The sequence below is a fragment of the Amblyraja radiata genome, chromosome 22 (assembly GCF_010909765.2).
Source record: "Amblyraja radiata isolate CabotCenter1 chromosome 22, sAmbRad1.1.pri, whole genome shotgun sequence".
NCBI classification, from domain to species: Eukaryota; Metazoa; Chordata; class Chondrichthyes; order Rajiformes; family Rajidae; genus Amblyraja; species Amblyraja radiata.
In genome coordinates, this window is record NC_045977.1 from 34,461,580 (window position 1) to 34,731,583 (window position 270,004).

At 45.1% G+C, this 270,004-nt stretch overlaps 2 protein-coding genes across 2 annotated transcripts; both read left to right on the forward strand.

The window, feature by feature from the left end:
* The first annotated feature begins 7,847 nt into the window (after window positions 1–7,847).
* LOC116985893 lies at window positions 7,848–242,950 on the forward strand. The gene is made up of 77 exons (XM_033041007.1): window positions 7,848–8,002; window positions 9,860–9,907; window positions 15,368–15,528; window positions 22,249–22,319; window positions 40,636–40,801; window positions 41,759–41,896; window positions 44,852–45,041; window positions 47,779–47,921; window positions 62,378–62,481; window positions 73,302–73,467; window positions 75,132–75,314; window positions 80,441–80,593; window positions 81,106–81,250; window positions 88,312–88,470; window positions 94,455–94,579; window positions 98,953–99,243; window positions 100,594–100,752; window positions 102,025–102,209; window positions 103,993–104,175; window positions 104,749–104,840; window positions 111,641–111,810; window positions 116,108–116,267; window positions 117,510–117,589; window positions 119,779–119,959; window positions 122,925–123,080; window positions 127,956–128,089; window positions 130,532–130,690; window positions 132,118–132,298; window positions 136,225–136,436; window positions 138,775–138,963; window positions 142,895–143,037; window positions 144,051–144,213; window positions 144,992–145,078; window positions 151,685–151,819; window positions 152,584–152,700; window positions 154,678–154,770; window positions 156,219–156,436; window positions 157,521–157,714; window positions 159,064–159,366; window positions 164,916–165,145; window positions 165,774–165,935; window positions 167,767–167,844; window positions 171,163–171,534; window positions 173,161–173,517; window positions 174,367–174,717; window positions 175,462–175,593; window positions 177,088–177,237; window positions 179,239–179,355; window positions 181,141–181,351; window positions 183,261–183,427; window positions 184,286–184,398; window positions 186,664–186,742; window positions 188,322–188,459; window positions 191,249–191,411; window positions 192,277–192,398; window positions 193,886–194,026; window positions 195,067–195,180; window positions 196,197–196,325; window positions 198,060–198,221; window positions 200,079–200,243; window positions 201,526–201,691; window positions 203,254–203,453; window positions 204,145–204,237; window positions 206,002–206,206; window positions 207,208–207,395; window positions 209,020–209,117; window positions 209,838–210,022; window positions 214,624–214,826; window positions 216,022–216,184; window positions 220,593–220,702; window positions 225,360–225,482; window positions 227,067–227,208; window positions 229,823–229,999; window positions 232,919–233,042; window positions 236,018–236,153; window positions 237,681–237,878; window positions 240,224–242,950. The coding sequence occupies exons 1-77, from the start codon at window positions 7,933–7,935 to the stop codon at window positions 240,392–240,394; spliced, it is 12,342 nt and encodes a 4,113-aa protein (XP_032896898.1). The 5' UTR covers window positions 7,848–7,932; the 3' UTR covers window positions 240,395–242,950.
* A 9,361-nt stretch (window positions 242,951–252,311) lies between these two features.
* mettl26 (methyltransferase like 26) lies at window positions 252,312–265,861 on the forward strand. The gene is made up of 6 exons (XM_033041014.1): window positions 252,312–252,627; window positions 256,597–256,759; window positions 258,983–259,042; window positions 262,285–262,352; window positions 262,451–262,529; window positions 263,769–265,861. Exons 1-6 carry the CDS (start codon window positions 252,434–252,436, stop codon window positions 263,823–263,825), a joined length of 621 nt encoding a protein of 206 aa, XP_032896905.1. The 5' UTR covers window positions 252,312–252,433; the 3' UTR covers window positions 263,826–265,861.
* Window positions 265,862–270,004: the final 4,143 nt, after the last annotated feature.

Below are 270,004 nucleotides of genomic sequence, written 5' to 3' on the forward strand. Positions count from 1 at the left end.
CGTGAGGGCGGCCAGCCCGAGGGTGGAACGAGGCTCCCGTCGGAGCGGCCGAGCTCGGGGAGGTGCGGCGCTCGCAGCCCGAGGGAGGTTCGGCGCCCATGTCGGGGCGGCCCGGCCCGGGGAAGAAGCGACGCCCATGTCGGGGCGGCCCGGCCCGGGGGAGGTTCGGCGCCCATGTCGGGGGCGGCCCAGCCCGAGGCTGAAGATGGTACGGTACTCACGTGAGGGTGGCTGGGACGGTGTTCTGGCGGTGGTGGCCTGAGTCCGGGGTTCGGCCGCGGGCCAGCGGCTGCGTCTGCAGGACTGGTGGGCGGCAGCTTCGACCACCCCGGGCCGCGGTGTTTGAGCCGCGGGACTGATTTATAACATCGCCCGGGGGGTATCGCCTCAGCGCAGAGGGAGAAGAGGAGGGAAGAGACTGCAGACCTAAGACTTTTGCCTCCATCACAGTGAGGAGATGCTGGGTGGACTCACTGTGGTGGATGTTAATATGTGTTTATTGTTGTTTTTATTGTATTATATGTATGACTGCTGCAATTTCGTTCAGACTTCGGTCTGAATGACAATAAAGGCATATCTATCTATCTATCTATCTATCTATCTATCTATCTATCTATCTATCTATCTATCTATCTATCTATCTATCTATCTATCTATCTATCTATCTATCTATCTATCTATCTATCTATCTATCTATCTATCTATCTATCTATCTATCTATCTATCTATCTATCTATCTATCTATCTATCTATTACTATGTTCTAACAATTAGACAAATGAGTGTCCTTGTATAGGAAGGAACTGCAGATGCTGGTTTAAACCGAAGCTAGACACAAAAATGCTGCCGATACACAACACACAACATTTAGGCTGAAGAAGGGTCTCGACCCTAAACATCACCCATTCTTTCTATCCAGAGATGCTGTCTGTCCACTCCAGCATTACATGAGTGTCCTTAATGCTACAACAATTTTCATCTTAAAAGATTGAAAGGCAGGGCTGATGATAGATTGTTAAAAGCAAGTTGCTGGAACTACTGGGTGGGTCAGGCAGCATCTGTGGGGGGAAATAGACTGATGACATTTTGGATTGAGACTATTCATCTGGACACGAGATGCTGTCTGTCCATTTCCCTCCACTGATGCTGCCTAACCTGCTGAGTTCCTCCAGCACTTTGTTTTTTGCTCAAGATTCCAGCATCTGCAGTCTCGTCTGTCAGCAATGGTGTGTTGTTGGGTTTTTTTCAAACTGGAAGATGGTGGACAAAATAGTTTATAAGGTACAGGGAACGTGAGAATTCACAAGTTGAGGCAGAATAGTACAGCAAGGATTCGTAAACTAGTGAAGGATAAAAAGTGCTGGAGTAACTCAGTGGGTCAGGCAGCATCTCTGGAGAACATGGATTGGGAACTTTTGGGTCGGAACCCTTGCGTTTGTGTACGCCGCAAGTTACTCCAGCACTTTGTGTCCTTTTGTAAACCATTGATTCTGCCACTGCAGAGCATCACATTCAATTCTGACCAATAGATTCTATAGTCTTTCCGCTGACTGGTTAGCACGCAACAAAAAACTTTTCACTGTACCTCAGTACACGTAACAATAAACAAAACTAATCTAAACTAAACTAAACTAAATATTTGTGTAGGAAGGAACTGCAGATGCTGGTTTAAACCGTAAATAGACACAAAAAGCTGGAGTAACTCAACGGGTCAGACAGCACCTCTGGAGAAAAGGAATAGGTGACGTTTAGGGTCGAGGCTTATTATTTGTCTGAAAACAGAAAGAGTACCCTGTATATACATAATGAACAAACCCTAACAAACACTAAAGACCCTGTCCCACTTTCCCGAGTTACTCACAAACTCTCCCGAGTTTTCCCCTTGATTCGAACTCAGAGAATTACGGTAATAGCTGTTCGTAGGTACTCGGGGCTATTTTTTTTAAACTTGTGGACATTTTTCAACGTTGAAAAAACGTCCCGACTTACCTGATGCCCCGAGTTGCTACGCCTGGCATTACAAGCCGCTACGAAACATCTACGGACTCCTACGGGCTCCTATGAGCTCGATATCTACATTACCCGACATTCCCCGAGTTCAAATCAAGGGGAAAACTCGGAGGAGTTTGTGAGTAACTTGGGCCTTAACTCATTATTGTTATTAGTGGTTTAAATATTTCTTGAGCATAAATTTCAGAATGAAGTGTGTTTCCTTTCACAATCTCTGATGAGCAGCAAATACAAACATAAAATAGGTAGCTTGACATTTAGCTCATTTTTCACGTTGCAATGCTTAGTGTTTCAGTGAAACACTATATGCCTGTGACAGACGGAACTCAAATCAATCCATCATTAACAAAAAGCGACAAATTGAATTTTTATACAATTAGGTCCCACGGTTTAAACAGGTTTGGTTGCTACTGATTGCATTTGTACAATTCTTGTTTCCTAACGTGTGTGGAATATTGATTGGCCACAATAATAACACAATACTATGTTTGCAAAAATAACACAATACTATTTACGTTCTGCAAACACTCACTAATAATATTTAATAATACAAAACATTAAAAAATATAATAAACATATTTTGCAATATTTAATAAGTACTTCCTCCCAGCTGTTTAAACATGACCAGAGGAAGTAAGTGTTAAAGAAGGAAAGAATGGCAGCAAAATGTAACGAGGGTCCCAAGATGAGAAAGCAAATCACCAAGGTAGACGCAAGAGAAGAGTGGATGTAAAGAGGCCTTGCTGAGGGAACACAGTTCTTGGAGATGTGGAGGCAGAAATACCAAGGTGTCAATCTTTAGACCTCAGGGATACAGCGCGGAAACAGGCCCTATGTGCCGACCAACGATCACCCCGCCCACTAGCACTATTCTACACACACTAGGGATAATTTACAATTTAACTAAAGCCAATTAACCTACAGACCTGTACGTCTTTGGAGTGTGGGAGGAAACCGGATCACCCGGGGAAAACCAATGCAGTCACAGTGAGAATGTACAAACTCCATACTGACGAGCACCCATAGTCATGATCGAACCCTGGTCTCTGGCGATGTAAGGCAGTAGCTCCACTGTTGTGCCAGCATACTGCCCTCAATTGGATAAAGTAACTGGATAAATATGAACTTGGGAATGAGTGTTTTGATATCAAGGTATTTATGGGGGAACAATTGCTAGAGGCCATTGAGCCAAGTACATAACTCATGGGGTACTGGGCACCAGTAATCCCTGTCCTTCTCTATGCTTCTGGCATTTGGGGTGCCCAGTGCAGGAGGTTGAGGCACCAGAAATATACAGGCCCTTCACCCCACCGTGTCCGCACAGACTAGTGATCCCCGCACACTGACGCTATCCTACACACACTAGGGACAACTTACATTTACATTTATACCAAGCCAATTAACCTACAAACATGTACATCTTTGGAGTGTGGGAGGAAACCGGAGCACCCTGGAAAAACCTACGCAGGGTCACGGGGAGAACAAACAAACTCCGTACAGACACACGTGTAGTCAGGATCGAACCAGGGTCTCTGGCGCTGGAAGGCAGCAACTCTACCGCTGAGCCACCGTGACACCCTAGATGTTTCAGGCCTGCTTAATTCTTCCTGGGTTTTCTCTTTTTTTTCAGATTGACAACATCTGCAGTATTTTGGATCTATATTGAACGTGGTGTTACTATTATTTCCTGACCTCAAGCATTTACCACAAAGGAAGTGCTTATGCACTACATTGATCTACAAAGACCAGCAAGAAGGTCAAGGTTACCTTTTTTAGCTCGAGGGGATTCCGTCTTTCGTTGAACGTCAAGGATATATTTTTGAGGGAGTTTCTCTATTTTCCATCCTGTGACAAAGAGATTGAATGATCAGAGGGGTTCGGCAGGAACGAGAGGTTGGGAGAGTTGGAAATGCAAGATCCACAGGCCCCATTGAATTCTATTAAGCTATTCAATGAACTCATAGCTGGTACAGTAATGTACAAATGTACATTACATTTGGAAATTGTCCCTAGTGTGTGGAGGATAGGGTTAGTGTGTGGGGATCACTGGTCGACACGGAATCAGTGGGCTGAAGGGCCTGTTTTCACTGCTTCAAACGGCACAGAAAGAGGCCTTTCAGCCCACTGCATCCATGCTAACCACCAAGTACCTATCTATACTAATCCCATTGACCAGCACCTGGTCCTTAACCTGCAATGCCTTAGTGATTCAATTACTAGCCCAGATAGAAAGATAGAGATACAACAACGGAAACAAGCCCTTCAGCCCATCGAGTCCATGCTGACCATCACCTACACTAATCCTAGACTAATCCAGTCCAGATAAAGGAACTGTGGATGATGGTTTACCAAGGAAATACTTAAAATACTGGAGTAACTCAGTGGGTCAGGCAGCGTCCCTAGAGAATGTGGATAGGTGATGTTTTGGATCGGGTCCCTTCATCAGGCAACTCTGACTGCGTCTGAAGAAGGGTCTCGATCCGAAACGTCACCCATTTCTTCTCTCCAGAGATACTGCCTGTCCCGCTGAAATACTCCAGTATTCTGTGTATAATATCAATTGCATGGGTCCATTCACACACTACATTGTCCAATAGGCATGTACAACAACTAATTGATTCAGTTTAGTTTAGAGATACAGCACGGAAACAGGCCCTTTATCCCACCGGGTCCGTGCAGACTAGCGATCCCCGCACATTAACAATATCCTACACCCACTAGGGACAAATTTTACATTTGCCAATCCAATTATGAACCTATAAACCTGTACGTCTTTGGAATGTGGGAGGAAAGCGAAGATCTCAGAAAAAACCCACGCAGGTCACGGGGAGAACGTACAAACTCCGTACAGACAGCACCCGTAGTCGGGATCGAACCTTTGTCTCCGGCGCTGCATTCGCAGTAAGGCAGCAACTCTCCCGCTGCGCCACCGTGACGGCCCTGGAAACTGAGGGGGGATCTTTTTCAACATGGGCAAATGGGACTTGCATTGAAGGGGCATTTTGGTCAGTATGGGCAAGTTGGGCTGAAGGACCTGTTTCCGTGCTGTACGACACCATGACTTTAAAAGAAATAATGTTCCAGGCCAAGTCTGATGAAGGGTCTTTGACCTGACCTATAGAGTCTGTTTTTCTAAAGACACTCCCTGACATTCTCAGTGATTCCAGCCTTTTCAGTTTTTATTGTAGATTTTTTTTGTTTGACTCATAAAGTAACCACGCGTCATAGAGTGATACAGTGTGTAAACAAGCCCTTCAACTTGCCCACACTGGCCAACATGTCCCAGCTACACTAGTCCCACCTGCATGCATTTGGTCCATATCCCTTCAAACCTGTCCTATCCATGTACCTGTCTAACTGCTTCTTAAACGTTGAGATCGTCCCTGCCTCAACTACCTCCTCTGGCAGCTTGTTCCATACACCCACCACCCTTTGTGTGAATTGGCCCAGTAACTGCCACAAAGTCAATGTATTCTTTAAACATTTGTGAAAACAATTAAGTGATTAAACCACAGGATTCAAGATTCAAGATTCAAGAGAGTTTATTGTCATGTGTCCCAGATAGGACAATGAAATTCTTGCTTTGCTTCAGCACAACAGAATATAGAAGGCATGAATGCAGAACAGATCAGTGTGTCCATATACCATTATATAAATATATACACACATGAATAAATAAAACCGATAAAATGCAAATAAACAGATAATGGGGAGTTCAATAGCCTGATGGCTGTGGGGAAACAGCTATTCCTGAACCTGGACGTTGCAGTCTTCAGGCTCCTGTACCTTCTACCTGAAGGTAGCAGGGAGATGAGTGTGTGGCCAGGATGGTGTGGGTCCTTGATGATGCTGCCAGCCTTTTTGAGGCAGCGACTGCGATAGATCCCCTCGATGGAAGAAAGGTCAGAGCCGATGATGGACTCGGCAGTGTTTACTACTTTTTGTAATCTTTTCCGCTCCTGGGCGCTGTGGAGGCCAAGTCAGTGGATATTTTTAAGGCAGAGATAGATAGATGTTTGATTAGTACAGGTGTCAGAGGTTGTGGGGAGAAGGCAGGAGAATGGGATTAGGGGGGAGAGATAGATCAGCCATGAGTGATTGCCGGAGTAGACTTGATGGGCCGAATGGCCTAATTCTGCTTGAAATGTATTTAAATTACATTTGAATTTGGTCGCCTGCACTCTGCTTGAAATGGAATGTCAAGGAATAGCTGTGAGTGAGCTGTCAGCCCACCAGCCGTGAGTGAGGGAGAGAACTGCCAGCCCACCTTTGGCCTACCTGAAACCACTCATTTCGGCCCACAAGGCCCCTATTAGCCCAGAAACCAGTCCCTTGCGCCTAAAATGCCGGCATTAGCCCTGGAGGAGCTGTTTGGCCCAAAAGGCCCGTGCCAGGCCAGAAACATTCCACAAAAAGTGCCTTTCACTGAGATTTTGCATTTTTTGTCCCTTTGGCCCATCGGGCACGTACTAGCCCAGGAGTCCTTTCGGCTCATCAGTAAATATTCCCCCTGTAAGTATTAAACCTAACCCCAGTATTTTTCTCCCTCCCATCATTGGCTCCCTGTGAGATTCAGGCCAGGATAGACTTTCCTCCTTGCTGTGATCTGTAGAAAAAGATGAAACATGTCTAAAATTGATTCTCCACCCTCTCCCTCTTCTCTCTCACAGAGTATATCACCTGTTTTGGGCAGAATTTCTGGCAGTTCCTGAGCTGCCAGCCCACCAGCCCTGAGTGAATGATCTGCCAGCCCACCGGCCCTGAGTGACTGAGCTGCCAGCCCACCAGGCCTGAGTGATGAGCTGCCAGCCCACCAGGCCTGAGTTACTGAGCTGCCAGCCCAATAATCCATACGGTCCACAATGTCCATACTAGCCCTCTGTAAACCAGTCCCTTCGGCTCACAACACCCATACCAGCGCTCCAGAAAGCCCCCACCGGCCCCGCTAGCCATCAATATTGGAATTGGTGGAGAGGTGGAATATTGCATTGGGGGACCAGCCCTCCCATGTGAACATGGGATCCAACGGGTCCCACTTAGTCTAATATATATATATATATATATATATATATATATATATATATATATATATATATATATATATATATATATAGAGTACTACTGCACAACTGCAATCGGATATGAAATATATTTTCCCATTGAGAGTAGGGAAGTTTCAAACAAGAGGACATGACTTGAGAATTAAGGGACAGAAGTTTAGGGGTAACATGAGGGGGAACTTCTTTACTCAGAGAGTGGTAGCTGTGTGGAATGAGCTTCCAGTGGAAGTGGTGGAAGCAGGTTCGATTTTATCATTTAAAAATAAATTGGATAGGTATATGGACGGGAAAGGAATGTAGGGTTATGGTCTGAGTGCAGGTAGATGGGACTAGGTGAGAATAAGTGTTCGGCACGGACTAGAAGGGCCGAGTTGGCCTGTTTCCGTGCTGTAATTGTTATATGGTTATATGGTTTATCTAGTGGTTTAATCACTTAATTCGTATCACTGATGTTTAAGGAAATACATCGACATTGCGGCAGTTACTGGGCCAATATAAAACATTTTGAAACTACCATAACCAGATATGAAGAATCCTGTGGTTTGATCAATTAATTTGTATCACCGATGTTGAAGGAATGCTAGTTTGTTGTTTCATTGACATCCCTGTCTTGATTTCTGGCTGTGATAACTTATCCTGTTATATTGTCCCAGCCCTTTTTTTTCGCCAGTATTAATTTTTGTTTTAAACCAATCAAACCATTAGGCAGCCTGCAGTGGGCCGGGTTTGGGGGGAAAGTTTTCAGCTCTCCTCACTGCTCTCACGCGTGGTGGAGAGAGAGAGTGTGTATCCAATACCTCGGGGCGGCCGGCTGTTCTGAAGCCACTGTTCACGGTGCCCGGCTACCGACAGTGCTCCGTTCAATGCTGGCCGAGGCAACGATGAAACTGCAGCCGGTTCTGATTCTCTGTGCGGTTCTCAGCACCATTGCAAGTAAGTGTCTGCCCTGTTTTTCTCTCTCTGTGCTTTTATGCAGAGTTAGAGAGGGAAAAGGACGTCTTCAGCCTGAACTTGCCCCTTCTGTTAGGAGTTCTGCTCAATACCAATCCAAACTGCCTTTAATTGTTGGACAGAATGCATCTTAAAATTAGACGGGAAGGTGAAGGGAAAAGATTTAAAAGGCACATCTAATTTAGCCCCTGAATATCTAAACTTAAATCCCAATGCGTTTGTCTCTGTGACTTGGGACAAGGATTTGTAAATTACAGCGTGTGCGTGCAGTGATTAGTTACATAGCAATTGACACAACATGCTGGAGTAACTCAGCGGGACAGGCAGCATCTCTGGAGCTAGAGAGAACTAGATAGGGCTCTTAAAAATAGCGGAGTCAGGGGATACGGGGAGAAGGCAGGAACGGGGTACTGATTGGGGTAATCAGCCATGATCACATTGAATGACGGTGCTGGCTCGAAGGGCCAAATGGCCTACTCCTGCACCTATTGTCTATTGGAGAGAAGGAACGGGAGACGTTTCGGGTCGAGACCCTTCTTCAGTTCTGGGAAAGGCAGCTTTTTTTTTTTAGTGCGTTTGACGATTAGCAATAAATATCGGCCTTAATCCGATATTGTTTATAAAAAAAATAAACTGTTTGGGGAAATAGATATTTGGAAAGTTGCAGAGTTAGTTCTGGCAACGCAAATAAATGTGAATAAACATGGAGGCGTGGGGATAGAAACATAGAAAATAGGTGCAGGAGTAGGCCATTCGGCCCTTCGAGCCAGCACCGCCATTCAATGTGATCATGGCTGATCATCCAACTCAGTGTCCTGTATATATTGGACACTCTCTCACACAAGTGTTACGACCAGCGAACATGCTCTAATGCGATGCAGATAAACTGATTTGCAAGTGAGTATTCAATCTGGAATGATTTATTGGGGTGATGTGTCCCATTATGCCTCCGTTACCCCCCCAAAACATTTGATACAAGGAACTGCAGATGCTGATTTACAAACTAAAAAAGGCACAACATGCTGGAGTAACTCGTTTAAGAAGGAACTGCAGATGCTGGAAAATCGAAGGTAGACAAAAAATGCTGGAGAAACTCAGCGGGCGAGGCAGCATCTATGGAGCGAAGGAAATAGGCAACGTTTCGTCCCGAAACGTTGCCTATTTCCTTCGCTCCATAGATGCTGCCTCACCCGCTGAGTTTCTCCAGCATTTTTTGTCTACCACGCTGGAGTAACTCAGCAGGTCTGGCAACATTTCTGGGGAACATGGACATGAATACTCTTTTTCCAGAGATGCTGCCTGAGCCGCTGAGTTACTCCAGCACTTTGTGGCAATCTATTCATTTACCAGAAAGGGCTACATTCGCCTTCCATTCGGCTGGTTCTCTGGGTGGGCTCTTTGGATAGTGAAACGCTGACCCCCCCCCCACTGAACATTGTAATCAAAAGATACAAACCTTTCTTCCCGCCCCTCTGTGGTCGCTCTAACTAATCTGTGGCGAGATTAGAGGCGCTGAGTCTCAATGGTGAAGTTACTTCGCAGCACCGCGGTGAACTGTATATGTGTGGGGTGGGAAGGGAACTGCAGATGCTGGTTTAAACCGAAGATAGACACAAAATGCTGGAGCAACTCAGCGGGACAGGGCAACATCTCCGGAGAGAAGGAATGAATAGGTGACTAGTCTGAAGAAGGGTCTCGACCCGAAACGTCTCCCATTCATTCCTTCTCTCCGGAGATGCTGCCTGTCGCGCTGAGTTGCTCCAGCATTGTGTGCGTCTATCCGCGGTGAGCAGGAGTCTGGTTAGATGGGGCTAATTGTCTCTCATTTATCTTTTACAGGTAGTGCAGCCAAGCCCGGGCCGAGTAACTGTGTGGCCGCCTGCACCGGTAGGTATCACGCCCGTCTGCCCACATTAGCACAGTCATCGCGTTAATTTGTGCACAAATTGGGCATTACTGCAAACACACACGGGAGCACTTCATTGATAATTGCTCGGTGCTTTCGGCAGAGTAAGATTTTAAACCGAATTTCCTACAACTCCTGGTCTTTCCGGATTAGTCATATATGATCAGTGATACAGTGTGGAAACAGGCCCTTCGGCCCAACTTGCACACACCGGCCAACATGTCCCAGCTGCACTAGTCCCACCTGCCTGCCCTTGGTCCATATCCCTCCAAACCTGTCCTATCCGCAACCTGCTTCTTAAACGTAGGGATAGTCCCAGCCTCAACTACCTCACCTGGTTGCTTGTTCCATATCTTTTGTGTGGAAAAAGTTACCCCTCAGATTCCTAGCAAATCTTCTCCCCTTCACCTTGAACCTCTGGTCCTCGATTCCCCTACTCTGGGCAAGAGATTCTGTGCATCAATGATGAACATTGATGATGTTCATGAGTTCTAGGAGCAGAATTAGACCATTCGGCCCATCAAGTCTACTCCGCCATTCAATCATGGCTGATCTATCTTTCCCTCTCAACCCCATTCTCCTGCCTTCTCCCCATTAACCCCTGACACTCATACTAATCAGGAGCCTGTCAATCTCCGCCTTAAAAACACACATTGACTTGGCCTCCACAGCCGGTCGTCTCATGATAATTGGGGTAGGGAGCGGCCACTGCTCTATGTTTGGCTAAGTTTAGAGATGGCAGAAACTGGCAAACATGCCGAACATTGATCACACTAGTTATGTTATCCCACTTTCGTATCCACTACATACACTGCACACCGGGGGAAATTTATACAGGCAAATTAGCCTACAAACCCGCACGTCTTTGGAATGTGGGAGGAAACCCACGCAGCCACGGGGAAAACAAGGTGTTATGGGGAGACGGTGGGAAAATGGAGTTGAGAGGGAATGATAGATCAGCCATGATTGAATGGCAGAGAACACTTGATGGGCTGAATGGCCTAATTCTCTTCCTAGAACTGTTGAATTTATGAAAACATGCAAACTCCACAAACACAGACACTGACAGAGAGAGAGAGAGAGTGAGAGAGAGAGTGAGAGTGACACACACACACAAACACAGAGGCAGGATTGAATCCGGGTCTCTGGCACTGTGAAGCAGCAACTCTACCAGCCAATAAAAGCCGGAGTAACTCAGCGGGACAGGCAGCATCTCTGGAGAGAAGGAATGGGTGACGTTTCAGCCCGAGGCCCTTCTTCAGACTGAAGAAGGGTCTCGATGTGAAATGCCAGTCTGAAGAAGGGTCTTGATCCGAAACGTCACCCATTCCTTATGAATAAGGAGTAAGCCATTTAGAACTGAGACAAGGAAACACTTTTTCTCACAGTGGTGAGTCTGCGGAATTCTCTGCCTCAGAGGGCGGTGGAGGCAGGTGCATTACCATTGCATGGCGGTGCTGGCTCGAAGGTGGAGGCAGGTTCTCTGGATGCTTTCAAGAGAGAGCTAGATTAGGGCTCTTAAAAATAGCGGAGTCAGGGGATATGGGGAGAAGGCAGGAATGATTGGGGATGATCTGCCATGATCACATTGAATGGCGGTGCTGGCTCGAAGGGCCGACTGGCCTACTCCTGCACCTATTGTCTATTGTCCTTCTCTCCAGAGATGCCGCATGTCCCGCTGATTTACTTCGGTATTGTCTGATGTGTTTGGATTGAATGTTAAACAAAGCTTTCCACTGTACCTCAGTACAGGGGTCAATAATAGAATGGAACCTGGAGCCAGGGCACCTTTTGGGCGGTGGGCATCACGGGGGTTCTCTGCCTCTGCACCGCCCCACATTAGTCGGCTTACTCTCCCCACACAGACGGGCCAGCGCTGTGTTCTCTGCCTCACTGAATGAAGAGACTACAGACATCCATTAGTCGCTCTGTAACCACTTGTGTACAATTAAGTCCATGCTGGAGTAGTCTGGCCTTGCAACAGTCCCTCCAGTCACTGCGGCAAGCTGCGTGGCACTTCAAAGTGAAAGGAATTGATTAATGTAGACTCACGTTCTTGTTCTGAATTACCATTCATCATTATTAGTGTGTCCACTCTAGCTTGGTATAGTTTTATACACTCTGATTCTTACTGGCATTTCTCTGGCTCCTTTGAAATAAATCCCCTTTATTATACTGTCATATGCTCTGATTCCTGTCATGACTATCTGGCTCCGTTGCAACAAATTCATGTTATTATAGTGTTATATACTCCAATTCTTACCGTGACTACCCCAGCTCCTTTGAAATAGATTCCCTTTTTATTATAGAGAAGCCAGGAACTGGAGATGATGGAATCTTGAGCAAAACACAAACTGCTGGAGTAACTCAGCGGGTCGGGCAGCAGAATCCCTCGCCCCTGACTCTCAGTCTGAAGAAGGGTCTCGACCCGAAACGTCACCCATTCCTTCTCCCCGGAGATGCTGCCTGCCCCGCTGACTTACTCCTGCTTTTTGTGTCGATCCTTGGAGGGATGTTTCGGGTCGGGACCCTTCTCTGCTTCTTCTTCTTCTTGCGTATGGCGTGCACAGCCTAAAGTTGTAAGGCAACTTGTTCTATTTGATCTTATTTGATGGTGCACACCAGGTTGATTGCATTCATTGAAACAGGGCGGACCACGTGAAGGTTGCAATCTCCCACCCCAGGACCCTTCTCCAGGCTCAATGTGACCACCCTGAAATGTTACCTGGCCATTTTCTTCCACAGATGCTGCCTGACCTACTGAGTAACTCCAGCACTTGGTCTTTCACCTGCTTATATCACACTTGTATGGCTGCATTTTTTAAATGCCTCATTTTATGTGTTCCTGCCAAGCTATTTAGTATTCTGTCGGCTCTCCTAAAATCCTCATTCAAACCCATGGCACAGCCATGTGTGTGAGTGATTGGTGGTGGTCGGAGGGGCCGTAGGCGCAGATTGGCAGCCACGCTTCCGTCAGTCTGCCCCAGGGCAGCTGTGGCTACAGAAGTAGCTTACCACCACCGAGTGTGACTGAGGAGTGAATGAATAATGCGATGTAAAGCGCCTTGAGTGTTAGAAAGGCGCTATATAAATCCCATCCATTATTATTATTATTATTATTATTATTATTATATATCATGGTAGCATGACTAAATCTTGTACTGAAAACGAATTCAGGTTGAATTGAGGTTAAATTCAGGTTAAAACACTCAGCGGGTCAGGCAGCGTCTGTGGAGAGAGAAACGGTCTAGCAGGGAATGGTGACCTTTGAACAGAAATCCAAAATCTTCATGTGACTGGGCAGTACAGTGGTGCAGCTGATAGAGCTCCTGTCTCTCCATGCCAGCGACCAGGGCTCGATCCTGACCTCAGGTGCTGTCTATGTGGAGTTTGCACATTCTCCCTGTGACTGCGTTGGTTTCCTCTGGGTGTCCGGTTTCCTCCCACATCCCAAAGAGGTGCGGGTTTTGTAGGTTAATTGGCCTCTGTAAAATTGCCCTCTAGTGCGCAGATAGTGGATGAGAAAATGGAATAATATTGAACTAGTGTGAATGGATAATTGGTGGACTCAGCGGGCCGAAAGGCTCGTTTCCATGCAGTAACTCTAAACTAAACTGATTTCACAGTCTGGTGCAACTTCTTAATGTGTGTCCTCTGTGAGCTTGATTTTTTTGAGGGTGGGAGTTGGGGGGGGGGGGAAGGAGTAGACTTCCCTTTACTAGAGTTAAACCTGTTCTTCTCCAGAATTCTCGGCATTAGTAAGCCTTTACAGTTGACCAGTCAAGGAAAATTGATGTAAGAGCAACAGCCATTCCCAGCAGTATTGGTAGACATGCATTTAATGCAGGTACATCCTGCAACCTAATGGTGTGACATTTTCATTGAAATACTCGCACGCCAACAGCTCCTATTGGAGTGGTGCATTCCCTTAATATCCCTTTTTCAAAGCGCAAAAAGATGTCAGTCCTTGGCAAGTCAAGAATGTTTAAATGTCTATACGTCCTGAAACAACATTGAAATTCTTACTTGCAGCAGCACAATATATGTAAACATAATATGTGCAGGAAGGAACTGCAGATGCTGGTTTACACTGAAGATAGACACAAAAAGCTGAGGGTCAAAAAGAAAAGGCATGGGTGATGTTTTGTGTCGAGACCAAAATAATACTCTGTAAATGCCATAAGAAACAACAACAAAAGTTCTACATTTAGACAATAGATGTAGGAGTAGGACATTCGGCGCTTCAATTTGATCATGGTTGATGATCAACAATCAGTACCCCGCTCCTGCCTTCTCCCCATATGCCCTGACTCCGCTGTCTTTCAAGAGTAAGAGCTCTCTCTTGAAAGCATCCAGAGAACCGGCCTCCACCGCCTTCTGAGGCAGAGAATTCCATAGACTCACAACTCTCTGTGTGAAAAAGTTTATCCTCATCTCCTTTCTAAATGGTTTACCCCTTATTCTTAAACTGTTTTCCCTGGTTCTGGACTCCCCCAACATCGGGAACATGTTTTCTGCCTCTGGCGTGTCCAAACCGTTAATAATCTCATATGTTTCAAGAAGATCTTTCCGTCTAATCGCACTGAAGGTCCCAACCTGAATCATCGTCTGTTCCTTCCCCCCCACAGATGCCGCCTGACCCGCTGAGTTAACACCAGCATTTCATATTTTTGCACAACATTCCAGCATCTACAGTTTCTCGTGTCTCGATCACTCATTATCCTTTTCAAAATCTAAAATGAAAGAATCATAAATTCATTATGTACCAGTTATTATTGCACAGTTTTAGAAGTACCATTAAAAAAATTGAGAGGTGCAGAGAGAGTCGTACTGCATGGAACCCAACCAATTTGCTCAACTCACCCATGGTCAATCTTGTGATTGAAGCCCATCCTTGTGATTGAGGCAGTGCAGCGTCGGTTCAAGAGATTGATCCCTGGGATGGCGGGACTGTCGTATGAGGAAAGATTGAAACGACTAGGCTTGTATTCACTGGAGTTTAGAAGGATGAGGGTGGATCCTATAGAAACATATAAAATTATAAAAGGGCTGGACAAGCTAGATGCAGGAAATTTTTTCCCAATGTGGGGCGTGTCCAGAACCAGGGGCCACAGTCTTAGAATAAAGGGGAAGCCATTTAAGACTGAGGTGAGAAAAAACGTTTTCACCCAGAGAGTTGTGAATTTGTGGAATTCCCTGCCACAGAGGGCAGTGGAGGCCAAGTCACTGGATGGATTTAAGAGAGAGTTAGATAGAGCTCTAGGGGCCAGTGGAATCAAGGGATACAGGGAGAAGGCAGGCGCGGGTTATTGATTGGGGACGATCAGCCATGATCACAATGAATGGCGGTGCTGGCTCGAAGAGCCAAATGGCCTCCTCCTGCACCTATTCTTTATGTTTCTATGGTGTTCAGATTACTGAAATGTTGTTATTTCTTGTAGGTACCAATTATCTGAAATACCAGAAAGGGTTCCGGTATACCTACGAGTACACGACAGTTGCAAATACCTTCTTGCAAGGAAATTCTCATGAGAGTGGTGGGCTTACGGTTGAATGTTTGGTGAATATCGATATTCTTGACAAGTGTCACCTCATCTTAACGGTGGGTATTATGGTTTGACCATTGTATTTATTACCTTCAGCGCATTGCTTTAATTAGTTTTAGAGTTTTAGTTTAGCATGGAAATGGGGACCACTGAGTCCACGCCAACCATCGATCACCTATATACCGTTGCTATGTTATCCTACTTCTAAACCCTACACACTAGGGGCAATTTACAGAAGCCATTTTACCTACAAACCTGCACCTCTTTGGAATGTGGGAGGAAACCAGAGCACCCGCAGAAAACCCACGCAGTTATCATTATCATCCTTTAATTGTCATCATGCATAGCACCAATTGCACAGTGCAAAATGAGAAGACGTTTCTCAGGGAATACCGGAGCATCGCACATAAAAAGTCAAACATTTCACGCATAAATAAAAACAATCCAGTTCCTGATAAAAAACAGTACGAATAGTTTATTTAAAAAAAAAAAAAAAAAAAAAAAAAAAAAGTTACAGGGAGAACGTACAAACTCTGCACAGGTAGTCAAGATCGAACCCGGGTCTCTGGCGCTGTGAGGCAGCAGCTTTTGCTATCGGATGGTTGAGCGAGAGGGATATTGGATGGAATAACTATTTTTATCAAATGCATTTAGATTATGTATGTGACCACTTATCAGTGCTTCAGCTCTTTTCTGTCTCTCTTAGCGTCATGATGTATTGCACGTTTAGAGTTTAGAGGTACAATGCGGAAACAGGCCCTTCGGCCCACCGAGTTCGTGCCGTCCAGCCATCCCCGCGCACTATCTCTATCCTACCCACACTAATGACAATTTACGATTTTACCGAAGCCAATTAACCTCCAAACCTGTACGCCTTTTGAGCGTTTATATTTTCAGCAGTTTCAATTTGCTGATGAGCAATTAGATTGAATTGAACAAGAATTGTAGAAGAGAGAAGCTAACATGCAAACCAGTTGAAAGCAAGATTAGGATATTAATGTTTAATTTAACATTGAATATGAATGTTTAATGTTTCCTGTCTCTGCTCTTGCTAATGCTTGCCTTGGCAACGATCCGATGAAAGTTTTGTTTACTGGTTGAGTATAGTACAGGACCTAACTTTTGTTTTTTTTTAAATTATGTTGATTTGTATATTCAATCACTTGTCCATGTGTTGTACTTGGTGTAACAGATGGCCGGTGTGGTTTGCAAACCATAATTTAATCAGACTTGCCTAACAAGGTCAAAAATGAATCAGTAAGTGTTGGAAAGCACTCAAAGTGCTGGAGTAACCTGGCGGGTCAGGCAGCATCTCTGGAGAACATGGAGAGGTGACCATTCGGGTCGGAACCACTCTTGGAAACGGAGAAAATAGGTGCAGGAGTAGGACATTCGGCCCTTCGAGCCTGCACCGCCATTCAATATGATCATGGCTGATCATTCACGATCAGTACCCCGTTCCTGCTTTCTCCCCATATCTCTTGAGACACAAAGAATTTACTCCGGCACAAAGATTTTGGAGCAATGCACTGGAGTAGCACAGTGCGTCAGGCAGCTTCTGTGGAGGGAATGAATGGCTGAAGAAGAGTCTCGACCCGAAATGTTGCCTATCCATTCCCTGCACAGCTGCTGCCTGACCTGTTGAGCTACTCTAGCATTTTGTCTCGTGTAACAATACATTATTAAACCATGCGATATTAATATATCATCTTGCAGCAACAGATATAAGCACAGCTATTATAAACAGTTTTTTACAGCGGAAAAATAACATCATGAGTCTGAAACTCTCCTGGCCCTGACCCTGGCCCCAGTTTTTAGTATCGCCACTGTGCTAAGTGATGTGTTCGTGCCACATATTGGGCGCCAAACATATTATATCCGTCACATGTATAGGTGACGTTTTGGGTTGGGACACGTCCGCAGACTAACTTTAATTTTTTTGACTTGAGCGTACTGAGCAAAGAACTGTGTAGGAAGGTCATGACCCAAAACGTCGCCCATTCCTTTTCTCCAGAGACGCTGCCTGTCCCGCTGAGTTACTCCAGAACTTTGTGTCCACCTACTGAGCAAACAATCGACCGCCAAACATCTACCGACAAGTTTTATTAGCTAATGTTATTCTTTTATGAACGTTTGGCTCAAGAGCCCCCCCCCCCCCCCAAATAAGGGGTCTCTAGAGTGATGCATGGGAGCCCTCCTTTACCGCAAAGCCAACCTCATGCCAAAACATTTCAGACTTGACCACCTGCCGGTCTCCCCAGCAGCGATGAATAATGCAGTTTGGAAAAGTGGTTTGGGTAGAATTTCAGCAAAAGATGCAACTTGGACATTGTTGGGACTTTCTGATTCATTTTTAACCTTGTCAGGCAGGTCTGATTAAATTACAAAGTGCGCCGACCATCTGTTGCCCCAAGTACAACACACGATGAAGAGATTGATTATACAAATCAACATTGAGTTTTTTTTCCCCCTGTAGATAATGATGATCGATTGCGTTCAGCTCAATCCGGTTGCTCATCAGTGACCAGATTATGACCTGTTAATAAAACATTAATTTCCTGTTCTTTCATTCAACTGGTTTGTGTGTAAAGGGGCTGTCCCACTGTACGAGGTAATTCAACAGCTCTCCCGAGTTAAAAAAAAAATCAAACTCGTGCTAAGCATGTAGAATGTACGTAGCGGGTACATCGGAGCTCGGGACATCTCTTAGGGGCTCGTAACGTCAACGGCAGGTACTCGGGGAAACGCGGTAAACTCGTGAAGACTTTTCAACATGTTGAAAAATGTCCACGAGAGCCCCGCGTACCTACGAGCGGCTATTACCGTAATTCTCCGAGTTCGAATCAGGGGAAACTCGGGATAACTCTTGAATTAGCTGGTACAGTAGGACAGGCCCTTTAGTTTGATCACTTGTGCAGCACATGGATGTGGTGGAGTTTCATTTACTGCCCTTCCATTTATTGGTGTATTCTCCCCTTCATTCAATTATTTTTAACTGGATCCCAGCTCGCGTTTAGCCCCAGGGTCACCTTTTATTGTCCATTTCCAGCTGCTGGTTGTTTGCACAATATGTTTGGCTTGTCGATAAAAAGAGATTTAAGGCCACTACAAAAATGTATAATTCCATTGGACTTCTTCAAGTGCCATTAATTGTCAGACTGAATTAATATCCTTTTTTTGCACTACAAAGTCCCACATAAAACACAAAAGAAGATTTAACGTTTTGATTATCAATTTAAAAAAAAAATAATTATCTGAAGAAAATTACAAGCACTAATCTTTAATGCTCAGAGATTCATATACATTGTATATTTCTGGTTTCTCATAAGTGGGTAGCTCTTAGTAGTGATGGTGTGATAGAAGCTACTCTTTATCAAGATGGTGAATGTGGTGATGATAACAATTATTTTTTCTGATTACAGTGAATAAATCAGCTGTCAGTCATACTGAATGTGTGCAGCGGTGCTGGCTCGAAGGGCCGAATGGCCTACTCCTACACCTATTGTCTATTGTTTATTGAAACAGGCCTTATAGAATAGAATAGAATATGTTTATTGTCATTGCACAAAACTGAGCAACGAAATTCCATTTGCTTCTCCTCCGTTAAAAGAAATACAACACGACAACCAATACACATATGTACAGTTAATAGTAAAATAATAGATACATTTTTAAAAGAGTTTAAAAGAATTGAGCGGTATTCCTCAAAGTTACTTCTTGCTTCCCAGTGTTCACTGTTGGAGTTAAGCTCTTTTACCGCACATGGGTAGAAACTATTTTTTAGTCTACCGGTGCGAGCCTGCAGAGGCCTGAGTCGCCTCCCCGAGGGTAGCAGAGTAAAAAGGTGGTTGGCAGGGTGGGAAGTGTCCTTCTTGATATTTATGGCCCTGCGCAAGCATCGGGCCTTGTATATGTCATCCAAGGAGGGCAGGTTAGCGTTTGTAATGCGCTGCGCAGTTTTTATAATTCCCTGCAGCGCCCTCCTCTCAGCCACAGTTAGGGCCCAACTTACTCACACCAACCAAGATGCCCAGTGTATGCTAGTCCCACCTGACTGTGTTTGAACCATATAATAATAATAATAATAATACATTTTATTTATGGGCGCCTTTCAAGAGTCTCAAGGACACCTTACAAAAATTTAGCAGGTAGAGGAAAAACATGTAAGGGGAATGAAATAAATAGTAGAGACGTGACTAGTACACAAAGTAAAGACAGAATTCAATACAAAACACAATATGAGGCAATTAATGCACAGATGAAAAGGGAGGGGGACGTGGGGCTAAGGATAGGCAGAGGTGAAGAGATGGGTCTTGAGGCGGGACTGGAAGATGGTGAGGGACACGGAATTGCGGATCAGTTGGGGGAGGGAGTTCCAGAGCCTGGGAGCTGCCCTGGAGAAGGCTCTGTCCCCAAAACTGCGGAGGTTGGACTTGTGGATGGAGAGGAGACCGGCTGATGTGGATCTGAGGGACCGTGAGGGTTGGTAGGGGGAGAGGAGGTCAGTGAGATATGGGGGGGGCCAGATGGTGGAGGGCTTTGTAGGTGAGGATCAGGATTTTGTAGTTGATCCGGTGGGAGATGGGAAGCCAGTGAAGTTGTTTGAGGACTGGAGTGATGTGATGCCAGGATTTGGTGTGGGTGATGAGTCGGGCGGCTGCGTTCTGGACCAGTTGGAGTCGGTTGATGTAGGTGGAGCTGATGCCAAGGAGAAGTGAGTTGCAGTAGTCCAGTCGGGAGGAGATGAAGGCATGGATGAGTCTTTCAGCAGCGGGAGGTGTGAGAGAGGGTCTGAGTTTGGCGATGTTGCGGAGATGAAAGAAGGAGGTTTTAATGACATGGCGGATGTGAGGCTCAAGGGAGAGGGTGGAATCAAAGATCACGCCAAGGTTGCGGGCCTGGGGAGATGGGGAGACAGTGGTGCCGTCGATGGTGAGAGTGGGGTTATTGATTTTGCTGAGTGTGGCTTTGGAGCCTATGAGGAGGAATTCTGTCTTATCGCTGTTGAGTTTGAGGAAATTATGTTGCATCCAGGTTTTTATAGCTGACAAACAGGAGTTGATATGGGAGAGGGGGGGGGTTGTGGGGGGATTTGGTGCCGAGGTAGATCTGGGTGTCGTCAGCGTAACAGTGGAAGTCCAGGTTGAAGTGGCGGAGTATCTGACCAAGGGGGAGGATGTAGATGATGAAGAGGAGGGGGCCGAGTACGGAGCCTTGGGGAACGCCTTGAGTGACTGTGGCTGTAGCAGAGGTGTGGTTGTGGAGAGAGATGAAGTGGGATCTGTTGGAAAGGTAGGAACGGAGCCAGCTGAGTGCAGAGCCTTCAATGCCGAGGTCTTTGAGTCTGGTGAGCAGGATGTTATGGTTCACTGTATCGAAGGCTGCGCTCAGGTCGAGGAGGATGAGGATGTTGAGGGAACCGGTGTCAGCAGAGGTGAGGAGGTCGTTGAGGACTTTGAGGAGAGCAGTTTCTGTGCTATGGAGGGGGCGAAAGCCAGATTGGAGGGGTTCAAGTAGGTTATACGCAAGGAGGTGGGAATGAAGTTGCGACGCAACGATACGCTCCAGGGTTTTTGAAAGAAAGGGGAGGTTTGAGATTGGGCGGTAGTTAATGAGAGAGGAGGGATCAAGACCAGGTTTCTTTAAGATTGGTGTAACAGCAGCATATCCCTTTCCTATCCACGTATACCTGTCATAAGTGATAGGAGTAGAATTAGGCCATTTGGCCCATCAAGTCGACTCCGCCATTCAATCATGGCTGATCAACCTCTCCTTCCTAGCCCCATTCTCCTGCCTTCTCCCCATAACCGACACCTGTACTAGTCAAGAATCTATCTACCTTTGCCTTAAAAATATCTACTGACTTGGGCTCCACAGCCTTCGGTGGCACAGAATTCCACAGATGAACACAGATTGTTCTAGTACCTGTCTGGCACCCACCATCACCTTGTGTGAAAAAATTGCCCCTCAGTTTCCTATTCAATCTTTCAAGAACCAGAGGACGTAGGTTTAAGGTTGAGGGGCTCACCATAAACCTATGTGTTCTGATTGTAAATTCCCCTGGGTAAAATGCTTTCTGATTTTGTTTTCTCCAGGATGCTCGGTTCATAGTTACTTCTGCGTGAATTAATGATACATGGTGTCACCTTTTGATACGTACGACTTCAATAACCCATTCCTAGGCTAACATATGGCTCTTCCCACTTAAATGAATAACCATTCTATGCTGGATTGCAGCAGATGCTCATGATGTAGCCATTAGCCTGGGCCTTCCTGGACTACTGAGGGAGAGACTGGCATCACATCTTCAATTGCTACAGTATACATTATCGATTTAAAACAAATTTTACTTCCCTTTGCTGGAATATACTAACAATTCTCCTTGGGAGAGTTTACACCAAGTTAGTTTTACACTTGGCTGAGCTCCCAAACACCCATAGAAGTAGACCATTCAGCCCATCGAACCTGCACCACCATTCAGTATGATCCTGACTGATCATCCAAAACCAGTACCCTGCTTCCTCCCCATAATCCCTTGATTCCGTTAGCCCTAAGAGCTATATCTAACTCTTGAATGCATCCAGTGATTTGGCCTCCACTGCCTTCGGTGGCAGAGAATTCCACAGATTCACAACACTCTGGGTGAAAAAGGTTTTCCTCATTGCAGTCCTAAATGGCCTACCCCTTATTCTCAAGGGTTTTCAGAAATGAGGGAGGAAACATTGACAGTGGGTTAGCAGAACCTTCATTTCTGAATGATCGTTTTGTGTTTTCAGCTCGGGCAAACCAGGCTTAAAGGATCGATGTCAAACAAGGAAGAGCTTGTTCCAGGTCACGAGAAACTAAGGTATGATCCTCTTACTTTAAAAAAAAAAAAAAAAATAGAAATCCGTTTTTCTTTTTAAACATTCCCATTGCATTTTTGACTTCTTCTAGCTTGTTGCAGGTATGGGTTTCAGCAACTAAGTTACAGAGAAAGGTTGAACAAGTTAGAGCTTTATTCTTTGGAGCGCAGAAGGTTAAGGGGGGACTTGATAGAGGTCTTTAAAATGATGAGAGGGATAGACAGAGTTGACGTGGATAAGCTTTTCCCACTGAGAGTAGGGAAGATTCAAACAAGGGGACATGACTTGAGAATTAAGGGACAGAAGTTTAGGGGTAACATGAGGGGGAACTTCTTTACTCAGAGAGTGGTAGCTGTGTGGAATGAGCTTCCAGTGAAGGTGGTGGAGGCTGGTTCGTTTTTATCATTTAAAAATAAATTGGATAGTTATATGGACGGGAAAGGAATGGAGGGTTATGGTCTGAGCGCAGGTATATGGGACTAGGGGAGAATACGTGTTCGGCATGGACTAGAAGGGTCGAGATAGCCTGTTTCCGTGCTGTAATTGTTATATGGTTATATGGTTTATCTAGTGGTTTAATCACTTAATTCGTATCATTGATGTTTATATGGTATGTGGTGCTAAGAGATGGCCATCCATTTTGTTCCCAATACGATTAAATCTTGAGGGGAACTGGATTTAGGGTATCATAATAAATAAATAACTCTGGTCCTCATGCCATTAAAGTGTAGCCACTCTCAGAAAGTACAGGAGTGTTGAATTCTGTCGAACGTCAGATTGACTAAACTAAATCGTGGAGCCTTGCACTTTGAAATAGCAATAAATCATGTACAGGACACGGTAGCTTTGGCATATCTGGAAGTCCCCGGGATTTGATATCTGGCTCACAATGTATGTGCGCCTGCATTCCTTGCAACTCTCCGAGGCACACTGGAATATTTTATAATGCTGCTGTCTAACCTATTTTGAAAGTGAATTAGATTGTTTATATTTTATTGTACTAGGAATAAAATGTAACCATTTAGAAAATCGCCCAGTCCAGCAATAATAGAGTCACGGGTAATTGTGGTTGGTCTGTAATATGTTGAATACCATGGTTATGGCTAGAAAGATCAATAGCTAACTGATACACCAGGAACTGCAGTTTGAAGAAGCGTCTCGACCCGAAACATCAACGACCAAATTCCGTTATATACCGACTGTTCAACAATGTCTTGAGGCGAAGAAAACAAATTAATTCTTGTTGATAGACACAAAATGCTGGAGTAACTCAGCGGGTCAAGCAGCATCTCTGGAGAGAAGGAATAAATGACGTTTCGGGTCGAGACCCTTCCTTCAGACCCAAAACGTCACCTATTCCTTTTCTCCAGAGATGCTGCCTGACCCGCTGAGTGACTCCAGTATTTTATGTATCCCGTGTAAACCAGCATCTGTAGTTCCTTCCTACAAATTGATTCTTGTTACTTGGGTGAGGGAAGATGGAAACTATGATCTGTCCTTTCTGTACTGGAGAGTCAAGGACTAGAGGTCCAAGCCTCTTAAAGGACATTCTTTTAGGAAGGAGAGGAGAAATTTCTCTAGTCCGAGGGTTGTGAATCTGTGGAATTCTTTACCACAGAAGGCTGTGGAGGCCAAGAAACTTTAAGGCAGAGGTATATATTATTGATTAGTATGGGTGCCAGAGGTTATGGGGAGAAGGCAGGAGAATGGGGTTCGGAGGGAGAGATAGATCAGCCATGATTGAATGGCAGAGTAGACTTGATGAGCTGAATGGCCCAATTCTGCTCCTATCCATTATGACCTTATGACTAATGAACATGCAAAAGTTACTTGCTCTGAGGTGTACTAAAGTCACGTTATTCAAAGAAGCTGGCCACACGTGCCTTTCAGCCCGTTCTATTGTTCAATATTATCCTGTGCGCTATGTCTATTCCTGTGTCATCACCACAACCTGGGCACTGGGAGCAATTCCGTCAGTAATTAAAGCAATTTGTTCATTCTCTCACCTCCGTTCGGGATTTTTCAAGATCACTTTTGGACCTCTGCAACAGTGACGCAGCGGGTAGAGCTGCTGCCGCCTCACAGCGGCGGAGACCCAGGTTCGATCCTGACTACCGGTGCTGTCTGTTCGGAGTTTGTACGTTCTCCCCGTGGCCGCGTGTGTTTTCTCTGGATGCTCCGGTTTCCGCCCACATTACGAAGACCTACAGGTTTGCAGGTTAATTGGCTTCAGAATATTTTCCCTGGTGTGCAGGATAGTGCTAGTGTTCGGGGTGATCATTGGACGGCATAGTCTCGGTGGGCTGAAGGGCCTGTTTCCATGCTGTATCTCTAAACTAAACTAAACACCATTACAGGAATTTGGGGAATCCGACTCCTAGATTGCAAAGTGTAAACGTGAACTTTTCTTTGCCTCCACTAACTTTATGTAAGTGGGTTTTGCAGCTGTGACTCCAGAGAGTCCAGAGTTGAAGGTGAGTAAATGGGAGGATTCTGAATGGAAGTGGTAGCAAATGATGAGTCTGATGTGACAGTAATGGACAGACAGTGAGAGTCTAAAGAAGGGTCTCGACCTGAAACGTCACCCGTTCCTTCTCTCCAGAGATGCTGCCCGTCCCGCTGAGTTACTCCGGCCTTGTGTGATAGTAATGGATGTGTGCGGCTGTTAGTGTGGGGTGGGGCTGGTGGGGAGGGGATCCTGTGGCCAGTCGCTACTCTGGAGGGGAAGTTGTGGTCTGGCAGCTCTGTGGAATTTCTTGTGGTATTTGGCCCTCTGCCCCCCCTCTGTGGGCCTGTCGGCAGTCAGGGAATGAATGAAGGTCTGTGATAGTGTTAAGATGCACCACCGTGTCGGGCAGTACTGACTTGCATTACTTTATAACCAATACGTTTAGTCATTCAGCGGGACGGGCAGCATCTCTAGAGAGAAGGAATGGGTGACAATAGACAATAGGTGCAGGAGTAGGCCATTCGGCCCTTCGAGCCAGCACCGCCATTCAATGTGATCATGGCTGATCATCCCCAATCAGTACCCCGTTCCTGCCTTCTCCAGAACAAGGGATCACAGTTTAAGGATAAGAGGGAAATCTTTCAGGACCGAGATGAGGAAAACATTTTTCACACAGAGAGTGGTGAATCTCTGGAATTCTCTGCCACAGAAGGTAGTTGAGGCCAGTTCATTGGCTATATTTAAGAGGGAGTTAGATGTGGCCCTTGTGGCTAAAGTGATCAGGGGGTATGGAGGGAAGGCAGGTACAGGATACTGAGTTGGATGATCAGCCATGATCATATTGAATGGTGGTGCAGGCTCGAAGGGCCGAATGGCCTACTCCTGCACCTATTTTCTATGTATAAATGTGATCATGGCTGATCATCCCCAATCAGTACCCCCAATCCTCAATCAGACCCAAACCACGTTTCGGGTCGAGACCCTTCTTCAGTCTGAAGAAGGGTCTCGACCCGAAACGTCACCCATTCCTTCTCACAAGGGATGCTGCCTGACCCGCTGAGTTACTCCAGCGTTTAAATCTTCGGTTTAAACCAGCACCTGCAGTTCCTTCTTGCACGTTTTGTCATTAGTTTGCCTGCCTTTCTCCTTGGAATATTTCACAGTCTGTAGTACTGACAGCAGTGTTGCTAAATAAACAGGAGCAGTGAGAGATGTCAAGCTGTTTGATGCTGTCCAAAAATGTCACATCAAGCTTGTTTTGTTTTAAATCCGTTTCTTTTTGTCTCAAAATTAATTCTGCTATTGCTTGAAAGCAATATTGAATTGTTATTCATTGAAACTTACAGAATAATAAAGGGCATAGATAAGTGTGGATGTGGAAAGGATGTTTCCACTGGTGAGAGAGCCCAGAATCAGCCTCCGAATTAAAGGGCGCTCTTTTAGAAAGGAGGCAAGGAGGAAGTTCATTAGTCAGAGGGTAGTTAATCTGTGGAACTCATTGCCACCGAGGGCTGTGGAGGCCAAGTCAGTGGATATTTTTAAGGCAGACATAGACAAATTCTTGATCAGACAAAAGTGCTGGAGAAACGCAGCGGGTGCAGCAGCATCTATGGAGCGAAGGAAATAGGCAACGTTTCGTGCCGAAACGTTGCCTATTTCCTTCGCTCCATAGATGCTGCTGCACCCGCTGAGTTTCTCCAGCACTTTTGTCTACCTTTCGATTTTCTAACATCTGCAGTTCCTTCTTAAACAAATTCTTGATCAGAATGGGTGTCAAGGGTTTTGGGGAGAAGGCAGGAAAATGGGATTAGGAGGCAGAGATCAGCTATGATTGAATGGTGGAGTAGACTCGATTGGCCGAATTCTGCTCCTCTATCTTGTGAACTTGTGGAAGTTGCAGTACTTATTCTGCTTGTCAATTTTCAGAGTAGCTTTTGAAGTGATTCTCCAGAGTTCCTGAACAAAATTGCCTTGTAACCAATTGTAACCTCCCCACCCCCACACTCCGTAATGCAAATTGTATCCCCTAATTCATCCATTGCGTTGTGGAAATGGGTATTATAGCAGAGCTACCAATACATACTTACAGCAGTGTGAAGAAGGGTTTCGGCCCGAAACGTCACCTATTCCCTTCGCTCCATAGATGCTGCTGCACCCGCTGAGTTTCTCCAGCATTTTGTGTACCTTCGATTTTCCAGCATCTGCAGTTCCTTCTTGAACAATACATACTTATTGCTGTCTTGTTTTTGCACCTCCAACATTCTTGGAGGAATATGGGCCAAGCGTATCTAGCTGAGATGGGGGCATCTTGGTTGGCATTCATGAGTTGGGCCGAGAGGTCAGTTTCCATGCAATATGATTGTGACTCTCATTCACACTCTTGTTGTTGCTCTTACTCTCTGCTCTCCTCCCCCCCCCCCCCCCCCATCTTGTTCTTACCGTCACCCTGTTTGTGCCTTCGTTGTTGGTTCCATTTTTCCAGCACAGCCTAAGCTCTCTCACGCTACAACCATCACATAAATATTAATAGACAATGGTGCAGGAGTAGGCCATTCGGCCCCTCGACCCAGCACCGCCATTCAATGTGATCATGGCTGATCATTCACAATCAGTACCCCGTTCTTGCCTTCTCCCCATATCCCTTGACCGGGTCTGCACCGACCAGTGAGCTTCGCACATTAACACTATCCTACACCCACCAGGGACAATTTTTTCATTTATACCAAGCCAATTAACCTACAAACCTGTACGTCTTTAGAATGTGAGAGGAAACCAAAGATCTCGGTGAAAACCCACGCAGGTCATGGGGAGAACGTACAAACTCCTTAAAGACAGTACCCATAGTTGTAATCGAATCCGGGTCTCCGGTGCTGCATTCGTTGTAAGGCCCCTGTCCCACTTAGGAAACCTGAACGGAAACCTCTGGAGACTTTGCGCCCCACCCAAGGTTTCCGTGCGGTTCCCGGAGGTTCCAGGAGTTTTTTTGTCAGTCTCCCTACCTGTTTCCACTACCTGCAACCTCCGGCAACCACCTGCAACCTCCGGGAACCGCACGGAAACCTTGGGTGGGCCGCAAAGTCTCCAGAGGTTTCCGTTCAGGTTTCCTAAGTGGGACAGGGGCATAAGGCAGCAACTCTATTGCTGCGCCACTGTGACTGCCCTAAACCTAACCTGGAGATACTCCAGCACTTTATGCCTATCTGCAATATAATACCAGTATGTTTAAAGTTTATTTTTGCATAAGGTTATACGTAATAGGAGTAGAATTAGGCCATTCGGCCCATCAAGTCTATTCCGCCATTCAACCATAACCGCCATTCAACCAAAACCCTCCTAACCCTGTTCTCCTGCCTTCTCCCCATAACCTCTGACACCTGCACTAATCGAAAATCTATCTGCCTCTGCCTTAAAAATATCCACTGACGGCCTCACCAGCCTTCTGTGGAACAGAATTCCACAGATTCACCATCCTCTGACTAAAGACATTTCCCCTTATCTCCTTCCTAAAAGAACGTCCTTTAATTCTGAGGCTATGTCCTCTTGTCTTAGACTCTCCCACCAGTGGAAACATCCTCTCCACATCCACTCTATCTAAGCCTCTTGCTATTCTGTATGTTTCAATAAGGTTCCCCCTCATTCTTCTAAACTCCAGCGAGTACAGGCCTAGCGCCGACAAACATTCGCTTAGGTTAACCTACAAATTCCTGGATTCAAGCTCTGCACAGCGAATGTGGGATTTGGTTTCTGCCGTGACTTGGGGATGCTGCTGTCAGGAACAGGAAATTACCGTACAAATGCTGGCCTTTACAGGGATATATCGTGTGCAAGAAGCAGAGCTAATGTTATTTCTTCTGACTTGCATTTATTGTTATGCAGATTTATGCGGTGGACAGTTTCCGCTCTAGTTCATGAGTTCAGATATTGCAGATGTTTTGGCTTAGTGCCTTTGTGACCACACGACCATATTGGAAGGAATAGACCATGTATTCACCCTCCCCAACTTAACTCAACTCGCCATCCTTTTGGGTCGACTGGTCAAGCACTGAGTCACATTGTTTGTAAGTGGAACCTATGGAAGTCCCTTCAAATTGAACAAACGTACATACTACACCACTGTTCAATAAAAGAGGGAATGGATCAGACACTTGGCTTAACATCAGTCCATGGAGGCAAAGATACAAGGAAATTTAGACTTTGGAGATACAGCGTGGAAACTGGTCCTTCGGACCATCGAGTCCGCGCCGACCAGCGATTGCCCCGTACGCTAACACAATCCTACGCACGGTACACAAAAATGCTGGAGAAACTCAGCGGGTGCAGCAGCATCTATGGAGCGAAGGAAATAGGCAACGAAACGTTGCCTATTTCCTTCGCTCCATAGATGCTGCTGCGCCTGCTGAGTTTCTCCAGCATTTTTGTGTACCTTCGATTTTCCAGCATCTGCAGTTCCTTCTTAAACACAATCCTACGCACTATGGACAATTTACAATTTTACTAAACTCAATTAACCTACAAACCTTCACGTCTTTGGAGTGTGGTATGTAATTGGGGAAAACCCACGCGGTCACAGGGAGAATGTACAAACTCAGCACCCACTGTCAGGATCGAACCCGGGTCTCTGGCGCTGTAAGACAGCAACTCTGCCACCGTATCACATTAAGAAATATATTGTTGTTCCCACCAGTGAAGTTGAATGCCATTCCTGGCACTGTACTAGGGGACAGCTGGAGCAGTTTCGCACCATTTAAGAAAAGAAATGCTGGCGTAGAATGAATATCAGAAATATCATGTCCTAATGGGTGTTAAGATGCCCAGAAATGGGCATAATTGAGATGCATAAAGTTCGGCCAACATTTTTGGAAAAAGTGTCAAAACAATTTATAGGCCAGCAGCTTTATTTCTCCTTTGGATGCTCCTTCTTCTTCTTCTTTCGTGTGGCATGCACAGCCTAAAGTTGTAGGACAACTTGTTCTATTTGATCTTCTGTTTCTGCACGTCGAGTTGATTGCATTAGTCGAAGCAGGGCGGACCACGTGAAGGTTGCAATCTTCCACCCCGGATGCTCCCTGAAGCTGCTTGGTATTTTTGCTTCAGCTTTTGTTTCATTGCATAGAGTTTGGTTTAGTTTGGAGGTACAGCATAGAAAGAGCCCTTCGGCCCACCAAGTCCACACTGACCTTCGATCACCAGTTCTCACTAGTTGTATGTTATCCCACTTTCCCCATCTACTCCCTACAGACCAGGTTCAATCCGCAGCGGCCAATTAACCTGCACGGGTTGTTGGTGATATTCACAGTACATTCATGCCACACAAATGCCAATCTTCTAAATAGCATCGGCCTCAGCAAATATCCCCGCAATCAATGTTCTTAGTTTGTTGTGCGATGGTTTTTGTGTTGTCACAATGAAATTCTTTTGCACAACTAAAAATGCACAGTCCCCATAATTTTGGTGCCTTTATATATTTTTTAAAAAAAGAAAACAAAAAGAAAACCCCCCCCCAGAAAACACGAACAGTCCATAGTGCAAAGTTCAGTCCACCTGTTGGAGGTCCTGCAACAACCCCGGCCTAGGTAAGCCTAACCCCACATCCCACTCCTCTGTTCGACTGCCGCTGTGTCTCGGGGGCGCTTCCTGCAGTCGACCTTGAAGGCGCTGGAGGTCCATCACGTACCGGCCCACTCCTCGCATCCACCGCTGCCAGCGCCTCCCATCCTCGACTCTCCGGCCTTCAGGACTCCGAGCTTCTCTCGCACATTCGAACCCGGGTCGCTGGCACTTTGAGGCAGTAGCTCCACCCGCTGCGCCACTGTGCCGCCCATTTATTGTAATCATACCTATCTAGTTGCTGAGATATTTAGTGGTGCACTCGTTCAAAGGTGCACGCCAGAGTTTAACAGCCTTGTTACTGTTCAGAGTTTCCAAGTTAAACCACTCCACTCTTGACACAGCGGTTCTTGGTGTGTTTGTGGATTAAGAAGAGCTGTGATCACCCCAGCTTCTGGCACAAGCCAGGAATTCCACTCTCCTCTCTGACCACTGTCTCAAACTGAGCCAGACACTCGCAACCCAGGTAAATTATCCCGCACTGACATAGAAGTTTGAAGAAAGAAATTAAATTTGTTCAAGAACACGCAGCGAACAGGACACAGGGTGGCACAGTGGCAGCGCAGTTGGCAGAGCTGCTACCATCTGGGTTTGGTCCTGACCTCGGATGCTGTCTGTGTGGAGTTTGCGTGATCTCCTTGGGACTGTGTGGGTCTCCTTCAGATGCTCCTGTTCTCTCCGGTTCCCTCCGGGAAGGCAGCAATTCTACCACTGTGCCACCATGCTGGCTTCAATCGTATTCTCAAATTGGGACCTTTTACCATGATAACCAAAACATACTGTCCATAGATGTGATGAGACTATAACAGTTTATGTACCTGTGGAAGTGTGCTTTCTTTAACATATAGTATATTTGATATATAAATCTTTCGTATATCACCAGAATCTGAAGTGCACCACAAAACCTTCAGTAAATCGAGACTGGTGGGGAAAAAAAAAAATGAAATGAATTAAATGCACAGTGGCGGAGTGGTAGAGCTGTTGCCAGAGACCGGGTTCGATCCTGACTACGGGTTCTGTCTGTATGGAGTTTGTATGTTTTCTCTGTGACCACGTGGGTTTTCTCCAGGTGCTCCGGTTTCCTCCCTCATCACAAAGATGTGTAGTTTGTAGGTTAATTGGCTCCTGTAAATTGCCCCTGGTGTGTAGGATGTGAAGTGGGATAACATAGGTCCAGTGTACGGGTGATTGATGGTCGGCATGGGCCATCAGGCCACTTTCCATACTGTTCCTCTCAAAGCTAAATTAATGGCTGCTTGCCCTCTGCTTACAAGGTCGTGGGGGAGTCTAAAAAACCCACTCATTTGAAGTTAATGAACACCAGCTGAATGGAGGATTAAAAAAAAAAAAAAAAACCCTTTAGTTTGTTGCAATCATGAGATGCATTGGGCCTAAAGGGATAAGTTGGAGCCGTTGTCATGGCAATGGGGACAGAGGCAGGATGGCCTGAAGCAAGGAGGGTAAAGATTGAGGGTGAGGTAGCCAAGGTCAGAGGTCATCTCCTCAGCAAAATTTACATTTTCATGTCGGACATAACAAAATTCTTGCAGACAATTGTAATTCTGAGGTGGGTCAGATAGAGAGAGTGTACAGGTAGATGGTAAGTGGTGCACCATGTTTATAAAACAAGCACTTTGTCCATTGAGAGTTTAAAGTTGTGCAGTGAGTTGATGGCCCGCTCAAAGATTGTTAAATATTTTGAAAATACTTTTTATTGAATATTTTTCATTTTTTAATTATAAATTTTCGCTTCTGCTGCTTGATGTCAATGGTAAGTGCAGCACAGTGGCGCAGCAGTAGAGTTGCTGCCTTACAGTGCCAGAGACCTGGGTTTGATCCTGACTACGGGTGCTGCCTGTACAGAGTTTGTATGTTCAAGTTGTGTTCTCCCCGTGACCTGCCTGGCTTTTCTCCGAGATCTGTGGTTTCCTCCCACATTCTAAAGACAGACAGGTTTGTAGGTTATTTAGCTTCGGTAAAATTGTAAGTTGTCCCTAGTGTGTAGGATAATGCTAGTGGTGATCGCTGGTCGATGTAGACCCAGTGGGCCGAAGGGCCTGTTTCTGCAGTGTACCTCCAGAGTCTAAAGGAAGATTTTGAAGTGTTTGAAAATAGCTAACAGAGATAAGTGGGGTCCTGACCCGAAACACCACCTATCCATGTTCTCCAGAGATGTGTCCTGACCGGCTGAGTTACTCAAGCATTTTGTGTCTATCTTCAGTGTAAACCAGCATCCGCAGTTCCTTCCTAGAGATAGGAGATTCAATTTGGGAGGATTGTTGCTATCCGGATTTCTTTTGTAAGTCTCTGACTGCTGAGAAGAACACCTACAAATATCTAATGTTTTAGTTGCTGTGGACTTGCCTTGTACAACATCTGCTGCTGGACATTAATTCATCGCCTGGAGTCTAGCATTTACGACATCTGACTAATTGAGCTGCCAAAAACATTTAGTAATTTTTCAATGCCACAAAGTCAGGAATGAGGAAAGGAAAATAGCTCATTTCACAGAGCACCCAATAAAGATCGCAACATTGCACATCCGATGCAGATAACAGCTGAAAATGTAATAAATCTAAAATGTTTAATTTCATTTTGAAATGTCAACTGGGGGAAATTGCAATCAACATGCATGTACCTAATTCCTCTAACACGAACATTTTCTCAGCAGTTTTTTATGCCTCAGTAGGTCATTTGAAAACTTATTTGTACCTGAAGTAGTTATGCATCTCATCCTGAGATTGTATCAGTTTGGTTTAGTTTTCAGCGCGGAAACAGGCCCTTCTGCCCACCGAGCCCACGCCGACCAGTGATCCCTGCACATTAACACTATCCTTTACACACTGGGGACAATTTAATTTTCTACCAAGGCAATTAACCTGCAAACCTGTGCGTCTTTGGAGTGTGGGAGGAAACCGGAGATCCTGGAGAAAACTCACGGGATCGCGGGGAGAACGTGCAAACTTCGTACAGGCTGCACCCGTAGTCGGGATTGTACCCAGGTCTCTGGCGCTGTAAGGCAGCAATTCTACTGCTGCACCATTGTGCCGCCCGGTGACTTGGGTGACTGGATTATTTTTCTTATTTCTGCAAATGTGCTGATTCAAAATGGTCTTATGTTCCCAGATTGCCAACTTTTTTCAAAAGTCTCTAAACCTCTGTGTGTGTGCCACCGTGTAGTGTGAGACTTTCATTAAAAAAAATCACAAATGTATTATATTAGATTAAAGGCTGCAAAACAATCCAAGCTGTGGAGGACTGCAGGATTTGTGATGCCAACTTTAAGTTCCCCTGCATTAAATCAAACAAACAAACAAGGAAATCCCTACGTTACTCTAATGAGGCAACTACAATATCATTGAGTGTTGTGGTATCATTACACTCAATGTGAATTCAATACCAATATTACCCAATGCAGAATAAAAGCCATCAGTTAGCATTAGTACACCCAAATATATCTTGACCAATTTGCACGTGTGTGCATTTGATAATTTACAGACAAAAATGGAAGGAATCTCAATTCTGGACCAGCAAAAGCGTTTTTCCTGAAAAATAGACACAAAATGCTGGAGTAACTCAGCGGGACAGGCAACATCTCTGGAGAGGAGGAATGGGTGACGTTTAGTTCAGTTTAGTTTATTTTCATCTGTGCCGTGATACGGTGAAAAGCTTTCTCGTTTTCATGCTAAACTTTTTTTGCTAAGCAATTTCCAGCTTTCCATCATTGGAACTCTTCTTCATACTCAGACCGTTCTCGGTCTCCGAACTTCTTCAGACCCTTAAATAGACACAACATGCTGGAGTAACTCAGCGGGACAGGCAGTATCTCTGGAGAGAAGTGATGGGTGACGTTTCGGGACGAGACCCTTCTTGAGACCCTTGGTGTTTTTACCCTGAAAATAATGTTCAATCTTGAACATTTCTGTTGCTTATTTTAGTCCTTTGGGGAAGAAAAGTCCACTACCTTATATGGTGAAAAAAAGCCTTGTGACTTGAAATGGCCTGCTTCTAATTTGAAAATTGTTCAAGATTTTCTCTCCAGATTAAGTAATTTTTCTGTACATTCTTCATCCTGCATGCTTTCTCCACGCCCAGCGCTGGTGTTGATTTGCGAACCGATTGAAAGTTATAGACACAGAGGGAGGCCATTCAACCCATTCTCTCCCTGACAGCCCAGAAAGAATGACCCAGTCTTGGAAGGTAGAACAGTGCAGCACAATAACAGCACCAATGGCCCACGATGACTGGGCCCAACAACTCTTATCAGCCTGCACATAATCCACATAGTGAAAGGCTTGGATAGAGTGGATGTGGAGAGGATGTTTCCACTAGTGAGAGAGTCTAGGACTAGAGGACATAGCCTCAGAATTAAAGGACGTTCTTTTAGATAGGAGGTGAGGAGGTATCTCTTTAGTCAGAGGGTGATGAATCAGTGGAATTCTTTGCCACAGACGGCTGTGGATGCCAAATCGGTGGATATTTTTGAGACAGAGATAGATAGACTCTTGATTAGTACAGGTGCCAGGGGTTATGGGGAGAAGGCAGGAGAATGGGGTTAGTAGGGAGAGATAGAGCAACCATGATTGAATGGCGGAGTAGACTTGATGAGCCGAATGGCCTAATTCTACACTTATCACATGTGACCTTATAATCCCTCCATTCCCTGCATATCCGTGTAGCTCTCCGAAAGTCTCTTTAAGTGCCACTATCGTATCTGCCTCTAGCACCACCCCCAATAGTGTGTTCCAGGCACTCATCACCCTCTGTGGAAAAAAACACTTGCCCTACACATCTCCTTTAATCGTTGTCCCCCCCACCCCCCACCCCCTTACCTTAAAATCTCCACCTTCTAGGGCCATGAGTGCATCCAAGTACAGTTTAAGGGTGATGAGGCTTCCGACCTCTACCACCCTTTCAGGCTGAAGAAAGGTCCCCGCCCGAAACATCACCTATCCATGTTCTCCAGTGCTGCTGCCTGACCCGCTGAGTTACTCCAGCACTTTGTGACCTTTCTGGCCATGAGTTCCAGAGCAATTTCAGTTTCTCTGGGAGAAAGATTTTTGACTTTCCCACTTCAAATATATCTCCGCTGGAATATTACCCCTTTAAGATAAACGGGCCTTTCCTATTTGCATTACCTTTACCCCTTATTAATTTACATCCCATGATTAGATCCACTCTTGGCCACCTCAGTTCTAAAGTTAACGATCCGCTGTTATCCTTTCCTCATAGCTATTGTTTTCGAGTCCTGGAAGTGTCTGAAAAATCACATGTTTGTGCCGTCACATATTTCCTCTCGCACGTGACCAGAATTGTCTTCATTATTCAAGCTGTGGTCTAACGAGTATTGTGTACGGTCTTTTAGTTTTAGAGATACAGCGTGGAAACAGGCCCTTCGGCCCACCGAGTCCACGGAGACCAGCGATTCCCTCACAGGGTAACACTACCCTACACACACTAGGGACAATTTACACAAACACCAAGTCAATTAACCTACAAACCTGTACGTCTTTAGAGTGTGGGAGGAAACCGAAGATCTCGTAGAAAAGTCACGTGATCACGGGGAGAACGTACAAACTCCGTACAGACAGCACCCGTAGTCGGAATCGAACCCGGGTCTCCGGCGCTGAAAGCGCTGGAAGGCAGAAACTCTACTGCTGCACCACCGTGCCACCCCTATTTAATTATAACATAACCTCCCTGCTTTTATATTCTGTAGCAGGGCTACTAAAGGAAATCGTCTTGTATGTCTTTTGACCAAATTATTGATCAGTGCCACATTGTTATAAGGATCGGTTGATATGGAACCTGATGTTCTCCACACTACACTTGGGCAGCACAGTGGCACAACGGTAGAGTTACTGCCTTACAGCACCAGAGTTACAGCATCCGGGTTCCTGACCATGGGTGCTGTCAGTACGGAGTTTGCACGTTTTCTCTGTGACCGCGTGGGCTTTCTCCGGGCGCTCCGGTCTCCTCCCACACTCCAAAGCCAAACGGGTTTATAGGTCAATTAGCATCTGTAAATTGCCCCTAGTGTGTAGGATAAAACTAGTGTGTGGGGTGATCGCTGGTGGGCGTGGACTCGTTGGGCTGATGGTCCCGTTTCCACGCTGTATCTCCAAACTAAACACTACTCAATATTCAGCTATTTATTATAAATTTTATATTTTATAAATCATCTATTTCCTAGTCTATTGCGCATTGCTCTCTAATAATGCATCATCTCGCACTGCTGCCGAAAGTTGCCATTTTCTGTCCAACCAGACCACCTGTATGCTAAAGGTGTCCTCTTCACTCTCAACCATACAGCCGTGATCTTTGTATCCTCTCTAAACTTATTCTCCGCACCCTTTAATATGCATTACTGGGCGAGCCTCAACCTCTGTAAAATCCTTGCTGTAGCTTTGTCCCAGTGCATCGCAGCCGGACAGATCCATGTGTGGAACTGATCTCATTTTCAGAGCTGTGCTGGATTTAAATGCAAGCAGCCCACACAGCCTCAAAAATTAAATAAACCTTGTAAGCCATCTGTTGGTGGGTGGAAACGGATTACAAAAATGTTTCGTTGTGAAAGTCTGAAAGATTTAAGTTTGTAAGGCAGATAGAAATCTATTCGCACCAAATACTTTTAATTTAAAATAATTTTTAAAAAATTCGCTTTGAGATGGCTCCTTCAGATGAAGTTACAACTGGAATTTTTTTTTTTAGCGTGCTTAGAGAGTTTGATGAATTTAAGGGGGGGGGGAGGAGGGGGGAGGGGGGAGAAGACACGTCCAGTTATAATTCTTTCCCTAACTTCCCATCACTCATTTAAAGAAAGCATCTTGTCTTCTGGCTTCCTCTGCTTTGAGTTCCCACTCACGGTCGTGCTTGAAGAGCGTCTGAAGACTTGCCTCTATGAAGGAGATAAATGAAAACGCGCGGTTATAATGACAAGGGGGACTGAGAGACCCTCTGCAAATTATGCAAATTCTCCGAGATCTTAGCCCGGTTCCCACACGCTGTCAGCCATGTAAACTCCTCCCAGGCTGGTTTCCCAGATGATGTCATGGAGCAGTCACTAATCACTATTGAAATGACGATGACAAAATCAAATCAATGAAAACGGGTGTCCGACACCTCAAAACACTTAACAATGAGGACAATCCTTTGACTTATAAAAGGCCAGTGTTGAAGTCATGGACATAGACAGTATTGAAAATAGGTGCAGGACTACGCCATTCGGCCCTTTGAGCCAGCACCGCCATTCAATATGATGATGGCTGATCATCCAGAATCGGTACCCCGTTCCTGCTTTCTCCCCATATCCCTTGATTCCGTTTGCCCTAAGTCGCTGCCATAATGATTGTGGCATTTTATGTCGGACATTAGAATGAGATGCCAGTCTACATCCAATATGTCCGTGTATTAGTGCTAACACTGATAGGAATGGCAGTGCAATTCTCTGCCGTTGCTCTCTGATATGCTATCAGTATGCTATTGCTATTGCAAACTGAAGCAACTTCATTGGAGTAACAGCAAGGCTGTCTGAGCGGAGTTTGTACATTCTCCCCGTGACCGCGTGGGTTTTCTCCGAGATCTTCGGTTTCCTCCCACACAGGTTTGCAGGTTAATTGACTCGGTGTTTGTGTAAATTGTCTCTGTGTGTGCAGGATAGTGTTAGTGTGCGGGGATCGCTGGTCGGCGTGAACTCGGTGGGCCAAAGGGCTTGTTTCCGCGCTGTATCTCTAAATCTAAAACTAAACAACTAAATAGCAAAGATATTCCCATTGCCTAATGAATTTTTCAATTAAATGTTGGTGGCTGTTCCCTGGGATGGCCAGTTGTTCATCTTGGTCTGCATTCCATACTATAGCACATTGAACGGTTGTGGCTGGGAAAATCAGTACCACAGTGTGTGTCCAGAGGTCCCATTCTTTACACCAAGCTAGTGCGCCTGTCATTCACGTTTGGTGTGAATGTGTTTGTTTCTCCCGGTCCCAACGTCTGCTGTGTCCAACTCGCATCCTCATTGATGCCACATCAATGGAGCCCCTCAGCTATTGTCTGATGAGTGAACAAAGTGTGTGTTACACAGCATTACCTCAGTAACCAGCTTCATGGCCATTAACCGAATCCTCACCACGGCTGTGATATCGAAGCTCGTTACTACTGCTGCTTCACCCAAAGATTTTTAGATTAGTTTATTTTAGCTTAGTTTAGAGATACAGCGCGGATACAGGCCCTTTGACCCACCGAGTCCGCGCCGACCAGCGATCCCCGCACACTAACACAAGCCTACACACACTAGGGACAATTTACACTTATACCAAGTATACAAACCCAAGCCAATTAACCTACAAACCTGAAGGTAGACAAAAGTGCTGGAGAAACTCAGCGAGTGCAGCAGCATCTATGGAGCGAAGGAAATTTCCTTCGCTCCATAGATGCTGCTGCATCCGCTGAGTTTCTCCAGCACTTTTGTCTACCTTCGATTTTCCAGCACCTGCAGTTACTCCTTAAACAACCTACAAACCTGTCCGTCCTTGGAGTGTGGGAGGAAACCGTAGATCTCGGAGAAATCCCACGCGGTCACGGGAAGAACGTGCAACCTCTGTACAGACAGCACCCGTAGTCCGGATCGAACCCGGGTCTCCGGCGCTGCAAGCGCTGTAAGGAAGCAACTCTACCGCTGCGCCACCGTGCCGATATTTGAAATAGAAACAAAGCTTCGCTCTTTAAACCTTTTTAATTTGCTTCCATGCTTTACACTCTTGCTTGAGTGGACACAAAGAGAAGTGGTGGACTGCCGACAATGTTCTGGTTATTTTACACTCTAAAGAGTCTCCAGTGAATATTATTGCCCATACATGTTTGACTATATTTAAGAGCCGGTTGCCAGCAATGCTAAATTACTTGCAAAGCACAAACTGCTGGAAGAACTCGGCGGGTCAGGCAGCATCTGTGGAGGCAAAGGGATATTTGATATTTCAATTTGAAACCCTGCACCAGGACTGAATGCGGAGGGAGGAGAGCTAATACAAAGAGGTGAAAGAGAGGGGTGAGGCAGGGGCTGGTAGGTGATAAGATGAGGAGAGAAATTATTACAGATGGTGTCAGGTGTGAAGGGAGACACACAAGTAACTGCAGATGCTAGTTAATACCCAAAAGGGCACAAGGTGCTGGAGTAACTCAGCGGGTCAGGCAGCATCTCTGGTGAACATAGATAGGCGACGTATATCGGGTCGAGACCCTTTTTAGGGCAGAACGGAAATCTAGGAAATGGAGAAAATGAGAGTAAAGGCTCCATTGACCACCACACAGGTAAGCTGTGTTACCTGCTAAGGTGGTATAAACCAACCATCCTACAAACTCTCAAATGTCTTGTGTGGTTCACAATTTTTCACGGTCACGGGGAAAATGTGCAAACTCCACACAGACAGCACCCGTGGTCAGGTTCGAACCCGGGTCTCTGGTGCTGTCGGGCTAACAAAATGAAGGGATTATGGGGGGAGAAAGCAAGAATGGGGTACTGGTTTTGGACGATCAGCCCAAATCCAGCCAGCCATGATCACATTGAATAGCGGTGCTGGCTCGAAGGGCCGAATGGCCTAATCCTGCACCGATTTTCTATGTCTCTGTGTTTTTACCACCGCGCCACTGTGCAGCCAAGGTGCAGGTGAGTTGATGGAGTCCTGGCCACTTGGATGCTGCTGTTGCTCCTTCGGTTGTAGCTTCAGCTCAGTCCGACGCTGTCTAAGGTGCTGATGTTTACCAGCAGCCTGGCGTGTTCACAGTGCTGGCCATTGGGTCCATGTGCCCTGCTTGCTGGTGACGGGGATGGGACTGAACCTTTGGTAGGACGAGTCATCGCAGTTATCATCTAGACAACAGACTCTCATTTGTGTGTAAGAAGGAACTGCAGATGCCGGTTTACATGCTACAACCGCGGTTCACACTACGTCCTTAAATGCCCATTTACACTCTAAAGTGGCGCCCTTTATGCGGTGACTCTTGGCATACCTTGGGTATGCAAAACAAAGAATATCACTGTGACTTGTCACATGTGACAATAAAGAATCATTCATTATCATCATTCCTTCATTCATTCATTCATTCATTCATTCATTCATTCATTCATTCATTTAAGATAGACACAAAATGCTGGAATAACTCAGCAGGACAGGCAGATATCTCTGGAGAGCAGGAATGGGTGACGTTTTGGGTCAAGACCTATAATTGTTGTAGTTTTTTTCACATAATTTTCCCATTATTTGCAGATCTGCCCTCGAGAAACATCCACTTCATTTTTCTTTTCAAGATGGGATCATTCCTGAGATCTGTCCTGCAGAAGATGAGGAGACCTGGTCCCTGAACATCAAACGAGGAATCCTCAGTGTTTTCCAAGATTCGTACACAGTGAACAAAAAGGCAACAGTTGAAGAGGTAAGAGTCTTCGTATTAACAGGTTGTCGTTCGAGGACCTGAAACTGAAACCCACCTTAAATTTCACTATAATGACAGGAAAGTTACATCTGATTTGCAGCACAGTCACATTCTGGTCATAGACTCTCCCACTGCTGGGAACATCCACATCCACTCTATCTCGGCCTTTTGGTTGAGGGATGGGTGTCAATGAAGCTTTTGAGCAGTGAAGGGATTCAATGAGTGAGTTCCAGAGAACAACCAGAAAATGCTGTATGTTTTGGGGAGGTACATAATGAATAAAATAATGGCTCTTTAATTCTTTTCATCATCATCATGCTCGAATGTGGGCTTGTACGCTGGAGTTTAGAAGATTGAGGCGGGACCTCATTGAAACCTGACCGAATAGTGAAAGGCCTGGGTAGAGTGGATGAGGAGAGGATATGAGGAGTGGATGGGGGAGAAGGCAGGAACGGGCTACTGATTGGGGATGATCAGGCATGATCACATTGAATGGCGGTGCTGGCTCGAAGGGCCGAATGGCCTACTCCTGCACCTATTGTCTATTGATATTTCCACTCATGGGGCGTCCAGGACCAGAGGCCACATCCTCAAAATAAAAGGACGAACCTTTATAAAGGAGATGAGGAGGAATTTCTTTAGTCAGAGGGTGGTGAATCTGTGGAATACAGTTCTATAGACAGCTGTGGAGGCCAAGTCAATGGGTATTTTTAAAGCGGAATTAGACAGATTCTTGATTAGTAAGGGTGTCAAAGCTTAAGGAGAGAAGGCAGGAGAATCGGGTTGAGAGGGAAAGATAGATCAGCCATGATTGAATGGCGGAGTAGACCCATGGCCCAAATGGCCTAATTCTGAACCTATGAATTATGAACTTATGACTTAAGAAAATATAAAGTTCATTCCAGATAATATAACATTCTGCTTATGTTTATGGTATTTTATTTATGTCTTACACAGATTGATGTTTCGGGCAAGTGTCCATCTACATATACGGTGCAAGGTTCTCTCCTTGTGAAGTCTAAAGACCTGAACCGTTGTTCCCTGCGTGCGACGGCCATCACTTCACTGCAGTCAGTTGTTCTACCAGATTCCACAGTAAGCAGGAGATTTAATATCATCCACTGTATGTGGACAAAGATCATTTAACTGTTGTCCACCAGAGAGATACAGTGTGGAAACAGGCCCTTCGGCCCAACTTTCCCACACCGGCCAACCTGCCTGCGCTTGGTCCATATCCCTCCAAACCTGTCCTATCCATGTAACTGCTTAACTGTCTTTCTTAAACGTTGGGTTAGTCCCAGCCTCGACTACCTCCTCTGGCAACTTTGAACATTAATAGCCCATTATCTGTTTATTTGCACTTTATCTGTTTATTTATTCATGTGTGTATATATTTATATAATGGTACTAGACTAAGTGGGACCCGTTGGGTCCCATGTTCACAGGGGAGGGCTGGTCCCCCTACGCAATATTCCACCTCTCCACCAATTCCACCTCTCCACCAATTACTTCAACCCAAACAACCATTTGCAGTGCATTTTTACTTCAACCCAAACAACCATTTGCAGTGCATTTTTACTTCAAACCAACCATATTTTCATTTTCAAACCACATTAAGGGCACTCACAGTTGAGTAGACATGTGTTCAGTGTTATTCAGAGCTCAGAGAGACGTGACCCTCTGGCTTCCTCCATCTTGCAGAGACTGAGTGAGGCACACCCTGGTTTTATAGTCCCTCCCCCTTCCACCAGCAGGGGCAGCAGAGAGAATGGCAAATTATTTAAAAACATTAATATCTCTCTGATTTTTCATCGATGGGAAAAATTCTCTGGTCCCGGAAGGCGGAGGGGGGCTCTGAGCGAGGTGGCCAAAAATGACGGCCGTAGGTGGCGACGTTCTCTCGGAAATCGCAGCACAGCGAGCCAAAAGCGGTCAAGATCAGACTTTTAGTAATATAGATATGGACACACTGATCTGTTCTGTATTCATGCCTACCTTATTCTGTTGTGCTGAAGCAAAGCAAGAATTTCATTGTCCCATCTGGGCCACATGACAATAAACTCTCTTGAATCTTGTTCCATACACCCACCACCCTTTGTGTGAAAATTTCATTTTAAAATGAAATCCTATGTGTGGGAATTGATGCTTGTGATAGACACAAAATGCTGGTGTAACTCTGCAGGCCAGGCAGCATCTCTGGAGAAAAGGAATAGGTGACGTTTTGGGCCTGACCATTTCATCAGAGATGCTGGCCCCCCAGCAGGACCAAAATCAAGACCTGTCAAAGGGCGGATGAGCTTCTAGCGAGCTAATGGCCATGCACACTTCAGTAGAAGTTGCGATCACTGTTGTATATAGCATTGTAAGGAATGATGATAAAGCACACACACAAATCCTATACTTCCAGCGGCGGAAGTCCGCAGGAACTGGAGGGCAGAGATGTGTGGTGCGTCCGTCACCATTCCCATTGGAAACCAGCCAATGTTTTCAACGGTGATGAATTCAGTGTAAACTGGTATCTGCAGTTCCTTCCTACACATTAATGCTTGGGGCTGTGTTTATGTGCATTGCACCATTTGATTTCTGTGGAAATTGGGGACCTGCGAAGTCCAAGATTTCTGTCCAAAGTTGCTCCTCGTGCTTAATGTGAATGCACAGAAGATTCCCTGGATCTCATGGTACCATCCAGCACTGTATCAGTAACTTGTGCCGTAGCAAACTTTCAGCATGCCTGTGTCACTTGCTTCGACAGGACTTGAAAGTGGGCCTCTTTGAATTGGCTACATGCCAGAGGTAGACGTAAAATGCTGGAGTAATGCAGTGCGACAGGCAGCATCTCTGGAGAGAAGGAATGGGTGACATTTTGGGTCAAGACCCTTTGTCTGAAACGTCACCCATTCCTTCTCTCCAGCGATGCTGCCTGTCCCGCTAAGTTACTCCAGCATTGAGTGTCTATTTTAGATAGATATACAGAGATAGATAGATAGCTAGATAGATAGATAGATAGATAGATAGATAGATAGATAGATAGATAGATAGATAGATAGATAGATAGATAGATAGATAGATAGATAGATAGATTGATAGATATGTTAGATACGATAGATAGATAGATAGATAGATAGATAGATAGATAGATAGATAGATAGATAGATAGATAGATAGATAGATAGATAGATAGATTGTTAGATATGATAGATTAGATAGATAGATAGATAGATAGATAGATAGATAGATAGATAGATAGATAGATAGATAGATAGATAGATAGATAGATAGATAGATAGATAGATAGATAGATAGATAGATAGATAGATATTTTTAAGAAATAACTGCAGATGCTGGAAAAATCGAAGCACCCTCTATAGCAAGAATGTCCTTTCTTCAATTAGGAGACCAAAACTGCACACTGTTTTGCCAATTGTGCAGCATTAAATTAAATAGATTAAAAATGATGAGTAAATATACGTCAGTTTACTTACTTATAGTTTTCAAGAGAATGCAGAGAGAAACTAACTGAAATAAGATAGTACAATTAATATATTAAATCAACTTTCTATTTATCAAGCTATAATTAAGACATTTGGCAAAATATTTTTTCTGGCACCATAAATCACCTTGGAACCACACTGTTCTAAAAAGAGAAATGGCTATACTGCAAGACATGGTGGTGCAGTGTTAGAGTTGCTACCCTACATGCCAGAGACCTAGATTCAATCCTGACTGGGGGGGGGGGGGGGGGGGGGGGGGGGGGGGGGGGGGGGGGGGGGGGAGGGGGGGGGGGTGCTGTTCTCCTGTTTGCCCGTTCTCCCTGTGACCGTGTGGGTTTTCTCCAGGTGCTCCGGTTTCTTCTCAAGTTCTAAAGAAGTGCAGGTTTGTTGGTTAATTGGCTTCTGTAATTTGTCCCTGGTGTGTAGGGATTGGAACTAGGTCGGCACGGACACGGTGGGGACAAAGGGCCTGTTTCCACTCTGTATCTCCAAATAAAAATAGAATCGGATGAATGAAATTGTAGGGATGAATGCATCCATTTCATTGTTGTCCTCTTAGTCCCACCAGCAGATCCTGGATTCCCAGCTGGAGTGTGTCCAGAGCTACAAAGGTGGAGTGATTGATGTAACTACTTGCAGTGAATCAAACGTCTTTCGACCTTTCTCCAAAGAAGGTAAAGGTGCCAAGACAGAGATCTTCACCACAATGAAACTTTTGAAGAAGGAAGCAATGACATCCGTGCCCAGAGGTGAGCCCTAAAATATAAACACAGTGCATTTTCATCTGAGATGAACTGTATGCAAGTCTGACCCCAAGTGATTTACACTTGGACGGTGGGTGTTTGGAGCATGCTGCCAGAGGCGGTAGTTGAGCCTGGGACTATCGCAGCATTTAAGAAACAGTTAGACAGGTACATGGATAGGGCAAGTTTGGAGGGATGTGGACCATGCACTGGCAGGTGGGACTAGTGTAGCTGGGACATGTTGGCCGGTGTGGGCAAGTTGGGCCGAAGGGCCCGTTTCCACACTGTATGACTCTATGGCTTGTGCTAACCCAAATCAAGTCTTACTGTTTACATTGACAGATTATGTTGAACCACGAACCTTTGTTTGAACAAGCTGGCTTTGAAATAGGTTTTTGTGGCAGGAATAACTGAATGTGTTGTTTTTAGTTTAGAAATAATTTAGAAAGATTGCACAACTTGAAAGCAAATTGATCAATGAATTCCTACATGCAATGTGCTACTTTTGAATTTAAAACGATTATGCTCCATGGTTCACTTGCAAAATATTCCCACTGGGAATTTTCTCAGAAAAACACATTAATTCTCAAGCATAGATCATGCAGAAATATTTTTAAACATCACTCACTATCTACTAGCCTGTATAACCTGGAACGCGACTACGCTTTAGCTGTCCTCTGGCCACAGATACTGAGATAGAAACATAGACAATAGGTGCAGGAGGAGGCCATTTAGCCCTTTGAGCCAGCACCGCCATTCAATATGATCATGGATGATCATCCAAAATCAGCACCCCGTTCCTGCTTTCTCCCCATTTCCCTTGATTCTGTTAGCCCTAAGAGCTAAATCTAACTCTCTCTTGAAAACATCCAGTGAATTGGCCTCCACTGCTTTCCGTGGCAGAGAATTCCACAGATTCACAACTCTCTTGGTGAGATAGCACAGCAGTTAATGTTGACGCTACATAGACTCAGCAACCTGGGTTTCATTGTGTACTGTCCTTGTGGAGTTTGCATGTTCTGCCTGTAAATGTGTGTGCCTCTCCTAACGTTTTGGTTTTCCTCAATTTTGCAAAGATGGGCTTGTAATTGATGACTTAACTCACCTCGAGTGCAGTTGAGCAGTACATGGAGAGTGATGGGCATGTGCAAGAGGACACAGAGTGGCGCAGTGGTAGAGTTGCTGCCTTACAGCGTGTGGTTTGATCCTGACTACTGGTGCTGTCTGTGTGGAATTTGCACATTCTTTCCGTGACTGTGCGAGTTTTCTCTGGATGCTCTGGTTCCCTCACGCATTCCAACATCATACGGGTTTGTAGGTTAATTGGCTTCTGTAAATTGCGCCTAATGGTTGGATATGAAACTGGGATAACATTGACCTAGTGTACGGGTGATATTTGTGTTGGCTCGGACTCAGTGGACTTGTTTCCACGCTGAATCTCTAAAAAAAGTAGGGTAATAGAACTGATTGGATTGGTTGGAGAATTGTCATAGACTGAATGGACCAAATATTCTGCATTCCATTTTAAATTAACTTGTTCAGTTTTTTTTAGTTTATTTATTTATTTTTTTATTATTTATTTCGAACAGAATAAAAGAATAAAAAGCAAGTGTGAAACAGCATACAAAAAAAAAATATATATATTTATAAAGTGTCATAAACAATATCTATAAATAAATGAAATCATAAGTGTCCGAAAAGGAGCAGGAAGAAGCCAAAGCTTATTAATTCCCACCCCTTATTCAACTGCTTGTAATTATCTTATACAAATTTAGCAGCTATATGTACACCATATGTACACCAGCCACTATATGTACACCAAAATATTTACATTTAAACACTAATCAAATATTTACAAAGCCATACAAAAAAGAAAAAAAGAAAAAGAAAAGAAAAAACCCTCATATACTATACAGTATCTTAGTCATATATACAACCCATCACCCTATAATCACCCTTCCCAATACAATCAGTATAACAAATATCCCACTCACAATCACCTATCCTCATCCCAATATCCTTTTAAACAAGTGTTTTTGTACTTTTTAAACTGAATTATGCTTGTGCTAAGTTTTATCTCCTGTTCCAGACCATTCCATAAATTCACACCACAGATTGCTATGCACATACTTTTAAGAGTTGTTCTGACATTGAGTTTTTTTAAATTATGTTCCCCTCTCAAATTATACCCACCCTGTCTTTCCATAAACAGTTTTTGTATATTTCTTGGAAGTAAAGGAAACAATCCCTTCGGCCCACCGAGTCCGCGCCGACCAGCGATCCCCGCACAATAACGCCATCCTACACACTAGGGAAAATGTACAATTTTTACCAAAGCCAAATTAAACTACAAACCCGCATGTCTTTGGAGTGTGGGCGGAAACTGCAGCACCCGGAGAAAGCCCACGCGGTCACGGGGAGGACAAACAAAACTCCGCACAGACAGCACCCATAGTCACGACCGAACCTGGGCCTCGGGCGCTGTGAGGAGGCAGCAACTCTACCGCTGCCCCAACGAGTTGCCCCAATTGTTATTGCCTGAAGTCCGATTAAAGATAGTCTGGAGGTCTACAGTGCCAGGAAGTCAGAGAATTGACTGAGAATTGGATGTTCTACGATGGTGAAAGTTGCTGGTCGAATTGAGAGGATTAGAGAGTGCAGTGTAAATGCAGGGCCCCGCCACTGATTTGTGAGCTGTATTTTAATGCGGGGCATTCTGTAAACAGGCATGTTTGTTTCTTAGCAGTGGACCTGAAGCCATTGCGACACAGTACTTTGCTGTTTGAGAGGGAACGTGAACAAGGGAAGAAAGCACAGTTTGCAAGCACAGAAAGAGGAGCAGAGGCAGTGAGACAACTCTGCTCAGCCAAAGGCATGACCTTGGAGGTAAGCCATCTATTAACTCCCTTGTAAATGGACTGAGGGATGGGATTATTTTACTAATAGATTGCTTTAAATTCTTTATTCACGAAAAAAACGAGATCTCACAATTATAGATTCTTTTAAGGCGCTGCGGCACTTCCTTGAAAGCACTTAAAGCTCTGGCAATCGCAAAACTTTGTTCGTTTTTTTAAAAAACAATTGCCAAACGCTGGGTTAAGAAAAGAAAAACAGGATTGACATTGTAGGGTGGCATTGTACGACTGAAGTGGATAAGACGGAGCTGGAGATGAATAAATAAAATATAGTACTGACTAGTTTAGTTTAGTTTATTATCGTCATGTGTACCGAGGTACAGTGAAAAGCTTTTTGTTGCGTGCTATCCAGTCAGCTAAAAGGCCGTACATTATTACAATCGAGCCGTCCACAGTGTACAGACACAGTATAAAGGGAATAATGTTTAGTGCACGATAAAGTCTGATTTGATGTGCAGAAAGGAACTGCAGATGCTGGTTTATATTGAAGATAGATACAAAGTGCTGGAGTAACTCAGCTCTGGTCAGGCTGCATCTCTGGAGAAAAAGGTAAGAGACGTTGTGGATCTGGACCCTTCTTCACTATAATTCTGAAGAAGGGTCGCGACCCGAAACGCCACCCATTCCTTCTCTCCATAGATGCTGCCTCACCCGCTGAGTTACTCCAGCATTTTATATCTACCTTTAATTCTGAAGGACGTTCTTTTAAGGAGATGCGGTGAAATTTATTTAGTCAGAGGGTGGTGAATCTGTGGAATTCTTTGCCACAGAAGGCTGTGGCAGTCAAGTCAGTGGATATTTTTAATAGATAGATTTTTGACTAGTACGGGTGTCAAAGGTTATGGGGAGAAGGCAGGAGAATGGGGTTAGTAGGGAGGTATAGATCATGCATGATTGAATGTAGGAGTAGACTTGATGGGCCGAATGGCCTAATTCTACTGTTATCACTTCTGACCTCATAATTCTAGTGGGGAGAGAGAGAAAGCTGGAAGAGAGGTGGGGGCGGACAAAGCCTGACATCCTGAAGCAGAGCCTCGACCTGAAACCTTAACCATCTCTTATCCTCTGTAGATGCTGCTTGACCCGTTGAGTTAATTTTTTGCTCCAAATTCCACCATCAGCTGTCTCTTGCATCCTCTAGAATTTCTTATAAATGTTTCCAAAAAAGTCAATTTACTGCAATTAAAATGCCTATTTGCAAGGGATGACGGATCAAATTAAGAAAACATCCAGTGGCTAAAGCCTAAAAGTAGCATAATTCTGTGCATCCATAACCTACCGTTGCTTCTGAGGGTCATTTATAAATAGGTGAATATGCACTTCAGTGTGGCATTATTACTGAGAGCTTGAGAGAGCAGCTTTCACATCTTGCAAACAGTCGATGTTTTATCCAGGTCTCTGAGCGAAGGGGGAAGCAACTGCTTTAAAAAACGCTCAGGTTTACTTATGATTAAAAGTGTGATCTCTGCATGTGACACTTAAGGAAATGTGTTTAAGAAAGAACTGCAGATGCGGGAAATATCGAAGGTAAACAAAAATGCTGGAGAAACTCAGCGGATGAGGCAGCATCTGTGGAGCGAAGGAATAGGTGACGTTTTGGGTCGAGACCCTTCTTCAGACTGATGTGGAGTGGGGGGGGGGGGACTAATTGTATTAGTCACTCTAAAATATGGGCGAACCAAAATCAGCCAAAATAAAAATTGCATGCCAAATTCACAAATGTTCCTAAATATTGATGTTCAATTTTCATGATTTTTTTTCTTCTCTTCTGCAATGTCGACTGAAATGCAAAAAAAAAAGTTATTTTATTTTTTAAAGTTAAGCACAGCGTGGAAACAGCCCCTTCGGCCCAACGAGGGCACTGCAACCATCAATCACCCCATTCACACTCGTTCTGTGTTATCCCACTTTCACATCCGCTTCCTACACACTAGGAGCAATGTACAGCCCCAGTCTTTGAAAAATAACCTCAGCGCCTTAACTGGCCTCTCCATTCCCAAAGGAGGACTCTCGCATAACTGGGCATCTTGTTTGCTTTATTGCAATGGTTTAATTACAGAAAGGGTGCCTGTTTCCCCCCCCCCCCCCCTTTGCTTTTTCAATCTGGGAGGCGTAAGGTTGCAACAGTCAGAACCTATGTGATATTTATACTACTGCCGGTGACATTCATGAGAATGCATCTCTGTTCTCTTTTGAAGCATTATCTCACTAAACCTAACGCAAGGCTAGGTTAGAAATCTGTGCCTGAACACAGTTCTTTGATTTATCAGAAATTTGAATAGATAAAAAAAGTACCTGCAGAAGGGGACCCTGAAGATGTTTTTTTTAATGTGCTGCCAAAGCATAGTGGAACGATTTACAGTATGTTCACTATTAGGGCAGACTCCGTACAAGGCAGGCGGTCTTGCACTCAGCCTGTGAGTTTATTAATGGTCTTGAGGGAAAGATATCAACCATCCTTACTCCACATGAAGCCAAACAGTAGAATGAACCTTCCAAATTGGTTTGCAAATGCTGGATTTCACAGTACATGTGGGCAAGTCCACCAGTTACGTTCATTTTACCGACTGAATTATCAACGGTTCCAGTCTTAACCACCAGAAAAACTCAGCACCATCTCGCCCGATATATTCTTTCCTTTTTTTCTTTCATGCGCTTTTTGTTACAACTAAGTTAATCAATCTTTTAACTTGAAACAAGAGTCAAATTCTAATCCTGTTGCCTTTTATCTGCTCTGATCAATGTTCTAGTTGTGAAGCTTCAGTTTCCTTTTAAAGTATATTCAAAGCCTTACCCACCAACGCTGTCGCAGTGGGAGTTCCGAGCATCACTTATTTTTTACCCATTGATATTCTGAAAGCCAGCCTGGTGCCCACAAAAGAGAGTGCGGCCTTTCAAGCTTTTTTCCGCTATTGTGTGGAGACATTCTACCGCTGCTCCTCTGGGGAGTGGCTATCCTGTTTGTTTTGCCTACTAACAACGGCGCTCTGTTTTTTCCCTGCGTCCATGGAATTGCACCAAGTCTGTCACGTAGACTGCCACTGTCAGACCGAAATGACCACCAAGGCACAGGGCCGTAACTTCCAATATTGGCCTTACTCACTCAAGCGGGTGGAAAAAATCCCGTTTATGCTTCAACTGAAGTCAACATTCCTCTACTTGTTCGTGCGTTAAATGCCACATCGCAAAAATGTAACTCAAACTGCGGAGCATCCTGGAGAAATACAGATCACCCCTTCCATGTCTCACTGATCAACCTGAGGAGCATCTTGGGGTGGAAGATTGCAACCTTCACGTGGTCCGCCCTGTTTCGACTAATGCAATCAACTCGACGTGCACAAACAGAAGATCAAATAGAACAAGTTGCCCAACAACTTTAGGCTGTGCACGCCACACGAAAGAAGAAGAAGAAGGAGCACCTTCAGCAACAGACTGGTTTCACCAAGATGCAGCACAGAACGCCTGATCCTTCTTCCCTGTGGCTATCAAACTTTACATCTCCTCCCCCTTCTGTTGTGGGGTTGACTGAGACTGACTCCCCTACACACCGCCCCCTCCTCCCCCCACCCCCCCGCGCCCCCACCTCCTGAATCTTTGCACATCCCAAAGCTCGTCACTTTAATTTCATGTTTCATGTATTTTGTGGTTTTATGACTGTTGGCAGATTAATTTCCCTCCTGCGATAAATAAAGTTCTATCGTATCGTAATATGTTAGAAACTTCACTTTGGCAGGAGCTTGCACAACTCCAGAGTTGATTAACAAAGTCCATCACAATGCACCACCGGCAAGTGCTTACTTTATTATAAGTACAATACAAGACTAATTAAGGTTTGAGTTAGATATAGCTCTTGGGGCTAACGGAATCAAGGGATATGGGGAGAAATCAGGAACAGGGTACTGACTCTGGAAGGTCAGCCATGATCATATTGAATGGCGGTGCTGGTTCGAAGGACCGAATGGCCTATTCCTGCAACTTTTTTCTATGTTTCTAAGGCGCATGTTCAAACTTTCATATAATGTCGTGGATAAAGGCCTGGATATTGGATTTCACCCTTTATTGCAATGTTAAACAGGAACTGCATTTACACTAGAGCAATTGAGTCCTAGAAACAGGCCCTTCAGCCCACCAAGCCTGCTATGACCAGCAAGCAACCATCCACACTACTGACAATCTACAGGTTACGATACGATACAATAAAACTTTATTTATCCCAGGAGGGAAATTGGTCTGCCAACAAGTCATAAAACACGACAAGATGCATGATACATGAAATTAAAGTGACGAGTGGAAAGGATTGGGGGTGTGCAAAGATTGGAGGGGGGGAGGGGGAGGGAGGGGAGGGAGAGGGGGGAAGGGAGGGGAGGGGAGGGAGAGGGGGGAAGGGAGGGGAGTGGAGGGAAGTCTAGTCTCCCATAGGAATAAACTCCTAGCATGCCCAAACGTTCCCTATAGTTATAGTTCAGGCAATATAAGGCTATAGTTCTGGCAATAGTTCAGGCTAGAGTTCTGGTAACATCCTCATAAATCTTCCCTGCACTCTTTCCAGCCAAATGGCATCCTTCCCAGATCAAGGCGACAAAAACTGAACACAATACTCCAAAGACGGCCTCACCAATGTCTTGCAAAAACTGGAACACAACGTCTCAACGTCTCTAAACACAAAAGGGTGGAATAGCTCAGTGGAACAGGCAGCATCTCTGGAGAGAAGGAATAGGTAACGTTTCGGGTCGAGATCCTTCTTGGGTTTCGACCCGAAATGTCACCCATTCCTTCTCTTCAGAGATGCTGCCTGTCCCGCTGAGTTACTCCAGCTTTTTGTGTCTATCTTCGGTTTAGACCAGCATCTGCAGTTCCTTCCTACACATCTCAACTTCTAGACTCAATACTCTGATTGCTCTTCCACACTCCCCTTACTCCTACCATTCACTGTGAAGGTCCAGCCCTAGTTTGACTTTCAAAAATACAACAGCTCACACTTATCTGCATTAATTCCATTAGCAATCCCCCAGCCCGCTTGCCCAGTTGATCAAGATCCTGCTGTAACTTTTAATAACCATCTTCACTATCTGCAATACCACCCACTTTAGTGTAGTCTGCAAACCTGCTAATCGTGCCGTACGTTCTCATCCAAGTCATTGATATACACCACAAATATCAATGGGCACAGCACCGATCCTTGAGGCCCACCAGTCACCATCGGCCTCCAGTCCGATAAACAACCTTCCCCCACAACCCTCTGCTTCCTTCTATGAAGGCTATGCTGCCTCCAGTCTCTCTGGGGCCCTTCGCAGTGCCGCTTCCAAATGCTTCCTTAATTATTATCCCACTTCTGACAACATGTAAATAAGTAATCTACACAATCTGTATTTCAAGATCATCTTTAATCAGTACCCATATTATAACGGTACAGCAGGTCGTTAGTTGTTAGTTCATCGTGACCGCTTCCAAGACTGACTAGTGTAGGAAGTGGGTGTTAGTATAAAACATACAGTAAGGTGGGGTTAGTGATGCTATTCTACTATGATTGCTTCACATGCATTAACCAATCTACAGATATCATAAATGCAAACAGTACAGGCATAATCATATCAGCACTCTGTAAAGTTGCCTCAAACCTCACTGCTTTTGTAGACTATATATATACCTTGCAGTGTAGGTCAATGTTCCACTTGCCTTCCTAATTTCTTGCTGTATCTCCAATGCCCGTCTTTGATGTTAAATTGACCAGATCCCACAGATCACCTTGTACCACAACATTATACAGTCTCACCATGTAAGTAACCATTTGTTTTTTAATTCTTCCTCCCAAAAGAGATATCCTCACATTTTGCCACCTTAAACTCACTCACCCATTCATCTAACGTATCCTTATCCCTTTGCCAGGCTCTTCATAACCTCCAAACAACCATTAGCAGTTCGGCCACAAGTCAAGTCAAGTTTATTTGTCACATACACATACAAGATGTACAGTGAAATGAAAGTGGCAATGCCTGCGGGATTTTGCAAAACAACAGAACAGAACAGAACCAGTATTTACATTAAAAAATGAAGTCACAACAGTATTTACTTCCCGGTGAGATCAGAGTTTACAATCCCGATGGCCTGTGGGAAGAAACTCCGTCTCATCCTCTCTGTTTTGGCAGCGTGACAGCGGAGGCGTTTGGCTGACCGTAGCAACTGGAATAGTCCGTTGCTGGGGTGGTAGGGGTCCTTCATGATCTTGCTGGCTCTGGATCTGCACCTCCTGGTGTATAGGTAGGTGCTGCAGGGGGTGGGGGTGGGGGGGAGAGTGTAGGTCCCGTAGTGCGTTCGGCCGAACGCACTACTCTCTGCAGAGCCTTCCTGTCCTGGGCTGAGCTGTTGCCAAACCAGATAGAGATGTTTCTGGACAGGATACTTTCTACAGCTCCAGTCGAAGTATTGAAGGATCCTCAGTGAGACTCTAAATTTCCCTAGTAGCCCCTTCTTCCGGGCCATTAATATGGAATATCAATGGTTGTCAAAGCACTGATTCGTGGCCACTCGCGTTATTAACTGGCAATAAAAGAACTAGAGTCTTGCGGTGTGGAAATAGGTCCTTCGGCCCAACTTGCCCACACCGGCCAACATGTCCCATGTGGAGGCCATGTCATTGGTAATTTTTTAACCGGAGATTGATAGGTTCTTGATTAGGCAGGGTATCACAGGTTACAGGGAGAAGGCAGGAAAATGAGCTTGAGAGGGAAAGATAGATCAACCTGTGTTTGGCCCATCGCCCTCTAAACCTGTCCTATCCATGTACCTGTCTCAATGTTTCTTAAACGTTGTGATAGTACTTGCCTCAATTATCTCCTCCAGCAGCTCATTCCATACACCCACCACCTGTTGTGTAAAAAATAAGTTGTCCCTCAGGTTTATAATAAATCTTTCCCCCCCTCATCTTAAACCTATGTCCGCTGGTTTTTGATTCCCCTGCTCTTGGTAAAAGTCGACATGGTTTTATCCTATCTATTCCTCTCATGATCGTATACACCTCCGATAAGATCATCCCTCATCACTCCTGCTAACTGAAGGTAAACCAGCCAAAATAGGAGAATAGGTATTATGTATTTTAGCACAAGATCAAAGTAATTCAAATGCGTTCTTGGAAGGTATCTGCTTCTAACCTCAAATTGCCAAGCTACTCGAGGTGAAAGGCGTCTGAGAGACAGTAATTCCACCTGAAGTATTCCAGCAGCTTCCTCTGGCCTGGAGCATAGAGTATTGGACCAGTCTGGATTAACTTGCTGAAGATAGACACAATAAGCTGGAGTAACTCAATTGGCAGGCAGCATCACTGGAGAAAAGGAATAGGTGACGTTTCGGGTCGAGACTAGGGTTGCCAACTTTCTCACTCCCAAATAAGGAACAAAAGGTCAAATTAAGGGACAAAATAAGGGACAAATTCCCAACGGCAATTCGTTGACCGACTCGGCCGTGGCTGGGTGAATGATGAGTTGGCCCGGGTGCTGGACTGCACACAAAGCCCAGCCAGCGGGCCAGCTGAGGAGTTTTGGTACCCAGCACCCCATCCAACTCATGAACCGATGATCGGTCATGAGAAGGAGGGTTGGTGGTGGTGTCGGCGGTAAGCGAACATCCGAAGGTCGGACAGACGGCAGACCGATGGGGCCACGGGCGAGGCGCTGCTGCACTACGTCGGGACGGGTGAGGCGGGGCCGGACACGGTACTCCGACCTGACAGTCCCCTCGACCTGAGCAGCAGCTGTCAAATACGGGACAAGGTCCTTCCCCCCGTATGGGACAAACCAATATACGGGATGTCCCGGCTAATACGGGACAGTTGGCAACCTTAGTCTAGACCCTCCTTCAGACTGATTGTGGTGGTATGGGGGGAGGGGGCATGACAAAGCCTGACCATTGCTGATTTATTCCAAGTTCTGTGGCATGGAGGTTTGTCCAAGGACCAGGGGTGGAGAAATAAAGAAAATAAGTGAGCCCACCACGACTAACAAAAGCATGAAATCAAACCCAACGTACATACTGGATTCTGGCACAGGATGAAATGCTAAAACAGCGTGGGTCCATTCAAATTAAAATGCATGCATGCTGCTAGTTGAAATTGGCTGATGCTGGGCAGCATCTGAAGCAGCCAAATGTGGTCGCTTGCAGTCCTTTGGAGAACTGGGAAGAACGCTATTTCCACCGAAGTCAATAATGTATGTACCTTTACTATCATTAGAACGATCATCGTTAATTTAAAGACGATCTCTATATTTTAAAATGACGAACAATAACAGGAGCAAGAAAATTTCAATGAAAGCTGCGGAAATTCTCAGAGCCAAAACTGGTATTCGACATCTTGGCCTCTTAGTTATTTGGACTCATTTCACGTTCTTTAGTTTAGTTTAGTTTGGAGATACAGCGCGGAATCAGGCCCTTCAGCCCACCGAGCCCGCACCTACCAGCGATCCCCGCACAATAACACTATTGTACACGCTCTAGGGATAATTTACATTTGTGCCAAGGCAATTAACTGACAAACCTGTATGTCTTTGGAGTGTGGGAGGCAACCAAAGATCTTGGAGAAAACCCACACAGGTCACGGGGAGAACGTGCAAACTCCGTACAGATAAGCACCCATAGTTAAGATTGAACCCGGGTCTCTGGCGCTGTAAGGCAGTAGCTCTACCGTGCCACCCTTATTAAATAGCAAAAGTAGTATTAATAATTAGATTAGATTAGATTAGATTATACCTTTAATAATCCTTTTCAGGAAATTACAGTGCCACGACAGCTTCAAGACAAACATAACACCACACATTTCCTTAAATTGCTTCCATACTTAACAAGTTAAAATACGTTAAAATACAAGTTAAAATACAATTAATTAAAAAAAAAGTGCAATTATTTATGCGCATTATAAAGTCTTATAGCAGCTGGTAAACAGGACTTCCTGTATCTCTCCGTTTTGCACATTGGTGCAATCAGCCTCTGACTGAAGATGCTGCTCTTGATCACCTTCAGGGCATGGAGTGGGTGAGTGGGGTTTGTCATTATAGAACCTAATTACTTAATGCTACAAGTCATAACCACTCGCAATTTATTTAAAATGCAATTTGAATACTTTCATTGAAAGTTGTATCAATAATATTTGTACAAAAGAACAATTTTCTTAGTCGTATTCGAGGCAGTTGTTGGTTATTGACAATTGAAATGCCGGACCAAAAGCGAAATGGATAGTTGGAACAGTCTTTTGAGGACAGTGAATATGTAGCATTTTTAAAATGCTTTGTAATGTAAAGAGTTCTGTAGTCCCAATTAGTTTGGGAGGTAGAAATCGTGACTAAATATGCGATTGTTACATTAGGAGGATTTTTAGTTTAGCCAGAGTGCTGAATCTGTGGAATTCATTGCTTCAGATGACTGTGAAGGCCAGGTCATTAGATATTTTTGAGGTAGAGATGGTAGGTTCTTGATTAACAAGGGATTCAAAGGGAAGGGGAGGAGGCAGGAGGATGGGGTTGAGAGGGAAAAATAGAACCACCAAGATCAAATGACGGAGCAGCCTCGATGGGCCGAATGGCCTGATTCTGCTCCTATATCTTATAAGATGAGTTATGAATAAGTTTATTATCAAAACCGGCCACAACTAAAAATAGGTTGCCGGAGGTTGAAGATGGTTGCCGGAGGTTGCAGAAGATCTTCCACTACCTGCAAACCTCCGGCAACCACCTTCAACTAGCATCGCAACCGGCTTCGACTAAAAAATTACCGATTTTTTAAACGGCAACCTATTTTTAGTTGTGGCCGGTTTTGAATTTTTTGAAATAATCGCCGGAACATAGAAGAAGCGGAAACCACTTTCGACCATTAGGGAGACTGACAAAAACCTCCGGGAACTGCACGGAAACCTTGGGTGGGGCGCAAAGTCTCCAGAGGTTTCCGTTCAGGTTTCCTAAGTGGGACAGGGGCATTACAGTGCTTACAGTGTCAGAGACTCAGGTTCGATCCCGACTACTGGTGCTGTCTGTACGGAGTTTGTACGTTCGCCCCGTGACCGCGTGGGTTTTCTCCGGGATCTCCGGTTTCCTCCCACGCTCCAAAGACGTACAGGTTTGTAGGTAAAATTGGCTTGGTATAATTGTAAATTGTCCCTAGTGTGTGTAGGATAGTGTTAGTGTGTGGTGATCACTGGTTGGCGCCGACTCGGTGGGTTGAAAGGCCTGTTTCCGCACTGTATCTCTAAACTAAACACAGACACCATGGGCCAAAGGGCCTGTTCCTGTGCTGACACTGTTCCACGTCTTACGGATTTCTGCATTTAACTGCGCAAGTGTAAACTCCTGGTATTCCCATCTGTTTCTAGAGTGAACAAGGGCCATTGCAATTGGAAAATCCACCCAGAGTTTCTGTGTTGTGCTGCATGTATCAACCATGACTGATTGATTCAGATGCCCAAAATGCAGACTGTATTTAAAACAATCGGCAAACAGTTCAGTCAACGTCTATCATCTATTTCATTAAAACGTCCATGATTTTTGTCTGAATATTTTTCCCAGGGATAGTTTGACGATTACTCTACCTTTATTGTGCTTTTTCAATATTTCTAAATGTGCAATAAGTTGATGATTGAGAATTTCTTCTCCCTCAAACCGAGTTCTCTGCGTGGGCTGAGAATGAATTGAAGAAAGATGAAAGTTAGCTTAGTTTAGAGATACGGGTGCTGGCTACGGAGTTTGTACGTTCTCCCTGTGGGTGCTTCAGATTCCTCACACACTCCAAAGACGTACAGGTGTGTAGGTTAATTGGCTTCTGTTAATTGTAAATTGTCCCTAGTGCGTGTAGGATAGTGCTAGTGTACAGGGTGATCGCTGGTCGGTGCGGACTCGGTGGGCCGAAGGGTCTGTTTCCCCACCGTATCTCTAAAGTCGAAAGTCCGAAAGTCTAAAACTATCCTAGTCTATCCAACCTCGACCTGTGCTGATCCCTCTAATCATGGCAGCATTCTGGTAAACCTCTGCATCTGATGACAGCCCTTGCTGTCTGGCTGGGCTGTGGTTTATCAGAGCTTGTGAATTGCCCATACACTTGATCATTGTGTTTTGACAGCTTGATACAGCTGCCGAATTAGCCACACACTGCCCCGAAAGGAGATTGCTCAGAATATCATTCAAATGCAATGAGGATCATCCAGTTTTTAAATGTTTTGGCTGGTCAACAGGTTAAAATCCATTGAGAATAAGTATTCCTACAAAGGATGACTTTGTTAAACAGCCTGATGAATGATACATTGTGCCAAGTGCCTTGAAATTTCGGATTGTTTGTGTCAGATGCAAATATTAGTTGGCAAAATCATACCTAGAGACTGAATGCATCTGCTAGATCGCAGGAAACAAGCTGCTGGAGGAACTAGCTCCAGGCAGTATCTGTGGAGAGAAATATGTAAGAAGGAACTGCAGATGCTGGTTTACACCGAAGATAGATTCCAAAAGCTGGAGTAACTCAGTGGGTCAGGCAGCACCTCTGGAGAGAAGGAACGGGTGACGTTTAGGGTCGAGACCCTTCTTCAGACCCCCCCCCCCCCCCAATCTTTGGGGAGGTTATGGAGAGGGCAGGAGAATGGGGTTAGGAGGGAAAGATAGATCGGCGATGATTGAAAGGCAGACTTGATGGGCCGAATGGCCTAATTCTACTCCTATTCCTTATGACCTTTGCACATCCCCAATCTTTTCCACTCGTCACTTTGTCAATTTTATTTCTCTAGCACATTTAAAAACAATCTCGTTGACCAAAGTGCTGTACATTGGCGCAGGTACACATGTGTTACATACAGTGGTACATAGATCAATCATATATACAATGGTACAAACATACAGCGCTCCCTCAGAAGACCTCAACAACTTCATGTTCCATGTGTCTTGTGCTTTATGACAGTTGGCAGACCAATTTCCCTCCTGGGATAAATAAGTTCTATTGTATCGCATCGTATAAAACGATTAATGTGCATCAAGACCCAACTGTAAAAGAAAACAAGTGTTGCAGGAACTCAAAACGTCAGACAGCATCTGCGGAGGGAAATACACAGACACTGTTTCGGGTTGAGTCCCTTCAGTCTGAAGAAGGGTCTCGACCCGAACTACTTTCTGCCCGTTCCCGTCACAGATGCCGCCTGACTCGTTGAGTTCCTCCAGCACTTTGCGTTTTGCTCAAGGTTTACTCTTCCATCTCTGATAACGAACTACAGATAACCGCTGTTATAACGGACCATAAGGTGGAGTGGGGGGGGGTGGTGTCCGTTATTGCCGATTGTCCACTATAAGAGAGTAAGGGATTCGCCCCAACCACTCCGTGAAACAACGGTCGCGTTTGAAGTTCTCATTTAGGGACGGGTAAAAATTCTTCACCAGCCCAACCAGCAGGTGGCGACGTGATGAGCCTTCGGGAGACTTGTTTTGAGGGGTCTGGAGGAGAAAGTAACCTCCTCCTAGATCAAGGGAAACTACATCCAAACTATGGTCAGACATTCTAGATGTCCCCACTTCCATATGCTTGCCTACCAGTTTGGGCGGCACGGTGGCGCAGCGGTAGAGTTGCTGCCTTACAGCGCCAGAGCTATGGGATTTGATCCTGACTACGGGTGTTGTCTTTACGGAGTTTGTACGTTCACCCCGATACCGTGTGGGTTTTCTCCGAGATCTTCGGTTTCCTCCCACACTCCAAAGACGTACAGGTTTGTAGGTTAATTGGCTTGGTGTAAATGCAAATTGTCCCTAGTGTGTGTAGGAGAGCGTTGAGGTTGTGAGGAATAGGAGTAGAATTAGGCCATTCAATAGACAATAGGTGCAGGAGTAGGCCATTCGGCCCTTCGAGCCAGCACCGCCATTCAATGTGAACATGGCTGATCATCCACAATCAGTACCCCATCAAGTCTCCTCCACCATTCAATCATAGGCTGATCTATCTCTCCCTCCTGATCACATTCTCCTGTCTTCTCCCCATAACCTCTGACACCTGTACTAATCAAGAATCTATCTATCTCTGCCTTAAAAATATCCACTTGGCCTCCACAGCCTAAGAATTCCACAGACTCTCCACCCTCTGACTAAAGATTAGTTAAAGTGCAGGGATCGCTGGTCGGTGCTGACTCAGTGGGCCGAAGGGCCTGTTTCCGCGCTGTATCTCTAAACTAAACTGATCTGAACCAAAGCCCCTGACACCCACTATCCTCTGCGTAAGTAAACAAAACTAAACTAAACTTTCCCTACTCAGTTCCTTTGAACATTGCTTCTTTCACCTTGAAGTTATCTCCTTATCTTTGACATTCCCACCCTGGGGAAAAAAGGTTCAGACTGTCTACCCTGTCTCATAACTTTATACACTTCTATCTCTCTTCTACCTCTGACACTCCAGAGAAAACAATCCAAGTCTGCCCACCCTCTGGTGCTGTGAGGCAGCCACTTTACCACAGCGCCACCCTGCCGCCCAGTGCAGAGTTCAAAGGTTCCCAACGAGGTCGATAGACAAGAGAAGGAACGGGTGAAGTTTTGGGTCGCGAGGCCCTTCTTCAGACTGAGAGTCAAGGGCGAGGGATATAGAACAAATAAATGAAGTATATGCAAAAAAGTAACGATGATTAAGGAAACTGTCCATTGTTGTGGGCAAGGTGTCAACGAGTGAAGGGCCTGTCCCACTTGGCGATTTTATCGGCGACTGTCGGCATCATTGTGACGTATCAGGTCACCGAAAATGTGACGTGTTTCCTCAAGTGGCTCGAAGGGCCGTATAGCCTACTCCTGCACCTATTGTTTATTGTCTATTGTATTGTCTAAGTGTCGCAACATTTTTTTTGTCGCCGCTGGATTTTGAAATGTTCAAAATCTTTCGGTGACCGGTACGTCAGTCAATGACACCGGCAGTCGCTGAAAACATCGCCAAGTGAGGACAGGCCCTTTATACAGACAATGAAACTCATCAGGACGACAGTGAAACTAATACTGCGACTTGGGTGGGGGAGGGACGGAGAGAGAGAGGATGTAAGTGTTACTTGAAGTTAGAGAAATCAATGCTCGCGCCCCTGGGTTGTAAGAAGTCCAAATGAAATATGAGGTGTTGTGCTTCCAATTTGCGTTTGGCCTCACTGTGACAATGGAGGAGGCCCAGGACAGAAAGGTCAGTGTGAGAATGGGAGGGGGAGTTAGTGTTTAGCAACCGGGAGATCACGTCGGCCCAGGCGGACCTCAGTAGAGTCCCTATTTGCCTATTCCATTATTGTATTATATTATAGCAAATTGGACTTTGCAAGGAAATTATTCCAGGATCTATTGATTTCTGTTTTGTACTCTGTCTACTTAAAGGTGGGTCATAGGTTACAGGTATTCGTAGAAATATTGACCATTTAATGAATTCAGATTTTAAAGACCTTGGTTTCTTTCATCTGTTCAGTCTGCAGATCTTTTCATGTCCCTGCTGTTTGATCTCCGGAGATTTTCCATCGGTGATCTTCGAGACTTGTGGCAGCGAACATCATTCAAGTGCCGAGACAATTGGTAAGTACACCTGAAATATTATCTGATGTGGGTTTTTATGCATGAAAGGTCATAGATACATATTCAATTGTCGGCTTGTACTCGCTAGAATTTAGAAGATTGAGGGGGGATCTTATAGAAACTTACAAAATTCTTAAGGGGTTGGACAGGCTAGATGTTCCCGATATTGGGGAAGTCCAGAACAAAGGGTCACAGTTTAAGGATAAGGGGGAAATCTTTTAGGACCGAGATGAGAAAAACATTTTTCACACAGAGAGTGGTGAATCTCTGGAATTCACTGCCACAGAAGGTAGTTGAGGCCAGTTCATTGGCTATATTTAAGAGGGAGTTAGATGTGGCCCTTGTGGCTAAAGGGATCAGGGGCTATGGAGAGAAGGCAGGTACAGGATACTGAGTTGGATGATCAGCCATGATCATATTGAATGGCGGTGCAGGCTCGAAGGGCCGAATGGCCTACTCCTGCACCTATTTTCTATGTTTCTATGTAATTAAAGTTTAAATGATGGAAACAGCAGCGCAGCAGTAGAATTGATGTCTTGCAGCGTCGGAGACCCGGGTTCGTTCCAGACTACGGGTGCTGTCTGTTTGGAGTTTGTACGTTCTCTTTGTGACCACGTGATTTTTTCCCGGGTGCTCTGGTTTCCTCCCACACTCCAAAGACGTGCAGGTTTGTAAGTTAATTGGCTTCTGCAAATCGTTCCTTGTGTGTAGGATAGAACTATCGTGTATGGGGGATCGCTGGGTCGGCGCTGACCCGGTGGGCCAAAGGCCTCTTTCTACGCTATATCTCTAAACTAAACTGAGCTAAATTAAAATAAACTCCAACATTAAGCAGTTTAACAGCTAAACTTCGAGTATAGAGCTAAGGCATGGAAATAGGCCTTTCGGCCCACTGAGTTCACGTTGATAATGAATCACCTATTCACATTAGGTAGACACAAAAGGCTAGAGTAACTCAATAGACAATAGGTGCAGTAGTAGGCCATTTGGCCCTTCGAGCCAGCACCGCCATTCAATGTGATCATGGCTGATCATCCCCAATCAGTACCCCGTTCCTGCCTTCTCCCCATATCCCCTGACTCTGCTATTTTTAAGAGCCCTATCTAGCTCTCTCTTGAAAGCATCCAGAGACCTGTCTCCACTGCCCTCTGAGGCAGAGAATTCCACAAACTCAGCGGGACAGGCAGCATCACTGGAGAGAAGTAATGGATGACATTTTGGGTCAAGACCCTTCTTCAGACAGACTGTTCAGGAAAGGGAGACACAGAGATAAGGATGGGTAAGGTGTGAAAACGAGACATCAAAGGAGATGTAGTCAAGGTAAATGTTGAATATATCATTGTTAGCTGGAAGTAGGTGACAACAAAACAAACAGAGATGAAATGTAATTGGGGACAGTCAGACTGGTCGGAAAACTGGGAAGGGGGAGGGATGGAGAATGAGGGAAAGAAAGGATTACTTGAAGTTAGAGAAGACTGATGTATGAATGTTGCTCGTTGTTTGTTAAAATTGGAGTTAATAAATCCCAGTGTGTTCTGACTCAGGGGCTGGGGAAATTAAATGTCAAATCTTATTATAAACTAATTTGATATATTACCACAATTAATTGGACATATTCATCAAGTTTCACAAGGTGGCATGGTTGGCAAAGGCAGTGGGGAATCCTGTCGGTTTAAAGGGCTTTAATGAATGTAGAATCATGGATGAAGATCAGTAGTTTGTCAGTGTGATCACCAAACCAGATCAGCTGAGACGAACAATCTTACCGATTGTTCATGGCAACAGTTCTTGCTCTTTTTACTGACTTGGCAAAAATTGCAACTTAAATTTCTTGTCACTATTTATTACAATGCAATCAAGTTTAATCAGCAGTGTACTGGTGAAAAATTACAGCATAAAATTTCTTTGGCACAAAGATAACTTTCTTCAAATGACAAAATATCTTCCTTAAAAGCATTTGCCTTCAATTTTTTACCATGGATTTTCCTCAATCAAATTTTCAGACGTGATTCGTGGCACAGCAGTAGAGTTGCTGCCTTACAGCGTCGGAGACCCGGGTTCGATCCTGATTATGAGTACTGTTCCTACGGAGTTTGTATGTTCTCCCCGTGACCTGCATAGTTTGTCTCCGGGCGCTCTGGTTTCCTCCCACACTCCAAAGACATACAGTTAATTTGCAGGTCAACTGACTTCGGTAGCATTGTAAATTGTCCCCAATGTGTGTAGGAGAGTGTAATGCCCCTGTCCCACTTAGGAAACTTGAACAGAAACCTCTGGAGACTTTGCGCCCCACCCAAGGTTTCCGTGCAGCTCCCGGAGGTTCCCGGAGGTTTTTATCAGTCTCCCTACACCTACCTGCTTCCACTACCTGCAACCTCCGGCAACCACCTGCAACCTCCAGGAACCGCACGGAAACCTTGGGTGGGGCGCAAAGTCTCCAGAGATTTCCGTTCAGGTTTCCTAAGTGGGACAGGGGCATTAAGTGTGCGGGGATCGCTGGTCAGTGTGGACTTGGTGGGCCGAAGGGCCTGTTTCCGAGCTGTTTCTAAACTAAACCGATTTAAATCACTTTGTTCAACTCAGCTTCTCTTGGATCTAACCTCTGGCAGTCGTATGCTGTCATAGTTGTTCCTCTACCACGAAGAAATTCTTCCAGGAACAGTCTATACACCTTGGAACGAGGAGTTTTGGTTTGGCATGGGGAGAAACAAAAATGATTATGCAGCTTCATTGGCTTTGAGCCTTGGCAGTTGGCTGCAAGCTTTTGAGATGGTATTGCTCTTTTGGGAGTTTGCAGTGGTGTACATCTGCCGATCAGTATTCTGCTCATGTTTACATTGAGGCAACGCAGCCATGTTTAAACCTTAATCTGGAAAGAGTCGCAGCGAAGAGTGATCAAACCCGGAGCTGAGGAAACCCAAAAGGTAAAATGAGACTGTTGTTGTCTAGACATTCAGTTGCATAATGCTGCAGTTGTTTCCGACATTAATTGGGTGAAAATCCTTACCCTGGAACGAATCGCAGAAACAACAATTTCATGGAAGATAGACCCAAAACGCTGGAGTAACTCAGCGGGGCCAGGCGGCATCTCTGGAGAGAAGGAACGGGTGAAGATTGGGGTCTCGACCCTTCTTCAGGCCGAAGTCTCGACCCAAAACATCACCCATTCCTTCGCTCCAGAGAAGCTGCCTGGCCCGCTGAGAAACTCCAGCATCTTGTGTCTATCTTCGGTGTAAGGCAGCATCTGCAGTTCTTTGCTACATATAACTGCCACATCAGGTCAGTTTGCAACTTGGTGGAAATTTGACCCAGGATCTTCTGCCTATAAAAGTCACCATTGCACCTGTGATGTGATCTCCTTTTCAATTGGTTATAGGATGACATCATTCCCAATGCAGTGTTTCTTGTAACTATGCCCGACATGTGGCAACACTCTGCATACTTTGAGTATGGTATGTAAAACAAAGAATTTCACTGTGGCATGTCACATTTCTTATAGTTTAGTTTAGAGATACAGCGCGGAAACAGGCCCTTCGACCCACCGAGTCCACGCTGACCACCGATCCCCGCACACTAAAGGGCCTGTCCCACTTGCCGATTTTTTTGGTGACTGCCGGCATCATTGACTGACGTATCAGGTCACCGAACAAATATGCGGCGTGACAGGGCGTGATGACATTTGAGGCGCGGTGTTTTTTCAAGTGTCGCAACATGTTTTTTGTCGCCGCTGGATTTTGAAATGTTCAAAATCTTTTGACGACCCCGATAGGACGCAAGGAGTCGCCGAAAAAAATTGGCAAGTGGGACAGGCCCTTAACACTATTCCACACACACCAGGGACAATTTACACCAAGCCAAGCCAATTAGCCTCCAAACCTCTTTGGTGTGAGGGGGGGGGGGGGGGGTGGACCGAAGATCTCGGAGAAAATCCACGCAGGTCACGGGGAGAACGCACAAACTCCGTACAGACAACACCCGTAGTCAGGATTGAACCTGGGGCTCTGGCGCTGTAAGGCAGCAACTCTACCGCTGCGCCACCATGCCCTACATGTGATAATAAAGTAGCAATCAATCAATTTCTGAGCTTTAGAGGCAACCCTGGACCGTCCTGTCTTGCGTACGTACATTGTGAGCATTCCCGGGAATAAAGCGAGAGTCAAGAGTGTTTTATTGCCATGGGTCCCGAAACGGAACAATGACATTCTTACTTGCGGCAGCACAAATGTATATGTAAACATAGTACACATAAACCGCATAATACACAATATGTGTGTGTGCACGCACCTGTGTGTATGTGTACGTGTGTATACATGTATGTGTGTGTGTACGTGAATGTGTGTGGGCGAGTGTATATATGTATGTGTATATGTGCTTGTGTGTGTGCACACAAAATGCTGGAGTAACTCAGCGGGACAGGCAGTATCTCTGGAGAAAAGGAATGGGTGACGTTTCGGGTCGGGACCCTTCTTCATACTGACCCTCTCCAGAGATGCTGCCTGTCCCACCGAGTTACTCCAGCATTTCGTGTCTATCCTCGATTTAAACTAGCATCTGCAGTTCTTTCCTACACATTGTGTGTATGTATATATATATGTTTGGAGCTAATGATCTTCAGAAGATATTCGGACGATTCAGTGGGCAGCATAGATCCAATTGTGTTGACTGACAGGGAACTCATTTGTAAACTCACCCGTATTTCTGCCTTTACCCATAACATCGAGAGCAAGTGGGATAAAACCAGAGCATCAGGAGGCAGCACAAAGGCACAGCTGGTAGAGCCGCTTACCTCACAGCACCAGAGACCCGGGTTCAATCCTAAACTCGGGTGCTGTCTGGGTGGAGTTTGCACGTACTCCCAGTGACCGCGTGGTTTTCCACCAGATGCTACTGTTTCTTCCCACATCACAAAGACATGCGGGTTTATAGGTTAATGGGTCTCTGTAAATTGCCTCTAGTGTGTAGGGAGTGGATGAGATAGTGGGATAACATGGAACATGTGAACGGGTGATGGATGGTCGGCATGGACATGGTGGGCCAAAGGGCCTGTTTCCAGACTATGTCTCTAAATATAAGGTCAAAAGGTCTGATGGCCATATGAATTTCTTTAGCCCGAGGGCGGTGAATCTGTGGAATTCTTTGCCACAGAAGACTGTGGAGGCAAAGTCAGTGGATATATTTAAGGCAGAGATAGATACAGTGTACAACTTCACCAAATCTCTAGATTTAAATACAAATGAACTGCAGATGCTGGTTAATGATTAGTACGTGTGTCAGAGGTTATGGGGAGAAGGCAGGAGAATGGGGTTAGGAGGGAGAGATAGATCAGCCACGGTTGAATGGCGGAGTAGACTCGATGGGCCGAATGGCCTAATTCTACTCCTATCACATATGATCTAAACTCATCTAAACTAAACCAGACTCAACATTATACCATCATACGAGACCAAGAACCTGACGTGAGGCTCAAATTATAAATTATAAAGAGATCTTTATATAATTTCCTGGCAAGTGTGGCACTGAATGCAGCAAGAAATTAAAGACTCATAAAGTAGGGATAGGTAATGCTAACCGTCAGTCTGTACTTTTAAATATATTAATCCTTTCAACCCATCAAGTTGAAAATTAGTTCTATGGTTGGTGGACATTTTTTGATATTTTTTGATATAAACATTAGATATTATTTAACAATTTTTTTCTCTATTTTTGGCTGAGAAAACAGCGACTATTCCATTGTTCCAACTAAGGATGTTCCCTAGGGAATTGAAACCAGTCGGCTGACCAGAGGGTGATGGGCTAATATTCCAAGCAATGTTAAATAATCCATGCTGCTTATATTCAATGGGTAGTTCTGACAGAGGTGATGAAACTGGATCGAAGCCCTGTGTAGATTTAAGCTTGACTGCTTAACATTCATTTAGAAACTGTGACAGAATGAAAGACTTGCATTTATAAATTGGTTTAAGAGCAGTGCACCTTCTAATTCTTGGCAGCAGATGGGCCCAAGTGTACATGGATAAAATAAACAAACGTTGTGCAGGAACAGTATTGTGCTGGCACGTACTGCAGCTGTGTGCGTGTTTGTGGCGCACGGAATGGGATGCTCCGCAGTCTTTAGGTTGGTTTTCAGTTTCGAGATACAGCGCGGAAACAGGCCCTCCGGCCCACCGAGTCCGCGCCGACCAGCGATCCCCGCACACCAAGCCTACCCTACACACACTAAGGACAATTTTACATTTACGCCAAGCCCAATTGACCCGACAAACCTACACAACGTCTTTGGAGTGTGTGAGGCCACCGAAGGTCTCAGAGAAATCCCACGTAGGTCACGGGGAGAACGTACAAACTCCGTACAGTAGACAAGCAACCGTAGTTGGGATCGAACCCGGGTCTCTGGCGCTGTAAGGCAGAAACTTTACCGCTGCGCCACAGTGCCGCAAGTTGGCAAGGTTTACTGTGTCCCCTCCCTTGATTAGACTATGGAAAAAAAAGGTTGCCCTCTGCATTTATCTAGGGTGTGTGTATTCTGCCTGGGACTTGCAATGGAGGGTTTGGGTGAGAATGAATGAACGATAAAACTGTTAAGGGGAGCTTGTCACGACATAGATAGCCCAATTAGTACAGGTGTCAGAGGTGTCAGGGGAGAAGGCTGGAGAATGTGGTTAAGAGGGAGAGATTGATCAGCCATGATTGAATTGCAGAGTAGACTCGATAGGTCGAATGGCCTAATACTACTCCTATCACTTTATGAATTGCCATCTTGGCTCGTGTTCCCCAGTGTAGCTGCTGGGAGATTGCAGCAGGATTGAGTTCCACAATGTGCTGCTGTTAAAAGAGCCGCAGGCCTCACATCGCCAGAGACCCCGGTTCAACTTTGATCTCGGGCATAGTCTGTGTGTCGTTTGTGCATTCTCCTTCTCTCGGTGATTGGTTTTGGTTTTAGAGACACAGCCTGGAAACAGTCCCTTTGCCCACCGAGTCTATGCTGACCATCAAGCACTCGTTCACACTAGTTCTGTGTTATCCCACTTGCTCATCCACTCCCGACGCTCTAGGGGCAATTTCCAGAGGACAATTATTCTACAAATCTGCACGTCTTTGGGATGTGGAGTATATGGTGCGCTGTCTAAAACACGTTAAACATTGTACTGATCGCAGTCTTTTTGTTGCCCGTGACAGTTCTTCTTCGTAACCAACCGCCCCCCTATATACGGTAACGTTACTGTGTCTGGGTGATTGAGATCCCATGTAGTTCACAGGCAGTGGCATTGGGAAAGGGAACCTACACACCGACTTCTGCAGGCCTTTATTGGCACCTTCCTTCATGGTTAACAGTCAACAGATTGCTAACCACAGCATCCAGCTCAGAGTTATCCAAATATTTTTAAGTTTGTGGCCTTTCGTAGAAAACGATTTCTTCCCGTTGGTTTGGAGTGAACGTTCGTGCGTTTGCCAGGTTGTCTCAAGCCGTGTGTGAGAGATATATGTGCATGTAATGTGAAGACAGAAGTGAGAACGCTATCTGTGGAATTCTCTGCCACAGAAGGCAAGGGAGGCCAATTCACTGGATGATTTCAAGAGAGAGTAAGATTTATGCTTGCATCTTGGAAGCCATTGTGGGACTTGAGACACTAAAAGAACCTTAAGGATTGAACAGGACACATCCTGCATATTTTAGTTTTAGTTTAGTTTAGAGAAATAGGTCTAGAAAAATAGGCAAATAAAGAACCATAATCCAATGAGAGTGAAAACAAGTCCCTCAATTCTTAAGGGATTGGACAGGCTAGATGCAGGAAAAAATTTCCCGATGTTGGGGGAGTCCAGAATCAGGGGCCACAGTTTAAGCATATGGGGTTGGCCATTTTAGACTGAGATGAGGAAAAACATTTTCGCCCAGAGAGATGCGAATCTGTGGAATTCTCTGCCACAGAAGGCAGTGGAGGCCAATTCACTGGATGTATTCAAGAGAGAGTTAGATTTAGCTCTTAGGGGGGGTGGGAGATTGCAACCTTCATGTGCTCCACCCTGTTTTTCCGAATGCAATCAACCTGGCGAGCACAAACAGAAGATCAAACAGAACAAGTTGTCTGACAACTTTAGACTGTGCATACATAGGCAAGAAGAAGAAGCTCTGAGGGCTAACGGAATCAAGGGATATGGGGAGAAAGCAGGAATGGGGTACTGATTTTGGATGATCAGCCGTGATCATATTGAATGGCGGTGCTGGCTCGAAGGGCAGAATGGCCTACTCCTGCACCTATTTTCTATGTTTCTGTCGTGGTAATTTCTCAGCGACCATCTTCTTTACAGTACCTGCTTAATGATTCCGTAACCACAACCATCCAACCGTTATATTTCAACCAACTGGAAAAATGGATTAACTCGTAGAACATAGGAACAGGCCCTTTGGCTTCCAATGTCCATGCCGAACGGCATGCCAAGTTAAACCAATGTGTGTGATTCTTATCCCTCCATCCACTGCATATCCAGGTGCCTCTGTTTTGATGAAGCATCCTGGACTGCAACATTAACTGCTTCTCTCTCCACATAAGCTGCCCGACCCGCTGAGTGTTTCCAGTGTGCAACTTCACCAAAAATCTCTAGATTTAAATACAAAGAACTACACATACTGGTTAATGATTAGTACAGGAGTCAGAGGTTATGGAGAGAAGGCAGGGGAATTGGGTTAGGATGGAGAGATAGATCAGCCAGGATTGAATGGCGGAGTAGACTTGATGGGCCGAATGGCCTCATTCTACTCCTATCCCTTATCACCATATGACCTAATGCACGTTTCGGGTCGAGACCCTCCTTCCAATTACTCTGTGTTCTCCGGAGATGCTGCCTAACCCGCTGAGTTACTCCAGCATTTTGTGTCCTTTCACCAAATCTCTTATTTGTGTATAATTGTCACGTGTACCGAGGTACAGTGAAAAGCATTTGTTTGCATGCTATCCAGTCGAAAAATGTCTGTGCATGAATACAATCAGGCCTCCCATGATAAAGGTGCAATGATAAAGGATAAACAGTATAACATTTAGCGCAAAGGTATACTATTGCTGCCTGTCCCGCTGAGTTACTCCAGCTTTTTGGGTCTATCTTCAGTTTAAACCAGCATCTGCAGTTCCTTCATACACCTCCATTTAGTTGTGGGGAATAGACTTCAAAGTTAGTGATATCAAATGAAGAAAAGTAGGATTCCTGTCACAGCATTGGGTGGATGCACAGAGTCTCTTGCCCAGAGGAGAGGAATCAAGAACCAGAGGGGGGAGAGATTAAATAGGAACCTGAGGGGCAACCTTTTCACTCAAAGGGTGGTGGGTATCTGGAATGAGCTGCTGGTTCTGGTGGTTGAGACGGGGACTATCACAACGTTTAAGAAACATTTAGACAGGTGCATGGATAGGACAGGTTCAGAGGGATATGAACCGAACGCAGGCAGGTGGAACTAATGTGGATGGGACATGTTGGTTGGTGAGGGCAAGTTGGGCTGAAGGGCCTGCTTCCACGCTGTATGACTCTTCCTTGATTTCTTTTGTGACGGTTTGCATCGGTATGGAGTACCGACACCGCTAAAAAGTTGAACAGCATTGTTTCATTTTCTCACCCAATGAGACTTTATATTTGTTAATGGTGTGTTCTGGCACCATTTTGTCTACAAAAAAACCCCCCTGGCAAAACGTATTGGAAAGTCAAGCATGAAGATTAGCGTGCGCTCACACATGAATTCACTGTGGTTAGCACATCTAAGCTCTCGATATACGGTCACACTACATAAAGATGTGTGCCAGGAGAGCTAATTCAAAAAAATCCACCTTGGCCAGTAGACGTTACTCAACAAATATAATTAAACATTCCCTTGTGTTTTAGAAGTTCTGCATTTTGTCAGTATTGTTCATTGATAACACTGACTCGTTGGAACTTGTGCACTGATGTTGGCAGAGTGCATTGTTGCAGGCCAGAGACGAACCAGTTACACAGTCATCAAAGACTCCAAGTTGACCTGAACTGCAACAATATTCCTAGCTCCCCTTCAAAAAATTTAGAAAACAACTTCCAAAGTTTACCGGTTTTAAACTTTGTGTCGATTAAACTCCCCTTCTGCTGCTACAAAAGAAAACACTATCTCTGGGTTCTACGCTTGCCTCCCACATAGGGCGGCACTGTGGCGCAGAGGTAGAGTTGCTGCCTTACCCAGGTTCGATCCTGACCACGGGTGTTGTCTGTGCGGAGTTTGTACATTCTCCTCGGTGACTGCGTGGGTTTTCTCCGGGTGCTCCGGTTTTCTCCCACACTTCAAAGGCGTACAGGTTTGTGGGTTAATTTGCTTTGGTACCGATTGTAAATTGTCCCTAGTGTGTAGGATGGTGTTAGAGTAGGGGGGGGATCGCTGGTCGGCGTGGACTCGGTGGGCCGAAGGATCTGTTTCCATGCTGTATCTCTAAACTAAACTAAACTAAATATGATTCTGCCCAGAGAAGTCGGACAGGGAAGTTACCTCCAACAAGCAATCAAGTCGTTGTCAAATTCAGCAGAAAAAAAGCAGCAATTGGCTTTGAATTAAAAGGAAGGACAGGAGGGTATGGAGCTGAGGTGGGTTTACCTGGGACGCCAGGTATCACCGTTGAGCCCGGCTGGAGACGTCGTGGGCTTATCAATGAAACATTAAAGAAGGAGGGTGCCCACCTGATGACCCCGATGACCCGACCTTTCACCACTACAATCCCACTGCCAAAGAGGGCCGACTTACTACAGGGATTGAAACATCATCCTATTAGTTCTACTGTTCTATTTAACTCACACTGTGCTCTGTGCATTTCCAGGCAGCCTTTGATGGACACTTTACCAGCCTGTGGAACCGAAGCGTGCATCAGTTTCCTGACGGAACTCATTCTGTCCGAAGAGCTGGATAAAGATAGGACGGACACCTTTCTGTGGTCCTTGGCTTTCATCCCAGAGCCAACAGCGTCGATGGTCACCACAATCACTGTGAGAAGTTGCTTTCAATTGTGACATTATTTATACTTTTGATATGCTGTAAAATTGTTGTGTGAGAAAGGTCACACAAAGGGTGGTGGGTGTATGGAACGAGCTGCCAGAGGAGGTAGTTGAGGCAGGGACTGTCCCAAAATTTAAGAAACAGTTAGACAGGTACATGGGTAGGACAGATTTGGAGGGATATGGGCCAAACGCAGGCAGGTGGGACTAGTGTAGCTGGGAACATGTTGGGCGGTGTGGACAAGTTGGGTCAAATGGTCTGTTTCAACACTGTATCACTCTATGACTATGAGAAGAGTGTTTGACTTGACTTAATGCATAGGGGGGCCATATTAAAACAATCGACTGCAGAAGACAACATTGATGGACAACATTTTTAAAAGCTGCTTTTTAGATGGGAACGCAGCTATCCAGGCAAATTCAAGTTACCCACTCTTAATTATAATTTATAAAGTGGTGTCACTTGCTAGACCAACACTGAGGCAGGAAGAGACGGCCATACAGCTTTAAAGTGAGTTGGGGAAAGTTTAAAGGAATTGTGCGGGACATGTTTTGTACACAAATAATGGTGGAGAATGCCTGGAATGTGTTGCCAGGAGGGTGATGGTTGAAGTAGATATGATAGTGGCATTTTAAAGATGTGGAGAGGCATACGGACATGCAGGGAATGGACTGATATAGGTTATGTTCAGGTAGATAAGTGATGGTCTTGGCATCGTGTTCGGCACAGACATTGTGGGCCGAAGGGCCTGTTCTATGTTCTATATAATGGGCTCAAGAACTATGTACAGATCGGACCAGGCAACAAACCATCTTGAATTAAGGGAGGGGGAGTTTGAATTTCACTGCAAGACACTGTTATTGTACGGTTATTTTTCTTGGAGCAAACTTTTAAACCTTCTTCTTTAATTAGTATTAATAGCATCATGCATTTAACAAATTGAACTAAAGATAAAACTAAGCTCCAACTAGAACAATTAGTTGTGGTTTAGGACAGTCACGGTGGCGCAGCGGTAGAGTTGCTGCCTTACAGCGAATGCAGCGCCGGAGACTCGGGTTCGATCCCGACTACGGATGCTGTCTGTGCGGAGTTTGTACGTTCTCCCCGTGAGCTGCTTGGGTTTTCTCAGAGACCTTCGGTTTCCTCCCACACTCCAAAGACATACAGGTTTGCAGGTTAATTGGCTTGGTAAATGTAAAAATTGTCCCTAGTGGGTGTTGGATAGTGTTAATGTGCGGGGATTGTTGGATCGGAGGGGACCCGGTCGGCTGAAGGGCCTGTTTCCGCGCTGTATCTCTAAACTAAATGAATTAGCTTGCATATTCTGACAGGGTAAGCTGCTCTCTTGTGTACTGTATTGGATTGAGTTGAAATTAGTAGGGCAGCATTATTGAACAGTAACACAGAATTCTTGAAAGGAATGTTTAAAGAAGGAATTGCAGATGCTGGAAAATCGAAGGTAGAATCTATGGAAATAGGCAAAAGTTGCCTATTTCCTTCGCTCCATAGATGCTGCCACACCCGCTGAGTTTCTCCAGCACTTTTGTCTACATTCTTGGAAGGAGAGTAGGAATGGGTGAAATGTGTGTGACTATTAATCTTCATTTACAGTGGAATACCTTGGTTTGTGAATCTTACGGGCTTTTATTTGCAGGCTTTGATGGAATCACCAGATGCAAGCAGACAGACGTTTCTCGGAGCTTCTTCACTGCTTCATAACTTTTGCTCGAAGCACAGAAGATGCCAAGCAGTAGTCGAGGTGCAGAGGTTCATGCGGATTCTGGAAACCCACATTCAAGGAAACTGTAAAGCTCGGGAACCCGTGAAACGTGAAAAGGTAGGAATGTGTAAATCGACGTAAGGGCAAATCTAAATCTAAAACACAAAATGCTGGAAACACTCCCACGAGGGTCTGACAAGGGATCTTTGACCTGAAATGTTAACTGTGTTTCTCTTTCCACAGATGCTGCCTGACCCGCTGAGTGTTTCCAGCATTTTCTGTTTTATTACAGGTAGGAATATCTTGCATTCAACAGTTGGAAGGAGGTCTTTCTATGTTAACGTCTAATTCTGCCCCATTAACACTATGAATGGATTTGCTAGTTAGTTTGGTTTATTGTCGCGTGTACCAAGGTACAGTGAAAATCTTTTTGTTGTGTGTTATCCAGTTAGTGGATAGACTGTACATGAATACAATGGAGTTGTCCACAGTGTACAGACACAGGATAAAGGGTATAACGCTTAGTGTAAGGTAAAGTCCAGCAAAAGTCCGATTAAAGATAGTCCAAGGGTCTCCAATGAGGTAGATGGTAGCTCTCTCTAGTTGTTGATAGGATGGGTCAGTTGCCTGATAACGGCCGGGAAGAAACTGTCTCTGTCTCTGCATCAGAAGTTTTCAAACGTCTGTATCTTTTGCCTGATGGGAGAGGGGAGAAGAGAGAGTGACTGGGGTGAGACTCGTCCTTGATTATGTTGGTGGCCTTGCTGAGGCAGTGTACTTTGAAGTACATGTGTACATAATAGAATCTATTAAATACTTTGAGCTACGTTCCATATTAAGGAAACAAATTTTAACAGGCTTGTATTATGGAAATATAGGAATAATTTACAATATTCAATAAAATTAAGAGCACAGATTTACAGCAAAATCGGGAAAGCACAATAACAATTAAATTGAAAAATGGTAGAGTATTAATCGGATATCACACCATTATATTTGGTCTGATGAAGTGTCCCAACTCAAAACTTCATCTATCTGGGTTCCCCAGGGATGCTGCCTGACACGCTGAGTTACTCCAGCACTTTGTCTTTTTTTTTTTTTTTAATCAACATCTGCAGTTCCTTGTTTTCACAGCCACCGCTTTTTATTATTTAACCTTCATTGAAGATTGTGTTGCTGTATGTGGGAGAGAATAAGTTGCAAGGTTACAGGGCAACAAAGTGAAGGCGGACTGAACGGCCAGCATTCCTTTGCTGGTATCCGGCATGAATCGGACGGGCCGAATGGCTACTTTGTGTTATAATAAGTAGGAATGTTCAGATAAAACAGTGCTTGCCAACAGAAGAATCCCCATGCCTCTGCAGTTTGAAATATTTGTATAGATTTATAAATGGATCACGTCATTTTCCTCATCCTCAGTTACATAAAGGTCAGCTCCAGAGAGCAACTCTCAATTTGTTTACATTTAGGTGGATTTAACTTTGTGTAGAAAATCCTTCCCTTCTGGTTGTAGTTGTCATACTTCAGAGGCCCTGGAAGCAAAAAGTAATATTAGTCAAAGTTTATGCTTGCTAGAAAAACCATGCATGGGCCTCACAAATGTCAAGTGTACAGGAAATTATACATGGCGAACGTGAAGAATAAATATGGCATGTTCTGACTTAAATAAAACAATCTAAACATTCCAGTAAAGTTTGCTCGAAGGTCTCACAGAATGGCTTCTGGTCTTCTTCCCTCAGAACACCATCAATGTTTAACCGTTTGATGGGTTAGACATTATCCAACCAAGTCTGAAGAAGGGTTTCGACCCGAAACGTTGCCTATTTCCTTTGCTCCATAGATGCTGCCTCAACTGCTGAGTTTCTCCAGCATTTTTGTCCACCTTCTTTTTGAAATTAATTATCTGTCTGGCCCTTTTAGTTTAGTTTGGAGATACAGTGTAGAAACAGGCCCTTCGGCCCACCGAGTCCGCACCGACCAGCGATCCCCGCACACTAAAGGGCCTGTCCCACGAGCATGCGCCTGCATGCGGCAAGCGCAACCTAACGTAGTCGCTTGAGCCATACGGCCTCGCGGGGCCGGTCCCACTTCGATCGCCGGAGCCGTATGGAGTTGTGCGGAGCTGGTCCCGACATCGCGCGGGGCTCTGAAAAACTGACAGTGTTCAAAAATTCCGCGCGGCAACTGCCTACCGGCCCATAGCCGCCTCGACGCCTTACGCACCGCCTCGACAGGCATACGCAGCGGACTTCGCTCGAACTTCACGTCATTCACTCGACCTCCGCGCGGCCTCCGCTTCCGGTTTGGTCGCGCTCGCCGCATGCAGTCACATGCTGGTGGGACCGGCCCTGTACGGGGATCACTCGACCTCCGCGCGGTCCCCGCTTCCGGTTTGGTCGCGCTCGCAGCATGCAGTCGCATGCTCGTGGGACAGGCCCTTTACACTCCCCTTCTAGGGACACATTAGGCACAATTTACAATTTTTATATCAAGCCAATTAACCTACAAACCTGTACGTCTTTGGAGTGTGCGAGGAAACCGGAGATCTCTGAGAAAACCCACGCGTTCACATGGTCTGTCCGGCCGCCCACTCAAACTGAGGCAGCTTCTTCAGACTCAGTTCTTGCAAGATCTCATCAACGTGGGTTGGAGAGGGTGAAACAGATCAGCCATGACTGAATGGCAGAATAGCCTTGATGGGCTGAATGGCCTAATTCTGCTCCTCTGTGTCTTATTTAAAAAAAAAAAAAAATTCTCGGGATAATGTGGATGAGGTTAAGAGGAGATCTGATAAAATTTTTAAAATTAAATGATTTAAATAGAATAAAGACTGAGGTTAAATAGTCCATCAAACGTATGCAAGGGACCCACAGTTGACCATCAGAGTTTGACCGTCACACAAACCAACCTGCCCTCTATTGACTCCATTTACACCTCGCGCTGCCTCGGCAAGGCCAGCAGCATCATCAAGGACCAGTCGCACCCCGACCACCATGGGTCACTTGTATTTTTATAGTGAAGTCAAGGTATGTTCCAGTCTGGTGTGAGGGGACAATTGAATGAAGATTTTCCCCTTGTGAGCTGGGAGCATACAGGGAGGAAACTTACAATCCCAGCAACAGTGCGTTTGCCTGATGCCTCCTGGCATCCAGAAAGAGAGAATGAAACGGCTCAATGGTGAGAATCAGTGGGTTCCCTTACGCAACACTAGATGGCAAACTTCCAGACTATCCAAATATCAGTTCAGTTCCGTTTAGTTTATTGTCACCTGTACCGGGGGTGAAAATCTTTTGTTGTGTGCTATCTGGTCAGCAGAAAGACAATATATGATTACAATCAACCCAATTACAGCGTACAGATGTATATGATAAGGAAATATTGTTTAGTGCATGGTCTCGCCGATGTAAAGAAGTTGACACCTGGAACAGCGGATGCCGGAGATGAGGTTGGAGGAGGTGCAGGTGAACCTCTGCCTCACCTGGAAAGACTGCTTGGGTCCTTGGATGGTGTCGAGGGGGGAGCTAAAGCGACAAGTGTCGCATTTCCTGCGGTTGCAAGGGAAAGTACCCGGGGAGGGGGTGGTTTGGGTGGGAAGGGACAAATTGACCAGGGAGTTACGGAGGGAATGGTCTCTACGGAAAGCAGAAATGGGAGGAGATGGGAAGATGTGGCCTGTGGTGGGATCCCGTTGGAGGTGGTGAAAATGTTGGAGGATTATATGTTGCATTTTGTGTCCATCTGCTGTTCCTTCCGACACAGTTCTTCCTCTGTTCTGCCGGTTGCTGTTGGTGTGATGGCCACAAACAGGTTTCCCTGAGGATATTTGCAGGATAGGTTCAGTTTAGGTGAACATTTCCCCTGCTCTCCACTGACAGTGTTCCAGAAATCCATGACAACCTCTTATTAGCTGCATCAGCTCAGCGTAGCTAACTTTCTGATTTAGAGTATCATGTTCAGTTCTGGGCACCAAATTATAGGAAAGATGTCGTCAAGCTGTAAAGGGTACAGAGAAGATTTACGAGGATGTTGCCAGGACTAGAGGGTCTGAGCTATAGGGTGAGGTTGAGTAGGCAGTGGCTCTATTCCTTGGAGCGCAGGAGGGTGAGGGCTAATATTATAGAGGTGTATAAAATCATGAGAGGAATAGATCAGGTAGATGCACAGAGTCTCTTGCCCAGAGTAGGTGAATCGAGGACCAGAGGACATAGGTTTAAGGTGAAGGGGAAAAGATTGAATAGGAATCTGAGGGGTAACTTTTTCACACCAAGGGTGGTGGGTGTATGGAGCGAGCTGCCAGAGGAGGTAGTTGAGGCTGGGACTATTCCAACGTTTAAGAAACAGTTAGACATGCATTGGAGGGATACGGGACAAACGCGGGCAGGTGGGACTAGTGTAGCTGGGACGTGTTGGCCAGTGTTGGGCCGAAGGGCCTGTTTCCGCACTGTATCACTCTATAACATTGGCCAGCGAGATGCTTTGTTCACCGGGGATGCCCTTGGGAAGCGAGACAGTCTGGCAAATTTCAAGAGAGAGCCAAGAGTGTCGTATGTCCCAGATAGAACAATGAAATCCTTACTTGCAGCAGCACAACAGAATATGTAAACATAGTACACTGTAAACAGTATAATAAATGAGAGAGAAAAAAGTTCAGTGTGTGTGTGTGTTCTCCAGTGAACACATACTCACAAATACACACACACACACACACACACACACGCACGCACACACACACACACACACACACACACACACACACGCACACACACACACACACGCACACACACACGCACGCACGCACGCACGCACACACACACACACACACACACACACACACACACGCACACACACACACGCACGCACGCACGCACGCACGCACGCACACACACACACACGCACGCACGCGCGCGCGCGCACGCACGCACGCACGCACGCACACACACACACACACACACACACACACACACACACACACACACACACGCACACACACACACACTATATATATATATATATAATATAGGACAGGTTTGGAGATGATATTTATATGATAGATATATATATATATAAATATATAAATATCATCTCAATATATATATCCAATATATTTATCCAATAGATACATCATTGCAATGTTCAGAACAGAAACTGAACAAACTTTTTGGTGTGAGCATAATTACCGTCTGATATTTATTTTGTTGTTTGAGCCAGTAATGATACGAGCACTGTGTTTGTACAATCCCCAGGTGCTGCTGTCCTTGAAAGCCATTGGAAATGCAGGGCTCGCTGCAAGCACGCTGATCCCGACTCTAAACAAGTGTGTGCAGTCCAACACCAACCTGCTACAAGTGCGACTGGCTGCCGTTTATGCTTTCCGACGAATTCCCTGCGAATTTGATGTAAGGAGACATTCACAGCGGGTTATTTCTCTGTGCAACCCTAATGCGAGGGATTTTTCAACTCTGATTCAAGTTTGTTTACTTTAAAAAAAAAAAAAAATAAGCGCGGCACAGTGGCGCAGCGGTAGAGCTGCTGACTCACAGCGCAAGGGCCTCGGGTTCGATCCTGACGACGAGTGCTGTCTGTACGGAGTTTGTACATTCTCCACATGACCTGCGTGGGTTTTCTCCAGGTGCTCCGGTTTCCACCCACACTCCAAAGACGTGCAGGTTTTATAGGTTAATTGGCTTGGGTTAAAATTGTAAATTGTCCCTAGTGTGTTTTGGACAGTGCTGGTTTACGGGGTGATCGCCGAGGGGCCTGTTTCTGCGCTGTAACTCCAAAGTCTAAAGTGCGCAAAAATGATTGGAAGTTTAATGCAATCATGCAATAATGCAATCAATTTACGGCACCTTTTGTCTTGTTTGCCTGATGTGGTGCCTCATCTCATCGATGCTGTTTGTGCTTTTAGCGCACTGCGTTAGTTCAACTGTACCAGACGATGGGCGAAGATGCAGAGCTCCGAATCGCGGCATACTCCATATTAATGAAATGCCCCAGCGAACAACTATTCGAAATAGTTGGCCTGACTCTACGGAAAGAAAGATCCAGTCAAGGTTGGGATGTTGACACACTTTGCAATTTGATGTTGAGCATTTCTTGAGAACATTATGCATAATTTCTAATAAGACTTCCAGGGAAGAGATATCATGCAGTTAAATCAGTATAGGAGCAGGGAGGTTAGTATAGGAGCAGGTAGGTTCTACTGCAGTTGTACAGGGTCTTGGTGAGACCACACCTGGAGTATTGCGTACAGTTTTGGTCTCCAAATCTGAGGAAGGACATTATTGCCATAGAGGGAGTGCAGAGAAGGTTCACCAGACTGATTCCTGGGATGTCAGGACTGTCTTATGAAGAAAGACTGGATAGACTTGGTTTATACTCTCTAGAATTTAGGAGATTGAGAGGGGATCTTATAGAAACTTACAAAATTCTTAAGGGGTTGGACAGGCTAGATGCAGGAAGATTGCTCCCGATGTTGGGGAAGTCCAGGACAAGGGGTCACAGCTTAAGGATAAGGGGGAAATCCTTTAAAACCGAGATGAGAAGAACTTTTTTCACACAGAGTGGTGAATCTCTGGAACTCTCTGCCACAGAGGGTAGTCGAGGCCAGTTCATTGGCTATATTTAAGAGGGAGTTAGATGTGGCCCTTGTGGCTAAGGGGATCAGAGGGTATGGAGAGAAGGCAGGTACGGGATACTGAGTTGGATGATCAGCCATGATCATATTGAATGGCGGTGCAGGCTCGAAGGGCTGAATGGCCTACTCCTGCACCTAATTTCTATGTTTCTATGTTTCTACATCTCCTTATTGTTAATTGTTTCTTTTTACATTTAGAGACATTAATAATCTTTATAATTTTATTGACAAAGAATTGTTTTTGCGCTCAATGCTCGGTAGGGTAACGTTTATTGGTTATTTTTATTATTCTGAATGACATTCTTGAGATAATGGACGCTGTAATTAAAACTTCTGAACAGTGTCATTGTTTTTAGTCATTGTCATGGAACATAGAAAAAGGCCCTTTAGCCCAACTCATCCACGCTGACCAAAATGCACCATCTGAGCAAGACCCATATTGCTCAAAACCTTTCCTATGCATGTACTTGCCCAAAAATATTTTAAATGTTATTGCTGTACCTGCCTCAACTATTTCCTCTGGCAGCTCGTTCCATGTACCCTTCATCCTCTGCGTGGGAAAAGTTGCCCTTCAGGTTCTTATTAAATCTTTCCCCTCTCACCTTAAACCTATGCCCTCTAGTTCTTGATCCCCCTACCTGGGGAAAAAAAACACACTGTGAATTCACCCTATTATTTTATACACCTCCATAAGATCACCCCTTAGACTCCTGCGCCCCAAGGAATAAAGTCCAAGTTTGTCCAACCTCTCTCTATAGCTTGAGTGCCCCTTCTTCCTCAAAACTCTTCCCAACTTAATGGCATCTTTCCTGGGGCAGAGTGACCAAAACTGTACACAATGTCTAATATAACGACCCAACTTCTATACATGCTCAACTTTTATGCATAGTTCCTTACTGTTGATGTTGCAAGTTCCATACTCAATTTCCTGACTGATGAGTTTAGTTTAGTTTAGAGATGCAGCACAGAAACAGGCCCTTCGGCCCACCGAGTCCGCACCAACCAGCGATCCCCGCACATCAACACTATCCTACACACACTAGGGACAATTTACCCTTATACCAAGCCAATTAACCTACAAACCTGTACGGTTTTGGTGTGTGGCAGGAAACCGAAGATCCCGGGGAAGACTCACGTGGTCACGGGGAGAATGTACAAACTCCGTACAGACCGCACCCGTAGTCGGGATCGAACCCGGGTCATGGGTGCTGCAAACGCTGTAAGGCACGGTGCCGCCTTGAACGATGAACATTTTGTTAGAATTAGTGTTAATTTGCAAGTTTATTGAAAACCTGCTGCAATCCTTTATGCTATAAATTGAAGCAATGTGTTAAATGCATTAGTGTTAAGTAAAAATCTGAATTTTTAAACATGTAATTGTGGAAAGGTTACAAGATGCTTCTACCTATTAAGAAAACTGACTAAGTCTGACACTTTGGTTTTATAATACATTTTTGCCGATATATTGTTTCCATAATTTTAAATTTGGGGTACATTTGGAGTTTGAATATTTTTATATCTGAGCAAGTTGCAGTCGTCATAAATTCATAACTTCAAGGAGCAGAATTAGGCCATTTGGCCCATCAAGTCCACCCCGCCATTCAATCATGGCTGATCTATCTTTCCCTCGCAACCCCATTCTCCTACCTTCTCCCCATAAACCCTGACACCCGCACTAATCAAGAATCTATCAATCTCAGCCTTAAAAATATCCATTGACTTGGCCTCCACAGCCTTCTGTGGCAAAGAATTCCACAGATTCACCACCCTCTGAGTAAAGAAATTCCTCCTCATTTCCTTCCTTAAGGTATGCCCTTTTATTCTGAGGCTATGGCCTCTGGTCCTAGACTCTCCCACTATTGGAAACATCCTCCCCACATCCACTCTATCTAGGCCTTCCGCTGAAGATGGGGAAGGGCCAGATATTTTCCGGTATACTAGGCCCAATCTCTTCCTTGACCCTATTGGGATTATTGTCTTGTCAATGTGCGTCAGCAGATTGAAGCTACAGGAGGCCTTACTTGAACACAAGAAAATAAATACAAGAGATGGGCACTTCACCCCTTGTGCCTGCCCTGCCATTCAATATGATCTGTCCTCAGGATTACTGCCTGTACCACGCGACAGTGAGAGTAGGAATGGAGCGAGGTGGAGGATAAATGCGTGGCTGAAAGACTGGTGCAGAGGGCAGGGATTCAAGTTTCTGGATCATTGGGACTTCTTTTGGGGAAGGTGGGACCTGTACAGAAAGGATGGGTTGCACTTGAACCCGAGGGGGACCAACATCCTGGCGGGGAAATTTGCAAAGGTCACTGGGGAGACTTTAAACTAGAATGGTTGGGGCGAGGGACTCAAATAGAGAAAGCTAGTAGACAGAATGGGAGGCAGGAAGCAGAAAAGGGAAGCACTCGGACACAAGAGGAGAAAGAAAAAAAAGGAAATAAACAGAGAAGAAGAGACGGGGGGTTTCTTAAATGTGCATATTTCAATGCTAGGAGCATTGTAAGAAAGGTGGATGAGCTTAGAGTCTGGATAGACACCTGGAAGTATGATGTTGTGGCGATCAGTGAAACATGGTTGCAGGAGGGCTGTGACTGGAAATTAAATATTCCAGGATTTCGTTGCTTCAGGTGTGATAGAATTGGAGGGGCAAGAGGTGGTGGTGTTGCATTGCTAGTCAGGGAAGATATTACAGCAGTGCTTTGGCAGGATAGATTGGAGGGCTCATCTAGGGAGGCTATTTGGGTGGAACTGAGAAGTGGGAAAGGTGTAGCAACACTTATAGGGGTGTATTATAGACCGCCAAATGGGGAACGAGAATTGGAAGAGCAAATATGTAAGGAGATAGCAGATATTAGTAGTAAGCACAAGGTAGTGATTGTGGGAGATTTCAACTTTCCACACATAGACTGGGAAACACATTCTGTAAATGGGCTGGATGGTTTGGAGTTTGTAAAATGTGTGCAGGATAGTTTTTTGCAGCAATAAATAGAGGTACCTACTAGAGGAGGGGCAGTGCTGGACCTCCTGTTAGGAAATGAGAAGGGACAGGTGGCGGAGGTATGCGTTGGGGAGCACTTCGGGTCCAGTGATCACAATACCATTAGTTTCAATATAATTATGGAGAAGGTCAGAACTGGACCTAGGGTGGAGATTTTTGATTGGAGAAAGGCTAACTTTGATGAGATGCGAGATGATTTAAAAGGAGTGGACTGGGACATTTTGTTTTATGGGAAAGATGTAGAAGAGAAATGGTGGACATTTAAAGGGGAAATTTTAAGAGTACAGAATCTTTATGTTCCTGTTCGGTTGAAAGGAAACAGTAAAAATTGGAAAGAGCCCTGGTTTTCAAGGGAAATTGGACATCTTGTTCGGAAAAAGAGGGAGATCTACAATAATTATAGGCAGCATGAAGTAAATGAGGTGCTTGTGGAGTATAAGGAATGTAAAAAGAATCTTAAGAAAGAAATTAGAAAAGCTAAAAGAAGATATGAGGTTGCTTTGGCAAGTAAGGTGAAAGTAAATCCAAAGGGTTTCTACAGCTATATTAATAGCAAAAGGATAACGAGGGATAAAATTGGTCCATTGGAGAAACAGAGTGGGCAGCTATCTGCAGAGCCAAAAGAGATGGGGGAGATATTGAACAATTTCTTTTCTTCGGTATTCACCAAGGAGAAGGATATTGAATTATGTGAGGTAAGGGAAACGAGTAGAGTAGTTATGGATACTATGAGTTTCAAAGTAAAAGAAGTACTGACACTTTTGAAAAATATAAAAGTGGATAAGTCTCCAGGTCCTGACAGGATATTCCCTAGGACATTGAGGGAAGTTAGTGTAGAAATAGCCGGGGCTATGACAGAAATATTTCAAATGTCATTAGAAACGGGAATAGTCCCCGAGGATTGGCGTACTGCGCATGTTGTTCCATTGTTTAAAAAGGGTTCTAAGAGTAAACCTAGCAATTATAGACCTGTTAGTTTGACTTCAGTGGTGGGCAAATTAATGGAAAAGATACTTAGAGATAATATATATAAGCATCTGGATAGACAGGGTCTGATTAGGAACAGTCAACATGGATTTGTGCCTGGAAGGTCATGTTTGACTAATCTTCTTGAATTTTTTGAAGAGGTTACTAGGGAAATTGACGAGGGTAAAGCAGTGGATGTTGTCTATATGGACTTTAGTAAGGCCTTTGACAAGGTTCCTCATGGAAGGTTGGTTAAGAAGGTTAAACTGTTGGGTATAAATGCAGGAATAGCAAGATGGATTCAGCAGTGGCTGAATGGGAGAAGCCAGAGGGTAATGGTGGATGGCTGTTTGTCGGGTTGGAGGCAGGTGACTAGTGGGGTGCCTCAGGGATCTGTGTTGGGTCCTTTGTTGTTTGTCATGTACATCAATGATCTGGATGAAGGGGTGGTAAATTGGATTAGTAAGTATGCAGATGATACCAAGATAGGGGGTGTTGTGGATAATGAAGAGGATTTCCAAAGTCTACAGAGTGATTTAGGCCATTTGGAAAAATGGGCTGAAAGATGGCAGATGGAGTTTAATGCTGATAAATGTGAGGTGTTACACCTTGGCAGGACAAATCAAAATAGGACGTACATGATAAATGGTAGGGAATTGAAGAATACAGTTGAACAGAGGGATCTGGGAATAACCGTGCATAGTTCCTTGAAGGTGGAATCTCATATAGATAGGGTGGTAAAGAAAGCTTTTGGTATGCTAGCCTTTATAAATCAGAGCATTGAGTATAGAAGCTGGGATGTAATGTTAAAATTGTACAAGGCATTGGTGAGACCAAATCTGGAGTATGGTGTACAATTTTGGTCGCCCAATTATAGGAAGGATGTCAACAAAATAGAGAGAGTACAGAGGAGATTTACTAGAATGTTGCCTGGGTTTCAACAACTAAGTTACAGAGATAGGTTGAATAAGTTAGGTCTTTATTCTCTGGAGCGCAGAAGGTTAAGGGGGGACTTGATAGAGGTCTTTAAAATGATGAGAGGGATAGACAGAGTTGATGTGAGCAAGCTTTTCCCTTTGAGAATAGGGAAGATTCAAACAAGAGGACATGACTTCAGAATTAAGGGACAGAAGTTTAGGGGTAACATGAGGGGGAACTTCTTTACTCAGAGAGTAGTAGCGGTGTGGAATGAGCTTCCAGTGGAAGTGGTGGCGGCAGGTTCGTTGGTATCATTTAAGAATAAATTGGATAGGCATATGGATGAGAAGGGAATGGAGGGTTATGGTATGAGTGCAGGCAGGTGGGACTAAGGGAAAAAAAATTGTTCGGCGCGGACTTGTAGGGCCGAGATGGCCTGTTTCCGTGCTGTAATTGTTATATGGTTATATGGTTATATGGTCCTATCCCTCAGCTCCCCTTTCTGTACCAGTTCACCATTGTCTTCAATTCCAAAACTTTTCACAAATTTACCTTCCTCTTTCTTAAATGTCTCCTATATTCTAGATTCAACAAGTTTCTTTCGTAGGGAATTCCAAAGACTCACCTCCCTCTAAGGGAAGAAATTATTTTGCACCTCAGTCTTTAAATAACTTCTCTCCCTTATCTGGTATCGTTGGCGCCTCGTGGCAATGCAGCTTAGAATACTTTTAGAAAAACCATATTTCATCTCCATTAATCAGGTAAAAATTGAATCCAAGAATTCACGAGTAACTGCAGGTGCTAGAATCTTGAGCAAAATACAAAGTGCTGGAGGATCCCAGCAGGTCAGGCAGCATCTGTGGAAAGAATGGATCGGTAACATTTTGGCTGGGGACCCACCTCTTTTCCAGTGTTCTTCCCCTTCCTACAATCAGTCTGAGGAAGGGTCCCGACCCGAAACCTCACCTATCCATTGCCTCCACAGTTTCTGCCTAACCCGTTGAGCTACTCAAGCACTTCATGTTTATACTGAATTCAAATTTATTTCTAAAAATAGAATTGGTAGCCAAATGACCTCCACAGTTTATTTTTGGTGACAGTTTCCTTTTGTTTCCATTTTGAAAGTCGTCATCCACTATTTAGTTTAGTTTAGAGATACAGCACGGAGACGAGCCCATCAGCCCACAGAGTCTGCGCCGACCAGCGATCCCCGTACACTAACGCTATCCTACACACTAGGGTCCATTTACAATTACACCAAGCCAATTAGCCTACAAACATGCACGTCTTTGCAGTGTGGGATAAAACCGGAGCACCCGGAGAAAACCCCACGCAGGTCATCGGGAGAACGGACAAACTCCGTAAAGACAGCACCCGTAGTCAGGATCGAACCTGGGTCTCTGGCGTGAGGAAAAACCATCAATATGTTTTAAAACGTTTCTGTTCTTTTACTTAATTGAGTAAAATTCAGAGATTGAACGAAGCATTCCCGGAGTGAGCTTGCTATGAATGAATCATATATTTTTTGAGCAGTGCAGTGTGTGTGTTTGCACGTTGAATCATCCTTTAAGCAATCAATTTTATCTTGCCAGTGGGCTCGTTTGTGTGGACCCATTTATCGCAACTAATGGAAACCAGCGACCCTCTCAAACAGCAGCTGAGGGACTCTCTTCCAAGTTATATCATCAGCCAAGACTTTGACCTGGAACACTGGAAATATTCATCGTACATGGATGCCACTTTCCTGTCAGGTACCTTGTCAATGTGTTTGAGCAGTTAATTTAAAGACGATGTCAGTTGATTGTAATTGAAGGATCATTCCCATTTGTGGAGATATAGAACCCATGACAACATATCATGCCATGTAAAAATGTAACTTGGAATTAACAAGCAGTGCGGTTAATTAGTGCTTTGAGCGGCTTTAGGATTCTTATGAGTAATTTATATTCAGCCATGATCATATTGAATGGCGGTGCAGGCTCGAAGGGCCGAATGGCCTACTCCTGCACCTAATTTCTATGTTTCTATGTTTCTATAAGTAAAGGTAGACACAAAGTGCTGGAGTAACTCAGTGGGTCAGGCAGCATCTCTGGAGAAAAAGGATGGGTTACATTTCGGGTCGGGACCCTTCTTCAGGCTGAAAGTAGAGGGGAGGGAACTGGAGGTGAGAAGAGGCCAGAGCACAGCAGGACTGATGACTGATGACCAAGGAAGGGTGGAGTCCACAATGGTCTAATGTTGGCTGGGAAACAAGTGATAACGAAGGGATACAGGGATGCATTTTAGAGTTTCGTTTTAGAGATACAGAGTGGAAACAGGCCCTTCGGCCCACTGAGTCCATGCTGATCAGTGATTACTTATACACCAGTTCTATCCCGCACACTAGGGACAATTTACAGAAGCCAATTAACTGACAAAGCTACACATTTTTGCAATGTGGGAGGAAACTGGAGCACCCGGAGAAAACCCACGCAGTCAAAGGGAGAAGGTACAAACTCCGTACAGACAGCACCCGTAGTCAGGATCGAACCCAGGTCACTGGCGCTGTAAGGCGGAAATACTCCCGCTGCGCCACCGTGCCGCACCCCCCCCCGTCCCCCCAAAAAAAGAAAAGTCCTTTTATATTTGGCAGATTTTGGAAAGAAAATGGTGTAATCATTTTTGAAATGAGCTGTGAAGTTGGACTTATATATTGCTTGAATCTTTTCCAAGCCAAAATATTTTTTGTTTTGAACACAACAGTCCCAGTGGAAGAAACATTATAAAAGGAACCTTTGTAATATTAAAAAAAAAACATTTGCCAATGTACCAGATGCACTGCCTGTTTTTTTTAGGTATTTCTAATTTCCCAAAATTAAATCATTGTGCAATCAGCAATTGAGAGAAATAAATATGTTATTCGCTAATGATAAACCTCCTGTTAACTCAAAAGACCTTCCTGAGAGGCCAACATCTCGCAGTGTTACAGTACAGGTGGAAATGATGGGGATCGTATATGTGGGAAAGTGAAACTAATTGATATTTATTTTAAAAAGTAAATCAGATACGTGCATAATAGGTTCATAAGCTATAGGAGCAGGATTAGGCCATTCGGCCCATCGAGTCTACCTGGCATCCAATCATGACTGATCCATCTTTCCATCTCAACCCCATTCTCCTGCCTTTTCCCCATAAACCCTGACACCCTTAAGGGTCTGTCGAACTTTCACGACCTAATTCATGACCTCTGCCGAGTTTGCCCACGACTCATACTCACAGCATGGTCGTAGGAGGTCGTAGGTAGGTCGTAGGTAGGTCGTAGCAGGCCATGAGGCTAGTGGTAGGTACTCCTCGTGGCATCAAGTAGGTCGGGGCGTTATTTCGAGCATGATGAAAAATGTCCACGAGTAAAAAAGGTCGTGAATTAGATCGTGAAAGTGCGACAGGCCCTTTACTAATCAAGAATCCGCCAATCTCCGCCTTGAAAATATCCATTGGCCTCCACAGCCTTCTGTGGCAATTAATTCCATACACTCTCCACCTTCTGACTAAAGAAATTCTTCCCCCTAAGCTGAAAGATACTCTGTTGCCTAAATATATGTTACCAGAATTAATTATACCCCAGATAGATACAAAAAGCTGGAGTAACTCAACGGGACAGGCAGCATCTCTGGAGAGAAGGAATGGGTGACGTTTCGGGTCGAGACCCTTCTTCCGACGTGTTGATGTGATAATGAATTACAGTAGCATAAGAAGTTACAGCTGAAGCTGAGAGCCTGTAACCAATATATTATTTTTCTTTACAAATATCATCCTATCTATATTCCAGACTTGGGTTCTGATTTGTAGCGTCTGTCCATATTGCAATAGTTACGTAGACAGACTTTTTTTTTCCGACGGGGTAGCACACCAACAAAAGCTTTTCACTATTTCTCGACACACATGATGACGATAGTAAGCTGAACTAAACGAAGGTCATTGGCTTGGAATTGCTCATTCTCTTCCACTATCCACAGGCACTATCTGTGCTGCTGAATACTTTCAGCATCTTCTGTTCTTGGATTGTTTAAGACCGCTACTACTTGATGAGATGAATGATAGGAATCAAGAGCCATGTGTTTACAGCCGTTTTGCAATTGTTGAGCTGTTGCAGTTGTTTCCAACCTTCACTGCCAAGATTGGTGAGAGTTGGAACTTTCTGAGCTCGTTTGTTAACGTTGGGGGAAGTGACCAAATTTTTACAATTATGATCCAAAATGTTGATTCTTCTCAGATCAGTGAAATCTTTCATTTATTGCAATTATCCAGTATTGCAATTCATGGAGAACAAAATCTAATCTTATTATCTACAAATATAAGAACAGAAAATTGCTTTAACGATAATTAGATAATGAACATCATTATTAGTGATTAACCATATAACCATATAACAATTACAGCACGGAAACAGGCCATCTCGGCCCTACAAGTCCGTGCCGAACAATTTTTTTCCCTTAGTCCCACCTGCCTGCACTCATACCATAACCCTCCATTCCCTTCTCATCCATATGCCTATCCAATTTATTCTTAAATGATACCAACGAACCTGCCGCCACCACTTCCACTGGAAGCTCATTCCACACCGCTACCACTCTCTGAGTAAAGAAGTTCCCCCTCTTGTTACCCCTAAACTTCTGTCCCTTAATTCTGAAGTCATGTCCTCTTGTTTGAATCTTCCCTATTCTCAAAGGGAAAAGCTTGATCACATCAACTCTGTCTATCCCTCTCATCATTTTAAAGACCTCTATCAAGTCCCCCCTTAACCTTCTGCGCTCCAGAGAATAAAGACCTAACTTATTCAACCTATCTCTGTAACTTAGTTGTTGAAACCCAGGCAACATTCTAGTAAATCTCCTCTGTACTCTCTCTATTTTGTTGACATCCTTCCTATAATTGGGCGACCAAAATTGTACACCATACTCCAGATTTGGTCTCACCAATGCCTTGTACAATTTTAACATTACATCCCAGCTTCTATATTCAATGCTCTGATTTATAAAGGCTAGCATACCAAAATCTTTCTTTACCACCCTATCTATATGAGATTCCACCTTCAAGGAACTATGCACGGTTATTCCCAGATCCCTCTGTTCAACTGTATTCTTCAATTCCCTACCATTTATCATGTACGTCCTATTTTGATTTGTCCTGCCAAGGTGTAACACCTCACATTTATCAGCATTAAACTCCATCTGCCATCTTTCAGCCCATTTTTCCAAATGGCCTAAATCACTCTGTAGACTTTGGAAATCCTCTTCATTATCCACAACGCCCCCTATCTTGGTATCATCTGCATACTTACTAATCCAATTTACCACCCCTTCATCCAGATCATTGATATACATGACAAACAACAAAGGACCCAACACAGATCCCTGAGGCACCCCACTAGTCACCTGCCTCCAACCCGACAAACAGCCATCCACCATTACCCTCTGGCTTCTCCCATTCAGCCACTGCTGAATCCATCTTGCTATTCCTGAATTTATACCCAGCAGTTTAACCTTCTTAACCAACCTTCCATGAGGAACCTTGTCAAAGACCTTACTAAAGTCCATATAGACAACATCCACTGCTTTAACCTCGTCAATTTCCCTAGTAACCTCTTCAAAAAATTCAAGAAGATTAGTCAAACATGACCTTCCAGGCACAAATCCATGTTGACTGTTCCTAATCAGACCCTGTTTATCCAGATGCTTATATATATTATCTCTAAGTATCTTTTCCATTAATTTGCCCACCACGGAAGTCAAACTAACAGGTCTATAATTGCTAGGTTTACTCTTAGAACCCTTTTTAAACAATGGAACAACATGCGCAGTACGCCAATCCTCGGGGACTATTCCCGTTTCTAATGACATTTGAAATATTTCTGTCATAGCCCCGGCTATTTCTACACTAACTTCCCTCAATGTCCTAGGGAATATCCTGTCAGGACCTGGAGACTTATCCACTTTTATATTTTTCAAAAGTGTCAGTACTTCTTTTACTTTGAAACTAATAGTATCCATAACTACTCTACTCGTTTCCCTTACCTCACATAATTCAACATCCTTCTCCTTGGTGAATACCGAAGAAAAGAAATTGTTCAATATCTCCCCCATCTCTTTTGGCTCTGCAGATAGCTGCCCACTCTGTTTCTCCAATGGACCAATTTTATCCCTCGTTATCCTTTTGCTATTAATATAGCTGTAGAAACCCTTTGGATTTACTTTCACCTTACTTGCCAAAGCAACCTCATATCTTCTTTTAGCTTTTCTAATTTCTTTCTTAAGGTTCTTTTTACATTCCTTATACTCCACAAGCACCTCATTTACTTCATGCTGCCTATAATTATTGTAAATCTCCCTCTTTTTCCGAACAAGATGTCCAATTTCCCTTGAAAACCAGGGCTCTTTCCAATTCATGGCTTCATGATTATTAATGTAATTGTTACTTTCCTGGGATGTCAGGACTTTCATATGAAGAAAGACTGGATAGACTCGGCTTGTACTCGCTAGAATTTAGAAGATTGAGGGGGGATCTTATAGAAACTTACAAAATTCTTAAGGGGTTGGACAGGCTAGATGCAGGAATATTGTTCCCGATGTTGGGGAAGTCCAGAACAAGGGGTCACAGTTTAAGGATAAGGGGGAAATCTTTTAGGACCGAGATGAGAAAAACATTTTTCACACAGAGAGTGGTGAATCTCTGGAATTCTCTGCCACAGAAGGTAGTTGAGGCCAGTTCATTGGCTATATTTAAGAGGGAGTTAGATGTGGCCCTTGTGGCTAAAGGGGTCAGGGGGTATGGAGAGAAGGCAGGTACAGGATACTGAGTTGGATGATCAGCCATGATCATGTTGAATGGCGGTGCAGGCTCGAAGGGCCGAATGGCCTACTCCTGCACCTATTTTCTATGTTTCTATGTTTCTATTAGCACCATCCGGTCCGTGCCGACCAGCCGATCACCCCGTACACTAACACTGGGGACAATTTACAACTTTTACCGGAGTCAATTGACCTAACAACCTGTACGTCCTCGGGCTCTGGGAGGAAACGGAGCACCCGGAGAAAACCCACGTGGTCACAGGGAGAACATGCAAACTCCATACAGACAGCACCCATAGACAGGGTCCCTCACACGGTAAGGCAGCAACTTTACCGCTGTGCCACTGTGTCGCCCAATTAGTGAAGCAAGACACCTCGAAATGTTCCTGGAGCTGAATTGTCTCTGTTTCTTGGACAAAATCACCACTCTCTGTGTGAAAAATGTTTTCCTCATCTCGGTCCTAAAAGATTTCCCCCTTATCCTTAAACTGTGACCCCTTGTTCTGGACTGCCCCAACATCGGGAACAATCTTCCTGCATCTAGCCTGTCCAACCCCTTAAGAATTTTGTAAGTTTCTATAAGATCCCCCCTCAATCTTCTAAATTGGGGACGCAAGGAACTGCAGATGCTGGAATCTTTAGTAAAACACAGAGTGCTGGAGTAACCCAGTGGACCAGGCAGGGAGTGGATAGATGACATTTGTTCCTGATTATGTAAAATAGTATGGTGTGAAGGATGAGCTTCTACTTAATCGTGGTATTTAAGAAGGGTCCCGACCTGAAACCTCACCTATCTATGTTCTCCAGAGGTGCTGCCTGACCTGCTGAGTTACTGCAGCATTTTGTGTCTGTCTATGGTTTTTTAAGAATACTTTTCATATTTACTGTTGCATTTCATTTTGTTGCAGAGCCAGTCTTTGTCGGGGCAAACATGGAAGCTGCCCTTGTTTTCTCTCCAAGTTCCTTCTTGCCTCGGTCAGCAATGGTAAACCTCACCGTGTTTGCGATGGGCCGTGCAGTCAACCTCATGGAGGCAAGTTACCTTTGATCAAAGATCCCGTCACGCAGCGAATGGGTGTGGAGGAGATTTACCAAGATATACATACGTGCCAGGATATACGGAGGAGTAGACTTGATGGGCCGAATGGCCTAATTCAACTCCTATTCATTATGACAATAGACAAAAGGTGCAGGAGTAGGCCATTCGGCCCTTCGAGCCAGCACCCCCATTCAATGTGATCATGGCTGATCATCCACAATCCGTATCCCGTTCCTGCCTTCTCCCCATATCTCCTGACTCCGCTATCTTTAAGAGCCCTATCTAGCTCTCTCTTGAAAGTATCCAGAGAACCGGCCTCCACCACCCTCTGAAGCAGAGAATTCCTCAGACTCACCACTCTCTGTGTGAAAAGGTGTTTCCTCATCTAAATTACTTATCCCTTATTCTTAAAAATGGCCCCCCTGGTTCTGGACTCCCCCAACATCGGGAGCATGTTTCCTGCCTCTGGCGTGTCCAAACCCTTAATAATCTTATATGTTTCAATAAGATCCCCTCTCATCCTTCTACATTCTAGAGTATACTCTAGACCTTATCACTCGAGGGCCTAAGCTACAGGGAGAGGTTGAGCAGGCTTGGACTTTATAGCTTGGAGCGCAGGAGGATGAGTGGTGGGTATGGAACGAGCTGTCGGAGGAGGTAGTTGAGGCAGGGGCTATCACAATGTTTAAGAAACATATAGAAAGATTTAGACAGGTACATGGAAGGGAAAGGTTTGGAGGGATATGGGCCAAACGTAGGCAGTTGGGACGAGTGTAGGTGGGTATATTGGTCGGCGTGGGCCAGTTGGGCCGAATGGACTGTTTCCACACTGAATATCTTTAGGACTCTGAGAGGTAGTGGGAATTTCCAGAATTTTGTACCACCTGTTGAAGCTGGATTATCTGAAAAGCCAAAACAATAATACACGTTAAGCAGGTTGGAGAATTATGTCTCTGTTAATGTACAAATTTGCCTTGCTCCCTATGGTTGACTCAGGGAAGAAAATGGTCCATTCCTGCCTCCATGTGCTGCCTCTCAAACATCACTGCCATTGTTACAATATGCTTTATATCAGAGGTACAGTCCAGGAACAGGCCCTTCGACGCACCGAGCCCATGCTGACCAGCAATCCCCACGCACCAACACTATCCTACACACTAGGGCTTAATTTACAATTGAACCAAGCCAATTAACCTACAAACCTGCACGTGCTTGGAGTATGGGAGGAAACCGGAGCACCCAGAGAAAACCCACGCAGGTCACAGGGAGAGCGCGTAAACTCTGTACAGACAGCACCCATGGTCAAGATTGAACCCGGGCCTCTGGTGCTTTAAGACAGCAACTCCACTGCTTCCCCACTGATTATTGTTCTATCTGTTTCACTAACAGAAGTAAAGTAATGAAGTGGCATGAAGAAAGATAGGCACGGTGGCGCAGCGGTAGAGTTGCTGCCAGAGTCCCCAGGTTTGATCCCGACTACGGGTGCTGTCTGTATGGAGTTTGTACGTTCTCCCCATGACCACGTGGGTTTTCTCCGAGATCTTCGGTTTCCTCCCACACTCCAAAGACGAACAGGTTTGTAGGTAAATTGGCTTGGTATATATAAAAAATTGCCCCGAGTATGTGTGTAGGATAGTGTTAATGTGCGGGGATCGTTGTTTGGCGCGGACCCGGTGGGCCGAAGGGCCTGTCTCCGTGCTGTATTTCTATACTAAACTAAACTAAACTAACCACACGAAAGGAAAAACTATCCAGTGATGAGTGGAACGATGAATTAATTTTGTATTTTTTCCCCCATCTGAAGGTAATGAGAGTTTATCTAAGGCCTATAGATTCTATTTTTGCACTTACATACCAAAATATTCCCTGGTGCACTGAAGCATGCAGGTTTTAGTTTTCCGGTTATAACTCTTCACAGATACCCTTTCATTTTAGTAAGTCTCCTGTTACTGCTGCAATCAGAAACCGCGGTTTGGAGTTAAAAACTTTAAACTCTCATGTTTAATCAGTCTTTCTGTTGCATATTTTCCAAATCTAAGGTTAATTAATGTCTGCACTGTTAAATTTCACTAGTTAATCTCCTGAGATATTCGATTAATAAATCTTCTTGCATGAAAATTAGATTTGGGTGGAGTGCAGGAATTTACTGCTGAGTCGGCAACTGTGCAATTAAAATAAATGCCGCAGACTGGCTATTGGCATGATAAATCCAAACTGACAGGTTTTCTTTGCAAATGCAGACACCGGGATTTAAGATGGAAAAATATGGTGTTAGCAAGACAGCAGAGAATAGCATTTTCGTGATGAGAATCGCGTGTGAACTTTGAAAGAATCAGAAGATAGACACAAAATGCTGGAGTAACTCAGCGGGTCAGGCGGCATCTGTGGAGAAAATGGAATAGGTGACGTTAAAGGGTCAAGATTCAGACCGAGAGTCAGGGGAGAGGGAACCAAGAGATATGAAAAGGTACATAGAACAAATGAACGAAATATGTGCCAAAAGATAGATCAAAGTCAGCAACGATGATAAAACGTGGTTGTGCAGCTGGAGAGCAAGAGGAATCACAGAGGGGGAGCTGCGAGAGAGGGTGCTGTAGAACCATCGTCGGTGAGAGGAGAGACGGTGCCATGGGTAGAGTTGCTGCTTTACAGCACTTACAGCCCCAGAGACCCGGGTTCGATCCCGACTACGGGTGCTGTCTGTACGGAGTTTGTACATTCTCCCCGTGGCCGCGTGGGTTTTCTCTGAGAACTTTGTTTTCTTCCCGCGCTCCAAAGACGTACAGGTTTGTAATTTAATTGGCTTGGTATAATTGTAAATTGTCCCTAGCGTGAGTAGGATAGTATTAACGTGGGTGGGGGAGGGGGATCGCTAGTCGGTGCCGACTCAATGGGCTGAGGGGCCTGTTTCTGCACGGCATCTCTGAACTAAACAGAACTAAGCTAAAATTCGTCAAAGTAGTCATACCTTGAGGAGATTTTGCAGGCAAAATGTGCAGGAAGGAACTGCAGGTGCTGGAATCAGAGTTAATGTTGATTTGTGGTTACAAGCAAGTGTTGAAAGAGCGGTTGCCAATTTTAAGCACCACAGATATCTATTTCTATTGACTGTGAAATTGCTGATAAGTCTAAAACAAGGGTGTAATAGTCTCAAGGTAATTGGTTGACCCTTCAAGCATTCAAGTGAGGACATTTCTTCACCCAGAGGGTGGTGAATCTTTGGCTGGAAGTTAATCGCTCAATATAGACATAGACATAGAAATTAGGTGCAGGAGTAGGCCATTCGGCCCTTCGAGCCTGCACCGCCATTCAATATGATCATGGCTGATCATCCAACTCAGTATCCCGTACCTGCCTTCTCTCCATACCCTCTGATCCCCTTAGCCACAAGGGCCACATCTAACTCCCTCTTAAATATAGCCAATGAACTGGCCTCGACTACCCTCTGTGGCAGAGAGTTCCAGAGATTCACCATTCTCTGTGTGAAAAAAGTTCTTCTCATCTCGGTTTTAAAGGATTTCCCCCTTATCCTTAAGCTGTGACCCCTTGTCCTGGACTTCCCCAACATCGGGAGCAATCTTCCTGCATCTGGCCTGTCCAACCCCTTAAGAATTTTGTAAGTTTCTATAAGATCCCCCCTCAATCTCCTAAATTCTAGAGAGTATAAACCAAGTCTATCCAGTCTTTCTTCATAAGACAGTCCTGACATCCCAGGAATCAGTCTGGTGAACCTTCTCTGCACTCCCTCTATGGCAATAATGTCCTTCCTCAGATATACGCCACACCCTTGGTTTTTATGGTGTCCCCTTTATCATGGTGTCCTCTTGGCTATAGGGGACAGACAAACCATATTTCACCACCAGATCGGAATGCTGGCGCCACCCCTAGCCATTCCCCCGGCCACCACCCGGCTGTGCCTGTCGACGCACCAAGTCCCCAACGACCGGCGATCCCCGTACACTAGTTCCATCTGACACACTGGGGGCAATTTACAGAAGCCAACTAACCTACAAACCTGCACCTCTTTGGAAGGTGGGAAGAAACCGGGGCACCCGGAGAAAACCCACGCGGTCCCAGGGAGAACGTACAAACTCCGTACAGACTGCACCCATAGTCATGATCGAACCCGGGTCCCTGGCGCTGTAAGGCAGCATTGTGACACCATGGCGATAAAACTGTGTCTTTCATCTGAGCAGTGACTGTTATACTTTCTCTCTCCCTGTGTGTGTGTGTGTGTGTGTGTGTGTGTGTGTGTGTGTGTGTGTGTGTGTGTGTGTGTGTGTGTGTGTGTGTGTGTGTGTGTGTGTGTGTGTGTGTGTGTGTGTGTGTGTGTGTGTCTGTGTCTGTGTGTCTGTGTGTGCGCGCAGGTTGGCGTTCGGGTGGAAAATGCGGAACATCTCGTACAGAAGATATTTGGTCACAAGCAACCCCCGTTTAAGGACAGTCCCAAGCAAGCGAGGACTCCGGGGAAAAAGTGGAGATTGAGAAACCCGGCAAAATTTTCCGTCCGCCCTTTGAATAAGAAGGGAGTTGTGCCAAGACACGCCACGGGCAGATCGGCGGCGGCAAGGTACCAGGTGGAGAAACGCAAGCCTCAACGAGCAAACAAAAGCTGTCAGAATGGGGATTATACCAGAATCAATGAAATAGAGGCCAAGGTAAGGGCACACTTTGGTAGAAAGTCTGGTAGAAAGAGTTATACTATCACACAGCAGTAAAACATGTCTGTACCGACCATCAAGTATCTTCCAACATTAATCCCATTTACCAGCAATTTGCCCATAATTGGGTTAGAAATTCAATTTTGTAGCAACTGTTTTACGAGGGTTGGGAAACTGAATGGTGCTTTGGTTTAGTTTAGTTTAGAGACGCAGCACGGAAACAAGCCCCTCAGCCCACCGAGCCCGCGCTGACCAGTGATCCCCGCACACTTACACTACCCCACACACACTGGGGACAATTTTACAATTGCACCAAGCCAATTAACCTACAAACCTGTAAGTCTTTGGAGTGTGGGAGGAAACCGGAGATTCCAAGGAAAGCCAACGCAGGCCAATGGGGAGAAGGTGCAATGGGGTTGTACTGCGGTAGTTACTGCTGCATCATGTTCTAGGAAACCACATTGGCCTCGTTGAGGGAAGCAGGCTCTATTGTAATGAAGCAGGTCTGCTCGAGAAAGGTACACGCCTCAGCTTCATTATTGATGGGGAGCGTACGTCTAGAAGGACACAAAGTGCTGGAGTAACTCAGCGTGTCAGACAGTATCTCTGAAGAACATGGATAAGGCATAAGTGATAGGCGTATTTGGCCCATCAAGTCTACTCCGCCATTCAATCATGGCTGATATATCTCTCCCTCCTAACCCCATTCTCCTGCCTTCTCCCCATAACCTCTGACACCCGTACTAATCAAGAATCTATCTATCGCTGCCTTAAAAATGTCCACGCACATAGCCTCCACACGCTCATCATAGGTTAACCTACTAGTTTTCCTGGGATCACTTGTAAATAGGTCGGCACCTATATATGTTCCCCCAGAGATGCTCACAAAGTGTAGGAAGGAACTGCAGATGCTGGTTTAAGCTGAAGATGGACACAAAATGCTGGAGTAACTCAGCGGGACAGGCAGCATCACTGGAGAGAAGGAACGGGTGACGTTTTGATTCAAGCCCTTCTTCAGACTCCTCAGATTCCTTCTCTCCAGAGATGCTGCCTGTCCCGCTGAGTTGCTCCAGCATTTTGTGTCCATCGATGCTCATAAAGTGCTGGATTTAAGTCAGTGGGACCCAGGCAGCGTCGATGGAGAACATGAATAGGTGACATTTCAAGTCGGGACCTTTCTTCAGAAAACGTACAAACTCTGTACATATGTTAAACTTCAAAATCTAAGTCGGTGAACTTGGTCTTATTCTGAAACCATTGTAATGCAAAGTGCTGTAAATGTAAGACCTGCAGGGAAGGTCCTTCCACTATCCACAATAAGAACGTAATCTTGTTTTGCTGATTTAGTTTACCAAGAGAATGGAGAAAAGGAATAAGAAGCTGAGTTGTGGCCTGAGCATGAAGATATTTGGAAATGAACTGACATTCTTGGACTGCAATGATTTGAGGATGCAAGTGAAGCAATACTCTTTAGATGTGGCTGAAATCGCAATAAAACTCTTAAAGGTAAAGGAAGTCTTTCATTTTTGGTCATTTATATAAAGTGGTGTGGTCAATAGTATTGTTTGACAAGTACGATACGATATGATAAAACTTTATTTATCCCAGGAGAGAAATTGATCTGCCGACAGTCATAAAAACACTAAATACATAATACATGAAACTTTAAATTAAAGTGATGAGTGGAAAGACTTGGGGGATGTGCAAAGATTGGGGGGGGGGGGGGGGGGGGGGGCAGGGTGTAGGGGAGTCAGTTCTACCCCACGATGGAAGGGTGAGGAGTTGTTAAATTAAACTTGTACTTTAAATTTCCTTGAGTATACCCTCGATTGGCCACTGTAACGTTGACATAAACAAGGCCTCTGCCGAAGGCATTGGCAAAGCCAGCAGCATAATCAAGGACCAGTCTCCCCTCTCCCATCAGGCTAGAAGTACAGAGGTGTGAAAACGCACACACACCTCCTGACTCAGAGACAGTTTCTACCAAAGATCCTATAGCGAGCAAGATAGATCACTCGTCGAAAAAGACATAGTACGGTCATGGGCAGATTCATGGGTAGTTTTTGGCCCCACTTCCGTAACCGGCTTCCGTCTCCGCACCAAAGATCCCATAGCGGAGCAAGGATACTAGTGCGGAGACGGAAGCCGGTTACGGAAACTTCCTCGTAAAAATAAAAGTTCTTTGGTAAAAATCTTCTCCTCATTTTCAGAATTATAATTTATTAACACAAACTATTCCCCTGAAACGATGATTACACTGCGAGTCGGGTCGGGTCGGGTTACTGTAATGGATGAAAAAAAGGCCCACGTTCCGCTCCTTGCGTACTACACGTCAGCCCATTGCATTTAGCAGGAGTGGTCTATCTTGCTCCGCTATAGGATCTTTGGTTTCTACCCAGCAGTTATCAGGCAACTGAACCATCCTATCACCAACTGGAGAGCGATCCTGACCTCCCATCTACCTCATTGGAGACCTTTGAACTATCTTTAATCGGACTTTACTGGACTTTATCTTGCACTAAACGTTATTCCCTTTATCTTGTATCTGTACACTGTGGACGGCTTGGTTGTGATCATATGTGTTGTCTTTTTGCTGACTGGATAGCAGGCAACAAAAAACTTCTCACTGTACCTCAATACACATAATATTAAACTTGATTAAGTTATGGCCTCTGCTCAGAGGATCTGTGAGGAGGTTCCTGATACTAAATGTCCCTCCGGCTGATCTCCACAGTATGGCGTAGTTTGATAGCAAGTATTCATTTCTTTTCTCTCTAGGGCCAAGAAGTTCAGTACAACAGAAGGACAAGTCTAGCAACCGAGAAGTTGACATTTTCATCCATTTCGGGGCTCCCGATTAAACTCGCTGTGAATGCATCTGTTGCCGTCAACATCAGAGTTAAAGGGAACGTGGATCTTAAACAGTGGACAGACTTTGTCATCACTGGTTTCATCAAGCCTAGGTATGGACAGACTCCAATGATACTTCGATAAATGCCTTGCAATGGGAAATTAACTTGTATTCATTTTGTCCTGCAAAATGGTGCAATAAATCCCGACTATTCTTGAGATTCCATTATAGACAATAGACAATGGACAATAGGTGCAGGAGTAGGCCATTTGGCCCTTCGAGCCAGCACCGCTATGGAAATGGTGGTAATATCATGTTTGAAGCATCTGGACATGTTCATTGTAACACTGAAACAAGATTAAGCACGTCCAGTATAAAATGGCTGCACTGTAGCGCAGCGGTGGAGTTGCTGCCTCACAGTGCCAGTGTCCCAGGTTCGATCCTGACTACGGGTGCTGTCTGTATGGAGTTTGTATGTTCTCCCCGTGACTGCGTGGATTTTCTACAAGAGCTTCGGTTTCCTCCCACACTCCCTAGACGTACAGGTTTAATGGCTTGGTGTAAATGTACAAATTGTCTCTTGTGTGTTGAGAGTGTTAGTGTGCGGGGATCGCTGGTCGGTGCGGACTCGATGGGCTGAAGGACTTGTTTCTGCACTGTATCTCTAAAACTAAAACTAAAAAAAATTAATAACTAAAACTGAAGTAAGATTAAAACAGAGAATGTTAGTCAGATAGTATCTGCGAAAAGAAATATACAGCCAAAGAGAGAGATGGTAATATCATTGACCTGAAATGTGAGCTTGCTTCTCTCTCCAGAGCTGCTACCTGACCTGCCAGGTATTTATAGTATTCTCTCCATTTATTTAATATTTCGAGCATTTAGATTTATTGTTTTTTGTTTTTTGATTAATTTGAATTATGTGACTTTTAAAATAGGTTACCTGGACTTTTTTTTTACCATTATTAACTTGTTTTATTTTAATACATGTTCCAAATGATTTTTGTTTAAATGAAGTTACATTCCAGAGAACTTAGTGACAAAGAGTTGTTTAAGAAGGAACTATAGATGCTGGAAAATCGAAGGTAGACAAAAATGCTGGAGAAACTCAGCGGGTGAGGCAGCATCAATGGAGCGGAAATAGGCAACGTTTCGGGTCGAGACCCTCGAGGAACCAGGGGCCACAGTCTTAGAATAAAGGGGAGGCCATTTAAGACTGAGGTGAGAAAAAGGTTTTTCACCCAGAGAGTTGTGAATTTGTGGAATTCCCTGCCACAGAGGGCAGTGGAGGCCAAATCACTGGATGGATTTAAGAGAGTTAGATAGAGCTCTAGGAGCTAGTGGAATCAAGGGATATGGGGAGAAGGCAGGCACGGGTTATTGATAGGGGCCGATCAGCCATGATCACAACGCATGGCGGTGCTGGCTCGAAGGGCCGAATGGCCTCCTCCTGCACCTATTTTCTATGTTTCTATGTTTCTATGTTTCTATGTTTCTAATTGTATCCCTTGCTTCCATTAGCCTGAAAAGCTAAATCTAACTCCCTCTTGAAAACATCCAGTGAATTGGCCTCCACTGCCTTCTGTGGCAGAGAATTCCACAGATTCACAACTCTCTGGGTGAAAAGGTTTTTCCTCATCTCAGTCCTACCCCTTATTCTTAAAACGATTTTATATAAAAACATTATTTTATCCACTTCACCCTATCTATTCCCCACATGATTGTAAACTAACAGTATTTCATTATGTATAAGGATTATAAGGGTAGGTTTATTTACACTAGGGTTTATGTGTAGGTGCCAGTTTATATACTCTAGGTGTTGGTATATACACTGCAGGTTTATTTATTTTTTGTTTGAGATTTGAGCTGAGGCATTAATGGTGTTCTGTTTTTAGTGCTCATGTTCATGTGTCTGCCCACATGGGACTTGATGGGACCGTCGGTAAGGCTGGTTTGGAGTGGGTGGCTGGAATGAGGACACTGACGAGCCTGGACGGTGGGATCCAGCTGAAGAGAGGACAAGACCTGAAAATCTTCCTCAACACACCGCAGGAAACGATGGAGATCGTCGACATCAGGTGAGGGCACAAAGATTATTGTCGTCTCAGCAACAGCCCACGATGTCCGTGTTGAAGATGGACCTAAATTAAGCTAATCAGCCTGCTTGTGATCCATGACTCGCCATTCCAGGGATATGCACAGTGGTAGAGTAGCTGCCGTACAGTCCTTGCAGAGCCCGGATCCAGGGTTCAATCCCGACTATTGGTGCTGTCTGTACGGAATTTGTACGTTCTCCACGTGGGTTTTCTCCGTGATCTTCGGTTTTCCTCCCACACTCCAAAGACGTGCAGGTTTGTGGGTCAATTGGCTTGGTAGAAATGTACAAATTGTCCCCAGTGTGTGTAGGATGGTATTAATGTGCGGGGATCGCTGGTCGGTGTGGACCCGGTGGGCCGAAGGGTGATCCGTTGTGTGAAGGGGGTGGATTCGAAAGTTGGATAACAGAACTAGAGTGAGTGGGAGATCGATGGTCGGTGCAGACTTGGAGGGGCCAAATGGCCCATTTCCATGCTTCAACCAAACGCACAATATCAGCAAACCATGGGCAATGCAGTTAACCTTTTCTTTTGTCCCTGTTTATCCATTTTCAGTTCGAGACTTTACACTGCAAATCCAGGTGGGAAAGAGGAGATTATTGGGTCTCTTGATCGGACAGAAGCGAGGACATGCAGTGAAGAAGAATGTAAGTTGACCAAGTAGATATTTTTCAGAAAAGTTGACCGCACATTGCGATTATAATTCCTTGAATAGCTTCTACTTAGGACAATCAAACTGAGAAGCCCTGGTGATGCAGAGATGGGATGGCGAGCTCTGTATTACCTAAATGGCCTACCCCTTATTCTTAAACTGTGACTCCTGGTTCTGGACTCCACCAACATCGGGAACATTTTTCCTGCATCTAGCCTGTCCAATCCCTTAAGAATTTAGGGATGTTTTCATTCTCATTGGATTATGGTTCTTTATTTGCCTATGTCACTGTGTAACTGTCACTGTATGTCATGTTGTTACTTGTGGGCGGAGCACCAAGGCAAATTCCTTGTATGTGAATACTTGGCCAATAAACTAACTTACTTACTTTTTCTAGATCTGGGATTTACTTCTCATTTTTTAACCTCCCGCAAGAAGGTAATGGTGAATTGTCTTTGTGGATAGCTAAGTTCTATGTTATCCCACCTTCTCATCTACTCGAGACCTAATAGTTAATATACGTTAATAATACACTTGTCATTGACGGTTAGAAGTATTGCTTAAATACTATTCGGGATTCCTCTCTGACCCGCTAAAAGTTACTCCTGGCAAATCTGTTGAAACTCAAGTTGCAAAAAGCATAATCTCTTTTATGAATGGCTTTTGGCAAAGCATTAATGCTGGACTTTGCCCAAAACAGCGAAGGTTTCACTATAAATTTCCTCCTGCGGTATATATACACACGTAGATAGTTGCAGATTTTGTCTTTGCTGGCTGGGCTTTAAACATCTGGAGACAGAAGAGGGACAAGACGGATAAATGGGACGGAAATGAATGGAATGAAATTCCCAAGGATTTGGTTACAGGTTTCACGGAATTCCCTGCCAATTTTCCATTCAGGTGTTGGTTTAGTTTAGTTTAGAGATACAGCACGGAAACAGGCCCTTCGGCCCACCGGGTTCACGCCGACCAGCGATCCCCGCATATTAACACTATCCTACTCACATTAGGGACAATTTTTACATTTACCATGCCAATATACCTACATACCTGTACGTCTTTGGAGTGTGGGAGGAAACCAAAGATCTCAGAGAAAACCCATGCAGGTCACGGGGAGAGCGTACAAACTCCGTACAGACAGCACCCGTGACCGGGATCGAACCCGGGTCTCCGGCGCTGCAAGCGCTGTAAGGCCGCCAACTCTACCGCTGCGCCACCATTGCTTCATGTTCACCAAATGAACAGAGGGCAGTACAGCACAAGAACAGGCCCTTCGGCCCACGATGTCTGTGCTGAAAATGATACAAATGAAAAAGACCACCTTTTATCAACCTGCACAAAATCCATATCCCTCCATTCCCTGCCTATCCAATAGTCAATCAAAAGCCTATCAAATGTAGAAACATTTATCTTTATTTTATTTTTTATGGTAAGGCACATCTAATGGAGAGTGAGAACAAAGTCTGTAGGAAGGAACTGCAGATGCTGGATTAGATCAAAGATAGAGACAAAATGCTGGAGTAACTCAGCGGGACAGGCAGCATCTCTGGAGAGAAGGAAGGGGTGACTTTTCGGGTCGAGACCCCTCTTCAGTTACTCCAGCTTTTTGTGTCTATCTTTGGTGAGATCAAAGAACATTGGGAAGAATTTGATTTGTATTTCATTAAATAATTTTGTCAAATAAAATCAGTGTTCCACACATCCACCATTCTTGTGTGAAAACGTTACCCCTCAAATTCCTTTTAAATATTTTCCCCGTCACCTTAAACCTATGTCCTCTCGTCCTCTATTCACCCACCCTGGGCGAGAGACTGTGCATCTACCCAATCTATTCCTCTCATAATCTTATACACCTCTATAAGATCACCCCTCATCCTCCTGCGCTCCAGGGTCCCAGCCTACTCAACCTCTGCCTATTGCTCAGACCCTCTAGTCCTGGCAACATCCTCATAAATCCTCTCTGTACCTTTTCCAGCTTGACAACATCTTTCCTATAATACTGCTGGCTCAGAGGGCCGAATGGCCTACTCCTGAACCTATTGTCTATTGTCTAATATGATGCCCAGAGCTGAACACAATACTGTAAATGTGGCCTCACCAACGTCTTATACAACTGCTTCATGGCCTCTCAAATTCTATACTCAATACTCTGGCTGATGAAGGCCAATGGGTGCCAATAGCCTTTGACCACCCTGCGACTCCACCTTCAGGAAACTATGCACCTGCACTCCTAGATCCCTCTGCTCTACAACATTACCCAGAGCCCTACCATTCACTGTTTCGGTCGTGCTCATGTTAGACTTCCCAATATGCAACACCTCCCATTTTTCTGCATTGAATTCCATCAACCATTCCTCAATCCACTTGGTCAAATGATCCAGATCCTGCTGCAATTTTTCACAACCATCTTAACTATCTGCAAAACCCCCCACTTTTGTATTATCTGCAAACTTGCTAATCTTGCCCTGTATGTTCTCATCCAAATCATTGATATAGATGACAAACAGTAACGGGCCCAGCACCGAACCCTGAGGCACACCACTAGCCACAGGCCTCCAGTCCGAGAAGCAACCTTCCACCATCACCCTCTGGTTCCCTCCATGAAGCAGTAGCGGAGAATGATCAAATATCTCATATAATAACACAGAGATATATGGTTTATTTTCTCTAATAGAGTCATACAGCATGAAAACAGGCCCTTCAGCCCAACTCTGACCAACATATCCCATCTACACTAGCCCCACCTTCTTGCCTTTGGCCCATATCTCTCTAAACCTACTCTATCCATGTACCTGTCTAAATGTTTCTTAAACGTTGCGATAGTCCCAGCCTCAACTTCGTCTTCCGGCAGCTTGTCCATACACCCACCGCTCTTTGTGTGAATAAAATTGCCCCTCAGGTTCCCATTAAATCTTTCCCCCCTCACCTTAAACCTATGTCTTCTGGTTCCCGATTCCCTTAGACTGGGCAGGAGACTCAGTGCATTTACCTGATCTATTGGGCGGCATGGTACAACTACTGCCTTACAGTGCCAGAGCCCCGGGTTCGATCCTTACTACAGATAAGCTTGGCTGTATGGACTTTGTATCCTCTCCCCGTGACCTGCGTGGGTTTTCTCCAAGATCTTTGGTTTCCTCTAACACTCTAAAGACATACAGGTTTGTAGATTAATTGGCTTGGCATAAATATAAAATGCTCCCCTCTGTGTAGGATAGGATAGTGTTAATGTGTGGGGATCGCTGGTCGGCGCGGACTCTGTGTATCCACGCTGTATCTCTAAACTAAACTAAACTAAACTATTCCTCCGGTGATATCGTACGCAATGTTTGTACTCTATTTGCATAGAACTAATGTGGTCTGAAAATATTAGTCTTCAGTAAACAGTATGAATGTGCTGTGATTTAGAAACATGTTCACCCTTCAGTGCCACCATCTCCAGTTTATTTAACAGTAATTTCCAACTGCATGGCAACAGGTTTGCAGCTGTGTTTCTGGAAATAATAAGCATTATACTTGATAAATGCCAACTGTCATAACAGGGCTCTGGCAGAAGATCAAAGTCTACTTTTTTTTTTGCAGTGAAGGACTTAATCAAAGACTTAACCAGAAACACGTGCTTATTTTACTCACTCGCTATATTTTACACTGTTTATTTACTGTCTCAACAAATGTGCCCTACTAATAATCAGTAATTTTTCTTTACAATGTGTTGGCGTTCCATTATGGAACGTGGAATTGTGTGGATTAGTAATCAGCTTGAGTCTCTTGTCTTGGAACATGAGGGATTACGAAGCAATTTTAGGCTCTGTAAATGTAAAATTGGGTGCACATGTCCTGCTGTGCTGTCCACGCACACTGGACTTTGACAATGTTTAGTCATATCTTCCCATGAGAGGAAAACTCTTACGCCTGAAATTCATGTTAAAATATGTTTGATTAGTTTAGTTTAGTATAGAGATACGATGCGGAAACAGGCCCTTCGGCCTACCGAATCCGCACCAACTAGTGATCCCGCACATTAACACTACCCTACACACAAAATGGACAGTTTTTTACATTTACACCAGGCCAATAAACCTACAAACCTGTAGGCGTTTGGAGTGTGGGAGGAAACCGAAGATCGGGATACTGATTGAGGATAATCAGCCAATGGCGGTACTGGCTCGAATGGCCGAATGGCCAACTTCTGCACCTATTGTCTATTGTCTATTGTCTATCTCGTAGAAAACCCACGCAGGTCACGGGCAGAACGTGTAAACTCCGTACAGACAAGCACCCAAAGTCAGGATTGAACCCGGGTCTCTGGCGCTGTAAGGCAGTAGCTCATTGAAAGATACAGCAGGGAAACGGGCCCTTTGGCCCACGGAGTCCATGCCAAACATTAATCATCCATTCACATTAGTTCTGTGTTATCCCATTTCCGCATCCACTCCCTAACCACCAGCGACAATTAACCTACAAACCCACACATCTTGGGGATGTGGGAGGAAACTGGAGCACCCGGAGGAAACCCACACTATCGCAAGGAAAACGTGCAAACTCCACACAGACAGTACCCGAGGTCAAGGTTGAACCCAGGACTCTGGCACTGTGAGGAAACGGTTCCACCAGATGCGCCACGTGGTTGCGTGGAGAACGTGTAAACTCCACACAGACAGCACTCGAGGTCATAATCAAATCTGGCTGTCTGGCGCTGTGCTGGAAATATAATTGGAGGAAGTGGAGTGAACGTGCACAGCGCCTTTCCCAATCTGGTGTCCACATTTAGTTGGTTCGCCTGTTTGTGTCCTCAATGCTGTTTATGCCGTGCATCTAGTGCAGTAAGAACAACAGTCAACAGTTTAGATGTTGGTACTTCTAATGTAAAGGGCCTGTCCCACTTACGCAATTTTTTAGACGACTTGCCGGCACCCGTCATAGTCGCAGCAGGTCGCCGAAAATCTTCAACATGTTAAAAATCCAGCGGCGACCAGAACAAGGTACAACTCTTTGGGCGACTACTCACGACCATACAGGCTTCACCCCGTGACATGTCGCCAGGGTGTCGCCTGTATGGTCGTGAGTAGTCTCTCTCCAAAGTCACCCAAAGAGTCGCAGCGTCTTTTTGGTCGCCTCATGTTGAACATTTTCGGCGACCTGCAACGACCTATGACCGGGTGCCGGCAGTCGCCGATAAAGTCGCGTGAGTGGGACAGGCCCATTAGCGATTGTTTAGAAAGTGATAAGTGATCAGAGAAAGAGACTGCAGCAAAGATGTTGTTACATTTAGCCCATCTCTGTTACTCTTTTTTCAATTAATGATGGTGGTTAGATTCCGTGTTGTATCACCCCTCTCTTGTAGCAGAAACTATTCAGTGATGGATATGGAGAGACCCCCACATGGGCCTGATTTAGGCTGGGAATGGACATGTGGCCAGAAATAGTGGTGTGTGGATAACTCCCACTGTGTACATCTGGTAGAGAGGACAGAAATGCTGGGAATTTTAAGTAAGAAGGGAAAAAAGCTGGAGAAAATCTCAGCAGACCAGGCAGCATCCGTAGAGTTAATGCTTCAGACTGGTGACCTCTCCCCAGTACTAACTGATAGACCTGCGATTGATCATTTTGCTTTCCGACTGAGTTTCTTGAACCGAGACCCTTCTTCAGACCTGAAACGTCACCCGCTCCTTCTCTCCAGAGATGCTGCCTGTCCCGCTGAGTTACTCCAGCATTTTGTGTCCATCTTCGGTGTTAACCAGCATCTGCAGTTCCTTCCCACACAATTCTTGAGAACTTGCTGTTTTAGGTTGGAATTCCATTAGAGGCGGAATGTTATGTGTGCATGTGGGTTTCAGGATTGAAACATTGCCTAACTGGAATCCATTATAGGCTAGCTACCGCACCGCTGAGCAGGATATGGGTTACAGGGATTTGATCAGCCTCAGGTTTGGGGGTGGTAGAATGTGGTAGGGTGGCCAATCTAGAAGACATGTGCTCTAGAAGTCGATGAGCTGAGATATGGACAGTGAACATAGAAACATAGAAAATAGGTGCAGGAGTAGGCCATTCGGCTCTTCGAGCCTGCACCGCCATTCAATATGACCATGGCTGATCATCCAACTCAGTATCCTGTACCTGCCTTCTCTCCATACCCCTATGACATTCTGTGTTTCGGTCGCGGTTTATCGAAGAAAGGAAGAGGCGGAGACAGTGGGCTGTAGGAGAGCTGGGAAAGGGAAGGGGAAAGGGGGAGAAAGCAGGGACTACCTGAAATTGGAGAAGTCAATGTTCATACCGCTGGGATGTAAACTACCCAAGCGAAATATGAGGGGCTGCTCCTCCAATTTATGGTGGGCATCACTCTGGCCATGGAGGAGGCCCAGGACAGAAAGGTCGGATTCGGAATGGGAGGGAGAGTTGAAGTGTTGAGTCACCGGAAGATCAAGTTGGTTATTGCGAACCAAGCAGAGGTGTTAGGCGAAGTGCTACAGTATATGGTGATAACTGAATCTGGTGGTGTGCGTTTTCACACTTCAATACCTTTTGACTGATGGGAGAGGAGAGAAGAGGTAGTGGCCCGGATGTGACTCGTCCTTGATAATGCTGCTGGCCTTGCCGTGGCAGCATGAGGTACAAATGGAGTCAATAGAAGGGAGGGTGGTTTGTGTGACGGTCTGGGCTGCGTCCACAATTTGGTGCAATTTCTTGTGGTCATGAATCTGGAGGTGTGCGTTTTCGCACTTCGATACTTTTCGCCCGTAGGGAGAGGGGAGAAGAGGGAGTGGCTTTTAAACGATATTTTGTTTTCCCATGCAGTTTCCAGACAAATTGGGTGGCAGATTTGTTCTGAGATGTCATACCCTTCCGGAAGTTCTGGCCTTGCGTTCCCACTGTCTGGCCCTGCTGAAGCATCAGTTATGCTCATCAAACGAGACAAAGGACTACACCAATATCTGCTGGAGGCAGCTTACTCCTACGCCACGCAGGTAACGTTCTCATTCCATACTCGACAAAATACAACTCTCCAGCCAAAGTCACTGCCAGCCTTACGCCTCAGAGCTACCTCGGCATTATTTTGAAAGGCAATTGCATTGAAGAAATGGGTAGGTCCCCAACAGAATCGTTCCAATAACTGGAATGAATTACTTCCCTGTTGCTTGAAGTGAGAGCTGTATACAGTACCATATACTGTAGTGCTGGAGTAAAGGGGCTGTCCCACTGCGGCAACCTAATCCGCGAGATCAGACGAGTGTCTTCGACCTTCAAGCTCGAGGGCACTCGCCTGGAAAACCTCGAGCTGGATCGACCGTCAGCGATGAAGGGCCCAATGGCCTCCTCCTGCACCTATTTTCTATGTTTCTAAGTGCCTATTAGTTCCAAGGCTGGACAACTGTTTGGCTCTCGTACAAAATAGGCTGTGATCATCGGCAATTTCCAGGTTAGTTTGCAGTTAGACTTCCACCCGTTGCCAATACTTCTGTGTGGTCATGGTCCTTTCTAGAGCGGTTGAACATGACCTAACTGTGCATGGTGTTTTGTAGCAGCTGCTGAACCGCCCTTCCCTGGAAACCCGATCCGACCAGACATGAGTTCATTTGGAGGCATTCCCTTTATAATATACATCGTCACTGGGAGAATGGGCGGTGGGATGTGGAGGAGAACAAGATGCAGGAAGTAAGATGCAGGGTGGCACGGTGGCGCAGCGGTAGAGTTGCTGCTTTACCGCACCAGAGACCCGGGTTCGATCCTGACTACGGGTGCTTGTCTGAACAGAGTTTGTGCGCTCACCTTGTGACTGCGTGGCTTTTCGCCGGTTGCTCCGGTTTCCTCCCACTCTCCAAAGGTTTGTAGGTTAATTGGCTTGGGTAAAATTTGTAAGTGTTCCCTAGTGTGTAGGACAGTGCTAGTGTACGGGGATCGCTGGTCAGTGCAGACTTGGTGGTCCAAAGGGCTTGTTTCTGCGCTGTATCTCTAAACTAAACTAAACTACATTAAAAGAGAGAGGGGATAGCGGCCTTAATGACCTCTGGGTGATCTGTGATTGCAGTGTTTGAGGCATCTGCATGGTGTCCACACTAACATTCGCTGCCTATTACATCTGCAACGTCAGGGCAGAGCAAAGACCACATCACTGGTGGCCACCAAGAAGATTTCAGTAACAAACTGATTCTATATCTGGCTCCTTCTCACCTGAAGCTGGAGATGTCTTTATCGTTTGCCCTCAAGACAAGGGAGGAAACCATTCAGCCCATCGAGTTTATGCCGGCTCACAGTGAGATCCAGTTCCATCCTTAACTTTCCCTGTATCCCGTTCCCCCCCGCACTCCCGTCAGCTCTTCCTAGATTGTACCATCCAGCACCTGGACCATTTTACAGTGGCCAATGAACCCAGCAACCAGCACGTCTTAGAGAAATGGTGAGGAGCTGGAGTACCCACAGAAGAGCCACGCCGTCATAGAGCGAGTGGACAAACACCATGCAGAAGAAGCCTGAAGAAGAGTCTTGACCCCAAACGTCACCCATTCCTTCTCTCAGGAGATGCTGCCTGTCCCGCTGAGTTACCCCAGCATTTTGTGTCTATGTTCCAAGTACACAGAACTGGACCTGGATCACCGGTGCTTCAAGCTGTAGCACTCTGCCACTCTGTTCATCGCTTGCCATTAGTCTTGTATCATGTTCTCTCTCTGAAGCAGTCTGTTAAAGTGCCTAAGATAGACGCAACGTGCTGGAGCGACTCAGCGGGTCAGGCAGCATCTCTGGAGGAAGAAAAATAGATGACACGGGGGGGGGGGGGGGGGGGTGGGGGACACGGGGGGGGGGGGGGGGGCGCTGGAGGGGGGCTGGAGGTAGGAAAAGGTCAGAACAATCAGTGATGACCAAGGAGGAGTAGAGCCTATAAGGGTCCATTGTTGGCTGGAAAAGAGGTGATAACGAAGGGATACAGTGATGTGAACAGTGGAACTAGTAGGATGACTAGGGAGTACTAGGAGCCTGCTTGGCCACATTCGAAAAATAATTTGCCAGCCACATATTTCAAAAACGAACTTTGAATGTAGTTCGGGCCATGTTCAAAATGTAATTTTAGACTTTCGAAAAACAGCGTGGAATTAGGCCCTTCGGTCCACCGAGTCCGTGCTGACCAGCAATCACCCCATGCACTAACACTGTCCGACGCACCAGGCATAATTTACAGAAGCCAATTAACCCACAAAGGCGCATGTCTTTGGCATGTGGTTGGAAACCAGAGAACCCGGAGAAAACCCACGTGGTCACAGGGAGAACGTACAAACTCCGTACAGACACCCAGGTCTCTGTCACTAAAAGACAGCATCTCTACCCGCTGTGTCACTCTTATACAGTATGTATTAAATGTACAGGATGTTACGGACACGATTTTCCTAATGCTGTTACCCCATGAAGGAGACCTTAGTAAAACCCCCCTTTTCCCCTGTCTGGTTTGCTTTGGGAAGCTGCCATCTGAATTCAGTGTTCATAGACATCGTTCCATTTGAATTAGTTTCATGCGGGGTTGGGGGTTGAGAATGATTTCCAGCCAGCACAGAATTTCAGGGAAAGAATTCAAAGTTCCAGTTGATTTTACCACTTGGCTCGAAACTGACTGAAACTTGTGGCTGACTGACTTTGTAAAATAAGCAGATGGTTTGACAAATACATTGAATTCCTCGGTTACCACCTGATCTGCGGACAGTGCAAGGTGTTGTGTTTCTCCCCCTGGCAAGGGTTGCTTATACTCCTCATGGTGTGAGAGAGTAAAGACTGAGCATCTGGAGAGTCTAACCAACACCGGGCAAGTCGTTAAAGTGTCGTTAAAGTGTCTGCTCGTTGACGTCGTAGCCTTGTATCACCGCAAACCTTAAAGCCTTTTCAAAATTGTAATCGGAAATCATTTGATTGGGAACTGGAAGCCGAGTTGCGGAAGAACTGGGATGTATTCGGGGAGGCACGGTGGTGCGACGGTAGAGTTGCTGCCTTACAGCGCCCGAGACCCGGGTTTGATCCTGACTACGGTCGCTGTCTATACGGAGTTTGTACGTTTTCTCCCTGTGACCGGCGTGGGTTTTCTCCGGGTGCCCCTAGTTTCCTCCCACACTCCAAAGATGTACTGGTTCGGTAAGTTGTAAAATTGTCCCCATTGTGTGCAGGTTAGTGTACAGGGTGAACGCTGGTCGGCGCGGACACGGTGGGTCACAGGGTCCGTTTCCGCACTGTATCTCCAAAGTGTATCGTTTATCCAAGTTATTAGTAACAAAGAACTGCTGACTCAGCAGGTCAGGCAGCATCTGTGGAGAACATGGATCGTTGACGTTTCGGGTTGAGATCCTTCTTCAGACCGATTGTAGCGGGGAAGAGAAGCAAGCAGGAAAAGGGGATAGGACAAAGTGTGGCACGGAATAGGTTGACAGAAGCAAGGAGGAGGTTTTGATGGGCAGATGGTTGAAACAAGGGCCAGTGAAAAATACAGGTGTGAGATTGGCTTGGAGAGTGGTGGATTGTGAAGCCAGAGGGAGGAAAAATTAGTAGGGAAGAAAAATAAGATATCTAATTCAAAATACCGTTAAATTGCCATTCAAAGTTGGCACAAAGCGCTGGAGTAACTCAGTAGGTAAGGCAGCATCTCTGGAGAACATGGATAGGTGTCATTTTGGGTCAAGACCGTTCTTCAGAGATGAGTCTTTTTGTAAACCAACATCTGCAGTTCGATGTGTCTGCCTATGAAAATTATTATTTTGTACGCTTCAACAGTTGGCGTGCAACAATTTTGGTTTCTTTGATGCTTGTACAGTACTGACTCACTGTTAGTTTAGATTAGAGATACAGCGCAGAAACAGGCCCTTCGTCCCACCGGGTCCACGCCAGTAAGCGATTACTGCACATTGACACTATCCTACACACACTAGGGACAATTTTTACATTTACCAAGCCAATTAACCTCCAAACCTGTACGTTTTTGAAGTGTGGGAAGAAACCAAAGATCTCGGAGAAAACCCACGCAGGTCACAGGGAGAACGTACAAACTCTGTACAGACAGCACCCGTAGTCGGCATCGAACCCGGGTCTCCGGCACTGCATTTGCTGTAAGGCAGCAACTCTACCGCTGATCACAATGAATGGCGGTGCTGGCTCGAAGGGCCGAATGGCCTCCTCCTGCACCTATTTTCTATGTTTCTATGTTTCTATGTTAATATTTGTCTCCATTTTCCCAGGGATGGCTTGAACAAACGGATCATTTGCATTTTCAGACAAGTGCGTTTTCTCTTTCAGAAGAACACCTGGTTTCCCGCGGAGGTGGTGGTGCACTTTTTCATGGGAACCCCACAGTCAGACGTCAAGAGGGACATAGCTGTTGATTTTCATCTGAACTACTCCAAACGGAAGCTTTCAGCCAAAATTGTTCATCCAAAGAAGACAATAAAAATACTTGGTGAGCTGGGCTGTGTAACCACAAATGCTACACACGTTCTTATCGTTTTGTGTAGGTGACACGAATCATCAAATCCAGTAGGATTAAAATCCCCAAATAATCGCACTCCTCACCAATATGCAATGGTGGCGCATCGGTAGAGTTGCTGCCTTACAGCGCCAGAGACCCAGGTTCGATCCTGACTTGACCGCAGGTGGTTGGCTGTAATGTATGGAATTTACACGTTCTCCCCGTGACCTGCGTGGGATTTCTCCGAGATCTTCGGTTTCCTCCCACGCTCCAAAGACGAACGGGTTTTCAGGGCGAATTAGGCTCGGTATCATTGTAAATTGTCCCTAGTGTGTATAGAATAGTGTTAATGTACGGGGATAGCTGGCCGGTGAGGACTCGGTGGGCCGAAGAGCCGGTTTCCATGCCAGAATTGTGAATAGACTCAAAGTGCAAGAGTAACTCCATGGGTCAGACGGCATCTCTGGAGAAAAGGAATCGGAACCGGACGACCGGAAACATCACCTATTCCTTTTCTCCAGAGATGCTGCCTGTCCCGCTGAGTTACTCCAGCTTCATGTGTCTATCTTCGGTTTAAACCAGCATCTGCAGTTCCTTCCTAAACAGAATTGTAAAGTACTTTGGGATTGTATTAGGAGATGTTGACCGAGTCACACACTCGTACAGTTCCTTTTTTAAAACAAACTCATTCCTACTAATTATTTTGAATGAAAACCAGGTTTATAATAGGGAAGGTACACAAAATTGCTGGGGAAACTCAGCGGGTGCAGCAGCATCTATGGAGCGAAGGAAATAGGCGACGTTTCGGGCCGAAACCCTTCTTCAGACTGATGGGGGGTGGGGGGGAGAAGGAAGGAAAAGGGGAGGAGGAGGAGGAGCCCGAGGGCGGGCGGATGGGAGGGTGGGAGGAGACAGCTAGAGGGTTAAGGAAGGGGAGGAGACAGCAAGGGCTAGCAAAATTGGGAGAATTCAATGTTAATGCCTTCCGGACGCAAGGTCCCCAGCCCTTTTTCTCTCCAGTTGCATTTATATTGCACTTTTATTCTTGAAAAGTTGCCATGGTATGTGGATGTAGTTCTACACCTGTGCAATAAAGTCCTTAAATATATTATGCATCTATAACAAAATATATTTTTGTTTCCCTATTGGTAATGTGCCCTGTAAAGTTTTATGATAATACATTCCTGACAACTCTTATGCACACAGTTAATGCCATTACTTTTGATTTTGCAGGAGAAATGTCAAAAATAAAGCATACTCGCAAAGGAAAGTTTGAGGTTCTCATTGACGATCGAGACTTGTATTATATTAAGGTACAATCGACTGGTCACTTTTATGTGTGTGTGTGTGTGTGTGTTACTCATGTGTTTCTCTGGTGTGTTAAGGTGTGTTCTAGTTCCTGTCCCTGAGTATTGAGTATTGTGTTCAGTTTTGTCCACCCTGATATAGGAAGCAGGTTGTTAAGCTGGTCAAAAGTGCGGAGAAGATTTACAAGGATGCAACCAGGCCTCGAGGGTCTGTGAAAGGGAAATGATGGCCAGGGTGGGAGTTTATTCATTGGAGCGCGGGACATTGAGGGGTGATCGTACAAATGTGTATAACATCATGAGGGGGGTAGATAGGGTGAACGCACAGAGCCTTTCACACAGAGTAGGGGAATCAAGTACTGGAGGACAAAGGGTTGAGGTGAGAGGGGGAACAACTTAGTAGGAATCTGAGGGGCAACCTGTTCACACAGAGGGTGGTGGGTAGATGGAACGAGCTGACAGAGGAGGCAGTTGACGCAGGTACTGGAGCAACAGTTAAAAGACATTTGGACGGGTACATGGATAGGAAAGGTTTAGCGGGATATGGGCCAAACGTGGATAGGTGGGATGACCTGGCGGGGTATCTTGGTCAGCATGGACGAGTCGGGCCGAAGGGCCTGTTTCCGTGTTGTGTGACTCTATGACTGGATCCATGATTGGAAAACTTCATCAATTGGGCACAGTCACCTAGACTGCTCCGACAGCATGGGATTACCACTCATAAGAAGGGCAAGGGCATCTCGTGTATGGGAGATGCTGTCGGAGTAGCCTCGGAGCGATCATTTCGCCGAACACTTTGCCTCAGTCTGCCTAGATTGACGTGATCTCCCGTTTGCTGAACCCTTTCACTCCCCCTCCCATTCCCACACTGACCTTTCTGTCCTGGACCTCCTCCACTGTCAGAGTGAGGCCCAGCGCCAATTGGAGGAACAACACCTCATATTCCGCTTGGGCAGCTTACACCCCAGCAGTTTGAATATTGACTTCTCTAACTTCAAGTAAACCCTTGCTATCCCTCTCTCTCCATAACCTCCCCATCCTAGTTCTCTGACTAGTTTTACTTTGCTCCTGATTACATTTTACTGATTGGGTGCCTCTGTGTCAACTTCCCCTCTGCAATGATCCATGGTCGTCATCCCCTTTGATCTCTCGTTTTCACACCTTACCCTTCCATATCTCTATCTCCCTCTCCCCTGACTCTCAGTCTGAAGAAGGGTCCCGACCTGAAACATCACCCATTCCTTCTATCCAGAGGTGCTGCCTGTCCCTCTGAGTTACTCCAGTATTCTGTGCCTAGCCTAGAAGAGGAACGGCCATGCATTGATAACAGATACTCAAAGTAGCCATAGTGAGTCATTGTGACAATCCAGCGGGCTGCCTTTGCCCGCATGGAACTGCGATTCTCAAGTGTTATTAAGCTGTATCATGCAAGTAGTTAGGGAGCATTTCATCAAAATTCCCATTGTGCCTGACAGTAGAAAGATGAAACACTTACAACAGCCTTTGGCCAGCTACGGGTGTCAGAGGTTATGGGGATAAGGCAGGAGAATGGGGTTAGGAGGGAGAGATAGATCAGCCATGATTGAATAGCAGAGTAGACTTGGCCGAATGTCCTGATTCTACTCCTATTCCTTATGACCTTATCGCATGGTGGCGCAGCGGTAGAGTTGCTGCCTTACATCACCAGACATCCGGGTTCAATCCACACTACGGGTGCTGTCTGTACAGAGTTTGTACGTTCTCCCCATGACCTGTGTGGGTTTTCTCCGGGATCTCCGGTTTCCTCCCACACGCCAAAGACGTACAGGTTTGTAGGTTAATTGGCTTTGCTTGGTATAATTACAAATTGTTCCTAATGTGTGTAGGATAGCGTTAGCGTGTGGGGATCGCTGGTCGGCACGGACTCAGTGGGCCGAAGGGCCTGTTTCTGTCCTGTATCTCCAATCTAACCTGAACTAAAAGTTAATTGCTGTTATTGATTCCATTTGGCACAGGTCCTCGCTATAATGCCATCTTAGCACATGTCTCATAGGCTTGTGAATTCTTTAGACTTTAGAGACATAGTGTGGAAACAGGCCCACCGAGCCTGCGCCGACCAGCGATCACCTGCGTCTACACTAGCACTAGCGCTATCTTGCAGCGATGTAGATACATTCCATGCCTATTGGACTTTTGATGTCTGCCTTGTGTTCTAGGGATGGACCAACTTGCAAAGTCTTGATGGAGAGCAGATGGTTTTCTCCCAACTGGAAGCCAAGTTTACGAAGCATGGGAGTCCTATAACACTGTCTGCCAACGTAACCCGAGTCCCCGGACAGAAAATAGCGTTTCTTGTATCACTTAACAATGTAATGAAAGAGACAGCTACTGTATCAGGTTAGTACAAATGGAAAAACCTATTGCTTTATGTGACAGGACGCTCTCTGGCCCAGGCAAGGAATTGGAAATACGATGACCAAAATTGATTTCGGAGCCCCGGCAATGAAGTGAAAGAGGCAAAGATAATGTTTTGTGTGACCTTCCGTGAGGACTTTTTCAATGATCTATTGCAGATCAACAGCAGAAGAAGTGAATTATGATGGTAAATTGAGCCCAATTGTCACGTGGTCTCAGAAGCATGGGAATATAAATAATAAATTTGGGTTTATGAGATTACCACTATTCTGTTATGGAAATGATAATAGGTTTCTATTCAGCCTACTTTGGGTCTCCAGGGAGTGGAACAGATGTGCTGTATAACTCCCAACTTATTCAGTATGGACCTGTTCATGATGCGAACACCATTCTCTGATTTACTCCACTTTCTATGTCAAAACCTCTCAAGTATTCCGCATCATTTTCAAATGCAATTGCTGTTGTTTTGTAGATACCTGCTTCTCTTGCGGCGATTTAAAAATAACTTTTCCACCAAGGATTTCTCTGTAAATCAACATTGGTAACCATACAGCAGACTTTTCGACTTTAGAGATACAGCATGGAAGCAGGCCCTTCGGCCCACCGAGTCTGTGCCAACCAGCGATCGCCCCGTATATTAGCACTATCCTATCCACTAGGGATAATTTACAATTTGCAGATGCCAGAGACCTGGGTTCGATTCTGATTACGAGTGCTGTCTGTACAGTTTGTTCCGCGTAGGACTTCTCTGGGTGTCCGTTTTCCTCCCACACTCCAAAGAGGAACAGGTTAATTGGCTTTGGTAAAATTGTCCCGAGTGTGTAGGATAGTGCTAGTGTACGGGCATCGTCCATCGGCGAGGACTGAGTGACCCAAAGAGCATGTTTCCGCGCTGTGTCTCTAAACTAAACTAAATTGTCCCTAGTGTGTAGGATCGTGTTAGTGTACAGGGTCGGCACAGACCAGGGTGGGCCAAATGGCCTGTTTCCGCGCTGTGTCTCTAAACTAAACTAAATTGTCCCTAGTGTGTAGGATCGTGTTAGTGTACAGGGTGCTCACTGGTCGGCACAGACCAGGGTGGGCCAAATGGCCTGTTTCCACGCTGTGTCTCTAAACTAGACTAAACTAGACTAAACTAAATTGTCCTTAGTGTTAGTGTACTGGGCCGGCACAGGCTAGGCTGGGCCAAAGTGCCTGTTTCTGCACTTTATCTCAAAAGTCCTAACTAAAAATAAAGAGGTTGTGATATAAATAGAGTGATGAGTAATGACCTACTTTTGTTTCCTTTGTGACATTTATACTACAATGGAAATATTTATTGGACTCGTGTTGAGATGAAAGTTTAGACTGCGGAATTTCCGCTGGCTGCATCATCCATCATTTTTATATCTGACACAGAACATGGAAAACCTGGAATGCTAAACCTTTCCCAGTCTGTACAAACCTTCCCCAGTCTGGACTATCAGCACTGGATGATAGACCAATTCATTAAATTATGTGTGTCAGATGATGAGAAGCAAACTGAATCTCAATGCATATACAAGCAGAGATTGGCCCTGCAGCTCACCTGATGTCATAGAGTCATAGAGTGATACAGCGTGGAAACAGGCCCTTCAGCCCAACTTGCCCACACCGGCCAACATGTCCCAGCTACACTAGTCCCAGTCTCTCCTGCCCGCGTTTGGTCCATATCCCTCCAAAACTGTCCTATCCATGTACCTGTCTAATTGTTTCTTAAACATTGGGATAGTCCTAGCCTCAACTACCTCCTCTGGCAGCTCGTTCCATACACCCACCACCCTTTGTGTGAAAAAGTTACCCCTCGGATTCCTATTAAATCTTTTCCCCTTCACCTTAAACCTATGTCCTCTGGTCCTCGATTCACCAACTCTGGTCAAGAGACACTGTGCATCTACCCGATCTATTCCTCTCATGATTTTGTACACCTCTATAAGATCACCTCTCATCCTCCTGTGCTCCACGGAATAGAGTCCCAGCCCACTCAACCTCTTCCTATAGCTCAGACCTTCTAGTCCTGGCAACATCCTCGTTAATCCTCTCTGTACTCTTCCCAGTTGTCATGTTGGTATTTAGCTTCTACACAAGCAGCAAATGTTTCTGTGTGGGCTGGTTTGCATTCTCTCTAGTACCCTGTTGCCATCAAGTAGCATGGTCACGCTGATGGTACAGATGCTGCCTCACATTCTCCCATTAAAAACTACCCATCTATTGACAGAAATAGAGGAATAGGTCAGGTGGACAAACAGAGTCTCTTGCCCAGAGTAGGGGAATCAAAAACCAGAGGACATAGATTTAAGGTGATGGGGGGGGGGATATTTAGCAGGAACCTGAGGAGTAACTTTTCCCACAATGGGTGGTGGGTGTGTGGAACGAACTGCCGGTGGAGGTAGTTGAGGCAGGGCATTTAAGAAACAGTTGGACAGGTACATGGATAGGACGGGTTTAGAGGGTTATGGACCAAGCGCAGGCAAGTGGCAGGTCTAGGGTAGCTTGGACATTGTTGGCCGGTGTGGGAGAGTTGGGCCGAAGGGCCTGTTTCCACACTGTATTACTCTATGACTCTAATGCCCCTGTCCCACTTAGGAAACCTGAACGGAAACCTCTGGAGACTTTGCGCCTCACCCAAGGTTTCCGTGCGGTTCACGGAGGTTTTTGTCAGTCTCCGTACCTGCTTCTACTACCTGCAACACCTGCAACCTCCGGAGGGCCTATCGCAACCTTTAAGAAACAATTAGACAGGTGCATGGATAGGACAAGTTTAGAGGGATCCGGGCCAAACACAGGCAGCTGGGACCAGTGTAGATGGGGCATGTTGGTCAGTATGGGTGTTGGGCCGAAGGGCCTGTTTCCACGCTGTCGGGCTCTATTTCACTATTACACATGGGAAAGGAAATAACCCGGTAACTCTCCTTTTGTCTTTGTCCAGTTCGTTTGGAGCAAAAGCTTGATGAGAAGCAAAGGCTGTACACGGTTGAGGCAGACACCTACCTTCCACGCATTGTAGGCTGCCAAGTCATTGGATTCTTGCAACAAAGAGGAACCACTTGGTCTTCAACGCTGCGAGCAAGATACGGGCTCTTCGGTAAGCTGACTGTTGCACTTAGTGAAGTGTGGCCACTGGAAAGGACTTGTCCTGAAGGATGAACATTAAATGCCATTGAGAATGACATTGCTAATCTAGATAATTATCTAGATCAATTATTAACCTGGTAGACACAAAATGCTGGAGTAACTCAGCGGGACAGGCAGCATCTCTGGAGAGACGGAACGGGTGACGTTTCGGGTCGAGACCCTTCTTCAGACTGATGTTAGGGGAGGGGGTGGGACAACAGTCTGAAGAAGGGTTTCGACCCAAAACGTCTCCTATCCATGTTCTCCAGAGATGGTGCCTGACCTGCTGAGTTGCTCCAGCACTTTGCGTCCGTTTGTGTATTAACCAGCATCTGCAGTTCTTTGTTTCTACAAATGAGCAATCATTGCCTGCATCTAGTCATTAGTAATCTTGGGCCTTAAGGGCCAGTCCCACGAGCATGCGACCAAACCAGAAGCGGGGGCCGCGCGGAGGTCGAGTGATCCCGTACGAGTTGACGTGAAGTCCGCGGGAAGTTCGCACGTTACGTACGGCATCAAGACGCTGCATACGGCGTCGAGACGCTGCGCACACCCGTCAAGGCGGTGCGTAGGCCTCAATGCGGCTGCGGGCCGGGAGGCCGTTGCCGCGCGGAGTTTTTAGACAATGTCAGTTTTTCGGAGCCCCGCGCGATGTCGGGACCAGCTCCGCACAACTCCATACGGCTCCGGCGATCGAAGTGGGACCGGCCCCACGAGGCCGGCCCCACGAGGCCGTACGGCTCATGCGACCACGTTAGGTCGCGCTTGCCACATGCAGTCGCATGCTCGTGGGACGGGCCCTTAAGCAGCACAGCTCTGATGCCACCCTGGTCCATCTTAAACAGCTCGGATCCACAACAAAACTCAGTGTGAGGATAAATGCTTTGATACTTTGTCCTTCCTTGCTATTTCAGATGTGCTGTTAGTGTTGGCTTTATAATATTGAGTCAGCAATATCTCATCTTACTGTAGCACTGTACTCTCATTGCGAGGGACTGAACTCAGTATGTATCTAAGTAACACAATTGGCAACATCCCATCATGGATGGAAACAGAGAACTGCAGATGCTGGTTTATACCAGAGATAGACACAAAGTGCTGGAGTAACTCAGCAGGTCAGGCAGCATCTCAGTCTGAAGAAGGGTCTCGACCCAAAACGTCACCTATCCTTTTCCTCCAGAGATGCTGCCTGACCCGCTGAATGACTCCAGCACTTTGTGTCTGTCTTCTGCAATGTACGGCCTTGTTATTGAAGAAGGAATTGATGGCTATTCAGGAGGATCTTTTTATTTTAAGGATGGTTCAGCAACTGCGGAAAAACTTGAACCAGAACCATAGCTGGGCTAGAATCAGCGAAGGAAGCCATTCGGCCCATCATGGTTAAATTAGACTATCTCACCTGCTCTTTCCCATCAGCTCTGCCATGTTCATCTTCAATCCTTTATCTAAACTTTAATTCTCAGAAGTAAGTCTCAATCAGTTTCTAAAAATCATTTATTGAACCTTACCTCTATTTATTCCCCCCACCCCCGCATCTATTTATGGAGTATTTATTAATTGAATTATTTTTCCAATTTCCATTTAATTTCCCACAGGATATTGTATCAAAAGTTCTTCCAGCATCACCCTGAGACTTGTTTCTGGGCTTATCCCTTGCTTTTGAACTAGGATGAAAAATCAATTCTCCCGGACACCTATGCAACTTGACTGACTGTAGGCCGAGCCTCCTCAGTTTTCATCCTTCTGTTACTCTTCTCCTTTGGTCAAACTTATCTTGTTTTCTCTGGAGCGTCGGCGGCTGAGGGGAGGCCTGATAGATGTATGTGAAATTATGACAGGCATAGATAGGGTGGACAGTCAGATCCTTTTCCCCAGGGTAGAAATGTCAAAGTCGGCACAGTGGAGCAGCGGTAGAGTGGCTGCCTTACAGTACTTGCAGCGCCAGAGTCCTGGGTTCGATCCCGACTACGGGTGCTGTCTGTACGGAGTTTGTACATTCTCCCCATGACCACGTGGGTTTTCTCCGAGATCTTCGGTTTCCTCCCACACTCCAAAGACGTACAGGTTTGTAGGTTAATTAGCTTGGTGTATGTTTAAATTGTCCCTAGTGAGTGTAGGATAGTGTTATAATGTGCGGGGGTTCGCTGGTCGGCGCGGACTCGGTGGGCCGAAGGGCCTGTTTCTGCGCTGTCTTTCTGATCTAATCTAAACTAAACTAAACTAGAGGGGATAGCAGTTTAGAGGTGTACCAGTGAAAGAGGCAGGGTTTAAAGGAGATGTGCGGGGCAAGCTATTTTCACAGAGAATGGTGAGTGCCTGGAACACACTGCTGATGGCGGTAGTTGAGGCAGATGCAATAGTGGCATTTAAGAGGCTTTTAGATGGGAACATGGATAAGATGAGAATGGAGGGATATGGATTATGTTCAGGTGGTTAAGAGTTGGTCTTGGCATCACGTTCGGCACAGACATTGTGGGCCGAAGGGTCTGTTCTTGTGCTGTACTCTCCTATGTTCTGTGAATGAGCTCTGGCAATCTTCTAAGTTCCTCTTTGAATCCTATCCAGTTTTTCTGCCATACTTTCCCATGTGGGACCCAAATGATGCGAAAGCCACTTCTGCACGCCGATAGCCCCTCAACTTGCGTAACTTACTAACATTGATGCAAAGAGCGTGTGTTCATCGGGGCGGGCGATGCCATGTTTAAATTAATCTTGCATGTTTTGGCACAAGCTGACAGAGGAGAGGAGAGGTTTACTCTGATTTCCAGCGGAATATACAACTAACAGGCTCATGCTGTCCTTAGCTTATTTGATTTCTTAAAACACACTCTATAATTTAAATCAGATGTTTCCATCAAAATTTGCAATCTTTGTCTGTTTTTACTTCTTTCTTTCTACTTTGCCATCTGTTTTTTTTTTTTTCCCTCCACATTCGCCTCTTTTGAACGTTGAGTCACAGTGGGGAGAATTTCCAGAAACTTTAGCTTCAAAGCTGGACCCAGACTGTTAGTCACTGGAGTGATCTTAATAGAGGGAGAGTAAGTATCTTGAGTTGTGCGTTGATGCCGACACACTCTCTGGCAGAGGATGCTAAATAGCAATGTGGAACGAACATCTTTGCTGGCTAATTTCTCCCTGTACAAAACTACAGCTGTTGGACTTCCTCGGGGGATACACCCCCTTGGGATCCTCACAGTCGGTATATTTAACACACACTTTATTGACACATTGACTAATGGAACCAGTAGCTTGCTGATCTTCGTTATCTTAATGGCGATCCATCCATAAAATGTTTCCTTTAGACGGGAGAGTTTAGTTCGTCCTGATCTTTGAGGTTCTAGAATTGGCACGGTGGCGCTGCGGTAGAGTTGCTGCCTTACCGTGCTTGCAGCATCGGAGACCCGGGTTCGATCCCGACCACGGGTGCTGTCTGTACGGAGTTTGTACCTTCTCCCTGTGACCACGTGGGTTTTCTCCGAGATCTTCGGTTTCCTCCCACCCTCCAAAGACGTACAGGTATGTAGGTAAATTGGCTTGGTAAATGTAAAACATTGTCCTCGGTGTGTGTAGGATAGTGTTAATATGCGGGGATCGCTGGTCGGCGTGGAATTGGTGGGCCGAAGGGCCTGTTTCCACGCTGTATCTCTAAAATAAACGAAACTAAACTAAAAAAGAGTCATATCGCACGGAAAAAGGCCCTTCGGCCCAACTCGTCCATGCCGATCAATATGCCGCATTTAAGCTATTCCCATTTGGCCGCATTTGGTCCATAACCCTCACCATCCTACACCCTAGGGACAATTTTACCAAAGCCAATTAACCTACAAACCTGTATGTCTTTGGAGTGTGGGAGGAAACCAGAGCACCTGAAGGAAACACGCACCATCACACGGAGAATGTCCAAACTCTGCCCAGACAGCACCCAACGCCAGGATCGAACACAGGTTTCTGACATTGTGAGGCAGCAGCTCTTGCAGCTGTGCCATTCTGCCAGCCTTATTGTGGCCTGTGGTTCTGTTGTTGTGAACATGCACACAATAGAATGGGCGGCATGGTGGCACAGTGGTAGTGGTGCTGCCTTGCAGCGCCAGAGACCCGGGTTCGATCCTGACTACGGGTGCTGTCTGGACGGAGTTTGTATGTTCCCCCAGTAACCACATGGGATTTCTCCAGGTGCTCTGGTTTCCTCCCACACTCCAAAGACATCCGGGTTTGTAGGTTAATTGGCTTCAGTGAATTGTAAATTGTCCCTAGTGTGTTGCATAGGACGGGTGATCGTTGGTCAGCATGGACTCAGCGGGCTGAAGAGCCTGTTTCCACGTCTAACGTCTAAAATAAATATAAAGGTTGCAAGTAAAATGAAGGCCTGTTCCGATTAACCTCAACCAATCTCAACTAAAGGTGTATACAATCATGAGAAAAAATAGATCGGGTAGACGCACAGAATCTCTTGCCCAGATTAGGGGAATCGAGGACCAGAGGACATATGTTCAAGGTGAAGGGAAAAAGATTTAATAGGAATCTGAGGGGTAACTTTTTCACACAAAGGGTGGTGGGTGTATGGAACAAGTTGCCAGAGGAGGTAGTTGAGACTGGAACTATATGCACATTTAAGAAACAGTTAGACAGGTACATGGATAGGACAGGTTTGGAGGGATATGGACCAAACGCAGGCAGGTGGGACTAGTGTAGCTGGGATATGTTGGCTGGTGTGGGCAAGTTGGGCCGAAGGGCCTGTTTTCACACTGTATCACTCTATGACTCTAATCCACAAAATTGTGAAATCTACCTTTTCTTAGCGTTTTATTTGCCGATACAATATTTGTTGTGTTTTCCGTTAAACAAGGTGACGCCCTGAATCTTCAACATGAATGTAACATGGCTGAGAAAATAAAGAGGGAGGCTAGCCCGATGGAAACGTATAAACTCCAAGTGCAACATGAGTTTCACTGCACTCAGATCACATCCTATAATCACAAGGTACTTTACCTAGTCGGTTCTGAAAAGCACACTGTTAAGATATCATGTGAGCATTTGTAATGCAGTTGCAGTCGGGCATGTTCAGGGGTAAAGGGCCTGTCCCACTGTACGAGGTAATTCAAGAGTTCTCCCGAGTTTCCCCTGATTCGACCTCGGAGAATTACGGTAATAGCTGTTTGTAGGTACTCGGGGACTCTCGTGGACATTTTTCACAGTGCTGAGAAAACTTCACGAGTTGCCGCATTTCCAGAGTACCTGCCGTTAGCGTTACGAGCCGCTACGAGACATCCACGAGCTCCGACGTAGCCGCTACGTACATTCTATGTACTTACCACGAGTTCGATTTTTTTTAAACTAGAGGAGAGTTCTTGAATGATGTCGTACAGTGGGACAGGGCTTTTAGTTTTCTCCTTTTCGATAAAAATTATTAAACATTACTTTGATGAAGAAGATTTCCGACCCGATAAGTCGCCAATTCCTATCCTCCAGAGATACGACACGGTGGAGTAGAAGTAGAGTTGCTGCCTTACAGCACCAGAGACCAGGGCTCAACCCTGAACACATGCGTTGTCTGTACGGAGTTTTACGTTTTCCATGTGACCGCGTGGGTTTTTGCCGGGTGGTCCCACATTCCAAAGACATGCAAGTTTATAGATTAATTGGCTTTGGTAAAATTGTAAATTGCCCCTAGTGTACAGGATGGTGTTAGTGCACCAGGTGATCGCTGATCAGCACGGACTTGGTGGAACAAATGGCCTGTTTCCACACTGTATCTCTAAAGCCTAAAGATGCTGCCTGACCCGCTGAGTTACTCCAGAATTCTGTGTACATCTTCGGTACAAACCAGCACCTGCAGTTCCATCCTACACACTTTCAAAAACAAGCTTGATTTTCATTCTGGAGGCACAAGAGACTGAAGATGCAGGAATTTGGTGGAAAAAATAAACTGTTAGAAAAACCTAGCGGGTCATTCAGCATCTGTGGGGGCACAAAGATGTTCAATGTTTTTCACAATGTAAGCATAAGCAAAGCACAAAGAGCTGCAGAAACTTACCAGGTCAGACAGCATCTGTGGAGGAAATGGATGGATGACCTTTTGGGTCGGGACCATCCTCCAATCAGTCTGAAAAAATGGGCCCAACCCAAAACATTTCCCTCCCTAAATGACTTGTTGAGTTCCTCCAGCATTTTGTTCAGTGCCCAACATTAAAGCATCTGCAGTTCCTTGCATATCCACATAAAGTTTCAGTTTAGTTCAGTTTTTTGTTGCACATTAACCCAGTCAGCGGAAAGACTATACGTGATTGCAATCGTCCTGTCCACAGTGTACAATGGACTAGTCTACTACCAGCCGCCGCTGGAATTTCAACATTTAAAACATTTTTGGCGACCTGCTGCAACTGTGACGGGTGCCGGAAAGTCGCTGAAAAAATCGCCGAAAATGTTGCCGAAAAATTCTTTTTCGGCAACATTTTCGGCGATTTTTTCGCCGACTTGCCGGCACCCGTCACAGTTGCAGCAGGTCGCCAAAAATGTTTTAAATGTTGAAATTCCAGCGGCGACCAGAAAAAGACACGACTCTTTGGGCGACTACTCACGACTATATCGCAGGGACATGTCGCGGGGTGACGCCTGTATGGTCGTGAGTAGTCACCCAAAGAGTCATATCTTTTTCTGGTCACCGCTGAATTTTCAACATTTAAAAAAATTTCCGCGACCTGCTGCGACTATGACGGGTGTCGGCAAGTCACCGAAAAAATCGCGTAAGTGGGACAGGCCCTTTACAATGCATCAGGACTCCAAAGACATAGAAACATAGAAAATAGGTGCAGGAGTAGGCCATTCGGCCCTTCGAGCCTGCACCGCCATTCAATATGATCATGGCTGATCATCCAACTCAGTATCCTGTACCTGCCTTCTCTCCATACCCCCTGATTCCTTTAGCCACAAGGGCCACATCTAACTCCCTCTTAAATATGGCCAATGAACTGGCCTCAACTACCTTCTGTGGCAGAGAATTCCAGAGATTTACCACTCTCTGCGTGAACATTTTTTTCCTCATCTCGGTCCTAAAAGATTTCCCCCTTATCCTGAAACTGTGACCCCTTGTTCTGGACTTCCCCAACATCGGGAACAATCTTCCTGCATCTAGCCTGTCCAACCCCTTAAGAATTTTGTAAGTTTCTATAAGATCCCCCCTCAATCTTCTAAATCCTAGCGAGTACAAGCCGAGTCTATCCAGTCTTTCTTCATATGAAAGTCCTGACATCCCAAGACGTACAGGTTTATAGGTTAATTGGCTAGTGATGAATTTAAATGTAAATTAATGTATGTCGGGTTAGCGTTAGTGTGCGGGGATCACTACTCGGTGGGCCGAAGGGCCTGTTTCCACTGTATCTCTAAACTAAAATTAATGAAAGGGTATCTGTGCGCTCTTAACAGCTTCATCTCCAACACGAGGAAAATGAATCTCGGACTCACACCCAGCTGGAGATCAACTACGGGAAGCACTGGGACGAGATCAATAACAGGAAAAAGATATTCATCACTCAGTTGTTCAAAAATGACTCCAGCCTCAGCCTAACCAATTACTTCATGGAGGTGAGTTGGATAAAAGTGGTTGAATCATTCAGGTGAATCAATGCGAAAATGTCCATGTGGAGGAAAAGAAGCTTAATTCTGGCCTTACACCGCCAGAGACCCGGGTTCGATCCTGACTAAGGGTGTTCGTCTGTACGGAGTTTGTACCTTCTCCCCGTGACCTGCGCGGGTTTTCTCCAAGATCTTCAGTTTTCTCCCACACTCCAAAGACGTACTGGTTTGTCGGCTAATTATCTTCGGCAACATTTTAAATTGTCCCTAGTGTGTGTGGGATAGCGTTAGTGTGCGGGGATCGCTGGTCGGTGCGGACTCGGTGGGACGAAGGGCCTGTTTTCACGCTGTATCTCTAAACTAAACTAAACTAAAACTAATGTTCGGATGAATCAATAAAAATGACCATGTGGCGGAAAAGAAGTTTAATTCTCCTTCAATGTTTACACATCTTCAGCTAATCCTGGCAGTGGGAGCGTCCCCATGGGATGAGCTAAGGTCACAAACTTACTGTATTCCCGGCCGGGACATTATTTCTACGTAATAATAAGGATGTTCCATTTTATTAATCCTTTTTAACAGAATTCAGTAAATATTAGCTTTGTTGAAATGCATTATAAAAATATCATGAATTCCAGTGGCTATTTGCTTACTTTGGAATTCTTTTCTTTAATGGAGTGATGCAGCACAGAAACAGGCCATTCGGTCCAACATGCAAGCTGTCCATGATGCCCCATCTAAGCTCCTCTCATTTACCCGCATTTGGCCCAAATCCCTCTCAACCTTTCCTATCTATTGTCCTATCTATGTCGTTTAAATGTAGCTCATAAGTGATAGGAGCAGAATTAGGCCATTCGGCCCATCAAGTCTACTCCGCCATTCAATCGGCTGATCTATCTTTCCATCTCAACCCCAATCTCCCCATAACCACTGGCACCCTTATTATGCCCCTGTCCCACTTAGGAAACCTGAACGGAAACCTCTGGAGACTTTGCGCCCCACCCAAGGTTTCCGTGCGGTTCCCGGAGGTTGCAGGTGGTTGCCGGAGGTTGCAGGTAGTGGAAGCAGGTAGGGAGACCTCCGGGAACCCCACGGAAACCTTGGGTGCAGCGCAAAGTCTCCAGAGGTTTCCGTTCAGGTTTCCTAAGTGGGACAGGGGCATTTACTAATCAACAATGTCAATCCCCGCCTTTTAAAAATATCCATTACTGCAGCCGTCTGTAGCAATGAATTCCACAGGTTCACCACGTTCAGACATTATAATACTACTTACGTACAGCATTATCTGATTTGATTGAATAGCATGGAGAACATAGCTTCTCGCTGTACCTTGATACACGTGACAATAATAAGCCTGAACCTAATATGAATGTCAAATTTTCCAGTTCGTCTGATTTTTTTTTTAACAGCGTCCAAACTCTTTTGCCTTCATCTAGTTCACATTGCAAATTCCAGAGAAGCAGATTAACTACAAGACTCAGCTGCAGCATTCCCACTTGCTGCAGGATTATTCGGAGAGCAACACCCATGCCAAAGTACTCTACAATGACAAGATCCCGTTCCAGGCAGGCCTTCAATGGAAAGATACCTCTAAACCTAATCTAAAGAAATGGGAAGGTAAGAAGGCTAAATGCCGGTCGGTCACAAGCAGATAACGTACTTTACTTTTACTGCAGAAAGTCTGCTGAGTGCCCCCCACCCCCACCCCCACCCCCCCCCTGGACTGTCTCCCTCGGATGGTCACGACACACAGCTTATTTATTTAGTTTTATTTCTTTTTCATCGGTTGGAGCTGCATACTAAATCTCGTTGCACTGACGTGCAATGACAATAAAAGATATTATTATTATTATTATTATTATTAATAGACTTTCAGACAAAAAATGAATATAATTGGGATATATAGCTGAATGAATAAGGTATAATTCAATTTATGTTCAGAAAAAAATGTACATTTTTAAACTAGGTGGGTGGCACGGTGGAGCAGCAGTAGAGTTAAGGGCCTGTCCCACTCACACAACCTAATTCACAACCTTTTTTACTCGTGGACATTTTTCATCGGGCTAGAAAAACGCCCCGACATACTTGATGCCACGACTACCTACGACCTTGTGACGACCATGCTGCGAGTATGAGTCAAGGGCAAACTCGGCAGAGGTTGTGAATTTTGTCGTGAAAGTGGGACAGGCCCTTTACTGCCTTACACTAGTGCCAGAAACCCGGGTTCGATCCTGACTACGGGTGTTGTCTGATTGGAGTTTGTACCTTCTCCCCTTGACCTGTGTGGATCTTTGGTTACCTCCCGCACTCCAAAGACGTACAGGTTTTAGGTTAATTGGCTTTGGTGGAAATGTGAAATATTCCCTGGTGTGTGAGGGATAGTGTTAGTGTGCGGGGATCACTGGCTGGTGCGGACCCGGTGGGACGAAGGGCCTGTTTCCGCGCTGTATCTCTAAACTAAACTCAACGAAACTAAAACTAAAGTGAAGCAGAGATTTTTGTTTTCATTATCAACAGTGTTAGATTGAAGTGACAGCCAATTTTCCCATATCATGAACTACGTGGATCTGGTAGAGATTTCAATACAGAATACGTTCTCACAGTTAATGACATGTGTGATAGGGCTGGAGAAATATTTGAAATAGCGTGTTCAATCCCATGAGTGCGAAGTGTGAATAGATATCTTGAAATGCTCATGAACTTGAAGTTAGTCTAAAGCAGAGGTTTGGTTTGACCCTGAGCCAAAACAGAAGTTGTCCGTGTACCAATACTGACACGAGTTAGAAGCATCTTATGATAGTTCTTGGGATTAGCAAATTCCATTCTTTGCAATATCATTGCTCAATGTGCAATCATTAGACCTTGAATTCAATTTGTGAATTCTCTCAAATGAGACCAGGTAATGGGCCTGTCCCACTAGGCGATTTTTCAGGGGACTGCCGTCGACTGTCAGACACACATCGCTTCCTTCACCAGCCCGTTATGCAGGCAGGGGACAGGGCAGGCGGGGGAGTGCTGTCTGAGTGAAATTCACACGGTGCAAATGTGTTACAGACACACACCGCGATGAACAGGAAGGTTGACGCTGTAACTAAGACGGTGAGAGCACAGTGTACGGGAAGGGTCACGTAAGTCCTTAAAAAGAGGGGGGAGAAGGAACGGAGACAACTTTTAAGAAGTCAGAGATGCACGGCTGTGAAGCTCGGCGGACGTTTAACATTACCGGTCGGTTATCCTTGGTTCTGAAAACTACCGCTTATGTTTTTTTCCCCAATGGGCCAATGAAATTCACCGCTCAGCACCGGCTACAAACTACGAGAACCCTTGACCTCTTGGCGACCCACCTACGGCACGAGAATTCTCGTTACTCTCCATGGCCGCTTCATTCTGGTCGCCGCTAATATTTCAACATGTTGAAAAATTCGCGGCGACCATAATGAGGCCGCGACTAGTTCCCAGGATGCGGGAACTCCTCACGACCATGAAGGCAACCACCCGCGAACATGTGGCGACCATGTGGCGACTGCATAGTCTCCTGAAGTCACCTAAAAAAGTCGCCTAAGTGGGACAGGCCCATTAGGATCTCCAATTCACATAGGTCACGGCAAGTAGAAATCTTTGAATCTTTAAAATGGTGTGAAGGTTCCTTGTCTGCCAATTTTAATGTATGCGTTTGCCAAAATGGTTGCGCATTTTGCTGTTCGGTGCCGATACCAGGTTGGCTTATGTGTAGGGAGGAGCTGCAGATGCTGGTTTACACCAAAGATAGAACCAAAATTCTGGAGTAAACTCAGTGGGTCAGGCATCATCTCTGGAGAAAGGAATAGGTGACGTTTCAGGAGAAGTCTCAAGAAGAGTCCCGACCCAAAACGTCACCTATTCCTTTTCTCCAGAGATGTTGGCTGAGCCGCTAAGTTACTCCAGCATTTTGTGTCCACCAGTTTTGAGTATTAAGGGGCTGATTTTACACTCCCAGCTGCCTGGAGGAGCTGTACTACCACATGGCTTTGAGGCCATTGAGATGGGATTGGGATAGAGCGTGAGATAGATTTTTGGTTGTATGTCTAGATCTCACGATATGGAAGTACAGCAGATGGCTTGCACTCATTTGCAACATGGACCCAATGAAGTTTCACCTCCCATTGGCATTGTTGGGAAGCGCATGTAATCTTGAATGAGACCCAGTTATGGTCTCCAATTCACAGAGGTCTCGGCAAGTAGAAATCTTTAAAATGTGGTAAAGGTTGCTTGTTGGCCGAAAGGATTTAGTGTGCGACAAATAGCAGGGACTAGAGGTAGGTGCAGTAAAGGGAGGATGGTAAGCCGTACATTGTGTACATGATGCAGGAGATGGGAAGAGGTGAGGATAGAGGAAGTCTCTACCGCCTCCAACACCGCCTGTAGCCCAGTGACGCAGTTGTAGAGCTGCTGCCCTACAGCGCTGGAGACCCGGGTTCAATCCTGACCTTGGGTGTTGTCTGTGTGAAGTTTGGTCCGGGCAATATCCACAGCTCTCTGCAACTTCTTGCCATCTAGGATGAAGCTGTTCCCAAACCAGGCCATGATGCATCCCAATAAGATGTTTTCTACATTGCATCTGCAGAAGTTGTTGAGGGTTGTTGGAGACATGCCGAAATAGCTAAAGAACCTGTCCAACTTGGCAATTTTTTTCGGCGACCGCCGGCATCATTGACTGACGTATCAGATCACCGAAAAAGTTGCGGCGTGACGCGGTGTGATGATGTATTGACGCATGGTGTTTCCTCAAGTGTCAATAGACAATAGACAATAGGTGCAGGAGTAGGCCATTCGGCCCTTCGAGCCAGCACCGCCATTCAATGTGATCAGGGCTGATCATCCCCAATCAGTACCCCGCTCCTGCCTTCTCCCCATATCCCCTGACTCCGCTATTTTTAAGAGCCCTATCTAGCTCTCTCTTGAAAGCATCCAGAGAACCTGCCTCCACCGCCCTCTGAGGCAGAGAATTCCACAGACTCACCACTCTCTGTGAGGAAAAAGTGTTTCCTTGTCTCCGTTCTAAATGGCTTACTCCTTATTCTTAAACTGTGACCCCTAGTTCTGGGCTCCCCCAACTTTGGGAACATGTTTCCTGCCTCTAGTGTGTCCAAGCCCTTAACAATCTTATATGTTTCAATGAGAATCCCTCTCATCCTTCTAAACTCCAAAATCGCAACATTTTTTTGTCGCCGCTGGATTTGAAATGTTCAAAATCTTTTGGCGACCTTGATATTTGGCTGGCAGTCGCCCAAGAAATCGGCAAGTGGGACAGGCCCTTAACCCTTCTGAGGAAGTGGTGACGTTGGTGTGTTTTCTTGGCCTTTGCTTCGATGTGGCTGGTCCAGGACTAAATTGTTGGTGAATTCACTCTCAGTAGCAATACTACAGAAACAAGGTAGACAATGGCAACAACATCCAAAGAAACCTCAGGTTTTGAAACATTGGCCGCTAGACTGTTATTCGATGGATTTATTTGCCATTGCCATTCATTTGTGAAACTCTCTCTTCCCCCAATTTCCGGCAAGGTTCACTGAAGGTGGACACTCCGTGGCTTTATCTCCAGACTTCACACAAGCTGAGCCAGCCTCACGTTCGTGCTTACCAGTCGAGTGTCGAGATTACAGCAGCCAAGGCCATATCGGTGAAGAACCTGGTCATCTACACCTACTACAAGAACAAAGGCAACAAAAGGGACGGGAGAATCCACATTCATACACCCACCACCACTTACTTAAAGGTTAGCTATAATGCCTCGCTCTCCTCTATAGAGTCCGTAATTGCAGGATGTTATAGTTATTACCATCAATAACTCAATTGTAATGATAATTGTAACGTTCATTTTGCATGTTAATATTATGGTGGTGCATCCATCATGGAGTCATACAGGGTGGAAACAGGCCCTTCATCCCCATCTGCCCACACCGACCAACATGCCCCATCTACACTAGTCCCAGCTTGGCCCATAACCCTCTAAACCAGTCCTATCCATCCACCTGTTCAAAAGGGAACTGCAGATGCTGGAATATCGAAGGTACACAATCCATCCACCTGTCCAATTGTCCCTTAAATGTTATGGTAGTGCCTGCCTCAACTACCTCCAATGGCAGCTCACTCCATATGTCCATCATCCATTGTGTAAAACAATTACCCCTTGGGTTCCTGTTAAATCTCCCCACCCCCTCACCATAAGCCTATGTCCTCTAGGCATCTGTTCCTCTCATAATTTTGTACACCTCAATAAGATCATCCCTCATCCTCCTGCACTCCATGGAATAAAGTCCTCGTCTGACCTTCTGAACGCACGCACACACACACACGCACACGCACACGCACACGCACACGCACACACACACACACACACACACACACACACACACACACACACACACACACCCCTCTCTGCCTGTCTCACCAGGTTAACTAACAGCCCTGTCTGGACTGACGGGATACCAGCGCTGCTTCTCCGCACTGGCCATATTTCCCGCAAGTCCAGGCAGGTTCACCTGGCGGGACAGGAAGAGTTGAGCTGAGTTTAGCGCTGTTTCTCTGCGCTGGCTGTGGGCACAGCTCCCGTCTGACTCCCGACCTCTCTGGCCACCCGTGGGGGGGCACTCGGGACAGCGCCGGAGACCCGGCTGGGATCAATCCTGCTTGTGGATGAGGCACAGGTCTGTCCCACGTCTCCCTCCTCCAATCATCGCGCCTTCGATCATCAGTCCCACCCCCACTGTCTCGCGAAAAGTGGAGATTTTAAAATACGGATCACAAAAACTTGGGGGGGATGTCCCCCTCCTCTCAAAACATGGGGTGGGGGGGGGGCGTGTCCCCTCTGGCCCCCTGGGTTTTCCGCCCCTGGGTTGGAATGCATCTCCTTGCTACATTTCCATGCAGTGGGCTGGATGTTGTAGGGAAATAATGGTGATGGTTTTAATAACAACCAAGGAAATGGGGCAGATTTTTCCAGTGACTGGGCTGTACAGGAAATTAGTGCGATGCATGCCCTGGATCTCTCAACACCTCTGCTGCTCTTTAGAGTCTTGGCTTCAGACTATCCTCCCGCAAGCGCTGCACAACCATAAAGCTACACTCTTACTCCCCCACAAAGTGCGACCAGCCATCTTCTCCCTTCCAAAGGTTCTCAAAACGTTACGTCTTCCCGTGAGAAACTTCAACACATCCTTCATCGCAAGTGCCTTTTTTTTTTTTAAAATGATCTTAATGAGCTTTATAGGCAAGTAAAACCAAGAAACACAGGTCATTATTGAAGTTGCAAAGCTGTTCACTGAACAGAGTTGAATGCTGCCAAATGGGAATTAAATTCTTGGCATTCTTGAAGTATATTTGGTGCTGATTCGAGTTTCACCATTGATTGACTTAAAAGATACTGCATAGAAGCAGGCTGTGCGACCCACCAAGTCCATGCTGACCATTCATCACCCGTTCACACAACTGCATAAGTTCATAAGTGATAGGAGCAGAATTAGGCCATTCGGCCCATCGAATCAACTGCCATTCAATCATGGCTGATCTATCTCTCTCTCTCTCTTTCTGTCTTAACTCCTGCTTTCACCCCACCTCCCCCGTAACCCCATGTTTCTTTGTTATTCCACTGCCCACACATCGGGGGCAATTTACGGGGGTAATTAACCTAGAAGCCCGCATATATTTGGGATGTGGGAGGAATCCCACACGCGGTCACAGGGAGAACGTGCAAACACCACACAGAGTGCACCCGAGGTCAGGATTGAACCCGGGTCTCTGGTCGGCAGCAGCTCCACCAACTGTGCTACTGTGCACTACCGTCTTCAAGGTTGTTTTATAAACACCGAATAATTAAAAATTAAAGAATATAGGATAGAAAATTAATCTAAGCTGTGTATAATTCCCCGATTTTTCTGATCTAATTTACTTTCCTAAACTGTTCTTTTGCCAGCTATAAATCTTGCTCTTTTTTTTGTTTATCGTAATATTTATACCACAGGACTGATCAGACCCAAAAGACCATTAAACTGGGCTGTACTGTTGGTTATCTTATGAATGCGTGCATTGACCAAGACTGCTCTGCATTCTTTCAGGCATCTACTGTGGCCTACATCACTGAGACCTTGTTCAGGAGCCACAGTGAGATGGTCACGCTTTGGAACCTCCCAGTTAAGAACAAAATCCTCCTGGAAAATAAAGAAAAACTGAAGACCTTGTGGTTTTGGATAAAGCACCAGAAAAAGATGCTTAATGTCACCGCTAACTATGTGAGCAGAGAGGAGGTGAGGATTCACATTCACAGTCCGACAGTGGAGAGTATGCAGTGCAGTTCATTTGGCAGGGAGTGCAGAGTGTGTAGTTTTGTTTTATAAGTTTCATAAGTGATAGGAGCAGAATTAGGCCATTCGGCCCATCAGGTTTACTCCGCCATTCAATCATGGCTGATCTATGGACTTACCACCCGGAGCCTGGGATCCCTCGCCGGGAATCCCCGAAAAAGAGCTCCGACCGCCGGCCTGCGGCCTATAACATCCTGAAGCCGCGGTCTCTGGTAAGAAAGTGCTGGATCGGGACTTCCAAGCCGCGGAGTGTGTTCGACCGTCCCAACGAGAGGGCCTGTACATCGGGCTGTCCGTAGGGTTCATGGCCCCGGCCACGGGTGAACAAGGAGGAGGCCCGGCTGAACTTTGTGCCTTCCACCACACTGAAGAATGCTGTGGTGGATGTTTGTGTTAAATCTTATTGTGTATTGTGTGTTCTTTTTAATTGTACCGCTGCTGGCAAATTCATTTCACTGCACCTTCGTGTGCATGTGACGAATAAAATTGACTTTGACTATCTTTCCCTCTTAACCATTCTCCTGCCTTCTCCCAATATGCCTAACACCTGTACTAATCAAGAATCTGTGAACCTTAAAAATATCCATTGAATGCCAATCCACAGCCTTCTACAGCAATGAACTCCACAGATTCACCAGGTTCTGACTAAATAAATTCCTCCTCATCTCCTTCCTAATAGAACATCCTTTAAGTCTGAGGCTATGACCTCTAGTCCTAGGCTTTCCCATGAGTTTGTTATTGCCAGGTGTACTGTGGTACAGTGAAAAACATTTTTGCTACGAGCTATCGAGTCAGCAAAACGGATATACATGAATTACAATCAAGCCATCCACAGTGTACAGGTACAGGATAACAGGTACAACACTTAGTGCAAGGTAAGGTCCAATGAAATATAGTTTGAAAGTAGAAAGAGGGAGATGGGAGGTCAGGACCGCTCTCTAGTTGGTGAGAGGATGGTTCAGTTGCCTGATAACAACTGGGAAGAAATTATACTGGAATCTGGAATGTTGTCTGTGCCCTTCCAAAAGATCTCTTCATTGATTCATATGATTGAGTCAGTTCGCAAATGTTGCCAAAATATTCACTTCGTCTATTCTGCCTGGAAAGCCAAAGGTTGATAGCACCTGAGGTCAGCCGTGAAGTTACTTTTCCCGAGTCTATACCGGTGCCTCCTGGACTTATTCCAATTGTATAATAGACGCCTGGTGGAATCTTGTGGATTATTTGTAGATCTCTCTGAAATAAACTTTCAAATTGGCATTTGAGTGTCACATGAACACCTTGTCCAGCAGACAACTTTCCACGTAATAAAGTGGCAGCAGGTGTGTGGTCTTGGCTGCCGTTCCACGGAGAAACTCTTTCACTCTCTCCCGTACCTTGTTGGTGGTGGGTGCTAATACTGGAAGACTATCTTGCAGAACCACCAAAACAGTACAAATGGTTAGTTTAGTTTAGTTTATTGTCACCGTGTACCGATGTACAGTGAAAACCTTTTTGTTGCCTCCTATCCAGTCAGTGGAAAGTCTGTACATGATTACAAACGAGCCATCCACAGTGTACAGCTACAGGGTAAAGGGAATGATGTATGGTGCAATATAAGGACCAGTAGAGTCTGATTGACAATAGACAATAGGTGCAGGAGTAGGCCATTCGGCCCTTCGAGCCAGCACCGCCATTCAATGTGATCATGGCTAATCATCTCCAATCCGTACCCCGTTCCTGTCTTCTCCCCATATCCCCTGACTCCGCTATTTTTAAGAGCCCTATCTAGCTCTCTCTTGAAAGCATCTAGAGAACCTGCCTCCACCGCCTTTTGAGGCAGAGAATTCCACACACTCACCACTCTCTGTGAGAAAAAGTGTTTCCTCGTCTCCGTTCGAAATGGCTTACTCCTTATTCTTAAACTGTGGCCCCTGGTTCTGGACGTTAGTCTGTGTGATCATGGCTGATCATCTGTCTATTGTCTATTGTCTAAGGTTAGTTTGTGGGTCTCCAATGAGGTAGATGGTGGCAGGTCTGCTCTCTAGTTGGCAATAGGATGGATGCATATCAGCTTGGAATTGAGAACAAATCCTCAAAGAAGTATATAAAATCAACAGAGGCATAGATACGGTAGACAATCAGAACCTTTATCCCAGGGGGGAAATGTCAAAGTGGAGAAGGCATAGCTTTAAGATTAGAGGGACAACGTTCAAAGGGCAGTTTTTTTAATCACAGAGTCGGTACCTGTGGTGGAGGCAGATATGATAGTGACGTTGAAGAGGCTTTGAGAAAGGAGCATAGCTCTGCAGGGAACAGAGGAGTGTGGATCATGTGCAGGCAGGGGGAGTCGTTTACCTTGGCATCATGTCTAGCACAGACTCTGCGGGCTGAAGGGCCTGTCCCTGAGCCGTGCTGTCCTATGTTCTAGATTTTTTAAACTTAAAACAAAGAAAATAGCTTCCACATTTATTTTTGACTGTAACCCAACTTGTAGTTTTGAGTTATCCGAAGCCACGTGAGGATGTGCTAATCATTTAGCTGAGTGACCCTGGGGAGATCAGTAGTCAACACCAGCCCTCGTTTCCTTCCGGAGTTTGTCAATAAGTCGGCATTTTTGAATGAAAGCATTTTTAACAATGACTAATTCTGATCTTTGTGGTTTTGAATGTATTTTCTAAATAACCCTTTAAATTGGCGATTTAGAACCGATTCAGTGCTTACATCCAATGGATCTGGAACAGTTTATTCCTTATTTGAGCCAGCTCAGTCCAAATTTATGTGTAAGAAAGAACTGCAGATGTTGGATAAAGTCGAATTCCTTCTCTCCATAGATGCTGCCTGAGTTACTCCAGCATTTTGTGTCTACCTAGTCAAAATCTATTCTGTTTTAGTTGAACCTTGTCACTGTTAGAATCCTGACGTTTCCATCCTCAAGTCATGTTGTCAAACTGGAAAGGATACAGGGTGCAGAGAAGATTTACGAGGATGTTGCCAGGACTAGAGGGTCTGGCTATGGGAGAGGTTGAGCAGGCTGGGTCTCTATTCCTTGGAGCACAGGAGCATGAAGGAGTAATCTTATAGAGGTGTATAAAATCATGAGATGAATAGATGCACAGAGTCTCTTGCCCAGAGTAGGTGTATTGAGGACCAGAGGACATACGTTTAAGGTGAAGGGGAAAATATATAATAGGAATTTGAGGGGTAAAGTTTTCACACAAAGGGTGGTGGGTGTATGGAACAAGCTGCCAAGGAGGTAGTTGAGGCTGGGACTATCCTATTGCCTAAGAAACAGATAGACAGGTACATGGATAGGGCAGGTTTGGAGGGATATGGACCAAATGCGGGCAGGCGGGACTGTTGCTGGGACATGGTGGCCAGTGTGGCCAAGTTGGGCCGATGGGCCTGTTTCTACACTGTATAAATCTATGACTCCATGACAACAGGTGAGCTGCAGGGCCTGTCTCGGCTTATAAATGCATTCAAGTAGTTTCAGTTTGGTTCTCATCATCTGACACATAATTTAATGAATTGGTCTAACATCCAATGATGATTATCCAGAGTGGAAAAGGTTGTACACTTTCGTGTTCCAGGTTTTCTGGCACGTGTGGGCAAGTTGGGCCGAAGGGCCTGTCTCCACGCTGCATCACTCTATGACTAAATGGATTAAACTAGATGTTCGCCACTTTGAACACAATAACTCTGAAGTGGTTTCTGGTGTTAAAAGCAAAATCAAACCAACGGGCTTTGTGTCTTTGGCAAGAATACTTGAATCACTTGAGGCTTGGCGAGGTTCTGTCTGTAAAATATTACCAGGAAACATCTGGATCTCTTGATCGTTTTAAGAGAACTCATTCCTCCTTTAAGCATCTTGCAATTTGTTGTCAATTCACAGCCAAAGAAGAGTAAGAGTCTATCGGTGGTGGCCCTGTGGACCATCAGTAAGGGCCCACCTTTGGTGATGCAGTTGAATGGACAGATCGAGGAGCTGAAGAGGGAGAAGATGATATTCCAGAACCATGCGTCCATCCAATTTAGGTGATAGCTGCCCTGATTTGAATTTGCTTTCATATTGTCAACGAGGTATCTAAATGGTTTTCCTTTGGAGATGTTTTGGGAAAGTGTTCCGGGAAACCATTTTGGGATCATTTACCATTGTCAATTAAGCAACAATCTTTGCTGTATAATTGCCAATCTGTTGATGCACAGGCAATGGGTCTCGTACCTAGTCTGTGGACTGGCACTATGTTGCTCATCGCTTCATAGGTTCTAGGTTGCAGAACAATGTACCAATTGCGAAAATGCAGTTCCTTATATTCTGGGGGATTTTCAGAATGATTCACTTAAAGCCCTGTCCCACGGTTCGAGTTCATTCCAAAAGTTCTCCCGAGTTTGCCCTGAATCGAACTTGGAGATTTACGGTAATGGCCGCTCGTCGGTACTCGGGGCTCTCGTGGACAATTTCCAACATGTTGAAAAATCTTCACGAGTCTTCCCGTGCTCACCTGCCGTTAGCGAGTCTTCCCGAGTACCTGCCGTCAGCGTTACGAGCCGCTAAGAGACGTCCCCGAGCTCCGACATAGCCGCTACGTTCATTCTCCGTGCTTACCATGAGTTTGATTTTTTTTTAAATTCGGGAGAGCTCATGGAATGAACTCGTACAGTGGGACAGGGCTATTAGGTTGCATGGCTTCAGAAGATTATACATAGCATTCGTCAAAGAGTCCTTACAGAGTTGAAAATTGTCCCTGATATTGTGTGGTTAATTTGTCTTTACCGAGCTAGTGGCAGCAATTTCTTTCTCTTGAGCTGTGGGGTTTAGGTCGGAGCTCGGAGTTTTACATGGGCATCACAAGACAGCTCAAAACCTCCAGCAATTTATGGTGATCCATAATTCACAGATTATTACCTTGTGTAAATTGAGGCACAGTTTACAAGTTAGTTTAGCCATGATCGTTAAAACTGATGTTAAACAGGGCAAGTTCTGGTCTACCATGCTTCTCTCTTGTATCTAATTATTCATCCTTTGTTTCCCCGGTTTTGTTCTATAGACACCCTTTTAAGCTGCCAATTCCACAGAACACCCTTCTGCACGAGACCTTTACGGTGGATAAGAGGAAGATGCATTATGTGTTGGAAGTAAAAGCCTTGGTGAATGAGAAGGAGGAAACTGTTCACAGGCTCACCCTTGGATACCAGCCTGATAAACCATTTGTAAGAAATAAAATCAACACAAGTATCCAAACCGTATCTTAGTATCTAATATCTTTCATTCGTTTGTTCTATCTACATCACTGTCTATATCTCTCGTTTCCCTCTTCCCAGACTCGCAGTCTTAAGAAGGGTCTTGACCCGAAACGTCACCTATTCCTTTTTTCCAGCTATGCTATCTAACCCGTTTAATAGTTTAGTTTAGTTTAGAGATACAGCGCGGAAACAGGCCCTTCGGCCCACCGAGTCTGCGCCGACCAGCGATCCCCCCCCCCCCCACGCATTAATACTATCCTACACACACACACAGGCCAACTTACATTTATACACAAGCCAATTAGCCTACAGACCAGTACGTCTTTGGAGTTTGGGAGGAAACCGAAGATCTTGGAGAAAACCCACGCAGGTCACGAGGAGAACGTACAAACTCCGTACAGACAAGCACCCGTAGTCAGGATCGAACCTAGGTCTCTGGCGCTGTGAGGCAGCAACTCTAATGCTGTGCCGCCGTGCAGCCCTTTTTGATTTTTCATTTATTCTTCATTTTGCTAACTCTGGGATATATATTGTATTTTGGATTATATAACATTACTAACATTTCAATATGATCATAAGCCTTTGGAGCAAAATTAGTCAATTTTGCTCATCGAGTCTGCTCCGTATTCGATCAAGGCTGATGCCTAGTGAGCTGTATAATATTTGAGATGTGGGATGTTTGGCTCTATTTCTATCAGTACTTTATCCACACGTGGTAAAGTATTTACTATACTTCCTTTTTCAGGTTTGTGTTAGCCTGACGCACCCTTATAAAGGTGAAGTAATTCCAAAGAGCGTGGAGGTTTGCGTCAAAACAAAGAGTGACCATGCTGTGAGTATTGGCTCGGATAACCCTGTGCTCAGCTATACAACATGGGGGCAGAATTTGGTTCTTCAATTACTGAATTAGATCTCAACTCAATAGACCCCACTTTCCTTATACCCATGCATTTTGACACCATTATAAACGATATCAAGATGGAATTCATTGATACTTAGGAGTAATTAATTTGCAGGGCTTTGTGGAAAGACCGAAGGAAAGGGAGAGGTCTCTCTGCAGAGGGATGGTATTGACTCAATGGGCCGAATTGCCTCCTCCTTTACAGCTTTGATTCTTTGGTAATATTCCTAAGTTCTATATGCCCTATTTTCCTAGGTATTCCTAAATGATAGGAGCAGAATTAGGCCATTCTGCCCATCAAGTATAGAAGCTGGGACGTAATGTTAAAATTGTACAAGGCATTGGTGAGACCAAATCTGGAGTATGGTGTACAATTTTGGTCGCCCAATTATAGGAAGGATGTCAACAAAATAGAGAGAGTACAGAGGAGATTTACTAGAATGTTGCCTGGGTTTCAACAACTAAGTTACAGAGATAGGTTGAATAAGTTAGGTCTATTCTCTGGAGCGCAGAAGGTTAAGGGGGGACGATAGAGGTCTTTAAAATGATGAGAGGGATAGACAGAGTTGATGTGATCAAGCTTTTCCCTTTGAGAATAGGGAAGATTCAAACAAGAGGACATGACTTCAGAATTAAGGGACAGAAGTTTAGGGGTAACATGAGGGGGAACTTCTTTACTCAGAGAGTGGTAGCGGTGTGGAATGAGCTTCCAGTGGAAGTGGTAGCGGCAGGTTCGTTGGTATCATTTAAAAATAAATTGGATAGGCATATGGATGAGAAGGGAATGGAGAGTTATGGTATGAGTGCAGGCAGGTGGGACTAAGGGAAAAAAGTTGTTCGGCACGGACTTGTAGGGCCGAGATGGCCTGTTTCCGTGCTGTAATTGTTATATGGTTATATGGTTATAAGTCTACTCCGCCATTCCATCACTGCTGATCTATCTCTCCCTCCTAACCTTATTCTCCTGCCTTCTCCCCATAACCTCTGACACCCATATTAATCAAGAGTCTATCAATCTCTGCCTTAAAAAGTTATTTGTTCCTACACTTGCCCCTACTCTCCACAGATGGTGCCTGGTCCGTTGAGATACTCCAGCTCTTTATGTCTTGTAAAGAGGAGTCATCAACACACTGTGTCTTTACTACTATTTATTGATAATACACAAACGTTGCTGCCCTAGCTGTACGTGGTCTGTCACAGGAGCTAGAGAGAGATCAATGAGTGGGGAGGTTGCAATTATACTTCTGATATGGGGAGTGGTTAGTAGTGGTGAGGTCACTATATTAAAGGTACATGCACATGTCATCTACATCCTTCCCCTTGGAACCAAAAGCGATACAGTAGTGACGGGGCGACCACGTCTCATACGCTACGAGCAGGTAAGCAAACAGTTAAACAAACAGATGAACAAACAGCTAAGCAAATTCACCATAGCGGACAGGCGGCTTAACCAGCCGCCCGGACCGGGTACGCAGCTCGCCATCTCCCCCCTCTGCAGGAAGAGCAGGGGCCGGAGCGGGAGCGGGTGACCGAACCGGGGATCCTGGAGGAGAAAGAGTAGGCGGAGGCCGAGGAGGGGATGCAGGCGCAGCAGCGGGTGGACGGGCAGGGGAACGAGGGCTGGCGGGCGGAGAGCGGGGCTGGAAGAGCTGAGATGGCAGGGTCCGAGGCATGCGTGGTGCGGCAGGCAGTGTGGCGGACAACGGGGGGGAGAAAGGGTCGGCAGGCGGTGGTGGTGGGGGCTCGTTGACAAGCCGCAGATGTTGGCGGGACCGGTGGTAGATGGTACCGTCGTGGTCGACCAGGTAGGACCGCGGCGAACCAGCATCACCGACGACGGTGGCAAGCTTGGAGTGACCGGAGGGGGACTGCATCCGGACGACTTGACCGGGGAACAGACAAGGGAGGGGACGGCAGGACTGGTCGTGGGAGCGCTTTTGCACTGCGTGCTTGAGGGCAATGCGCTCCTGGACAGCAGCAGGCTGGAGAACAGAGGGCACGAGGGACCGCTGGGTCACAGGGAGTGGAGGTCTCGTAGTGCGAGCCATCAGCTGCTGTGCTGGCGAGCCCAAGGCAGGGTCGCGGGAGATGTTTCGAAGATTGAGGAGGGCCAGGTAAAAGTCGGAGTTGGACAGTCTGCAATGCTCCAGCAAGTCCTTAGCACTGCGGACAGCGCGCTCCGCCAGGCCGTTACTCTGCGGGTACTCTGGACTGCTGGTGTAGTGTCGGAAGTTCCAGCTGGCAGCGAAACCCCAAAACCCGGCACTGGTGAACTGGCTGCCGTTGTCAGATTGGAGGGTCGCCGGGGAGCCGAAAGTGGCGAAGTGGCGGCGCAGCTTCCCGATGACGGCCGAAGAGGAGAGGGAGTGCAGCTGGTCGACCTCGAACCAGCTAGAATAAGAGTCAACGAGGACCAGGAAGTGCTTGCCACGCCACTCGAAAAGGTCAGTGGCGACAGCCATCCAGGGCAGTTCAGGGGCAGGCTGTTGCAGAAGCGGCTGGCGTTGCGGACGGGGAGCGAGGCTATTGCAGGTAGCGCAGGCGGAGACCCTCTCCCGGATGTCTTGGGCCATGCCGGGCCAGCAGAACTGACTCTGGGCGTGGGACAGAGTGGCCTCGGCCCCAGGATGACCGCGGTGGGCGGATTGAAAATAGTGGTCCCACAGTGCAGTGGGCACAACCACCTTGTGTCCTTTCACCACCACGCCGTCGTGCAGCACGAGCTCGTCACGGACCAGGAAGTAGGGCACGGCACCGGCCGGCAAGGATGAACGTCGGTCGGGCCAGCCCTACCGGATGACATCGGCAAGCTGCTGCAGGGCAGGATCCATGTCAGTGTGCTTGACCAGGGACTGCATCTGCTGTGAAGGCACAATGTTAACGTTAAGCACCATCAGGTCAGACGACTCGTAGGGGTGGCGATCAGTGGACGATAGTGGCGCGCGGGACAGCGTGTCGGCCACGAACATGTCCTTGCCCTTGCGATACACAATTTTAAAAGTGAAGCGCTGGAGCTGCAGCATCATGCGCTGCAGCCGGGAAGAGGCAACGTGGATTGGCTTGTTTAGGATGGTGACCAACGGCTGGTGGTCGGTCTCGATCGTGAAGTTGTTGCCCAGAATGTAGTCCTTGAACTTGGAGCAAGCAAATACCACGGCAAGCAGTTCCTTCTCAATCTGAGCGTAGCGCTGCTCGGCCGGGGTCATGGTGCGGGACGCATAGGAGACGGGCAGCTGCAGGCCATCGTGGAGCTGCAGGCAGGCGGCACCAAGACCGAATTTTGAAGCGTCGCAGGTGAGAACGCTGGGACGCTGTAGATCGAAGAATTTGAGAGTGGGGGTACTGACTAGTCTAGACTTCAGGACGTCAAAAGCTTTTTGGTGATGCGGGAACCAGGCCCAGGCAGTGTCCTTCTTGATAAGCTCCCTCAGGGGCGCACTCAGCTCGCTGAGGTCGAGGATGAACTTCCCCAGGTAATTGACCATGCCCAGGAAACGCTGCAGGCTGGGCACGTCGGTGGGTGAGGACATCCCGGAGACAGCAGCCGTTTTTTGCGGGTCAGGCTTCAGCCCCGAGGCAGTAAAAACGTGGCCCACGTAAGTGACCTCCGGGACGCGGAAACGGCACTTCTTTGGGTTGAGCTTGAGGTTGATATCACGGGCCCGGTCCAGGACTTGACGGAGGTGGAGGTCGTGCTCGGCTACGTCCTTCCCGTAGACCAGGATGTCGTCAACGATGATAGCACACGGCAGACCGGCAAACAGCTGCTCCATGGTTCGCTGGAATACCTCGCTGGCAGAGTTGATCCCGAATGGCATGCGGAGGAATCGGAACCTTCCGAAAGGCGTGCTGAAGGTAGTCAGGTAGGAGGATCGCTCGTCCAGCGGTATCTGCCAGAAAGAGCTCTTGGCATCGAGGACCGAAAAGACAGTGGCCGGACCAACCTGTGCAGCGACGTCCTCCACTGTTCGCATTGGGTAGTGCGGGCGTTTGATGGCCAGGTTCAGGTCCTTGGGGTTGATGCAAATGCGAATTTCGCTTTTGTCCTTTTTCGCGGCAACAACCATGGTGGAGACCCACCGGGTGGGATCGCTCACCTCTTTCAGGATGCCCATGGTGACCATGTTGAGCAGCGTCGATTCCACCTTGTCCTTCATGGCGAAGGAGACGCGGTGCGGCGGGCGGATCACAGGTTCAACACTGGGGTCGACAGCAATCTTGTAGCAGCTGGGCAGCTTGTCCAGCTTATCGTCGAAACGGTCAGGGTATTCATGCAGGAGGTCTGTGAGGGTCCGCACCTGGTGGATATCACGGTGAAAGGAGACCAAGCCGAGGTCTTGGCACGCCTGGGCACCCAGCAAGGTAATGTTGTCAGAGTCTAGTAGGTAAAAAGTGAGGGGCCGAGAGGCCTTCAGGACCTTGCAGTGCAGGGTTGCCTTTCCCACAGGAACGAGCAAGCCTCCCCCGTAGGCATGCAGGCGGGAGTTGTCAACAGTCACTATTTCATCAGTTCTTATCTTTTTGAAAAGGCTTGTTGACATTACATTTGTCACGGCCCCCGTGTCAAGTTTTGCGGAGAAGGTCGAACCATTGACAGTAACCCGAACCGAAGGGTCCGTTATCAAGGCATGTGCATCCAAGAGTGAAAAAATGCTGGTCTCCCCCTGGGATGAACTGGTATCAGACAAAGGGAGTTCGTCAGGCTGGTACTGGGAACCAAGCTCGCAATCAGCTTGAGCAAGGTTGTTTAACATTCTCCGTGGAGCGGGAACTGGTTTCCCCCGGGAGCGGCAAGCTGCAGAGAAATGGTTTAACTTCCTGCAAAAATTACATGTTTTGCCCAAAGCAGGGCACACATTGAACTGATGGGAGGCAAAATTGCAGTTGGGGCAACGTCGTGGGCTGCCGCCCCCGGGTGCAGGGGAACCCTGTTGCCGTGGCGGGCCAGCGTTCCGCCGGCGGCCAGCAGCACTGGCAAAGTTAATGTCATGATCAGCAGGCGACAGTGCCGAGGCGACAGCCTCAGCCATGCGGGAGGCGTGCAGAGCCTCGTCCAGAGACAGGTCAGGCTTCCGCAGAAGTTCAGCCCTTAGCTTTACATCTAGAAGGCCATATACTAGGATGTCCCGGGTCACTTGATCGGGGGTCAGAGCGTCCAGGCGACAACGCCTGGCCATGTGTCGCAACGCGGCGATATAGTTGTCGACTGATTCTCCAGGGATCTGACGCCGGCTGAACATTTTAAAACGCTCTAAGATGCAGTTAGTGGGGATGTCGCACATCGCGGTAAACTTAGCCATAAGGCATACCGGGTCTCGAGCATCTTCATCTGCACCATATACAAACGACTCAGATCGTTCCAGGGCATCGGGGCCAGCCAGGTTGAGGAGCAGAGAAGCCCGCATTTCAGCGGTGGCAGCAGGATGGGCGATCGTCACGTAGTGCTGGAAATCGCGTCTAAAGACACCCCACCGATGGGCAATGTCCGAGTCGAAGACAAGCACATCGGGCTTGCGGCAAGAGGTAGCCATGGCACGGGAGATAGAACAAGGGATAGGGAACTGGGTCAAAAGTAAATAAAACCCGACAAACAGGAGGCGCAGAGGTACGATTGTGACACCATGTAAAGAGGAGTCATAAACACACTGTGTCTTTACTACTATTTATTGATAATACACAAACGTTGCTGCCCTAGCTGTACGTGGTCTGTCACAGGAGCTAGAGAGAGATCAATGGGTGGGGAGGTTGCAATTATACTTCTGATATGGGGAGTGGTTAGTAGTGGTGAGGTCACTATATTAAAGGTACATGCACATGTCATCTACATGTCTATCCTGGAAATTCCTTTTAACTAAACGGGGAAAAATAGTTAGCACTTGCATGAGGTTCCGCTGTCCTTATTCTTAGAAGAAATATTAATTTACAATAAATACGTTGACAGCTAAATTAGAGCAACAGGCAGGATAATGGTGGCAGGACTTTGCTGTTGATGTAGTAATTATGTTATGATGTTCACTTTGAGGAACTATTTAAACTTATTGTTCTGTCTGAATAATTAAATCACTGTAAAGGGCCTGTCCCACTTACACGACTTTTTCGGTGACGGCCGGCACCCGTCATAGGTCGCCGAAAATTTGCAACGTGTTGAAAATCCAGCAGCGACAGAACAAGGTACGACTCTTTGGGCGACAGCTCACGACCATACAGGCTTCACCCCTCGACATGTCGCCAGGGTGTCGTCAGTATGGTTGTGAGTAGTCGCCCAAAGAGTCGTAGCGTCTTTCTGGTCGCCGTTGAATTTTCAACATGTTGCGTAAAAGTCACGTAAGTGGGACAGGCCCATAACTGTGTTTTTAATTAAAACTAGCCTCATGGAAGATATTATGTTTGGTCACCTGCAGCTGAGGGTTAAACATCAGTTTCCTTCGTAATACACCTTCCACTGCATGCTGTTTTCAATTTGCATTGTTTTACTTTATGAAAGCACTAACATAGATGAGATATATATTAATATATATGAGATGATCTGTCCCACAGGCAACGTTTGAAGCAGAAGCAACAATGAAAATCAACAAGAAAGATGCTCTGACACTTCATGGCCAATATCAGAATAAATCTACTGACACGGATTTGTGGTATCTTGTACACTTTGACACAGAGCACAGTCTACAGGTATACTGAGATCCTATAATCATGTCAAAAGTGATAGGAGCAGAATCAGGCCATTCAGCCCATCAAGTCTACTCCGCCATTCAATCATGGCTGATCTATCTCTCCCTCCAAACCCCATTCTCCTGCCCTCCCCATAACCTCTGACACCTGTACCAATCAAGAATCTATCTACCTCTGCCTTAAAAATATAGAGTGACTTGGCCTCCACAGCCTTCTGTGGCAAATAACTCCATAGATTCACCACCTTCTGACTAAAGGAATTCCTCCTCATCTCCTTCCTTAAGGAACGTCCTTTAATTCTGAGGTTATGACCTCCAGTCCTAGACTCTCCGACTAATGGAAACATCTTCTCCACATCCACTCTATACAAGCCTTTCTCTATTCGGTAAGTTTTGTTGAAGTGTCCCCTCATTCCTCTCAACCGCCAGCAGGCCCAGTGCTGTCACATGTTCATAATTTGTTATCATGTATAGCTGTTCCATGATTTACATACATTTAAGTTGCAAATCTTCATTATAACATTATTGACTCTTTGGAGTGCATGTTTTTGACTTACAAATTTAATTTTTGCTATTATTAATGGTGCACTATATGATGCAAGGAGTACATTGTTACCGAAATGTCAACACTGCATTTTGCCTGCACTTTTCCATGCATGATATTTCACTTTAGATAATCCCTTTTTGGGATTAAGGAATGACGATATTATCAAAGCAGTGAAAACTATACTTGTATTTAATTGCTCATTTCTTTTCCATGCCCAGTTAAGAGTTCCACATGCTTTAATGCTGGATGGGGAATTGTTCATGATGCAAAACAAGAATGACAGTTTTAATTATGGAGCTAATTGCAAATTTGCCTTCAATAAGGATAATTCACAGGTTAGTGGCAAAATGCTGGTTGCGTGTCAGAACGTTTGTATGTATGTACGTTACTTACGCACACATGTATTTATATTATACACACGCACATATATACATATGGGCACGCGCACGGATATAGATACACGCACGCACGCACGCACACACACACACACACACACACACACACACACAGACACACACACACACACACAGACACACACACACACGCACACACGCACACACACACGCACACACGCACACACGCACACACACACACACAGACACACACACACACACACACACACACACACGCACACACCACACATGCACACCACACATACACACACACACACCCACACGCCACACACACACACACACACAGACACACGCACACGCACACGCACACACACACACACACACACACACAGACACACGCACACACACACACAGACACACACACGCACACACACAGACACACACACAGACACACACACGCACATACACACACACACACACACACACAGACACACACACACACACACACACACACACACACACACACACACACACACACACACACACACACACACACAACTTTTGGAGTATCCTTGATTGGACTTTGTGTGCAGGAAGGAACTGCAGATGCTGGTTTAAATCGAAGGTAGACACAAAATGCTGGAGTAACTCAGCGGGACAGGCAGCATCTCTGGAGAGTAGGAATGGATGACGTTTCAGGTCGAGTCTGAAGAAGGGTCTCGACCCGAAACGTCACCCACTCCTTCTCTCCAGCGATGTTGCTTGACCCGCTGTTACTCCAGCAATTTGTGTCTACATTGATCGGACTTTGCTGGCTTAAACCTTGCACTAAAACCTTGCATTCCGTTATTTCCTTGTCATGTATCAATACACCGTAATGGCTCAATTGTAATCATGTCTTGTCTTTCTGCTGGCTGGTTAGCACGCAACAAAAGCTCTTCACTGTTCCTCGGTACACGTGACAATAAACTAAACTGAATAAAACGAAAGTGAAACACCCACACTCATAAGAGCAAGTTGATAACAACAATCCATTGAGCAGTTAATTAACCCTGTCCTTCCTGGGACAAATGCAAGATTATAAACACACCTGGTGCAGGACCACCACCATTGTTCCAGCACCCTTGGTTCCAGAGTTCTGCAGTATTATCTGTTTTACCAGACTAACAAGCAATGGAGGGACCGAGATACTGGCCAGCAAAGTCAGCCTCGATAGTCGGCTATAGGAACGATGTTGGATAGTCCAGAACCAGGGGTCACAGTTTAAGAATAAAAGGTAGGCCATTTAGGACTGAGATGAGGAAAAACGTTTTCACCCAGAGAGTTGTGAATCTGTGGAATTCGCTGCCACAGAGGGCAGTGGAGGCCAATTCACTGGATGTTTTCAAGAGAGAGTTAGATTTAGCTCTTAGGGCTAAAAGAATCAAGGGATATGGGGAGAAAGCAGGAATGGGGTACTGATTGGGGATGATCAGCCATGATCATATTGAATGGCGATGCTGGCTCGGAGGGCCGAATGGCCTACTCTTGCACCTATTGTTCTATATTTCTATTTCTTTATCTGCCTCATCCATGTTGAGCAGTAAAATTGAAACCACAGCAACTCACCCTCACATCTATTTTTACCTTCCACCACTTTACTAAGTTGTCAGCTGCTCGTTTTGTTTATTCACCTCAACTAATTTGAGTATGTTCAGCACCTTACAAATAAAGATTTGTTAAAATACATTATTATTACATTGTATAAAATAATATAAATATAAACATAACAATGTCAAAAAAACGTTTCTCCTATTAGGATAGTTTTTTTAAATGTTGAAATTATAATTGTTTAAACAGTGAAGCTGATCTGATTTATGAAATCTTGAACAATAGAATACAACTTCAGTAACAAAATACATGTTAATTTACACGATGAAGTGTTCTTGATTTAACACGGATCTTTTTCCATTCAACTAGTTCTCTATTCAGATGAATGGATCCTCCAAAGAGATACAAGTTTTCTCGGAGTTAACTCATCCCTACCAATCAGCAAAGCCGTATACTTTCCAGGTAAACCATATACCCTCGCTAAATTTTATTTTGGAAAGAAAGGTGGAATGGCGTGGGTAATCTGTAGCCAAGACTCAATATACGTGGCGCAGCGGTAGAGTCGCTGCCTTCAACGCTTAGAGCGCCAGAGACCCGGGTTCAATCCTGACCACGGGCGCTGTCTGTACGGAGTTTGTACGTTCTCTCCGTGACCTGTGCAGGTTTTCTCCGAGATCTTTGGTTTCCTCCCACACTCCAAAGTCGTACATTTGTAGGTTAATTGGCAATTGAATGTAAAAATTGTCCCTAGTGTAGGAAAGTGTTTATATGTGGGGGTACTGATGGAGAAGATATGAAACATCTGCTGGATGTGGTGGAATCACCAACCATGACTTTGTGATTCGAACAGAAATCCTAAATTTGGTGTTGATTACGCCCCATAATGATGTTAGTTTCACTGTCCCAAGAACCAGGGGGCTTAGGTTTAAGGTGTGAGGGACCATTTTTTTCACGCAGAGGGTGATGGGTGTATGAAACGAGCTGCCAGAGGAGGTAGTTGAGGCATGTACTATAATAGCATTTGAAACACACTTGGATAAGTACATAGATAGGAAAGGTTTAGAGGGATGTGTTTAAGAAGGACTGCAGATGCTGGAAAATCGAAGGTACACAAAAATGCTGGAGAAACTCAGCGGGTGCGGCAGCACCTATGGAACGAAGGAAATAGGCAACGTTCAGACTGAAGGTTTAGCGGGATATGGGCCAAACGTGGGCAAGTGAGACCAGCTTAGATGGGCATCTTGGTCAGGTCGGTCGGGGGGAGTTCCCCCGCCACGGGTACCATGTAATCCCGTGCTACCTGCTCCATGGTCGGATAGTCGGCGACTAAACCGTCTCCCCCACCTGGTTTGCCAGGTGAGGAGGGGGCTGTGGACCCCCAGCAGGACCAAATAACAAAACCCATCAAAGGGCGGATGAGCTCCTAGCGAGCCAACGGCCATCCACACTTCAGTAGAAGTTGCGATCACTGACGTACACAGCATTGTAAGGCACCGTGCCCGTTGATGTTTTCAACGCTGATGATGATGATCTTGGTCAGCATGAATAAGTTGGGCTGAAAGGCCTGTTTCGTGCTGTATGATTCTATGACTATATAATTTCACTGTTGTTTCATCTGTAAAAATCTAACCCATGTTGGTGGGGCGGTGCAGTCGGAGCCTCAGCCCGCTATAACCGAAATCCACTATATATAGAGGTCCATTATTGCGAGGGTTTAATGTATTGCATATACTATTAGTCTTTAACTTGTAAGTGAATAGCTAATTAACAAAACATTCGAACCGTATATTATGCAAATTAATTTCAAAACTTAAGGTTAGTACAGAAAACTAATGAGTTAATTATTTCAATATGACGTCGCAAATATTTCAAATTTGATTTGAGACTTGGAATCTTCCCGATCAAAACAGGTCCGTGCCACAGCGAAGAATTACCGTGAGACTAATTACAATGGCACATTCTACCTGCACTCTAATGGTGAAGACCTGATGGTAACAGAGTTTGACGTGGTGAATGAGAATACGAGGAATGTCAGGATTCTGGGCATTAAAGCTGCTCTTCGCCAGCACTTGCTTGCTGCTCCTGTGAACAGCCGATTTCAAATAACAGGGAAGGCGCACAATTTGAGGTAAAATGTACAAGGCCTGTACTGTAGAAATTACAACGTGCTTTCCAGAACGTCTGTTAAAAGATTCAGAGCTGTGCTGACCTTGAAGAGTTTGCTTATGCGAATATCCTCTGTAGCATCAATACTCTTTGGTAGACGAGACATTGATTTACTTTGAGAACCACAATGGGCTTATTTTTACCACGATATTCACTCAACAAATTGAATAGCATAGACACAAAACGCTGGAGTAGCTCAGCGGGTCAGGAAGCATCTCTGGAGAAAAGGAATAGGTGACGTTTCAGGTCAAGACCCTTCTTCAGACTGAGAGTCAGGGGAAAGGGAAACGAGAGGTATACACGGTGATAAAGAGAGAGATAGAACGTGATAAAGAGAGATACAGAACAAATGAATGAAAGATATGCAAAAAAATTAACAATGATAAAAGAAACAGGACATTGTTAGCTGTGGCCTAGGTGAGAACGAACACAGACAATGAGGCTCAACAAGACCACTTTGAAGCTGGTACGACTTGGGTGGGGGAGCGATGGAGAGAGGGGGGATTCAAGGGTTACATGAGGTAGAGAAAACAATATTCATACCACTGGATTGTAAGCTGCCCAAGCGAAATATGAAATGCTGTTCCTCCAATTTGCGTTTGGCCTCACTCTAAAGTTGGAGGAGGCCTGGCACAGAACGGTCTGTGTGGGAACTGGGAAGGGGAGTTAAAGTGTAGGTTTCTCCGAACTCCACTAGCAGTGCTTTGGCCAGGATGGAAATTGCATTCTCAGATTATACCTTTTTCACATAGAACAGTACAGCGCAGGAACAGGCCCTTCGGCCCACAATGTTTGTGCCGAACATGATGCCGTTAAACTGATCTTATCTGCCTGCACACGTTCCATATCTCTCTATACTCTGCTCTTCCATGTGCCTGTCGAAAAGCACATGGTAGACCTATGCAAAGCATTGCATATTTCTTCAATAATCACTCCTCACACTCTGCTGTTTCAAGATTTTTGCACATGCTTTACTCAAAGTCAGATCTATTAGAATTATTTATCTGTTGCTGATGGACTAACACACACATTTTGCCTGCTTTTAGATTCTTACTGGTTTCCAGTCTACAGTTGGATGAGCAAACGATTGTGGTAGATCTAATGGGTTTGAAGGAGTACCAGGAAGGTTTGCACATGACATTGTCGGGAACTGTCCAGCACAATATAACTAATGGGCTGAAATTCCCACAACTTCTGCATGTGGCCGCAACACTAAATCAACAGAACAATAGCAATGAAGGTAATTGTTCAACCGTTGTTTAAAGTCTGAATTAATGCCCTAAAGATTCTTCTGTATTGACAGGTCTGTTTATACTTCATATTGTGCAGCCTGATGTCCTCTAATGTAGGTACAAGGAACTGCAAATGCTGGTTTACAAAAAAAGACACAATGTATGGGACCCAAGATATCACCTATCCATGTTTTCCAGAGATGCTGCCTGACTTGTGTTATCTCACCCGCTGAGTTTCTCCAGCATTTTTGTCTACCTTCGAATGTTCCAGCATCTGCAGTTCCTTCTTAAACATGTTGTGTTATCCCAATACTTTGTGTCTTTTACGTGTCCTCTAATGTTGGATATTTTAGCAAATGTTTAATTTTTACATACACATTGTGCTTTATTATTGATAGTGGTGCCTAAAACATAGATGTATAACCTAAACTAATCTAAACTAAACGCTGTTTATAATGCACTGCTGGGAAAAAAAACGGTGCTTCTTTGTGTAGGAAGGAACTGCAGAAACTGGTTTACACCAAAGATTGATACAAAATGCTGCAGTAACTCAATGGGTCAGGCAGCATCTCTGGAGAAAACGAATAGGTGGCGTTTGGGGTTGAAACCCTTCTTAAGGCTGAGAGTCAGGGGAGAGGGAAACAAGAGGTATGAAAAGGTATGCCCCTGTCCCACTTAGGAAACCTGAACAGAAACCTCTGGAGACTTTGCGCCCCACCCGGAGGTTTCAGGTGGTTGCCGGAGGTTGCAGGTAGTGGAAGCAGGTAGGGAGACTGACAAAAACCTCCGGAAACCGCACGGAAACCTTGGGTGGGGCGCAAAGTCTCCAGAAGTTTCCGTTCAGGTTTCCTAAGTGGGACAGGGGCAGTACCGAATAAATCAGAGTCGGCACTAGATTTCCCTCGCCCTTGACACTCAGCCTGAAGAATGGTCTTGACCCGAAACGTTGCCTATTCCTTTTCTCCAAGGATTGCATCTTTACCTGCTGAGCAAAACACTTAGGCAAGGAGCGAAATATTCAGTCACATTTTTAAAAAACATTTATACCAAGCCAATTAACCTACAAACCTGTACATCTTTGGAGTGCGGGAGGAAATTGAAGATCTCGCAGAAAATGCACGCAGGTCACAGGGAAAGCGTAAAAACTCCATACAGCCAAGCATTGAAGATTGAACCCAGGCCTCTGGCGCTGTAAGGCAGTAGCTCTACCGCTGCGCCACCGTGCCGCTCCTTCCTATTCTTTCCCCTTGCTGCAGTAATCTGGTTTCGTCCCAGTTGTAAAAAAAACCCCACTTATTTATTTAATCGTTGCTTTCATCAAATGTTTTAATCATCTTGTTCTTATGCTCCATTGCAGGCGACCTTAAAATTGAAATTGGAGACATCCTTTACAGGGTTCATCTTCAAAATGGCAATACTTTCAGCAGCACCAGCGCCCATGAGTTGATTCTCACGTTGACCCAAAATGGTAGTATGACCATCCCAGCGACATCAGAGTTTAAAGGACACCTGGAGCTTGGACAAGAATCAAGGCTGGGCCAGGCCTGTTGGAAGGCGGATGATAGGACGATGTGCGTCCAGCTTTTACAGGTGACCAAAACCAACCAAACCAAGGTCACTGGTAAAGTGACTCACAACCTGGAAGAACTGATAGCAACAGGTAAGTGGTTTAAAGACAGCTGACAGCCAACTGTTTGTATCCATGAGGTTCCAATGTTGCACGATATGACACCTACGTACCTTGGACCACTCCTGTCATGTACATTTGCAGCAACAGGCCCTTAAAAGCATTGAGGATGCTGGAGTAACTCAGCGGGACAGGCAGCATCTCTTGAGAGAGGGTATGGGTGATGTTTCAGGTCGAGTCCCTTCTTCAGACCGAGAGTCAGGGTAGAGGGAGACTGGAGATATGGAAGGGTAAGGTGTGAAAACGAGAGATCAAAGGGAACGATGAACCAGGAAAATGTAGAATGGTTAATTGTTAGCTCAGGGGAAGGTGACAACGAGGCATAGAATCAGTAAAATGTAATCAGGAGTTCAGTGAAACTAGTCGGAGAATTAGGATGGGGGGAGAGACAGAGGCAGAGGGAAAGCAAGGGTTACTTGAAGTTAGAGAAATCCATGTTCATGCTGCTGGGGTGTAATCTGACCAAGCGAAATATTGGGCGCTGTTCCTCCAATGTGCATCGGGTCTCACTCTGACAATCTTAAAAGCATCTTTGGCTCATCATCGTACACTATCAATTTAATCTGGCTTTCTAGACGCCAAAGAATTTGGAAGCTAACGTCTTCCAAAGCAATCCAACTACTGGTGTGGTGACAGCTTCCAGATACGGTAGCGTCTGAGTCTCACAGTCCAGCCAGCAGAGCAAAGGTCAAGCAAACAGACTCAGCCAAGCGCCCTGCGGATGACAGTGCGGTTTTACGAAGCTGTTTATCCCTTGTTTGCTCCCGCACGTGCACAGAAGTTCATCCTCCACCCTGACAATGAACACAATATGGTGACACAGACGTAGAGTTGGTGCATTACAGCGCCAAAGACACGGGTTTGATCCTGACCACTGGTGCTGCCCGTGCGGAGTTTGCACGATCACCCTATCACAAGGTCATAAGGAATAGGAGTAGAATTAGGTAATTCGGTCCATCAAGTACTCCGCCAGTCAATCCTGCCTGATCTATCTCTCCCTCCTAATCCCATTCTCCTGCCTTCTTCCCGTTTTTCGGGGAGGGCACCAGTAAATGGGTTATTAGGGGAGGGCACCAGTAAATGGATAATTAGGGGAGGGCACCAGTAAATGGATAATTAGGGGAGGGCACCAGTAAATGGATAATTAGGGGAGGGCACCAGTAAATGGGTAATTAGGGGAGGGCACCAGTAAATGGATAATTAGGGGAGGGCACCAGTAAATGGATAATTAGGGGAGGGCACCAGTAAATGGGTAATTAGGGGAGGGCACCAGTAAATGGATAATTAGGGGAGGGCACCAGTAAATGGATAATTAGGGGAGGGCACCAGTAAATGGATAATTAGGGGAGGGCACCAGTAAATGGAGGCACAAAACAAATTGTGTACGATCCAACTGTTTTGAATGAAGGTTAAGGGAGTGAGGGGGGAGAGGGAGTGAAAGGGCAGAGGGGAAGATGTGGGAGAAGCACGAGGTGAGTGTCAGGGAGAATGGGAATGTGAAATGGAGCGGGGATTGTGGGAGGGGGGGGTGTTCTACTATGCCTTAAAAATATCCACTGACTTGGCCTCCACAGCCTTCTGTGGCAAAGAATTCCACAGATTCACCACCCTCTGACTAAAAAAATTTCTCCTCCTAAAAGAGTGTCTATGACTGCGTGCGTCTTCTCTACGTGCTCCGCTTCCCTCCCACATTCCAAAGGCGTACAGGTTTGTAGGTGAATTGGCTTCTATAAATTGTCCCTGTCGGGTGTGAAAGTGGGATAACATGGAACTAGTATACTGTATTGGTCGGTGCAGACTCGATTGGCCAAAGGGCCTGTTTACCTGCTGTTTCTCTAAACTAAGAAACAAAACTAAATTGAAAATATTGGACGGGACATTAGTCAGACATTGTCCTCTTTCCACACACATGTTTGTAAAATTCTGGGGAAATCGACAGGTCCATGAATTGACACCACAAAAAAAAACAAAGAAGTGCTGGAGTAACTCAGGCAGGTCAGGCAGCATCTCTGGAGAACATGGGTAGATGACGTTCCGGGCCAGGACCTTCAGACATGTAACTCCAGCACTTCAGACAATGTAACTCCAGCACTTTGTATCTTTTTTTGTAAACAAAGCATCCGCAGTTCCTTAGATAAACACAAAAATGCTGGAGTAACTCAGAAGGTCATGCAGGATTCCTGGAGAACTTGGATAGGTGACATTTCGGATCGGGACCCTTCTTCAGACTTCTATGTAGTCTCTGCATTTCCTTGTATCTCCAACTAACATCACAATTAAATGGGTTTGATCAAGGCTTCACCTCGATTATGCTAACTCAACGCCACTTACTTGAAACCACTTAGTTTTGGGGCGGCAGGGTGGCGCAGCGGTAGAGTTGCTGCCTTAAGGGCCTGTCCCACTTTCACGACCTAATTCACGACCTCTGCCGAGTTTGCCCTTAACACATACTCGCAGCATGGTCGTCACGAGGTCGTAGGAGGTCGTAGGTGGGTGGTAGTTCGGTCGTGATGCTAGTCGTTGGTAGAAACATAGAAATTAGGTGCAGGAGTAGGCCATTCGGCCCTTCGAGCCTGCACCGCCATTCAATATGATCATGGCTGATCATCCAACTCAGTATCCCGTACCTGCCTTCTCTCCATACCCTCTGATCCCCTTAGCCACAAGGGCCACATCTAACTCTCTCTTAAATATAGCCAATGAACTAGCCTCGACTACCCTCTGTGGCGGAGAGTTCCAGAGATTCACCACTCTCTGTGTGAAAAAAGTTCTTCTCATCTCGGTTTTAAAGGATTTCCCCCTTATCCTTAAGCTGTGACCCCTTGTCCTGGACTTCCCCAACATCGGGAGCAATCTTCCTGCATCTAGCCTGTCCAACCCCTTAAGAATTTTATAAGTTTCTATAAGATCCCCTCTCAATCTCCTAAATTCTAGAGAGTATAAACCAAGTCTATCCAGTCTTTCTTCATAAGACAGTCCTGACATCCCAGGAATCAGTCTGGTGAACCTTCTCTGCACTCCCTCTATGGCAATAATGTCCTTCCTCAGATTTGGAGACCAAAACTGTACGCAATACTCCAGGTACTCGTGGCATCAAGTAGGTCGGGGCGTTTTTCTAGCCTGATGAAAAATGTCCACGAGTAAAAAAGGTTGTGAATTAGGTCGTGAAAATGGGACAAGCCCTTTACAGCGCCAGAGACCTGACTACGGGTTCTGTCTGCACGGAATTTGTACATCCTCCCTGTGACCATGTGGGTTTTCTCTGGGTGCTCCGGTTTCCTCCCACACTCCAAAGACATGCAGGTTTGTCTGATAATTGGCTTCAGTAAAGATTGTAAATTGTCCCTAGTGTGTAGGATAGTGCTAGTGTACGGGTATCGGCGGTCAGCACGGACTTGGTGGGCCGGCGGGCCTGTTTCCATGCTGTGTCTTTAAACTGAACCAAACTAGTCTGCCACCCTTACTCATCACGAGTGGGACAGTGGGCACAGCTAATGGAGCTGCTCCACCGACCAGGGTTCAATCCTGACCTATGATTCAGCCTGTCTCCAAAACCAGGCTCGGAAAGGAAGAATCTGTGGAGTTTGCACATTCTCCAGCCGTTTCCATTCACATCCCCAAATGTGTGGGTTGGATAAACTGACCACTGTAGATTGTCCCTGTTCTGTAAACAACATGTGGAATTTGTGGAAGTTGATGGGATTGTGGTGAGAATTAAAAAAATGGGATTCTTGTAGGATTACTGTAAATGTGTGGTTGATGGTCACTCCAGGCTCAGTGGGCTGAGGTTGTAGTGTCTGCTCTGTACTTTTCCATGTCTCTAATGATAGTGTGTAGTAATATTTTCCATTGCTGGTAAGATAATGTAATTTTGTGGAAGCTATGATTTGACATTGTTAATCCAATGTAATTTGCTTGAAAACCATGTTGCAATCTGTCTGGAAGCTAGGACTCAATGTGCTGGATGCTTCAGCAGTCCACGTTTGTCTACTCATCCTCCAGCCGCTATTTTCCTTCATGGCTGTGCTATGATGATCAGCTTGAAGCTGGGCTGCCATGGTCTCATCTGGCAGAGTGGCCTGGGTAGGAGATGGCAGATCGCAGGCCCTGCCCCAGGATCTACCAGACATTTCATTGCCTCCTAAGGCCAATGTAGCATATGGACCGGTTGCATCGCGGCCTGGTTTATTAGCTCAAACGCCCAGGAACGTATTAGATGCGAAAAGTGGTGAACACTTCCCAGCCCCTCACGGGTACTGACCTCCCCCCACCATCAATGGGAGCGACAAGAGTCACTGCCTCCAAAAGGCAGCCGTCATCACCAGAGACCCACACCCACCCTGGCCACACTCTCTATTCACTCCTGCCATCGGGAAGAAGGTACAGGAGCCTGAAAACTGTAACATCCAGGTTCAGGACCAGCTTATTCCCTGCAGCCATCAGGCAACTAAACACTACAACCTCCAAATAAGCTCTGAACAACATAGATTTTTTAATTTTATTTTTTATTTCGACTGCCCGCTGCCTGGAACAACACAGACTTGGGAGCACTTTTCTTCCCTGTGCACTATAATACCTACTGAACGGGGTACTGATTGTGGATGATCAATCATGATATTAGTGAATGGCGGTGCTGGCTCGAAGGCTGAATGGCCTACTCCTGCACCTATTGTCTATTGTCTATTGAACTTTTCTTTTACTTATTATGGGCTTTACGGAGTACTATGTTTGATACCTGTTGTGTTGCTGCAAATAAGAATTTCATTGTTCTGTTTTGGGACATACGATAGTAAAACACTCTAGACTCCCTTGACAATAATCAGATCCATCTAAAAGCAATTCAAATGGTTTAAATGAGTTATTAACATAAAACAATAATGAATTATTTGAAAATATCTTCAACTACCTGAAATTAATTAGAAACAAAGAGGCTACATGCACTGGCCTTTATAATCAGTGAACAACTGTATTGAAATATAACCATATAACATATAACAATTACAGCATGGAAACAGGCCATCTCGACCCTTCTAGTCCGTGCCGAACACATAATCTCCCCTAGTCCCATATACCTGCGCTCAGACCATAACCCTCCATTCCTTTCCCATCCATATAACTATCCAACTATCCAAATGGAGACAATGAACTGCAGGTGCTAATTTACAACAACAAAAAAGAGGTAAAGTGCTGGAGTAACTCAATGGGAAGACATCTCTGGAATATTGAAGACATGTATAGGTGATGTTTTGGCTCAGGACCCTTCTTCAGATTAATTGTAGTAGGGGGGAGAACATTGAGAAAAGGGGGCAGGACAAGGCCTGGCAAATGATGGGTGGACTTTTCCAATGTTTGGGCCGAAGGGCCTGTTTCCGTGCTGCATGATCCTATGACATTGCAGATTATAATTTGGCTTTTGGGCCTCAACAATGGGTGCCATTTGTGGTCAATGGGTAAGATGGGCCGAAGGGCCTGTTTCCGTGCTGTACAACTCTGTGAGTCTAACTGTGGATTTTAATGCCTAGGTTTACCTGCGGATGGGGAGCTCTCTCTCAGTTACGACCGTGTGAACAACCGCCGTGCTGTTAAAATTGAAGCGCAGAGCGGCAGTAAACACGCCCAAGCTTCTGTGGAGATGGAGAGAACCTTTACAGGGACACCCATTTACCAGGTTACTGCTGCTTTCCTGCACAGTGTGGGGGAGCTGGAAAAACTTGGCCTCCCATTCACATCCACTGGAACCTATTACTATCAGGTAAGCACAAGTATTACCTCCTTGGACAAGAATCAAAACTGGCCAGGCCTAGTGGCCATGGCACTGCTAACTAAGTATGTGAGCAGAGAGGAGTTGAGGATTCACATTCCAACAGTGGAGAGTATGCAGTGCAGTTCATTTGACAGGGAGTGCAGAGTGTGAAGTTTAGTTTTATAAGTTCATAGATGATAGGAGCAGAATTAGGCCCTTTGGCCCATCAAGTCTACTCCGCCATTCAATCATGGCTGAGCTATCTTCCCCTCTCAACCCCATTATCATGCCATCTCTCCATAAACCCTGACACCTGCACTAACCAAGAATCCTTCTATCTCTGCCTTAAAAATATCTATTGCCTTGGCCTCCACAGCCTTCTGCGGCAATGAATTCCACAGATTAATCAGCTTCTGACTAAAGAAATTCTTCCTCATCTCCTTCCTAAAGGAATGTCCTTTAACTCTGAGGCTGTGAATTCTGGTCGTAGACTGTCCGTCCACTCTTTCTCCTTTTAAAACCTCTGCAGCTTTGTCCTCTGACCACTGCTGTGGCACCGTGCTGCCCTGTTCTTTAAAATAAAGAGTTTTAGGTTTGTTATTCCACAATTTAAGTACCTGTCTTTTCCCCTACGCAGAATCTGAGGAATGGATACATTGCCAATGTGAAAGTGAGACTGGAGAAGCAACACCTCAGAGCAGCAATAGAGCAGAGGAGTACCGTGAGAACGAGAGAGGTCTTCTTATCATTTGACCATGATATAACAGTGTTGGCCGATCAAATACCAGCTACAATACAGGTAGGATCGTGAACACCATGTGGAACACACCGGAGTTTGTACCTTCTCCCCAGGCCATTTCTTGGATCTTTTACGTCAACACATTCAGATCCATGTGCATAATTAATAGATGAACGTTAATTAAACAAAATGTAATGAAAATGATCTGCGGATGCTCTTTTACACCTTGATAGACAAACAATGCTAGAGTGACTCAGCAGGTCAGGCAGCATCTCTGGGGAAAATGGATAGGTGAAGTATCGGGTTGGGATCCTTCTTCAGACTGATTGTCGCGGGGAGGAACTTAGAAGCAAGAAAAGACCAGGACAGATCAGGGCGGCAACAGATGACCTTAGGCAGGGTGGTTCTGAAAGGGCGATTGTGGGCTGGGGATGGTGTCATCCCAAAAAGGATCCATCTTTTGACTTTTTTTGACTCCGAAAAGCAACGTCTATTTTTATATTTCCTGGCTTCAATTTATGAATGACTGTGTTTTTGTTTGTTCCCATTGCAGTTAAGTTCCGGTAGCATTGATAAACGAAAAGGTATTTTTGCCAAAGTCGTGCAAAAATTGGACCCAATCCAGTAACCCCAGTACAGCTGTTCATTTATGAGGACGATTTATTAGTATATTTTAGAATGTAATGGAACATTTTCAGTAGAGAGGTTAGAAGCCTATCTGTGGTGATGTACGCATTCACTTTAAGTGTTTTCTAATCAGAAGCAAAAATCATTTCTCAATACAGCTGGTGTTGACTTGTATAGTGGACAAAGACAGTGCGGATGCAGGCCCATCAGCTCAACTTGCCCATGCCAACCAAGATGATCCATTTACACCTTTGTGCCACCTGCCTCTGTTTGGCCCATATTCCACTAAACCTTTGCTATCCATGTGGTAATAGTGTGCTCAATGACAAGACACATATAGTGAATTGTAATTGTAATACATGCCACTGGTGAAATATTAAAATGCAGTAGCATGCATACCCATAATGAAGTGGTGTATGTTACCATTGATATATGTTTGATATTACGCACTGGTTAGATGTGTCGGGAGTGTGTGTTCTGAACTGAAATGTCAGCACCAAAGGTCCTCAGCAAAGTTGCTCTTCACTTAGCCAAATTCACGTATTTCCGGAGGCGTTGTGATTTCAGATCTTACAGTGCTTTACAAACAGTGTGTGGACAGTTGGATTGGGAGCAGTACCTGGGAATGGGAATGCAATGAAAAGACAAGTGATTTAATTTGAGTGGAGGAGAAATGTTAACATATTCTTTCCCCCCCTCCCCTCGATTATCACTCTCCACCTCCTGGGAGAAGTTGTCCTCGCCCTCAAGTCTGAAGAAGGCTTCCGACCGTAAAAGTTGGGAATTCATTCCTCCTCAGTCGCTGCCTGACTGGCCGAGTTATTCCAGCACTTTTTTTTGTGTTTTGCTCAAGATTCCCTCATCTACAGTTTCTCGTGCCACCCTTTCTCTTTAATGAGTTAAGGGCCTGTCCCACTGTACGAGGTAATTCAAGAGCTCTCCCGAGTTTAAAAAAAAAATCTAACTCGTGGTAAGCACGTAGCGGGTACGTCGGAGCTCGGGGACGTCTCTTAGCGGCTCGTAACGCTAACGGCAGGAACTCGGGAAACGCGGTAAGTTCGTGAAGATTTTTCGCATGTTGAAAAATGTCCACGAGAGCCCCGAGGACCTACGAGCGGCTATTACCGTAATTCTCCGAGTTGGGAATCAGGGGAAATTCAGGAGAACTCTTGAATTAGCTCGTACAGTAGGACAGCCCCATAAGCCTTTCTTTTTTAGCAACCTACTGAGCTACCTGTTTAATGTATTCTTTGTGTCTTTGCAGGTAAACTGCAGCGGTGAAGTTTCCCTTAAACTCCTTTTGGGACACTGTTCTGGAACTGTTGGCATGAAGCCTTTTGAGGTACAGATTTCTCTCGCCAAACGTCGCCACAAGTATTGCTCCGTTCTGGAAATTAGACACAACAAACGGGGCCTTAGTTTTGACGGCTGCATGGGTTTAGCGCCAAGGTGGGAGTTAAGAGCAAGACTTATTCATACGTTCAAATTATTGGGGCTCCCAGGTAATGCAGAATTGAGGACCTTTTACAAACATGACGCGCAAAAACAAATGGCCACGTTTCAGCTCACGGGAGACGGGCATAAAATGTTATTAGATGGCGTGCTTTCAACGAAGCCGGATCTCGAGTGGTACTGGGTGGGTTCCTATCTCAGACCAGGTAGTGGGTCCCCGAATAACTCTTTGGAAATTAGAGGCTTGGTGAGGCCCAAAGGCTGTGATTCAACGGGGTCGCTTAGAGCTCTGTCCAAAAATGTGTTTGTTCTGCTGGACCTTGCCACAACGTGCACTGGTCCCTACGGGGCCAAAATCAGATGGGAACACAGGGTCAAGAGTGGGAGGACTGAGAGAGCAAAGAGATTTTCCATCCAAGCAGATGGAGAGGTCAAAGAGAACCTCTACTGGAGCAGGTTGGAGCTGCAAGACGATGAGAATTATTTCAATGCAAGCGGGAAGCTCCTTGTCCTCAGGAATAAAGCCACCTTAACCTGGACCGTGAGGCAGAGACTGAGGCGACTGAGGTTCCTGGCGATCCCTGAACATGTACAATCGGACGGTGTAGCGTATTTCAGAAGTAACTCCATTGGAATAGCCACAAATGTAACATTTGACGCAAAGCCCTTTGTACTGAAGCTGAGAGCAACGTGGGGCAGGAGGAACAGATTGGACTTGACCCTCCAACACGCTGTTCCCACGTGGAGACATTGGGGAATACCTGACCGCAACAGGGTCATCGCGGTGGCGGCCGCATTCGATGACAACGCGGACGTCAGTCTGGAAGCCACGTCGGGCTCCTGCAGAGTTACTGCCAGCAGCCATCTTGCCCGGGGAACCGTCACAGAGTGGAACTTGGAAATTGGTCGTCAATGCCCTTACTTGGAGGTAGAAAGGAAACTTGTGCCCACACAGAGTGCACTTGTTTCAATATTTTTGATTACTTTCATTGCTCCCCTCCAGTTCCGCCCAACATATTAAGCTGTGACACGAGCGGTTTCATGAATTAAAAACTAACAGGCTGAAACCAATGGTGTTGTGTGTTGCGTGCTTGCTTCAGTTAAACGTGAAGCACGCCAATGATAGCTCGTATGTTACAGGAGCAGAATTAGGCCATTCGGCCCATCGAGTCTACTCCGCCATTCAGTCGTGGCTGATCTATCTTTCCAACCCCGGAAAGATAGATCACCGCCTGGTTTCATTGGCTCTCGGGAATGAAACAATTTTGCAGGCAATTTGTATTCTTGCGTACGTCAGAATGCAATCTATCAATGTTTGATGTTCATTTCATCACTGCTGAAATGTCAGAGCCGACTGCCAGCATTGATTTGCATCGCTGCTTCCATTTAACATGATCCTCCCTGATCTTTGCCAACTCAGATGGAAACCAGATTTGAACAGTGGAAACTACTAAATTTCCCTCAAGGATTTGGGTGAAGGTTTCCCACCGGTTGTTGGTTTAGATTTCCCAACCACAGAGACATTTGTCTTTACATAAACGATCGGACTGATTAAAGTGCTGTCACTTGTAAACCTTAAGAAGTCACGGAGCTCCTATAGTCGGAGTCAGCACGGGTATATAAAGGGTAATCATAAGGTCATAAGGAATAGAAATAGAATTAGGCCATTCGGCCCATCAAGTCTACTCCGCCATTCAATGATGGCTGATCTATCTCTCCCTCCTAACCCCATTCTCCTGCCTTCTCCCCATAAACCCTGACACCTGTACTAATCACGAATCTATCTGTTTCTGCCTTAAAACTATCCACTGACTTGGCTTCGACAGCCTTCTGTGGCAAAGAATTCCACAGATTCACCACCCTCTGACCAAAGAAATTTCTCCTCATCTCCTTCCTAACAATAAGTCCTTTAATTCTGAGGCTATGACCTCCAGTCCTAGACTCTCCCACTCGTTGAAACATCCTCTCCACATCCGCTCTATCCAAGCCTTGACGAGTCTGTTGGAGATCTAGAGGCGACACAGTGGCGCAGCGGTAGAGCTGCTGCCTTACAGCGCCAGACACACGGGTTCGATCCTGACTACGGGTGCTGTCTGTATGGAGTGTGTATGTTCTCCCAGTGACCACGTGGGTTTTTCTCCGGGTGCTCCGGTTTCCTCCCGCACTCCAAAGACCTACACGTTTGCAGGTTAATTGGCTTCAGTAGAATTGCAAATTTACCCTAGTGCGTAGGATAGTGCTAGTGCGTGAGGTGATCGCTGGTGGACTCGTTGGGCCGATGGGGAAGGTGCAGGACAAAGGATCTGGGGCAGATGACCAGCCGTGAATGGCAGAGCAGGCTTGAAGCATGTGAGAAGCCCTACCATTCCTCCTAATTCTGATGTTCCAATGCTGAACAAATGCCACAAGTGCGTTATGCTTGATGAATGAACGTGTAGATATGTTGGATAAGTGGCCTTTCCTTTTGTACACGGAAACCACTTTCTACCATTAATGTAAGTGCATGTATTGGAAGGGATACTGATGCAAAACCACTAACAATGTGCCCGCTACTTGCCCTATCTAAGCACAATTCCTGCTGTTCCTCACACTTCTCAGCCATAGCAGCAGAACTCTAAAGATTTGAACTCGGCAGCAGACAACATTAATCAGTATTGCCTTCAGCGTTGGCCAAGAACATTAAGATATGTGTCAACATAGGCTCAACTGTTCCATGTGGGGACAGTTAAAGAATAAAGTTGCTTGTTTAGTAAGTCTGGTGTTGCACATAATTAATGTCTAATCAGGAAGTTCATCATTTTCAGCAGTTGAACTTCTGGCATTTTAATGAAACTTTATAACATTGCAAAAAAAATTGAATCCGATTTCAATAAAAAACTAAGTAGGAAGGAACTGTAGATGTTGGTTTAAACTGAAGATAGACACAAAAAGCTGAAGTAACTCAGTGGGTCAGGCAGCACTTCTGGACGAAAGGAATAGGTGCACAACTTTCATTTGTTCTATATCTCTATATCATCGTGTATATCTCTTGTTTCCCTTTCCCCTGACTCTCAGTCTGAAGAAGGGCCTTGACCTGAAACACCACCCATTCCTTTTCTCCAGAGACGCTGCCTGACCCGCTGAGTTACTCCAGCTTTTTGCGTCTACCTGCAATAAAATGAGTAGGTTTTTTGTAACAATAGAAAGTGAACTCTCTCTCATATTTCAGGAGGCAATGCCGGCAAGATTCGCACTGAACGGAACGATGAGAACGGACCATTTTGAAGCAGATTTCATCGGCCACCTCCGAATGGACGACAAATTTGCCATCATCGAAATGCAGACCATATGGGCTTTGAACCCCAGCATTGACATTGGCTTCAGGCACTCTCTCCCTTCAATCGCCACCATGGGCATGCCAACAGAGAGCAGGCTTCTGATCCGAGCAAGCAGGGCGAACCAGCCCGGGGCGTCTCTCGAGTTTTCCTTTGGGGAATGCAGCTTGAGAGCTCTTGGTGACTTCAATGGTCCCGGCAATAGGAAGGAGGGAATAAAATCCAGCTGGTCGGCTTCTCTTATGAACAGATGCCCCACCCTTGAGGTATGGAGCGCAGACTGTTAGATTGTAAACTCTGAGCCAGTGGTAACACCAGTCCTGGCGCAGAAGCAGAATGGATGTGGGTCACGGAGTCGGATTGCCAAGTTCCACTGGCCAGTTTTCAAAGAGTTAGATTGAGCTTTTCGGGCTAAAGGAATCAGGGGATATGGGGTAAAAGCAGGAACTGGGTACTGATTTTAGATGTGTGGGAAAGAAATGCAGGTGCAGGTTTAAATTTAAATCAAAGGTAGACACAAAATGCTGAAGTAACTCAGCGGGTCAGGCAGCATCTCTGGAGAGTAGGAATGGTGACGTTTCAGGTTGAGACCCTTCTTCAGATGATCAGCCATGATCATATTGAATGGCGGTGCTGGCTTGATGGGCTGAATGGCCTACTCCTCTACCTATTTTTCTATGTTTTCTAGGCCACAAGGTGCCCAGTTTTTAAGTTAGTCTAAACCCTCACAATAACGGGCGACACGGTGTCGCAGCGGTGGAGTTGCTGCCTTACAGCGCCAGAGACCCGGGTTCGATCCTGACTACGGGTGCTGTCTGTATGGAGTTTGTACGCTCTCTCTGTAACCGCGTGGGTTTTAATCCTGATGGTACTCCAATTTCCTCCCATATTCCTAATGGGCTTGTCCCACTTGGGCCATATTTTGGGCGACCACAGGCGACTGCCACAACATTTTCAACATGTTGAAAATGTTTTTGCGACTATTTTTGTTGTCGTAGGTTGTCGTAGATGAATTCCATTAAAATTAGTCCCTGGCAGTCGCCTAAAGAGTCGTTTAAGTGGGACAGACCCATAAGAAGTACAAGTTTGTCCCCCCATCAGTCTGAAGAAGGGTTTCGGCCCGAAACGTTGCCTATTTCCTTCGCTCCATAGATGCTGCTGCACCCGCTGAGTTTCTCCAGCATTTTTGTGTACCTCAGGTTTGTAGATGAATTGGCTTTGTTAAAAACATTGTAAATTGTCCTTAGTGTGTAGGAAAGTGCTAGTGTATGGGGATCGCTGGTCAGTGCGGACCTGGTTGGCCAAAGGGCCTGTTTCTGCACTGTATCTCTAAACTAAACTAAGCTAAACTTAACATTCCAGAGTGTTAAGAAACATCTTGCAGGCCAGTAAAGATTTCATTGCCCCAAAGTTTACTTGAGTGTGAGAAATATTATCCTGCTAAAGTAAAATATATTGTAAATACAACGTTCTGTCAAAATAAATCGTCCTGTTTTTATGTTGTAGATTCTGATCTCTAGTTGAATGCAGATCTAAATGAACACGAATTCCACGTGGGAGAGTCAAGATTAGAGGCCATAGCCTCAGAATAGAAGGACGTACCTTCAGAAAGGAGACGAGGAGGAATTTATTTTAGTCAGAGGGTGGTGAATCTGTGGAATTCATTGCCACAGGTGGCTGTGGAGGCCAAGTCATGGGGTATTTTTAAAGCAGGAATTTTTGACTGATTCTGGATTAGGAAGGGCGTCATGGGTAAGGGGGAGAAGGAAGGAGAATGGGGTTGAGAGGGAGAGATAGATCAGCCATGATTGAATGGTGCAGCAGACTTGCTGGGCCGAATGGCCTACTCCAGCTCCTATGACTTATGAACTGATGGATTCCTTTTCCCACAGAGAGTGGGTGTTCCGCTGAATCTGGAGACCAATGGCTCCTTGGATCTCAAGAGCTGCAACATGGCAGTGAAAGCAAACGCGCTCAGTGATGACATAACAGCCGAGCTTCACGTGGAAGCATCGTGTGATCCCAAGTATACGGTGCTGGGGCATCTGAAGCACTCCGTCCCCCAGCTGAGACGTCGAGGCCTTCCCAGCGAGAGTCACATCCTCCTGTCTGCTGCAAACGGAGAGAAAATGGACGGTTCTTTCCTGCTGCAGTCCGGCAATTGTAAACTCCGTGCCAGTGGCAACGTGAGTCCTGGCACAAAAGCAGAATGGATGTGGGTCACGGAATCGGACTGCCAAGTTCTACAGGTAGAGTGGAGTTAAAGTGTATAGCTTCGTGGAGTTTAAAGATGCAGCAAGGAAACCCAAGGGTCTCGTCCCTGAAACGTCACCTATTCCTTCGCTCCATAGATGCTGCCTCACCCCCTGAGCTTCTCCAGCATTTTTGACAAAGAGGTTTAGTTGTTTACACGTGAACGACGCTCGAGTTAGGATTTTAGGTTCATTTACAGAGGCCACGAGACTTATGTTTGAGACAAATGCTTACAACAAAGGGCAGCATGGTGGTGTAGCAGTAGAGCTACTGCCTTACCATGCCAGAGACATGGGTTCAATCCTCCCTACGGATACTGTCTGTGCGTTTGTACGTTCTCACCTTGATCTGCGCGGGGTTTTTTTCCGTTTCCTCCCACACTCCAAAGATGTACAAGGCTTGTAGGTTAATTGGCTTGGTGTAAATATTTGTTTTAAATGTCCCTAGTGTGTGTAGGGTAGTGTTTTTAACAGTTTTTATCCACGAGTAGTTGCTCTACTCAACAGCCAAAAATCTGTAGCCTCCCTTTGATCTGGTATTTTGTTGGTTCACATGCTTGATCAATGGTGTTTTATCATTAATGTTTTATTATTATTAATGTTTAGTGTTTTCCGAGTCATTCGTAACTGTCACTGTATGTCATGTTGTTACTTGTGGGCGGAGCACCAAGGCAAATTCCTTGTATGTGAATACTTGGCCAATAAACTTACTTACTTAATGTTTTGGGATCGTAGGTTGGTGTGGACTTGGTGCACCGAAGGGCCTGTTTCCGCGCTGCATCTCTAAACTAAACTAAACTGAAAAACAGTGGTTGGGACATTATTAACCAAAGTTGTCTTTTACAGAACTTCATGATACCGGCCCATTCACAATGTAACGGGTCCATTCAAATCGACGGCTGCAAAGGGGAACTTCGAACCCACATCCAGTTCGACGGTAAAGGTGCTTCCTTGGAGCTGAGGTCGGAGTGCGACCCAAAGGTCAACGTCGAGGCCATCTTTGAGCACACGTTGCCGCTGTTGAAAGGAATTCCAGCCCACAACAAGCTCTTGTTCGCAGCAGAAAATCGGCACAAATCAGAGTTTGAGTTGGACTTGATGTTGGGCACGTGTAATCTTCTAGCGAGTGGAGGTCTCCAAGTGAAAAATAAAACGGAAATCAACTTTTTGGTAGATAATAAATGCAAAAAGCTCCAGGTATTGCTAATATTTTTTTACTTGATTGTTTCAGTGTTCGGAGTATATTACGGAACTTATTGAATTACATTATTACAGTATCAGCTTTAGTATCCTTGGTTTGGTTTTGTGTTATCGGCATATGTCTCCACAAAGTATTCCACTAGAGAAGAATACCTGGATTAACAGGAGAGACCACGAGAATGTTGTTGACATCTCTCCACAGAACAACAGACAGCCAACCATGTCATCTCTAGGTGCCCCCTCTACCACCCACCAAATGGAGGTTAGGGCCTGGCAGACATTGACGCAGAGACAACAACCTGGCTGCTCAACACCCGGCTCGAGATCTAAAGGGCCTGTCCCACTTTCACGACCTAGTTCACGACCTCTGCCGAGTTTGCCCTTGACTCATACTCGCAGCATGGTCGTCACGAGGTCGTAGGTAGGTCGTAGCAGGCCGTGATGCTAGTCATAGGTACTCGTGGCATCAAGTAGGTCGGGGCGTTTTTCTAGCATGATGAAAAATGTCCACGAGTAAAAAAGGTCGTGAATTAGGTCATGAAAGTGGGACAGGCCCTTAGTACTATTCGTTTGGTTTATGTTTCAATGGCACGAAGAGGATGCTTTAGCATGTTGCACCAAAACTTCTGTTTTGTGAACTCACTTGAGGATTTGTTTGTTGAAGGAGGTCTCCTGTTTTCACCTGGTCTTGTAACCTACGAATATTTTTTATTAGGAATTAATAAATTCTGCCTATTTCAGGAACTGGGAGCGCCACTGAAGATCGATGGATCCGTGTATATTGTTGTAAATGGAGTCAGCTTTGAGTCCCAGATGCAGATAAATGTTGATCAAACCAAGCTAGAAGGTCAACTGACTCTAAAGGCTGGTGCTGTAAGTTCTCCATCTAGTTTTGATCCTATCTTCTCAATGGCACATTTGTACAGACTGGATAGAATGTGTAAACCAAAATGAATTGGGAGGAGTTTTTAAGAAGGAACTGCAGATGCTGGAAAATCGAAGGTACACAAAAATGCTGGTGAAACTCAGCGGGTGCAGCAGCATCTATAGATGCTACTGCACCCGCTGAGTTTCTCCAGCATTTTTGTGTACCTGCGAATTGGGAGGAGCAGGATAGACACAAAATGCTGGAGTATCTTGGCGGGACAGGCAGCATCTCTGGAGAGAAGGAATGGGTGAAGGGAATGGGCGACGTTTCAGACAGTCAGAGGAGAGGGAGTCTAGAGTTGTGGATGGGTAAGGTGTGAAAACGACAGATGCTGATAAGGAAATGTAGAATGTGTAAGAAAGAACTGCAGATGCTGGAAAAATCGAAGTTAGACAAAAATGCTGGAGAAACTCAGCGGGTGAGGCAGCATCTATGGAGCGAAGGAATAGGTGACGTTTCGGGTCTCGACCCGAAACGTCACCTATTCCTTCGCTCCATAGATGCTGCCTCACCCGCTGAGTTTCTCCAGCATTTTTGTCTACCTAGGAAATGTAGAAGGGTTTATTGTTAGCTGAGGGGAAGGTGACAAGGAGGCACACAATCAGTCAAATTTATCAGGATGACAGTGAAACTAGTCGGAGAACTAGGGTGGGGGAGGGACGGAGAGAGAGGGAAAACAAGGGTTACTTGAAGTTAGAGAAATCATTTCATACCACTGGGGTGTGAGCTGCCCAAGCGAAATCTGAGGTGCTGTTCCTTCAATTTGCATTGAGCTTCACTCTGACATTGGAGGAGGCCCAGGACAGAAGGGTCAGCGTGGGAATGGGAGGGGGAGATAAAGTGTTAGGCAACCTATTGATCAATGGAGGGAGGATAGTTAAATGTCTAGCATTATATTGCATTCGAAGTAAAGGACTTTGACAAAATCCATGAAATTTGCAGTTAATAACATTAAAGGGACTAATTTGCTATTTCCTACCTAAGGAACATGCAAATTTCATTTGACGTATAAAAACAATATATGATGACTTGGGTACAGTAAAGGCCTAGATATAATGAATGTGGAGAGGATGTTTCCTGTAGTGGGCGAGACAAGCACCAGAGGGCACAACCTCTGAATAAAAAGACATGTCTTTAGAATGGAGATGAGGAGGAATTTCTTTAGTCAGAGGTTGGTGAATCTCTTAATTCTTTGCCTCAGACGGCTGTGGAGGTCAAGTCATTTAGTATTTTTAAAGCAGAGTTGATAGGTTCTTGATTAGTAAGGGTGTCAAAGGTTTCGGGGAGAAGGCAGGAGAATGGGGTTGAGAGGGAAAAGGAGACCAGCCAAGAGCGAATGGCGGAGTTGACTCGATGGGCCAAATGACCCAGTTCTGCCCTTGTGTCTTATGAACGCATGAATAACCGATAGTAATGTTGACAACTCTCTCCCCATCAAGAATAAGCATGAGGTCGATGCTTCGTTGTTGCACAATATTGAAGGTGCCAGGCGGCTTGGCATTCCAGGAAATACAGTTGTCGTATTAACAGCTGAGAAACAGTATAACACCTACAAACAGTCTGTCCGATTTATTATCGATACCAAGCAGGTAAGTTATTGATGATTCCAGTCGGAGAAGTCTACTCAATGTTGCCACACTGTGCCAACTACTGTTTAGTGTATTGAGGAAAAATGTAAAGCTGTGTGCTAACCAGTCTGCGGGGAAAGACAATACATGATTACATTATATTACGTCTACAGTGTACAGATACATGATGAAGGGAGTAAGATTTAGTGCAAGATAAAATCCGGGAAAGATAGTCCGAGGGTCCCCAATGAAGTAGATAGTAGCTCAGGACCGCTCTCTAGTTGTTGATAGGATGGTTCAGTTACCTGTAAACAGCTGGGAAGAAACTGTCCCTGAATCTGGAGATAGGCAATACACAATAGATGCAGGAGTAGGCCATTCGGCCCTTCAATATGATCATGGCTGATTATCCACAATCAGTTCCTGCCTTCTCACCATATCCCCTGACTCTGCTATCTTTAACTCTATCTAACTCTCTCTTAAAAGCATCCAGAGTATTAGCCTCTACTGCCTTCACAATTTTCACACTTCACAGTGTGTTTTCATACTTCTATACCTATTGCTGAAGGGAGAGGGGCAGAGACCGGGGTGAGACTTGTCCTTGATTTTGCTGGTGGCCTTGCCGAGTCAGATAGAGAACATTTCAAATCTTGTCTATTTTTTAATAATGTATAACTTTGGTACCTCACAAAACAAAGGAGTGGAGCATCAGGTAGAGCTGCTGCCTCGCAGCGCCAGAGGGCTGGGTTGAATCCCGACTTCGGGTGCTGCCTGTGTGGAGTTTGCACGATCTCCCTGTGACCGCGTGGGTTTCCTCCGGGTGCTCCGGTTTTCTCCCACATCCCAAAGACGTGCGGGTTTGTAGGTTAATCGGCCTCCGTAAATTGAGACTAGCATGCAGGGAGTGGATGAGGCGGTGGGCCAACATGGAACTAGTGTAGAACAGGTAATGGATGATCAGCACCGACTCGCAGGGCCGAAGGGCCTGTTTCATGTTGCATCTCTGAACAAAGGTGAACTTGCTGGTTGTAGGCAAAGTGCCTGCTTGAATTCTTCCAGGTTTGTCAGTGTTCATCAATGTACGATGATTCACCCAGCGAGGTTTCCATGGCAACAACCCTGGGTCAATTATCATCCATTTGATGCTGGGGCTTGTGGAGTTAGACAGATAATTACACAGCATTCTGACAAGAAAGCCAATTGGAAGATCAAGAGCAGCAATGAGTGAAAAGCACATTTTGAACATGTTTTGGAAAATTGCTTTTCCTCAATAATAAACCTTTGGAATAATTGATGTAGGAAAGTAACAAACAAATTATTGTGGTCGCCCAAAATAGAATTTGATAGCATGATCAAGAGCTCTCTATTACATTTAGTTTAGTTTAGAAATACAGCGTTTAAACAGGCCCTTTGGCCCACCAAGTCCACGCTGACCAGCAAACCCCTGTCAATAGCACTAGCACTATCATACATACTAACAATAGTTTTACGAATTTACCAAGCCAATTAACCTACAAACCTGCACGTATTTGACAATAGGTGCATGAGTAGACCATTCAGCCCTTCAAGCCAGCACCGCCATTCAATGTGATCGTGGCTGATCATCCCCAATCAGTACCCCGTTCCTGCCTTCTTCCCATATTGGCATGTGGGAGGAAACCAGAGCACCCGGAGTAAAACCTACGCTATTACGGGGACAACGTAAAAAACTCCATACAGTCAGCACCCGTAGTTAGGATCGAACCCGGGTCTCTGGCCCTGTGAAGCAGCAACTCTACTGCTGCGCCACCGTGCCGGCCTAGGTAATGGAGGTAAATAAAGCCCTATAGCCTGCCCAAGCTCCCCCTATAGCTCACACACTCAAGTCCTGGCAACAACCTCGTAGATCTACTCTGCGCCCTTTCCTGCTTAGCAGTCCTGGTGACCAAAACTGAAAGCAAACATGTTAACTTTAAGAATAAAATATATCCAGAGGAAAAAGCTTTGGTTAATCCATTACAAATGTGCTTATATTTTAACCAGATAATGGAAGATTTGATTTTTGTTCACAAAGCACATCATATTTCATTGAGCTATAAGCTTACTCATAATATTGAGTTACTGAAGACACTCTTAATAGATGACCACATTGATGTACTGGTAAGAAGATATGGCCAGTTTTATTATATATATGAAGATAAAAATATATAAAGGCTTTCAATTATGTTGTTGAAATATGTCTTTCATAAATAAATTGTTGGCTTTGTTATATTTTGGGCATATAATTTATTAATATTTTACATAAATAATGCTTGTTACCAATTAAATGCACATTGACAAATATAGACTGGAGTTTTACATTATTTCCGATCTGAGATATGGCTTGTCAATTTTGAAAAGCTATGAGTGAACTAAATTTTCATCTATGTATTTAGAGATCCAATTTGCCCATGATAAACCAATTTCGAACATCATCGTAATTTTAACACCCCCACCTGCAACAAAATAGGTGGGCGAGGTATTGGTGGGAGGACTCGTATATTGCAGTGAGACCAAGGGCAGACTGGGCGATCGTTTTGCTGAAAACTTACGCTCTGTCCGCCTTGACCTACGCGATCTCCCGGTCACCAAAAATTCCCATTTCCAAACTGACCTTTCTGTCCTGGGCCTCCTCCACTGTCAGAGCGAGGCCACACGCAAATTGGTGGAACAGCACCTCATATTTTGCTTGGGCAGCTTTCAACCCAGCGGGTATGAACGTTGACTTCTCTAATTTCAAGTAACTGCTGCATTCCCTCCCTCCTCCCTCCCCCCCACCCTAGTTGTCCTACCAGTTCCACTGTTCACATGCTTGTATCCCTTCAGTATCACCTCTTCCCCAACCAACAATGGACCCTTATGGGCTCCACCCTTCCTTGGTCTACTGTTGCCGGACGTGCTTTGTTCTGGTCCTTTTCTGACCTCCAGTTCCCTCCCCTCTACTTCTAGTGTGAAGAGGGGTCCCGGCCCGAAACATCGCCCATCCTTTTTCTCCAAAGAGGTTCTGAAACGTCACCTAAACATGTTCTCCAGAGATGTTGCCTGACCCACTGAGTTACTCCAGTACTTTGTGTTTTATGTATAATTGGATATGTTTTTGAATGTTTAAGCCAGTCGGCAGGTGGATTTTTTGATAATGTGCATCAGGCTAAACTGAAGTTAAATATCGATTAGAATCCACTATCAATGTCAATTAGCATAGAGGAGAATGATTGCTCCAATAGCAATATCTGGAGTCTGTGCAATCCATGCTTAAGATATAACTTTGATCTTGTTTTACATATTACAAGGAGATATTATTCCCCAGTCCTGAAATGCAGAGGGTACCACAATGTTGCAACTGGTGGAGCTCCTACCTCACATGCCAGGGCCCCAGGTTCAATCCTGATGTTGGGTGGCTGTCTGTGTAGAGTTTGCACGTTCTCCCCGTGACCGCGAGGGTTTCTTCCATGTGCTTCAGTTTCCACCAACATCCCAATGAGAAGGAATTTCTTTAGTCAGAGGGTGGTGAATCTGTGGAATTCATTGACACTGACAGCTGTGGAGGCCAGGTCAATGGATATTTTTATGGCGGAGATTGACAGGTTCTTGATTAGTACGGGTGTCAGGGGTTATGGGGAGAAGGCAGGAGAATGGGGTTGCGAAGGAAAGATAGATCAGCCATAACTGAATAGCAGGGTAGACTTGATGGGCCAAATGGACGAATTGTGCTCTTAGAGCTGATAAGGATGTACGGGTTTGCAGGTTAATTGGCCTCTGTAAATTGCCCCTAGTGAGTAAGGAGTGGATGAGAATGTGGTGGGTCGAAGGACCTGCTTTCTTGCTGTGTCTTTCAACCAATGAAAACAAATACATCTCCCACAACAATAACTAAGGAGGCAATAAATAAATGTTTTTTTACTTCAGGTCAGTGCTAACCTTCAAGGGGTTGCCCCGAATCTGGAGGGATCTGTTCAAATCATTGTGGATGGCTTGAAGTCCATTTCATACGCATTCAATACTTACGCATACGATGAACAGTTTAAGTTAATTATTAGAAATAATCACAACAGTAAAAGCCTAGCGAATGCTGGTTATCCCAAGGAGATCGTGCTTGTGCTAAATGCTCAAAGAAATGGTAAGTTTTAAATTTGTACTCGTGACATGCCTAATTATGAAATGTTCTTTTTTTGTTTTTAATTGAACTCTAATATCTATTCAATACATGTTTAATTTCTGTACCACATTAGCATAGTATTGGAAGCTCATGAAATAGATATTCAGTTCAGTTTATGGCCCATTCTTTGGAAAGTGACCAACCATATTTGACCTCTTACCCTAAACAAACATTGTCAGCATAACATATAAGCATTTCACTTGATTAACTGAAAAAAAATATGAATCATATATGCAGTACAAATCAACATGCCTGTAATGCTTACATAATTAGAAGACATGTATCCATAATGTTTGGTCACACACGTGACTAAGAATGTGCCTCGTGTATAAGAAGAAAATGCAGATGCTGATTTAAACCAAAGTTTAATGTCACGTGTACCGAGGTACAGTGAAAAGCTTTTGTTACATGCCAGCCAGCTAGGGGAAAAACAATACATGATTACAATCAATGATCACAGTGCACAGATACATGATGAGGTGAAGAGCGTTTAGTGCAAGGTAAAGCCAGTAAAGTCCGGTGAAAGATAGCCCGATAGTAGTTCAGGACCGCTCCCTAGTTGTGGAAGAATGGTTCAGGTGCCTGATATTTTGTTAGCGTTGGAAAAGTCTCTGGTCAGTGTATTGATCTGATCAATGTTAAAAAGCAATTGCAATGATCATTCAATGGTGAAGTATTAGTGAGGGATTGTGAGACCATTTGCACAGAAATTTGATCTCAGGGAGCCATTTTTACGTGTTACTCAGTTCCATTTTGCTAAAAATCTAGACGCAATTCAGAAGTAAATTGGTTTCTCTGGAACATCAGAGGTTGGGGGAAGACCTAATAAAATTATATTTAAATTGTGCGAGGCATCGATGCGGTAGACAGCCAGAAACTTTTCCCCAGGGTGGAAATGTTAAAGGCGAGAGACCATAGCTTTAAGGTGAAAGGTACAAAGTTTAAAGAAGATGTGTGGGGCAAGTTTATTTTTTACATGGAGATTGGTGGGTGCCTGGAATAAGATGCCAGGGGTGGTGGTGAAACAAATATACGCTGATGGCATTAAAGACACTTTTAGATGGATATGGGGGCAAATGAGATTAGTTTAACTTGGCATTATGTTCGGCACGGACATTGTGTACAGAAGGGCCTATTCCTGTGTCGTACTATTCTGTGGTCTATGTAAATACACACTTCACACTGCATGTTAGATTGATCGGTACACATCTGCATATGATATAAAATAAATATGCAGCTTATAGTGTGGCAAGGTCATTCCTGTTGTGACGCTTATTTAACTGGATTAGTGACTGGGGACATACACAGAAATCAGGTTGTACCACTGGATGTGACAAATGTGTATGTGACAAACAAACTTGACGGAGGAAGCTCCGCATCGGCACAATTCAGAATTATCCTTAATCAATGAAACAGTTTGGTACAAATGGAATTGTCAGATGAGCTGATTTGACTTATAAGGCTACCGTTTAGAAATGCCAGGGTTAGACGTTTCTTTATTTTGTGATGTGAAGTCTGCCATATTTATGCTCGTACAAGGGGAATGCTCATGTGGGGAATTAGATCAAACAATCGAGCTTCGCTTAGCGTGGGAGATGTAGCGGGATTGTTGTCCGCTTTCTCCATTGTTTTTTTTGGGGCGGCACGGTGGCGCAGCGCCAGAGACCTGGGTACGATCCTGACTACGGGGCGCTGTCTGCACGGAGTTTGCACGTTCTCCCTGTGACCACGTGGGTTTCCTGCCGGTGCTTTGACTGCAAACATATTCTGTGTTGCTGACACTAATATGTGAGGCTATGGTGTGTGTGTGTGGAAAGTCTACATTTTTTGCAGGTTAATTTTGCTTTATGGCTTCCCTTGTGATTCCCAGATACCAAAGTGAATTCAGTGTTTGACATTCAGTTTGATGCCAAGAGTATGAAGATAACTTTGAGTGCCTCCAGACAGTTTGTGTTGGGCACTCCCATTGAATTGAATGCTGGAGTTCAGCATACAATCCCATTCATCAAGAAGCTTGGGCTCCCCTTCACTGTCAAGGTAATCGATGTTTCATTGTGCATTATGGCTCACTGTCAAGGATTTCCAGAAGGTAAGACAGCAATTAACTGATGGCATGAAGTTAAAAAAATGTAAGAGGTACTGTTGCTGTCTCTGAATCTGCGGAATTGTGAGGTTGGTGCTTGTGTTGGTATCATGCAGGTTAATATTTCCAACACAGGAAATACAGGCAGCACAGTGGCACAGTGGTAGAGCCGCTGCCTCACAATGCCAAAGACCCGGGTTCGATCCTGACTCCGGGTGCTGTCTGTACGGAGTTTGCACGTTCTCCCTGTGACTGCATGGGTATTTCTCCGGGTGCTCCGGTTTCCTCCCACACTCCAAAGACGTACAGGTTTGTAGGTTAATTGGCTTCAGTATCATTTGTAAATTGTCCACTAGTGTGCAGGACAGTGCTGGGGTCGCTGGGCGGCGCGGACTGGGTGGGCAAAAGGGCCTGTTTCCGCGCTGTACCTCCAATGTCTAAAGTCTAAAGGGAGGTGAGAGGAACGACATGTGTGTGGGAAGGAGGAAGTGGAGGAGATAGGGAAACACAAGCTTCTATACGCTTGACTGATATCTGCTGGAAACTCATGTACCTGCCAGCATCCATATTGAGAAGACTGGAAGGCGTCACATGGTGAGAAACAGCCCTCATTTATTTATACACAATGTATTTTCCTTCCATATATTGTATAAAATTATAAAAGTGACACTTAGCTAAAATCATTTGGTTTCCAGGATTTTGAATGCATTGAATCTTACCTGTAATCGAAATGGACGATGTCCAGCAAATGTTTTACAAAGAGCGTAACTTTCTGCATGTAATGTCGTAACGTTGACCTCTCATTTACCCAGGCGGAATGCAGTGCGATGCTGAAGGACTCTGACTTGGGTGCATCTTTGAATCTAAACTATGAGCCAGCAGGCAACCTGATTGTACACGTGGAGGGGAAGAATCAACAAAGCAAGTAGGTGGAATGATGCTGGCAGTAATCTGAAGGAAATCATAGATATATAAAACTGCTGGGCGTTAAATATTCAATTGATGAGGATTGAAAAACAGGGTGCTTTACCAATATGGGATGATACGATCCACTCTAGCTAAAGAGTTTATGGCACATATTGCAAGCGGATATCAACATGAGTGATGACTTACTGGAATTATATAGAGACACGGTGGCGCAGCAGTAGAGTTGCTGGCTTACAGCGGCAGAGACTCGGGTTCGATCCTGACTAATGGGTGCTGTCTGTACTTAGTTTGTACCATCCCCCCGTGACCTCGTGGTTTTCCCGGGTGCTCCGGTTTCCTCCCACACACCAAAGACGTACAGGCTTATAGGTTAATTGCCTTTGGTTAAATTGTAACCACTCCCGAGAGTGAAGTGGGATAGTGCGAGTGTATGGGAATCGCTGGTTGGCACAGACTCGGTGGGCCGAAGGGCCTGTTTCTGAACTGTATCTCGAAACTAAACTAAACTAAACTTGTCGAGCCCTTATCTGAAATATTGTTGTTAGGCCTGGTTTCATCCACGCAAGGAAAGGTATATTTGTGATGGACGGGATCCAGATTATTTCCTGGGGTGGTAGGCTTGTCATAAGAGGAGATTTTAGGATAGAAACATAGAGAATAGGTGCAGGAGTAGGCCATTCGGCCCTTCAAGCCAGCACCACCATTCAATATGATCATGGCTGTTCATCCGAAATCAGTACCCCTTTCCTGCTTTCTCCCCATATCCCTTGATCCCGTTAGCCATAAGAGCTATATCTAACTCTCTCTTGAAAACATCCAGTGAATTGGCCTCCACTGCCTTCTGCGGCAAAGAATTCTACAGATTCACAACTCTCTGGCTGAAAAAGTATTTCCTCATCTCAGTCCTAAATGGCCTACCCCTTATTCTTAAACTGCGACTCCCGGTTCTGGATTCCCGCAACATCGGGAACATTTTTCCTGCACCTAGTCTGTCCAATTCCTTAAAAATATATATGTTCCTGACTGGGTGACTGGGCTTATATTCTGTAGGGTTTCGAAGAATGAGTATTGATTTCATTTGAAGTGGACAAAATTCTTCAGAGGCTGGACCTGTAAAGGGCTTGTCCCACTGTACGAGGTAATTCAAGAGCTCTCCTGAGTTTAATAAAAAATCAAACTCGTGGTAAGCACGTAGAATGTACGTAGCAGGTACGTCAGAGCTCGGGACGTCTCTTAACGACTCGTAACGCTAATGGCAGGTACTCGGGTAACGCGGTAAGCTCGTGAAGACTCGTGAAGATTTTTCAACATGTTGAAAAATGTCCACAGGAGCCCCGAGTACCTACGAGCAGCTATTACCGTGAATCTCCGAGTTCGAATCAGGGGAAACTCGGGAGAACTCTTGAATTAGCTCGTACAGTGGGACAGGCCCTTTAGATGCAGAGTTGATGTTGCCCTGGCTGGGTATCCAGAACCAGGGATCTCAATCTCCTAATTCGAGTGGTTCATTCAGAACAGTGAAGAAATTTCTTCAGCCAAAGTGTGGTGAATATTCGGAAGTCTTTAGTCAAGCGGGCTGTTGGATGCAGTCACTGAATATCTTCAGGAAGAGATCAATGGCTGTTTAGATATTATGGGAATCAAGAGATATGGAGTTTGTGCTGGCATAGATGGTTAGTTTAACTTGGTATTAAGTTCAGCACGGATATTGTGGGCCAAAGACCTTGTTTCTGTGCGAGACTCTGCATACAAGGAACTGTTGACGCTGGTTGCCAAAATAAAACACAGAGTGCCAGAGTAACTCAGGGGGTCGTGCAGCATCTCTGGAGAACATGAATAGGTGATGGGCAACGTTTCGGGCCGAAACCCTTCATCAGTCTGAAGAAGGGTTTCGGCCCGAAACGTTGCCTATTTCCTTCGCTCCATGGATGCTGTTGCACCCGCTGAGTTTCTCCAACATTTTTGTCTACCTTCGATTTTCCAGCATCTGCAGTTCTGTCTTAAACAGAAATAGGTGATGGTTTGGGTTGGGATCCTTCTTTAGACTGTGGCTAATAGACCACAATTTTTGACATGGGCATGAGTCAGAAGAAAGGTCTGGACCCAAACAGTCTCCAGAGATGCTGCCTTGGCCTGTGGGTTACTCCAGCACCTTGTGTCTTGTCCCATGCTCTTGTGCTGTTCTATCCTTTGTATCATTTGATGTTTACAATGTTCTAATCTGGTTAATTTACTGCTTAGCTATTTTCTTCTTCCCTTCTAGTAAAGAGCTGCTGCTGATCGTGTTGCAAAATCTTCCAATCCTTAGTTATCTTCCCGAAGCGCTAGAAATAGAACCGAAGGTAAGATTCTATTGTTCTCGTACGTGTAAGGCTCATCAGCATCAGATTTCAGCTCATAGTCCAAGTAATGGGAGTGAATATCTCAGCTGGACTAAAGCGTACAATGGGCCTGGTTATTGACGTTGGCTGAGCTTTCTTTACATTGGATTAAATGTAATGGGACGGCAATTGTGTTAACACACAGCCAATTCTCAACCTTCAGTCTGTGCCCAGACTGCAAACGATCCCCCAATAAATCTGAGATTTCATATTGAAGAGATTAAGACTTTTAAAAATAGTTTTGATCAAGTTTACCAACATAAATCAAAATGTTTCTATTTGACTTGTATTATTGAGACAACGGCATTTGTACGTAGTGCAGCTGATAGTGAGTCTCAGATTGGAACTGAAAGAATTGGACTACACCCAGTATGGAATGCAAGTTGAAATTCTTTCTCTCCGATCTCACTTTGTGAGAGTTTCAAGGAATTGAAAATGGGACTCCTTCAGTTCATTGACCTGTGAGCATACCTTGCCAATCCTTCCTTGTGCAAATATATTGCCAATTGAGGAGGGGTATTTACAATGACATTCACAAAGGCAGAGAGATTTTTTGACAGAAGATGAAGAAAAATATGAATATATTATATTTCCTTACGTTGCCTAGAATTACTAACATCATTCATTTTTGTGGTAGTCAGCAAAAATTCATATATAATTTATTGAACACACTAACTACAATCTAATAATAATAATAATATATTTTATTGTCATTGCACATAATAATAATAATAATGGATGGGATTTAAATAGCGCCTTTCTAATACTCAAGGCACTTTACATCGCATTATTCATTCACTCCTCAGTCACACTCGGTGGTGGTAAGCTACTTCTGTAGCCACAGCTGCCCTGGGGCAGACTGACGGAAGCGTGGCTGCCAATCTGCGCCTACGGCCCCTACGACCACCACCAATCACTCACACACATTCAAACACATTCACACACAGGCAAAGGTGGGTGAAGTGTCTTGCCCAAGGACACAACGACAGTATGCACTCCAAGCGGGATTCGAACCGGCTACCTTCCGGTTGCCAGCCGAACACTTAGCCCATTGTGCCATCTGTCGTTGTGCAACGAGATTTGGTATGCAGCTTCCATCCGATGTCATAACATAAATAACGAATAAAATATTGATTTAGATATTTAGATACCCCGAGAACATGGATTGTAAAAAGAACAGTAAAATAGTCAAAACAGTTCAAACAGACTAAAGTGCAGATGTGTCTGTGTGACGTGACCATCCGAGGGAGGCAGTCCAGGGGGGGTGGGGGGCACTCAGCAGGGCCGGTTCAGAGCCCCTATAGCTCTGGGAATGAAGCTGTTCCTGAGTCGGGAGGTTCGGGCGTAGAAGGCCTTGTAACATCTGTTGGAGGGAAGTAGTTCGAACAGTCCATTACAAGGGTGTGAGGATCTGTAACGCACATTTTATTTCTATTGAGGCAGCACAAACTCAATCTTATCTGCCCGCATGCAAGTTTGAAATGAGGCAAAGCTAACCTTATTTGCATGTTAACATTTTTTTTAAATGTTTCTGTTTTAGGTCAATTATTCTTCAAACATGATAACAGGATCTCTGAATATGATCTTGGATAAGAGCAAATTGAATGCTGTCACTGTTTTCACCATTGGAGATTCTGGGTATGGTGAGATTTTGGAGATGGCTCACACAATTCCCCAGGTTTGTTCCAACATTGCTTTAACGCTATTTAAGTGTGTCTTAGCGTTTAACATCTAACTGTGAAATGTGTCCAACAAATGGTTGTTTTTATGTCTTGTTACCATTTGTACTTTCAAATAACTTTTCCGCTAGTTATGCAATGAATACGTCTGCAGATTCATTATTCGATTTAATGACACTGTACCTGATATAGATTTAAACTGTGTAGAAGGGAATTACAGATGCTGGTTTATACCGAAGATAGGCATGGTGGTGCAGCGGTAGAGTTGCAGCCTTACAGCGCTTGCAGCACCGGAGACCCAAGTTCGATCTCGACTACGGGTGCTGTCCGTACGGAGTTTGTACGTTCTCCCCGTGACCGTGTGGGTTTTCTCCAAGATCTTCAGTTTCCTCCCCCACTCCAAATATGTACAGGTTTGTAGGTTAATTGGCTTGGTGTATGTGTAAATTATCCCTCGTGTGTGTGGGATAGTGTTAACGTGCGGGAATTGCTGGTCGGCGCGGACTCGGTGGGCCGAAGGGCCTGTTTCCGCACTGTATCTCTAAACTAAAAGATGATGGAGTAACTCAGCCGGTCAGGCAGCATCTCTGGAGAAAAGGATTAGGTGACGTTTCGGGTTGGAATGTCTAAGGAAGATTTCTGACCCGAAATATCATTTATTCCTTTCCTCCAGAGATGCTGGCTGACCCGCTGTTACTCCAGCATTTTGCATCTATCTTCTTCATGACTGATTTAAACTGTTTGCCAGTATGCCAGGATGGCACAGTTGGTAGAGATGCTGCCTTACACACCAGAGATCCGGTTCAATCCTGACCTCGGGTACTGTCTCTGTGGAGTTTGCACGTTTTCGCTGTGAACGCGTGTGTTACCTCTGGGTGCTCAAGTTTCCTCCCATAGTGCGAAGATCGATGGTCCGCGTGGAATCGATGGGCCGAAGGGCCTGTTTTTTCCATGCTGTATCTCTAAACTAAACCAACCTAATCTAAAACAGGAGCAATGTTTATTTCCATTAAGTCAACTGAGAATATTTCCGAGAATGCTTCAGAGAGAAGATGCCTATGTTTTGTTTTCAATGTGAGCCCCCCGCAAATATAAACAAAAAAAGACTCGCGTTGGCAGCTTCGTATCTTAATCTGCCTCAGTTCAGTTTTTCAGTTTAGTTTATCACCACGTGTACCGAGGTACAGAGAAAAGCTTTTGCTGCGTGCTATCCAGTCAGCGGAAAGACAATACATGATAACAATCGAGCCATTTACAGTGTATAGATACATGATAAGGGAATAATGTTTAGTGCAAGGTAAAGCCAGCAAAGTTCGATCAAGGATAGTCCTGTACCTTCACTTAGGAGGAACACTGTGCTTTTCGACTTAAACTGCCAAGTTAAAATTGTATTCAGATCCTGTTAAAGTTGGGATGTGACCTGCGTATGCAGAAAGAGACCCAGATGGCTCTGGTTAGTGCCTTAACCCTTTGCTGCGTTGAGCAGATTAGAATTTGTAGCTATCTCAAGAATTCTCATCAAGCCTAACAAACCATCTGTGGGTGGACAATCACTTCAATTGTTCTTAAACTGTTCCATACAGCAATTTCACACTTGACGTGACTGATTAATTAAGTGTCTCTATGAGAGATGGCAGAAGTGTTTGACTATAACACATGCCATCATCTTTTATTACATTCATAACATCTTGAACAGAGACCTGAAAGATAGACACAAAAAGCTGGAGTAACTCAGCGGGACAGGCAGCATCTCCGGAGAGAAGGAATGGGTGATGTTTTTCCGGAGAGAAGGAATGGGTGATGTTTTCAAGAAAGTCACCAATTCCTTCTCTCCAGAGATGCTGCCTGTCCCGTTGAGTTACTCCAGCTTTTTGTGTCTATCTTCGGTTTAAACCGGCATCTGCAAATTCCTTCTTCCTACACACTTTGAACAGAGACCTTCCTGCATTTGATGCAAACAGTTTCCCCCATTGTAAAAACAAGTCCAGGTCTCTGATGTACTGAAGAAAAGTCAAATGGCATGTCCCTGGAGGCTTCTAACCCATGAAAGATAGCTTCTATCCTATCCTGGACAACTCTCACCAACTTCTCCAGATACGCCGTAAAAGCATTTTTGTCGGGCCGCATTGCAGCACGGTTTGGGACCAACCCCTTCAAGGACCTCAAGAAATTGCAGAGATAATTGTGGACGCAGCCCAGACCATCACACAAACCAACCTCCCTTCCATTGACTCCATCTACACTCCACGCCACCTCGGCAAGGCCGCCAGCATAATCAAGGACGAGTCGCACCCTGGTCACTCCCTCTTCTCCCCTCTCCCATCAGGCAAGCGGTACAGAAGTGTGACAACGCACACCTCTAGATTCTGGGACAATTTCTTCCCAGTTGTTATCGGGCGACTGAACCATCCTATCATCACCAAGAGAGGAGTCCTGACCTACTATCCACCTCCCTGGAGATCCTCAGACTATCTTTAATCGGACTTTACTGGACTTTATCTTGCACTCAACGTTATTCCTGTTAATATGTATGGCTCGATTCTAATCATGTATAACCTTCCCGCTGACAAGACAGCAAGCAACCAAAGCTTGTCACTGTACCTTGGTGCATGTGACAATAAACTAAACTAAACGGTAAACCCGTTGATTTTCCCCAGCATTTTTGTCTACCTTCGATTTTCCAGCATCGGCAGTTCCTTATTAAAGTATATTCCCAGCATTATTTCTGACCTAATTTGCCTGTCATCTTATTTTCACTTTTACACTTCACTCTGTTCCCTATTTACAGTTGAAAGCAATTCCTCGGAAGCTAGTCTGTAACACAGATTACCATAAGAATGGACGCACCTACAGACTCAGTCACAACTCTATTTGTGGGGACCAGGAGCTGAGGTTTTTAGCAAACTACGGTGGACCTTTCCCCAAGATCTTTGGACGGCATGAAATTCATGGTAAAACCGAAGTAGAAACTGTCAGTAAAAGAATAAGAAACTGTACTTATGGGATGTCCCACTTGGGTGACTTTTTAGGCGACTGCAGGAGAATATGCAGTCGCCACATGTTCGCGGGTGGTTGCCGGGGAGTCGCCTTCATGGTCGTGAGGAGTTCCCGCATCCTGGGAACTAGTCGCGGCCTCATTATGGTCGCCGCGAATTTCTCAACATGTTGAAAAATTAGCGGCGACTAGAATGAAGCCGCCATGGAGAGTAGCGAGAATTCTCGTGCCGTAGGTGGGTCGCCAGGAGGTCCTAGTGGGTTGCCAGGAGGTGGAAGGTTGTCGGAGGTTCTCGTAGGTTGTAGCCGGTGCTGACCGGTGAATTTCATTGGCTCATTGGGGGAAAAAAAACGTAAGCAGTAGTTTTCAAAACCAAGGATAACCGACCGGTAATGTTAAATGTCCGCCGAGCTTCACAGCCGTGTATCTCTGGCTTATTAAAAGTTGTCTCCACTACTTCTCCCCCCTCTTCCCCCCTCTCCCCATTCCTCTCCCCACCTCTTTTAAAGGACTTACCGTACACTGTGCTTTAGCCGTCTTAATTACAGCGCCAACCTTCCTGTTCATCGTGGTGTGTGTCTGTATCACCTTGGCTTTGTGTGTGTGTGTGTGTGTGTGTGTTCCACTCTGACAGTCGCCGTTCCAGTTGCCGGTTTTTCAGGCAACTGCCGACAACTTGACAGTCGCCGGCAATCCGCTGAAAAATCACCTAAGTGGGACAGGCCCATTATTGTCCAAACTGGATCCCCTTTTCACTCGGCAAAGTAATTTCTATTGTGCAGGCCTAACAAGATTCAATGGACTCTGTTGTTCTTTCACAGTGGATTTGGCTCATCCATTTACCGTTCCATTACCTCGGCAGTTCCAGGTCCACATGAACCTTTCTCATTCGCTCCTCAGTCACCAGGATGACATTGTAATCAACTGGGACAAGAAGGATCAGGTTAGTTTGATTCAACAACTATTGTTTACAGTTCAACATAGAAACATAGGAAATAGGTGCAGTAGTAGGCCATGCAGCACCGCCATTCAATACAATAGTGGCTGATCATCCAAAATCCGTTCCTGTTTTCTCCCCAAATCGTCTGATTCCGTTAGTCCTAAGAGCTGAAGTTAACTCTCTGTACAAGCCTGCACTGTACCTCGGAACAAGTGACAATAAACTATGATGGTTGGTCAGGACTGCTCTCTAGTTGGTGGTAGAATGGTTCAGTTGCCTGGTGGGAAGAAACTGTCCTGGAGGTGAATGTGAAGGTGTGAGTTTTCAAACTTCTGTACCTCTTAAGGCAATAAGTGATAGGAGTAGAATTAGGCCATTCGGCCCATCAAGTCTACTCTGCCATTCAATCATGGCTGATCTATCTCCCCCTCCTCACCCCATTCTCCTGGCTTCTCCCCATAACCTCTGACACCTGTACTAATCAACAATCTATCATCCCTGCCTGAAAAATATTTACTGACTTGGCCTCTACAGCCTTCTGTGGCACATATTCCCACAGATTCACCATCCTCTGATTAAAGACATTTCTCCTCATCTCCTTCCTAAAAGAACTTCCTTTAATTCTAAGGCTATGACCTCTAGTCGTGGAATCTCCCACTAATGAAAACATCCTCTCCACATCTGATGGGAGACAGTTTGAGGACAAGGGTATGGAACCAGTTTCTCGGTTTTAAATACTACTAGACCAAGTGGGACCTGTTGGAGTCAACCACCCCCCTTGATATTATATTAATATTATTAATTTGCTCCTTTTACCCCATCCCCTGCCCTATCCACTCACGCATAGCCCCCAACTCGCAGACATTGGCTAGAGAGGGAGGGGGGAGAGGGCAGAGGCAGGCAGAGGGCAGGGGCAGGGGCAGAGGACAGAGGCAACGGGTAGAGGCAGAGAAGCCGAGCGAGCCAGCTGAGTCTTTTGAATAACCGGGGAGGGGGGGGGGAAGGGGTCGGGGGGGTGACGTCACTCGCAGCGCGTGGAAGAATGGGGCACATAGCAGACCAATTGTGCCGTCATCAGCGAAAGGCAGTGGTTTTTAAATTCAAAGTTTTGTCAGATTTTTGAACATTTGCGGTAATAACGCGAAACAAAGCCTGATAATTTCAGATCAGGCGATTTTGGACTCCACGGGAAAAATCTCTACCGGAATATGTACAAATTTTACCATTACCGCGTGGTTTTTCGCGAAGATGTGATTACACACAAACACACAAACAAATAAATACACATCCAAGATCAGAGTTTTATAAGTATAGAGATAATCTGAAATTGGTGCTGGTTTCAGCTAAATATTTGTGCTAGAAAAGGCACTCTTGGCTTTGAAATTCAAAGTGTGAAATGCTCAATAGCAGTGGAATTGAAAATATTTTTGCTGTTGTAAAATGTTCCTTCTATCAACTGTGGCGTTAAAATGAATTTGTTTGGAACGCAGGTGGTCCTTCAAGCTTCTCTCGTGTTGGACGATGATCGTCTGGAAAGTGAAGCCAAACTTCAACACCCCTTCAAGTTCCCCTTGGAAAAGTTTCATCTCAAGTGTCTTTCTGAAAGGAGGGGACAGAAATACAACCAGAAGGTTGGAATGGTGACCTGGAGAGGGAGGGAGTTATTGGTTGCAATGTATTTTTGACCCGAATGCCCTTTTCGTACCTCATGGTCAGCTCTGCGGACATCTGGACCAAAGGGAAAAATGGCACTCACATCTTCACTGGGAATAAATGATGGTTGGGAAAATAAGAACATAGGCCAGTACAGGCAGCATCTCTGGATAAAAAGAAATGGGTGACGTTTTGGGTCGATACCCTTCTTCCAACCCGACCTGAAACATCACCCATTTCTTCTATCCAGAGATGCTGCCTGTCCCGCCCAGTTACCCCAGCATTTTGTGTCATTCTTTAGTGTAAACCAGCATCTGTAGTTCCTTCCTATACAAAGAACAGTGCAGCACAGAAATCAGCCCTTCGGCCCACAATGTCTGTGCCGAACATGATATCACGTTAAACCAATCTCCTCTGACTGCATGTGAAATGTATCCCTCCTTTCCCAGCATATCCATGCATCCATCTAAATGTCTCTTAAATGCCACTATCATATCTGCTTCCACCACCGTCCCTGGCAATGCGTTCCAGCCATCCAATGCTCTCTGTGTGTAAAAAAAAACTTGTCCTGCACATCTCCTTTACAATTTGACCCTTTCACCTCAAAGCTATGCCCTCTAGTCTTTGACATTTCCATCCTGTGAAAAAGATTCTGACTGTCTACCTTATCTATGCCTCTCATAATTTTATATAGTTCTATCAGGTCTCCTCTCAACCTCTGACATTCCAGAGAAAACAAGCCAAGATTGTCCAAACTCTCCCTGTATCTAATACCCTCCAATTCAGACAGCATTCTGCAGTAAATCTCATCTGCACCCCCTCCAAAGACTTCACCCGTAGTCAGGATCGAACCGGGCTCTCTGACGCTGTAAGACAGCAACTCTACCGCTGCGCCACCATGCCACATGATTAATAGATAGATATATCTCTGAAGATTGATGCTAATTTTTAGCTGTGCTTAATCTCATTGTTAGATAATGTGGGTGAAATCATTAATTAATATTTGTTTAATCTCGAGGCTCGGGTTGCTTGGAATGGCGGCCGTCCGACCGATCTGAAATTTACACTGGAATACAAAATGGAAAGCAATTTGACGGTGTGGGACACTTGTCTCGACTTTTCTTCAGGCCAGGTACTCCTCATTTACAATGACAACAGTCCGACAACAATACTTAGCAGAATCAGGATGAGCTTTGAAAAATATGGTGCAAAAACATTTTTTTCTCTACGGTTCATCTTTCAGGAATATATAGGCCAGGACATTTGATCATAGGTGTATAAGATTATGAGGGGAATAGATAGGGTGAACGCACAGGCTTTTACCCAGAGTGAGGGACTCGGGAACCAGAGGACATAGGTTTAAGGTGAGGGGGGAGAGATTTAATAGAAATCTAACAATATTTAATCTGAACATGGATTGGAAAGATTTGGAGGGATAAGGACCATTTGGGCAAATGGGATTAGCTTAAATGGGAAATCTTGGTCGGCATGGATGAGTTGGGCCAAAGATTTAATAGAGACCTGAGGGGCTCTACCACAGCCTCAGAATTAAAATACTTTCTTTTAGGAAGGAAATGAGGAGACATTTCTTTCATCAGAGGGTGGTGAATCTGTGGAATTCTTTGCCACAGAAGGCTGTGGAGGCTAAGTCAGTGGATATTTTTAAGGCAGGGATAGATAGATTCTTGATTAGTACAGGTGTCAGGGGTTTTGGGGAGAAGGCAGCAGCATGGGTTCGAGGGGGTAAGATAGATCAGCCATGATTGAATGGCGGAGTAGACTTGATGATCCAAATGGTCTGATTCTGCTCCTATCACTTATGAACTTATTTGGCCCATCAAGACGATGCTGCTTCTTTCCTGCCAATCCCGCAAATCCCCTTCCCCCAGTTATTCTCTCTCACATGTCTGCCAATTCCCCCTTATCGGTACAGCTTTGGGAGTAGACCTGATGGGCCGAATGGCCTAATTCTGCTCCTAGAACTCTTGAAATATCTTCCAGCAGGGCTTTCTGTCTGACCAGGTGAGTGTGACCTGGGAATGACAGCAAGTTGGATCAACTTACAACAGTTGCTTCTTTTGATCACAGTAAATGTGCTTATTCTGCACACAACTGCTTTACTGATACAACAACCCTGTGTTTGTCCAGCTGCAGCCCTTCCTCAACATACAATCTTTGCACAGTTGTGGATTTGCCAAACAGACTCGGAATCTTTTGATAGAAAGTTTGGAGCTATACTGGGATGACAAAAAGATCAACCAAAGCTTTGAGTATCAGGTGCGTATTCCAGTAATGATGTTAAATGCTGATTTATCCTACAAATGTTTACATTGTTGGTGCCCTTTGTGACTGAGGCCTCTATTCTGCCACTATATGTGTAGCAAGATTTTTACTGAAGATAGACACACAATATTGGAGTAATTAAGCGGGCCAGTAAAATTCATTTTTTGTGTACAGTTCAGTAAAAATCTTTGTGTCGGAAGGGACTGCAGATTACACTGAAGATAGACACAAAATGCTGGAATAACTCAGCGGGACAGGCAGCATCTCTGGAGTGAAGGAATGGGTGACATTTCGGGTCAAGACCCTTCTTCAGACCCATTCCATCTTTCCAGAGATGTTGCCTGTCCCGCTGAGTTATTCCAGCATTTTGTGTCTACCTTCAGTGTAAACCAGCATCTGCAGTCATAGAAACATAGAAAACAGGCGCTGGAGTAGGCCATTCGGCCCTTCGAGCCTGCAACGCCATTCGATATGATCATGGCTGATCATCCAATTCAGTATCCCATCCCTGCCTTCTCTCCATACCCCCTGATCCCTTTAGCCACAAGGGCCACATCTAACTCCCTCTTAAATATAGCCAATGAACTGGCCTCAACTACCTTCTGTGGCAGAGAATTCCAGAGATTCACCACTCTCTGTGTAAAAAATGAATTTCTCATCTCGGTCCTAAAAGATTTCCCTCTTATCCTTAAACTGTGACCCATAGTTCTGGACTTCCCCAACATCGGGAATAATCTTCCTGCATCTAGCCTGTCCAACCCCTTAAGAATTTTGTATGTTTCTATAAGCCCCCCTCAATCTTCTAAATTCTAGCGTGTACAAGCCGAGTCTATCCAGTCTTTCTTCATATGAAAGTCCTGCCATCCCAGGAATCAGTCTGGTGAACCTTCTCTGTATTCCCTCTATGGCAAGAATGTCTTTCCTCAGATTAGGAGACCAAAACTGTACGCAATACTCCAGGTGTGGTCTCACCAAGTCCCTGTACAACTGCAGTAGAACCTCCCTGCTCCTATACTCAAATCCTTTTGCTATGAATGCTAACATACCATTCGCTTTCTTCACTGCCTGCTGCACCTGCATGCCTACTTTCAATGACTGGTGTACCATGACACCCAGGTCTCGTTGGATCTCCCCTTTTCCTAATCGGCCACCAATCAGATAATAGTCTACTTTCCTGTTTTTGCCACCAAAGTGGATAACCTCACATTTATCCACATTATACTGCATCTGCCATGCATTTGCCCACTCACCCAGCCTATCCAAGTCACCTTGCAGCCTCCTAGCATCCTCCTCACAGCTAACACTGCCCCCCAGCTTCGTGTCATGCGCAAACTTGGAGATGTTGCATTCAATTCCCTCATCCAGATCATTAATATATATTATAAATAGCTGAAGTCCCAGCACTGAGCCTTGCGGTACCCCACTAGTCACTGCCTGCCATCGTGAATAGGACCCGTTTACAGTCCCTTCCGACACAATGATTTTTACTGAACTGAGGAGGATGTTGTATGGATCATTGACGGAGAGCGATTACTCCGTCTGAAGAAAAGTCTTGACCCGAAACGTCACCCATTCCTTCTCTCCAGAGATGCTGCCTGTCCCGCTGAGTTACTCCAGCATTTTGTATTCTGCTTCAGTTTAAACCAGCGTCTGCGTTTCCTTTCTGCACATTTTTTTATCTGTTTTCTTTCTTTCTTTCTTTCTTTCTTTCTTTCTTTCTTTCTGCAGAATCACAGACCAATGAGATTGGACAACATCTGGATTGCTGCCACCTTCTCAAATATTTTCCAGCCATCTTGTGGCAGGCAGGACATACTTGGTAGGATCCAAACCGATTACCGCAGTCAGCTGAACCATTACCTGAAAGTGGCCTTCTGTAACATGTCAAATGTAGGATTTGTTTTGCCTCAATTTTAGCTTTTAGAATGAATGCTTTATCTTTACTCATCATGTAGCCTCTTTCTCAAAGGACCGACTGGCTTAGATTCTCAATTTATTTTTATTTAAACCGTGAAGTGTTGAGAATACAATACAATATGATCGAACTTTATTTATCACGAGAGGGTAATTGATCAGATCCTTCTCAGATCAACCACTCAGAATAAAAGGATGTTCCTTTTAGAGAGGAGAAGAGGAGGAATTTCTTTAGTCAGAGGATGGCGAATCTGTTGAATTCATTGCCACAGACGGCTGTGGAGGCCAAGTCATTGGGTATTTTTACGTGGAGATTAGCAGGTTCATGATTAGTAAGGGTATCAAACTTTATGGGGAGAAGACAGGAGAATGGGGATGAGATGGAAAGATAGATCAGCCTTGATTCAATGGACTTGGAATTGACTTGATGGGCCGAATGACCTAATTATGCTCCTTGTTAAAATTTGGAAATTTCCCCTTATGGGTAGGTGATATTTAAATATTTTTGTGAAATCAATTATGCAAAGTAAAAACAGAGAACTTGGGATCAAAGGAAACTCGTCATGGCTGTCCCTTGAGGTCAAGGATGATGATCTAGGTTCTGTTGTTTTTATTGGCTCTCAGGTGGCTTATGAGACCAATCCTGGTTTTGAAAGTTCTTCGGCATTCAGGACAGGTAATTCCAGATGGCAGGCCGGACTTTGGTTGTTGCTGCCTCTCTTTCCGTTTTCTTCTGTTTTCTTCTAATTCTGCGCCAACAGATGCAGCAACAACAGAGAGGCAGCAACAGGCAAAGTACGATCTGCCATCTGGAGTAAAAACGGTGAACTTTGGATCAAAGGACACTATGACCAGTCAACTGGTGAAGATGTGATCGTCTGTATCATAGACCCTGCAGATTATCTGGTTCAATCCTCACGAGGAGTTGATCTGTTAGATCTTAACCAGAGCCTCTACAAATATAGATCCAGATACTGGAATCTTGCATCGAACACGAAGTGCTGAAGTAACTCAGGAGGTCAGACAGCATCTCTGAAAGACGTGCGACGAAGCTGCTGGAGTACCTCTGCGGGACAGGCAGCATCTCTGGCGAGAAGGAAGGGTTGACGTTTCTGGTCAACACCCTTCTTCAGGCTGAGTTACTCCAGCATTCTGTGTCTTTTTTTGGTTTAAACCAGCATCTGCAGTTCCTTCCTACACATCTCTGGAAGACATGGACAGGTACCATTTCAGGTCAGGACCCTAACATCAGAAGAAGGGTCCCGAACTGAAAAGTCACCTATCCATGTCCTCCAGAGATGCTGCCTGCCCCGCTGTGTTACTCCAGCACTCTGTGTTCCATGGATCTACTCATGTCCTGGACGAGGTGGGATTAATGGAAGGAAATTCAGCCAAGTTTCCACAATCCACCATCAGCGATTGGGAAGACGCAGAGAGGGAGCCTGCTCTATGAGCCATATCTATAGACTCAGATCCAACTTATTGAAAGGGTCCGTTAGATCCCAGACCCTTCCTTTCAAACTGGAAGTGGGAAATTGAAAGGATGATAAAATGTAAAAAGAACGGAGAAAAACATAAGGCGTACTGGTTGGTTTAGTTGAGTTTAGTTTGGAGATACAGCGTGGAAACAGGCCCTTCAGCCCACCGTGTCCGCACCGACCAGTGATCCCCGCACCTTAACACTATGCTAATGTTATACCAAGCTAATTCACCTACAAACCCGTACGTCTTTGGAGTGTGGGTGGAAACCGTAGATGTTGGAGAAAGCCCACGCAGGTCACGGGGAGAACCTACATGACAGCTGTAATGAAGGCTTTAAATTTTTTTTTTCAGTCCGTCAAGTTATCAGGAAGGCACCTGCGAAATCGAGGAGACGTTGTTTTGTCATCCCAAACCCGAGCCAGTCTCTCCAGTGATGAGAAACATGATGCCGTGCTGGGACTGTCACTGAGGAATGGGGGACAGTCTGACTCGAAGAACTACTCTCTTGAAATGGAGGTAATTGTGGCCGCAGAGGCTTTGAATAGACAGTGTTGTGGAGACATTTTTTCTGTGTTACAATACACATCTATTGTGTCTTGATCAAGCTGCCGGCCAAGAAATATTTAGACATGTCCTATCATGGACAGGTTTATAAGCCAATTGCAGGCAGGTGGGACTAGTGTAGATGAGACATGTTGGCTGGTGTGGGCATGTTGGGCCGAAACACCCATTTCCACACTGCAAGACTCTATGACTGTTAACTGTTAACAGTGGCGCAGCTGTTAGAGCTGCTGCCTCACGACACCAGAGGCCTGGGTTCAATCCTGATCTCGGGTGCTGTCTGTGTGGAGTTTGCGCGTTCTCCCCGTGACCGTATGGTTTTCCTCCCACATCCCAAAGGTTTGCAGGTTAATTCCCCTCTGTACATTGCCCCTCGTGTATAGGGAGCGGGTGTGAAAGTGGGACAACATAGAACTAGTATGAACGGGTGATGGAAGGACACAATCACAATCACACAATCACAATAATACTTTATTAGCCAAGTATGTTTCGCAAAATACGAGGAATTTCATTTGCCAAGTCAGTCACACAAATAAAAAGCAATGGAACACACAAAGCACATTTTAACATAAACACCCATCACAGTGACTTCTCCGCATTCCTCACTGTGATGGAAGGCGAAATAAAGTTCAATCTCTTCCCCGCGCTCTCCCGTGGTCGGGGGCCTCGAACCCTCTGTTGACGGGATGATCTTGACTCAGCATGGACTCGGTGGGCAGAAGGTTAGTTTCCATTCTGTATCTTCCAATTCCATTCAATTAAAAAAACCACCGCACTATTTTATTATAATTTTTTTTCTTCAAATAGTAAACAGTGTCATCGTATTTAGAAAGTCCAAAATGACAGTGAATTAAAATATGATAGTACACCAAGCCATCAGGATAAAAAAAAAATCTGATAATGTGCAATGACATTGGTTGTACATCTGATTCACAAATGAATAGCTCAACAACATGAAATATTGCTTGTAGGCACTTAATGTTGGAGTAACTCAGCAGGTGAGGCGGCATCTATGGAGAGAAGGAATGGGTGACGTTTCGGGTCGACACCCTTCTTCAGACTCCACCCCAACATGTCAGAACAAGGGTCTCGACCCGAAACGTCACCCATTCCTTCTCTCCATAGATGCTGCCTCACCTGTTGAGTTACTCCAGCATTTTGTGTCTACCTTCGATTTTATTCCAGCATCTGCAATTCTTTCCCACGCATGAAATATTGCTTTCTGCTTCTCCCACAGTGGAAGACTTCTGAATCCAGTCATCTCGCCCTGTTGGGCACTTACACTGCCTCCCTCCTCAACAGCAGAGCAGCACTGGAAGGAGTAGTCGATCAGAGTGACAAAATTAAACTAGTTGCCGTGCACAAGATGGGTTGTCAGCAGTACTACACTGGATACACTCGGGGTAAGGAAGGCTCACCAACTGAAGAGTCGAGAGACTTTTATAGTCATGTGTCCTGGATGGGGCAATGGAACTCTTGCTTGCTGCAGCACAACAGAATATGTAAACATAATACAAAACGGAAGATAAAAGTTCAGTGTGACTATAGACCATAGACCATATATACACAATAAATAAACAGATAAAGTGCAATAATAATAATAATAGACTGTTATTGTTCAGAGCCTATTTGATGTCGTATTTAATAGCCAGATGGCTGTGGGGAAGAAGCTGTTCCTGAACTTGGATGTTACAGATTTCAGGCTCCTGAACCTTCTTCCCGATGGCAGAGGTGAAATGAGTGTGTGGCCAGGATGGTGTGGGTCGCTGAAAATCCAGCGGCGGCCAGAACAAGGTACGACTCTTTGGGCGACTACTCACGACCAAACAGACGTCACCCCGCGACATGTCGGCAGTATGGTCGTGAGGAATCTCCTCACTCACCCAAAGAGTCGTCACTTCTTTCTGGTCGCCGCTGAATTTTTAACATGTTGAAATTTTTCGGCGACCTATGACGCGTGCCGGCAGTCGCCGAAAAAGTTGCGTAAGTGGGACAGGCCCTTCACCAGTTTAATCCAGCAGGCACCAGTGGAATAGGCATTGCCTGCCTGCCAATTCACTGCAAAGGCGGCCCGGACTCGTAGTGGTGCGGAATATGTGTGTGTTGGCTGGCAATCAGGAGTTGTGTGGGTGGTGGGACCAAAGTCAATGGAGAGGAGAACAAACGTCGTTCAGTAACGTGATGTCAGTGCATGGCTGTAGTGAATGGGAGGTCATGAAGGATGCAGAGGAACAAAATGGATCCAAAGGAGGTGGAGATGGTTCCAACATGAGCCACACAGCACGGAAACAGGTCCTTTGGCGCAACTCATCCAAGATGCCCACCTAAGCTAGTCCCATTTGACTGTGTTTGCCCCATATTCCTCTTCACCTTTGCTGTCAATGTATCTGCCCAAGTGTTTATTACGGAGGCACAGTGGTGTACCTGGCAGCACTGTGACCTCACGGGCACCAGAGGGACCCGGGTTCGATCCTGACTTTGGATTGAACAGTTCTGCTTTTACGTTGTACGCAGAACACTGTGACCGCACGGGTTTGCTCCGGGTACTCCGATTCCTCCCACATCCCAATGACCTTTTGAGTTCGTAGGTTAATTGGCCTCTGTAAATTGCCCCTATTGAGTAGTGAGTGGGTGAGAAAGATGGATAACATAGAACTAGTGTGGAGGATGGTTGGCATGGATTCGATGAGCCAAATGGCCTGTTTTCATTCGGTTTCTCTAAACTAAATTAAACTAAACTAAACTAAGTGTTGATAGACACAATGTGCTGGAGTAACTCAGCGGGTCAGGCAACATCTCTGGAGAAAAAGGATGGGTGGTGTTTCGGGTCGGGACCCTTCTTCAGTCTGAAGGAAAGATAGATCAGCCATGATTGAATGGCGGAGTAGACTTGATGGTCCGAGTGGCCTAAAATCTGCTCTTAAAACGAATGAACTCAATGGTTAACTGAGTGTCTGTGTCAAAGGTACGTCGGATGAAGAGGGAGCAGAATTGTCGTTTTGCTCCAAAGAAGATGGAATCGCCAACGTGGAATTGTACCGCACTCTGAACCAGACGAGGAAAGGAAAACTGGGCCACCTCTCGTTCGCGGTGGTCAACAAAAGCATGCAGAGTGTCCTCAGAGTAACAGCCCAGGGCTGCCCACACCTCATTACCAGGACAGAGGTAACTGCAGGGAACTGAGCTCCCGATCCTCTATTATATCAGTTTACTGTGCAGTCATTTTTTGGATTGATTTGCATTGAAAAGAAGGATTTCAAGTACTACAGATAGACACGAAAAGCTGGAGTAATAGCCCTGTCCCACGGTACGAGTTCATTCCAAGAGCTCTCCCGAGTTTAAAAAAAAATCAAACTTGTGGTAAGCACGGAGAATGAACGTAGCGGGTACGTCGGAGCTCGGGGACGTCTCTTAGCGCTAACGGCAGGTACTCGGGAAGACTCGCTAACGGCAGGTAAGCACGGGAAGACTCGTGAAGAATTTTCAACAGGATGAAAAATGTCCACGAGAGCCCCGAGTACCGAGGAGTGGCCATTACTGTAAATCTCCGAGTTCGAATCAGAGCAAACTCGGGAGAACTCTTGGAATGAACTCATACCGTGGGACAGGTGTTTAACTCAGCGGGACAGGCGGCATCTCTGGAGAGGGAATGGGTGACGTTCTGAAGGGTCTCGACCCGAAACGTCACCCATTCCTTCTCTCCGGAGATGCTGCCTGTCCCGCTGAGTTACTCTGGCCTTTTGTGTCTATATTCGGTTTAAACCAGCATCTGCAGTTCCTTCCTGCACATCACGTACTACAGAGATCTTCTCTTTCCTTCACCTTGAACCTAATTTCTTTCCCTTTGTACTTTCAGACCAAACTTTCTGAAATTGTTTTCCAATTTAAGAACCATTTGCTGAAAAAGCTCAAAGAATTTGACCTATTCGTTTGGAAGTTCAGGAAAAACGTGAGTATCGCGACATCAATCACAGAATTTGCCATTTTTATTTCATTAATCTTGCAAAAAATTAGAATCTGTAGGGTATGGAGTTAGAATATGTTCAGTGGGATCATGCCTGAACTATAAGCATTATACCTTTTCCACATTTGTAGCATTTAAGAAACATTTAGATAGGTACATGAATAGAACAGGTTTAGAGGGATATGGGCCAAACGCAGGCAGGTTTCAGTTTTAGTTTATTGTCACGTGTGCCGATGTTGCATGCTATCCATGTTGCGTGCTATCCAGACAGCAGAAAGACAATACACGATTACAATCGCGCCATTCAAAGCGTACAGATACATGATAAAGGGAATAAAGTTTAGTGCAAGGTAAAGCCAATGAAGTCCGATCAAAGATAGTCCGATTGAGTCGGTAATAGTTCAGGACTGCTCGCTCGTTGCGGTAGAATGGTTCAGTTGCCTGATAACAGCTGGGGCTAGTGTAGATGGAGCATGTTGGTCGGCATGGGGAAGTTGGGCAGAAGGGCCTGTTTACACACTGTATGAATCCATGACACTATATTCTTTTAGGTCTTTGGTTAATGAAAATCCAACACTCAAAATTAAGAATTAGAATCTCGAACAGTACAGCCACAGGACAGGCTCTACAGCTCACAATATCCACGCCGAACATGATGTCAAACTAAACTAATCTCCTCTGCCTGTATGTGATGCATACCCCTTCATTCCCTGCATATCCCATCTGAAAGCCCCTTAAATGGATAGAACTAATGTTGTTCGGCATGGACTCTGTGGGCCAAGGGTCAGTATCCAAGCTGTATCTCTCAACTACATTAAACTGAACTCAATGGATTCATTATGAAAATCACAAGAGTTGGTGACATCTGCTTTGGGGGGGTAACTGTGACTGACTGAAATGGGGCATCTTGGTCGGCCTAGACGTGTTAAGCCAAGGGTGTGTTTCCATGCTGTGTGATTCTATGAGTGGTATGCAGCGCAGCTATTATCTAAAGCATATCCACATGAACATGAGCGTTTAACAGCACTGGGCCGGTGCTCACTGTTAGAGGGTTTCGAGTACTCGAGTTTAGAAAAATGAGGAGGGACCTTATTGAAACTTACTGAATAGTTAAAGGCCTGGATAGAGTGGATGCGGAGAGGGAGTTTCTACCAGTGGGAGGGTCGAGGACCAGAGGGCACAGCCTCAGAATAAAAGGATGAACCTTTAGAAAGGAGATGAGGAGGAATTTCTTTAGTCAGCGGGTGGAATTCATTGCCGCAGACAGCTGTGGAGGCCAAGTCATTGGGTATTTTTTAAGTGGAGATTTAACAGGTTCTTGATTAGTAAAGGGCCTGTCCCACTTGGCGATTTTATTCGGCGACTGTCGGCATAATTTATCAGGTCACCAAAAAATTTGGGGCGTGACATGGCATGACGACATATTCACGGGGTAACAACATTTTTGTGTCACAACATTTTTTTTGTCGCCGCTAGATTTTGAAATGTTCAAAATTATTTGGCGACACTGATATGACGGCGGCAGTCGCCGAAATAATCACCAAGTGAGACAGGCTCTTAAGGGTGTCAAAGGTTTTGGCGGGAAGGCAGGAGAATGGGGTGAAGCTGGAAAGATAGATCAACCATGATTGAATGGCGGAGTAGACCCGATGGGTCGAATGGCCTAATTCTGCTCCTGTGACTTATGAACTTCTGAAAATGACCACTTCCATGCATATAGACGCTGAGGTGGGATTTTATTTTGCACAGTTTCAGGATGCTGACCTCCTGTACGAAACGTGTGGTTGGATGCTGAGACTCTCTCAGAAAACAGCAGACCTTGTCAAGAATGGTGGAAGATCATTTCGCCAGATGTGGAAGCTGAGCAGATTGAGGCAACTGCTGCTGCATGTCGTTCCATTGTACCTTGCAAAGATTCAGGAAACAATACAACAGGTACAAGGAGAACTCAAAAGTAAGTGGAGATAATAAATCTTTGCATCAAAACAGCGCACCTGGTTATAGTAGGATTAGGTTTATTATTGTCACATGGCACGGTGGCGCAGCGGTAGAGTTACTGCCTTACAGCGTCAGAGACCCGGGTTCGATCCTGACTACGGGAGTTGTCTGCGCGGAGTTTGTACGTTCCGGTTTCCTCCCACACTCCAAAGATGTGCAGGTTTGTAGGTTAATTAGCTTCAGTAAAATTACAAATAGACCCCAGTGTGTAGGATAGTGCTAATGTACGGGATGATCGCTGGTCGGTGAGAACTCGGTGGGCCAAAGGGCCTGTTTCCGCACTCTATCTCTAAAGTCCAAAAGTAAAGTCTTCTGAGGGACAGTGGAAAGCTTTGTTCTGCATGCTCTCCAATTCATATCAGAGGATACTATACATAAATACAATCAATCCAAACTCAAGTACAATAGGCAGAACAAAGGGGAAGATACAGAGTACAGAATATAGTTCTCAGCATTGTAGCGCACCAGTTCCAGAGATAAAGTCCAATGTCTGCAACGGGGTAAAGGTGAATCAGACAGGACTCTAGCTTATGGAATAACATATGGAAATAAGTTGTTCCTGAGTGGTGGCGTGTGTTATCACATTAGAAATGTCATATGGCAGTACAACGAGGTCTACCTAATTTCCGCTAAACTATGGGCACAATTCACTTGCCCACTGCTCATTGCTCTCGGTTCAGCTAACTTGTCTCGTAAACAGATTGCAACTAAGAAGCCTTCTAAGAATCGAGTAAGCAAAGGACACAAAGTGCTGGAGTAACTCAGCAGGCCAGGCGGATCTCCGGAGAACGTGGATAAGGGTCAGGGTTAGGGCCCTTCTTCAGACTGGAGAAGGGAACCTGACCTGAAACGTCACCTATTATAAATGTGGAATAGAAAGTTAGAGTGGAATTGGTAACACTTGTAAAATATAATCTTGTGCAGACATATTAACAGCTGAGGCAATTTGACTTCCAGAGCCCATAGCTACACTAAAGGAGGCTTATCACGAAGTGACTCTGAAGGAACTAGACCAACAATGGAAGCAGAAAACGGAGGAATATCTGGAGAAAATTCAGTCTTTTGTCCCCACGGTGGTTCAGGATGCTTGGCTGCTGGATAAACTCCAAGGAGCACTTCATATTTCCAAGAAAGCATTTGATTTGGTAAGTGGAATACATGTTGTGTGTGTGTCACCTCGATTTTTAAGTAGAGAATGGCGTGCTTCTCAGCTAAGGAGTCAAGTGTCTGAAAAAGAGTCACGACCCGAAACATCGCCTATTCCTTTTCTCCAGAGATGCTGACTGACCCGCTGAGTTACTCCAGCTTTTTGTGCCAATCTTCGGTAAACCAGCATCTGCAGTTCCTTCCTACTCAAACACACATGCGCACACACAAACACACACTGACACGCACGCGCACACTGACACACACTCCTATACCTTGCAAAAGTCATGATGAGTGCTGTAAGTTTTAAATAGAGAGACGCTCTATGCCATTTTCCAATTTCCTTGCAAGATAAATAATTTGACTGACTGCATCAATATTGCTCCATTTACATTATCACCCAAAATCAAAGGTCTGTCGTTGACCTGGATAGACGTATGAAAATAAGCCACTGCAGCAACCGGTTGGAGCCAAAGATGACTCCTGCCCCAGAGGCATGTGTGCAAATTCCAGCACGATGGGAACAAATTACTGCCATTTTTTCCGAGTAAATAAATGAAGCGTTTAGTGGAGGAAATTCTCTCGGGGTCACTGAAACGGATAAAAACCCAGGTCCAATTCGGGAAAAAAATCCGGGAAATTCCTCTCCGACCCCAATCCAGGCGATCGACACTTGTCCAGGAGATCACTCAGGTCTTACTATACTAACCATACCTAGGTCCATATCCCTGCCCTCTCCCCGTAGCCCCTTATCCCCTTGGCAGCTAAAAAACCATCTATTTTAGACTTAAATATATTTAACGTTTCTGCTTCCACTGCTCCCTGGGGCAGTGAATTCCATAAATTAACCACCCTCTGGGTGAAGAAGTTCTTCCTCATCTCAGTTTTAAAAGAGCCCCCCCTTATTCTGCAACTATGTCCCCTAGTTCTAGTTTCCCCGATCATTGGGAACATCCTCGGTGCATCCACCCGATCAAGGCCCCTCACGATCTTATATGTTTCAATGAGATCGCCTCTCATTCTTCTAAACTCCAAAGAGTAGAGTTCCAGCCTACTTAACCTTTCCTCATATGTCAATCCCCTCATTGCAGGAATTAATCTTGTAAACCTTCGCTGCACTGCCTCCAGGGCTAGTACATCCTTTCTTAAGTATGGACCCCAGAACTGTACACAGTATTCCAAATGTGGTCTCACTAATACTGTGTACAGCTGCAGCAAGACCTCCGTGTTTTTATACTCAATCCCCCTAGCAATAAAGGCCAAAACTCCATTGGCCTTCCTGATTGCTTGCTGCACCTGCATACTAACTTTTAGTGATTCATGTACTAATACCCCTAGATCCCTTTGCGTTGCATTACAACGCAGCTCCTCCTCATTTAGAAAATAACTTGCCCTATCATTTTTTTTCCCAAAGTGAATGACTTCACATTTATTAGTATTAAATTTCATCTGCCAAGTTGTTGCCCACTCACCTAGCTTATCTATATCCTTTTGCAGACTCTTCCTATCCTCCTCATCCCCTACTTTTCCTCCCATTTTTGTATCGTCCGCAAATTTTGATATATTACACTTGGTTCCCTCCTCCAAATCATTTATATAATGACTTTTTTCGCACCCATACAGGCCACAAACCAAACGGTGAAGTGGGCAGAGGCAAAAATCACCAAAGCTACAAGCAGGATCCAAAAACCACTTGCAAATCTCTACAAACACTCGTCAGAGTAAGTGCCAAGGCATTAAATGCCACCTCTTCATATTTCAAGGCAATAAAATTTGTTCTCCTAGCGTTGTTGTGCGTCTGTTGTGTGGAAGTATGATCTTGAATCTTGTATTGAATCTTGAATCTTGTATGCAGCAAGTAAGAATTTAATTGTTCTATCTGGAACATATGACAATAAAACACCCTTGACTTGAAGTATTTTAGGCCTTTTCGATAGTGGAAATTATATAAAATAAAGACAGGGTGGCGCAGCGTTAGAGTTGTTGCCTTACAACGCTTACAGCGCCGGAGCTTCAGGTTCAATCCCGACTACGGGCGCTGTCTGTACAGAGCTTGTACGTTCTCCCCGTGACCGCCTGGGTTTTCTCCGAGATCTTCGCTTTCCTCCCACACTCCAGAGACGTGCAGGTTTGTAGGTTAATTGGCTTGGTGTATGCGCAAATTGTCCCTTGTGAGTGTAGTGTAGGATAGTGTTAGTGTGTGGTGATCGCTGATCGGTGCGCACTTGTTGGGCTGAAGGGCCTGTTTCCACACTGTATCTCTAAACTAAACTGAACAAGCATTTTCTTTCCATTTAATCGCCATTTAATAATATCATTTGAGAAGCTCAGTTTTCGACTAGCATTTATCTCTGTGTTTCCGATATACGTTTGATTTTGTAAACTCAGCTATTTATTGGCACTCTTTTCACTCATCCGTGTACAATGGGTGTGTTTTACAGACATTGCTCTGTCACAGTGAATGTGCCTTTGTGGCCATTGGGAAAACAATTGCTTGATGTGGCTAATATTACCAACTACCTTGTGGAAACCAAGCTGATCAAGGGACTCAGGAGCCTGTACAACATAAACCTGGTAGCAGAATATTACAGACTTAAACGCAGGGTCATGGACACCCCATTCGAACGTAAGTTTTTACTCATGTAAACGGTATCAGATGGAGGATTTGAAATAACTTGCCTCGTGAACCACTCTGAGAATTTATCAAATGCGTTTCTATTATGAATTCTTTTGTCGAAATAGATGGATTGGTTTTGAAGTATCCGTTAGCAATGCTGGTGGAAAGCAAGTGTAGATGATTTGCGGATACCAATACTCTTCTTCCTGCCTCTCATAACCAACCATTTCCATTTCAAATGGTTCTCACGTATTTATTTTACAAAAACACAAATGGTGGTATGGGTTCAGGACTTACCTGGACTTTTTACCTTGTCTGCGGAGGGTTGAGGTCCCGACCATGGGGGAAAATGGAGGAGGACTGGCCAATATTTTTGTGCCTTCCACCACAGTGATGAATGCTGTGGTGGATGTTTGCGTTAAGTTTTTGTGTGTGTTTTTGTGTGTTCTTTATCATTGTACCGCTGCTGGCAAATTCATTTCACGTGCACTTTATGTGCAATGCGACGAATAAAACTAATTGATTGATTGATGGTGGGACAGCGGTAGAGCTACTGCCTTACAACGCCAGCGACAAGGGTTCGACCCTGACTTGGGGTGCTTGTCTGTACAGAGTTTGTACGTCCTCACCGTGACCTGCATGGGTTTTCTCCGAGATCTCCGGTTTCCTCCCACACTCCAGAGGTTTGTAGGTTAATTGGCTTGGTATGAGTGTAAAATTGTCCCTAGTGTGTGCAGGGTAGTGTTGATGTGCGGGGATCGCTGGTCGGCACGGACTCAGTGGGCCGAAGGGCTTGTTTCCACGCTGTATCTCTAAACTAAACTAAACAAATGCTATGAATTCACCATGCACTGAAACTTCTGTCTCAATTAACTAAGCTAATAATGGTGGAAAGACACAAATGGCCTAAAAGATGACTAACAATTTCCACTGACCTTGTGCTGATGTTAGAACAATGAGAAATAGCAGCACAATTATTTGTTCTCCAGTTTAAGATAAAAATTGAAAACTAGTGGGAAAATTGAGAAAGTCGGATAACAGAAATATCATGAAGGGGCCAAAGGGCTTATTTCTATGGAATGCCTTCCAACGCCAAAGACCTGGGTTCGATCCTGACTATGTGTCACGGGTGCTGTCTGTACATAATTTGTCCCATCTCCCCATGACCGCATGGGTTTTCTCCGGGTGCTCCGGTTTCCTCCCACATTCCTCCAAAGATGTACAGGTGTGTAGGTCAATTGGCTTTGGTAAAATTGTAAATTGTCGCTCGTATGTGTCGGATAGTGCAAGTGTTTGTGGATCGATGGTCGGCGCGGACTCGACCTGTTTCCATGCTGTATCATTAAACTACAGCATGCAATAGTTAAGTTAAACATAAACATGCTTGTATGGTAGCACTAGCAGTCAACAGAGCATATATCCTGACGGTGTTCACATCATAGCAGGGGACTTTAACCACGCGGACTTGAAGAAAATGCTCCCCAAATTCTACCAGCATGTTAAATGTGCTACAAGAGGAGCTAACACACTGGACAAGGTCTACTCCAACATCAAGCTGGGCTACAGGGCTAGACCACTACCACACCTGGGTCAGTCGGACCATATGTCCCTGTTTTTAATTCCTGCATATGCCCCCCTCAGGAAAACCGCTCCTACCATCACAAAGACCATCACAACCTGGCCTGATGGTGCATCTCAGCAGCTGTAGGACTGCTTCGACAGGACCAACTGGGATGTGTTTGAACACCGGGACCTGGAGGTGTTCACAGACAGTGTACTGTGTTACATCAAAAACTGCATGGACACGGTCACAGTGGACAAACGCATCCGGGTCTACCCCAACCAGAAGCCCTGGATGACCCGGGAGGTCCAGCGGCTGTTAAAAGAGAGGAACACCGCTTTTAGGTCTGGCGATAGGGCTTTATACAGCACGGCCCGAGCTAACCTGAAGAGAGGCATCAGAGAGGCCAAATCAGACTACAGGAGGAAGATAGAGGACCACCTGGACAGTAACAACAGCAGGCAGGTGTGGCAGGGGATCCAGTATCTCACCAACTACAAGACCAACCTTGGAGCTGCTGAAGGTGACGCCTCGTTGGCAGAGGAGCTGAACCTCTTCTTTGCTCGCTTTGAAGTGGAGCCACCCGAGACAGCCACATCACACCACATGGTCCACAGCAGCCTAACCCTCAAGATAGAGGAGCATGAGGTGAGGCGCACGCTGCGGGCCATCAATCCAAGGAGGGCTACTGGACCCGACGGCGTCTCTGGACGCGTGCTGAAGGACTGCGCTGACCAGCTGGCTGGAGTCTGTACGAGGATTTTCAACCAGTCTCTGGCCCAGTCCACTGTTCCACCCTGTCTGAAGTCCGCAACCATAGTCCCCTTGCCCAAAAAACCCCCACATTTCCAGCCTCAACGACTACCGGCCAGTCGCACTCACACCAGTGGTGATGAAGTGTTTTGAAAAACTGGTCCGGGGTCACATCACATCACTCCTGCCCCGAAGCTTTGACCCCCACCAGTTTGCGTACAGAGCGAATAGATCTACAGAGGACGCTGTAGCCACAGCTCTCCATGCTGCACTGTCCCACCTGGAGCAGCGGGGGAGCTACGTGCGGATGCTCTTTGTGGACTACAGCTCTGCCTTTAATACCATCCTTCCCCACAAACTGGTGGACAAACTGGGGGACTTGGGACTTCCACACTCCACCTGCATGTGGATAAATAGCTTCCTGTCGGGTCGCAGCCAGAGAGTCAGAGTGGGCCATCACACATCCACGGCCCTCAGCCTCAGTACCGGCTCTCCACAGGGCTGCGTGCTGAGCCCCCTGCTCTACACCATCTACACACATGACTGCACCCCCGCCCACCACAGCAACACCATTGTCAAATTTGCGGATGACACTACGGTGGTGGGACTCATCTCTGGGGGGGACGAGTACGCCTACCGGGATGAGGTGGAGCAGCTGACAGTGTGGTGTGGAGAAAATAACCTGCTCCTCAACACCTTAAAGACAAAGGAAATAATAATAGACTTCAGAAAGAATAAAACGGACATGGTACCATTAATTATCAGAGGGGACTGTGTGGAGAGGGTGGCGGATTTCCGCTTCCTGGGAATCCATATTGAGGAGGACCTGACGTGGAGCGTGAACACCTCTGCGCTGCTGAAAAAGGTCCAGCAGAGACTGCACTTCCTGAGGGTGCTCAGGAAGAATAACATCACTCAGAGACTGCTGCTGTCCTTTTATCGGTGCTCCATTGAGAGCATCCTAACATACTGTGTATGCGTATGGTACACCAGCTGCACAGCGGCTCAGAGGAAAACACTCCAGAGGGCCATTGACAACGCCCAGAGGATTGTCGGCTGCCCTCTCCTTACCTTGGAGGACTTACACAGTTCCCGCTGCATCAAAAAATCCCAGAGTATTATAAAGGACATTTCCCACCCCGGACACTCCCTGTTTGAACTGTTACCGTCAGGCAGACGGTACAGATCTACAAGGACAAGGACAAACAGACTTAAAAACAGTTTTTACCCCACTGCTATAAAGGCACTAAATGTAGCCGCCAAGGAACGCAGGGGCGATACATACTAAGAGACTGTGAAATCGACAGAAGGATGTAGGGCTGGGTGTTTATGCGTGCTATTTTTATGATATTTATTTTAGTTGTTTATCTTTTTTTAAATATTTTACCTTGTATGTATCGTTAGCTTTTTAGAAATGTTTGAATGGTGCACTGACTGGCTGACATTTTACAATTTCGTTGTACATGGTTCATGTTACAATGGCAATAAAGAAACTATTCTATTCTATTCTATTCTAAAAGTTATAACAGAAATCTAACGTGGGTAGGTTCAACTGGTGATGAGACAGTTTGGGACTAAAAACCAAGAACACTTCTTCACTCCAGGAGGAATCAACGTTGCGGTTACACTTTTGGGGAACAGTGGATTCTTTGAACGAGTTCCAGCAGACCTACAGAGGGCGGTGGAGGCCATTTCTCTGGATGCCTTCAAGAGAGAGCTAGATAGGGCTCTTACAGAGAACGGAGTCAGGGGATATGGAGCGAAGGCAGGAACGGAGTACTGATTGGGGATGATCAGCCATGATCACATTGAATGGCGGTGCTACCTCGAAGGGCCGAATGGCCTACTCCTGCACCTATTGTCCATTGTCTATTGTCCACTGTCCTTTCAGGGTGGACCACTGAGTTCAACCATTTTATTTTGCCATCTCCATTGATAATTGTCTCATGGTTCTCACTAAAAATCTTCTCCTGACTGGTTCAGGGCATCACAATCACCCCGTCATGGTTTACAGTTTTACGTAAGTGATGCACCACATGCTTAGTAATTTATTATTCTGAAGCATTTATAACGCCGGGCTAGAATGATAAACAGAACCATTAAAATCCAGTCTCCATCTTGGCAAGAGACTTCATTCCACGACACCAGAGGGGAAAGATGTTCTGCACTTCTCCAAAATCATCTGTTTCTAATTTAGCCCATAAAAAAAGAGTAAAGTTAAACATTGACATGCCGCATAAATTCTTGAAACTCATCCCCCCCCCCCCCCCCCCCCCAACCCCCACATGTTTCGTAGATCAAGCTCTCCTCGTTGGAAGCAAACATTACGTGACCTTCGACGGGAAGATGTACGATTTCGCCAGCAAGTGCGGTTTCCTTTTAGCGAAGGACTTCCAGGGGTACTCGTTCACCGTGTTGCTGAACCACGAGAAGGACGGCAGAAACTCGCTTCGCGTCGAAATGAATCAGACCGCCGTTGATATTTACCCGGGGCTCAAGGTGAAATTCATGCACGCTTGCAAAATCCCATCACACCCACATCAACATAAAAACCCTTTCTTAAGAAACAACTTGAAAGAACATGCTCATTGACAAATAGTTCCTATTATAACTTTCCTCTCTCTCCTTAAACCGCATGTCCTCTGGTTCTTGATTCCCTTATGAGCCTGTCCCACATAGGCGACTTTTTAGGCCCCTGCAGGAGACTATGCGGTCGCCACGTGTTCACGGGTGGTTGCCGGGTGGTTGCCGGGTAGTCGCCTTCATGGTCGTGAGGAGTTCCCGCATTCTGGGAACTAGTTGTGGCCTCATTATGGTCGCCGCAAATTTTTCAACATGTTGAAAAATGACTGGCGACCAGAATGAAACCACTGTGAAGAGTAGCGAGAATTCCCGTGCCGTAGGTGGGTCGCCAGGAGGTCGAAGGTTCTCGTAGGTTGTAGCCGGTGCTGACCGGTGAATTTCATTGGCTCATTGGGGAAAAATAACGTAAGCAGTAGTTTTCAGAACCAAGGATAACCGACCGGCAATGTTAAATTTCCGCCGAGCTTCACAGCCGTGTATCTCTGGCATCTTAATGGTTGTCTCGACTCCTTCTCCCCCTTCTCTACCCCCCCCCCCCCCTTTAAAAGGACTTACCGTACACTGTCCTTTAGCCATCTTAATTACAGCGCCAACCTTCCTGTTCATCGCGGTGTGTGTCTGTATGACCTTGGCTTCACTCAGACAGCGCTTCCCCCGCTTGCCCTGTCCCCCGCGTGTGTGTGTGTGTGTGTGTGTGTGTGTGTGTGTGTGTGTGTGTGTGTGTGTGTGTGTGTGTGTGTGTGTGTGTGTGCGCGTGTGCGTGTGTCACTCTGACAGTCGCCGTTCCAGTTGCAGGTTTTTCAGGCGACTGCCGGCAACTTAACAGTCGCCTGAAAAATCGCCTCAGTGGGACAGACCCATAACTGTGCAAAAGACCCTGTGCATCTACTCTATCTATGCCCCCCCCCCCCCCCCCCCCCATGATCTTATACGGTATACAAGACCAAGTGTTGCTGCAGGTTTCAATCTCCTCTGCCGTAACATTTTACACACACTGGTTATCTTCTTTAGAGCTTTACCGTTTTCAGATTATTGTGTCTATTAAAAAGAAACACAAGAATTGGGATTTTGCCATAAGGAGTGGGATTACAAGACTAGTTGTTTCCCACAGGTTGAAGAGAATTGCAAAGCCAGTGATCTGCCTCTGCTGAAGAATGGAGTGACAGTCAAAAGGGACCTTAATGAAGTCACGGTTTCAGATCAGAATGGAGTTACAGTATCGTGTGACATGCAGCATGACTTCTGCAGCCTCACTCTTCCCGGATGGTACCACGGTTAGTGTTTGGAATATTAATGGTTAAACGTTTTAACTGTTGTGGATTGTGCTCACTGTAATACAAGTGTGTTCTATCCTGTTGAAAGAGAGTGGAACCTTTATAAATGTTCTGTGTGTGTGGTTAGTCTCGGTAGTGAATTGTAAAACAAAGGGCCTGTTTCCACGCTGTACAGATAGATGCTCCCCGATTTACAATACTTCGACTTACGGTATTTCGACTTTACGATGGTGCAAAGGCTGGGCAAAGGCAGCGAGCCATGCGTCACTTCCGACCACGTGATCAAATTGTATCAAATACGATATTTTCGATTTACGATGGGTTTATCAGAACGTAACCCCATCGTAGGTCGAGGAGCAGCTGTATCTTTAAGCTAAGCTAAAACTAAACACTTCTGTGTTTTACTCGTCCATTTGAGATGATCATAACTTACCTTTTTTTAAGCTACGTTTTGAATCATCTGCATTAATGCCGTATGACGATTGTTTAAAAGAATAGCAGGAGGTGGAATTGAATCGTACAAAATTCTGACAGGGCTGGGCAGACTGAGAGGGAAGAGAATGCTTACGTCGGCTGGGGAGGTCTAGTGTAGGTCGGAGTGGCCAGCTGCGGCGCTGAACTTTACATCTCGGAGCCTGGGATCTCTTGCCGAGATCGCCAGTGTGTGGAGCTCCGTTCGGCGCGGTCTGTTGGCTGGAAGCCGCGGTCTCCAGTGGGAAGGCGGCCGTTCCTGGCACCCCAAGCCGCTGGGGGTTCTCCCGACGCCGGAGCACCATCACCCGGCGAGAACATCGGGCGCCGTGGCGGCGACTGTGGAGGCCTCAATAGGCCCGACTTTGGGTGGACAAGAGGATGGGGACTGGACTTTGTGCCTTCCCCCACAGTGGGAATCACTGTGGGGGGATGTTTTTGTGTTGAACTTCTTTTTGAATGCTATGTTGTATTTTTATTAGTGTGCTGCAAGGACATCAGAATTTCCCCTGAATAAGGGGATTAATAAAGTTTAATCTAATCTAGTCGGAGTCACAGATTCCAGTTACAGGGCAGGAGAAGTAGCACATAGGATACAACCTTAGAAACTGGGAATTGCAGATGCTGGTTTACAAGTAAAGACAAAGTGCTGGAGTAACAGAAGGTCAATCAGCATCCCTGGAGAACATGGTAGGTGATATTTTGGGTCGAGACCCTTTTCCACCTATCCATGTTCTTCAGAGATGTTGCCTGACCCGCTGAGTTACTTCAACATTGTGTGTCTTTCTTTGCTGATGTTTCAGGTCAGGACCCTTATTCAGACTGATTGTGGGGGGTGGGGGAGGGTGGGGAGGAGAAAGCTGGAAGAGAGATGGGACAGGACAAAGTCTAGAAGATAATAGGTGGATACAGGATGGAAACAAAATGGAATTAATTGTTACAGAAGGCAGTGGAGGCCATCAATGGATATTTCTAAGGCAGAGATAGACAGATTGATTCTTGATGAGTATGGCTGTCGGGTTATGGGGAGAAGGTAGGAGATTAGATTAGATTAGATTAGATTCCTTTATTTGTCATTCAGACCTTTCGGTCTGAACAAAATGTCGTTGCCTGCAGCCATACATATAATAATAAACAACAAAACACACAATAAACACAAATTAACATCCACCACAGTGAGTTCACCAGGCACCTCCTCACTGTGATGGAGGCAAAAGTCACTGTCTCTTCCCCTCCTTGTTCTCCCTCTGCGCTGAGGCGATCCAGGCCTCCGATGTTGTTACCCCACCGGGCGATGGTAAGCCAGTCCCGCGGCTCAACCGAGCTCCGCGAACGGGGAAGAGATAGATCAGCCATCATTGAATGGCGGAGTAGACTTGATGGGCCGAATGGCCTAATTCTACTCCTACAACTTATGGGGGAAAATTCAAGAAAGAGGTGAGAATTGTGAAGCTAGAGGAAGGAATGTTGGTGGAAGGGGAGGGGGGGAAATAGGTGCAAGTCCAGGTGTGGCACAGGAGGGGTAGAAGGGAGAGGGATGTGGGCCAGTGAAGGGGGTGAGAAAGCCAAACTTCTTCACTCAGCCAGTGAAGTACCAGTGGAATTCTCTGACATAGAGAACCTTTATCAGCAAAGTCACTGAATATATTTAAGGAGATTAATAAATGTCATCTTGTGCATCCTGGCATGGCTTTTTACTTGATAACGCTACTGTGAATTGCCACGCTGAAGGTGCTAAATGAATACGATTTGTTGTTATAATGTCTGAGTTATGATCGAGTGGAGTTTAATTTCTGAAGGTCTTTGGGGGAAATAAAATGTGTGATTGCTTTTGATACACGTTTTGTTGCAAAAATCAAATCACTCTCAGTGTGTGGTACAGATTAACATTCTGCAATGAAACGTTACGGCAACATTGTGACGCTCATGAGCCAAATGTTCAGATTGATTTAATCGCAGCAAGTAGCAAATTGAAAGAGCAAAAGTGAAAAGAACGAAACCACTAAACCACTAAGGAGGGAATTTGGCCGTCAGCGTCTCCACAGTCCCAGGATGACAGGCTCAATTTACACAAAAGTATGATATGATCCAGCTTTAGCTGTTAGTCAGATGGTCCTGTGCCCACAGTCTGTGCATTGCATCCAAAGACATATGGCATCCTCACAGTTTGTGCTTTACAGTAGTGCTGTGAGACTTTCCAAAATGTTTGGTTCATAATGGAATAAATATTTCAAATTCGATTATCTCTGCGATGTTTTATTATAGAATCGTAGGCCAAAAAGCTGAACCATAAAAATGAGGATCAAGAGAAGGCCATTTGGCCCTTCAAGCCTATCATGCCATGCAATGGCTGGTCTGCTATTTCAATACTTTATTCCCATTCTCTCAACATATAAGACAGGAGCAGATTTGGGTCATTCAGCCCATTGAGTCTGCTCTACCATTCATTCGATCATGGCTGATCTATTTATCCCTCTCAACCCCATTCTACTGCCTTCTCCATGTAATATTTGACGCCCTAAAAGCCCTGTCCCACTGTACGAGGTAATTCAAGAGTTCTCCCGAGTTTGCCCTGATACCAACTTGGAGATTTACGGTAATGGCCGTTTGTAGGTACACGTTGAAAAATCTTCATGGGTCTTCCCGAGCTTACCGCGTTTCCCGAATACCTGCCGTTAGCAGTACGAGCCGCTAAGAGACGTCCCCGAGCTCCGATGTACCCGCTAAGTACGTTCTACATGCTTCCACGAGTTTGATTTTTTTTTTTTAATTCGGGAGAGCTCTTGAATGAACTCGTACAGTGGGACAGGGCTTTTACCAATCACGGACCTGTCACTCTCTGTTTTAAAAATACTCTATGACTTGGCCTCCACTACCATCCGTGGCCTCCACTATCATTCTACAGAATCATCACCCTCTGGCTAAGGAAATTCCTCTTCATCTCCATTCTAAAGGTACGTCCATTTATTCTGAGGCTGTGCCCACTGGTCCATGACTCTCTCACTATTGGAAACATCCTCTTCATCCACTCTCTATCTAGGCCCTTTGCATCCAGCAATCTATTTGTTTCCTTCTTAAATATATTCAGTGACATTCAAACAACCCATGGTAATGAATATCACAGGTTTATTACCCATGTATTTCTCAACCACTGGGCCTTGTAACATTACACTGTGACTCTACCCTAGCAAGAGGAAATTTCCTCCCTATATGCAGTTTGTCTCGTCCTGGCAGAGCTTTGTAATGCCCCTGTCCCACTTAGGAAACCTGAACGGAAACCTCAATTCGATTGTAGGTAGACTTGCACACACACGCCTACACACCCACACCTGAACAAGAGTCACAGGCAAAGTGCTGGAGCAACTCAGCAGGTCGGGCAGCATCTGTGGGGGGAGATGTAATGGGCGACGCTTCAGGCTGGGACCTTTCTGCGGACTGATAGGGAAGACCGTCAGACTGCAGACCATCAGCCCGATGCAAGCCAGACCCGAAACGTTGCCCGTCCATCTCCCTCCAAGGATGCTGCCTGACTTGCCGAGTTCCTCCGGCACTTTTTGATCTGTTCAAGATTCCAGCTCCTACAGTTCCTCGTGTCTACACCTGAACAAGATTCTGGAAAGGATTACTCATGCCAGAAGAGTTCCACACTCTCAAAAAGCACCCCCCCCCCCCCCCCCACGAAAGTCTTTGGGAGAGAAATGGAGACAACTAGAGAAGGAAATAACCACTGAAGGCTCCAGGCAGAAAAATTGGCCAAGTCCCTCTTAATATACGAGGCCTCCTTAAATGACACAACCAATGCTATAACAATTATAAAATGCACCTTTTTTTAAATATTGTGGTTCTTTTTAATAATCTGGCACCATCCTGCCATGAATTGTAATCATAATTGAAGAAACTTGCTAGTTCTGATGCACGTGCTCACTTGTGTTTACAGGTAGATCAGCCGGTCTGTTTGGAACAAATGATAATGAAGCTGGAAATGAGTTCACTCTACCCAACCACTCACAGGCAGAGAATGTGCAGGAGTTTGCGGAGGAATGGCAGGTAAAGTACTGACTGCAGCGCACCAACAGCAAGGTAGACTCAAAATGCTGGAGTAACTCAGTCTGATGTAGGGTCTCGACCCAAAACATCACCTATTCCTTCTATCCAGGGATGCCGCCCGTCCCGCTGAGTTACTCCAGCATTTAGTGCCTCCCTTCAATTTAAACCAGCATCTGCAGTTCCTTCCTTCAGGGTTGCAGTCAGGATGGACACAAAGTGCTGGAGTAACTCAGCGGGACAGGCAGCATGTTCAGAATTTCCTACATCGGACCGAGTCTGCTGAGGAGCTGCAGCCGTGTGTGGGAGAGAGGAACTGCAGATGCTCGTTTACCAAACAAAAAAAGATACAAAGTGCTGGAGTAACTCAGCAGGTCAGGCAGCATCTCTGGAGAAAGGAAATTGGTGATGTTTCGGGTCAAGACCCTTCTTCAGACTGAAGCTACAATCACTGTGCATCTCAAATAGTAAAAATTGCAACTCTTCTCAAGCACAGCCACAACCATTGCTGGTCTAGTTATATTAATGAACGTGATGTGTTTGGGTGCTTATTGTCAAAGTACTGCAAGTAGTGTAACTACCTCACAGTCGCAGTGGCCCAGAATCAATCTTGACCTCGGGCACTGTCTGTGTGGAGTGTGTACAGGGTGGGGGGGAGATTAATGGGAGTCCAGGTGAGGCCCAGGGGTGGGGAAGGTTTAATGGAGATGTGCGGGGCGTTTTACACAGAGTGGTGGGGGCCTGGAACTCGCTGCTAGGGGTGGTGGTGGAGGCAGATACGATAGTGGCGTTTAAGAGGCGTTTAGATCGACACATGGAAGTGCAGGGAATATGTGGATGTGCATCATGAACAGGCAGATGAGATCAGCTTAACCTGACGTGCATCATGTTCGGCACAAACATTATGGGCTGAAGGGCCTGTTCCTGTGCTGTTCTAATGTAGGGAAATGCATTTGATGGGATTACTCCCAAGAGCCCACATAGACTTGCTGGGCCAAACGGTCTCCTGAGAAAAAAACTGCAGAGAGCAAGTAAGTGGCACAGTGGTAGAGTTGCTGCCTTACAGCGCCAGAGATCTGGGTTCAATCCTAACCATGGTGCTGTCTGTATTGAGTTTGCACGTTCCCCCCGTGACTGTGTGGGTTTTTTCCGGGTGCTCCGGCTTCCTCCCACACTCAAAAGATTTGTATGTTAATTGGCTTCTGTAAAAATGTTAATTGTCCCAAGTGTGTAGGATAGTGAACTGGTCAGCATGGACTCAGTGGGCCGAAGGGCCTATTTTCTCATTGAGGTCTAAAATATGAATATGAAATATGCAAAAGGATATTGTGTTCAAACCTAATAATTATAATTGTTGTAAAGTCAAAATATAAAGAGCATGTTCCAAGATGTGTCAGACTAGATGTATAATGCTGAGAGGAATGTGTATATTCACATTTTACAACTATTAAAACATTTCTAGCCAACATCTATGTGACCCTTACAACTCAGTGCGGGCTATTTAACTCACTGGCACGTTAACCATGGCTCTGGATATTAAACCCACGGGAACCCACTTGCTGAATATTTACAGCAATTCCAGTCATAATTTCAAATTTTCCAACATCTGCAGTTTTATTTTGGTTTCCAGAAGGAAACAGGATTAGATAGGAATGGCTTAATCCTTCGACTGAATGTATCTGGTTTACAGTGCTGGACAAAAGGATTTGAACTTTTACTATTCATATTATAACGTGTGGCCCAATATGTCACAGATGTTATAAAGAAAAGAATGTTATAACATTTAAATTACGCTCCTTTGCTTTCAATGTCAGGGTAAAAAGATATTGGTGGGATCCCAAGAGCAAAATTTGATTAGGGTGTCAGGGGTTATGGGGAGAAGGGAGGAGAATGGGGGGTTTGGAGGGAGAGATAGATCAGCCATGATTGAATGGCAGAGTAGATTTGATGGGCTGAATGGCCTCATTCTGCTTCTATTATGACCTAATAGTTTTCCAGCCCTGTTACTCTCTCTGCAGATGCCATTTTAACTCCCTTTCCCATGCCGACCATACTGTCCTCAACGACCTTCATTGGCTGAGTGAGGCCACACACACTTCGTATTCCACATGGGTAACTTATAACCCAATGGTATTAACATTTGATTTTTCCAATTTTAAGTAACACGTCTTCCCCTTCTCCCTCGCTGTTTCCTGTGCTCCCAGCAATTTCTCCCACTATCCCGCCCCTCTCTTGAACTTCTCCCTGTAAAAATCAGATGTCTAAAAAGTCATCAACCGATTTTTAAAATGCTTTGGCGAGATGGGTTATGGTAACCCAGTGAGTCAATGCTTTACACGAGGCCTCCCATTTCAGGCCTGCAGAAAGCCCTTGCATATGCCTTCCCCATGCAAAACTGTTCCTGCTTGTGCGATATCTTTGAAGAACATGTGAAGGGCGTCGTGAGGTTTAAATGTAGTGTGAGTTTGGAATTTAAAATGGAAAGAGACTTGGAGCTAGTTGGTGGGATAGGAAATTGGAAAGAGGAAGTTGGGCCCAATGGGCAAGAAGGTTTTGGGTGAGGATGGGTTACTGGGGATCAGTGAGCATAGACTTGGGAAGACGTCAGGAAGATAGACCTCTGTGAGTGGCACGGTGGCGCAGCGGTAGAGTTGCTGCCTCACAGCACCAGAGACCCGGGCTCGTTCCTGACTACAGGTGCTGTCTGTATGGAATTTGTACATTCTCCCCGTGACCTGCGTGGGTTTTCTCCAGTATCTCCGGTTTCCTCCAACACTCCAACGATGTACAAGTTTGTAGGTTAATTGGCTTGGTATAAATGTTAATTGTCACTAGTGTGTCGGTTAGTGTGCGGGGATTGCTGGTCGGCGTGCACTCGGTAGGCCTGTTTCCGTGCTGTATCTCTAAACTTATACGCTTTAGTCAGCATCTCTGAATTTGTTAATTTACTAGGTGTGACAACAATATAACTGTAAAAAAAAAAGTAACACAAATGAAAAAAATATTCTGCTCTGAAATATAACTATTATGTTTTATGTACGTTTTATCAGTTTATATTACAGTCCTTTAGTTTGTGAAGAAAACTAAACCTACTGAATAAAACTGTAAAATGACCGCATGGAATTGCGTCAGTCACAGGCAAATAATAATTCAGGAAAGATGGAAGATAGTTTAATTGCCTGCCACAATTCTCTGGGAGTTTTTTTGTTCTGGTTGCTTGTGAAACATTGATTCACTGCATTAACAAGAGAGAAGCTATTGATCGGACAGTGAATGAAAGTCCCATGAAAATCACGGCAATATGCTTCTTTAGTTAAGTTTAGTTTAGTTTAGTTTCGTTCGGAGATACAGCGCGGAAACAACCCCATTCGGCCCACCAAGTCCACACCGATCAGTGATCTCCGCACATTATCATGAGCCTGCACACACTAGGGACAATTTACACTTACATCAAGTGTACAAATCCAAGCCAATTAACCTGGACGTATTTGGAGTGTGGGGGGAAACTGAAATTCTCTGAGAAATCCCACGCAGGTCACAGGAAGAACGTACAAACTCGGTACAGACAGCACCCGTAGTCGGGATCGAACCCGGGTCTCCGGCGCTGCAAGCTCTGTAAGGCAGCAACTCTACCGCTCTTTAGTTTAGAGATACTGGGTAGGAACAGGCCCTTTGGCCCACCTAGTCCGCGCCGACCAGCGATCCCGGCACACTAGCACTAATCCAACACACAAGGGACAATTTACAATCTTTACCGAAGCCAAATAACCTACAAACCTGTACGTCTTTGGAGTGCGGGAAGAAACCAGAACACCTGGGGAAAACCCATGAGGTCGCGGGGAGAACGTACAAACTCCGTACAGCCAGCACCCGTGGTCAGGGTCAAATCTGGGCCTCTGGCGTTGTAAGGCAGCATCTCTACCACTGCACCACTGTGCCGCCTCTTGTATCTACTGAAGTTAACACATTACCTTTGAGAAGTGCCAGTAAATGTCATCTGAGGATTGAAACCTTCACAAAGGAGAACTGAGTGGAGATAAACCTTCGACCATGTGCCGTTTGTTTCACGGGATCTGTCACTGAACACCATGCAGCTAATGTGTTTATATAAAGACTCCCGTGTAAATAAACACATTTATATAAAAGATGCTGCAGTCACCGCATCACATTTAGCCCAACAAACCTACTGAGTCTTCTATGTTTATAATCCATCTCCCTTGTTCAGCATGACCATACACAGGGGCAGCACTGTGGTGCAGCGGTAGAGATGCTGCCTTAAAGCACCAGAGACCCGGGTTCGATCCTGACTACGGGTGTTGTCTGCACAGAGTTTGTACGTTCTCCCAGTGACCGCATGGGTCTTCTCCAGGTTCTCCGGTTTCCTCCCACACTCCAAAGACATACAGGTTTATCGGTTCATCGGCTTCGATAAAATCATAAATTGGCCCTAGTGCGTAGGATAGTGGTGATCGCTGGTCGGCGCGGACTCGGTGGGCTGAAGGGCCTGCTTCCACGCTGTCTAAAGGCTAGACTGACAAGCAAGGCATGGCTATTGTACTATTGATTGTTGAGCATAAAATGCAGGATATTCTCTTAAACTCTGCAAGACATCTCTCACTTCACTCACGCTAACAACAGTCTTTTTCTCCGTCTGCAATAGATTGATGCTGGCTGTCACTCGACAGACAAGAAGATTAAGCAGTGCTTTGGCAGTGCCTTTCAATACTTCTGCAAGACGTTATTCAGGAGCACCTATTCACCGCTCAGAAACTGTTTCAAAGTGGTATGTCACTGCACACTGATGACATCGTGAATGGCCAGTTTCATGTACCTTGTGGCTTGTCCCTCATTAATTAACTTTTCCTCTCAGTTCATCACCTGAATTTGAGACGAGAGACAGAAGTCTTACATTTGCGGAGGCATCAATTCCATTCCACCTAGGGTGTATGTTGAGTGGGCAGGCATCTTGTCTGCATCAACCTAGCAGGGTCTTGTATTGTTAAGGAGGTATCTTGGGGCTATATGACCCATTGCCACAGAAGGCCGTCAATGGATATTTTAAGATGGAAATTGATAGATTCTTGATTGGCACAGGTTTCAAGGGTTATGGGGAGAAGGCAGGAGAATGGGGTTTAGAGGGAAAAGATAGATCAACCAAGATTGAATTGCGGAGTAGATTTGATGGGCCGAATGGCCTAAATCTGCTCCTATCACTTTTGAACACAAGGCAGCAACTTTGCCACTGAGCCACGCAAATATTAAATACTTCTTGTTTTATATTATCTACATATTGTGTTTAAAGGCTTCCAGTAATGGGAGAGTCTAGAACCAAATGTCAGAATAAAAAGACATACCATTAGCATGGAGATGAGGAGGAATTCCTGTAGTCAGAGGGTGGTGAACCTGTGGAATTCATTGCCACAGAAGGCTATGATGGCCAAGTTAAGGCGGAGATTGACAGATTCTTGATTAATGCAGGTGTCAGGGGTTTATGGGGAGAAGGCAGGAGATTGGAGTTGAGAGGGAAAGATAGATCAGCCATGTTGCATGGTGGAGTAGACTTGATGGGTCGAATGGCCTAATTCTGCTCCTAGATCTTATGAACTTATTAGACGGTGCAATTCGGTGGGGCAAGAAGGAGGTTGCTCAGTTCCTCCAAACCCTTTATTTGCAGAAGATTCATTGTGGTGTCCACATGTGGAAGGATGCGGGCAGCAAAACTCCAGGATCCCGGGTGCATCTGTGGCTTAGTCCCTATGATGGGACGCACTAGCTCACTGCGAGAATATCAACCAAAACATTGGTAAAGTTCACACGAGGTCTGTGAGCTCGCACAAGAATGGTGGAAGGATGCATAAGCTCATAAGTCATAGGAGCAAAATTAGGCCATTTGGCCCATCAAGTCTACTCCGCATTTAATCATAGCTGATCTATCTCTCCCTCTCAACCCCATTCTCCTGCCTTCTCCCCATAAACCACAACAATCGGCTTAAAATTTAAAGTATGTTGATGTGAATGAGTAATATTAAGGGGCTGTCCCACTTGGGCGACCTAATTGGCGAGTTTAGAAGAGTTTCGACTGTTGAAGACTAGCTTCGACTAGCTACGACTAACTTCGGTAAAATTGAACACCGAATAGTGGAGAGTGAGGACGATCTCCTTCGACTATGTTGAAGACTATCTACGACTGAGATGAGATGGAGGGTTATGGTTTGAGTGCAGGTAGATGGGACTAGGGGAGAATATGTGTTCGGCACGGACTAGAAGGGCCGAGATGGCCTGTTTCTGTGCTGTAATTGTTATATGGTTATTTTGGTGATTGATCTAAGCTTAGTCACAGGTGTGTGCGTTTGTGTCACATTTCCAGGTGGATCCAGCTCCGTTCTACGACATGTGCCTGAACGACGTGTGTGAATCGTCCGACCTTCAGCCGGCCTGCAGCCTGGCCGCTGCCTTTGTCCACCTGTGCCACAGGAACTTTGTTCCCCTGCAAATTCCCTCACAGTGCGGTAAACCTGGCTAAGTCTCCATCTGACAGAACCACAATTTTAACTCTCCCTGCCATTCCCACGCTGACCTTTTCTGTCCCGGGCCTCCTCCACTGTCAGGGTGAGGCCACAGGCAAATTACAGGGAACAGCACCAATGGTTGGTGCAGCAGTAGGAGTTGCTGCTTTACAGCGCCAGAGACCCGGGTCCGATCCTCACCCACGGAGTTTGTACTCCTTCGGCCCAACAAGTCCGCGCCGAACAGTGATCCCTGCACGCTTGCACTATCCTACACACACTAGGGACAATTTACAATGATACCAAGCCAATTAACCTACAAACCTGTACGTTTTCGGAGTGTGGGAGGAAACCGGAGCGCCCGGACAAAACCCACGCGGTCACAGGGAGAATATACAACGTCCGTCCAGACAAGCAGCCGTAGTCAGGATCGAACCTGATCGAACCTTGGGTGGCCACGGCGGCGCAGAGGTAGAGTTGCTTCATTACAGCGCTTGCAGTGCCAGAGACCCGACTATAGGTGCTGTCTGTGTGGAGTTTATTTGCTCCCCACATGGGTCTTCTCCGAGATCTTCGGTTTCCTCCCATTCTCCAAAGACGTTCAGGTTTGTAGGTTAATTGACTTGGTATAAGTGCAAATTGTCCCTAGTGTGTGTAGGATAGTGTTAATGTGCGGGGATCACTGGTCGGTGCGGACTCGGTGGGCCGATAGGCCTGCATAAACTAAAAGAAAATCTGGTTCTCTGGCTGTGTAAGACAGTAATTCCACTGCTGCCTCACCGTGCCGTCCTGCTATCTAGTCTGTAGCCTGGAGATGCTACATCAAAGCCTTTCCAGAAGGGAGACAAAACATTAAGAGGCAGCATTGTTTGATTCAAGCAGGCTGGTGGCTGAGGGAAGAAGTAATTGTCTTTGGTCAAATAATGGTCAATACTTGTTAATACCCATTGTGACCACTGGATGGCAGGTCATTCGCCATTTGAACCCCATGCTGAGTCAAACAGAAAGTGCTGGAGTCTCTCAGCGGGTCGGGCAGCATCTGTGGAAGGGATGGTTAGGCGACATTTCGGGTCGGAACCCTTTTTCAGACTTGGGGGGGATGGAAAGGGGCGTGGGGATGAGGCAGGAGAAAGACTAGCAGTTAATAGGTGGCTACAGGGGAGAGGAAGTTAATTGGCTGATGGGTGAACAGTGGCTAGAGATGAAAATAAGTCAAACGGATGTCAGATATGGAAGGAAGTGATGTGTAAAGTAAATCAGGAAGGGGAACACATGCTCGCACACGAGACCCAAGAAGAAGGGTCTGAAGAAGGGTCTCAACTCGAAACATCGCCTATTCCTTCTCTCCATAGATGCTGCCTCACCTGCTGAGTTTCTCCAACATTATTGTCTACCTAAGACTATGGCCATCGCTCACTAAACCTGGGGCAAGGTGTATTCTAACAGTGCAGTTGACAAAAGGAACAGGCTAAGTCGAAGCTAGGTCTGGGAGCTCCCATGAGAGAGGTAGAAGAGTCATAGCGTGGAAACAGGGCCTTCACAGCAGGGTCTGTTTCCGTGCTGTATGGCTCCATGACACGTCATTGTTGTTGACCCAGCTTCATCGGCAAACCTGAAGATGGAGTTGCCGCTGTACTTGACCAGGGACTGGAGCAGGGAGCTGAGCACAAAGCCCTGAGGAGCGCCAGTGTCTAGGTTCAGGTCTGAGGAGACGTTCTGAACAATTCTAACCGACTGAGGTCTGACGGGCCAGGAGGTCCACGAGCCAGTGGAAGATGGAGGCCCCAGGACCAACGTGTGGGAGTCTAGGGATGAGTTTACTCTGTACTACAGTGGTGAAGGCTATTTGTCACTCAGGATGCACAGAAAACAGAGATGAATCTGTGGAATTCATTGCCACAGATGGCTGTGGAGGGCATCAATGGATATTTTTAAAGCGGACATTAACAGATTCTTGATTAGTACGGGTGTCAGGGGTAATGGGGAGATGGCAGGTGATTGAGGTTGAGAGGGAAAGATAGATCAGCCATGATTGAATGGCAGAGTAAATTCAATGGGCCGAATGGCCTAATTCTGCTTCTATAACTTATTAAGTTATGAAAAGTAATTGACTCCCTAGTTCCACTTAAAGTGGATAGCGAGCCATCCACTTCAAGCATCATTGTCCATGTGTTGTTCTTGATAATGACTGACCCTCAAATGACCAGTGCTGCTTCAACCCCATATCCACAGTACCTTATAAAATAGGACATGTTTCCTCGTCTCCGTTCTAAATGGCTTCTTAATCAAAGGTGGACACAAAATGGCTTCTTAATCAAAGGTGGACACAAAATGCTGGAGTATCTCAGCGGGTGAGGCAGCATCTCTGGAGAGAAGAAATGGGCGACGTTTCGGGTCGAGACCCAAGGGTCTCGACCCGAAACGTCGCCCATTTCTTCTCTCCAGAGATGCTGCCTCACCCGCTGAGATACTCCAGCATTTTGTGTCCACCTTTGATTTAAACCAGCATCTGCAGTTCTTTCTTACACAACTATATATATGTGTAGCAGGGAGATTCTACTCAATGTTGGAGATTCTGCTGGCGTTCAGCCTTCTAACGTTCTCTTCCCCGTTGCAGCGAGTGGCAAAGGTGGCGACAGCGTGCTGAACGACGATGTGGTCGACAGTGGACGATGGCTAGCGAGGAAGCTGGCTGATGTACTCTTCATCATTGAAGAACGCGATTGCAATAAGCCCATCATTGCAAAACTTCCTTCACTCATTAATTCGCTGGTTGAAACCTTCAGGAAACAAGGTGGGTATTCCCCCCCCCCCCCCCCCCCCCCCTTTCGTTGTGGGTTGAGAGAACAGTGGGCGGGCACGGGTGGCGCAGCTGGCGGAGTTGCTGCTTCATGGCGCCAGAGGCCCGGGTTCGATCCTGATCCACGGCTGCTGTCTGTGTAGAGTTTGGTAAGATTGTTAAGGGCTTGGACACGCTAGAGGCAGGAAACATGTTCCCGATGTTGGGGGAGTCCAGAACCAGGGGCCACAGTTTAAGAAGCCATTTAGAACGGAGACGAGGAAACACTTTTTCTCACAGAGAGTTTGTGAGTCTGTGGAATTCTCTGCCTCAGAGGGCGGTGGAGGCCGGTTCTCTAGATGATTTCAAGAGAGAGCTAGATAGGGCTCTTAAAAATAGCGGAGTCAGGGGATATGGGGAGAAGGCAGGAATGGGGTACTGATTGGGGATGATCAGCCATGATCACATTGAATGGCGGTGCTGGCTCGAAGGGCCAAATGGCCTACTCCTGCACCTATTGTCTATTGTCTATTGGTCATCCCCCCACCCCTCCCCCCGTGACCGCGTGGGATTCCTCCGGGTGCTCCGGTTTCCTCCCACATCCCAAAGACGTGTGGGTTAGTAGGTTAATGGGCGCTCGGTAAATTGTCCCCATGGCGTAGAGAGCGGATGTGAAAGTGGGATTACATAGAACTAGTGTGAACGGTCAACGTGGACTCGACGGGCCAAAGGGCCTGTTTCTATGGTGAATCTCAAAACTAAACTAAAGCAGGAACCAGTCAGGGAGATAGGCAGAGAATGTCAAATGGCCTGGAAGAGTGAATGGGAGGAGGGTTCCCAATGGCAATTGGTTGAGCAGATATGTGTCCTTTGGAATCACTTCATAACCTTGTCTTAATGTACAGAGTAATGCCCCTGTCCCACTTAGCAAACCTGAACAGAAACCTCTGGAGACCTTGCGCCCCACGCAAGGTTTCCGTGCGGTTTCCAGAGGTTGCAGGTGGTTGCTGGAGGTTGCAGGTAGTGGAAGCAGGTAGGGAGATTGACAAAAACCTCCGGGAACCTCACGGAAACCTTGGGTGGGGCGCAATGTCTCCAGAGGTTTCCGTTCAGGTTTCCTAAGTGGGACAGGGGCATTAGGCCTATGGAATATAGAAGGGCCTAAAGAAGGGCCTAAACCCAAAACGTCACCTATTCCTTTTCTCCAGGAGACCCATTGAGTTACTCCTGCATTTTGTGTCTATCTGAGCCTTCAGATATATATTGGTCCTCCAACATATGTAACATCATCCAACATCTGTAGTATTGTAGGATTGTTCCATACCTTACTTTCATTTCAAATTAGACCACATTTAGAGTATTGTGCTCCGTTCTGGGCACCATGTTATGGGAAAGATATTGTCAAGCTTGAAAGGGTTCAGAGAAGATTCATGAGGATGTTGCCAGGACTCGAGGGTCTGAGCTATAGGGAGAGGTTGAGTAGGCTGGTTCTCTATTCCTTGGAGCGCAGGAGGATGAGGGGTGATCTTATTGAGGTGTATAAAATCATGAGAGGAATAAATCGGGGAGATGCACAGAGTCTCTTGCCCAGAGTAGGGGAATCGGGGAGCAGAGAACAGAGATTCAAGGTGAAGGGGAAAAGATTTAATAGGAATCTGAGGGGTAACTTTTTCACACAAAGGGTGGTGGGTGTATGGAACGAGCTGCCAGGGAAGGTAGTTGAGGCTGGGACTATCCCAGCATTTAAGAAACAGTTAGACAGGTACACAGATAGGACAAGTTTGGAGGGATATGGACCAAACGCAGGCAGGTGGGACTAGTGTATCTGGGATATGTTGGCCGGTATGGGCAAGCTGGGCCAAAGGGCCTGTTTCCATTCTATATGGATATATTTCCATCTACTCTGTCTACAGTACAGTAAATTACAAATAAAACACACTCAAGACACTCAGCCGTTCCGACAGCATCTGTGGAAAGAAATAGTGAGCGTCCCTTTGACAGACATGCTGAATGTCTCAAGGATTCTTTTATTTCAGATTTCTAGCATCTGCAGCTTACTTGATTTTCATTTACCCACATTGAGTTAATAATAAAAGGCAACAGGATGGGAAGACAATCATTTTCCTGTCCATCACTCTTGAAAGGCAGTTTGCAGCATTTTTTTTTCTGATTTGCATCTGAGAAAATATTTTTAAGCTCCCTAGTCATGATGGATGTTCCAGACAGAAACAGTAGGTGTCTGTAAGTTAAGCCCCAGAGTCATGCATGTAGCCATTAGGTTTAAGCCAAAAGCAATTCTGCTGTGGATGATATAATTTCAGAGTCAGCAGTTTTGGCTCTTGTTATCCTAAACCTACATACATGCATTACTTTGAAGTGAGAGATTAGAAGGACCAGGGACATTGAGTGGTTGAAAGAACTGCAGATGCTGGTTTAAACCAAAGATAGACACAAAATGCTGGAGTAACTCAGCGGGACAGGCAGCATCTCGAAACGTCACCCAGAGACATTATTACAGCTTGAAAGCAATGAGAGTTCCAGTTTGTTCTGATGTCGGAAGGCATATCATTGTTTAATTATGTTTGTCAACCTAGAGAAAATATTTCCCTTCTGACCGTGGGGCAGCACAGCGGTAGAGTTGCTGCCTTACAGCGCCAGAGACCCGGGCTCAATCCTGACCACGGGTGCTGTCTGTACGGAGTTTGCACGTTTTCCCTGTAACTGCGGGGGTTTTCACTGATTCGCTGATCCGGTTTCCCCTCAAGTTCCAGGTTTGTAGGTTAATTGGGTTTGGTAAAATTGTCCCTTGTGTGTAGGATAGAACTAGTGATTGGGCATTGCTAGTCTGTGCGGATTCAGTGGGTCAAGAGGCTTGTTTACACGCTGTATCTCTAAACTAATCTGAACTACATGTGATTTTTCTTTCTTTCTCAGGTGTATTAGATGTCAAAATTGGTTTCATTGGCTTTGGTGATGATGGAATCCATGAGCAGCACATCCTAACTGTGAAGAGTGATAACACAACCTCTCCTCCATGGTACTTGGAGAAGGAGCTGAGGTATGATTGTCAACATAGCCTTACTGATAGGCCTGAAAACCTGTCTGGAGCCTTCTTCCTCTTCATCCCCTTATAAATTAAAATGCAACTCCACCCTTCAAACTAGTGTATAATCTGAGAAAACTTAATCCTTTAGAATGTCCTTGTAACAAGTTGGTAATTGTATAATAATGGTGAATATATTTTAGTTTAGTTTAGAGATACAGTGTGGAAACAGGCCCTTCGGCCTACCAAGTCCGCACCAACCTGCGATCCCCGCACATCCGCACTATCCAACACTCTAGGGACAATTTATAATTTTTAACAAGCCAATTAAACTACAAACCTGTGTGACTTTGGGATGCGGGAGGATACCGGAGCACCTGGAGAAAACCCACGTGGTCATGGGGAGAATGTACAAACTCCGTACAGACAGGACCCATAGTCAGGATCGAACCCGGGTCTCTGGCGCTGTAAGGCAGCAACTCTACCGCTGCGCCACCATGCCACCCTGATATTGATATTGAACATTTGAAGGAATGTAAAAAGCTACACGACAAAACCTTTGAAATTGTTCACCATCAGGAAATAGCAATGATTGAATATGTGCTTAAATAATGGAATAGTAAGATTATAGTTTTGTGCTTTGACATGGAAAATGTATTAACACCCATCATATGTAAGCCATTGAACAATTCCGTTTGCCGGTACTGACAGCTTTTACACAGGGTCAAAATATCAATTAAGGGAAAGGTGACTGTCACTGCACTCAACCAACCAAACTGATGGATGATGACATTATTGATTCTGTATTTAGTAAGAGTAAAATACAGAGCATAATGTCTGTTGGTATCTTCCCTGGAGCTAGGACTGAATATGCAAATTTTCAACTGCAGTGCAGTATTTATTTTTATTTTTTTTGCAGAAGAATTTCAAGGCAGTCATTGGCACAGCATAATATTTGTTTTATAGGGACTCAAGGGGCTTAGATACAGGAAGAGGTTGGGCAGGCCAGGGCTTCATTCATTAGAGTGCAGGGGACTGAGGGGGTGATCTTATAGAGGTGTATAAGATCATGAGGGGAATTGATAGGGTGAATGCACATACTCAGAGTAGGGGAATCAGGAACAAGGGGACATAGGTTTAAGTTAAGTGGAGAAACATTGCATAGGAATCTGACGGGCAACTTTTTCACATAGAGAGTGGTGGGTATATGGAATGAGCTGCCAATGAGGTAGTTGAGGCAGGTACTGTAACAACTTTTAAAAGACATTTGGACAGGTATATGGGTGGGAAGGGTTTGGAGGAATATGGGCCAAATGCAGGGAACGTATCTTGGTCGGCATGAGCAGGTTGGGCCGAAGGGCCTGTTACCGTGCTGTATGACTCTATGACTAACATTGCAGATGGCCTTCCCCTCATAGTTTGCCATTTGTCATAAGGTCAAAAGGAATAGTAGAATTAGGCCATTTGGCCCACCAAGTCTACTCCGCCATTCAATCATGGCTGATCTATCTCTCCCTCCTAACCCCATTCTCCTGCCTTCTCCCCATAACCTCTGACACCCGTACTAATCAAGAATCTATCTATCTCTGCCTTAAAAAATATCCACTGACCTGGCCTCCACAGCCTTCTGTGGTAAAGAACTCCTCAGATTCATCACCATTTGTTCCCTGTGAGGCATAAAACCTGGAGGCTTCCAACCCAAAGATCATCACTTTTGTACCCCTTTGCTGTTGTGATAGATTGCATTAGGCTAATCGATAACAAGAAGAGATTTAGATTGGCACGGTGGCACAGTGGTGGAGTTGCAGCCTTACAGCACCAGAGACCCGGGTTCGATCCTAACTACGGGTGCTGTCTGTACGGAGTTAGTGTGGGTTTTCTCCGGGTCATAGAGTGATACTGTGTGGAAACAGGCCCTTTGGCCCAACTTGCCCACACCGGCCAACATGTCCCAGCTGCACTAATCCTACCTGTCTGCGCTTGGCCCATATCCCTCCAAACCTGTCCTATCCATGTACCTGTCTAACTGGTTATTAAACAATGGGATAGTCCCAGCCTCAACTACCTCCTCTCGCAGCTTGTTCCATGCACCCATCACCCTTTGTGTGAAAAAGTCACCCCTCAGATTCCTATTAAATCTTTTCCCTTAATTTTGAACCTCTGTCCTCTGGTCCTCGATTCCCCTACTCTGGGCAAGAGACTGTGCAAATACCTGATCTATTCCTCTCATGATTTTATACACCTCTATAAGATCACCCCTCATCCTCCTACACTCCAAGGAATAGAGACCCAGCCTATTCAACCACTCCCTATAGCTCGCACCCTCTAGTCCTGGCAACATCCTCGTAAAATTTATTTGAACCTATTCAAGCTTGACAATATCTTTCCTATAACATGGTGCCCAGAACTGAACGCAATATTCTAAATGCGGTCTCACTAACGTTTTATACAACTGCAACATGGCCTCCCAACTTCTATACTCAATACTGATGAAGGCCAATGTGCAGAAAGCCTTTTTGACCACCATATTACACCTATGACTCGACCTTTAAGGAACCAAGCAGCTGCACTCCTAGATCCCTCTGCTCTACAACTCTCCCCAACCATTCACTGTGTAGGTCCGGCCCTTGTTACACGTCTTGAAAATGCAACACCTCACACTTCTCTCCGTTAAATTTCATCAACCATTCCTCAGCTCACCTGGCCAATCGATCCACATCCTGCTGCAATCTTTCACAACCATCTGCCATCAATCACAACCGGGTCTTCGGTTTCCTCCCACACTCCAAAGACGTGCAGGTTTGTAGGTTAATTGGCTGAGTAAAATTGTGAATTGCCCCTAGCGTGTAGGATAGTGTGAGTGGTGGCCCGGACTCGGTGGATCGAAGGGCCTGCTTCTGCGCTGTGTCTCAAATCTAAACTAAAATTTAACATGTGCTTTTGTTTCAATCCTGAATATATGATGCCTGTTCTATCTGTACCCCTCCCAGTAATCTGATGTTCACCCGCAATGTAACCCTCAATGTGCCAGCAGCTGTGAAACTGGTAACTCAGTGGCCTTTTCGCAGTGAAGCAAGCAAGAGCGCCATTCTGCTGACTTGCTCACGATGTCTTCACACCTACAAGGTAACTCCAAACTAATCGCACCATATAGAACAGAACATTACATGTTTACATGGAAACATAGAAACATAGGAAATAGGTGCAGGAGTAGGCCATTTGGCCATTCGGGCCAGCACATCCATTCAATATGATCATGGCTGACGATTCAAAATCTGTACCCCGTTCCTGCTTTTTCCCCATATCCCTTGATTCTGTTAGCCCTGCGAGCTAAATCTAACGTAGACACAAAATGCTGGAGTAACTCAGCGGCGAAGCAGTATCTCTGGAGAAAAGGAATGGGCGACGTTTCGGGTCGAGACCCTTCTTCAGACTGATGTCAGGGGACAGGGTAGGACAAAGGAAGAATGTAGGCGGAGACAGTAAGACTAATGGGAAGGGGAAGGGGAAGGGGATGGAGAGAGAAAGCAAGGGCTATCTGAAGTTAAATCTAACTCTCTCTTGAAAACATCCAGTGAATTGGCCTCCACTGCACTCCACTACATTGGCCTCCACTCCACTTTACAATTTCGTTGTACATGGTTCATGTTACAATGACAATAAAGAAACTATTCTATTCTATTCTATTCTATTCTGTGGCACAGAATTCCACAGGTTCACAACTCTCTGGGTGAAAAAGTTTTTCCTCATCTCAGTCCTAAATGGCCTACCCCAAGATAGACACGAAGTGAGTAAGTAAGTAAGTTTATTGGCCAAATATTCACACACAAGGAATTTGCCATGGTGCTCCACCCACAAGTAACAACATGACATACAGTGACAGTTACAAATGACTCAGAAAACAATAAAGTGCTGGAGTAACTCGGCGGGTCAGACATGACCTCTGGAGAAAAGGAATAGGTGACGCTTTGGGTCGGAACCCTTCTTCCTGCCGAAGATAGACACAAAAAGCTGGAGTAACTCAGTGGGTCAGGCAGCATCTGTGAAGGAAAGGAATAGGTGGCGTTTCGGTTCAGAACCCTTCTTCCCTAGCATCACCAATTCCTTCTCTCCAGAGGTGCTGCCTGACCTGCTGAGTTGTTGTTGTGGTGATCTGCGGTGCGACCCGGCTTGTGGGGGGGGAACAGGATGAAGAAGGGTGAAGAAGGGATGACTACCTTTTGTAACTTTGTCAGTGCCATTGTGGCAATTATGTGGACTTTGTATGCAAAAACAAAGAGTCTCACTGCACCTAGAGTCCAAGTGACAATAATGCATCTTCACCATCAATGTAATGAGGTCAGTGAGTTGCATTGAAAGTTTACCCCCAGTCTTTCCCAAGTGGAATTATTGGATCCAGTGTAAAGGGAGGAGTGTTTTATACTCCAGCATTTCACCGGCCTAAATGTGAAAAATCCTCTCTCCCACTGAGGAAATATCCAGCTTGTTTTTGGCATAACATTGATATAACATCACTCGCTGAGGTCGGGCATGTTTTTAGAGGCAGATCCCTCATGATTTCTCCCCCTCTGATCAGTCCCAGGTGCTGCCTTTTCGAACATGTGCTTCGATCTCTCCCCCGACACCACTAACAATTTCCTTTGAACCCGCTAGGCGTCTGAAGATACTCTGCAGTACCTGCTCGAATCTTCTGGCATTGTGCTGCACGTGCTGAAGGGCATGAGGTTCCAGATGAAGAACGGGGAGAGAGATGCCAGCATTGTAAGCATAGACGCCACCCACCTCTTTCGAGTCGGCAGCGCTGGCCACAGTAAGGAGCGGCCCTCTAAAGCATTACGCCATCACATTGTGGTAGGTTTATGTTATTCCAAAAGGAGAATTCACTTTGATGGAAAACAGTTTCTAATGTTAACCATTCACAGAGTTGATGTACCAGATGGATCTTAGCGCCTGGGTTCATGACTCCCTGTAAGTGGCAACACAAGGGTGGCACGGTGGCGCAGTGGTAGAGTTGGTGCCTTACAATGCCAGAGACCCAGGTTCGATCCTGACTCGGGGTGCTGTCGGTACGGAGTTTGCACGCTCTCCCTGTGACCGCGTGGGTTTTTCTCCGGTTGCTCTGATTTCCTCCCATGCCCCAAAGATGTACATGTTTGTTGGCTAACCAGCTTCAGTAAAACTGTAAATTGTCCCTATTATGTAAGATAGTTATAGTGTGCGGGGTAATTGCTGGTCGGTGTGGGCCAGAGGGCCTACTGTATCTCTAAAATCTAAAGTAAAGTAGAAAGAGTAGTAGATAAGGCATATGGGATGCCTGATTACTTCGGTCAGGTATCGAGTGCAGGCATCCGGAAGCCATGATACAGCCTTATAGCACTTAAGTTAGGCTGCATTTGAAGTGTTGCCTACAATTCTGGTCCCCATGTTAGGGAAAGGATGTGAAGGCTTTGGAAAGGGCGCAAAGGATTACCAGAATTCTGCCTGGATTAAGGGGCATTAGCTACAGGGAGCGGTTGGTTAGGCCCGGTTGTTTCCTCTGGAATGGTGGAGGTTGTGGGGAGCTCTGATATATACTGTGCTGCCAGATTCAGGGACAATAAGATCATAAAATTCGCGGATGACACAAGAGTGGTGGGACTCATCAGCGGAGATGACGAATCAATGTACAGGGAGGAAGTAAAACAACTAGTGGACTGGTGCGGCAAAAATAATCTAGAATTAAATGTCGACAAAACGAAGGAGATGGTTGTCGACTTCAGGAGGGCCCAGCCAAAGCATACACCCCTCAACATCAGTGGCACCACAGTGGAGAGAGTGGAGAGCATAAAGTTCCTCGGTGTGCAAATTACAGACAGCCTCACCTGGTCCAGGAACACCACTGGGACCATCAAACGGGCCCATCAGCGACTGCACTTCCTGAGGAAACTAAAACAGGCCTCACTCCCCACCAACATCCTCAGGACTTTCTACAGGGGTACGGTGGAGTCTGTACTCACGTACTGCATAAATATGTGGTACTCCACCTGCAACTGCTCGGACAGGAAGGCTCTGCAGAAGGTAGTGAGGGGAGCAGAGAGGATCATTGGTGTCTCCCTACCCTCGGTACAAGAACTGTTCCAGAGCCGCTGTCTGAAAAAAGCTCAGAGAATTGCTAAGGACAAACTGCACCCCCTCCACATACACCTGGATCTCCTGCCATCAGGCAAGAGATATCGAAGCATCAAAGCCCGGACTACAAGACTGCTAAACAGCTTCCTACCACAGGCTGTGAGGCTGCTAAACAGTCACTCTGTACTCACAGTCACTTGATTCTGCGGCTGGCACGGACACTTTAATAACTGGCACTGGCCACTCAAATCAGCTGCCCCGGACATTTTATGATTGGTTTATTGTATTTTAACGTTGTGTTTTACCTGCTTTTAACTATTTATACGGTTCCATCAGGGACTGGATTGTTTTTAGTATTATGTGTGAAATGTTTTAAATTTCATGTGCGATGCTCCGCTATTCCCTGGGAAAACGTCTTTTCATTTTGCATTGTACAACTGTTGCTTGCAAGATGACAATAAAGGTTGATTGATTGATTGATTGATAACGTTTTAAGATTATGAGAGGCATAGATAGAATGGATAGATTAACAAAATTTTCCCCAGGATGGAAAAACCAAACATGAGAGAGGGCATAGTTTTAAGGTGGGAGGGGCAACGTTTAAAGGAGATGTGCGGGGCAAGATTTATTACCCAGAGGGTGGATAGTGTCTGCAATGTGTTGCCGGGGGTGGTGGTTGGGGTGGATACAATAGTGGCATTTAAGAGGCTTTTGGATAGGCATATGGATATACAGGGAATGCCTGGATTGTGTGTATTTACAGGCCTTAACTGCTGCAAGAGGGAGTTCCATTGTTCAATTGTCAGTAGACTTTTACTTTTAGACTTCAGAGATACTGCAAGGAAAGAGGCCCTTTGGCTCACCGAGTCCGCGTCAACCAGCAATCACCCCCATACAATAAGCACTATCCTATACATACTAGGGACATAGAAACATAGAAAATAGGTGCAGGAGTAGGCCATTCAGCCCTTCGAGCCTGCACCGCCATTCAATATGATCATGGCTGACCAATCCTGCACAAGCTGGTGCCAAAATGATCCAGTTCGGAAAAGGCTTCTCTTTCTAAACGCTTTGATTTTGTCTTCCAGTTGCCTTCAGACGATGTGTGCCTGACGGCAGCGATGGAATCCGGAGGAGCTATATTCGACTCTTCGCAGTTGCTCAGGCATAGCAAACACTTTCTGCATTTATTTAGCTGCCAGGTCACTAGGATGGATACAGCCGGCATATGCGGGAGCCACCGTTCCATTGCAGATTGAACTGGTTTTGTTTGATGCATGTTAAGGCTGTTCGGGTAATGGAAACTCACCCTTGGAGAATTTCACAAATCACTCCCTGAAAATTTGAGACACAGAATAAGAATCGTTCCTGCTGAATTTATGTGGGAAAAAATAAACACTTTTTTTTCGACACACATTTTTTGATGCATGCACAGGTTAGTGTTCCACAATCGCAGAATTGTGTTACGCTGAAAATCATTATATGGCTGCAGCCCTTCCCAGTAACACAAGGCTCATCTGCATTTAAGTTGATTACTTCATAGCAAAGAGAATCTCAGACAATATATGACAATATCAGACAACTTGTACTAGCAGGAACACAATGTCAAGAAACCTCTCTATGTGACTAGAAGTTCTATTTACAGATTGCAGATCATACTGTGATACCATTATATATGTTGCTTTGAATCACAAATGATTTCCAATTAATCTTCAAACAATAAATAACTCTTTATTTTTTTTACCCTGTTGTTTCACTTGTACAGTCACTCCAGGATTAGGTTTATGTTGTCAATGTCTTAAGGGACAGAATAATCTCAAAGCTCCCTAATCGTTGTTTTTCTCTTCTCAAATGTGTTCTTTAATTATTTTTTTTTGCCGTGAAGAATTACTGCTGATGACGAGAGGGAGTTAGACGTAGCAGCTGAAATAAACTGCAAACGCCCAGTCCTTCAAGCTGTTTCCGTGACATTTCGCTTGCAATAAAACTGAAAGGTGACTCATACCAGTAATCACCCACAGTTTTGCCTTGTGGGGGGTTATAAAACAACAGCCTGCTCTTCAATCCACTTTATATGCTGTGCGGAAAACAGTCTGGATATTTGATACCAGTGCAGTTTAATTTAGGGGAAAAGTAAATTGTTTCATTTGGTCATTTTCAAAGGGAAACCAATACGATCATTCTTACCGCATCGCACTCGTGCAAATGCAAGAGCTTATTTTGCATTGTAGTCTACTAAATAAAACATAGAACAATGCTTCTGAAGAAGGGTCTCGACCCGAAACATCACCCATTCTTTCCCTCCACTGATGCTGCCTGTCCCGCTGAGTTACTCCAGCATTTTGTGTCTACCTTCGATTTAAACCAGTATCTGCAGTTTTTTCCTACCCATAGAACAATGCTTGTTCTGTAATGGGTCACAAGGCGCATTTGATGAGTGCAAACCATGCAGTAAATGAGACGCAGCTCACTTGGCAGCGTTGTACAAATTCTGAGATGTTGCGGGGTGAGATTTTCCCGAACATGCCTGCAATGTTGCAGGAAGCAACCCAAGTGTTGCTATTGACCCTCTCCAGAGGTCACAGTGGTGTGATAGTTAGTCGGCGCAGTATAGTTTGATATTACTCCCAGTGCAAGTCAGAAGATAGTTAGGTTACTTGACAAGCTGAGGATGTTGTATAACAATTATCATCTGGCACATCTCGAGGCATGGGGAAAATGTGGGGCAAGAGTCCAGAGTGATTTATTGTCATGTGTCCCAGGTAGAACAATGAAATTCTTACTTGCAGCAGCACGACAGAATATGTAAACATAGTACACTGTAAACAATATAATAAGCGAGAGGAAAAAAAAGTTCAATGTGTGTGTGTGTGTGTGTATACACACACACACTCACAAATACTCACACACATGTACATATACACACACGTACACACACAAAACAAACAAACAATAAATGGTTATAACGGTGATGGGAAAAGAAGCCACAACTTTTCCTATCCAAAGCAAATACGTGTTAGCAAAACTAAATGGAATCGACATTCCTGGCAAGAGATGAAACAATTATCGAATATGAGAGTAATGAGCAGGACAGTAAAAATGCATCTGGTTATAGAGTTGCAGTAATAATTTAGAGAATTGTAAATATCTTAATATTGGACATATTTCTGTCTCTTCATTTTGTGTGTTAAAAAAATGTACTGAATACTGTTTCTCTCAAATCATTTTCTTGCTAATAAAAAGAAATGTCATCTCTTTATTTATGTGAGCTGAACTATTTCTTTTAGCTGCTTGGTTCAAAAGCTCAATCAATTTGCTTGAGCGCAGTATAAATAATATTATCTGCAGGCTTCCTGAACCGGATTTCAATTGAAATGCACATATTTAGAGTCCAGTGAATGCAAGATTTCCTTCTGTGCTTTTGAGGCCCAGTTTCTCAGTGTCTCTGTGTTGTTTCTCGCTATCAATGTACATGTTGTTAAATACTTGGTAGTGGGTTACAGTCATTATAAATCTGTGATTGAAGGGAACTGAGTCTTGCAAGTATCTTCAGTGCCCTAGTCGTCCTTTACCTCATTAATGCAATGCACTTTTATATTTGGTTGTGTTTATCAATTGATTTTTGACCGGTCAGAAATGCCTGTGTGCGTCGAGTCTTAATTTGATTTGTCGTTGATGCCAGAACTGTAAGCCAATTACATGAACGTGATGTGTAAATTTTCAGGCTCAATTGAGTTTGTGTAACTGATACCATCAGTGTTTTTTTGATATGTTTAACTTTGTGTTGACAAATAAACTAAAAAATAAATTAAAAATTGTGTGGCATGTCTCTTTAACTGCTGGCCGCCCACTGCCACAAGTTAGAAATTGGCCTTTCAAAATCTTTTTGTGCTTTGTCAAAATGTTGCAGCATTTTAACTTGTTGCTTGAGTTTAGATTGATACAATTTAAAGGATCAATTGTCGTATGCACCAGGACCTAAACCGGGTGGCACGGTGGCGCAGCAGTAGAGTTGCTGCCTGACCGTCCGTGCCAGAGAGCTGGGTTCGATCCTGACTACGGGTGCCTGTCTGTATGGAATTTGTACATTTTGCCTGTGACCATCGTGGGTTTTCTCCGAGGTCATTGATTTCCTCCCACACTCCAAAGATGTACAGGTTTGTAGATTAATTGGCTTGATATAATTGTAAATTGTCGGAAAGTGTTAGTGTGCGGGGATCGCTGGTCGGCCTGGACTCGGTGGGCCGAAGGGCCTGTTTCCACACTATATCTTTAAACTAAACTAAACTAAAGGTGCAGGTGAACCTCTGCCTCACCTGGAAGGGATGTTTAGGTCCTTGACTGGTGGTGAGGGGAAAGGTAATGGGACAGGTTTTGCAATTGTTGGGGAAAGCGCCATGGTTTACAGGGTCGGTCGTGCCAGAGAGCGGGTGCGATGCTTAATACACTTCCAGCATGAATCATCAGAAATGGCAATATGAGCAAGATGGAGACATTGGACATGAGGAGCGAGGGCCGGATGATTCATGGAAGGTGAACCGAGCTAAAGCCTCCAGCAACTTCAAGATCGGCGGCAGGAGGCGGCCCCCGGGACACAAAGATGGCCGGGTGAGGAGAGGTGAGGAACGTTGGTTCGCGGGGACTGCTCCAGAACTCTTAGTGTGCAGGCCGACTGGAGTTTTGGTCTTTTTTCGTTGGTAATGGCGCCAAAACATGGCGGCACCTGCAGGCGTAATATATGCAAGATATTGTCAAGCTTGAAAGGCTTCAGTGAAGATTTACGAGGATGTTGCCAGGACTAGTGGGTGTGAGCTATTGGGAGAGGTTGAGTAGGCTGGGTCTCTATTCCTTGGAGCGGAGAAGGATGAAGGATGAGGTATAAATTCATGAAAGGAATAGATCGGGTAGATGAACAAAGTCTCTTGCCCAGAGTAGGGGAATCGAGGACCAGAGAACATAGGTTCAAGGTGAAGGATTTAATAGGAATCCGAGGGATAATTTTTTCACACAAAGGGTGGTGGGTGTATGGAACCAGGTGCCCGTGGAGGTAGTTGAGGCAGGGACTATCCCAACGTTTAAGAAACAGTTAGACAAGTACATGGATAGGAGAGGTCTGGAGGGATATGGACCAAGCGCAGGTAGTGTAGTTGTGACATGTTGACCAGTGTGGGCAAGTTGGGCCGAAGGGCCTGTTTCCACAGTGTATCACTCTATGACTCTAATAGGTCAATTACGATGAAAGTTTTGCTCGTGCGCGTGCAATCCCAGATTGGAGCTAAGATCAGTCATAGCTTTCGTGAATTGATCAGGCAATCAATGTGATGCGGGCACTGGCCCCAACAACAAAACAGGATCATGCCTTTCCGCTTGTTTGGAAGATTTGCAATTGGAAACAATCACAATGTTTGCAGTAGGTTTTGGCAGGCAGAGGTTTGATTTAATGGAGTCCCAGACCTGAACATAATTTTCATTTTCAAAATAATGTGTCAGCTTTCTTTGCGGTAACATGAGCCAGAACATTCAGGGTTCAGAGAATTGACTGCATATTGTATACAGGCATCCTGGTGAATTCTGGTTGAGTGTTTCACAGTCAGAAGTGTCATCTTGAGATGAGATCCTGAGGTGAGGTTCCATCTGCCTGCTCAGTTGACTTTGAAAATCCCTATAACTATAAATCTTGCCTATAACTATTACATAACTATTGCCTATTAACTCAACCAACTTAACTATGGAGGTGATAAAGGGCCTGCAGATGCTGGTTTATACCAACGAAAGAAACAAAATACTGGAGGAACTCAATGGGTCGAGCCTGCTGAGTTACTCCAGCATTTGTGTCTATCTTAACTAAAGAGGTTGCGTTCTCATTATCACGTTATTGATATGGGGACGTCAGATGATATGTTTGAACGAATGACGAAGGTTACAAAAGTTGGCCATAAGGTACTTCCTGTTGTAGTGAGAATGGGAAGGGCAGTGGAGGCAGGTTCTCTGGATGCTTTCAAGAGAGAGCTAGATAGGGCTTTTAAAAATAGCAGAATTAGGGGATATGGGGAGAAGGCAGGAACAGGGTGCTAATTATGGATGATCAGCCAAATGGCCTACTCCTGCACCTATTGTCTATTGTCTATTGTCTATTGACACCATCTAATTGTAAGTTTAGTCTTTCCTTGCAAGTTAGACTGGCAATATTTAGATCAGAGATCAAAAATGAATGTAAATGAAGGAATATACCATTATTTGGTGCTGTCTTATTTATTCTCTTCATTCTGCATCTCCAAATATGAGCGGGGACATTCTTCATCCAACAAGGAAATTGGTCTCTGGAGGCCATCTCTTCTCAAAGTACATTCTGAACCCCATATAATTCTCCATCAATAATTCTTGTCAGTGTTCTGTTAGGTTTACAATCCATTCTTTTTTTTTACAGTGAACTTTGGTACTTAGTCTCGAATTCTTTTACAATCCTGCCTCCCCTTTATTTCTGTATCTAATGAAAAACAGATGCACTTAATTATCATCAACACATTGTGTTCCAAGCAATTGTACATTTTAATTTCCTTTTTATAAATGAGTGCAACAGTGGAATTTTTGGTTTGCACCATATAAATGTTGTTATGACAGACGATTATCAAACAATGTATGTGCGCATTAACTGTAACCCATTGAAAGAATATGGTCTGCTGCAATAATATCGCTGTTCATTCCATTACATCTAAACAAGATATCAGGCACGGTGGCACAGTGATAGAGTTGCTGCCTTAGAGTTTCAGAGACCCAGGTTCGATCCTGACTGTGGGTGCTGCCTGCACGGAGTTTGTACTTTCTCCCTGTGACCTCGAGGGTTTTCTCCGGGTGCTCCGGTTTTACTCCTACATTGCGAAGACGTGCAGGTTTGTAGGCTGATTGACCTCTGTAAATTGTCCCCAGTGTGTAGTAGGATCGAACTAGTGTACAGGGATCGTTGATCGGTGCGGACTTGGTGGGCCGAAGGGCCTGCTTCCACACTGCATCTCTAAAACCCCTATCCCACGGTACGAGTTCATTCCAAGAGTTCTCCCGAGTTTACCCTGATTCGAACTCGGAGATTTACGGTAATGGCCACTCGTCGGTACTCGGGGCTCTCGTGGACATTTTTCATCGTGTTGAAAAATCTTCACGAGTCTTCCCGTGCTTACCTGCCGTTAGCGAGTCTTCCCGAGTACCTGCCGTTAGCGCCAAGAGACGTCGCCGAGCTCCGACGTACCCGCTACGTTCATTCTCCGTGCTTACCACGAGTTTGATTTTTTTTTAACTCGGGAGAGCTCTTGGAATGAACTCGTGCCGTGGGACAGGGCTTTAGAAGTAAAGACCATTTTTAGTGAATCAGCAGGGACCTAGGTAATCTGTCATTTTAATTCTACAAAAACAGGCCATTATTTTCCTGTGTTCCATTTCAATTGTTGTGTCAGGTGTTAAACAGGACCAGTGACAAAGCCAATAATGTTATACAAGTCTCTCGAGCTGGCAACAGCAACTGATTTGCCAGTTCTGTGCTCATTCCTAACTCTGACCCAAATGTCTCTCTTTTATTATGTTATAAATAAAGGAATACATAACCCCCAAAGCACTTCATTAGCCAGTGAATGCTTTTAAAGTGATGTCCAAGTTATACACTAGGCAGAAACTGCAGCCAATTTGTCCTTAGCAAAGACCCACAAACTGTGATCACGTTAGTATTAGGAAAGAACTGCAGATACTGGTTTAAATCGAAGGTAGACACAAAATGCTGAAGTAACTCAGCGGGACAGGCAGCATCTCAATGCTGGTTTAAATCAAAGGTAGCAAGAGATGCTGCCTGTCCCGCTGAATTACTCCAGCAATTTGTGTCTATCACGTGATTATTGTTTGGTGATAATTTTCCATTGTGAAATGTGGAATTCCAACAGAACATGCAAACTGGAGGAACAGCACCTCATATGGTGCATAGGACTAGCGCACAAAGATGAGGGGTGATCTCATATACAAGTTTATGAGGAATAGATGGGGTAAATGCATTCCCTTCTCTTTCTTGTACCTTCTGGGATGCAATACAGGAGCCTGAAACCTTGGACATTCTGACTTAAGAACAGCTTTTTCCTCATTGCTATCAGTCTCTTGAACCAATCGTTTATTTTCCACCCTCTTCGGAGGAACTCTACCTCATTCAGTTATCCCATTGTTGTACTTCAACATTTTTGTGGGGTAGAAGATTGCAACGATCATGTGATCCACCCAGTTTCGACGAATGCAATCAACCTGGCGTGCACAATCAAATAAGATTAAATAGAACAAGTTGTCCTACAACTTTAGGCTGTGCACGCCATATGCAAGAAGAACTGTTTTGTGCACTAATTCACAATGCATTGCGATCTTGTGTCATTCTGCTGCTTTCTATTTGTCATTGTAATTATAGTTTATTATTGTTATGTAATAATTATTTATTATTGGTGGATGTTCACCGTTTACTCTGTTGATGTTCATGTTATAGGAACAGAATTAGGCCATTCAGCCCAATAAGTCTACTCCGCCATCCATTTGCTGATCTATCTTTCCTCCTCAACCCCATTCTCCTGCCTTCTCCTCCTTGTGATTGATATGTACTGCCCCTTGTTGGAAACTGCAAGTTTACAATTGTTCAGCAAGTGAAGAGTTAAAGCTGTTTGTAAATCTTCACTAGTGCAGAGAGAGTGGTGGGGACCTGGAACGCATTTGGATAGTGTTAATGTGCGGGGATCGCTGGTCAGTGCTGACTCGGTGGGCCGAAGGGCCTGTTTCCGTGCTGTATCTCTAAACTAAAAAAACTCTACAGTTGATGCGGTAAGGGGGAGATAGGTGAGGGGAAGGGCTGGGATAAGAGTTGACATTTCTGGCTTCTGCAGACTCCTGCGTCTACAATATCCTTAACCAATCTAATTTGTTACTGGAGATTAGTCACCCAGACTGCGAATGTTAACGACATGTTTGTTACATTAGGATGTAACTGTGACAGATTATAGCTCTATCCTCTTTGAATGCCTACACATTTCTCAGTTACATAAATCTGCAGCTGCTCTATTATTCCACCTGCTTTAAAACTGATCTCTCTCTTACTTGTTGCTGGGGTGATAAAACATTATTTCCCACCATACAAAAGCTTACGACAGGAGGTCATATTTTACACCCTCCCGCTTTCCCCTTCTCTTCCCATGGCTGGTGGTGGTTTGCAATTAAAGCTCAAAACATCACCAGCACATAGAGTGATACAGTGTGGAAACAGGCCCTTCAGCCCAACTTGCCCAGACTAACCAACATGTGCCATCTACACTAGTCCCATCTGGCCTATATCCCTCTAAACCTATCCTACCCATAAATGTTTCTTAAATTTGCGATAGTACCTGCCTCAACTACCTCCTCCGGCAGTTAGTTCCATACACCCACCACCTTTTGTATTAAAAAAAGTCACCCCTCAGGTTCCTATTAAAACATCCCCCTCACATCTTAAAACTTATGTCCTCCGTTTCTCGATTACCCTACTCTGGGCAAGAGATACTGTGCACCTATCCATATGTATATATATGAGAAAGAGAGAGTGAGTGTGTGTGGGGGGGAGAGAAAGGGAGAGAGAGAAAGGGAGCGAAAGAGATAAGAATAGGGAGAGGGAGAGAGAGAGAGATAAAAAATCAGCATACAGCTATAATTAGTTGGCAAGAGAAATAGCTGGTTGATGTTACATCAGGCAGCTTCCTATTGTTGCCTTTCGATTCTGTGAAAGCCGACTGAAGAAGGGTTTCAGCCCGAAACGTCGCCTATTTCCTTCGCTCCATAGATGCTGCTGCACCCGCTGAGTTTCCCCAGCAATTTTGTGTACTTTCACTTTACAATGATTGTTTTGATTTATCTCCAAGCTCCAACTAATTACACGTTCAGCAAAAAGGACTGCAACAAATTGGTCATAGGCTAGGCTATTTCTATATGTGTAGGAAGGAACTGCGGATGTTGGTTTACACCGAAGATAGACACAAAATGCTGGGGTAACTCAGCGAGACGGGCAGCATCTGTGGAGAAAAAGAACAGGTGACGTTTCAGATCGAGACCCTTCTTCTGACTGAGTGAATAAGCATATCGACCTATTCCTTTTCTCCAAAGATGCTGCCTGACCTGTTGAGTTACTCTAGCATTTTATACCTCTCTTCTGTGTGAAGAGTTTTTGAGCTAGCCTCAATGGATAGGAGCAGATGGGTGCAATGAATAGGGGGAGATAGATGCAGGGGGCAATTCATGCTGCAGTTAAAGAAAAGGAACATATGTCCCCAGGGTAATTGGATGGATTACATTTGTGCCTCTGCCAAGGTTCGGCAGTGCAGTGAGATCACATTTGGTGAGTAATTATTATAATTCCTCCTCTTTGTGAGGAAGTGTGACATTTCGTGTTATCAGCGCAGTCCACAGACACTCCTGGTCTCAGTTTGTGTTGGGCAGACAGATTTAGTTATCACAATTTCGTGACTGCGAGTTTAATTGCCAGTTCTGCTCTTGGGTGAGAAGCCTGAAGTGTCATTGGGCTGCAAATGATGTTCAGTTTTATTGTTGAGTGGTGTCTGTTTGACTAATCCATGCCCAGCAGAGACCCATGGAGGCATAGAATCAAGCAGAACAAAAACACAAGCAGCATCTCGCGGCTTTTGTTTCTAAAATGTGTTGTGATTTTGTTTTGTAGACGTGGTTCAGTGATTCCAAAAGAGAGTTCCATTTTATTTTGGTTTGAGTTTAGAATTTAGAGTTACAGTGAGGAAACAGGCCCTTCGGCCCACTGAGTCTGCGCCAACCAAAGATCACGCCATAAACTAGCTCTATCCTACACACTTGGGACCATTTACAATTTTACCAAACCCTATAAACTCACAAACTTGTATGTCTTTGGAGTGTGCGAGGAAAACAGAGCACCCGGAGAAAACCCACAAGGTCACAGGAGAACGTACAAACTCTGTATAGACAGCACCCGTGGTCAGTATTGAACCCGGGTCTCTGGTGCTGTAAGGCAACAAACTCTACCACTGTGCCGCACTGATTAGTGTGGCACATTACCTAAATTGTTTCTCATTTGAAATTGTTCACATTGCCACTAAACATGTGCCATATCTTTTTTTTAGTGTAAAACATTTACTAAACATGCTTGCTTCGAGAGTACGATAAATGATCAGTTCTGACTATTGAGACAATGCTGAAAGGTGAACTGACAATTTAGTACCTTAAATTATATGATAATGTGTTCAAGGGAAACATATGCAATCATTTCCTTACACCTCATTTTGTCTCCTCATTTAGTTTAGCTTAGTTTAGAGATACAGCACGGTACCAGGCCATTCAGCCCACCAGGTTCATGCTGACTATCTATCGATAGCCCATTCACACTAGTTCTATGTTATTCCTCTCCCTGCACAGTGGGGATAATTTACAGATGCCAATTAACCTACACGCCCACACGTCTTTGGGATGTGGAAGGAAACTGGAGCACATGGAGGAAACCCACATAGTCACAGGGAGAACATGCAAACTCCATAGAGACAGCACTGGAGCTGTGAGGCAGCTGTTCTACCAACTGCATCACTGCACCACCCTCTTTCTCCTTCCAAAATACATGTATTCTCTTCATTTTGAGTACAAACAACGTGTCTGTCCTCCTAAGACTTGTTACCATCTTATATTTCCAAATGTTATATCATCAGCAAACTATGCTTCCTATCCCCAAGATTAGGGTTGCGGCCCTAATACTGGCCCAGAGGAAACTAAAATATGGGGCTTGTCCTAATCTCCAACAACTGTTAAACTGTCCTCTCTAGACACAAGGAACTGCAGATGCCGGTTTACTCCAGCACTTTGTGTTGTATAACCAGTATTTTCTGCTTTCTAAGTCTTAGCCAATTTTGCTCCCCGTGCAAAAACTGTTACTCTAATCCCTCGGTATTGTTTTCACAAATTATGTAATTCGGGGAATGGAGTAAACAATAAAATATATGATGACAACATATTGTTGGCGTCGTTTCTAGACGATAATACTCTGCTGAATTCTAATGGCACTCTTAGGTAATATCAAAGGATTTTTTCTGTCTCTCAAAGAGAAATGAGAAAAGTGGAATAAACATTCTGAAAATAGAGAGCATTAAGTTTCCATGGAAACCCACTGACTAAGCAATGGGTTTTAAACATGTTAAGTCCCACTGCTCCTTTCCTGTCGGGTAATTGAGTTTAATGACTACATTTTGATCATTCTGTCTGCGAACATTTGTTCCACTGATTGGATTTAATTTTCTTAGGTGCTGAATTATTTAGAGATCCTAACCTCTCTTTAACGAAATAACTTCAATAATGCTTTATATTTTTAAACTACAATAAACAGTATTAAGATACGTCCTCAAACTGACAAAAAATGTCATGAAACATGAGGAGGAACATGTATTAGTCAAGAGTGTTTTATTGTCATATGTTATTTGGACACTTAGGCAATTTAAAAATGTTAATCTTTTCTTAAGAAATGGATAGATTTTTAGATCTAGTCATTGAATTTTGTAATTAGCTACAATTGGGTAACTAACTAATTATATGCTTTAATTTCAGGTCATCCAATTAAGGTTGTTTCACATTTGTTTCAGAATGCTTCAATCTATAATAACTGAACATTTCTTTCAGTTCTCTTAATTTTTAAGAAAGTTATGGGCTTTTGACTGTCCTTGATCACAGCTTTTGTGTTAAGCCAATGGAAAAGCAATTTAGTAACTTTGGTTGAACTAAATTAAGGCGCATGTTGCAATCAAAAGCGCTTGAACAATTGGTTGGGAAGAAAGCCAAACTGTAAGAAAGACGCTAATGCAACAAGATGCTAATTTCCGAGTGAAAATGCCCATAACTTTTTTAATACTGAAGATATGAAAGTGAATTAGGTGTCAAATTAAACTTCTTTTTTATGCTTTATCTGATGGGATAAGTTGCAGACTTGATTTTTAAAATCTCAAAATGTTGTAACATTGCTAAAAGGTGGGCTCACATGTGACTGAGGGGGGGGGGGGGGCAAGGGCGCGCTGCCCGCCGGGAGTTGTAGTTCACGGTGAGGTCTGGGCATGCGCCGGGGGGAAGGATCTGACTACAGGTCCCAGGGGGCAGCGCGGGCTGTCGTCCAGCAGCCGGGGGGAAGTTTGAGGCGCCGAGTGGGTGAAGCCGGAGGGAGAGACACGGACACGGAGACGGAGACGGCTCGGCGGCTGTGGCGACCCTGGCGACCCTGGCGACCCGCTCTCGGCCGCAGCATGATCGTGGCGCCGGCAGCCGAGAGGAACAAGGAGCCCATCCTGCGTGTGATCCGGCGGCATCTGAAGCCGGCAGAGCCCGCGCTCGCCCTGGAGCTGGCCTCGGGCTCCGGGCAGCACACGGTGCACTTCGCCCAGGCCTTGCCCGCCGTCGTGTGGCAGCCCTCAGAGCTGGAGCAACGCTCCCTGGAGAGGTGGGCGGCCCGCAGGCAGGCAGGCAAACCCGGGGCATAGTCCGTCCGTCCGGGCTCCGACACATACCGCGGGGGGGGGGGGGGGGGGGGGGGCGGGGGGTGTGGGTGGAGGAGGTAGGGTGAAGGTGGGGAGAGGGGCTGAGAATGAAGGGAGAGGGATGAGGTTGGGCGTGAGGATGAGGGTGTATGAGGTGAGGCTGGGGGTGAAGGTAGTGATGGGGTGAGGGGTGGGGAGAGGGGGGGTGGTGAGGCATGAGGGCGGGTGTGAAGATATTGGTCAGTGTGAGGGGTGGAGGTAGTGCTGTGTGGGGTGGAGGTGGGGTGAGGATGAAGGTAGGGCTGGGGGTGAGGGGATGAGAATGAAGGCAGAGGGGTGAGGGTGGGAGTGATGGGTGAAGGTAGGGCTGAGGGTGAGGGGTGAGAATTAAGGGTGAGGGTGGGTGTGAGTGGTAGGGGTGAGAGGGATGAGAATGAGGGCTGAGAGTGGATTTGAGGGTAAGGGTGAAGGCATAAAGGTAGGGCTGAGGGTAAGGGGTAGGGCTGAGGATGAGAGTGCATGTGAGGGCTGAGGGTGGGGATGGGGGAGAGGTGAGGGCTGAGGGTCGGTGCAAGTGGTAGGAGTGAAAGTGAGGGGTGAGGATGATAATGAGGGCTGTGAGTGGGGGTAAGGTTCAGGACTGTCGCGAGGAGTGGAGATTAGGGTGAGGTATGTAGGTAAGAGTGAGGAGTGGATGGGGTGAGGGTAAGGTAGCAGGAGAAGTGTTGCCGGAGTCATTGATCATTGAGTGATGGGTGAGGTTAAATACACTGGGGGGCTGGGCTGGGCTGGGGTCTTCCTGCTCCTCCTGCTTTCATGTTTCCAGCACCCGAGTTTTTTGCTTTTGCCCCTCCGTCGCCCTGAGGTTGCCTCGGGCACACGCTCCTTCGTGGAGCCTGGCAGCCCAGAGCTGCAGCCCATGCCCTCACTCACAGTTCTCCCACCACCAGGCACCGCTCAGCATTCCCTACCCCATACCCACCCTGTCTCCTTTCAGTCCCTCCGTGCCCCTGCCCTTCATCCACAACCCTCACCCCAGTAATAGACACAAAATGCTGGAGTAACTCAGCGGGACAGGCTGCATCTCTGGAGAGAAGGATTGGGTGACGTTTCGGGTCGAGACCCATCTTAAGACTGAAGACTGCTAAGCAGTCCGTACCTGCCTCGTCCTATCCCTCCCCACCCCAGACCTGACTCTGTCCCATCACATCTCAATCCACTCCATCCCCACTCAAATCTTCCACTCGCTCTCCAGGATCCACTCAGCCCAAGTCTCTTCCCTCTGCCCGTTAGTCACACTGTCACTGAACTGTGGTTTATTTACTAATAGCCACTACATTTTAAATTAACCCGTTTCACAAACTGAGAAACCTTCGTGACTCATTTGTCAAAGCTGAAGGTCGCTGCAATTCCCCGAGTATTTCCGGCTAATTTTTTTTATCAAGGTAGTTCGTGTATGTAAACAAATTCCATCCTGTTTGTATAAGTTTAGAATTGGAGTTTTCTGTGCGTGGCTTTATCTTAAAATTAAATTGAAAGTAACCCACAGCAACCTCCAAAGAACTTGAGCTGGGGATGCCGATTATATTTTATAATGTAGTGTGGATGTACTTGTAGCCTTTCTTTGACTCATTCCATCAGTACTGAATGCTGAACGGGCGTGATCAAAATCAAAGAATGAATATCCAAATGATAAGACTGGAGTAGATGCAACAAAACTGAATTGCAGGCTGTAAATGCTCAGCCAGGCGTGGGATATGGACTGTGTAAGATACCGGGTGAATGAAGGTGTGTCCTGTTGTGCTAATCTCAGCAGAAACAGGCTTGCAGTTGTCCAGTTTGTAAAGGAGAGAAAAGGACATCTTTATCCTTTTGTCAAAGGTAGACGCAAAATGCTGGAGCATCTCTGGGGAGAAGGAATGAATGACATTTAGAGTCGAGACCCCTGTTTGTCCAAGGTTTGATTTTCGGTGGGATTGTCAGCGTGTGGTTGTGGAAAGGATCTGATCGATGTCATGATCGAATAACTTGCTTACATTTGGTTGTGAGGCTACCCATGCGGCAAAGGCAGTAAAGAAGAACTGCAGATGCTGATTAATACACGGAAGGGCACAGAATGCTGGAGAAACTTAGCATGTCAGGCAGTATAGAAACATAGAAAATAGGTGCAGGAGTAGGCCATTCGGCCCTTCGAGCCTGAACCACCATTCAATATGATCATGGCTGATCATTCAACTCAGTATCCTGTACCTGCCTTCTCTCCATACCCCGATCCCTTTAGCCACAAGGGCCACATCTAACTCCCTCTTAAATATAGCCAATGAACTGGCCTCAACTACCTTCTGCGGCAGAGAATTCCAGAGATTCACCACTCTCTGTGTGAAAAAAGTTTTTCTCATCTCGGTCCTAAAAGATTTCCCCCTTATCCTTAAACTGTGATCTCTGGAGGACACAGATAGGTGAGGTTTCGGGCCTGAAGAATGGTCTTGACCCGCATCGAGAAACCTGCCCAAGTTTTATATGCACTGATATTATGCTGCGGCAATTACTAATGATTAAAACATGATACTTATTGGAGTAAATATTCCATTCCTTATCTTCAAGTACCAGAAGTGAAATTTAACTGTGCCAGCAAAGAGGGAGGTGAATTACATTAACTGCATTATAAAGTTGCTGGTTTGCTAAAAAGTCACAAAGTGCTGGAGTAACAAAGTGGGTCAGGCAACATCTCCAGAGAACATGGATAGGCGGCATTTGAGGTCGCGGCGCGTCTCCAGACTGACTTCAGTCTGAAGAAGTGCCCCAAACTGAAATGTCACCCATCCATGTTTTCCAGAGATGCCCGTTGAGTTACTCCAGCACAGTCTTTTTTAGTATTATAAAGAAGGTGGATTTGGAGAAAATATTTAAATGTTGCATAGACTTGAATGTTTATAGGTAAGGAATACGACTGCCTATTGTAAAAGCGAGTCTAAAGCATAATGGCCTATTGAAAGCATTATAGTAAGAAAAGTAAGAAATTCTTTAAGGGGCCCATAAGAATTTTGTAGAGGGAATTTATCTGGTTTCAACTCATCATTTAAACACTCATGTTAGACAAACTATAGGAGGGACAAAACCTGTTTGTCACATTTCAGATCTGCCATTGCAGTTTCTATCAAGGTTAAAACATACTGAGATCAATGCGCCACATATGTGCACACACATACTTTATACTATCTCCTATAATCTTTCCAAGACCATTAAAGAAAATAAGATTAGTAATGTATCATTGCTTTCACTAATCTGCAGTTTCTGGATGGTTGCTTTTACTCTTTATAATCGTTGGATGTGAAGCTTGTAACCAACTGGAAGAAATTGTATGATTTTAATGTATTGAATTTGCATACACGACTGGTTTGTGAATGGTAGTTTTCACCACCTGCTTATATGTGAAAAAATTAGTATTGTTAAGTTGAATGACAAAAATAATTGCTGCCTTCTAAATGTGATAAGCATATGAAATGCTTTGAAGTGTGAGGTATATATTTTGACCAACAAGCATGATGTAAGACTTTTAATTGCTAAATTTGCAGAATATGTTTTGAGTAAAGACAAATGTGCACTCCAGAATTGGATTGTAGCTTTGGACTGCCTTCAACAGTATTTCATTTGCAACCGGTGTAACAGAAAGTTCTGGAAACATTCACCAGATGCTGCCTGACCTGTTGATTGTTTCCAGCAGACAGACACACAAAATGCTGGAGTAACTCAGCGGGATAGGCAGCATCTCCGGAGAGAAGGAATGGGTGACGCTTTGGGTCGATACCATTCTTCAGACTTGCTTCCAGCACTTTTTTAAAATTTCAGATTTCCACATCTGCAGCTTTTTGATTTTCATTGTCAATTGGCATATTGTCTTACTGTAAAGTATTGTTGCTGTTTTTTTCCAGTATTTCTGCATATATTGCAGCAACGCGAGTGGAGAACGTTAAACAGCCACTTAATATTGACTGCGCTCAGAGTTGGGAGACTTGGGGAGGATTGCAACCAAACACCTTTGATCTTATTTTAAATATTAACATGATTCACATCTCAGAGATGAAGTGCACCAAGGTGAGACCAGTTAATTTGTGTAAATTCATCTTGTTGAATTGGTTTGTAGAACCAATGTAGAACAGTACCCCACAGGAACGGGCCCTTCAGCCGATAATGTTTGTCCCGTACATGATGCCAAGTTAAACTGATCTCATCTGCCTGTACATGATCTATGTGCTTCCATTCCTTCACTTCCATGTATCCATCTAAAAGCCTCTTAAGCCATTAGAATTAGAATCTTTATTTGTCATTCAGATCTTTCGGTCTGAATGAAATGTAGTTGCCAATAAAAGCCATTATTGGCTCTGCCTCCACCACTACCCCTATCAATGCGTTCCAGGCCCCCACCACCAAAGATCTTAGAGCAGATCTGCTCTAAGATCTTTGCCCACCACTGTGTTTAAAAAAAAACTGTCTACCAAATCTATGCCTCTCATACTTTTATATACTCCTATCGTCTCCCCTCAACCTCTGATGTTCCAGGGAAAAGGCCAGAAGAATGGCATAAACTGGGTATTTAATTGAACAATCGATTACAACGGATGGAAAGTAAATTCAATAATAATCGCTATTTTCATGTTTTCATTGTTTTTAAATTAATTCCAATTATCCTTAAATTAAAATGCTTCATTATTCATATTTCATGTAGCATGGAGTAAAAGCTACAGCAGCATTTAGTTTCAATTTGTCAATTTATTAATTTGTTAAATGATCATTTTTGTTTGAAAGCAATTAACATTATCTGTTGACTTGTCAAAATTCATAACATCATCTATATCCCAGCATCATAAGGGTCCTTGTGGCAAGATTGATCATTGCGTAGGAATTCAAAGATTAGGAAGGACCAAGATCAAAGAGATGAGTTTTGAAAAGCCTTTTTAAGCTGGTGGCAGATAGTCCACAATCTGAAATTTTTGACTTGAATCAAACAAAGCCCAATAGCTACTTAAGTGACAGTATTTGGCAAAATGAGGAAAGAGTTGTACGCTAAATGATGTTCAAAACTGTGTAGGGTGTGAGTTGCAACTTGAGGCTGGAGAAAGCAATTGGGTTCAAGGGGTTACTAAGTTGATTTGGGGAAAACTGCAAGACTGAGGAAGGATCAGACCTATTTACACAATACACAATTTTTTTTTTACACAATACAATTTATTTGTCATTTGGACCCCGTTGAGGTCCAAACGAAATGTCGTTTCTGCAGCCATACATACAAAACGAAAAAGACCCGAGACACAACACAATTTACACATACATCCATCACATCGCTGTGATGGAAGGCAAAAAAACTTATCTCTCGCAGCGGTACTATTGTAAAGTTCCTTCAAATATCTCACAGATGTTTGATGTATATCCTCCATAATTCAAATGACCTTTGAAAGTAAAAAGGAATGGGATCAGCTGCAGTAAAATGGTTGATTGGTATAAAGATACCACATTAATATCAGTTCAATGTACAGCGGTACTTTATTGTCACATGCTCCTTGTTACAGTGAATCTGTTTTATTGCGTACAATTCAGTAAAAATCAAAGCATAGAAAAACTACAATCGTACTTAAGTACGTGAGAATAAGAATAGAAGTTTACACTGAAGCATTATAAAAGATTTCTCACGTTTCTTGTGTCATTTTACATCCTTCAAGTTCTTAAAATTATGGAGTATTTACTTGGCCTTAAAGGCCCGTTGTCTTGGTGGTGGCAATGGGTCACAGTTAGGACATTCGGCCCATCGAGTCTATTTCGCCCTTCATTCATGGCTGATCTCTGCCTCCTAATCCCATTTTCCTGCCTTCTCCCCACAACCCTTGACACCCGTTCTAAACAAGAATTTGTCTATCTGCTTTAAAAATATCCATTGGCTTGGCCTCCACAGCCCTCTGTGGCAATGAGTTCCACAGATTAACTACCCTAAAGAAGTTCATCCTCGCCTCCTTTCTAAAGGAGCGCCCTTTAATTCTGAGGCCATGACCTCTGGTTCTAGATTCTCCCATCAGTGGAAACATCCTTTCCACATTCACTCTATCCATGGCTTTCATTATTTTGTAATCTCTCCAACGTTTCACCTCACTTACCAGATAAGGGCCATTTTCACAGACAGTTTGGCAAACATTGAATGTAAATTGAAGTGGCCAAGCAAATCTGATTGTGCATATTGGAAGAAATTTAAGAAAACGATCACCTGCCTAACAATTAATACTCTTTCAAGCTGCTAGTTATCATGTGCAAATGTTCTTATTCCTGCAGGGTCTCTTCAAAGGAGCCAGCCAATTACTGAAACCAAACACCGTATTGATCACTTATGGGGTAAGTGAGCCATGAGATTCAATTATTTTACAACCTATAGCTTCCTAATGTAGCCAGTAATATTATTGTCATGTTAGCAATACAGGAAACAAATTAGTTTTTACAGTGGTTTCATTACACCATTGTGTTGCTGGATCATTTATTTTCAGAGAATTGATGTACTGCGCAGTATTGTAAATGGGAGAAATGTTCACCGCATGAACACTGAGATGCTTTAGCAAGCGGGACCAAATCTGAGTCAATGAGCTTGTTGCATAATGATACCAAAGTAGAGTGCGGCTGTAAAACCGTACAGAACCTTGAAGCAGAGGGTGATTTTCATGTTGGGCATAGGGCAACAGCACCAATCTGTACTTAGCACCATTAACATAGTCAACCATCCCGATGTGTGTTACAGGACTATTGTCGAACAATATTTGATACCAAGCCAAACAAAAAGGTCTAGATAACAAAAGATTTTGTCAAGAAGATAGGATGTGAGGAACATAACACTTGGAAAGAGAGGCTTCGGGAATAATTTGGGGGATTAGAGTTCAGGTTTTAGTTTTATTCGTTCTAGTTTTAGAAATATAGCGTGGAAACTGGCCCTTTGGCCGGTGCCGACCAGCGATCCCCACACATTAACACTATCCTACACCCACTAGGGACTTTTTTTACATTTACCAAGCCAATTAACCTTCAAACCTTTATGTCTTTGGAGTGTTGGAGGAAACTGAAGATCTCGGAGAAAACCCACGCAGGTCACAGGGAGAATGTAAAACTGTACAGACAGCACCCGTAGTCGGGATCGATCCTGGGTCTCTGGCGCTGTAAGGCAGCAACTCTACCGCTGCACTGTGCCGGTGACAGGAGGAAATTGAGACAAAGTGACAAGTTTGTTAACAATGGGTCTATGCAGGCAATGAGTGCTGGAGGGACAACTGATGTTTGCATTTGGGATGGGAGGGTTGGGGAACTCACAACCAAGAAGATGATTGATGCCTAGCTATAACATTGCCCTTGCAAATCCTTTGAGTGCACTGAAGTTTCTAAATTCAGTCATCTTAATAATTGTTCCCTCCCTTGGAATGTGTTTTTATTTCCTGATAATATGTATATTCTCATATATGCTACTTTAAAGAAGCCTTTGGTGGTAAGTTTTAAAGCTATATCTGCAAACTGCACCATCACAAGGTTAGACAAGGGAACGCTGATGTGAACGAGCGGTCAGAGAGGTGTCCTCCATGGAAGATATTGACAGGCTAGCAAGAGGAGTTTGCTTTATGCCGATTAAGGACTAAGAAGGAACCAACGAATATTTACTGCTTCCAAAAAACAGAAAGGATAAGAAGCCAAAAGTAGTACTGAAATAGAGACAAATTATTTCAGGTAATCTGTGCTTCAGGTGCAAAGCTGTGGACAACTAAGTATATTGTCTATCTTTGTTCGGCTGCAACTTTTAACATTTTGGAGACTGAGCATTTAGTAAACTGTGCAGATTTTCACCTAATATTTCCATAGTAAATTTACCAATTAAAAATCATTTTTAAAGATTAGTCAAAAATGAAAGGACAAGTTACCCTGGAGAAGTAGCAATAATGTACATTGCTAGGAATATTTAACTTGGCTGTGCTTAATGCTGTAGAAAGTTTATCATTTCCAGATTGAAGTTCTTCATCGTGTTTACGATGGCACTGTGGTAGAGTTGCTGCCTTACTGCCCAGGTTTGATTCTGACTACGGGTGGCGTTTGTACGTACTCCCCATGACCACGTGGGTGTCCCCCGGATGCTCCGGTTTCCTCCCACACTCCAAAGATGTACAGGTTTGTAGGTTGATTGGCTTTGGTAAAACATTATATATTCTCCCTAGTGTACAGGAGAGTGCTAGTGTTCAGGGTGATTGCTGGTCGGCGTGGACTTAGCAGGCTGAAGGGCCTGTTTTCACGCTGTATCTCTAAACTAAACTAAAAAAAAAAATCACGCAGCCCACAGTTCATGGATGGGATCAACCAAGCCTTAATATATTGTTTTAACGCAGATGAAAGATGTTGATTCCTGTCTACATCTCCTAGGTAACTAGAATGAGCAATTTAGGATCTGGGGGATGTTGTTCTAGTGCATGTCATTTGTTCATATGCAACAATGAGTATATTCTGCCCTTTGCATCTGGCTCTGTCAGTCATTTTTCTATCAGATCAGTGAGCAGGCTAGTTGTCTCCATGACAACGGAGATAACCCACCCCACAGAAGAGCGCCATCTGCTCAAGCTGATGTTTGGTTTTCTTTTGTCATAGATTGCAGGCTGACCTCTACCACTGAGAATAAATAATGTGTTTGTACTGTGTCCTTGTGACCACTGTTTAAATCAACTCCACCAGCTGCTTAAAATGCTGACCATTTAGTAGGACTTTAGAAGTTCAAGTGGCATCCCACTCAAATTCACATGTAACACTAAATCATTGTGATGTAGGTTAAATGTTCAGAAACTGCATAGTCATGGAAAAGTCCATCTTTAATGCAAATCCTTCTTTCCGATATTTTATCCTACACCTCGCTGGTTTGTAGACCTATGAAAATGGTGGTTACAGTCAAACACACAGGAATCTTTGCAAAAATATCAAATAGATTTAGCTTGGTCTGCCAATTTTTTTCATCTGATTTATTTTGCTGCATGGCCTTGGAAGCTGGATAAACAGCTGCTGAAATTTCAGTTTTAACAGTTAAACTGACATGTACAGAAGTAGCTGATTTTCATACCGTTTAAGAGTGTTGGCATTGGTCTTGATATGATGTTCCCACAGCATTTGCCATAGCTTATGTAAGAAGGAACTGCAGATGCTGGTTTACACCGAAGATAGACACAAAATTCTGGAGTAACTCAGCGGGTCAGACAGCATCTCTGGAGAAAAGGTGATGTTTCAGACTGATGAAGGGTCTCGACCCGAAACGTCACCTATTCCTTTTCTCCAGAGATGCTGCCTGTCCTACTGATTTGCTGTAGCGAGACAATATTCAATGTCCCTGACAGCACCTCTTTACACAATAGATAAAAGGGCCTGCAGAATCATAATGCAAATTCTCCTGTGGTTTAGTCTGTACAATGATGTTCTTCTGAGAGATTTTCAAGCTTTGACTGTACTGTTTGATAAAATAGAGCTCTAAGGGACATTGAAACCTCCACTGACTGAGTAGATTTCTGGAAGGGATGTTTTTATAAATATGGAGTGTCATTGATTTAATTTAATATTGATCTTTCCTGCAGCCCTATGCAATCAATGGCACGATTACTCCACAAAGCAACGTAGATTTTGATTTGAGCTTAAGGCAGAGGTAATTTATGGTTGCAATTTAATTTATTTTTTTAAAGAGAAACTTTATTAAGTCAAATACAATTGTAAAACATCTAAATTTGATATTTTTCATGAAAGAAATCCATTCTGGGGTTTGAGAGATGTGAGCATATTACAGAAGCTTGCTGAAGAAAATGGGATGACATTCAAGCAGATGGTATGAATTACTTGTCTAAATGTTCAAACTACCAAAGTAAATGGGATAAACACCAATTAATTATCTCGGGATACATTTTACTGTTGCTTATTGCATTTTAAAAGATTTCTTTGCTTCATTACATGGAACTCATCTTTCTCTCTCCCACATTTAACTTCAATTTCAGTGGTAGTAAAATTGTGGGGAGGTGTTTATATGGATACCATGCAATTTATCCACCATTTATGACATTGTAAACTATCCTCAGGTGTTTTCATTTGCCAAGCCAGATCAATTTAAGGATTGAATTGCCAATGATGTTTCGGGTGGGGACAGATTTAATTGGCAGGTGTATCATGTGGGCGAGAGAAGGATGGAAATTGTAGCCAAGAGGTGGAAAAGAGTTAAGTGCAATTGGTGGAATCATATAAGGAAGGGAGGTGGGGAATGAAATATAGAACCAGAGGGAGGGATGTTGGATAGAAGGGAACATGGCAGGGGGAATAAATAATCATTCATTGTAAACCAGTCTCTGATTTTGCTGGTTAATACCTATTTTTTTTAACGTGGCAACTATGGAAATTTCATTGAAGCTGTGCAAGTCTACATTGAAGTTGTAGACTACCCAAATGGAATACGAGATTCTGTTCTCACACATCCAACCAATCTTGTCCATTGAATGATGCTCTAAATGCAGTCTCCTCTACATCAGTGACACCAAAGCGTAGGTAGACAAGGCAAAGGTTTTGTCAAACACTTGCCCTCTGTCCACCTTGAACTCCTGATAGTTATCCACTTCAATTCCCCGTCCTGTTCCCATACTCATCTGTCTATCCTTGGTCCCCTCCACTGCCTGAATGAGGCAACATGCAAACTGGAAGAACAGCACCCCATATTCTGCTTGGGTAGCTTACCAACCCACAGCATGAACACTGAGTTCTCCTCTTTCATGTCCTTGTGCTTTAACAGTGTTGGCTCTTTTAAACACAAAAATCCTAAAGTCTTATTTAAGTAACAAGTTGAAGCAGGAGAGGCTGGACCAGATATTCAAAAGGTTAAATGAGTCACTTAGGAATTGTGACTTTCAGTTCATGCAACACATTTGTAAAAATAGCAATGCAAACAAAATAAGTAATTGTGTTAAAATATAAAATAAAACCAAAAGATCTTTTGAATATTAAAGGTTGTGATGGATTTTGTGGCGAGTGCTTAAAGCAAGTGGGGGTCACTTACTATGTTAATATTTTGTTTTACTTTTAGATTGATATGCCAGCTAACAACAAATGCCTGATTTTTCAGAAACGGTCAAGTATATAGCAGAGTCATCTCTTCTACATTCCATGCAACAACAGAGGAACAAAACATTCAGCTTTAATTATTGTAATAGTTCACTAATGGAATAATTGATGCTAAACCTCTATTAATTAGTTACTCTTGTGAACAAAACTAATGGGATGACTTAAGAAAAAATATTTATTGGACAACTTGGTTTTAGTGGCCAGTAGCCATTTTCCAAGCATTGAAAGAATGCTTTGGAAACATGCCTATCCAGTAGGATTAATTATTTTTTATGAGGGGATGGATTGTGGTTGACAAGTTTTATGGTCTTTACAATAACTGCTTGGATGCAACACCACCTCCTTTCACTATTTTACTGTTTAGGGTATAAAATGAGTGCCTTGATGCAATGCAAACAAAAGATGTTTCTCCCAAACATGTTCCATATAAGTAACTTTTTAGAAGGGGATTGCTATCATTACAAACATTATCCAGTTACTATTGGCTTGGAGTGAAGTGTTTTGATTGGTTTTGTTTTTGTACTTGATGTAGCTTACACTTACAGGGATTGTAACCAAATGAATTCCAAGTTGTGCAAATGGATGTAAAGTTTGAAGCAAACACTTTAATTTGTGATTTATTGTGACCTCGTGTACAGTATATGATATAATCACCACTAGAGATTAAGAAAATGTTTTTTATTAAGTAGGAACAATCAATGGGTTAACAGAAAACCTAATGGAACCATGATAGACACAAAATGCTGGAGTAACTCAGCGGGATAGGCAGTATCTCTGGAGAGAAGGAATGCGAGATGTTTTGGGTCATGATCCTTCTTCAGACAGTGTTGGGAGAGGGAGATTAGAGATATGGATGGGTAAGGAGTGAAAACAATAGCTCAAAGCAGACAATGTTCAAGGAAATATAGAATGGTTCATTGTTGTCATAGGAAGGTGGCAACGAGGCAGACAATCAGTAAAGTTAATCGTGAGAACTGTGAAACTTGTCGGAGAATGAGGGACGGGGAGAGAGGGAAAGCAAGGGTTACTAGAGGTTGAGAAATCAGAATCATACCACTGGGTTGTAAGCTGCCCAAGCAAAATATGAGGTGCTGTTCCTCCAATTCATGGTGGGCCTCACTCTGACAATGGACGAGGCCCAGGGCAGAAAGGTCAGTGTGGGAAGGGGAGTTAAAGTGTTTAGCAACCGGGAGATTGTGTAGGCCTAGGTGGACTGAGCAGAGGTGTTCAGCAAAATGAACACCGAGCCTGCACTTGGTCTCGCCTATAGAACCATGCACTGATTAGGAAAGATTTATTTAAAACTTATCATACTGTTCCTGCTACTCACCTGGCAAACTAGAGTTTAAATTGATGCAAAATAATACCACAAAGTACATTTAAATCAGTTGGTTTCCACATTGTTTCAATCAGCAGAGTAAGAATAGCTTTCCTAATTCCTGCACTTGTGCTTTATCGGTGAATGATCTGAGGTTGAGATTTGGATGAAGCATAATGTTAGGAGAATAATTGTTATCATCATCTGGTTACTAGAGGCTTGGAATGGACTGTTCTGACTCAATTGTTACTGAACTTGATGTTGCTTGAGTAAATGGAGTTTTGCATTATGTTTGGCTCTGCTAAAGTTGCCAGTTTTATCCTGACACTGGGGATAGAAAATGTTCCTCCCTACAATTCTAATACTTATTTTCTGAACCAGAAAGAAAGTGATCAATTGACCTCAGAAACAGTTATTCCCATATCCATGCGAGTTGCTGCAAGGCATCTTGATAGATTTATGGGATCCAACTAATACAAGGCGTTTTCTGGAAGACAGTAAATCAGGAAGTAAAAAGCTCTCTATCACGAGTAAAATAAAGATTGAAACAATCATAAATTAATAAAGTTTTTGTGAATGATATTTTAACTAACGAAATTGAATGGATTTTAATTTCCTTAAATTTATTTCATTAGTTTCTATAGTATTTGCACTGGTTGTACAGTTTAAAAACTAGAGTATTAGTGGATGTTATACTGCAAATGATGTGCTTAAAATAAAGGTTTGGGTCAAATCTTTTTTTGCAGCCATTTCCTTGATGGGGATTACAGCAGTACATTGAGGAACCGCACATTATCAGTAACAGCAGCTTCTGATCTTCCACATTTAAGGGTGCCTGGGTCAGGTCTAGCTGGTGCTGTCAAATTTTCTCCTCCAAATTCTGGGGCATGACTTCTAAGTGTCACATTCATCTTATAAACAAAGGTATTAAAAACTGTGACTTACCTGGCGCGGCTGTCATCTTTAATCAGGTTAGCATTATTGCAAGGATCTGAACTTGATGTAAGAGAAACATATCCAACGTCACACTTGGGCCAGGGAGTAGCTGCTCTGAACCAAGTAATTTGCTCCAGAATTAACTCTTAAGTAGTGAACTATATTTAAAGTGACAATTTGCAGCAGTTCTAGTTCTTAATTATTTAACTCAATATATTTTGGGGGGTTTTTCTGATCATGAGTGTACTTTGGTGAAAGGAAGCACTGAAATTGGTGATATTCAGTATGATAGCATATTTTACAATATACTGATTTTGTGGTTTAGTTACCAAACTAGTAGCTAAAGGCTTGGTGTTAGGAAACCCTCCCACCTACATTTCTTCCTCTAACTTCACAACTATCATTTTGTCTCCCAGCCATCTGCCTATCAATCCCCCACACTAAGTGTATCCACCTATTACTTGCCAGGCTTTGTCCTGCCCCTCCTCTCTTCCAGCATGTCCCCCACAATCAGTCTGAAGGGTTCCATCTTGACTACCAGTGAACTACACAGCAAACATGCAGATACATTTATTACCAAGCCAATTAATCTACAAACCTGTACACCGTTGAAGTGTGGGATAAAGCTCACACTCCTGGGGAGAACGTACAAACTTCGTACAGACAGCACCACGTATTCAGGATCGAATCCGGTCTCTGGAGCTGTAAGACAGCAACTCTACCACTGCCCCACTTCTATGAAAATGACTGGAGACACAAAATTTTATGTGACTAGATGAACCCTGATATGTCTTTGTGATATGGTAAAATTCATAGTTTGATAGTCAGGGCAAATTGCAATTATATGTATAGAGATGTATTCTGCACACTCACCTGAAAGACATTTAAAATAATAACTCCAACGGTAACTCCCACATCCCAAACATTAACCACAGACCCTAATCTAAATCTTACCCAACAGCATGACTAACGCAAAGATGTCATGGAACCCCGAATTGTTAGCTATAATAGGAATGGCTTTCTGAAAAGTACTGATTAATTGCAGGAGGTAAACACCACAGCCATTCTGCACAATGTGATGTGTCATACACAACATCCAGCTACACCACTTATTTATTGTCAGAATCGAGATCCAAATTACAAAATACTTGTATAGTACTAAGTTCTTCAATGCCCCACTGACAACAAACTATATAAAGCAACCTCAAGCTTTGTTTCATCAAAGAACATGTCATTAAACTACCTATCTTAGCTAGGTTATCTAATTAACAAATAGTGTTGTGGAAAATAACCAGACGTTACCTCCTAAGTAAGTGGAAAAACTAACTAGTGGTGATTCTAAGATGGAATCAAAAAGCTGGAGTAACTCAGCGGGTCAGACAGCATCTTTGGAGAAAAGGAATAGATGATGTTTTGGGTCGAGACCCTTCTTCAGACTCGTTACTGAGTCACTCCAGCTTTTTGTGTCTATATTTGGTTTAAATCAGCAGTGCCTTACACATGGTGGCTAGCTGAGTGAAAATTTGATAATGATCTCCATTTCAGTCTGATGGATTGGAAAACCACTGCCATGCTTGAAGTATAAAACATTTAAATTCACATTCAGCAGTTTTCTAGTACTGAATATGCCCCTTCTGCATTAAAGGGCAAGGAGTTGATTTTCAACCGAAGGTTGTAAATGAAAACAAAGTAAAAATCCTAACATGGTCTTCAAAGAGTTCAGTGCACACCTCGAGCCAAAAGAGAGTAATCTCAATGATCAAGTCAATGATTTATTTGCATAATGCATTCAGTCTGGGGAAGGTTACCGACCCAAAATGTCACCTATTCCTTTTCTCTGGAGATGCTACCTGACCTGATTTCTCCAGCATTTTGTGTCCATCTCTGGTATAAACTAGCATCTGCAGTTCCTTCCTGCAATGATACATTCAGTAAATGCAGATTTTAGAGTTAAGGCTCGTGGAGACTCATTGGAGTGCAGGCTGCAACTAGAGAACTGGAGGCTAAAATGAGAAGGTAAAAATAAAACATACTCAAACAGCCAATCTTCAGATCAGTCCTACGAGATGGAAGATACATAGAGGGTAGGGTCAGACAACAGAAACAAAAGGAAAGCCAGGCGATGCGGAGAAGGAAGTGGGTTTGTGCCAGGTTCCTATTGTCTTCAGCAGCAAGACATCTGCTGGAGGGACAGCATCAGGAGCTTGGAAGTGTGAGCGAGGAATTGGTAACATGCTAGTGTCCTACCTGCAATGCTAATCCTATTTCAGCCTTTCATTAATTTAAGATTAAATATCTACAAAAATTAAGATAATTTATCAATAAGATCTCATTTAATAAATGTCAAATTTGGTGCACACAATGTGATCAAGTCTGAACAGCCTTGAACACACAACTTACCATCGCAAAAATGATTTTGCTTCTGGAAGAAGTGAATTAATGAGGAAAAAAGTTACTCAGCTTTATGTAACTCTTGATCTTGTGGTTAAATCATGGATACCGTCAAGTAGTTGCCAAAAAATGGCCATATTATTAGCAGTCATGCATTATTTGACCAAAAAGGACTAATAGGCAATATTCAATCTTTAGAATTTGTGTAAATTTGTAAATAATGGAAGCTCTCCAAGGGGATAAAATTGATGAAGTAGCTATCAGCAATAAATTAAGAGTGCAAAGCTTCTAATAAGCGGCAAAATATCATGGGATAGGTAGTAAACATAATTTAGCACCATGTACAGTGCCCTCCATAATGTTTGGGACAAAGACCCGTCATTTATTTATTTGCCTCTGTACTCCACATTTTGAGATTTGTAATAGACAAAAATCACATGTGGTTAAAGTGCACATTGTCAGAATTTATTAATGGCCATTTTTATACATTTTGGTTTCACCATGTATGGAGGAGAGAAGGAAATGCTCAAGATCCAAAGCATACCACCTCATCTGTGAAACAACAGTGGTGGGGGTGTTATGGCCTGGATATGTATGGCTGCTGAAGATACTGGCTCACTTATCTTCATTGATGATACAACTGCTGATGGTAGTAGCATAATGAATTCTAGTGTATAGACATATCCTATCTGCTCAAGTTCAAACAAATGCCTCAAAATTCATTGGCTAGCAGTTCATTCTACAGCGAGACAATGATCCCAAACATACTGCTAAAGCAACAAGGGAGTCTTTCAAAGCTAAAAAATGGTAAATTCTTGAGTGGCCAAGTCAATCACCCGATCTGAACCCAATTGAGCATGCCCTTTATATGCTGAAGAGAAAACTGAAGGAGTCTAATCCCCAAAACAAGCATAAGGTAAATATGGCTGTAATACAGACCTGGCAGAGCATCACCAGAGAAGACACCCAGCAATTGGTGATGTCCATGAATCGCAGACTTCAAGCCGTCATTGCATGCAAAGGATATGCAACAAAATACTAAACATGACTTTCATTTACATGACATTGCTGTGTCCCAAACATTATGGTGCCCTGAAATGTGTGTGGGGGGGGGGGGGGGAAAGAGGGGGACTATGTATAAACGCTGCTGTAATTTCTACATGGTGAAACCAAAATGTATAAAAATGGCCTTTAATAAAATCTGACAATGTGCCCTTTAACCACATGTGATTTTTTTTTCCCCATTACAAATCTCAAATTGTGGAGTACAGAGGCAAATAAATAAATGATGGGTCTTTGTCCTAAACATTATGAGGACATTGTACATATGAGAATTTGTCCATAAACTTGTCTGAAATAGTAGCTTAAATAGAGGTGAGCATGACACATTGTAGATTATTCCCATGCTTACAAGACATGGGTGACTAATTTTTTTTTTTTTTTAAAGCAATGAGATCTTGGAAGTAGTTAGAAGTAGTGAAATTAATTATTGAGAACGATTATCAAAAAAAGTGAGCCAGGAATAAGAAGTCACGTCTGTTAGGTTTTACATC

What these genes read in the sequence shown, in the direction of transcription:
- LOC116985893 (XM_033041007.1), top strand. Translation starts at nt 7,933, where the DNA reads ATGCTGGCCGAGGCAACGATGAAACTGCAGCCGGTTCTGATTCTCTGT. An exon ending in AACCCGTGAAACGTGAAAAG is followed by an intron (nt 75,315 to 80,440) that starts GTAGGAATGTGT and finishes TACAATCCCCAG; the next exon opens with GTGCTGCTGTCCTTGAAAGC. An exon ending in GAAGACAATAAAAATACTTG is followed by an intron (nt 116,268 to 117,509) that starts GTGAGCTGGGCT and finishes TTGATTTTGCAG; the next exon opens with GAGAAATGTCAAAAATAAAG.
- mettl26 (XM_033041014.1), top strand. Translation starts at nt 252,434, where the DNA reads ATGATCGTGGCGCCGGCAGCCGAGAGGAACAAGGAGCCCATCCTGCGT. An exon ending in GAGCAACGCTCCCTGGAGAG is followed by an intron (nt 252,628 to 256,596) that starts GTGGGCGGCCCG and finishes GTTTTTTTCCAG; the next exon opens with TATTTCTGCATATATTGCAG. An exon ending in GATTTGAGCTTAAGGCAGAG is followed by an intron (nt 262,353 to 262,450) that starts GTAATTTATGGT and finishes TTTTCATGAAAG; the next exon opens with AAATCCATTCTGGGGTTTGA.